Consider the following 247,142-nt stretch of genomic DNA (forward strand, 5'->3'; position numbering starts at 1 on the left):
ACCACAGGCCTCCATTTAAGGTCTAGTTTTGAGCAGTATTAGTAATTTCCATTTGTGCACAAGGTGGTTTGGTGGTTTGTTTCTGACATTTGCAGCAGAGAACAGTTGTACACTTACTACAGATGCCAGGCACGAGACTACTTTGTGGATTGTGGTGGGAGAAGTACTGGAATTACTGAACTACTTCCCTTGCGAGGGTTGACACTGACCCTGCAGTCACCACTAGAAGCATCTTACTGCAAATAAATATTCTGTTTCAGTAATTTCAGAAATTTTTAGTTTAGTAATATCTACATGAATCCATATTTTTATTATATTTTTTTTCCCTCACTTGTATAGCACCAATGTATTCAGCAGCGCTTTACAGACATTATCAGTCATTGTGCCATATAGTGCTCACAATCTAAGTTCACTATCAGTATGCCTTTTGGAGTGTGGGAGGAAACCAAAGTACCTGGAAGAAACCCACATAAACAAAAGGAGAACATACAAAGTTCTTGCAGAAGTTCACATCTGCGTTCGGTATTCATTTCTCTCCACATGATTCGTGTGTACACCGCGCGGAAAACACAAAGACTAGAGATAAGCGAGTACTGTTTGGATCAGCCGATCCGAACAGCACGCTCCATAGAAAAGAATGGATGCACCTGGTACTTCCGCTTTGACGTCGGCCGGCCGCTTAACCCCCCGCGTGCCGGCTACGTCCATTCATTTCTATGCGAGCGTGCTGTTTGGATCGGCTGATCCGAACAGTACTCGCTCATCTCTAACAAAGACCCCATTATAGTCTGTGGGGTCCGTGTGCTTTATTTGCTAACCGCTTTTTAATGCATTGGGTATTCCGTTTGGGGACTCCCCGAACAGAATAAGGAACGCGGATGTCAACCGGGCCAAAGCACTAAGGTTAACCCCCTCTGGTGACAACTGTAGGCAGTAGAATTAGATGATTTATCAGGTAAGAAAAAGCAACTGTATTAAAGTTTAGATAAAATGGTGGTCAACCAGATCCAAACTGCTAATGTTAATGGCACTTTTTTATTTGTAGGTTTGTTTTACCGAGTCTGTTTTTCATAAAAATATAAGACAGAAGAGTAATAAAAGATTTAACTCCAGTAATGATGAAGCAAACCAACTATTTCACAGTCTCCAACGCTACAAGCGCTCAGACTGTGAAGATGGAACGATCAAAGATGAGGATGCCGGACGCTGCTGCAGGTTGTGCCCAAAAGGTGAGCTAAACATTCAATCTCACTACTTAAGCAAATCGTGCAAAGTTTACAACCTATCACCTATAGACAAGAAAGCGCCATATCAACAGATCCCTTTAATAAACTTTGCCATTTTTGTGTTATATGAAACTTGTCAGTAGAGGGCAGTATTACAATAGTTAAATTGTTGGGGCGGTATAAGCCTGATGAAGTGCATTTAGCACTAAACGGTTGTCGCTTCATTTCTTCTACATTCCATCTACCCTACCCCCGTCTGTAAATGCTGTTCAAGTACCTATTTTTATGGAAGATTATTAAAGTTTGGTGAATTTTACTACTGGCTGGTGAGTGCCCTGATTTTTTCTATTTTTTTGCACTATATTGGACTATTTGTTTAACAGTGAGCACCACCTGAATGCCAGATCATCTAGTTTGAGATCCAGGGATTTGGTGTATGTTCACACCCACAGAACGGTGCCGCTGCTTTTGAACTTTTTTGCATTATAGTAGTTATATTCTTGTACATAGGGAGTAGTACTATAGTAGTTATATTCTTTACCGGGGACATTATTATAGTAGTTATATTCTTGCACATGGGGGCGTTATTATAGTAGTTTTGTTCTTCATGCAGTTGCAACTGTAAAACAATAGCGTTACTGTAGCCTAACTTACGCTGGGTTCACACCAGCGTCTGATTTCCGTTTCCAGGTTTCCGTCTTTTGCTGACAGAAGACGGAAACCTGTCAGACCGTGTCCGGCCGTGAGCGCCGGTGAGCGTTTTGTGCTCTCCACAACAAAACCGTTTTTTTTTTTTAAACGGATACAAAGTCCTGCATGTCCAGCTTTGTGTCCGGTTAAAAATAAAACGGTTTCAATGTGGAGAACACAAAACGCTCACAGGCGCTCACGGCCGGACACTTTTCAAACAGTTTGAAAACTGACTGCAGGTTTCCGTCTCCTGTCCAGTTTCGGGCAGGAAACAGAAATCTGCATAGCAGAGACCCCGGGCGAAGATGTGAACGAGCCCTTAGTTGTCATAGAGTACAAGACTTCTAATATTCTGTTACTCCTAGTTTTAAGCCTCAATTTTCACTAAATTCATAAAGGGACTTTGTGACACAGGCAAACCTTTTTTTTTTTTATTTAACAAGATATCTTGGCAATGAGTTGGTCCAGTGGGCCCACCAGTTAAATTGATTCTAGAGCCCCACTACCCACAGCCAGGACCCCTCTAGATCAGCTGTACTGAGACAACATGGCTACACGTAATAACATGCTGGGAACCAGGTTGCTCACCCACCATAGAACATGGTCCTCCTAAACCCACTGCTACACACTGTATGAGAAGCAAGCAGTTTGGCTCCTGGAATTGTTAACATTACCTATAGCCACGCTGTCCTGGAAAAGCTACTCTACAAAGGTCCAGGCTGTTGGACCCCTGCAGATGTAATATTGATGGCCTTTCCTAAGGAGAGGCCATCAATATTAGAAAGATTAATAAGCCCTTTAAAGGGGCTGTCCAGGAATTGGAGCATACTTACCTGTCCTTGGTTCTCCATTGTCTGCCGCCAGTGTCCATTCAGTCTCTTCCTGATGCCTTTTTCCAGAAGTTTTATGGCTCATGTGACCATTGAGACCAATTAGGTACAGGAGGTCAACAGGGTGCTGGGGACAGGTGAGTGTGCTTTTTTTTAACAAAAATTTTTATTCTTCTCTGCCTGCCACATTGGTCCCACCAATTTATGGACAACCTCTTTAAAGGGGGAGATGTTTGGGCTTAATTCACCGGTATCTTGGTGGGCCAGTCAGAGCCTGTGGGAACATTGTATGGTAACTATGACTCCACTCTAAAATGTCAGGGCAACCTACAGGGTAATTTGCAATATTGCTGTATTTTCTCTTTCAGGAGAATATGTGCAGACGCCATGCTCCGCTTCTGGCCAGGATACTGTATGTAAACCATGTGAAGAGGGAACTTTCCTTAGACACAGTAACTACAAAACTAAATGCCAGCTTTGCAGACGTTGTCAACTAGGTAAAGTGGATATTGTCAGTACTTTGTGCAGAAGTATATATGTATATACTGAGACAATTACCTTATCTTATACACTTCTAAGGTGAAACATTTTTTGGAACATCAGATTCCCATGTCTTCTGTACAGGAGATAGACATATGTCATGGAATTGATCATGGTGCAGTTCCCAAATACATAGATGAATCATTGTTCAACCCTTATATGATGCAGACATTTTAAATTTTTATGTTTTTATTTTTTCTTCCCTGCATTCCAAAAGCTAATTTTTCCATTTACGTAGTCATATGAGGGTTTAATTTTTGCGTGACAAATTGTACTTTAAAATGGTGTAATTTATGATTTTGTACAGTGTAGGGCTCGTTCACATCTGCGCCCGGCACTCCGTTCTGCAGGTTTTCATTTCCTGCACAAAACAGGGCAGGAGACGGAAACCTGCAGGCATCTTTCCAAACCCATTCATTTGAAAAGTGTCCGGCCGTGAGCGCCGGTGAGCGTTTTATGCTCTCTGCCGCTAAACCGTTTTTTTTTAAACCAGACACAGAGTCGGACATGCAGTACTCTGTGTCCGGTTTAAAAAAAAAAATGGTTTCGCCGCAGAGAGCTCAAAACGCTCACAGGCGCTCACAGCCAGACTCGGCAAGACAGGTTTCTGTCTTCAGCATGCAGAAGACAGAAACCTGATATCAGAGTCCAGACGCTGGTGTGAACCCAGGGGTACTGGGAATCTGGGGAAAAAACTTAGAATGAGATGGAATTAGAAAAAAAATGCAGTACCGCCATTTTCTGATGGGTTTTGTTTTTATGGTTTCCATTGCATAGTAAAAATTCTAAATTTTGGAGAAAAAAAAATCTTCAAATCACCCTTTTCTGACAAATATTTTAAAGGGATCCTATCACTCACACACAATTTTTTCTAGGTACCACGTCAGAATAGCCTTAAGAAAGGTTATTCTTCTCTTACCTTTCATGGTCTTCTCCGCACCGCCGTTTGCCTACAATCCCAGTTTCTCTCGGTATGCAAATTAGCTCTCTCGCAGCACTGGGGGCAGGCCCCAGCGCTCAAACAGCACTGGGGGCGTCCCCAATGCTACGAGAGAACTCTCTCCAGCACCGCCTCCATCCTTGTCAGCAGCGTTAAGTGGCTAGTGGGCTTATGCACATTGATCAACATGTATACTAAGAACCTCATGTTCAGTATTGTTAAATTTGCTGAGAAGCACTAGATCAATGTATAAGGTTGGGATGTGCGGGCCATGTTTCTCTCTTTTTGCACATATATGGTAAATTTCTTCCTTCATCATTTTTTTTGTTTTTGCCTTGGCACTCCCCCCATTTTTCCCAGGTGTTTTTAATTAGCAGGAAACTGCAAAAAGGGACCCACCTACTAGCTCTCAGTCCTCTGACTGGGGCATTATGGTAAGGTGAATTTTTTGAGATCTGTTCACATGGTGCAGTGCTGCGTGGTGTCTGCTGCTCCTGTGGTGCTGTGCCCGTGGGGAGGTGCGGCCCAGATCCTGGGGGCTCGGTCTGGTGGCACTGGGTTGCTCGCCCTGCGGGCGCTATGTTGCGGTTGTGGTGGTCGCTGTGCTTCGCCGCGCCCAGTAGAGTAGGGACCCACTATAAAGAGGTCGCCGTGAAATGGCTAGTGGGCTTATACACCTTGATCAATATGTATACTAAGAACCTCATGTTCGGTATTGTTAAATTTGCTAAGTAGCACTAGATCAATGTATAAGGTTGGGATGTGCGGGCCATGTTTTTCTCTTTTTTTCACATATTTAATATTTTAATAGTTTTGGGACTTGGGATGCCTAATGTGATTATATTTATATGTAATTTAAGGAAAGGTGGTGACTAAAACTTTTAGGTTTTTGTAATTTTGTCATATTAAAATTTTTTTTTCTAATATATGCATTTCAAATTTTCTTCACATTTATTATATCAGTGCAGACCCCTATGTTCACAATAGAATGGTATGGTCCATGAATCAATTTTGTGTAGTACATCCAAGGACTAACTAAATAGGACTAAAAATGACTTTCCCAAAATGTTGCAGTAGAATTCCAGCTGCTGGACAAACCTTGTAAGATCCAAGGCTTTTTTGAAGATCCATTTAAAAACAACAATGTATGAACATCATGGTTCTTGTTATCCGCAAATACTATGTCAGTATGTCATCCACAATCTGCAAAAAGATTTGTATGATCACCTACATTGGTCTGTGTCGCAAATGAATTAGACATGCGTCATAATTTGTGGTCTTTGTATACGGCATTGGCTTTCACAATCGTGGCTAAAAATTAGATACTTGCCCTTTCAAGTCTGGAGTTCCCCTGTATGGACATCAGACATGTGACCCCAGAGTGAAACATAAAATCAAGTGGATCAGTTTCAGTGTGAATCCAGATTAGATTGGGAATATTGAGTAATCTGGGCTACTCTGAATGAGGCCTTCCTTGGGGTTTCCTTTTATAATGGTTTTGAGAGCATACTGAAAATTGTGTGATTGAGGAAGAACATCCAGAGGAAGGGGATCCCATTGTCAAAAAAGGGGGTCAGGAACAGGTAGGGGACATTCAGGCAACTTGTATCCAAATACGATGCTGGTGCACAAAGTGATGCACCCACAAACTCATCTGGTTGTTCCTTAGCACTACCCTCGAAACCTCAGATGGATTATAACCACAGTCAGGAGGCCCCTGTGTAAGTGTCAGGGCCCTGGGAAACTGCTGGCAGCTGGCCATCTGTAATCATTCAAGTGCTGCTGGCAGCCTGGGGCCCCGAGGTTACAGATCCGGCCCCGGAAAACTATCAGTCCTCAGTTTGTCAATGCAAATGCATTGGCCAGGGGCCCGAACCGGCCCCTGACATCCCGATCGGGCCCCTGGTCAATGCATCTGCATTGGGAAAACGAGGACTGATAGTCAAGGCTCGGGGGATTCCCCGGTTCCCCGGTGGGCCAGTCCGACCCTGACCGCAGATGATCAGCTCTAGTGCCATTTCTGTCTAATGTACTACTCGGTGAGAGTCTCTGAACCAGTCATACAATGTATATGCCATTAATGATAAGATTTCTATTTTTACAACAGCTGGACATCTCCAGGATAAAGATTACTGCTTTAGTAAACTCTGTTCTAGAAGGTGTAGTCCCTCGTTGTTTGGTAGCCTATTTGTGTGAAGTGGTTGCCATACTGCACATTAAGATTTGCATTATGATTCTAACCCAATTTGGCCTTTTATCTGACAGACACAGAAGTTGAAGTGGGGCAATGTTCTGCAGCAATGGAAGCAGTTTGCGAGTGTAAAGAAGGCTACTATCGGCTCGATGAATATTCTCCGTGCCAAGCATGTATAAAATGCCACAACCAGAGAATACTCACTAACTGTAAGTAGAAGTCTTCTCATTCTCATCATCTCCAGCCAGCTGAAGACGTGGTCTGGGTTAGAAAAACCACTTTCATATACCCTATTAGAGAATTGTGAGTTAAATGAAGAGGTCCTGCATCCAGGACCTTTATCTAGTAGCCAGTGAGACAACCTGTAATGATAGCACTATCCGGGGACCTTTCTACTGCTGGGTTAACTTGCACCATACTGAGGGCATATTCTGAGTTTTGCTATACCTCACTATATTTATACTGCTGGGGAGATTTCCTGGAAGAACTGCAGAGGACATCAGGTATATGTGCTGATCTTGTGGGAAGAAGTGACCTGTACATTGAGAGGGCAGGGAAATAATCTGAGCAGGGGAATGGAGGCAAGTGGGAGGTTACAGGATAAAGCTTGTCATACATTTATGATAGATATGGGCTGAACTCGGAACTGGCCAATTGTGTAATGGGATATTCTCCTGATGGCAGAGGAAGAAGGATCAGGCTGTTAGATTCCAACATGCCTAAAGCTTTAGTAAATACTGTATAAGTCAATACTATAGGTGCCTTACAATGTATTACCACTGTCCTCAATCAGATCACATACATGCCTGGCTGTGCAGAGTGTGCACACAGGGGTGTAACGTAAGTGGGTGCAGAGGGTGCAGTCACACCAGGGCCCAGGAGCCTTAGGGGGCCCATAAGCACTGGCATCAGTAGTGAGATTGCAGGTTCCATTTGGTCCATAAGCCAAGTAGACCCACAGATTCCCCGAACCACACTAAGGTTGTTTAAACTCCTTAGCACCCATAACCATCAAGAATTCGCTGTACGGATGAGGTAGGGGGCCCCAGACAAAAGATTGCACCCGGGCCCACAAGACTTTGGTTACGCCACTGTGTGCACATGTATGGAGGAAGAGGAAAAATAACTATTGGTCAAATTAGTGTTCTGTCAACATCTATCAGATCTGTAAGGCCAGTCTAGTGAAAAGAGTAGCAAAGAGTATTTCAGGAACCCAATGTTGCTCTTGTGCGATACAGTGACCTGTCCACTCATGTAATAACGTTATTCTAGACAGATTGGCAAGTGACAATTCATTCTGAAAAATGTCTTGGGGAATTGTAGATTCTATAGATAAAATTAGCCGATTGTTCCTTCGTGCTATATCTGTGTAGTACTGAAAGCCATGGCAATAGACATCACAGAATCATTGTGCAGGGTAGCATGCTGTATTACCAGATCATTGAATGTGAACAGGTTCACGTCTCCCTTCTGCCACCTAGTGGACAGATAATAGTTTTACATGCTCCTCATATCCTACAGTACAGATTTGCAAAGTGGAGTGCTAAAGGCTTAACAAGTCTCCACACACCTATATGGTGGTCTCTCCCTAAGGAGTGACAATATCCCCCGAACCCTGTCTAACCCTCTCGCCTCTACCAGGTTATAGTCCTCTCTACATCGGGCTGATGAGATCCAACCAGATCGAAACAGCTGTCCTCGATTGAGAGACTATAACCTGGTAATAATCCCAGCGTCATTGCTAAACAAAGGCCTCTTGGAAGGTCGGGCATGAGGCTAAAGGGAGCAGCCATTATTGGGTTATTTCACTGGAATCCTGTCTTAAGACAGGCTTGCACATTCCAGTGAGCGCCCTCTATTGGTTTGCAACAATGAGGCAGCAACTGTCTTCCTAATTACATCATGGAAGGCGGATTTGCATATTCTTCCCATAGTTCCTTGCAAAGTGGAGTGCTAAAGGCTTAACAAGTCTCCACACACCTATATGGTGGTCTCTCCCTAAGGAGTGACAATATCCCCCGAACCCTGTCTAAGCCTCTCACCTCTACCAGGTTATAGTCCTCTCTACATCGGGCTGATGAGATCCAACCAGATCGAAACAGCTGTCCTCGATTGAGAGACTATAACCTGGTAATAATCCCAGCGTCATTGCTAAACAAAGGCCTCTTGGAAGGTCGGGCATGAGGCTAAAGGGAGCAGCCATTATTGGGTTATTTCACTGGAATACTGTCTTAAGACAGGCTTGCACATTCCAGTGAGCGCCCTCTATTGGTTTGCAACAATGAGGCAGCAACTGTCTTCCTAATTACATCATGGAAGGCGGATTTGCATATTCTTCCCATAGTACAGATTTATAGTCACACAGACATTTCTGTATGTATGTTCATATATATTTATCCAATAGGCTCCACAAATAGCAATACCGAATGTGGTGACTGCCTGCCTGGTTTCTATAAAGAAAATGATGTCTGTCAGCCCTGTCCAAAGTAAGTAATAAGTCGCCTTCATCTCAACATTTCCTCCCCAAGGCCTTATTGTGTGCTTACATATTTTTGACAGATTTGAGAGCCCAAGTGTAGACAATGCCATGTGTCAGTGAACACCAGACCCTAACCCCCCCGATGTTATCTTATCGCTGGGGCCTGACTACTGGGTCCATGATTGGGAAGATAACGAAATGAAAGCTCCCGTAAAGCCTCCTCGGGAATAGAGCACCAGTGGGGCTGTGGGTGCTGCTGGAGATTATAGTTCCAGTAGCCCAATAGCAGTGAATGGTGCCCCAGTCATGTGGACACATTGGCACTCCATTCACAAGGAGACTTTAGGAGGACTTCTGGTCCCTCAACCTCCTGATCAATGGTGGACCTGGTGGTTTGGCCTCGGCAGTCAGATACTTATCTCCTGTCCTGTGGATAGGGAATAAGTGTCTATAACGACACAACCCTTTAAGCCCTGCCACCTGGTAAAGCCCCAGCAGTTCAGCCAGAAATTAAAACTAAGGATAGGCAAACCTTTAAAGATTTGTTTTATTTCAGGCTCAGATTTTTCACCCCAAAGATTCGGGTCTCCAGACCCCAGAGTATAATAGGTGGAGGTGTAAAAAATAACAAACAATTATAATCACCTTCCCTCACCCCTTCTGGGCCTCCTCAATGCGTTCTAGGCTTTCTTCAGGCCCTCTTCTGGGCTTCTGGTGACGTCATATGGCTGAGGCCTGTGATTAGACCTTTGCGGTCACATAGGTAGCCACGTTTTGACGTCAGGGAATTTGTGAGTTATAGAGGATTTCCACCTTAAAGAGAGTCTGTCACTAGGGTTAAGCATATAAAACCAACAGCACAGTTGGATAGATGAAGTTCCCCAAAGATGTCCGACTTTTCAAATACACAGCAAAACCCAACATGTAGGTTTTTGCTGTCCGCTTGAAAAATCGGACATCTTTGGGAACGGACTGTTAAGGACATCCACGGACTATAAAAGAACGCACCCGATGTCCATTTAAATCAACGCAAAATGTCACGGACACAGCTAGTGTCCGCTGCTAATGTCCGCACAAGATTTTGAACGGACATTAGCAGCGGACACTAGCTGTCGGACACCGACGGTAGTGTGAACGCTCCCTAACTGCGTTTATATGCTTAATAGAGATGAGCAAACACTATTCAAAACAGACATTTCGAATAGCACGCTCGCATAGAAATGAATGGAAGCGTCCGGCACGCAGACTTTGCCGGCAGCCAGCCGTTAACACACACACACACACACACACACACACACACACACACACACACACACACACACACACACACACACACACACACACACACACACACACACACACACACACACACACACACACACACACACACACACACACACACACACACACACACACACACACACACACACACACACACACACACACACACACACACACACACACACACACACCCCCCGCGTACCGGCTACGTCCATTCATTTCTATGGGAGTGTGCTATTCGAAACGGCTGTTTTGATTAGTGTTCGCTCATCTCTAATACTTAACCCTGAAGCGGACTCCCTGTAAGACACTAATGGGCATCTATCCTGACATGTCTGTGTTAGAATATTCTTCCTGGAGTATCTTGTTTCTCTGTTATTCTTCCTGAAAATGGGAATAAATTGAAAACTGCACAATGGTATCTATGGGATGTGACCTGACTATGTGTTAGGACTCTCTCTATTGTCAAGAGGGATGTGATACCCAGTTATCAATTGATTCATACATTCCCAAGAGGAATAAAAGAAGAACAACACAACAAAAAATGTAAGTAACCGCTCCAGGATTGCAATATTGAGGATAATACAGTTATTAACTAAAACAGATATACATATAGGTAGAAATGACAGATCCTGTTCAATGGTGTATGTAGCCCTACACTGACAACATGGCTGTGCGAGTATTTCTGCCTCTTCAGCCTTTTGCATATACAGTCCAGAATAATTTCTTCCATGCTGTTGATTCCAGCTTTTATCACACCATTTTTTCTTACCCTAGATCGGATAAACAATGTGAGAATACAAATTATACAAATTCCGGTTGCCCACTAGTGTGTAAACCTGTTGCATCCGGTAAGACAAACTTATGACAGATACCTTTGCATTTTTTTTTTGTAAGATAAAACCTAGGTTGTAGGTCTTGCTGCATGCTGATTATGCATTGAAATATGAACAATACAACAGCATGATGTAAGCTCCTAAGCTCCCTCTACTGGTGGCTCCTGGCATCCAGAATTTATTTATCTATATATACCCATGCAGGAACGTGGAGCTCTTTAATAAAAATAAAAAACTAAGCTTTGCTATGAATGATGACATTATTGTATTATTAATAACATATTTTATTTATTTAGCGATGCCAGTGTCATATATATTGACCGGAGTCTTCCTGCTGCTTCTTCTACCATTTGGAGGTCTTCTTATTTATAAGCACAAGAGAAAGAAGAAAAACAGCAAGGGTCAGTATATGGCGGTATCATATATACAGTGGGGCAAAAAAGTATTTAGTCAGTCACCAATAGTGCAAGTTCCACCACTTAAAAAGATGAGAGGCGTCTGTAATTTACATCATAGGTAGACCTCAACTATGAGAGACAAAATGAGAAAACAAATCCAGAAAATCACATTGTCTGATTTTGTAAGAATTTATTTGCAAATTATGGTGGAAAATAAGTATTTGGTCAGTAACAAAATTTCATCTCAATACTTTGTTATATCTCCTTTGTTGGCAATGACAGAGGTCAAACGTTTTCTGTAAGTCTTCACAAGGTTGGCACACACTGTTGTTGGTATGTTGGCCCATTCCTCCATACAGATCTCCTCTAGAGCAGTGATGTTTTGGGGCTGTCACTTGGCAATACGGACTTTCAACTCCCTCCAAAGGTTTTCTATAGGGTTGAGATCTGGAGACTGGCTAGGCCACTCCAGGACCTTGAAATGCTTCTTACAAAGCCACTCCTTCGTTGCCCTGGCGGTGTGCTTTGGATCATTGTCATGTTGAAAGACCCAGCCACGTTTCATCTTCAATGCCCTTGCTGATGGAAGGAGGTTTGCACTTAAAATCTCACGATACATGGCCCCATTCATTCTTTCATGTACCCGGATCAGTTGTCCTGGCCCCTTTGCAGAGAAACAGCCCCAAAGCATGATGTTTCCACCCCCATGCTTTACAGTAGGTATGGTGTTTGATGGATGCAACTCAGTATTCTTTTTCCTCCAAACACGAAAAGTTGTGTTTCTACCAAACAGTTCCAGTTTGGTTTCATCAGACCATAGGACATTCTTCCAATACTCTTCTGGATCATCCAAATGCTCTCTAGCAAACTTCAGACGGGCCCGGACATGTACTGGCTTAAGCATTGGGACACGTCTGGCACTGCAGGATCTGAGTCCCTGGCGGCGTAGTGTGTTACTGATGGTAGGCTTTGTTACATTGGTCCCAGCTCTCTGCAGTTCATTCACTAGGTCCCCCTGCGTTGTTCTGGGATTTTTGCTCACCATTCTTGTGATCATTTTGACCCCACGGGGTGAGATTTCGCGTCGAGCCCCAGAGCGAGGGAGATTATCAGTGGTCTTGTATGTCTTCCATTTTCTAATTATTGCTCCCACAGTTGATTTCTTCAATCCAAGCTGGTTGCCTATTGCAGATTCAGTCTTCCCAGCCTGGTGCAGGGCTACAATTTTGTTTCTGGTGTCCTTTGACAGCTCTTTGGTCTTCACCATAGTGGAGTTTGGAGTCTGGCTGTTTGAGGGTGTGCACAGGTGTCTTTTTATAGTGATAACAAGTTTAAACAGGAGCCATTACTACAGGTAATGAGTGGAGGAAAGAGGAGACTCTTAAAGAAGAAGTTACAGATCTGTGAGAGCCAGAAATCTTGATTACTTGTAGGTGACCAAATACTTATTTTCCACCATAATTTGCAAATAAATTCTTACAAAATCAGACTGTGATTTTCTGGATTTGTTTTCTCATTTTGTCTCTCATAGTTGAGGTTTCCCTATGATGTAAATTACAGACGCCTCTCATCTTTTTAAGTGGTGGAACTTGCACTATTGGTGACTGACTAAATACTTTTTTACCCCACTGTATTCTTCTTACTGATTATAATAGTATATGTAGTAGTGCGCACCCTTCTCCTCTGGTCAGTCGTATGTATAAAAACTGAATATCCTAGCAACTTTTAAAGACAAAGCCATTTATTTGACGTCACCCAACCATTATAGGGAATAAGGCAGGCATTACTAAACAGAGTTGTGCTAGGATAAGAAGTTCATGTCTGCTTTCACCCAAAACCAGTTATGTGCTGCACAAAAGGTCAACTACATTCACTTCTAAGGCCGGGTTCACACAGAGTATTTTGGCTCGTGATTTGGTACGTAGACGCCGTGGGAGCTTTTGCGGGCCGTATACGCTCCCGTTGTTTTCAATGGGAGCCGGTACCGTATACGCGGCGCTATTTTGCGGCCGCCGCAAAATCACGGCCGCAAAATAGTGTCGCGTATATGTTAGTGGCTCCCATTGAAAACAATGGGAACGTATACGGCCTGCAAAAGCTCCCGCGGCATCTACGTACCAAATCACGAGCCAAAATACTCCGTGTGAACCCGGCCTTAAAGAGCTGAGCTGCAATACCAGACACAACCTGAGCACATATGTGACACTGTTTCTGAAGGAAGAAGGCATGAATTTCCTATCCTGGTACATCCCCTTTAAAATTAAATTCTGCATTTCATCTTCATGGTTCCTGCACACTGGTTGTTTTACAGCAGAAAAGATCTTAGGGTTTCTAATCCTTGTGGGAGATAAGATGGCTCCAAGTATTTATGGCAGCCTTTTATTCGTACATCTCTCCAGGGGCGTAACTACCGCAGTAGCTGCCATAGGGCCCGGGACATTAAGAGCCCCGTGGAGCCTTTGATGTTTTTTTTGTTTTTTTTAATAGGCCCTTACCTGCTGGAGTAATGGGCCCTATATACTTACCAATCCTGCTCACGGCCGTCGGTGCTTCCTCTAGTGTGGAGGCTGTGAGCAGGAGCTGGGATTGGTAAGTAAGCCATGGGCCAGTGTCCCTATGTGTCGTGACGCAGGCCAGCTCATGTGACGTCTGGTCCATCATTGAAGATGGCCGACATTAGCGGGGAGTGTGCCGGAGCCCAGGAGAGGTAACTAAGGCCGGGTTCACACGATGTCTTTTGGCACGTAATGTGGCACGTAGACGCCACGGGAGCTTTTGCGGGCCGTATACGCTCCCATTGATTTCAATGGGAGCCGGGACCATATACGCGGCGCTATTTTGCGGCCGTGATTTTGCAGCGGCCGCAAAATAGCACCGCGTATACGGTCCCGGCTCCCATTGAAATCAACGGGAGCGTATATGGCCCGCAAAAGCTCCCGCGGCGTCTGCGTGCCAAATGACATCGTGTGAACCCGGCCTAACATTGTTTATATCCTCCCGAATCTCCGATTATTGTACTCTGGAGTCTGAAAAGACTCCAGAGTAAAATAATTGTACATGGGAGGTCCACAATTGGGGCGCAATACTGTGTGCAGGGTCCACTATGGAGCATAATACTTTGTGCAGGGGCAACTATGGGGCATAATACTGTGTACAGGGGCCACTATAGGGCATAATACTGTGTACAGGGGCCGTTATGGGGCATCATAATGTCTGCAGGGGCCACTATGGGGCATAATAGTCTATTCAGGAGTGTGGGTTGTGTGTGTTGTATGGGAAAGTCAAGGAGCATAGTGGTCAACTACATAAGCAATGGAGTGTCTAGTAGATACATCTCTCATGCAACTCTCAGCAGGAAAGCCTTTGCCCCACAATAGTGATAAGATATTAAATGGCCCCCAGGAAACTTTGCCACTATACATTATAGAGGACAATAGGACTGGAGAGGTTAAGGCAAGTGGTCTGGGGTGGGTCTGGCAGTCCAGGAGGCTGTAGAAGAATACAAATAGGTGAGAGCTTTCACATTTTGGATGCCAGTGTGTGTCAGTTTCCTATACAATCTTACTTTATGATAAGGGTATTGGATATGAAATAATTTTATCTCTTCATCATTTTCAGGAGAACTCATCTTCACAGTGGTAAGATCACTTTATCTGTTATTATGTTACATTGGATGGAGTTATAACAAGTGCTTATTGCTAACTTCAAAGTGATGAACAGGGATTTATAGTCACACATAGAAGCATCTGTAACACTACATAACAGATATATGACAAATAGAAGATATATGGAAAATGAGAGAGAGAGAAAGAAAGAACATTTGACAAATACTGTAAATAGAAGACAAACAGTGAAATAGAAAATATATAGACATATATACATATATATCTAGATACACAATATGACAAATAGAAATGGCACAAATAGGGGATGTTCACATGGCGGAAATTTTCATAGCTGATTTTTCCACTTGTCCAATTTCAGCATCAAATTCTGCACCTGCCAGGTAATATTTTCTACCTCCCTTCACTTCAATGGGAGTTATCATGTGGAATCTGTCTAAAGTTAGAACATGGCACTTATGTTTCTGCCAGCTGAGAAAAATCAGCTACAGGAAAAATAAGCATCTAACTCCTACTGAAATGAATGGAGGTTGGTTTCCGCCTCAAATTCAGCATCAAATTCCTCCATGTGAATATATCCATATGATAGACTTATATAGGAGATATATCGATCTTACATAGATACTGTAATACACAAATAATAGGGAACGTATACAAATAAAATAATAACAAATAATAGACAGATAATATATAGACATTAAATAGATAAGAAATACCAGACAGACAGACAGACAGACAGACAGACAGACAGACAGACAGATAGATAGATAGATAGATAGATACAGTCCTATGAAAAAGTTTGGGCACCCCTATTAATCTTAATCATTTTTTGTTCTAAATATTTTGGTGTTTGCAACAGCCATTTCAGTTTGATATATCTAATAACTGATGGACACAGTAATATTTCAGGATTGAAATGAGGTTTATTGTACTAACAGAAAATGTGCAATATGCATTAAACCAAAATTTGACCGGTGCAAAAGTATGGGCACCCTTATCATTTTATTGATTTGAATTCCCCTAACTACTTTTTACTGACTTACTGAAGCACAAAATTGGTTTTGTAACCTCAGTGAGCTTTGAACTTCATAGCCAGATGTATCCAATCATAAGAAAAGGTATTTAAGGTGGCCAATTGCAAGTTGATCTCCTATTTGAATCTCCTCTGAAGAGTGGCATCATGGGCTACTCAAAACAACTCTCAAATGATCTGAAAACAAAGATTGTTCAACATAGTTGTTCAGGGGAAGGATACAAAAAGTTGTCTCAGAGATTTAACCTGTCAGTTTCCACTGTGAGGAACATAGTAAGGAAATGGAAGACCACAGGGACAGTTCTTGTTAAGCCCAGAAGTGGCAGGCCAAGAAAAATATCAGAAAGGCAGAGAAGAAGAATGGTGAGAACAGTCGAGGACAATCCACAGACCACCTCCAAAGAGCTGCAGCATCATCTTGCTGCAGATGGTGTCACTGTGCATCGGTCAACTATACAGCGCACTTTGCACAAATAGAAGCTGTATGGGAGAGTGATGAGAAAGAAGCCGTTTCTGCACGTACGCCACAAATAGAGTTGCCTGAGGTATGAAAAAGCACATTTGGACAAGGCAGCTTCATTTTGGAAACAAAAATTGAGTTGTTTGGTTATAAAAAAAGGCATTATGCATGGCGTCCAAAAAGAAACAGCATTCCAAGAAAAACACACTGTAAAATTTGGTGGAGGTTCCATCATGCTTTGGGGCTGTGTGGCCAATGCCGGCATCGGGAATCTTGTTAAAGCTGAGAGTCGCATGGATTCCACTCAGTATCAGCAGATTCTTGAGAATAATGTTCAAGAATCAGTGACGAAGTTGAAGTTACGCCGGGGATGGATATTTCAGCAAGACAATGATCCAAAACACCGCTCCAATTCCTCAGGCATTCATGCAGAGGAACAATTACAATGTTCTGGAATGGCCATCCCAGTCCCCAGACCTGAATATCATTGAACATCTGTGGGATGATTTGAAGCGGGCTGTCCATGCTCGGCGACCATCTAACTTAACTGAACTTGAATTGTTTGTCCAAAATACTTTTATCCAGGATCCAGGAACTGATTAAAAGCTACAGGAAGCGACTAGAGGCTGTTATCTTTGCAAAAGGAGGATCTACTAAATATTAATGTCACTTTTCTGTTGAGGTGCCCATACTTTTGCACCGGTCAAATTTTGGTTTAATGCATATTGCACATTTTCTGTTAGTACAATAAACCTCATTTCAATCCTGAAATATTACTGTGTCCATCAGTTATTAGATATATCAAACTGAAATGGCTGTTATAAACACCAAAATATTTAGAACTAAAAATGATTAAGATTAATAGGGGTGCCCAAACTTTTTCATAGGACTGTAGATAGATAAAAAAAAGTTATATTCCAGCCCGTATCTGGCGCTTGTGGAGGTCACTTTGATCAAACTATATAGGACATTGTACATATGCAGTGATCTATCAGAGTCCTGTCCCTGCAGTCTTGCATTTGACTTTATGACAATGGTATTCACCTCCTACTTTATAGGTTTCTTCTACAGCTCAGGTTTATCTAAGGATATTTTATTATAATCTTATACGACTCATGTCCACATTAGCATATAGGAGATTTGTTTACATCCCTGTTTCTCTCGGTTGTCTAGTAACAGAGGACATGATGAAACATTCAGAGCTGTATGCATTAAATATGTGCACAATGAATACTTCATGAAGTCTGCTTTGTCCACAAGTCAGACAGGAACATCAAGCCCCTTATGCAAAGTTTACTGTCTGTGTGGTGATGACAATGGTACAAGCAGTTGTGTCCAACACCAGTTCCTAAAACAGAAAGGACAATAGAGAGAATGAATCATCCTTCAGTGTCAGGCCAGCAGGGAAAGTGAAAAGTTAAAGTAACTTGTCGCTATTTATTAACATTACCTATAGTCTCAAGAAATGTACAGTCTGCCCAGGTATCCTTAGACACACAAAGTATAGAAATTACACTAATATTATATTTTATTATATTTTCACTTAAACAGTGTCAGTGACTTGTGAAGGTCAACCTACCATCTACTCCATAGCTCTAATACATATACTATACACACAAAGAATGGCACCATACTGTAAAAAGAATTAATATTTCCAAAAACTATATACAGTATGTCAATGAGGACATTAATTGGCCTCAGTGGTCATGTGGGGTGCAGAGCTTCTGGGGAATGAAACGCAGTGCACAACTGAAACGGGTTGCAGTGTCAGACACCGGAAAGCTGAGGACAGCTGAATACGTGTTTGTTTGTTTTTTTAATATCACCCTTGCCCCTCTGGAGGTTTTGCAATTCCAGGGCAACCTCTTTAAGAATAACATCCCATAGTGCACACAGTATAATATCTTAAGTGACCCCTTCAAACAGTATAATGTCTCACAGTAGCCCCTCCACACAATATAACGCCCTATAGTGGCCCTTCCACATAGTAAAATGCCTCACTATAGGCCCCTCACACACTACACTGTATGGAGGCCACAGTGGGACATTATATTGTACAGAAGCCACTGTGGGATATTATAATATCTCACAATAGCCCTTCCATACAGCATAATGTTTCACAGTAGCGTCCATACAGTATAATGTCTCACAGTAGCCCCTCCACACAGTATAGTATCCAACAATGCCCCCTCCACACACTATAATGCCTTAAAGTGGCCCATCCACACAGTGTATTGCCCCATAGTAGACCCTCATGTCTCATAGTATCCCCTGCACATAGTATAGTATCCAACAATGGCCCCTCTACACACAATAACGCCTTATAGTGGCCTATCCAAACAGTATAATGTACCATAATGAACCCTCCAGACAGTATAATGTCCCATAGTAGTCCCTACACACATTATAATGTCTCAGTGGCCCTTCCACACAGTACAGTGACCCAATCCAAAACTTTTCAATGCAAAAGAAACCCAAATATTGTAGGTTCACCACCCATGAACCATTATTATAATCTGGGGTCTCAGAAGAGGTAATTAAACATAATAAATGTGTTACTCACCTCTCTTGGGCTCTGGCGCCAGTCTTCCAAGCTCTTCTGGTCACAAAGTCATCATGAATGACATCAGAGACTACTGAGGCCCAATCTCAGACATCATTCATGATGTCTCTGTGATCAGAAGAGGTTGGAAGACTGGCGTTAGAGCCCAGGAGAGGTGAGTAACACATTTATTATGTTTAATCACCTCCCCTGAGAGACCCCAGAGTATAATAGCAGTTTAGTTCCAGGCCTATTTGGTCTGAACAAAACTACTGGGCAAAACTTGAGATTTGCCCAACAAATAACATGGGTCCCCTTCCCTTCACAAGCCCATGTACAGCCAAATCGGCTGCACATGTGATATGTCCGCCCCTACCTTTTTTCGCTCTTTTCTCTTCCAACGACTAGTTCTGAACAGCCTAACTGTATCAAGGTACAACAGCCAGGAAGAAGCCTTGACTGCAGTAATTTATTGTAGGTAGAAGCAACAGGAGAAAGGGAATGGGAGATGTTGGATCTGTCTAGAAGTGACAGGGTTAACCCTGTAATTCCCTTCTTATTATCATTAGGTAAGCACCATGGGATTGGGAAAAACAGAAAAATAAAGCCCAATGAACTACTTTGCTTCATCAATCACTGGATGTAGAATCAGGGTGTAAACCAACATTCAATTGTTGGTATAGCGTGACCCCTGAATCTTTGGCCCAGTAGTCAAAGTGATCCAAAGAGAAGAATTAATATTCAGATCATTTTCATGGAACTTCTCCTGTATATTTAGAAAACTCATAATGTTCTATGTTTTCCCTTCTGTAGCATGGAGGAGGAGATGTGCCAGGATTATCAGACATAAACCAAGAAACAAGAATTTTGACTCCAGTTACTCCAGGTAAAATCTAGAGGTTGCCTAGCTGGAAAATGTATATTATTCCATGCTCTAATAGGGTGAGTGTCATCTGAGTGTATCTAGCAGACGGCAGAGTCTTAGCCAAGTATTCCAATATGTGTAGTAGTTTAGATGTGGTAAATCCTGGAATATTTTGCGACCATGTCCCTATTCTTGTTTGGGCAGAGACATAATCCCAGGAAGTGGGGGAATGTCAGCACGGGGAACTTCTCCTGTCAGGTTGAGAGCAGATATGGAGATCTGTCAGTGGGTTCACTAGTTGCTCGATTGTGCGTAGTTCCAGCCAGTACCACTGTCTAAATACTGTATATAGAGTCATGTTCCCTTTGGAAATCTGAGTGGGAAAGTAGTGTAGCATTTTGTGTGCGATTCGGGTCAATTTGTTTGTTTACATATTTTATTCCATATATTCCAGGCAGAGATAAGGAGGGGATTATCTTTTATCTGACCTATTAAGTTGACCTGTGTATTATGTAAGATGTTTGGGAGAGACCGGGTCTGAGCCATTGATTGGTAGAACTAAGTTTATATGTATAGATTGTGAATTGCATCCAGCCATAGATAATTCGCATCAATATGGCGAGATTCAATGTGCGGAAGTCTTGAAAGTTTAGGCCCCCATGGAGTTTGGTTTGTTTACAGATCATGCATTAAATCATTGATATTTTTTGATCCAAATAAAGGTTCAGTAGGGACGATTAATCCGTATGTCATCAATAGATCTCAGCTATATACAGTAGGTAGAGTCTGCATTATGTATGAGAGTTGAGGGATCCCTACCATATTTAGGATATTTGCTGTACCCCAAAAAGACAGTGGTAAGCGCTTCTATGTTGATAGTGTAGTCTGTGATTGGGTATAGTAATCTATATCTGATGTGGTGGTGTCAGGTAGGTAGATAGATACATAGACAGACGGTAGACCTCCCACAAATCATATAGTGACTCAGAGCAATAAGTGACTACAAGCAGTTCTAATAAAACTTCTTGACAAAGAAATGAATTAGAATGAATAGATGTAATTTATAATAGATATTAGACTGGGGACAGAAATAAAAAATAGAGGGGCAACATGGTGGCTCAGTGGTTAGCACTGCAGCCTTGCAGCACTGGATTCCTGGGTTCGAAACCCGCCAGGAACATCTGCAAGGAGTTTGTATGTTCTTCCCGTGTTTGCATGGATTTCCTCCCATTCTACAAAGACATACTAATTGGGAAAAAAAGTACATTGTGATCCCTATATGGGGCTCACAATCTACATTTAAAATAAATAAAGCTTCAAGAAGGGACTAACCCTTAAAGACTATATTTTTGATAGAAGTCAGCGCTATTAGATTACAAAGTGCATCCTTTTACAAACAAAACCACTAACTCTGTACCTCATGAAATATTGAATCTGATACCCCTCAGTATTGTCCGCTTTCCTTGTTGCCACAATAGAATCTAATTCAATGACTTCATAAAATATTCAGCATGATAAATAGTGACTGAACCAACACAAGTAAACACTGACACAGTAATACGTTAAATCCTCAGCAGGTCATGTTCCTTCAGTTCTCCAGAAAAGCAGCACATTGTATGACATCATCGATTGTGTTCCCGTCAGACGATGGAAGGAGTTTATGAGAACCTTGGAGCTTCCCGACAAAGTGATTGAGATAGTGGAAGTGGAGACCACCAACTTTAGAGACCAGCAGTATGAGATGCTCAGGAGATGGTGCCAGTTAAAAATGGCTAATGTAGATGCTGTGTACCAGACCTTGGACAGGATGAACCTGTCTGGGTGCGCAGAAGAACTTAAAGCAAAGCTAGAACATTACTCATAATCCGAAAGAAGTGCTACACAAGTCCAACGGAAATATATGGAACCAAGCACTACATGATCGTTGGCAACATCTTAGACTAGAGATTACAAACTTTAAGGAATTTCAGTATTCTTGTGCAAATTTTTTCAACAATCTTATAGATGTTTATAATTTGATGTAACGTTACAAAAGATTATACAAAGTGAGACATTAATTAGGATTAATTCTATAGGTGTCAAGACTACAGTTGGCAGCCCAATGGTAAGTGGGCTACTTAATGTTCTGGAATCCACTCTAGAGATATCCCGAAATAGATTCTGAGGTCCCATTAGATGAAGGTCATGATCAGGTATGATAGACAATTTGAATTTTTTTGTAATTTCCTCCCAAAAGATGTCGAATATAGAAAACAAAAATTAACATTGACAGCAAAACCCAGTAAGAAGGTTCATAATAATATGGGCAAAAATGACCTTTAATAAAGCAGAGCATATTGTATCTTCAGATAACAGCAGATTCCTTCTAGAAGATGAATGAATTCTGAGAAACTTTTCAATGAGGAAATTTGAAGAAAATTTTTCGATTCCGGTAAAATTAGTCAATAGGTGGACAACTGTGATAATATTGTCAACCTGAGATCTGAGATAGATAGAAAGCCCGCCATGAAGGCTAATGTATACCTTACTTACAACAATAACTCCAACTTTGGAGTTGTTGTTGTAAGTAAGGCAACCTGAGATCTGGAAACATATGGAGGACCAAGAAATAAAATTGTGGATTCTTTAACGCTTACCCTAAGATTCAGAAGAATTATTATAGAGCAAGATCTGTCATTACAATCATGTTTCCAAATTACTGCAATAGGCTATAATAAACTAAGTCAACCAATACTATGGTCCCAAGGTTCTCAGTATGTAAAGACATGCCAACCATTAAGTTTGCACTCTTTAAGACGGGATTAATAAATCTGCCCCATTGTTTCATGTATTAAGCTCCATCACATTACTCAGGCATTTTGCACCTCACACCTCAGTGATGCTCCTAGATCATGACATGGGAATGTTCACATAGTAAAATTTGGCGCTGAATCTGATGCGGATTTCACCTCAATATCAGCTATCATCTACAAAACCCACCTCCAATGATTTTGATGGGAGTCAGATGCAGAATTTCTCCTGTAGCTGATTTTTTAGCTAGTAGAAAAAACATAAGTGTCACACTCTTCAAGTGGATTCTTGATAAAACTCGCATTGTAGCGAATTGGAGTCAGAAAATACTGTCTGGCAGGAGCAGAGTTTGAAGAAAAATTTGACGTGGAATAAGTCAGATTGAAATTCTGGAAGCTGAAGATAAATTCCACCATGTGACCATACCCTTATCATGAAGTCCAACTGAACCACACAATAGTCACCTCTACAGCAACTATTTCAAGGATACATTTTAGGGATACTACAACATGGATGCAGATTACCAGTGTTTTTTTCATGGTGCCAAATGAAATCTGAAACCTGTTTGGTTTTAGAAGAGTATCTTTCATAAAGTTGAAACTAGAATTATAAAATATCTTTATTTATATGTGTTTGTTTTACATGTTGTGTTCATGGCGGAGATAGAACCAAAGGTAGAGACACGGCAACCAATCCAGTCGTTTGTTTTTTAACATGGTTAGATTTAAGCTGACCTCCGATTGGTTGGGCAACTTTGATTTCTTTAGCTTGTACATATGGATCAAATAGACAACTATGCAAAAAGGTTTGGATAATGAAATGTTCCCTCTTGGTCTACTGAAATATAAATCTTTGAAAAGTGAAGATTTGCCCCCAATTTTTGCAGCGTTCCTTGTTTTTTGTAGTGTTCATTGTTACAAGGAATAATGTTGAAATGATGGGGGTTATTGTTCATATCAATTCTTCCATTGCTTCCATCTTTCTTGCATATATAGTTCATATAGATTCTTGAACATGGAAGAAAAATTTGATGGCGAGTCCAACATATGTTCCAAATGATGGGTTTCAGTATCATGTAGTAGGAATGGAACATTAAGGCTAAGGCCTCATGTTGCGGAAATGCAACTTTTTTTAGCTGTGGTTTTTTGAGACAAAACCAGGAGTGGATTAAGCAGAAGGTAGAAGTAGAAGAGCTTCCTTTATATTCCCATATTTATATTCCTTTAGTAGCCACTCCTAGGTTTGGCTCCAAAAAATGCAGCAAAATCTACAATAAAAAAGCCCCATGTGGCAGGCTGCAGCCAAAAAGTGCTGCGGGATAAACTTCGGTGGAAACAAATTGTGGTCTTTCCTGCGGCGTTTTTCACAGAAAGTCCACAAAGTATTTCTCTGCGGACTTTCTGAAACGGCCATTGTTTCTGTAGGTATAACTGACTTGCTGCGATTTGCAAAAATGAGAGTGTTCAAGTCGCAGCATGTCTGCTGCGGATTATTTTCTGCAATGTGTGGATGAGATTAGCCAGAATCCCATCATCTTTGCAGAGACTGTAAAAAGCTGCAGTTTTTGCAAAATGACAGCATTTAAGCTACATGGGGCCCCGGCATAAAGGGATTTTCTGTCCCAAATGGATTTTTCCTACTAATGGCTAAGAGGGCTATTTTGAAGACTGAATTAGTATATATGGTGACACAATCAATAAATCCCTCACATGGGCCTACTTTGCTTGTATAGCTCCCTTTTATGTAAATATTGCTCTGGAGGTGGAGCTATGATCTTAGTGTTATATACTATGTAATATATTGCCAGTGTTATGTGATGACATCATTTATGTTACAGCAATAAATAGAATATAAAAATATATATTTGCTATTCAGTTTATACCATTATAACTAACATTTTTGATTGGTTCTATGTCTATTCTAATATGTTTTTTGAATAGCCAGGACAATCCAGATACATTCCCTTTATGGTCTGTATGACCCATCTATGGCATGGCAAGAACTGCATCCAAGAGTTCACATATTTCAGAGACAACATTAGGCCCAAACAACAAGAGAATATGACCTTTTGCTAAATGCCTTGGGCCAGTGATGGCTATGTATTAAGCGGCGTTCACATTACAGCCACTGTCCGCCCCTGACTTTGTGTCCATGCAAAAAAACGGATTCCAGGCGGAGAGGCTGGATACGGACACCAGCGGTCACCTTTAAAAACCCATTCAAATGAATGAGTTTTAAAGCTGACCACCGGTAAGCTGTCCCCTGTCTAGTTTCCCCGGGGTTTACGACGGAAACTCTGGCGTGGATAGAGGTGGCAGTGTGGACACCGCTTTACATAGCAGAGAAGAGGCTGATCCCACCAGCAGAACAATCTATCGTACCTACTTACTGTACGTGCACTCAGTGCCCAAATGTGCCACAGGGGTTTCTGAAGTCTGACTTTGCTCCAAAACTTATTCCAGGAGAAACCAGGAAAACTAAAGTTTATGGTGAGGAAGGAGGGTTACACCATTATACCATCCCCTCAGTCAGTGAACAATGTTCTCCCCCATCCCACAAAAATTAATTGCTGTATTATATGGTGCCAATGAAATGCACCTTTTCTAAATAACTGTTCCCGAATCCGCTAACTCCTCGGCATGGGGCCTAAGTAGGGTTGTCTCTTAAAAACGAAGAGGCATTAGATACAGTGGTGCAGAATTACTAATGAAAAGATGCCAGAATTCTGTCTGCAATTGGCACCAAAACCTGGCACACATGCCACCCTACCAGTTTAGACACTGTGCCTCATCCGACTAGGGATTGAGCCTTAGTGGAAGTGGGATTGGCTTGGCAGGAAAATGGCATTGGCTTAATTTGCAACATTGTACACCGAAAAATGTAGCAAAATATTCAAGTAAGCCTACAAATTGTTTGTGTAAGAGAAGACTGGACAGTCTACAGACGCACCAGATTTATACAGCATTAAACGTGGCATATTTAATACTGTCTAGTCTATGTTTATATTGTTCTAGTAATAGGTAGTAGTAGTCAGTTTCTATTGTTAGATCTAATCCATTGCTCTTCTGCAGTAGGTGTTCACACCTGTATAGTTCTTGGTGTATGACCAAGTATGGATCTATGGGTCGACAGTGTATGTATGGATCCCGGGGACCACATTATATGCACAGAGTTGACACTGTATAGAACATGAAGTTGGGGTTCATACTGTAGGGTCTGTATGAACATGAATGGATACTAGGGTCCTTTTCCCACTTTGGAGAGCAGTGGACAACCCCATTTGACCTACTGTTAGATACTCTCCAACCAGTAGCCTGACACCCAAAAGTTGAAAGTTGTAGCTTTACAACAAGTAGGAGACATCTTGTATATTGTCTAACTCAGATGTAAAATATAAAAAAAAGTCTTTACTATTCAATCCTTTAATAAATAATTTATTTGCAAAAGGACAAAATTACGATGACATCATCAACGTCGACAGCCATGTGACCACAACAACCACACGTATGATGCGCTGCATGTTTGCAAACATACTATATATATTTATTTTCTTCAGCATTTAGACAATATAGAGCTCTCATTTATATGTATATATATATATATATATTTGTATATGCCAGACTTTGCTAGAAGGAAGAAGGAAATATATGACAATGTGTAGAAAATATTGCTAACATGGCAATGGCAATGAGTATGGCATCTGTGTATTATATATATATAATTTATTAACCAAATATGTTAATATATTTACCATATTTTCACTTAAAATAGGTTTTTCTTAATAAAAAAAAAATGATTTCACACCCAACACGTCTGACATCCTCTAACATCTAACATTCAGTAAACATGTAAGGAATAGGTCCTGTATATACAATATGTAAAAATACCTACAAAGATAATTCTTCATGGTCTTTATTCCGTTCATTGTTTTACCTAGAGGTGATGGTTCTTACAACTCAAAATGACTGGATTTCCATTAACCTAAGAATACTGTAACTTTGTAATAAACAGCCCTTACGGAGATTTTGGGGATCCCACTGCCTGGATCTTAGGGAGTTACACTGCATGGACTTGTATGTTAAGGATTCACAATGTATGGATCTTGGTGGTTTATACTGTGTTCATCTTGAGGTGCACATTGCATGAATATTGGTCTGCATACTGCATGTTAGGATATTGGGATGAAGACTATGTGGATCTTACGGTCTTCGCTGTCTAGACATGTATTCTTTTAGGGCATTTTGAGGTCAAAACTGTATGGATCTCAAGATTTACATTATATCAAACACTATGGATCTTGAGCCTACACAGGATTGGTGTATGGGTGTCTGAAACAGAAGAACGTGGAGATTTTTAATTATTAGTTTAAAAAATCTGGATCATAAGAGTTTACATTGTAGGGACATGAATTAGTCTCGGGGTCTACACTATATGGACCTGTATATGTTTATGCTAAGTGAGGATTAGGTTATGAAAACATCATGAACATCTATTGTACTGTAAATTCCTGCAGATTTGCTGTAAATTTATCAGTCAATACAGTGTACACCTCAAGTTATGCAGCGTGAAACCCAAGTTCCCTGTGATTAAGACCCCTACATCTATATACGTCCATGCTGTATGAATTCTAAGATCTGTACATTACATAGTCCAAGACCAATGCATGGTTCTTGAGATTCATACTATACGGACTTATACAGTTATTGGGGTCCACATTACACAGACTTTTATGGATCCAGGTGTCCACATCGTTTCAATATGTATGGGTCTTTGGTCCACACTTTAGTTCCCTGTATGGATTTTGAAGTCCATACTGTGTGCGCTGTATGGATCTTGGGATCCATACTACATAAACATTGGTGTCCCAGTCCATAGAGAACAATTTCCAAACTCTTGGCTGAAAGAGAGTCTGCTGGAAGGGTCTGTACATTACAAAGGTGCAGTCCAACCCCGTGCTCAGGAAAATTAACTACATTTTAGAGCATAGGCAACTCCTTTAGGGTGAGGTCAAATTTTGCAGAAAAACTCTTTTGTTGCAGTTTTAAGCTAAGCCCCACGGGACGTCCCGCAGCAAAAAACGCTGCGAGAAAAACTGCGGTGGCAAATGCATCGCAAACAGAAAGTTCATGGAGTTTTCCTCTGCGGACTTTCTGTTACTGTTCTACCTATGGGGAAAACATCGATGATTCCATAGGAATAATTGACATGCTGCAATTTCTAAAACCGCGCCGGCTTCGGAAACTGCAGCATGTCCGCACAGCGGTCTTTACTGCGAAGTGGGTATGGGATTCGCCAGAAAACGCGCTTAACGTAAAGCATCCCGTGGGGCCCCGGCCTTACTGTGTTTTTTGGAGCCAAAGCCAAGAGAGGCTTCAAAAGGAATAAGCAATATAAAGGAAACATTTAGGCTGAGTTCACATGGGGTATTTTGGTCAGGATTTTGAGGTGGAGTCCACTTCAAAATCATGACCAAAAAATGGCTCCCATTGAAATCCATGGGAGCCAGTCAGTTCTTTCTTCCAGGAGCGATTTGTTCCAGCTCCCGAAAAAAAGAAGTGACATGTTCATTCCGACATGGGCCTAGTCGGAAGGGAGTGCCTTCAAGCGGACGTTCGCGGCTGAATCGGCCCCAGCATCCGTCTGAAGACACCTCCCTTCTGACTAGGCCCATTCATTTGGGCCTAATCCGGAGTGGAGTGACACGACTGGATGCCGATACACTGCATCGGCATCCAGTCGGAGATACCTGTATTTTGGACCGGAATCTGAGACAGCCTCCGTGTCAAATTCCGGTCCAAAATACCCAGTGTGAACCCGGCCTTATAGTTCTTTCTTCTTCTAAGGCTGGGGCTCCGCGCTGCAGATACAGCAACTTTTATTGTTGCTGCTTTTTTTAAAGGGGCTCTATCAGCAAAATCATGCTACTAGAGCCCCACATATGCGTGAATAGCCTTTAAAAAGACTATTCAGGCATTGGTAATGTTATATTAAACTACCCCCCCATTTTAAAAAAATAACCTAAAAAAGAATGTGCTCTACTTACAGATCGCGCACGCTGGGCGGGCATTCAGGGTGTGTCTTCATCTTCTTCCCCGCCTCTTCTTCCTCCGATGTCCTCCAGTCCCGTCTACTTCCAGCACTCGTGGACACTGATATGAAAAAACGGCCTGGGCGCATGCGCAGTAGCATGTGCCTTCTACTACGGCTACTGCGCATGCGCCCCGGCTATCACTGTCCATTCGCGAGCGCTGGAGGAAGACGGGACTGGAGGACATCGGAGGAAGAAGAGGCGGGGATGAAGATGAAGACACACCCTGAATGCCCGTCCAGCGTGCACGTTCGGTAAGTAGAGCACATTCTTTTTTAGGTTATTATTTTAAAACGGGGGTTAGTTTAATATAACTTTTACGATGCCTGAATAGCCTTTTTAAAGGCTATTCACGCATATGTGGGGCTCTAGCAGCATGATTTTGCTGATAGAGCCCCTTTAAGCCAAAGCCAAGAATGGCTACAAAAGGAATGGGGAATATATAGGAAGGTCTTATACTTCTTCCTTCTCCTCTATCCACTCCTGACTTTGTCTCAGAAAAACGCAGAACAATCTGTGGAACAAAAAGCTCAGTTTTCACAACGTGGGCTGCAAATTAAATTCATTTTTTGCATAGGCTCAAAAAATTGCTGCAAAATCTGCAACGAAAAAGCAGTTTTTCCATAACGTGGCCTCAGTCGTAAGAAGCTTTTCAGATTTATGTAAATAAAGTGTAATAATTGTATAATGATAACATTCCGAGAAGATCAGAACTTTCTAACCTTTTAGTGCTTTAATATGTCACCATTTCAATATCTGAACTTGCTGTTAGTAATTGGAAGAATCGTGCTTTACAATGTAGAAGCTGAAATCTTGTCGAACACAACACAGCTCCAGGGCTTGTTACAAGAAAGAACACTGATACACCCAGACACGTGACGTTGTGCACCTTTAAGAGAAGGACTCAGTGTCTACGGGTTTTCTGATGAATGTTTTGATTCACTGACAGCAAGCAGGGATCTAGAAATTGGAGAGCTACTTAAACACAAAGTATATTGAGAAAACAGCTGAACTTCATTCCCGTAAAACTAGAAAAGTGAATGAAAAAATGTATATGAAAATGACAGAAAACCAGCACCATAGATAATCAGACATAACCAGCTAACTATGAAATAGGGATAGAACTAATATGAAACATTACTAAACATCCCCATCTCTCCAGGGCATAAGGCCATCCTTAAGGCTAAGACCCCATGTAGCAGACTGCAGCAAATAAGTAATTCTTCCCGCAACGCTTTTCACAGAAAGTCTGTAGAGTGGACTTTCTACTTCCATTATAGCTATAGGGAAACCGCCAGCATTTCCGTAGTTATAATTGACACGCTACGATCTCCAAAACTGGGACTGTTTTGGAAATCGCAGCATGTTCACTACACAAATTTTACTGTAGTGTGCGAATGGGATTATCTAGAATCTCATCCACTATGCAGGGACTATAAAATGCTGAGCTTTTTTTTTTTTCCGCCACGTGGGGCCCCCTTCCTAAGGAGGTTGTCAAACCAAGAAAACACTTGAAGAACAACTTGGTATGGTATAAAGTAAAAGAAATGATATTTCACCAGTCTACAAGCTTCCCAGTCCCTCAATGGTTTCTCTATATCGGGTCCTGAGACAGACTTGTGACTGCTGCAGCCAATGGCTGGCCATAATGGTGATCTGCCATATAACTGTAAGTGTCAGAGTGTCCTCAGTGGAGACCAGCAGGGGACAGGGAAGTGTCAGAACATTAGTAAAGTATCACTTCTTTTATTATTTTAAATGATTCTAAGCATTTTGTAAAAAATGTACAAAGATGGACAATCCCTTTAAATCTAGAGAGTTTATAGGCCGCCCCTTCTGTACAAACAGTCATATGGAAATGGAGGTACAGACATGAAACCAAAGGGGATGTCTGTGATCTAACAGATAAACAGGGTGACCAGGTGTAAGTACCGTATATACTCGAGTATAAGCCGACTTTTAAGCACATTTTTCATGCTGACAAAGCTCTCCTCGGCTTATACATGAGTCAGGGTCCACGGAGCACAGTAAACTGGAAGGACCTGGAAGGGGGAGGGCCTTTAGTGCTGCTGCTCTGTGATTGGCTTGTCATGAGGTCACGTGACTGTGATGTCAAGAAAGGTCCTGTAGCCACTGGTATGTAAGATCTGCAGATAAGGTTGAGTCTAAATCCTAGTAGCTCCGCCCACACCAGAGTCCGATCACATGGTCATGACGTCATCAGAGATCCTTTAGCACACTAGGATTTAGTATCTACCCTGCAGATGAGTGGCCAGGATTCATTGTGTCTTATGGAAGATGTCTGTTGTATGGAGGAGAGGAAGCTACAGTAACGTGACACACACAGGTCCCTTCCTTTAGTTACTCTGCCTATTAATGTCAGGCATTTGAGGTTATTAATTTAGTTTCAGTAACTCCATGTGCCTCACATTAATAACAGCTAACCCCATCATGTCCCTCATATTAACCCCTGTGTGCCCCATATAAGGATTACTAATATGTGAGACACATGAGGGTACTAATGAAGTACCTTAATTATGAAGATACCTAATTATTACCTCCATATGTCCCACATATCAGTAACTCTTATGTGAGGCACACAGGGGGTTAATGTGAGGGACATGATGGGGTTAACTGCTATTACTATGATCCCCATGGAGTTACTAAGCTGCAATGCACATGACCAGACTTTTTATCTGCAATGGTGGATTTCCCCCCTCGGCTTATACTCGAGTCAATTAGTTTTCCCAGTTTTTTGTGGTAAAATTAGGGGTCTCGGCTTATATTCGGGTTGGCTTATACTCAAGTATATACGGTACATTACTAAACTAAAGGCCAAAATAATCTGTTTTGGGGAAATATGGGAGACATTCAATACATTCTTGCCAATAACTACAAAGAAATGGACCGCAAAATGGGTAATACATATTATGGTGGTGTTTCTGGATATTTTAGACTGTGTGGGTCTTAAATGTTCCAATTTTTGGCTATTTACTATTGGGAAGTAAGCCAATATGGCTGCCATAGTAGCTTTTAAAGTGGTTGTCACTCAGCAATTGTATGTTTTGTCATATAGAAGCCCGAGGAAGAAATATAACCTATGGAGGAAAGCTGAGCTACAATACAAAGATTTATATGGACAGACTATTCATGTCACTAGGCGGTGTGTACTACTTAATTTCTCCTGTGGAGGCGCTACTACTTGGTTACCAAAAAAATAATATAAAATGGCCTCCTGAACTGCTGAGAATTCTCATTGCTATATATATGTATACCGTCTTGATTGCAGATTAGCCCCATGTTGGAGACTAGAAGTGAAGATACACAAAATGTTTGTGTAAATCAGTCCATAAACCCATAAACAATGATGTTCCCCCTTCCCATTGGGCTGTGACATCACCGTAGTTTTGTTAATAAACTTTTCTCTGTAAATGGCGGACAATATAAACTCTGACGTGACATTGAAAAATGAAAAACGGAAAATTTGTTAGACCTAATGTTTTGCTATATCCCCTTTCTTTAGAATTATTTGCCTTTGCCAAGGCGCTAACTTGGTTTCATCGTAACCCAGTGTTCTTAGCTTTTCAGATTGCTCTCGTTCTCGCTCTTCCTCTTCTTTCTTTTGTTTCTCTTGCTCTTTTCTGGAAAACAAGAAGGAAGGTCATAGTGATGCCATTCATTCTTTCTTCAAAATTTCTTGTAGAATTTTCTCTGCTTTCAATTCTATGTCTTGACAAATTACCATGAAATGAATTGCTGATAGGAGGAGTTTGCACAGTTAGGCCTGAAGAATGCCTGTGGACTGACATGTGGGCGTTCTTACCTTACTGTAGGAATGTCCTCCCCTTGTGTACTAGTCCAGATAAGGGGCTGACTATGGGAGTAACATAAACAAGATTGGCAGACGTACAGAATGAAGACAGAGGTGGAAGGAAGGGGGAACAGAGACATGTTGGCTTATAATTGACTATAGGTGGATGATCGGGCGGCCAAAGATAAATTTTTATAGGAGCGGGAAAAGAGGAAGCATGGAAAGCAAGGAAATATCTAAGTATAGTTGTTTATTGGTGGGTGACTGGGTGAACAAGGATAACGTATTATAGGAGTAGGGTAGGTTAAAGCACGGAGAACAGAGACATATCTAAGTATACTTGTTTATTGGTGGGTGACTGGGTGAACAAGGATAACGTATTATAGGAGTAGGATAGGTTAAAGCACGGAGGACAGAGAAATATCTAAGTATACTTGTTTATGGGTGGGTGACTGGGTGAACATGGATAATGTATTATAGGAGTAGGGTAGGAGAAAGAACGGAGGACAGAGAAATATCTAAGTATACTTGTTTGTGGCTAAATGACCAAAAGTAACTTTTTAATGGAAGAAGAGTAAGAGGAAGCATGGAGAAAAGGGTCATATCTAAGTAGACTTGGGGGTGACTGGCTAACCTAATTCTACAGCCCTCAACCTGGTTTGTCCATATGCTATTACCATTACCATTTGGATACTAGAGAGAATGTCTCCAAAATGTCATCTAAAATCACTAGTTACAACTAGCCCGTAAAAAGTATCTCCTGCTTGTGACAACTACTAGAAGTTTAGATGTTATGCCATGCTGTTGCTAAAGCCATAGTAGTAGCTTGAAGCCTGAATGTTAGGTGTCACAGGGATGCCTGGACAACAGTGGCATCCAAGCAATATTGCCCTAGTGAGTCATAGCAATGGGCAACTTTGGAAGTACCCCTTAATTCATCCTCATTATACATTGTTATTTATCCTTCTCAGAGCTATATTACCTTCTGTGACAACCAATATGGCCACCATTTTTGCACACACAAAGAGTTTGTCAGACATCTTAACATGTACAGTGTCTCAAGGCATTAGATGTTCCTTAACCCTAAAGATCCTTGCATGAACATATATACTTCAATCACCCAAAGTTGCCGATTTAGGGTTAGAGCTGCTATTAAAGATTCTTATCGCATATAAATCATTTTTATATTATTACATGAAGCCTTTCATTCTGATCTTATACAATCAGATTCAGGGACAAGCATGCACAATGTATGGGCAACTTATAAAGTATAGGAAGGGATGCTGTACAATCAGGTATAACTAGTAATAGGCTCAATGTAGTATGGAGGCGATGAAGAAACTCACCTTTTCTGTTCTCTGTCACACGAACGTTTGTAAAGGAAAAAAAAAAGAACATATTAAATTAATTATTAAAAAATAATAATAATAACAATAATTCAATAGCATGTATATTATATCCATCCTTACTTCTCCTCCTCCATCTTCTTCCTCAGGATCTCCCTTCGCCATGCTGGCATGGTAGATAATCTGGCAGTCTCTTCCTGCTCCTGTATGACAAATGGAAAGCCCTGTATAAATATATATACATACACATTTATCATGATAAATAAGATAAAGATTAAATATTTGGTAATAAATATCTTTTATCAATTTTTTCTTAGAAAAGCTTATAAACAAGTAGTGAAGACCTCATGTCATTGGATATCACTAAAATACTAACCTGGCTTGTCTATAGGTGTCCTTCCAGGAAAACTCTAAGTGTTTGACATTTCCAACTGCTGAGCCAATATTCAGTACAAGGTATACCTTCTTGTACAATTACATATCTTATCTGATGAAAAGTGGCAGGTACAAGGAAATCTACTATTGTAAAATGGCTTTAATGTATTAGCTTGGGACAGTTTTAGACAGAAATCTTAACAGACAAAAAAAAGTGATAAAGATGGAGGATTAAAATAAGGATAAAATGGAATAAAATCAAACTAGAGAAGAATAGAGGAAACAAGATAAAAAGTGAGCACAGGAGAACAGATGAAAGTAAGATAGGGGCATGGAAAATGAATAAAAGAGAGGAGAAGAACAAAAAGCAGATAAGAAGAGAATAGAGAAGAAGAGAGGAGAGGAGAGTAGGGAAGAGGAGAGAAGAGGAGAGGAGGGAAGGGAAGAGGAGGGAAGGGGAGAGGGGAAAGGAAAGGAGAAGAGAGGAGGGAAGGGGAGAGAACAGAAGAGAATGAAAGAGGAGAGAAGGGAAGAGGATAGGAGAGAAGGGAAGAGGAGAGAAGAGGGAAAGGAAGAGGAGAGAGAAGGGAAGAAGAGAGAAGAGGTAAAGGAAGAGGAGGAGAGAGAAGAGGATGGAAGAGAAGGGAAGGAAAGAGGGAAGAGGAGAGGAGGGGAGAGAAGATGAGGGGAGAGAAGATGAGAGAAGGGAAGGAAAAAGAAGGGACGAGAAAAGAGATGAAAAGGTAAGGTACGGTAAGTGAATGGAGAAGAGAGGGAAATAGTTGAGGAGAGGAAAAAATGGGAAAGGAGGAGGTTGGAAGAGACCGGGAAGAGGCGAGCCAAGAATAACTGATGAAAACAGAAAAAAGGAGAGGATGAGGAAAGAGGGGAAGAAGATAATGGAGAAGGGAAGAACAGATAATTAAGAAAAGAAAAGCAGAACAGAGAAGAAGAGGAGGAAAGAGAATAATACTGCAGAAGGGAAAACAAAATGAGTAGAGTAGAGGGGGGAGAGAATGATGATACATAATGGAGAGAATATCATGGAGATATAGTAAATAATGGAGACAAGGCTTTTAACTCATTCTGGAGTAACTCTAATATTTAATATTTTTATTTGATTATACATAATCTCACATTAGTAATACCATTTAATACCATTTTCGCAGTGTGTAAACCAGCGCTCTGACTTACGGACCTTAATATCTATTTTCATAGTTTCCCATTTAGTTATAAGTGCCAGCAATACAATGCTTATCATCATAATAACCCATTAGTATGAGACTAGATACAGACTATCTGCAGTTATAGTGTCTAAATCTTCAGAAACTCATTCTTAAGATGATGGTGGATAATGTATAGTGTGCTATGCATATGGTGATGTTCTCTTATATTCCATTATATCTTATAATCCAGTCACATTATGGAAAACCATCTATTTTCCGAATAATTCAAACCAATGCTCAAAGATTCTCACATATGGTACTAAGGAATATTTATTGTCTAAAATATCCATATCATGTGTCTGTTACTAAACCTCCTAGGCTGGTATAAGTAATGATTAGTGGAATACAGAGATGTAAAGTTTATATATGGCGACTTTGGTTTGACTGCAATGAAGGTTTGCATATGGCTGCATTTTCTAGCTTTTATGAAAGGTACGTGTTCTTGTTCTAAGACGCCAAAGCATTGCAAATAAGCAAGGGTACAAGTTTGGTATAGTATTGGTTATTATTACCCTACTATATGGCGTATAGTGCTCATGTGCACATCTATATACATCCATGGTTACATATTACATACAGATCCTGTATAGTCTGATCCTGCTGGGATGTATTACTTTCTTCTAGCATGTGTTACTTTCTTATGTCGGTCACATTACACTGCAGACTGCTGGATCAGACTACACATTACTAGGACTTGTTTGTAGTCTGTAACCATGGAGACATAAACATGAAGTCCATTGTATCATGTTGACATATTCTAACTTTCCTCCATTTTTTGGTATACTTTGCAGACATCTTCTAATAGTACAACATAATTTTTTTCTGAAATAAAAAGATGCAATAACCAGACTGTTTGCATTCTTAGGAAACTTTATTAATCTTTGAAGTAAATGCAACTGCACACAAATATATTTTACCTACAGCTGAATTAGACAGAATACCGAATATCAAAAACACACAAGAACACGTCTACGGTCTCATGGCTCTCGACTGGAAAAACACGGAGCTAAATAAAACGAGCCTCATGTATCAGAACTGACCAAAGGAACAGGAGTCGTCGAGTAATACATATCAACCAGATAGAATTCACATTGTGGATGGAAGTTGGACTCCAAGTGCTTCTTACTGGCAACAAGGCCACTTGGTCCAGTTTTGGAAATTGAGGCCTAATATGTATACAATAAAAAACACACATGCAAGATCTATCTATGAAGTTACTGATACAAGAAAATATACAAACACTATAAATAATGCAGTAAATTCAATCTGCCAGCTGCCAAAATAAAAAATAAAAAATTCAGGTTGCCTTCAGCCGCCACAAAGGGAATTGTCAAGGTATACACTAAATCCTAAGCTCATCCTAATGGTCGCTGTAGGTCACCATCTGCCCCTGTCTGTGCTTAGGAATAACAGCACTCCTACCACTATAGAAATATATTAAGAAATTAATCATTAAAGAATTTTGGACCTAAAAAGGACATGACGTTAGAACGTGGACATTTGATGTACTAAAAGATGGTCCAGCAATTTCAATTTCCAGCTTGAGTCGTCCATGGCATTGATAAATTTAAGGATACAGTCATTTCATTTATCCTTCATATAAACTGGACTAAATATTAAATTGGTTCTACAGTCAACCACATAAAGAGTCATAATGAAGAATGTCACCCAGGACTTTATTCCTACACTACGGGGGCATTACCGAGGCTCTTGTGTGTATTTTCTTCTAATTCTGCCTTGTTTACATAAAAAAATAATGTGGCATAAAAAAAATCACAAAAAAATGAGCAAATGAAAAATAACCCACGTTGAGTAGGTAAAGATTAGAAAAACTATTTAAGTACATTTATGGATTCATTTACTTTACTATAGACTTTCCATAGAATATAACTGTAATTATGAAAGGATTTTGGTACAACCTGTCTATTAGGTCATATGGGTGTTACAGAAGGGCCCCCTACCCCCTGCTTGGGATCCACCTTGCTAGAATAGAGAGCAACTGTATAAGAGCAGATTGCCCTAGTGGTGACCCATCACATCCATAATTTCAATGGCCGTCGTGCATTTTATCCTTACACAAATAGGATATGTTTAGGAACATAATCCAACATCTGCATCGTTTTAATATCAATATATAGTTTTCTTTGAATAAAGCCACAGCCACATTTTTAAGATATTTCCTTCAGACCTAAAATCTAATTTTATGCAATAAAATCAATGTATAATTTTGAAACACATCTGATGTCATTGTTTCATTATTTTATATGTTACTTATGTTTTGATCGTTTGGTTTAATTTTACATATCTTACACAAAAAAACAAGCTATCTACTTATGCATTATGCTCATGAAATGGCTCTGCCAGTCCCTCATGTCCACAGCGAACAAATATGCACCTGCTGCCATGTCAATTCGGTTGTTCCATATGGATTCGCTCATCATCCATTAAGGAAGCCGACTTTTGTTGCCATATTTATTCTGGTAAAGTGTTATTTACCATGAGCCTGTTACATACTCGCACACGTGATAAGTATGACCTCATATATCAAACATTTCGGCTTCTTTTTCTTTCCAAAATGAAAAACTACGATCAATATAACGACAAATGTCATCATTGGTAAATTCCCCCAGTTCCGATACCAGTTGAATAGAGTCTTTCCTACATTTGGGTAGTGGAGTCAGTTCATCGCAGGTCACTACACTCTGCTTGGGTTTGGGGTCCATGGTAACTTTGGGTTCATCACCCAATGTACTTTGAATTACAGTCTCTTCTAGCTGCTCATTTACTTTTACACTATCTACTTCTGCCACTATACTGTCCCCAAAGAACTTCTGCTTCAGATCCTCAAATCCATCAGTCCAATCCCTCTTTCCAGATTCAATCTCTTCCATGACAACCTTATGAAAGCTACGAATGAGTTCCCAGCTGTGACTACCTAGCCGGTCAAACATTTCATAGCATAAAATGTGGCGGAACTTTCTCTCTTCTCGGGACATAGTCATTTCTAATAATTGGAAGTAACCCAACATGAAGAGATCCAAGGTTAGGCTTGAGTATTCAACTGGAGAACCATTAACATGTGGTAAAAAGTGTTCTGGCCAGTAAAGCATGTTTGCTCTACTCAGGCGTCGAATTTGTCTTGTGGGAACTTGACAAATGATACTTCTCCAATGACTGATCAACTTTCCTACAACTTGTCTCTGTTTCATGAAATATAAAAGGCGGTCATCATCACTTTGTCCCTTTGCCATTTTGCCATTGTTCTCTTCATTATCCATTTTCCTCTTCTCAGTCTCTACCTCGCTACTAGTAGAACCACCAGTTGGCTTCTTTTTCGGATTGCTATTCTTAACGGACTCTGTAAATGTCCATTTCTTCCAGTGTTCAAGGAAAAGATACACAATCCTTTCCTTTCTCATGTCTATGTAGTCTTGTACACAGCTAAGTTCTGTTTGTACAGGTAGACTTCTAGTCATGTGGTCTGCACTAAATAAAGGTTCTCCTAACGCATCCATCATGTTGCCTTGATTATTAGTGTCTATATCTCTTGGGAAGACATCTTCGTCATGATAGGTTAACTGGGCATGGGATAGCATTATAGGTGGTTCTTCATGTGGTCTTGCTATCCCATCGCTCATGATGCTGAATTGCTCATTGCCTGTTATATAGTCTTCTTCCAAGATGGGTTCCCTTCCGTAGCTGTAAGCTGCCGTCCCTACGGGTAAAGATCTCTTTCTTTTGTAGATTCTATTAGAAGCATCATAATCACTTTGGGGTCGTGCGTACAATTCATAGTTAGCTTTTAAGTTTTTGACCGACACACCAAACTGTTTAATTTCTTTCTCAACTTCTTCTCTGCTGGAACTGAAGGACTGGGATCTGCCAATGTTTCCACCAACATCTTTTGCTATATTTTGAGGTGGTTCCAGGTCTTCAAGATCAACTTCTTTACCTCCAAGAGTTGCCAAGAGGATGGCCATACTTTTTAAGAGGGTGGAGATTTTGGAGCACCAAGCTGGAAGGTCATCAGCCCTGCCTTGCATCTGTTTCGGATTTACAGTGAAGTGCTCTTGTGCTAAGGCTGCCGAAACTGGTAGGAGTTGCTGTAGTTCATGTTCTAGTTGCTCCAGTTCGGTTTCCACTTTCTGCACTTTATGCATGACTTGTAGGTTCTCAATCTGCTTCTCGATACGATTGATATCATCTTCTGTCATGAGTTCCCCAAAGGGTCCCAAAATTGCATTGTGTGCGTGAGAATATCGCCATCCTTCTGGGTGGTAGTAACTACCGGCCTCACACTATTGCAAAAATAAAAAAACAAAAAAGGAGGGAACATGTCCCTCAGGATACAAAGCCAAATAGTCTGTCGGTTGCACTCTTTTTCAATAGCTACATGTTTTAGTGGTGTAATGGTATACCAGGATATCACTAAATAAGGCATGGGGTTCTCTACTATGGACTGGATAAAACTCCAAGCAAATAGGAGCAAAGAAGATAACATCATTGATAGAACATACAGGTAGCAATCCTGTTAATCAAACATGCTCTTAAGTATCAGCAATAACATGGAAGGATGACTAGTGATAAAGATGGTACAGGACAGAACACTCATTACACCACTAAATGTCCATGTAAAACATTTAAACCTGCAGTATACAGTATATACATATATATCGTCTATCAGTGTCTAGATAAATACCATTAGGTCAGGTGGTCTGTCGATGCCAATTGATGTTCCTGTTAAGGATTGAGCTGGTCATACTTCTCTATACTAGATACTGCAGTTTAAATGTATCACGAGAAGAGGAACACAAACTTCACACCAACACCATGCAAACATCAGATGAGAATTCAGTTTTGTATTGTAACTACGAAAGAGGAGGGGTTTTTTTTTTTTTTAAAGGTGCCCCTAGTCACCTACCTGTCCCCCATCTACTCCCTCATTATTGTTATAGAAACAGGTTATGTTCACACTAGCGTTCCAACTATATTTAGGGTTACCGTCCCCGAATCCACTTAAAAAATGCGGAGAGAAAAGTCCTGTTTGCATTTTTTGGCCGTAAACAAGGCAGACGCCATTATAGTCTATGGGGTCCATGGGTTTCCACGGGTAACTGCTTTTTAAGTGGATTAGGTTTCTGTACTTCAGGTCCCCAAGCGGACCTGAAGAATGCAAAGCTGAACGCTAGTGTGAGCTTAGTGTAAGCTGCAGAAGCTTTCGACCTCCAGGGTGAAATCTTTCATATTAAATACTCATTTATACTCAAGTGGCAAATGGGCACTTGCCAAATGATACATCTGCACCCCCATAGCTACAACCCTGCCCTTCCTGGAGAAAAACAACCCATTATCCATAGCTCCTAGATGTTCACCAGTGCTTTACTGGGTTTCCTTACCATCTACTTTGCAAATTAAAATACCTTTAGCAATAAATGAGAAAATAAAAGGTTTTAATGTCTTCATTCACCCAAATGATTGTATAGCAAGAATAACTGTAGACTCAACTGACGTTTTGTACGGTGAACAATCATGCACCTGCCCCTATAGATGTGGAACCATATGACTACTATACCAAATCCAGTCATACACTTGTGATAGTTACACATTAGACTAAGCTTAGTGATATCTAATGTGACCAAGGTATAAGGCCATCTAATATATACTCGGCTAAAGTTTGTTCAGTAGACATTGGGGAAAAATTATTAGATATAGTGAATTTCAACAGGCTCACGCCTCTGTTCTTAATCTGCCACCAGCAGTTTCCATCTAAACCGAGTGTGCATGTGTATAAAGATACATGCTTGATAGTTAAAGGGGAGATGGTAATAAGCCAGAGAAAGATCTCTTAGTCCTTACAGTATCTGATATACCTCAGTCCTCTATAGCCTTGTTTGCTTTTGTTGAAACGTTAGTACCTGCCATTCACAAGATAGTCCGCCAACCCCGCTAATATTGATGAGTTTGGATAACTTTCTCTCACGCGTATGGCTAGCTTTAACTTGAGTATTTACGGTGGATTCTAAGGATAGTGAGAATACTGAATGCCATACAACACTGATTTAGATGATTCAAGAATATAAGTGCTCACTTACTCTGGCTTGTGGAAACCCATATATTGTGCCAGACAACACCCCAAGATACACAGGAAAAGATGACAGGAATCAAATGAGCTGACTAATACACTATATCCTCAACTCTTATACCTGTTTAGGCCCCCTCCCCTGATACTTTCCATAAGCTGAGATAAGTCTTTGCGTTGTTTGGATGACTTATCATCATTGGTTTAGAATGTGACCTTGCACCTTTGTATTATACAGTGTAGTCTACCAAAACAATGCAGTAGAACCAGGGTTAGACTTTATAGGAGAGGGTTAATTTTGCTAGTCTTGTTGGTTCTCCCATTTCAGTATCAGCTTTATCTTATTAGACTTGCTCACTACTCTATCTAATACAAAAGTGTAAGGTCACTTTCCAAACGTGACAATAACATAGGCACAGACACTTTTATGAGCAGACACTTCTCAACTTCTGGAACGTTCTATGCATTAGGCAGTATGAAGGTTCAGTGTATACCAGCCAGCCCATTTGATTTTATACGTTTGTTGGTATCTATTATCTATGAATTGCCTATATATCTTGGAGCAGCAGTTCTCAACCTGTGGGTCACGACCCCGGCGGAGGTTGAACGACCAAAACACAGGGGTCGCCTAAAGCATACCTCCCAACCGTCCCGGTCTGTGGGAGGTATGTCCCGGTCTAAACTTATCGGCGCCCGGAGGACGCCGGTGAGTTGAACACACAGGCGATTAAAGCAGGAGCTGTCACAGCCAGCTCCTGCTTTAACGCTGTGCTGCGGCTTCTGCATGTGTAGCCGCGATGTGATGACGTCACATCGCGCCTACAACTATATGAGTGAGCGAGACTGAAGGGGGGGACGGCATGACACTGGGGGCAGAGATGGATGGACATGAAACTCTGGGCAGAGATGGGGGAACATGAGACTGGGGGAAGAGATGGGGGGACATGAAACTGTGGTCAGATGAAGGGGGGGTACGGCATGACACTGGGACATGGAGGACATGAAACTGGGGGCATGAAACTGGGGGCATGAAAATGGGGGACATGAAACTGGGGGCAAAGATGGAGGGGACATGAAACTGGGGGCAGATGAAGGGGTTATATGAAACTGGGGGAGAGATGGCGAGGGGACATATAATGTTCGGGTGACTGTAGGAGGATTATATTGTGTGAGAGCACATGAAATATGAATGAGAATGGGCAACATAAAAGTGTGCGGAGCTAAATATTTTGTCCCTCTTTCTAATCTTCAAAAGTTGGGAGGTATGCCTAAAGCCATCAGAAAATACATATTTCCGATGGCTTTAGCCACTGAGAAGCCATGCTACTATCTGCAGCAGCGCTATTCAGCTGGAACGCACGCCGTTATGGACATGTGTTCTAAACTGAATGGGGTCACCGCAACATGAGGAACTGTATTGCAGGATCACGGCATTAGAAAGGTTGAGAACCACTGTCTTGGAGTGTCAGTGCACACAAGATGAGTTCTTGATTCTGGTTCCCCCAAGTTTTAGTGAACAATTACTTACTTGTCTTTTTCAGGACAAGTATAGCCCTCAGTGTACTTGGCGTACAGTAAGTATGTGGGAATAGCAGTATATAAGTAAACTATGTATATTCTATTTTACTAAATCATGTCTGAATTGCAAACAATAATAGATTTAAAGGAACTTTCCATTCCTACTCTTTCAGAGAAAAACACTAACATACGATTACACATAGATCAGCAAACCACTACACTTCTGAGAAAGACCTGGTCACGACACTCTGACTCTTATCTGAAGAATCTTTATGATACACAGAATTGAGAATGCAATTGTAGATATGTACATGGGTGTTACAGCCAGGGTAACAGACATAGCAGCTGCTATAGGTACCGGCAACTAATGGGGCCCAAGTCTACTGAGACCTGATGTGCAATAATAATAGTACATTTTATTTACCGTATATAGCGGCAACATATTCCGCACTTTACAAATCGTAGCGGTCACGTACAGATAAAACGAGACATTACAGAGTAATAATTCAATTCACACAATGGGAGAGGAGACTATTAGTGACGACTATGGATGTGGAAAACTGAAGGCACCTCCATTACTTTACTAGGCCACCACAATGTCTGCACGTGACATCATCCTAATTACTTTTTTCATATATGTGTGTGCATTATTCTGGTTCTATGATGTCATAGTGAGCACTGTCCCTGTACTATGACATCAATGTGTAGAATATCTCTGTACCGTGACATCACTTTATGGATGATTTGTGTATGCTGACATAACTGTGTTTATTAGTACTGTACTATGATCACTGTGTGCGTTATCCCTGGATTATGACATCACTTTCTGGATTATTTTTAATTATTTCTGCACTGCAACGTCACTGTGTGTATTATCCTGGTATTGTGATATCACTGTGTGCATTATCCTGGTATTGTGATATCACTGTGTGCATTATCCTGGTATTGTGATATCACTGTGTGCATTATCCTGGTATTGTGATATCACTGTGTGCATTATGACTTTTCTGTGACATCGCTATGTACATTATCTCTTTACTGTGAAATGACTGTATTTGTTATCCTTGTACTGGAACATCACTATATGTATTATCCCTGCATTGTGACATCACTATGTGCATTATCCTGGTATTGTGACATCGCCAAGTACATTATCCCTGTACTGTGACATAACTGTATTTACTATCATGTATCGGGACATCACCGTATGTATTATCCCAGCACTGTGACATCACTGTGTGCATTATCCTGCTATTGTGACAACACTAAGTACATCATCCCTATATTTATTATCTCTGTATTAGGACATCACTGTGTGTATTATTCCTTTACTGTGATATTAATGTGTTCATTATCTCTGCTGTGACATTGCTGTGTCTACTGGACCATATATAACACTACAATGTATTAATCCAACAATGCTATATATGAATATTATAATGTATGCATGCGTAGAATTGCAAGACATCGGTGTAATTCATGTAACATTTATGTGTCCTACTACACCATGCCTGGAACCCCAACTCATGTATATCTGCTGTGTCTATTGTAAAGAAATTCTGCTGAGCAATATCATGCAAATTCCCTCTGTTTGTCGATTTAGTTGTAATTTGCATTCACTTCTATAAGGTGTCACTCAGCACACTTGGAAGGTGCTGGAAAGACCACAGTATTACGCAAGCAACTGCAATGAAAGGAACTATCTCTTGACGACAACCCCTGTCCATATTTTCTACTGGGGAGTATATGAAAGTCAGATCTCAGTGAACCAGAATGAAAATCTGGTGAGGTCTGTATACTCTCCTAGTTCATGCTGGTTTATAGTTTAAATCTATGAATGTCTTCTTAAAGGGACAATTTATTTTAGAAAACGTATTTTAATACATTATATGTTAGGGAATTCTGAGAAAATGAAGGGGGTGAGGGCTGTTCAGGACCTTTATACAGGGCAAAAAGCAAGTAGAAAGAGCATCTCTCCCTCTGGAGGACTGGTCCTGTCCTGTATTGCAGAGACAATCCATTACCTACAGTAAATGGACACAGTGCAGTGCATAAATTCTCCTGTGATGGCGCTGCAGTGAACTTACTACCACAGATTACATATGATCACAGTGGGTCCCAGCAGGACACCTTGTTACTTATTCATTGTCAAGGCATCATTTTAACAAGCTGTTATAAATACCTCATAGAATTTGCAACCATCGTATCCTATCTAGACAATTCTCTTTGAGCTAAACACTTTAGACTAGACTAAGTTCACATCTGAGCTGGAGTCTCCAATGGACACTCCGCTGCAGAAAACAAGAAAAATCAGCGGAGAGAAAATATGAAAAATCAATGGGGTCCACCGATGTCCATGTGTAACCACTGTTTTAATGGTTCAGTTCTCCATTGTTTGGGTTCTACAGTAGACTCAAGGGCAGATGTGAACCTAGCCTTCGAAGCACAGGTTTCTCTTTCCTGTTAACGCCTTTCTACCATGTATCAGTGTAGGGACAATCTGTTCATCTCTAGTTGAGTCTATGTGGCCCATTGAAGATTGTCTAGATTGGGTACAACAGCAGCAAACACTCTGTCAGTGAATAAGAATTTACAAAAACTAGTAACAGATTTAATTCCCTAGAACAAATTGATGAAGGTTCCTATTAAATGAAACCAAGCAGAACTCCTATAAAGTGTGAGGGCCTGTGGCAGAGGGTATATTTTTAGTTTTGCTAAAACTAGAATACCCCTTTAATAAATACCAGCCTCGGCTTTCTAACCATAGCAGAAAATTAAAGAAATGAAGAAGAAGCAAACTCACACAGGGATGGTACAAAACCAAATAAAATTCACAGCAAACAAAGTCTAAACTCCAAGTCAAAGCACCACAAAGTCAATAAGGAATCATCTTACCGTGCGTTTTCGCTCCTCTTCCTCCTGTATTTTCAGCTGCAGTTTTCGCACCATGACTTGTCGCTTCCATTCTGGGATAGGTCTTCCCTGCTCATCATGTGTAGGGATCAACGACTCAATATCCAGCTGGCTGCTCTGTGCCATTGCCGGGGGAGTAGAATTTCCATTCATCAGGGGTTCAGAAGACTTCCCTGCGCCCTTGTTGGGAAGAATCATTGGATTTCCTGGCGCTGTAGCAGGAGAAGCTGGAGGAGGAGTAACCGGAGATGGAACCTCTGACTGCACAGAAATGGAGAAGTAAAATATGTAAATGATCAGAATCTTCTAACTATCTGTATATCACTTAACAATACACATCAGGGTCATATAAATGTACGTTTATTTGTCTTAATGGGGAGAGGGGAGTAATCTGCTTCCAGATACTTCTAGAGGAGGTAAAGTTCAATACACCCAATCCTTCTCCCCCCACAAAGATCAACTGCTGGGGTAGAGTCAGAACAACCCAATAAACATTGCATAGTAGGTAAGCCTCGCTAATATTGGTGGGTTCACCAATGGTAATCGATTGTGTATGGCCACTATAAGTCACGTGAATGAGATGGGAACTTCTAGAAGCTTCACTGGATGAATTGGAGTTTTTTCCCCTTTAAGGACTTCATATTCTCAAGTTGTTTTTTTACATCTCAAGTGGCTTTAGCATAATACGCCGTATACCTAACCTCAGGATATTGGGACATTACTTATCAGGAGAATACAAAATACTTCCTTCCTAGATAATAATGTAATGATTGTACTTCTGTCTTTACAAAGAACTAGTTATATCAGGTGTATGGAAATTCACCTCAATAAATAGTTTGCTTTTAATATAATATTTGATACCATATACAAAAGAGAAGTCGGAAGTCCATCAAGGCAATACGACCGCATAATGGTGGTGGCTGATACTGTAAATGAAGAGCCTCCATGCTACAACAATGAAGATAACAAGGCACTGTATTTGGGTAACTGTCGAGTTACCAGAGTAGGTAGAACCCTCTGATATATGGTAGATCTAGGTTTGTGACTTCTAGTTTTCATTGGTTGTGAAACATTGATAATTATAAATCCTGACATGAGCTGTCTCACCCCTTCCCTCCTATAAGGCAGGCATAAAGCCGGAGGTCACACAAGACTCTTGGATTAAAAATTCCCCTACCATGTGACTCCTGCAGAGATGGGAGTGGGGTGGCAGTGACAAAAGAGGCCAAGTTCTTTGCTTAAAGAACAACACAGCATGGTGCACTATTCTTGCCATTAGAAACAATGGGAACCCCAAAGTACCTCTGATGGAATGTTATAGCACAGTTGGGATCGCTGCCTAAATTCAGTGATTGAGTTGATTGAGGCTCCTTAGCCCTATTAGGATATGTTCACACCGCTGAATTTGCATCTGATTTTTTAGCGGTTTCAGGCCGGAATCTGTCTATCAATGTTTGCAATGGGAGGCAGTGACAGATGCTTCATGCTCAATCTACCCATGGATCCCACAGCTGATACAACTGAAGAACCCATGGTGCAAGGATAGGTCTGGTTACCTCCATTGTGACTGAGGCTACTCTCTGAGCAATGCCACCATGAAAAGCCAGAGCTTCCTGTTATGGGGGAATACATGGGGCTGGAATTTGAAGCGGAAGACCACCTCAAATTCCTCTTTAGTTTTTGCTGTGGGAACACATCCCAGAAAATGAGAGTCGTTAAATGTCACACCAACCTGTGATCTATCTTAGAAATATAAGTAAAGAAACCCATTGATATACAAGGATTCAAGTAACATAAGGAATTAACCCATACTTGACAACTTTTAGTAGTTGGCTCAGGGAGACTCAACAAGAAGCATGTGCTGAAAATTTTCATATGATCATGTCCCTTTTACTAAAGCTCTTTGGGGCATGACCCTCTCCTTATCATTGCGTTTCGCCTCATTTTGGGGTTGTGGACACAAAATGTTCTGATCATATTCCATTTTTGTGACTTGGCCGGAACATAAAGTGCACACATCACATTATGACTAGGAGCCTGGTGGATACAGGAGGTTAGGCTATGGAGATTTGGCAACTTTTCTTGGACAGTCAGAGGTTGCCCCGTCTTGTCTAAGTCTCCTGGACATTTCAGGAGAGTTGGGGAGAAGGAATTAATCTACATAAAAAAATTGAGTGACTTTGTAAATACTTTACCGATCCTCCTGTGTTATATTTTGTATTATAGTGTTCTGCTTGTGGTGTAACTTGTGTACTTACATTACATTATTTTCTATACTGAACTTGTGTTACAGTGTTTAATACACAATTACATAATATACAATATAATATAAAATTTTGTAGGTCTCAGAGCAGAAATCTCTCAGCATTCTGTATCTGTAATCTGGTAATCTGCTTTCTGTGTCACTTAGTCTTTATACAAGGCAATAGACTGTCACTTATTTTTATCTATATTACAAGAGTTTGGCTGTTAAGGAGATGTCTAAAAAAAATGTTTCCTGTGTGATTTCAGCTCTGAAGTCTGTAAACCAGTTCAATATATATATATATATATATATATATATATATATATATATAAAATGTTATTTACAAAGTGACTGAAATTTCCCATGTAGTTTATATCCATATACAATCTCAATAATGAACATAAGATATGATGCAACAAGGCCATAGGTGACAAATCCTAAGTAGTATCGAGAACCTGAGAGAACAAATCCAGATGATCTAATATCACCTATGTAGTATAATAAGACAAAACCCATGCAATGAATGTCACCCGCACATTTGCTCCTTGCTGTCCGCTGCCGGAGAAGATGGTGGTTAAACCTTTGCTCTGTGGAGTTGGTTTCAGACTTTTTCCAGCTTTAATCTCAGCCAGCAGCTCGGAGTTGTCTCCTGTTGGGGACATCATGTTGAATGACTTGGTACCTATGGAAAATAATATTTATATAATAAGTTAGAAACATGCCTGACTCAATTCTTATATCTGGTAGCAAGACTGTGTGTAGAACTCATAGGGTCTCATTATAAAATTAGCATGGCTCCCACCCCCGAATAAAAGGGTTATATCTTTATTCAAGTTAATTTCCATGAAGACATTTTAGGATCATATTCTATGCTGAATATTTTCACAATATAGCTGTATGGTTTTCTGACTTGATATATGATATAATTCTTGTATATGGGTTGTCCAATGGTCACAACTGTGACCCAGTCCTAAAAGCCAAGGGAGCCCACAGGTCATCCTCAGCACTTTGTGATTTTCTTTGATAACTGAGTGCATTATAAATTTATAACCCCTGCCCTCTGGTGTACGGATGTAGGAAAATTTAGGATACACAGCCTTCCACTGGCAGAAAGCAGAAAAACGGCAAAAAGAATAGTAGCATTTGGACTACAGTATTTAGTCTAAAAGGGTTTCTGTGGCACAAAAGGGGGCATCATTATCATGTAGGGTACACTACCAAGGGATGAGAATGATGGGAATCTTGTGTGCATAGAGATTTTGTGGACAAGTGCTCAGTGCGGTCTGGGCCGAGATAGACAAGGAAAGCAAAATGTCAATGCTGTAAAGATGTACGGATGAGATGTTACAAGGAAACATTGTGCAGGGTTGTGGGGTGGAAAGGATACAAGTTAAGCTTTTGCACCTGGCCCTGGAGCCTCTTCGGCTCTACATTGGTTTTCATCAATAAGTTGACAGCAAACTGTTATTGTGAAAATGTTGATAAATTGAATATCTAAAGGTTATCAGATGGTCATTTTAAAGGGATCTTAGAAGGAGAATGTTATAGAGCAGGAGGAGCTGACATATATAACTTGTGATATAACTTTTATAATGTAAACCTTTGTATCTTCTGGGCTTAGGAGTCCAGTGGGCGGTGTCACATAATGAATGGTAGGACCGGCTCAGATTACTGAATAAGCAGAGGTTACGCTGAATCTTTTCCTAAATACTACTGTATATAGCAATATATTTGGCAATTCCTTTCCTATAAGACACCGCCTGCAGATTAGACTGCACTATTACCTGTCCCTGTGACACTCACTGACTGCTTTGACTTTCTTGCACATGACATAAGCAGTCTTTGTTGTCGGGGCAGAGACATGTAACTTCTATAGTCTGGGATACATACAGCAGGTGTGGACATGCCAGTCTCTGTTCTCTTTGTTACTGTCATTGTCTGTTTATGCGACGGGTGAGATGTTCGTATATGTGAACACACCCGCAGGCTATCCAAAATAATAGACGGCAGACACCCCCTGGCCATGTCAGACACAGTGTATTAGTGGTGTGACAGGTGGACGGCTTACTTAATCAATAATGAATAGGATCAACAAAGCCCGACCGCCATAACACATAATAATAATAATGTAAGATGTGAATATTTCATCTGCAGCACGATAAATCCACCCTGATAAAAGAATGGGACTTTATGTGCATACACTATGGTGCCAGGAGCTACATGATGTCAGTGGCGGTAGTGATGGCAATGAAGTATGCTTCACTTTCAAGAGGGTTTCCAAGAAGGCCATCAATATTTAATCAGTGGGATCCAGCTCAGTGAAGGGCCCATGGTCTCCCAGATGTAGCACTGTACTTACAACTCAATCTCAGAAAACCCCCTTTGGGGCAGCACGGTGGCTCAGTGCTTAGAACTACAGTCTTGCAGCAATGGAGTCCAGGTTCCAAATCCTACCAAGTTCAACATCTGCAAGGAGCTTGTATGTTCTCCCTGTGTTTGAGTGGATTTCCTCTCATACTCCAAAGACATACTGATAGGGAAAATGTAGATTGTGAGTCCTATATAGTCCAAAAAACCCTTTGAGGCTAATAGAAGACTGTGCAGATGTGATTGGCACAATGGCAGGTGCATGATTCTGTATACTGGCATATAAAGTCCCCCCCCCCATATCTGTTTTAACCATAGGGCAAATGGGCAAACCATAGGGCTGAGGGTGCCAGGTATAGACCTGGCACCCTCAGCCAATCCAGATCCGTCTGGGGTGATGCATCCTAATTTTAACTCTATCGATCTGAGCACATGCAGACAGCTACACGGAAATGTACCGTAACTACTGTAGGTGAGTTAAGAGTTTTTTTGTTTTTTTTTATTTGTATCACATTGTCAATGGACAAGATCACTTAGGGGGGATTATATTATGTGGGGGCGTTGAGAGGTCATTATATTACATGGGGCCTCATTAAACTAAGTGGGTCCACCTAGTCTGTGATGGAAGGGGGGTGGCATTATAATTTGTTGTACCAACTAGGGGGCATTATACTGTGTTAGGCCACTAGAGGACATTATAATGTATTGTGGGAACTAAGGAAGTATGATCACTGTGTCTTATACATTGAAGGGCATTATTGTAGTGTTGAGGCACAAAGAGACTTGGAAGGAATGGCAGGGTCAAAGGGGAATTGGGTACTTGGGTGGGATTAGGAGCATGGCTGAACACGAAAAAAATAGCTCCAGCTGCCATGCTTGTCCATCTTTGTGTCCTCTGAAAATTAGGAAGTATGGTTTAAGTGGTTGTGCCTACTAAGGAATTTTTGCATTAGGCACACCAATGGGTAAAAATAGTCCTGGTCCCCACTGAACCTGGTCCCCACTGTGGCACGTCTACGCCTCAGGAGCTTTTGCGGGCTGTACACGCTCCCATTGATTTCAATGGGAACGGGGATCGTATGCTCCGCGCAATTTTGGGGCTGTGATTTTGCAAAAGCTCCTGCGGCGTAGACGTGCCACATCTCGCGGCACGTTACACCGTGTGAACCCTCCCTTACCAATCAGTACAATATAAGTACAGCCATGACACTCTTGTTACATAATGCTGACTACAATTTCAACTAAAAATCTGAGTTGCCCCACCTTCTTTGTTACACTGCCCCAGTGCCCTCATTAAGGCCACGTCATTAATTGATTTCCATGACACAGAATGTGACCTGCAGCTCCTTTTCTTTTGCTCAGGAGGCAAAATTTGCCAAAACCAGGAGGCCAACATATGACTACCTTATAACTGCACTGACATATGTGTCCTTGTGAATGGCTGCTTCAGATCATTCAAGCCCAATGTGTGCAGCGTACCCAATATGGTTACTAGAAAAACAATAACTAATCGATTTCCACCTTTCATGGTTATTATATAGCATATTATTGTATAACTTACATATTTCTGACCCTGTGTTACAGCGTGTATTATACTCTAGAGCTGCATTCTGTTCGTTGCAATAGGAAACAGTCAGCAAGATTGTCAATATTAACTTATCCCAGCTCCTATACATACCACGCTTGCAGAAATCAGAGCGAGCTTAGTGACACTCAACAAACAGATTACAGAAGGATTTCAGCTCTGAAGACTGTAGAATTGTGAATGCAGCTCTCAATTATAACACAGGCTGTAACTATACATAAAAGGTAAGTAATATAAATCGATTTACAAAGTTTTTACAATATTATAAGAATGCTATAAAGTTACAAGTATAATTTACAAGATTATCAGCACATTCGGGAGATTTCATGTGGAGTCTCAAGAAAATGCAAACTGAAAAAACAATTGAATAAATGCCAACAAATATCTAGTACAGGGGCAGGCACACTTCTGTACTCCAGTTCTTGAAGAACTACAACTCCCAGCATGCATACTTGTTTTGTATATCTTGAACATGTTGCTCATCCCTGATCTATTCTATATAGCTTCTGTCTTATAATTGTATATAGGAGGCAGGGGCAGAGTAAAAGTGATCTGGGCCCATGGGCACTTAGGGTCATGGGCCCCTTACCAATCAATACAGCCTTAATACACTTATTGGGTTTGTTATGATGCATACAAAGAACACTTACCTCTTTCAGGTTTATGGGCCCTATAGGGAAAACTAACTGACCAAGGAGCTGTGGGGCCCACTGGCCATGGGCCCTCAGCACTGCCCTAATGCCTGAATGGACAGTCCACCACTCATAACAGGTGTCAAACTTTCTATACTTCTCAGAAAAGACCTCTCAATGATCCTAGAGCTCTACAGATCTCCAAGAAACCCTCCATGAACCTTAGGAGGCCGGGGAGCTTCACCCCAATATCCTTGACAAGGTTTCTATCTAACAGGAACTACTCCATCTGCACACAGCTAGCTATGGATCTACATCTATGTGATATACTAAGGAGCCGAGGAGTAAAGAGGGCACAGAAAGTCCAATACTTACTCTTTCTTTGTCTGAGAGCTTTCACTTCTAAAAAGCAGAGAGTGGCACAATGGATGCACAGAGGGAAAACCGTAGTGAACAGGATTGGCATGCAAGTCAGTAATGAGCACAGGCGGAAGAGATGAAGAGAAGCATGGATGAGTCCATTTGAAAAGAAACAAATGAGCGGACAAAAGGGAGGGGGCAAGACCAGTCACATGGAACCGCATTGGGGAATGAGAAGAAAGAGAGCGAAAATAACGGTTAGAGAGTAAGAAGACTGAAGAATTAAGAGAGAAAAATGCTTAAAGTGAATGTTCACCTATAATAGTACTAAAACTCTGTGCAGATTCATTTCCTAATATATCTTCAGAGAAGTCAGAACTTTTAGGATTCAGAGCTCCAGATCCCCTGTATAGATCTAGCATTACATGATGACATTCTGGCTGCTTGCTGTCACCACTAGGGGGAGCTTGAGAGTTTACTGAAGATAGAATTTTACACTGAACGCAATAATATCACAATATGCATTAAGTGCCTAAACTTCCTCTAGTGGCAGGCAGGCAGAATTTTAGCATTTAAAGCCGATTTCTGGTCTTGTAAGACTGATGGCTTAGTCTTTGTCCAGGTCATCAATTGAAGATATTTGGGGTCCAACAACTGGGACACACCGTAGATCAACTGTTTGAAGAGACTGCAGCATTCAGATGAGCAATGTTTTATCACTGATAACCAAGCACAGCGCTGTACATTGTATACATAATGTGGCAGCACAGTGCCATTCAACTGACGGAGCTGTAAACAGGTCACATGGTCAATGAATGTGACATCACATGGTCTGTGAAGTGAAATCAGATCTCTGCTTCAAACAGCTGATATTCCGGGGTTCTGGGTGTCAGACCCCCACCAATTTTCAATTGATGACTTATCCAAAGGATAAATCCTATCCAACTGATAAAAAGATAGATTAAGAAAGTTCAGGATTCTAGAGGGAAATTAGATGATTTTTGTACTGCAGAGTTATCCATTCTGTGGACCAGGGCTGCAGCACCCATGAGGCAAAGTAAGCATCTCGCCTCCGGCGGCAGACTGTGCTTTTCTAGGAAGGGCTGGCATTACGTAAGCTTAGCAGTTGCAAAAGGAGGCTACAAAGATGTTGACTGGCTGGCAACTCATTATTCCTGGGTGAGATATTAATAAGCTATCAAGCATTGTCTACATCCTATCTATCTCATATCTATCTGGTATTGCCGTCTATGAATCAGATATTTGACCATTCAAATTTATTGCCAAAGAACCACATATTTGTTATAGTGACTTACTGTATCATTTTAGGTAGTAACAGCAAACAGTATCCAGATTTTAAGGTTTGACAGGATAAAAAATACAGATCGCAAGTGTTGATGTGTTAAAATAAGAAAATACATAAATTATCTGCAATCCCCCATTGATAAGGCACAGGTGCTATGGTGATCCCTGATAGTCTGTGCTTTCTGGCCTGGCATACAGGCTCATGTGACCCCCACAGACAATCAGTTATTGGCTGCGTCAGTCACATGCACATTTCATTACGCCATTGTTCCAGAACAGGAAGCAGAGACTATAGGGGACCACCAGAACAGCTGCACTGGAGCAGTGGGGGAATGAAGACATGTGTTATTTGTACTGGGGATATACAGGGTCAGTTGAGGGCACAGCATATAGTTTTCGTCTCAGGTGGCAGAAAGGATAGACTGGCGCATTCACGCAGTTTACTGAAACTGAGGGTATATAGTAAGCCAGGTTGAATTACTTTGATGGAGATTTACATCTGAGTCCATCCAGGAGCCTATATAATACATTAGTTATCTTATACCGGTAAGTCTCCAACTATTTCACAAGTAGCACTCTCATCACGTCCTTAAAACCAAAGGCCATGGACATATTATAAATTATAGTTATGAAGCAGATTATAGAGCAATGATCGAGACTGAGTTTTCTATTCCTTTTATATCTGATGTCTGTATTTGATGAATTGCCATGTATTGATGTCTTAGTTTTATCCTGTAATAATGAAATGCTAGGACCAACCTCAGTATTAGCATTAAAGTGCTCAGTAAAGACATTTATTATGCCCAATCCTTCTTACTTTCCCCAGATACCATAGACAGGAGGTTAGCCAGGACACCTCCATACACATAAAATATGCCAATCCTGCAGAAATTGGTGGGTTCAGCAGATTTAGGTCCTATGTGTTCAGGCACATTCTGGGTGCGGTACCTTCCTATGCCTGAAGATGTCACTATTGTGAGGGCTGGATGGCTTGTACAGAGCAGACCCTTTAATCAGTATACGACTACACCCACACTCAGCATAGCGTTGCTTTATATTCACCTCACACCACAGCCACAACTACTATTCCACTTTTTAATGGTGACAATTATCTTCCTTTCCTTCAAGGTAAGAGGTTGCTACAGCCCTGCCCTTATGACAAACCTCACTTAATATCAATGACCTGTCTTATAATATAACTGCATGATATGATTAAAATTGTTGTGAGCTTTGATTAACCCCCCTCCATGTCCGATTCACTTTAATGGGCGTCCTGTAAAATGCGCACTTAGGCTGAGGATCCAGCAGTGAAAGTTCCCCAGAGCGTCTGACAAGAAACTAAAAGCCTTTAAACTCTCTGGTATATCTTGTATTTCTATCATTTCCTATTCTCCAAATTTCTGTTACTTGTTTGTGAATATTAAGACATTTCTTGCACCCAACCAGACTCTCTACTTCTCATAGCTGAAGGTTTTCTATAATTTCACCCAGTTTAGAGAACCCAAATACAGCCATAGCATAACGGGGCATTCACACGGAGGAAGTTGGCGCTGATTCTGGCACAATAACTTGCGGCAGAATCAGCGCTGAAAAAAAAAAGACTCCCATTGACTTCAATGGGTTCCCTTTTCCGCGCGGAACCCATTGAGGTCAATGGGAGTCTTTTTTCAGCGCTGATACTGCCGCGAGTTATCGTGCTAGAATCAGCGCCAACTTCATCCATGTGAATGCCCCCTTACTCTCAAACCTGGTGTTTGTTGCAGATTTATGTTGTCCTTGCCACTTCCCAAAAAGGGGCGACATGGTAAAGGCATGCTGATTTATATCTACTAAATCATGTCCCTTGCGGGAATGCAACGTAAAAACGCCACTTGCTACCATTTAATAAATTGTAAACCCAAGGTATGCAACGTTTTTATGCCACTTTTCTGACTAAGGGATTTCATAAATCTGTCCCAATGCATTTCAGGAATTTTCAGATAGTTTCATTATACAATCATTAAGCTTTATTTTCAATAAGCAGAGATTCCTTTATTTCTTGCTTAATATCTGTATATTTTCCCAGAGATATCTTTTACATACAATAGTTGCTGCTGACCTGGCACTGTGTGCGCCAATGCACTCTAGATAAACTCGCACTTAATACGTTTGCTCCCTGTCTCCCTCCTTCATTACATCTAAAAACAAACAGTTATTAATACCAAATAGATTAAAATAAAACTAAATCAGATCAAGACAAATAATTAGAACATATATTAATATACAGTCCAACTGTTAAAAGCAATGTCCATGTAATAATCTGCAGGGAGAAATAATCTGCATGGAATTTGTGAGATGAAAGGTTATTACTTCTGTTCTCTCATTCCTGTTAGCGACTCATAGAAAGTACAATACTCAACAGGGGGCAACAGTGAGCACGGGAGAAACCACGATAGTCACCCATCTCCTCAAAGAGCCTTGCTCAAGCTGATCAATATATATGTCTGACTCTTGGAACCTCTGACAGTCAGTGACCACCAGGGGTGAACCATGGGTTTCTGCCGCCTGAGGCGGATGTCAGAAAGCCGCCCTCCCCCCCTCCCGGAGGGGCAGGGCCGAGCAGAAGAGGGTGGGGCCATGTGGAGGGGGCGGGGCCGAGTGGAGCGAGCATCTTTAGCAGGTAGAGAGCAGGCAGGGAGAGGACCTGCTCTCTGCCTGAGCGTGAGGGGCGGCCGCTGGAGCAGCACTGCTCCAGCAGCCTCCCCAATCCACCGCTCAGTGACGGTGACCCTAAGCCAGTCCAGGACAGCTTGTCCTGGACTGGTTTAGGTCAGCAAAAATGCCACCCTCCCCGGGGCCCTGGCATAGCGCCGACTGAAGCAGTGGCTTCAGGTCGCCTCATGGGAGGTGCGGCGCTGGTGACCACTGCAGGGGAAATGTATTACATGCAGGATAGTGAGGACTTAGTGACTCCCTGAACTGGCTTATAACATCCATACATTGGGATACTTTGTGATAGGACCCCTTTAATAATTTCCGTATGCCCTCACTGGGTATATGGACAAATACTATGTATACAGCACCATCAATGTTACCGCGGTTGTAGGAAATGAAATAAGTGTCTGCTTTTTCCCATAAACAGAAACAGTGTTTTGGTACTGTAAAGTCAAGCAGCACTTTTCTCTTCACATGATTTGTGCGTACACCACACGGAACACACATGGACCCCATTATAGTCTATGGGGTCCGTGTGTTTTCATTGCTCACCACTTTTTAATTCATTCGGGATTCCGTTCAGGGGGGTTCCCAAGTTGGCTCCCCAAACAGAATACCGAACGCAGATGTGAACCAGGCCTGAGATAAAATGGCGGACTAGATGGACCATGCGGTCTAATTCTGGCCTTCAGCTAAGATACATTTTCTTTCTTTGACAACTTAGTGAGCATCACCCCAGCCATAACCATATAAAAAAGAATTAGCGAAAGCAATCCCTTATGGCATAAAGGAAATGAACCATAAACAAGGCGACTTTCAGCCTCCATTCGCTATTGATTATTACTATCTCATCTGCCAGGAAATGATAGAAAAAACAACACAATAAACACAAGATCCACAATCTCACAATGAAGATTTGTACACAAGTGAAATTAATCCAACCTTTAGTTTTCCTTTAAAATGTCCATAGTCTTCCCATCATTTCTAAAGCCAGTAGTAGTTTTCTTCAGTGCCATTCTATGCTAACAAAAAGACCCCATACTAAATACATGCAGCTCGATGGAGAAACCCTTCTAGGTATTGAAAGTAGCAGATACAAGTGCCATAAAAAATTCACAACCGAATACACAATATCAATTGAAAGGTGGCAAAAGAATAACTTCACTTGGGGATTAAAATCCTTCGTTCACAATTATTAGGCAACAAGGGGCAACAAGGAGAACAGGCGTAACTCCTCCTAGGTCAATGTGAATCTAATATAATAATATTGATAATAATAGCAGACATTTGACAAAGTATTTTTAAAAATTACTATTAATTTTTTTTTTATTCCTGCAATGTTCAATAGGTTACTGAATCTGTCTCCAGTTTTTGTTTTTTTATTGTCTCAATAAATCTAAATTGAAAAAAGGAAAATCAACTTAGCAATAGACCTTAATTAAAAAATAATAATCTGTTGTGTCTACAGACCAAATGTAATCTGACTGCTGAAATAAACTGCAGAGTTTGGTCCCTGTCTGTTGCCATAGAGAAGCCTTAGACTGCAGAGGAGCTGCGAAACATAGAACAATATGATATTAAGTCATGAAAACTAAGGCAGAATAAAGAAAACTACACAGTATAAGATGGAATAAGTGGCACAACATCAAAAGTCTCCAACATTGAATCTTGTGTCCAAAAACTTACTTCCTGTAGAGTTGGAAGAGCGTCGTTGCATGGAGCTTGAGACAGAAGCCTCTGTTGGCAGGGGGGGTGGAGGTGGTGGGTAACACAGATTTTCTGGAAGAGGTGGGGGAAGTGGAGGTGGTGGTATATTCCCCATGGGTTTCTTATCAGAGGCGTTACCATTTTGCACATTTTCATTTGCGAGAAGAGAACCCTTCAACAAAGAGAGTGTCAGTCATAATGGCATCCAATTACATCCAAACCACAATGAAGGGTCCTAAAATGTGAGCATAAAGCTACATAATAAATAACCCTAATGGTCCTTGACTGCTTAGACATCACACCAGGGTCTTCAAGGCATCTAAAGGTACTTACTTGAGGTGTATTACTTGAGTCTCTTGGATTCCAGTGCAAAATGTGAATCAAGGTTTCCTGCCTGTCATACGTCATTTATAACATTAGTGCTGCCTTAGGATACCGAAGGGTCTTTTGGCCCCTTCAAGTGTCAGGGCATGGGTGCAACTAGTACCTTTGCATCTCCTATAGCTACACCCCTGTACTATGGCTCTGCAGTTGCAATCCTAGATAAATGCGTCCATTGGCAGAATTCTGAAGAATTCTGAAACTTCTGATTGTTCTAGACATGGATGTTTCTTATATGTCTTCATCTTCAGATCTAGGAGTGTTCATGCTGTGACAGCTCCATTGGTATATACTCGGATTTTTCAGATTTATGGCTTTGTGTCAATCAGAAACCTTTCATGATCTTACTTTCCCATGAAGTAGTATTAGGATAGTGTACTTTCTACTCGACAACATACCTCCTCACTATGTGCCATCTTTTTATTGTCTGGTGGTGCTTCTGTAGTGTTCTGACCTAGGTACTTATAGTAATCCCCGGTGCTGGGCTTTTTATTGAAGTTTCTTGACTTTCTGCAAGAGTCAGCCCTTCGAAGCCCTTCTGGACTGCCTTCACGAGACGTGAGCTGCAAAATAAACGAGAAACATAACACAATGTGGTATATATAGCTATATCATATTCATGCTCAGTAATATAGTTGTATGTATCATTATATTTTGACTTTGATATCCCATCAATGATACCAGACATTACTTAGCTTGTTAACCACAGGATTAGAGTCCCACATTTCATCTACTTTTCTTTCCATACAACTTATGTTCCAAGGTTAGCATAAGGGGGTTGTCCACTTTGGACAGGACTCCATAACAATAAACTTCTGAATCACTGATTTCATCTGAAATTTGTGTGAAAAGCTTGATGCATGTGTTTCATTTTCCTGCAGCTCCTCCGCAGGAGCACTGGAGAATTACATATTCATAATTGAACGTGTTGGTAACCAGTAAACAGAGGAAACCAGTGGTAACACATGGAAAGCAAAAAAACTAGAAATAAATTAGACTTTGGAAGAAATTAAATATATAAGTGCATGCTCCTTAGGATGTCAACATCATCATCTTCATCGCCAACTAAAATAATCACTTACTTTCAACTCTGTATATCGTGATAATATTGAAAAGTGTAAGAACAAGAAAAAGGTTATCAACCTTATCAAAACGGATGGCTTTTCCTTAAGTTCATCAATTTTAGATCCTGAAGAATCTGACTGTCCAGACCCCTGGAGCTCAGCTGTGTTCTGCTCCCAGTATTTTTACATACAGGGTGCTGCTCTGATCACTTGCCATACTTTGAGTAGAAATAGTTATGGCTACCGCAATGGTCTCCGGGTCTCCAATACATCTGAATGAGAAACTGCTACAGTCAGGGCCGCCGATAGGGCAGTATTACTGCTACTGGCGTCAGGGGCCCGGCCAAATTGAAAAATGAGGGGGGCCCGGTTTTGGCCCGCCACCGTGTGCCGGGCCCTGGCGCCCGCAGCAGTCATTGTGCCCAGTGAGTCCGGACCTGGGGAGCCCTAGTTTCAAGCGTGGCCATTGACGTCTGTGATAGAACAGGACGTTGTTGTCCCTGCTCTACATAAAGCATTTTTGATTTGATTTGATTTGACATAGGTGTCACTGTATAGAAAACGGCATAAGACCTGTGAGGGGGCGTGGTTAGTGACGTCATCACAGGTCCTTTGCCGAGGAAGAGAGACTTCAGCCCCAGGACACAGCAGGAGCCTGGGAAGGTGAGGGAAACTTTCAGTATTTTTTTTTTTTTTTAAATGAAATGACTGTATTGTGGGGGTCATATATTTACTAACAGGGATTAGTTTTAATAATTTCAGGGTAACATAAGGGGAGGGGGGGCTATTTATAAGGAGGGTTTATTGTTAATATCCCTAGGGGAGCTATTATATAATGATGGGGAGATAGGATATACATACCCCCTTATATAATAATCCCCATAGACTAGCTCATATATATATATATATATATATATATATATATATATATATATATATATATATATATGTATATATATGGAAAAACTACTATTATTAAGTCTAGGGGGGAGTTTGTATAAAAAGAAACTATTCATAATAAATCTGGGAGTGGGAGGGAGTTTATATATAGATATATAAGAAGACAGAGGAACTATTATTAATAATTAGGAGGATATATTACTTACTAGCTGGGGGAACTATTAGCCCCCCTCATTACTAATAGTTCCCCCAGCCTTATTAATATTATTATTAATAAGAAGGGTCTTATATTAGTAAGGTTGGTGGAACTATTATTTATTACAGGGAACTAATAATAATAAGGCGGGTGGGGAATATTAATAAGGGAGCTATATATAAAAGAAGGGACTATTATTAGGGGGCATTCACACGGAGTTACGCAGCGCTGAATCTGGCACGATAACTCGTGTAAGAATCAGCGCTGCAAGACAGAATCCCATTGAGTCCAATGGGTTCCGTTTTAACGCGCGTAACACATTGAAATCAATGGGAGGCCTTTTAACCCATTGCCTTCAATGTGTTACGTGCGTTAAATGGAATCCATTGAACTCAATGGGATTCTGTTTTGCAGCGCTGATTCTAACGCGAGTTATAGTGCAGAATCAGTGCCGCGTTACTCCATATGAATGCCCCCTTAATAAGGTTATGGGAACTATTATATATATATATAAGAGGGGCTATTTATAAGGAGGAACTATTAATAATAAGGTCAGTTGGGGAATTATAGTTCATATGGAGGGATTATTATTATTATTAATGAAGCTGATGAAATTATTATTTATAAGGGGGGGATATTTGTAAGAAGGATCTATTACTTATAATGGGAAGCTATTCCTGATAGAGGAGGGGGTATTATTTATAAAGACAAACTATTATTTCTAAGGGGGAACTATTATTCATAATCGGGGACTATTATTTATAAGGGGGAGCTATAATAACTCATAAGGTGATACTAAAGGTGGTGATTTCTATTGCATATGGGCAAAATGGGTTTTATTAATTTACTATTTTAAAAGGAGTTTTCTAGCCGCAAACTGATTTTTGATACTGATGATCTGTCCACAGGACAGGACTTCAGTATGTGATCTGTCGGGTCTGTCTGTTCTAGCGGCCTCCATGTGCTGACAGCTTATAGTGGACAGGATGCAACACTGCTACTATTCAAGTAATAGGAGTGGCACAGCAGCGCCATCCTCTGTAAAGTGGTGTTTCTGGGTTTTTCAGCGCCGCTCCTATTACTTGAATAGTAACGTTGAGGCATCCTGTCCACAAGCAGCATCTGGCACCAGGAAGCTGCTAGTACAGCTGATCTGTGTGGGGTTCGGGTGTCGAACCCTGTCAGATTATATACTGACATTTTGATGAGCCGTTCTGTAGATAGATTATATACTGACATGCCGATGAGTTGTCCTGTGGATAGGTTATCAGTATAAAAGAATCAATTTGGGACAAGAAAACCCTTTAGTTGATGTGATGTTTATTAGGTTAGAAGTCTGTGTAGTGCTTGGCTATTGTCTTTGATTCACTATGCAATGTAGTGGAGGTTGTCACAGTGTGGAGGTCGTGTACTATCTGGTCCCTGTATAGAGGTGTTGTTGGTCTATACATGATGTGTATTGTTTGGTAATTGTCTGTATAGTAGTAATAATTCTCCCCAGTATAGCAGTACACAGATAGCAGTTTCACAACTATATATATCTTTACAATTTTTTTTGTATTCCTGATCTTTTGAGACTATATCAATGCCGCTGGAAGTGCAGCCCTGACTACTGAAATGACTGAATAAGATGGTGTTGGTATGTCAGGATATGGGGGCCCCTCTTTTAGTTTTTCCCAGGGCACCACTTTGTCTAAAACCGGGCCTGGGGCCCGGTTTTGGCCCGCCACCGTGTGCCGGCCCCCGGGCGCCCACAGCAGTCATTGTGCCCAGTGAGCAGCGCCGAGCTCCAGCTCCTCGCACAGGCGCAGTACTACTCGTATTGAAGCCGGCGAGCGGGTAGTACTGCACCCATGCGAGGAGCTGGAGCTCGGCGCTGCTCAATGGGCACAATGACTGCTGTGGGCGCCAGGGGACATCATTTATAGGTACAGGGGGCAATGTCGCAAAATAAAGTAGTTTTAAAATGGTGTGTGTGGGGGGGGGGCAGACACTTAGACTGTATGGAGCCCCAAAATTCCTGATGGCGGCCCTGGCTACAGTACCAATAAGCAATAACACATCCAGCATGAAAACTGTCTTCCATGAAACAGTTCATATACGGGGTCCCAACCGTCAGACCCCACCAATCTAAAATTGATGGTCCATTGATAGGCCATCCATTTTTTTCAGTGTGGGCAACCCATCTTAAAACAGAATTGAAGCAGAACACACCTCTCATCCTCTCCCCAGCTCCTATTCCAATGCTTACTATGTCCCTGCTTGTCTCTGCTTCCCGGTTTCATCTCAACATACAGGAAATGCCTGCTGAGCCAATCACTGGCTCAGATGGGGCACAGCGGATTTCCTGTGTATTGAAACAGGTCAAGAAGTAGAGATCAGCAGGGATCTAGTATGGGTCAGAAAAGGAGCGCTGGCTTCAATAATATGAATTATTTTTTCATTCTTTTAAAACTCTTTATGAGTCTGTTTCCTTTTTTCCCCCCAGACTTCCCCTATCTTTAAAATTTCCATCGGAGTAAACATTTCAGTCTCTCCATTATTAGTTGCCATATCGGTTACACTGCCCAGAGACATCCCTGGTACAATCAATAATTCCTGATAAGATTCCATGTAACATAGGAATGGATAAGATATAAATAAGTCACGTGTGTCATCTTCTACCGCACACAAATAATGTCTTAATAATATAATAACAACAACAACAATAATAATAATAATAAATAATAATATAAGACAAAATAACAGACTAAAGGTAACACTGCAGACTGCACTATTAGTGTCATGACAAATACCTGAACTCCTAATAGAAAGGGATTTATTAGAGATCTATGCTCCCTTTTATTCCTTTTTGGTGCCCCATTCCCATTGGACAGAGTGATATGAGGTCCTTAGCAATACCTCGAAGAGAGGTCAGATAAGTTAGTAGTGTTTTGGAGAATAATGAGGCCCATCATTGTGTAAAGGCAGGAAATTAGAGATATGGAAATGCATCCATAAGATTATACATTTTCATGGTCATTATAGAAGTTTATTTATTTATTTATTTTTTTGCTTCTTTATTTTTTTGCTTGACTCATCCCTCTAGAGAACAGACTCCAACTACTCCATAGTCCACTATAACTGGCTTTACACCCCCCTTAGATCTGATCATAGTAATCTTTGGCTTATTTCTGCCATGAAAACCTAATTCATGAAGCTCCCAAGAAACAGCTTTTGCAATGACGTAGTTTCCAGACATAATTAAGAACTTGGTAATGAGTGTTAATAACCGAGAACACATGTATAATACAATGTATAATACACTACAGCCCACTGCACCTGGCAGTCCTGTGAGTTTATATATTACTAGTGCTATTTCCTAAGGTGAACATAGAAAAACTACCTCTATATCTATCTTTTAGCGCCAAACACCTTCAAAATCTATCTATCCAAGCACGCATATAGAGACGTCAGTATGCAGCAGAACTCAGCACGAAGCTATGTCTTAGGCAGATATGACTTGCCGCAGCCACTACAACGCACTCAAAGACATTTTGACTTACTTTGAAAGTGGGCGCATTGTTGGGCTGAGGGAAGCAGGATGGTCATTGTGACAAACTGGCCACCATCTAGGCCTTTCTGACTTATCTGTTAGGAGTAGTGGTTGCATGAAGACAGGGACACATGACAAACAAGTTCCACACAGACCACTTGTAAGGAGTTTCGCAAAATTTCCTTGTGCACCAGTTGGCACCTTCACTACACACCAGTGTCAACCATTTCCAGGCACTTAGCTGAAGGAATATTGGTGTCATGGCGCCCATTATGTGTTCTGCCATTGGCACCTATGCCTTCATTTGCAGTGGTATCATGCATGAGAAACGTGGACTGCTACAAGCTGAAATCATATTGTCTTTAATGTTGAATCCAGGTTCTATTTGGGATCTGATTTGGTGGTCAAGTTTAAAAGGACCCATGGTGAGTTCTTCAATCCTGACCCTGCTATGGAGCAAAACACTGCCCCGACTGCTGGTGTAATGATTTGGGGAGCCATTGTAAATGTCAGTCAACCCTAGATGCGATATGAAGGACACTAACAGCTCAGCGATATGTTCAGGCCATTCTGCAGCCATATATGTCATCTGAATACTTGCTTGGCTCATAACTATTCTTCCTGATTCCCTCATACACATGTGTGCTTGGCTTAGTGTTAACAATTGGGGGGTGGGGAGTAATCGCCTTACAGACATCTCTGATGGTGGCTCATTCCCTCTAAGAATAAAACGGTCAGGTGTTGAAATGCAATATGCACAACCCTTACATTCAAGATGCCAAGATACTCATAGGCTAGATGGTGCCAACAAAATTCCACTTCATACCTTCAGAGACCTATGCAAGTTTCACACTAGCATCGCCTCTCCATTGTTCAGGTCCATTGGTGAACCCAAAAAACTGAGAGTCAAAACTAGAACAGTTTTAACACATGCAGTCAGAAAGAGCCCATTGACTGTGATGCAGAGCTTTTCCCTCCTCTAAATATTAGGCAGACATTGCAACGGAGGCTTTCCGTCAACTCTGGTAACAATTCAGTTTTCTGCACTATATCCAAAAAAATGTAACTGATTGGCTCCATCTGCAAACACCCATAAACAGGGCAACATACCCCCAGAGCAGGAGGAGTAAACTGCAGCTTCAATGAAATGTGTCCAGAAGACCATGATCACCATGTCATAATACTGATGCCTACTTATGTAGCCTTCATGTAGCCGCTACCGTCCTATATCTATGCCCCTATCCCCAACTGCATCTCCTGCATTTCTGTAATGTCACAAAGCCACCAACTTAATAAATGTATGCACCTGTCAGCAACAAATGACACTAACATTGTTAAATCCACTAACCCGAGGGGGGCTCCAAATATGTATGGACCTGTAATATACAATACAGGTAAATGTTGTAAGACATACTTTAGGCTGCACACTGCAATGGTAAGGGGCATTACTTTAGTGGGTGCAGGCCCAGGAGCCTTAGGGGGGCCCATAAGGTATGTCTTCCAAATATGATGGAACTAATACTTTAAATTATACATAATAGTTGGGGGGCCTGGTAGAGATTTTGTTCTGGGACCTAGGAGCTTCATGTTACGTCTCTGGCCCTGGTGTAACTCCTACAGGTGTGGAGACAGTTAATAGCTCCCAATGATGTGTGTGAACTATATAATAATTAGCTTTTTCTAAGTAAATATCAAGCCGAACGCATTTGTTGAGTTAAGTAAATGAGACTTTCTGGCAAGCATGTAAAATCCACTTTTTGCATATTTTGTTGGCTTAAGAAGAAGAAGAAGAACTGGATCCTGTTTATTACTGATGTACAAAGAGGTTTATCTTTAAATTCATCGACGTGTTAGATTTGTGCATCACATTGTGTAATTAATAGTATGTATTATGTTAATGCGGACGTAGGGTTATCTGCAAAATAATACGGATACTGGAAAGGGCAACTGACATGTGGCCGTGTGTATGTTATCTATGGGATTTTTCCAAAGCCTAAACAGTAACTTAAAGACAAGATGTGGATTAACATACACCCGTCATCTATGTACAGTGGAGGCCGCCATTTTAAGCCTATATGACAAGACAATATTGGTTATAGTGAATGTAGTGAAATCACCTGCCATAAAACTTCCAACACCTCCTATTAAAATGCAACAGTAAGTGCACATGATTTATGGGAAAGCTGGATACCAACCAATATGGCCACCAATACAGCTCTCACTATTGCATATATCCTTACAGTGGTTCTTTGCTATGGACATCTATTCCTATTCTTTGACAAAGTGTTTCCTTGCTGGGACTTCCTACAATCAGCTCTTATCTGTGGGGCTGCTAGTTTCCCTGCACTGCCCCCACTGGCCAAATTAATTATTACACAGTGTCCTATCAAATCAATGAGTTGTCTGTAATGTAGGACAGGTCCTCCAGAGCAAGACATTTTTGGCCAAAAACAGAGGAGTCTGAATTTAGGACCACTTTTCCTTTAAAAGGGTTCTCCGACATATTTAAAATTGGTTGAAGGCAGAGATGTGGATACATTAAAACTTTTGAATGTATCTCATTTTAGCAACATCACTCCTGTCCGTAACTTTTCCAGTCCCTGCTGGGGCAGAAGCAATCGAGTTTGTCACCACAATATCACTGTAGTCATTCACTGGTCTCATCGGTTCATTCCATTCATACAAATGTGACCATTGAGGCCAGTAATTGGCTACAATTGTCATGTGATGAAAAACAGAATCTAGTCCATTGGAGACCAGAAATGGTGAGACCGGAGTACACAAGACACATTTATAATGTGAAAAACGGCCTTTTCTTTATTTTATCGACATTCCTGCCTTCAGTTAGCTACAGTTGGGTAACCCCTTTAATAAGGTATATGAAAAACAAGTTTTCTAAACCCCTTTCATGTAAAATTTAATATGGCTAAAATACTGGGTGTCACCCAGTTCCCCAGAAACAGAAAATGACCCATATATGATATTGCAGCTCAGCCCATTGAAGAGTTTCAAAGACATATTGAGACATCTTGAGAAATGTGCAAACGAGTCAAAAACATATCAAATCATTATCTGAGAATCTATTGCCAATATACCACGATATAATACTGAACCATGTATCATATAATCATAGTATTATAGATTATGATAATATAGATACAGAACCCGTCAAGTAGTACAAGGCCTAAGGACACCCTTACTAATTCAATCATATGGCTAAATTTAGAACTGGGGTAGGTGCCAAATGCCTGAGCCCCCTTGCCCCTTCAGAAGATTATGGATAAAAGTGGACTGGCGGACGTATTCTGCCATATAAAGTATATAGGCAGATGATTCAGTGACATTCATGAATTGTGAGACCAATAATACTGTTGACAACCCCCTAACATCATTAGGGTGACCCTACAATAGTACTGCAGACCACTAGATGTGTTCACTGAAGCCTAAGTCATATCACATCTATTTAACAGTATAACATATAACATCTACATAACATCTATACAACAATAGCTGTCTTTAGGGTATACATTATAATATGCATTAACCACTAGAAAGTAAAATCATAATCCACAGCTATATTACGGTGACGTTGGGGTTATAGGCCTCAGTCAGACTAGACAGAAGTTGCGTAAAAGTGAATTACATTTTTTCAAAAAATCCCACTAAAAGCGCTTTTATGGCATAACCAGGACTCAAAAAACTTCTGATTGTTCTAGACTAGAGATGAGCGAACAGTGTTCTATCGAACACATGTTCGATCGGATATCAGGGTGTTCGCCATGTTCGAATCGAACACCACGTGGTAAAGTGCGCCAAAATTCGATTCCCCTCCCACCTTCCCTGGCGCCTTTTTTGCACCAATAACAGCGCAGGGGAGGTGGGACAGGAACTACGACACTGGGGGCATTGAAAAAAATTGGAAAAAGTCATTGGCTGCCGAAATCAGGTGACCTCCATTTTAGACGAATAGTGGATTTCAAATCCGGGTCATATGAGAATGTGAACTTTGTGACTATGAGACAGGGATAGCTGTACAGGCAGGGATAGCTAGGGATAACCTTTATTTAGGGGGGAATGTTATTAAAAATAACTTTTTGGGGCTCTATCGGGTGTTTAATTGTGATTTTTGTGAGATAAACTTTTTCCCATAGGGATGCATTGGCCAGCGCTGATTGGCCGAATTCCGTACTCTGGCCAATCAGTGCTGGCCAATGCATTCTATTAGCTTGATGAAGCAGAGTGTGCACAAGGGTTCAAGCGCACCCTCGGCTCTGATGTAGCAGAGCCGAGGCTGCACAAGGGTTCAAGCGCACCCTCGGCTCTGATGTAGGAGAGCCGAGGGTGCACTTGAACCCTTGTGCACCCTCAGCTCTGCTACATCAGAGCCGAGGGTGCGCTTGAACCCTTGTGCACACTCTGCTTCATCAAGCTAATAGAATGCATTGGCCAGCGCTGATTGGCCAATGTATTCTATTAGCCTGATGAAGTAGAGCTGAATGTGTGTGCTAAGCACACACATTCAGCTCTACTTCATCGGGCTAATAGAATGCATTGGCCAGCGCTGATTGGCCAGAGTACGGAACTCGACCAATCAGCGCTGGCTCTGCTGGAGGAGGCGGAGTCTAAGATCGCTCCACACCAGTCTCCATTCAGGTCCGACCTTAGACTCCGCCTCCTCCGGCAGAGCCAGCGCTGATTGGCCGAAGGCTGGCCAATGCATTCCTATGCGAATGCAGAGACTTAGCAGTGCTGAGTCAGTTTTGCTCAACTACACATCTGATGCACACTCGGCACTGCTACATCAGATGTAGCAATCTGATGTAGCAGAGCCGAGGGTGCACTAGAACCCCTGTGCAAACTCAGTTCACGCTAATAGAATGCATTGGCCAGCGCTGATTGGCCAATGCATTCTATTAGCCCGATGAAGTAGAGCTGAATGTGTGTGCTAAGCACACACATTCAGCACTGCTTCATCAAGCCAATACAATGCATTAGCCAGTGCTGATTGGCCAGAGTACGGAATTCGGCCAATCAGCGCTGGCTCTGCTGGAGGAGGCGGAGTCTAAGGTCGCTCCACACCAGTCTCCATTCAGGTCCGACCTTAGACTCCGCCTCCTCCGGCAGAGCCAGCGCTGATTGGCCGAAGGCTGGCCAATGCATTCCTATGCGAATGCATACTTAGCAGTGCTGAGTCAGTTTTGCTCAACTACACATCTGATGCACACTCGGCACTGCTACATCAGATGTAGCAATCTGATGTAGCAGAGCCGAGGGTGCACTAGAACCCCTGTGCAAACTCAGTTCACGCTAATAGAATGCATTGGCCAGCGCTGATTGGCCAATGCATTCTATTAGCCCGATGAAGTAGAGCTGAATGTGTGTGCTAAGCACACACATTCAGCACTGCTTCATCAAGCCAATACAATGCATTAGCCAGTGCTGATTGGCCAGAGTACGGAATTCGGCCAATCAGCGCTGGCTCTGCTGGAGGAGGCGGAGTCTAAGGTCGGACCTGAATGGAGACTGGTGTGGAGCGATCTTAGACTCCGCCTCCTCCAGCAGAGCCAGCGCTGATTGGTCGAGTTCCGTACTCTGGCCAATCAGCGCTGGCCAATGCATTCTATTAGCCCGATGAAGTAGAGCTGAATGTGTGTGCTTAGCACACACATTCAGCTCTACTTCATCAGGCTAATAGAATACATTGGCCAATCAGCGCTGGCCAATGCATTCTATTAGCTTGATGAAGCAGAGTGTGCACAAGGGTTCAAGCGCACCCTCGGCTCTGATGTAGCAGAGCTGAGGGTGCACAAGGGTTCAAGTGCACCCTCGGCTCTCCTACATCAGAGCCGAGGGTGCGCTTGAACCCTTGTGCACACTCTGCTTCATCAAGCTAATAGAATGCATTGGCCAGCACTGATTGGCCAGAGTACGGAATTCGGCCAATCAGCGCTGGCCAATGCATTCTATTAGCCCGATGAAGTAGAGCTGAATGTGTGTGCTAAGCACACACATTCAGCACTGCTTCATCACGCCAATACAATGCATTAGCCAGTGCTGATTGGCCAGAGTACGGAATTCGGCCAATCAGCGCTGGCTCTGCTGGAGGAGGCGGAGTCTAAGATCGCTCCACACCAGTCTCCATTCAGGTCCGACCTTAGACTCCGCCTCCTCCAGCAGAGCCAGCGCTGATTGGTCGAGTTCCGTACTCTGGCCAATCAGCGCTGGCCAATGCATTCTATTAGCCCGATGAAGTAGAGCTGAATGTGTGTGCTTAGCACACACATTCAGCTCTACTTCATCGGGCTAATAGAATGCATTGGCCAGCGCTGATTGGCCGAATTCCGTACTCTGGCCAATCAGCACTGGCTAATGCATTGTATTGGCTTGATGAAGCAGTGCTGAATGTGTGTGCTTAGCACACACATTCAGCTCTACTTCATCGGGCTAATAGAATGCATTGGCCAATCAGCGCTGGCCAATGCATTCTATTAGCGTGAACTGAGTTTGCACAGGGGTTCTAGTGCACCCTCGGCTCTGCTACATCAGATTGCTACATCTGATGTAGCAGTGCCGAGTGTGCATCAGATGTGTAGTTGAGCAAAACTGACTCAGCACTGCTAAGTCTGCATTCGCATAGGAATGCATTGGCCAGCCTTCGGCCAATCAGCGCTGGCTCTGCCGGAGGAGGCGGAGTCTAAGGTCGGACCTGAATGGAGACTGGTGTGGAGCGACCTTAGACTCCGCCTCCTCCAGCAGAGCCAGCGCTGATTGGCCGAATTCCGTACTCTGGCCAATCAGCACTGGCTAATGCATTGTATTGGCTTGATGAAGCAGTGCTGAATGTGTGTGCTTAGCACACACATTCAGCTCTACTTCATCGGGCTAATAGAATGCATTGGCCAATCAGCGCTGGCCAATGCATTCTATTAGCGTGAACTGAGTTTGCACAGGGGTTCTAGTGCACCCTCGGCTCTGCTACATCAGATTGCTACATCTGATGTAGCAGTGCCGAGTGTGCATCAGATGTGTAGTTGAGCAAAACTGACTCAGCACTGCTAAGTCTGCATTCGCATAGGAATGCATTGGCCAGCCTTCGGCCAATCAGCGCTGGCTCTGCCGGAGGAGGCGGAGTCTAAGGTCGGACCTGAATGGAGACTGGTGTGGAGCGACCTTAGACTCCGCCTCCTCCAGCAGAGCCAGCGCTGATTGGCCGAATTCCGTACTCTGGCCAATCAGCACTGGCTAATGCATTGTATTGGCTTGATGAAGCAGTGCTGAATGTGTGTGCTTAGCACACACATTCAGCTCTACTTCATCGGGCTAATAGAATGCATTGGCCAGCGCTGATTGGCCGAATTCCGTACTCTGGCCAATCAGCACTGGCTAATGCATTGTATTGGCTTGATGAAGCAGTGCTGAATGTGTGTGCTTAGCACACACATTCAGCTCTACTTCATCGGGCTAATAGAATGCATTGGCCAATCAGCGCTGGCCAATGCATTCTATTAGCGTGAACTGAGTTTGCACAGGGGTTCTAGTGCACCCTCGGCTCTGCTACATCAGATTGCTACATCTGATGTAGCAGTGCCGAGTGTGCATCAGATGTGTAGTTGAGCAAAACTGACTCAGCACTGCTAAGTCTGCATTCGCATAGGAATGCATTGGCCAGCCTTCGGCCAATCAGCGCTGGCTCTGCCGGAGGAGGCGGAGTCTAAGGTCGGACCTGAATGGAGACTGGTGTGGAGCGATCTTAGACTCCGCCTCCTCCAGCAGAGCCAGCGCTGATTGGTCGAGTTCCGTACTCTGGCCAATCAGCACTGGCCAATGCATTTCTATGGGGAAAAGTTAGCTTGCGAAAATCGCAAACTGACAGGGATTTCCATGAAATAAAGTGACTTTTATGCCCCCAGACATGCTTCCCCTGCTGTCCCAGTGTCATTCCAGGGTGTTGGTATCATTTCCTGGGGTGTCATAGTGGACTTGGTGACCCTCCAGACACGAATTTGGGTTTCCCCCTTAACGAGTTTATGTTCCCCATAGACTATAATGGGGTTCGAAACCCATTCGAACACTCGAACAGTGAGCGGCTGTTCGAATCGAATTTCGAACCTCGAACATTTTAGTGTTCGCTCATCTCTATTCTAGACCATAATAATCCTTTATATTGCAAAGTAATTTACACTTAAAACATATTGATAAAATCCACCTATAAAACAAAATATATACAAAAAAAAAAATATATATAATATTTTTTCTTTCATATATTTGCCTCATACTGTATATTATAAACAATGATTTTATTGTGCTTTCCAATGTAAAACTGACATTAGAAAAAAAATAAAGTAATAAAGTAAATAAAATAGAGTAGATAAAATATATTAGGATAAAATAGTCTTACATTATACTAAGTATATCAAAAGCGAAAATTCACCATTAACGATCAATAATCTTGTGTAGTATGCTGCATTTTATCCAAATACATTCTAATAATTTAACTATATATATATATATATATATATATATATATATATATATATATATAATTTTCTGAAACGTGGATACAATTACTGTCTAGTGTAACTGGTGTATCTTTACAGTACTCAAGATTACCCAATACGCTACACAATACAAGTATAATCTTTGCACGTATCATCATCTAATAAAAATACAGTAAATGCACCAAGTATAACAAATACTCAAAAACTTGTTAAAAAATTCCAAAGAAGTTTCCTATCCCTTGTGCCCAGCTGTACAGACCATAGAGATATAACACAGTCAATAAAAGATACTTTAACCTAAGACACTGCACCCCAAGGAGAACATCAACGTGACGGCAGATTGTAATAATCAAAAAACCCCAAAACACAATAATAAAATAAAATACAAAAAATGATCTTACCTTTGTGTCTTCTTTGGCTTGCAGTCACGAAAATACCTGTCGGTCTGTGACAAGAGTTACATGACACCTCTGCACAGCACACCTGTTTCACTCAATCCAACCTCTCAAATTACATTAACTCTCTAATGAATTACATAAACCCGAACCTATCGCATCTCGCTGACATGACATCAGTAGCAGCATTCCAGCCAATGGGAAGGAGTGGGATTTTACCATGCAAAAACAGGACTGAATCATCTACCTGGAATAGGACTAGGCTACTACACTAGGAGTCAGGTAGACATATACTGGATGAAGAGGTAGCAGAGTTGAATGTGTCCTTTAACTCTTTGCATGCTGCTGCTTTTTATCATACTGTAATATTAGTCTAAGAAAATAACAAACTCACCTCTGCTACATCTGACAAACTCAGCTTTACTGCTCTGTAAATGCCATAGAGTATATCAGATGAACTGTGGATTTCCAGTTCATTGAAACCAGGATTCCCCCCCCCCCTATTATCTATGCAAAGTATGCAGAGCTTATCTGTACACATAACAAGGAGCTGCTTGGTGCTACAGATGGCTAACACAGGGTTAAAACGAAAGACAAATATCCGATTAATGAAATATGCAGTATGAGGAAAAGGAAGCCTTTGTTTGTGGGGAAGTAAAGATCAAGGGGGATACTGAATAGTTTTATAGCAGTTCTATGACAAGGTCCATAATGTAAAACTGAAGCAAAGTACAAGCAGAGGCTTTGATAACTTAACTCTGCTACATCGGTGGTTGCACAATGTGATAACACAGTACTTCCCAACCTATTCACACTCATGGCACAACTGGAAAATTTCTTACGGGCACGCCTATCAAATAAATTTTACCAAAAGACAAAAAAACACAGGTAATGTTGCATGAATGAATATGGTCATCTTTCCAGCCAGGGTGTCACAACATCCCTGTTAGTAATAACTGTACAACCACAATCACTGTACAACCATGTCTCATCAGGGTATCTGGGATTCTCCACAGGAATTCCATCGAGTCAAAGAGTTACAAAACTTCACAAATAAAATTGTCAAATGATAACAGCAGATAGTAACAGCACATAAATCAAGAGGTAGTGGGGAACTAAGCAGTGACAAGATGGTGGCAATGACAAGGGTTGTACAGACAGTTTTATTTTACTTCCTCCTGGGATTTATTGAAGATGGACTTGTGAGTTCTGGGTTGGTTCCAATCTCGGGTCACTCCCCCTCCTCTCCTATTTTCACATGTAGTTAGATATGGTATGGGGCTGGCAGACTATTGTAAAGCATAGGTAACTTACATGTGTAAACGGAGGAGGCGAAGTAACCTGGGGGTCAGGTGCTGTGTCCAATCATGTAACCCAGGGCTGTACTAACCTGGAACCCCCAGTTCAAGCTCGAATAAATCACTGGAGGAAATAAGTAAAATTAAAACTCTTGGACAACCCCATTAAGAGGACCCACAGACCTGGGCCTGGCTGATCATTGCACCCCAAGTAGTGATACGTCCGCTTCGCAGTCCAATGAAGGACATAGCAAGGGTCTATTCACACAAAGGAATTTGGAGCTGCTTTTTCATAAGCCTAAAAATGAGTTCCAAATTCTGCCTGACATCTGCCTCCCAATGGATGGCGCTGACAATCTTCCTGTGGTTTGTAAAGCTGAATCACCAAGAAAACAACAACACAAGACCTATTGTCTCATTAGCGCCATTGGATATGAGGTTAGTCTCACAACAGAAAGCCAAGGCTTGACTTCAGCTTTCCACTGTGGGTTTCACATGGCCATTTTTTGGAGAGGAATCTGAGGCACAAGAATACCTTAAAGAGGTTGTCCAGGGAGTATTAAAGTACCTGACTATAGTAAATCCAGTCCCAATAGCACATGTAATTAATGACCTGTGAGATCGGGGAAAGAGGGGCTGGAGCTCCCAGGGGGCTGAATGCTGTCTGAGATTACATGACTGGGGGTCGTGACATCACCTGAACCCCCGGATCCATGATCTGCATCCCAGGGACCAGGAAAGCAAATTAATACATCCATTTTAATTATTCTCCAAATTCTCCCGTGTGAACGAGCCCTAAGAAAGATTTCAGTCGGTTGTAAAGTAGCCACATATTAATGTGTACATTATGGTCACAATAACCCGGTAATTGTGGTTCTTTCAGCCATATGATGAATCAATTCACTACAACCATGGCAGTCTAGGTGTTGGACGCAACCACATTACAGCCATCTGAAAAAAATGCAGAGCTGCCCGTATCAACCAGCCATTCCTCAGGTGGAAAAAGCTTGACAAAAGACTGTAACCACGTCATGTGGTAAGTATAGACGGTGGGTTTAGTGTCCCTTTAAGAGGTCACTGCTCTAGAAAATATATATAATAAATCACTTAACTTTCATTCATAGTCTCAATAAAACCGGAGGATTAAAACACTACCATGTAAATTCCCACGTGTGATATGGCATTGGCGGGGGGATAGCATCAGAGAGTCCAGCCATTATCAGGTTAATCAGCAGAAAGGCAAACCCAGCAGACCCAAACTAACCAAAGAACAGAAACCTGGGCGCAGATGTGAACCTAGCATAAGAGTTCACATAAGAATCCAATTTGTACTATAGACTTATACGTAAAGAACATTAGGGAAAATTTGCATAGTAATAAATATGAGGAAGAGAAACATGGACATCCAGTCTTAAGGAAATGGATCTAAAAGGATACAAACACTTTTGTTGTCATTCTTAATTATTAAAAGTAGCTACAATAAAATAAAATGAAATAACTTTGCAGACTTGCAAGCAGCACTTTTCTCTCCGCATGTTTTGAGCGGAAACCACACAGACCCCATTATAGTCTATGGGGTCCATGTGGTTTCTCAGCTAACTGCTTTTTAATACGTATAGGTTTCCATTCAGGTGGTCCCCAAGTGGACTCCCCAAATGGAATACTGAACGCAGATGTGACCCGGGCTTCATGTGTTTACATCTCCTATGGAGACCTATGTGTCTTTATGGCTCCAGATGCCAAATAAACCCTGTGTAGTATGATTCCTTATCAAGGGTTACTTATTGCCTTCTGTATATTGTCTGAAGATTATTAAAGGGATCCTATCTTTCAAACCCTTTTTTTTCTAACTTATACGTCGGAATAGCCTTAAGAAAGACTATTTGTCTCCTACCTTTCGTTGTTTCTCCACACCGACGTTTGCCTAAGGGTGAATTCACACTGAGTAAACGCTAGCTTATTCTGAACATAAAACACGTTCAGAATAAGCGGCGTCTAAAGCAGCTCCATTCATTTCTATGGGAGCGGGGATACGAGCGCTCCCCATAGAAATGAATGGGCTGCTTCTTTCACTCCGTGCAGTCCCATTGAAGTGAATGGGGAGTGCCGGCGTATACGGCAAGCTCTGCTCATGCTGGAGCGTACACGCCGGCACTCCCCATTCACTTCAATGGGACTGCACGGAGTGAAAGAAGCAGCCCATTCATTTCTATGGGGAGCGCTCGTATCCCCGCTCCCATAGAAATGAATGGAGCTGCTTTAGACGCCGCTTATTCTGAACGTGTTTTATGTTCAGAATAAGCTAGCGTTTACTCAGTGTGAATGCACCCTAAAATCCCGTTTTTTGTCGGTATGTAAATTAGTTCTTTCGCAGCACTAGGGGGGGTGGGGGTGGAGCCCAGAGCTCAAACAGCACTGAGGGTGGCCTCAATGCTGCGAGAGAACTCTACAGTGCCGCCTCCATCTCTGTCTGGAACGAAGTCTTCACCTCGTCTTCTTCCAGTGGTGTCTTCTAACTGCGCATGCCCGCCGGCCATGAGAAAATTTTCGCTTACAATACCATGTAAGCGGCCATTTATCTTGTGCCTGCAAGCATGCGCAGTCGGCTTTGCCCTAGGCCTAGAAATTAGAAGACACCGCCGGAAGAAGATGCGGTGAAGACCTCGTTCCAGACAGAGATAGAGGCGGCACTGTAGAGTTCTCTGGCAGCATTAGGGACGCCCTCAGTGCTGTTTGAGTGCTGGGGCCCGCCCCCAGTGCTGCGAAAGAACTCATTTACATACAGACTAAAACCGAGATTTTATGCGAATGGCGGCGCAGAGAAGACAACGAAAGGTAGGAGACGAATAGTCTTTCTTACGGCTATTCCGACGTGTTAGTTAGAAAAAAAAAAGGGTTTGAAATATAGCATCCCTTTAAGAAAGACAGAAGATTTAACATAACTAAATAGATCAGACTACTCAGGGTTCAGTTTGTAGTCTGTAACCACAGAGACACACAAGTCTGCCTAGGAGCTGTAAACGTAAAACAACGCAATTCTAATCCAAATAAAGTTGTCACAATGGAGTAATAAATGTTCTTACTAAAGTGTACAAATCCTTTGACCATAACATGACAAAGTTTTGCAGATTTCTTGAAGTGTCAACTGCTGTCAGATAAAGGAATCAAGCAGAGGTTGACCTTATGTAACTTCTTTTACACAACAGCACATTGTTACACTGTATTAGTTTAATCCTTTGTGCAAGAAACCCTGCAGAACATGTGCTAATACATTGTAACAAACCTTCAGTTGTGTGAACAGGAGTAGTCCAGAAAATGTTTTCAAATGGTAAAGCTTTATTTAGATAACACAATTGGACAAACCTGGCCATAGAAGTGAAGGTAGATATCATAGATACTAGAAAAAGTTTATACCTTAAAGAAAATATGTTAGACGACTGGTAACGTTGCACTTGTACATCTGTCTGCAATGTTATTCTTCCCATGATATGCATGTATATACACCGCTTGTACGGTATAATGTGCCTACCATGACATGACAGTGCATACACCTACATGACGGAAGGTATGAACACACTTAGACATATGAGCAAGTTGCATTTTTACAATAAGTTTCCTTAAAATGGGAACCCGGCTGTATTGTGCCTTGGCTAACAAAACACAATCCGTGCATTATATTCTGCCTTTCTATAGCGGCTCATGGTGTGTCAATAGTTGTCAGCATCATTATTATTACACAGCAATAATAAAACCATTACACACAAAGATTATCTATATATAGAGAGGGTGATGGGAAAATGGAGGTAAAAACATAGTGGTATATGCAAAGAAAAATAAACCAGATTTAAAGGGTTTCTCCAATTTGTAAACCACATTTTTATTCCTTTAATGCATCTTAAATGAGAAATCAAGTAGCCTTGCATATGCTTTTAAAGTGGTTGTCCTGGAAGTTTAGATTCACTAGCCTGATCTGATGGACTCTTGCTGATCTGATGGATCCGGGGTTCCAGCGGGGTCCCGATCCCCAGGTTACATGATCTGAAGCAGAGCTCTGACCCAGGATTACTCCACCTATTCCCTCATCTCACAAGTAATAACCTATGTGTAACCCCATAAATTATGGCTTATTGGCCATTATAGTACAGAATGCTTCTATCACTTGATGCCCCATTTCTAAGAGTACTTATATTTCAGTTATATACTTTCTAATATACCTTGTGATTAACTTCTTCATCATTTTTAAGACCTCGGCTTGTCGTCATTGAACAGAATCATTCTTCTTACCAGTTCGGTACAAATCCATTCTGCCCCTCGTATCCTGGCAGCCTAATCTTGCTCATTTCTTTCCAGTCTAGACAATTCTCAGTCAAGTGGATAGCCTAGATTCTAGAATAATATATCTTACCTGCACTGTACAATAAAGTTTTAAGACCCAGAGTAGAATAAGAAACCCAGGGGAGGATACAAACATAAAAAACAATGTTACATACCTTTCCCTGGCGCCGGCGCACTCTCCGCTGATGTCAGTCATCTACACTGATGGAAGAGATGCCACTTGAGCAAGGGCTTGCACCGCGATGCATAATGACACAAGCCCCTGCCCATGTGATGTCTGGGATATCACCAAGTAGGCCTGAAGCCTTCCGGAGCCAGGAGAGGTAAGCAACAACAGTTTTTATGTTTCCTCGTCTCCCCTGGGTCTCCGATCATTATACTCGGGGGTCTCAAAAGAACCCAAGTATAATGATAGTGTTTGTGGGGTTTGCGGGCCCATGGCCTTACTTACCAATCCCAGCTCCTGATCACAGCCTCTGCAGAAGGGGAATTGCCGGCAACCATGAGCAGGAGCCAGGATCGGTAAGTGAGTAGGACCCGTTACCTGCTGGAGTAACTCATTAAAAAAATGAATAAAAAAATTTAAAATCTGCAGCGGTAGCATCTGCCACCAGGCTCCCTATTGTCTCGGGCCCTGTGGGAGCCACTATCCTGGTAGTTACGCCCCTATGTGGATGGTGTCCTCATGGAGTCTATTTTCTGTTGACACCATGGTACAAAGTGCCATACGAGTGTCTAGGTGTCTGAGGCATATAAGATGATGTCCAAGTAACAGAGTCAAACCTTTTTCATACATTTTTATGCAGCTGTCTAACCAACAGTGATATACAATGTCTCCACCACTATAAACTGCAAAAATATGCAGTCTCGATGCTGTATCATACACATAAATACCACTATGGTACTTTAATTGTGTAAACCAACTTTTGGAAGGTAGATCCCTATAGGTCAATGTCTGATTTTAAAGAAACCTAGGGACCAGATGAACTGCGATTAAAGGCGTTATCCAGTTTTCTGTTCTATGCTTCGGATAGGTCATTAGAATTAGATCTGCGGGGGTCTTGAGTGTCGATACCGAGACAATGAGGCTCACTCACTGTACAGACTGTAGTGCTGGGTATAGGTCCCAGTGCTGTGCCGTTGACTTCAAAAGGTGGTTTTCTTTAAGAATTTTCTTGCATATTGTTTTCCCAGAACTCTTAGCATAGAATGTATAGTCTGTAAGAGTCTGCATGATGAAGTGGGCCTGCAAAGTCAGTTGCCTTAAGGAGGTACTTCTTATGACCTAAATAAGATCAACCTAGAAAGACCTTGGACATGGAGAAGAACTGAAGCACTCAAGTGGCATTACACAAGGATTATTGCCATGTGAGCAGTGGAAAGTGCTTTGTCCGGTCGTCTGTAGCTGCGGCACTGTCAACGCTCATTCTTCAGGGCTCTTTCACTAACTTTTGTACCCGGCTCTATTCATTAACACATTCGCTGGCCTATTAGTTTTTTATGCCTCTTTTGATCATGCCAATAATGGTGTCATTTTCCTGATCGTTCCTTCCTGAAAGGAACTGTATTTAATAGTTAATGACCAGCAAGCAATGGGGATCATTATCTGAGCTGCAGCTAGCTTTTACTTTAGTGACTGTGCAAGGGCTTCCTCCATTACGTGTCTATGCCACGTATGAGTTTGAAAACATGATACGTTGAACTTACGAGGACCGGCACAATGAAAATAAGAATGCGTACAACACCAGCACGACAAAGACAGTAACTCAGCACAGACCGCCATCACACCCAAGAGGAGAACTCCGCCCACTTTCTACAGCTTTTTCTTGAAGATACTACGACATGGAAGGTTTTCTGGCTTTGGAGTTTCATTGTTTCTAAGGAGGTATATGAAACTGATTTGATGAAAACGGCTTCATAAACAGTAAGACGCAACAATGTTATTAGCAGAATTCGGAAGCCCAAAGTCAGCGCATTGTCCTACAGCAATGACGTAGAACAAGCTGATACCATGCCATACTATATATAAGAAATATACTGGGTTGGTTATTGGAACACTGCATTTAATTTTTAAACAGATTTTTCAAGACTTAAATGTACAAGACCTATCTATAGCACAGGCCGTGACTTGGGTTGGGTTCCAACTCCTGGCACTTGAGTATGCAATATGGCCTCTTCTTCAGAGCCTGAGCCTGTAAAATCCTTTCATTGGTTCAACAATCCCAAAACAAACTAATATTGATGACCTATGATAATGAGTAACACCCTGTATTATATTCCAGAGCTGCACATATTATTCTGTGGGCTTCACAGCTAAAAATCCCTTGGCATTATTTCCTGGCTCTGATGATTTCCATTCTGACAATGCTAGCCATTCTGAAAGGCACTATAATGTGTTCTGCAACTATCTGACTACAACGTGGCATAAACGCCGCGATTTGCCCAGGGCGGAAATGCCACGGAAATAAATGCGGCATTTTACAGCCAGAGCAAAGTGGATGGGATTCTAGCGAATCCTATGCCCACTTTGCGGTAAAAACCGTGCTGCGGACACGCCGCGCTTTTTTGCTGAGAGACGTCACGTGGGGCCTTAGCCTAAATCTGCAACACTAGACATAGTCTATGAACAAGTATAGCACAGTTTCTTGACATAAACCTATATTTAATATCAAAGTACATTACTCATCTTATTAACGTTACCCAAGCATTGCTCTGTGCTTTCTAACCTGCAAAACCAAAACTAAAATCTGACTGGCTGCAATGGGTAACTGTGCCATGTGTTGGCACAAGCTCTCGTACATGATACCCACCAAGTTCATAGCCCCAGGAAAAAAATCCAGCAGTGATAACCATTATCACCATTGTAAAATATTACACATTATAACTAGCAGAGCTCATAAACCCCAGACTGCTGCCACGCACCAAATCTGCTACGTCTTACCCGCCCTCCTGTCAGTAATTCAAGAAGTTTCAAAAGAAGTCTTGAACAAAGTCCAGTCTCCACCCGCTGACTGTGAGGTGATAATGAACATACTTTTTGATAAAAGTAAAAGGGATAAAAATAGATGCCTATTATAAACGTTAAAGACTGTCAGCTTCCATGTCTTTGAGTCATATGTGGAGAAGGAGGACTTGTATGCAGTCTTCAGGTTTGTAAATGGTACATACAGCAATACTGGTGCCAAACACTCCAGGCAAAACGGATTCACTGTCTTAGGCTAAGGCCTCACATTGCACAAACGCTTAGAAATATTTAGAAAGTTCTTATACTTCTCCCTTCTGAACAATCCACTCCTGGCCTTGGCTCAACAAACTGTAGCAAAATCGGCAACAAAAAAAGCTGTGTTTCCACAACGTGGGGCCTTAGGCCTAGTGCAGCGACTACGGAGGTGGAGCACGACACAGGGATTTTCTATAGCGTTATCCCATTGAAATTAGTAGGACAATGCTACAATACCTTGCACAAAGACCACTACACAATGTATGCGTTTGCAAGTATGAATCAGCCTGCAACCCCAAGTAAACATTATAATGGCTGCTGCACTTGCACAAGTGCTCTGGTAACTTCAAAAAGGTGGAAGGAAGTCAGATTTGCATATTCTTCCCATGTTCCTTTGCACAGTGGAGCGCTCATGGCTTAAGACTCCACATACCTAAATGGTGGTTCTCTCCCTATGGAGTGATGATATCCCCTCAACCCTGTCTAAGCCTCTCACCTCTGCCAGGTCAGTCCTCTATGCGCCAAGCTGATGAGATGCAAATACATCGAAACAGCTGTCCTTGGCTGAGAGACTGTATCTGGTAAAATCCCAACATCATTGCTTGCAAACAAAGGCCTCTGAGAAGGTCAGCATGATGTTAAAGGGAGCGCCCTCTATTGGATTGCTTGACTGAGACTCTGTCTTCCTAATTACATCATGGAAGATAGACTTGCACATTCTCAGTCAGCGCCCTCTATTGGTGTGCATACTTGAGGCACTGGCATCCTAATTACATCATGGAAGTCAGATTTGCATATTCTTCCCATGTAGCTTTTCCTAAGGCATTTATTTTCAAGGGTTAAAAACCTCCTTTAGGCTAAAGTCCCACGTAACGGCCCACAGCAAAAAGCACTATGGGAGGAACTGTAGTGACATTGCATCACACTTTTCACAGAAAGCCTCTGTGGACTTTCTGCTGCCATTATACCTATAGGGAAACCACCGGCGGTATTTTTCTGCAGTGTGTGGATGGGATTTGCGTTTTTTCCGCTGCGTTTCTGGCGTGGCCAATCCTCAGTGTTTACACCACGTGAGGCCCTGTCCTTAAGGTCAGTGAGGGATGTCATACCCCTCCAACAAATGAGGTCTGATTCAGGGGTATCAATGGGGGGGGGGGGGGGCCAGGCTGGAGAGCCAAATTAAGTTTCTCTGCATTGGTAATGGTATTTAGCAATATGAATCTTTGCCCCAGAGTTGCAGAACCTAACTACGACTGATCCAGTCATTTTTATTTTTTAACGGAAAGTATTGCATAACTGATTCAAGGAGATTCTGCATGTTGGAAAATTTCCTTGTGTAATAATAATTATCTCTACTCATTACGTGAACTCAACAGTTCCCCATACATAGTCCAATTCTCAGCCGGATGATCTGAATTAAAGGGACACTAACCATAGCTATGTATAAAGAGAAAAATAGCAGTGAAACCTCTGAGTAGACCGCCAAACATTGCATGAAAAGGTGGTCTCCTAAAGAGGTGGTCTTCTCAAAGAAGCTGGTTAGTATGGAAACCTGAAAATTCATTACAGAAAATGTGGTCTAGGTAAGGAAGTGGTCTCACACTAGTTATCAAGGAAAGTAGAGTCCAACTCCCACTGGTCTCCTCTATCTTTGATGGACCCTAAAAGGGGGTAGTGCTTGGTCTCCATTACAAGAAGCCCAGTACAGGACATTAGCCCTGTCCTTTTTGTCAAAGCCGCTGGCTGGCGTGGCATGCTGGGGGTTGTAGGTATAATAAAGTAATGACCAGAGTCCTAGTTAGGCAAAGATCTAGATTGTCTTCAATCTAATTACACTTGCCAAGGCAGAGCAAATTGTTGGCATCCTTATTCCTGCCACCCAGTGCCCCTGAAAATATCTATAGAAATAACTGTAAACCTTGCAGGTCCAGGGAATAATGTCCAAATCCAGCCAAGGACAACATCTGTAAGGAGTTTGTATATTCTCCCCATGTTTTCGTGGGTTTCCTCCAGATACTCCATTTTCTTCCCACGCTTGAAATATATATTGATAGGGAATATAGACTGTGAGCCCTATATGGGACAGTGTTGACAGTATCTCTGTAAAGTGCTGCGGAATATGATGGCGCTATATAAGTAGTTTGTTACAGCACTACACAATATGCAGGTACTATCAAACAATCAAAGAACTACATATATATATATATATATATATATATATATATATATATATATATAAAATAAATCAACCTGATTTTTGTCTCACTTATTCTTCATTTGACTTTTGAACTGGAAATTAATCTTCGGCCATCTCTCTCCGGGGTTAAATAGCCATGGCTTCACATTACAGAGACACCAGACACTCGTGTATTTATTTTCGACAGCGTTATCTATAGCCTCCAATGCAACAGTGAATTGTGCAGCCAGCAACCAGCTGCAGGCAAAAGAACAAAGGCAAGAAAAGGGCATCCACTGGCAAATGTTGCCCCGGAGTAGGGCATGGGATTGCCATATTAAGCAAATAGGACTAGACTGCTATTAGCACTTGGAAGACAAAACTATTATTCTCTCCAAGACCCAGGCTCGTCCCTCATTATTGCTATGTACAATGAAGGGCTTTGCTAAGCAAGAGACTGTACTTAATAATTTATCCCAGCTCCCAGCGCTCATGTTTCCTACCGCAGACACATAGGTTCATCTAATAAAACTAAAGTATTGCCAATACAGTTATCAGACTGAAACACATTGCAAATTTCTAATATTTGTATTTGCTTTTATGTTTTGCAAATTTAAAAATTGGAAAAAATTGTAATAAAGGCCAATTCCCTGGGCTATCCCAATTAAGCAGATGATATAGTCAGCCATCATTTTTTCAGCCCACAGAATTTCTATGAGGTCCTCTGCCAAGAAAACATAAAAGGCCCATTGTCTGCATTGTTGGGCTGTTTACTCACTAGCTTTCAGAATGAATGGACACGTTGGGTACCATTTATCTCGGCAAGAAAGGCTTTGTTTGATGGAGACAAAACATGGGTAAAATAATTAAAGGACTGGGCTGAATTTTAAACCGCCCTTTACAATACAGCTATATTCTATACACCTTTAAAATAGATTTCCTAGGATGTGCTCCTGAAGCAGGTGCAATGCAGGTACATACGTAGGTAGCAGATTATATGAGGTTTTCCGCCTACAAGTTACAGGTCTATGCATTATTAACTATGTCTAGTGGTGGATGGGAAAGGGTAGGGAGAAAAACAACTGCCTAAGGTACCATAGAGGATGGGGTGCAATTTAGATTTTTAAGTCCAGATTCCCACTGAACCTTCTTTTCTATGTTCTGCAGTACTAAGTAGGCATTGTATGGGTCTAGCCAGTAGTGGAAACTATTTTCAAGGGTTTCCCTGCAGTATAAAGGTTGGGAATCACTGCCTTAGGGTGCATGCACACTGAGTAACGCCGGGCGTGTATGAGAGCCGTACACGCCGGCATTACGGCAGACTGCCGAACACTTCCCATTCACTTCAATGGGAGCGCTCGTAAACGCCGCTGTTACAAGCGCTCCCATTGAAGTGAATGGGAAGTGTTCGGCAGTCTGCCGTAATGCCGGCGTGTACGGCTCTCATACACGCCCGGCGTTACGTAGTGTGCATGCACCCTTAGACTGCGACACAAAGGACAATGGACCTGGGTCCAAAAGTACATCCTACTAATATTATAATTGTGAAAGTTTCTGTGTTTGGATGTTTGTGTGTTTTCTCCACAATCACGCAAAAATGGCTGAACGGATTTGAATGAAATTCGGCACATAGATAGTTTGTAACCTTGATTAACACATTATCCCGGTAAATGACATGGCTTCATGACTGGTATGAATTTATGTTCACATACTATATTACACTGCTGTTGCAGCAGCTTATCTCATGTTCTGATAAGGTCAGGTCTGTTATCTTAGTGTAAACATTCAGCTAACCCTCAGTCCATTCTGTACATGCATTTGCATATTTTCTGATCTGCTCCAGGCAACATGCTGGCACACTATGGGAAAACACCTTTAATCCAAATTGGCAGTTTGCTACTGTTAAGCATGCCAAGAAAAAGAAAATCTAATTTTTTGCAAAATTCTAAAACAATGACAGCTATGAAGGTAGCCAGAAGTCACAGAGTTCTCCTCAAGCAGAGCTGAGGGGGTTCATCGGTGCCAACAAAATGCTATTATATGGCGTCCCAGCGAGCTGCTGAGATGCCGGAACAATCACGGCACAGTGGGAGGAACGAGTTTAGCGGCAGGCCAGCTTGACAGCTGCCAAAACACCAGAGCAGGCAGATCATCGATGCCAACAATACACTCATTATATGGCATCCCAGTGAGGTGCTGAGATGCCGGAACAATCACTGGCACAGTGCAAGGAACGAGTTTAGCGGCAGGCCAGCTTGACAGCTGCCGAAATGCCGGAGCAGGCCGATCATCAACTCTAACAACATGTTCATTATATGGCGTCCCAGCGAGCTGTTGAGATGCCGGAACAATCACAGGCACAGTGTGAGGAACAAGTTCAGCAGCAGGACAGCTTAAGAGCTGCCGAAATGCTGGAGCAGGCAAACCATCAACGGCAGCAATTTGCTGAATATAGGCAGATCATCAACGCCAACAACACGCAGACGAAGACGCGGACAGAGGCTAGTGGAAAAAAAAAAGTTATGCTGTGATAAATATGGAATTCAGTCAAGAAATATTTGGACAGTGACACAAATTTTGGCATTTTAGCTATTTACCAAAAGATATTCAACATACAGTTATATAATCATTACGGGCTTCAAGTGCAGACTCTCTACTTTTTAAGGTATTCACATCCAAATAGGAGGAAAGGTTTAGGAGTTACAAAAGCTAAATAATGGTCTACATGGGATATTTCTTCTTTACTCCATCATCAATTAAGCAGGTAAAAAGTCTGGAGTTGATTCCAGGTATGGCATTTGCATTTGGAAGTTGTTGCTGTGAACCCACAACATATGGTCAAAGGAACAGAGGATTCACCACAAGATGCAAACTATTACTCAACTTCAAATATAGGCCAGATTACACTTTGCCAAAAAAAATAATCTAAAGAAGTCCGCCCAGATCTGTACCAGCATTCTTTGGACAGATGAATTTAGATTCATCTGATGATCAACCTGGTCCAGAATGATATGAAGAAGAAAGTACAGAGAAGGCTTGGAATGGTTCATGATCTAAAGCACACCACATCCTCTGTAAAACATGGTGGAGGCAGTGTGATGGCATGAGCATGTATGGCATCCAATGGCACCAGGTCAAAAGGGTTTATTGATGACGTGACATTGATTCAACCAAATGCAGCCAGGTTGATTGGATGATGCTTCACATTACAGATGAACAATGACCCAAAACATACCGCCAAATCAACCCAGGAGGTTTTATTTAGACAAAGAATTGGAATACTCTGCAATGGCCAAGTCAAGATCTCAACCCAATAAAGCATGTCCTTCACTTGCTTATGACAAAGCTTAAAGAGAGAAAGACCCACAAACCAGCAACAATGAAGAAGACAGCCGCAGTAAAAGCCTGGCAAAGCATCACAAAGGAAAAAATAAACGGTGTTTGGTGATGTCTATGGGTTGCAGAATTCAGAATCCGCAAAGGATTTTCTATAAAGTATTACAAATTAACATTTTATTTATGGTGATGTTGATTTGTCCAATTACTACAGTGAATGGTGAGGAACGCCCCATCCCCTACTCCTGAAAGTACTCGTCCATAGACGAAAACTGGGGTGGCGTTCTTCACCTCTCAGCACATGGATGGACGATTAGGAACTCCCCCTCTAACAGTACAGCGCAATAGACACTACTGTGAGGAAGGGCGTTCCTAACTGACTGTCAGAAATGCCCTTCTGACAGTGAAGAGCTACAATACCGACACCGATAGCTCTTCCCCGGGGGCACAGAACGGGAAAGCTGATAGTGCGCTGAATTCAGCTCACTGACGGCTTTCTAGCGGTGTATTAGACCGCATGTGCCCGAGGATGTGAAAGGTCCTCTTTAAGTGTTCCAATGACCCTTACAGGGGTTTTAACTAGACTTTGATATAAAAGGCCTACCCAGTATAAGAGGGGCCAGACTCTGGCTGATTAGAGGGCTACATTGCTTTGGCAAACACCAGGTCTCCTTGATTTTGTTTTACCTGGGCAGCTCCATACATGGTAATGGTTGTGCCTGGTATTACAGTTCAGTCTTACTTACTTAAAAGGGTTGTCCGTAAATATGATAACTCATAGGGAAGATGAAACATTAAAATATATATATATATATATATATATATATATATATATATATAATACTCACCTTTCCCCAGTGCTCTGGTGTCCACTGCTGCAGTCCCCTCAGGAACATGAAGTTACCACTGGAAGTCCTGTGCCACATGTGACCACTCATGACCTCAGCCATCACACACAATGCAGGACTTAACAGCCTGTGCCTGAGTGCCGAGGACAGTTGAGTATGTATCTTTTATGTTCACCTTCCCCTTCCTTTATAAGTTGTAAAATTTCTGGACAACCCCTTTAAGTGGAACTGCAGTACCAGGCGCAGAGTGTGCTTGTCACTATAAATGGCCAGTTCACATGCATTACAAAAAATTTTCTGAATTGTCAAGTTTTCAATTCAGTTCAGGTATTACCTCCTCATTTAATACCTCACTCTCCACATGTCGGAGGTTGTTCTTAGCCTGTACGTAGATCTCTGATGTGTGCTGACCCTCAGGTGGGCTTGGCGCAGGATAGCATGGAGGTGGTGGGAGTGAAGCATCAGGCGCAGGTGGTGGAGGAGGCGGGAAGGCTGGTGGAGGTGGCGGTGGGTTGACGGCTGACTCCATTTTCTTACTGCCACTAGGATTTACTTCAGGATTTAACATGTCCATGTATGTCTGCATATCTGTGATGGCAGTTTCAGGAGGCCCTTAAAAGAAAGAAAATATAAAAATGGAGTGTAATGAGATATACAGTATATATGATGAAATACTAGTCACGCACCCAACATTTAAGATAAATTCAGCTGACCGTGACCACAAAGCAATTGGGTTGATCATTAATAGAACCAATGAAAATTTTTCTTTTGGTAGTCCATCGACAAATCAAACCTCTACAATTTTCTTCAGGTACGTCTTACACTTGAATGGAACAGATTTTCACCTTGTCTTAGAGGCTGAGCAACCCAGAGGCCGGGCTTACATGACCCAGGGTTGGAACCAGCCTTCAGCCCCAATGTTCAGTACCTAAAAACCCCAAAGCAATTTAAGTGTAAGAAGACTCCCTGGACATCCCCTTTAAATTTTCACGCCTAAAGAGGGAATGTATTAAGCCATTTGCAAGGCATGTGAGACAGTTTTTTGGTTCAACTTGCTCCATTATTTGGGCAGATTTTGAAAGTATATCAGGCAGAAACGATGCCACTTAAGTCTATAGATTATGTCTGGTACTGCAGCTTAGCTCCATTGACTTCAATAGGCCTGAGTAGCAATACCAGATCTAGTCTGTAGTAAAGGGTGGCACTGTTTCCTGAAAGAGAGTATTTTTTTCCTAACATTATGGCATGAGTCTAATGTCTGATTTCATTGAAGACTTCACGATACAAAGAATGTAGTAATACAAATTGACGTCATACGTGAGCCTCAATACCTTTTATGTTTCCCTTGAAACACAAGACTTTAGTAAAAGGAAAACTAGATTATATGACAATCCTAGAAAGCAGATGAAATAACAGGTTGTTTTACATATAATACAGGTGAAACCTGAGGTGTTGGCAGAGGCGTAGTGTGGGCGGATTACTAGAGTCCTATGTAAAATAGGTTAACAGCAAGGACAAAGACTAAAACATGTTAATCTGCCTGATAGGAACATTGAGGTCAACACTAGTATCACATGTAGGGGTCTTGGTCAATAGTGGATAACTTACATGCTGTAGGAACTGACAATGGTATTGAAACTAGTAATATCAGGCTGGCGGATATACTGGGGTATTACTTTTCATTGAAATCCAGTTTCAGTGTGGAGACAATACAGGTAATGCTCCATGTGAAAAAACAATGCAAATCCCCTATTGTCAGCAGTGAAAAAGCTAAGTGATTTTAACAGGAGACATTTATTCTAATAAGGTTCATCCATTGTTGTGTATTTCATGCATACAATTTTCTATCTGCCAATTTTTACATGATAAGAAATTGGTCGTAAATGATATCCAGCCAATAAATCATTGCATTGAAAGAAAAGGTTTTCTTATTTTTCTATATACAACGTCTCTAAGGTATTGCCGCCCAACCGCATTATAATGTGTATAACTACATATGAGGTATATACAACAGTGTTTGGTATTGTAGCCCAACCACATTTACTTTGATGGGGTTGAATACAGTCATTTTGGAAACTTCCTAACTTTCAGACGACTGAAGGGGGGACAAAATCTGTGTAAATGAACAAGTTTGTGTTTCATAAGTCACTCCTCCAACCCCAACCCCTTTGGCCTTGACCAGGGGTGCTCACACTTTGTCAGCATGTGAGCTACTTTATAACATTACCAAGTCGAAAGATCTACTACCCACTTCTTGTGGGTGGGGCCGGGCATGTGGGCGGGGCCGGGCTTGTCTGTGGGCGGGGCCGGGCGGAGCGTGAGAGCAGGAGACAGCGGCGTTCTGTGGCTGCCCAGGGATCCCCGCTGTCTGCTTGTTCACAGCGCAGGCTGAGAGTTATCTCTGGACACTGGCAGGCTGGGGCTACGGCAGCTCCGCCTGCCAGTGTCCGTAGATGACTCTCAGCCTGCGCTGTGAACAAGCAGCACCCCGGCCCCCTCCATCCCTAAGAGCGGCCTGCAAGTGTCCGGAGTGCTTGTTCACAGCGCAGGCTGAGAGTCGACGGTACTATTCCGTTATCGGGCCAGCAGCAGCGCATTTCAGCACCAGCTTTCGGGACAGCAGTTCAGTTCAGCAGCGGGAATTACAATGACATCCGAGGACTGCTGGCCCGATGCTTGTGCCCAGTAGCCAGTACATCAATGACCCCCCCTCCATCTCCTCCTCCTTCCAGTGCTGCCCCCCAGCTCTCCTTACATCTACCCCGTACCCTCTCCCCGCCACATGACTAAGCCGATGCTGGCCCGATGATAGAGGCCGTGCTTGTGTGTAGTAGGCAGTACATCGATCGATGCCCTCATCCTCCTCTTCCTTCCAGTGCTGCCCCCCAGCTCTTCTTACATCTGCCCCGTACCCTCTCCCTGTAATAGGCCTCACCGTAAATCTTGAGCAATGAATGCTACTAGATAGCCGCCGGACGCTGCAGAAAGTTTGTCCCTCCGGCTCGCTGTAGCTCACCGTTCCTATAGTCGGCGTGTTTCTTGTCAGGGCCTGGATTGAGCCCCGGTGTCTTTCCTTTCGGTCTCGGTACTAGCGCTGAGGTGAGGCCTAGTCGTGTGGCGGGGAGAGGGTACGGGGAAGATGTAAGGAGAGCTGGGGGGCAGCACTGGCAGGAGGAGAAGGATGGGGGAGGGGGGTCATCGATGTACTGGTTACTGGGCACAAGCATCGGGCCAGCAGTCCTCGGATGTCATTGTAATTCCCGCTGCTGAACTGCTGTCCCGAAAGCTGCTGCTGAACTGCGCTGCTGCTGGCCCGATAACGGAATAGTACCGAGTCGACTCCCACACAGTATAATGTCCACTCATTGTGGTCTCTGCAGTATAATGTTCCCTCCCACGTGGCCTCCACAGTATAATGTCCATTCATTGTGGTCCCATTGTGTGCTTCCAAACGGCCATGAACAGGGGCTGAACGGAGAAGCAGAGAGTAGACATCTCTCTGATTCACCAGTGCACACAACTTTAGACGCACATGAATAACAGCCATCTGGGACAGTAGGAGAGCAACCAAAAACTGGAATGGTCTCGTTGCATCCAGAACGGTTGGAAGTTATGATTTTATGTTGTGTGCATATAAATAATACAACCAAACAGTGAAAATATTATATATTATACAGTTCCCAACAACAGTAGAATACAATGAATATTGTGACAATGTGAGAGCCTATATCATAAGCTTTAGCAAATATTTGTGTCATAAAATCCAGTCGATAAATGAGCCTGAATCTACTTCTGCTTCCTGCAGCAGAGACGTCTGGCTCATATTTTAGATTATGGCAATAAAGATACCTCATAATCCCCTTAAGAAAAGAATATTGTTTTCCTATTTTTTACTGAGTGCAAATGAGGTTCAGGAAAAATATCTAAAGGAAGTTCAAGCAGAGAGTGATCAAATCCCGGCCAGATATAACAATGTATGTGCCTATTCAGCTTCATACCCTTATTATACAGAATAAACACTATTGTAGAAGGTAGGTTCTTATACATATTGGTCAGTAAGTGTTATTTGGTATTTATTTATCCGTGAGCAGCGTTATATAACTTATCTACATCTCCACAAGAGGGCAGTATTATATACATTTTATTATTAGGGAGAGCTGTATTATAGTAAGGCAGTATTATTACATTCTCTTGTTGGAGGCAGGTATAGTTCATAATATTGGGTAGGTAGACCGTGAACATAAAAAGTACTCCGATAGTGGTAAGAGTGGCCACATCATGACACTGTGAGATCCTAGCCGAACTTGCAATACTAGGCCCAACTAAATGCTTGACAAAAAAAGCCCTGATATTCACAATGTTGAGACAAAACAAGGGCCAGCTATATACTGTATGTCAGGTATATACTTTTGTGGCACCATCTACTGCCCCATTGTAGTAATCACCAGAAGTCCTCCCTCTTCTCTGACTAGGATATACAATGTCCTATTAAAGGGAACCTGTCACTCTCCTCACATGTCTATTTTAGTAATTGACAGGTAGGTGTTTTTAGTTGGAGGTGTGTCCTGGCATCCTGTGACACTGTCCAATCAAAGCTGACAGTCAGTGTATGGACACACCCATTTAACAAGGGGAAAGGAGAAACACAAGGCAGAATTGTAAGAAAAGATGTCACAGAACTGTTATTTCATGGAGAATATAGGTATTTACTAAAGTAGACATATCAGGGGAGGTGACAGGTCCTCATTAAAAATAATTAAAGAAGTTGTACCAAGGGGATAACACATACCTCCCAACTTTCAAAGAACAGAAAGAGGGACAAAATGTATGGCGTGCCGTGGCAAATTTAGCTACACTCACTTCTACATTGACTCCGCCCATTCTTGTCCATTTTTCTTTGTGCCCCCACACAGAATAATGCTCCTACAGTCACCCTAACATTATATGCCCCCACATTATAATGTTCCCCTCCAATTGCCCTACAGTATAAAGTCCCTCTCCTCGTACCCCAGTATAAACTGGTGGCAACTGAAGGGGGACATTAATCTGGGGCAGCTGGACATTAAACCGTAGGGGTAGCTGAAGGGTGACAATAAATTGGGAGCAACTAGAAGCGGACATGTCCCTTTCCAGTTACCCCTAGCTTAATGTCTCCATCCAGTGACCCCCATTGCCTAATGTCCTCCTCCAAATGTCCCCAGTTTAATGTCCCTCCTAATCTCCCACTGTTTGATGTCTCCTCGTTCATCTGCCAGCATTTTAATGTCCCCCTTCATATGCCCCAGTTTCATGTACCCCCTTTATCTGCCTCCAGTTTAATGTCCCCCTTCATCTGCCCCCAATTTAATGTCCGCCTCTTCATCTTCCACCAGTTTAATGTGTCCCTTTCATCTGCCCCTAGTTTCATGTCCCCCTTCAATCTTCACTCAAAGCTTAACATTAACTACACTGATACCTTTCTTTGCTCCCCTGCTGCTCTGTCTGCAGTCTCAATCATGGAGTGTTCTGGGAGCTGCGGACGTGATGTGAGTGAAGGCACACAGGGGTGAAGCGGGAGCTGTCTGTGGATAGCTACTGCTTCATTCACTATTGTATCCAAGTCATCTGCGTCCAACATACACAGATGAATTGAATCCAGGACATACCTCCCTCCGACTGGGACAGGACTCGGAATCTGGGACTGTCCCGCCGAATCCGGGACAATTGGGAGGTATGGATAACATCATGATTATTGGAGGGCCACCCACCAATCTGAACAAGGTCCAGTTTCCCCATCCGTGAGCAACAGACATTGGCAAGTGCTGTACTCCCATTGATAGGGGATAATTTCAAAACTTAGTAAAACCCTTTACAGCAGTGTTCTAAAAACAAAAGTCCCCGTACTTACAGTATACAGTATAACGTTGTACTCAGAGCATGATCTAGCCAGTTTCCATCAAGATAAAGCAGAGGCCAAATATTATAACTTCTTTTATTATGTTCTCATATAACATTTTACTCAAAGGGACATTAACCTTTTATTCCTCCCCGTGCTGTTTTTTTTTTTCTTTTCGTGTTGTGCTCTCTTTATGCGCTTTCTTATCAGATATGAATAAGAGATAATATGCTTTAGAGATAAATGGGGTTAAAGGGATTCTATCATTCACACACTATTTTTTCTAGGTACCACGTCGGAATAGCCTTAAGAAAGGCTATTCGTCTCTTTGCAAGCGGCCATTTTCTCATGGCCTGTGGGCATGCGCAGTCTTCTCTGCCCAAGGCCCAAGGCCTAGAAGTTACAAGCCACCGCCGGAAGAAGAAACTGAAGAGGACGCTCCTGACGAAGATGGAGGCGGTGCTGGAGAGAGATCTCTCGCAGCATTGGGGCCGCCCCCAGTGCTGTTTGAACGCTGGGGCCCGCCCTAGTGCTGCGAAAGGGCTAATTTGCATACTGACAAGAATCGGGATTGTAGGCGAACAGCAGCACATGGAGAAGACAACGAAAGGTAGAAGAGGAATAGCCTTTCTTATATATAATAGTGTGTGAATGATAGGATCCCTTTAAGAAAATGTTTGCTGCAGTTTATGCTGAAATGTAGGTGTAAGTTTGGGACAATGTGTCTAGTCTTTTTCATCACACTGGTTAGAAAGTGGCAGGGTATCTAGAAAGCAGTCGCTGAAATCCCATGTATAATCACAAAGTAAAGTATAATGGAAATTTTTTATTTTTTTTGGTATATTGAGCTACATAAAATCTACAAATTTGTAACACATCGATATTATCAATAATACTTTATTTGTATGTATTATTTTTATTATATTCACAATATTACTTTATTTTTATATATTATTTTTTGTTATAGTCTCAATATTTATTTATTATTTTTATTATATTATCAGTATTATTATCTGATCGTTTTTATACATGGCTTTTTCACATCATTTAAAATCCTGTTATCACAGGTTACGATGGAGTTAAGGAAGATAACTGATGGCCAAACAACCATTGCGTCGTCAGTTATATCATGTCTATGGCCAGCATATAATGTGTTGTTGATGTGGATACTGGGGTATATCCACTGGGGTTATGATAATGTCTTGTCCCATGCAACTGCAATATCTAGTCTATCCAGTCTATTCTTAGCATAGGACATCAATATCAGACTTTTGGGGTTGCCTCTTTCATTATATGTACCTGTGCAGTTATAGCAACTGCACAGTTGGTATCATCTATTTTTTGGGGTGCAGGGTGTTAGACTCCCACTAATTTAATATTTAACACTTATCCTCAGGATAGTTTATTAATATTTGAATCCAGCAAAACCCCTTTAAAATCATTGTTTGTCAGCATCTCATCTTCCCATGTTATCAAGGAAGTATAATACACACTGTATAATAATGTGAACAACGTAAAATTATATATAATACAGTCATGGTGATAGTTTCATGTAAATTGAAGCCAACAAGCACTGATCGACTTATTAACATCTGGAACTCATGGGGTGCTCAGTAGGCACTGATGTGTGTCAGCAACCCTTCCTAAAATGGGACAGGTGAATGTGATGGGTTCTGTGGTGCCACATACATAAGAACAAATAGGATGGGTGAATAGAATGGGTTGCTTGCTGCCATATACATGTGGCAAATGGGTTAGATGAATAGGACGGGGAGCGTACTGCCATATACATGGGACAAATGAGATGAGCGAAAAGGACGGATGGCATGCTACCATATACATGGGGCAAAGGAAATGGGTGAATAGAATGGGTGGCGTTCTGCCACATACGTGGGACAAATGGTATGAGTGAATAGGATGGATACCACATACATGGGACAAATGGAATGGCTGAATAGGAAAGATGGCATGCTGCCACACACATGGGGCAAATGGGATATGTGAATAGAACAGGCTGTGTACTGCCACATTCATGGGGCAAATGGGACGGGTAAAGACCAGGGTAACATGCTGCCACAAATACGGAACAAATAGGATTGGTAAAGAGGATGTGTCGTGTGCTGCCATCACATGTATGGGGTGGTGAGGAGGAGGGACTGGGCCTCACATACTGACTTTTGGTGCTTTGCTTCTGCTATATACTGGAGCCATGGACTGCAGATACATCATTAGTAAAAGACTAGAGCAAAGTACTGACAGGCCTATGCCTCCCTCTCCTCCTCCTCCTCCTCATGCATCCAGTAGCACAAAACCCATCCTACGTATTATAAAATGGGTTGCTGACACAGACTGGTGGCCATTTTCTTTGAGAACTTCAGGAATCCCAAAGAACTCTATTAAAAAATAATGGATGGAGCAGGCTCCTCCAATAAATCATGATAGTAAGTGATTCTCTAGTACCGTTGTTGTTAGGTCACATGTACAACACAGATTGACATTTAATAATACATCCTCCAAACAATTATTGCCTAAAAATTAGAAAAAAAAGGCAATTACTAGAAAAATGATCACTATTTGTGGGTGCAGACCCCAGGTATATCTTGGTAGAGAACAAGGAGGGACAAGACTTACTTGGACCTGTATGCTGGTTTAATTTCTTATCTCCCACGCTGGATTGGCTGGAATTACAGGAGTCGTAGTTGGACAGAGTGCTTGAAGGTGAACCAATGTCAAAGTGGGCCTGCTGCGTAGACATTGTGGTATTAGGAGATGACATTCCTGAGTCTGGCTGCTTCAACTCCAAGTCTGCCGATGGATCCCTCGACAACACGCGGTGTTCCACGCTCTAAAAAATGAATGCAAATGTAAGTCAAAATAGGGTCATGCTGGCTCAATAAGCTCTGCCCAGTCTTTCTGCATGCTGTCCTTGCTACAAAACATCATGGTCCATAATTTTAGGACCACATTGCTGTTCTGAGTTACATATTACTGTTACTAGTAGCAAAAACAACATAAATAATGCCCTTCAAAGTAGTGATGGATGTACTGCTGTGTACGCAGGGGAACACTCAAAAACTGTGTCTTCAATGTATTTCACTGGACAGACAGTTTTCAGTGATCCTAGGAAGAGAACAACAACATATTTTTCAGCCATTTTGGTTACCGGGAATAGCATTTTCACTAATAGCCTGCTCCTCTGTGCTACGTACATGGTGCCGCATAGAATGCATGGTGTCCTAGCAGGTTTAGCCACCATCTGTTAACATTAGGCACTATCCTCAGTGTCCAGGTCATGTTCATGTTTTACTCTTACTACTTCTTCTACGGTACAGAATTACTGTGATCGTAGCCATAGCAGGTGTTACGGGGCCAGCACCCTTAGGGGCCCTTTCGAAACTCTGCTAATTTGTATTATATTGCTGATGCTATTCCGTGTAGTGCACCAGACCTCCTAGAGGCTGAAGTGGTGAACACAGAAGAGGCCATGGGCAGGACCAGTAAGTAAATAGCGACCGTTGGAGTAACCCAGCAGGTAGCAAACTAAAGTCACTATGGGGGCCTGTAAAGGAGGTTTATATTGGGGGACCAGTAAAGGGGGCATATATAAAGGGGCAGTATACTATATGGGGGTCAGAAAAGGGCATATATTATGTTTGGGGAACCAGTAACGGGGGCATATATAAAGGGGCAGTATAGTATATGGGGGTCAGAAAAGGGGGAATTTACTAGGCAGCAAACTGTATGGGATCTAATATAATATACCATGCGGTGCCAGTAAAGAAGGTGTTATACCATGTGGGGGCCAGTAAATGGTGCATTGTACTGTGTGGGGAGGGAGAGAGGGATACTGTCACTGCTTATGGAGGCATTATGTAATTATGGGGTTTGTGTTCAAGGCTCAGCATGAGCACCTCTGCGTGACATATCTGCACAGCCATCAGCCGTGTCCAAGCCATACATTTTAGCAGCATTTACATTTCCTTTTCCATCTGGGCCGAGACTGCTATGAAGACTTTAATCTTTCCTGGACTATATGCTGCTGACTAACTAACATTTTTGCCATGAAAGGGTTAAATTTTTCTCTTTTCTGACAGTGGAAGGCTGTGTATCATAAATCTCCTCACTCCAGCTCAGAGGTCATAAATTTATGACTGTCAGCATTGAAAGGAAATGAAAGCGATGATCAAAGAAGTTTATTCAGTTGAGGATGACCTGTGGGCCCCCTTGGCTTGTGGGCCCAGTGCAGTTGTGACCCCTACAGGTATGCCGGATTCAAAGTAGGCAATGTGGTTGTTTATGAGGGGTTCAATTGTAACTTAAGGTATAAAAGATCTAGTGGGCGCACGTTCAATTCCCTTAGGTGTGACTAAAAAAAAATGTAAGTTTTTGTGCTGAAAAAGTCTGTCTTGGCTTATGCAGCCTGCAAAAGAAGTGGCGATTTTTGCAATGTATTGCAATGCATTAGCATTATTAATCAGACCCCCTGGGGTTCAAGATCCCTAGGGGGTCTAATAAATGAAAAAAAAAAAAATTAAGTATTAAAAATTCAAATCACCCCCCTTTCCCTAGAACACATATAAAACAAATACTGTCAATACTGTGAAACACATACACGTTAGGTATCCCTGTGTCCGAAAACGTCAGCTCTACAAATCTATAAAAATATTTTTTCTGTACGGTAAACACAGTAGCGGGAAAAAAAAGTTGTCTATCTGCCCCTTCCCTGACACTGAGACAGTTTTTCATGGTAAAATTAGGGGCCTCGGCTTATATTCGGGTTGGCTTATACTCGAGTATATACGGTAAATTGACAAATCAACGATGATCTTTTTTGGTTTCACCTTTGAAAATAATTTTAGTAATAAGTGATTAAAAAAGCAAACAATCCTTAAAATTGTATCAATAAAAGCTACATATTGTCCTATAAAAAAGAGCCACACATGGAAGTATAAAAAGTTAGAGGTATCACAATATGGTGACACAAGCAGGTTTTAAAAAATATCATTGTTTGTATAATGCCAACATATCCCACAGTGCTTTGTCAGTCACTGTCCCATATAGAGCTCACAATCTAAACATATGCCCAGAGAGTCACACAAGACATATTTTCCTTGCACGGCAGCCAAGAGGTTTTGTTCAGACCAAACATGAATGGACCTCGGGGGTTACCTCAGCATCATGACTCATAATGATACCAACATAACCCTTGAGATCAATCAGCAGTTGCTGACGTCAGGCAGAAGCGCCAAAGAAAACAGGAAGCTGCGCTGGAGTCCAGGAAAGGTGAGTAACATTGTTTTTTATCTTTGATCACCTCTCCTGGGCTTCAAATTATTATACTCTGGGGTCTGAAGAGAGAATTCTATAACAAGTGAAGGGGATACTATGGGACATTATAATGTGTGTAGGGGCCAATGTGGATCATTATACTGTGTGGAGGGGCCACTTTGGAACATTATATCATGTGGAAGGGCCACTGTGGGACATTATATCACATATAGGAGCCACTATGGGACATTATACAGTGTGAATAGGCTGCTATGGGATATTATACTGTGTGGAAGGGCCACTATGGAACATTATACCATGTGAAGAAGCCAATATGGGACATTATACCATGTGGAGGCGCCACTGTGGATTATTATAATTTGTAGAGGGGCCACAATGGGGTCATTATTCTTTATGATGGTGTGTTTTTGCACAAAATTGTATAATAGAAATGCAGTTTTACATTGAAGTGAAAGTACCTATAGCCTAGGGCTAGATGCAGCTATGGCTGCATCCAGATACATAGTGTGTAACTGTCCTAAGGGTGCTGCCATTCACTACTAATTGATGACTGTACACAGTGGCATAAATACTGGGGTAGCAGTGGTAGCCACTGCCACAAGGCCCGGGACATTAGGGGACCCAGCAGGACCCTGATTTTTTATTTTTCAATAGGAATTTACCTGCTTGAGTAACCCCAACAGGTTATAAGCCCTATTTACTTACCGATCCTTGCTCTTGCTCAAAGTCGCCTGCACTTCCCCTTCTGCGGAGGCAGAGGCAGCTGTGAGCAGGAGAGGAGATCGGTATGCGGGCCCACCCAACAAACACTGCTATTCTTATATTCTGGGGGGGGGGGGGTTCAGACCCCAGAGTATAATGATCAGAGGCTCATGAGAGGTCAGAGAACATTAAAAAACTTTTAGTTACTTCTCCTGTGCTCTGGCATTCTTTGGGACTACTTAGTGACATCCCAGACGTCACGTGGGCCAGGCCAGCGTCATTATGTGTAGCAACGTTGGCCTGACTCGTGTGATGTCTGTGTCAACATTGCAGAGGGATGAAAGCAGCAGAAAGTGCTGCACCCTCCCGGAGCCAGGGTGAGGTGAGTAACATTGTTTTTTATGTTTATCATCTTCCTGGATCTCTGATCATTATATTCTGGGGTTTGAAAAGACCCCAAAGTATAATAATTGTTCATGGGTGGTTCACTATGTGGCATAATACTGTGTGCAGGGGGCCACTATGGGGTATAATACTGTGTGCAGGGGCCATTATGGGGCATAATACTGTGTGCAGGGGCCACTATGGGGCATAATACTGTGTGCAGGGGCCACTATGGGGCATAATACTGTGTGCAGGGGCCACTATGGGGCATAATACTGTGTGCAGGGACCACTATGGGACATAATACTGTGTGCAGGGGGCCACTATGGGGCATAATACTGTGTGCAGGGGCCACTATGGGGCATAATACTGTGTGCAGAGTCCACTATGGGGCATAATACTGTGTGAAAGGGCCACTATGGGGCATAATACTGTGTGCAGGGGCCACTATGGGGTATAATATTGTGTGCAGGGGGCCACTATGGGGCATAATACTGTGTGCAGGGGCCACTATGGGGCATAATACTGTGTGAAAGGGCCACTATGGGGCATAATACTGTGTGCAGGGGCCACTATGGGGCATAATATTGTGTGCAGGGGGCCACTATGGGGCATAATACTGTGTGCAGAGTCCACTATGGGGCATAATACTGTGTGAAAGGGCCACTATGGGGCATAATACTGTGTGCAGGGTCCACTATGGGGCATAATACTGGGTGCAGGGGGCCACTATGGGGCATAATACTGTGTGCAGGGGCCACTATGGGGCATAATACTGTGTGCAGGGGCCACTATGGGGCATAATACTGTGTGCAGGGGGCCACTATGGGGCATAATACTGTGTGCAGGGGCCACTATGGGGCATAATAGTGTGAGCAGGGGCCACGGTGGGACATTATACTGTGTGAAGGGGCCGGTATGGAACATTACACTATCTGGAGGCCATTTTGGGATATTATAGTGTGTGTAAATGGGGTATTATACTTTGTGGGGGCCACAAAAAGGGGCGCTATATCATGGGGGCCCCAAGTCAAAAGATTGCTGGGGGGCCCAGTCTTTGCTAGTTAGGCCACCTGCTGTACATGTACTTTCATTGCTTCTAATGGGAAAGTACAGGTACATCCAGGAAATAGCAGTAGAAGCATCTGGTGGCAGCTCTTCTGTGTTATAGTTTGTGGTATATGACTTTAGCATAGAGGTGTCAGCCTTACATTTATGGCCCAGCACTCCAAGAATCTCATCTGTGAGTTTATAATTTAAATCAGCACGCCATTAAAAAAAAGGTTGCCTACTATTAAATTATGGTTGCCCCAGCAGATTTCACATAGGGACCTCCACCATCCTTAATCTGGCTCCATCAGTGTTATCACAGGAGCATCACAGTAATCCATTCTATAATGTCATGTTCTTATCTGTGCTAGAAAAACAGCAAATGGCTTCAATCAGATATCGACTCCAGTGCCCCTATGGTAACGCTTTACTAGTAGCTTCTGGTTCTTCCCCTTTAAGTGAATTGCTATTCACTTATTAGCGCTATATACTGTATATAAATAGAAATGAAATATTCCACAAGTCACTCCTGAAATATAGCAATTAACCTAATTTCCTCAAAATGTCTAATTTACCTTGTTCAGATCACTGACCTATATACAAGCACCACAAGCCTAAAGTCCTACATTCTTCATTCACTAACCACTGAACATCTAGCAAACAATGTATATAGTGTATTTATACCCCAAAGTTATAGATTGCTGTGTATCGACTTCTTATATTTACTTATATACTGTAATGTCAGTAAAATATCTAAAGGTCATTCTGTATGCTTGGTCTGTGTATAGAATTTACACCTGAAGGTTTAGGTAAAGGAAGACCCCCCACCCCCACCCTCCGTCGCAGTAACAGTGACTATACTGGACTCAGGAAGCTTTAAGTGTAAATTATTCACATACAGAATTAAGGTCTGGTCACCTTAGAGATGGCAGACAGGTGAAATTATCGGACATGTGTTTTCTCAAGACAAACCTGCATCATGTATTATTTACGTTTTCAAGACATCTATGTTAATAATTAGAGATGAGCGAACAGTGTTCTATCGAACACATGTTCGATCGGATATCAGGGTGTTCGCCATGTTCGAATCGAATCGAACACCACGTGGTAAAGTGCGCCAAAATTCGATTCCCCTCCCACCTTCCCTGGCGCCTTTTTTGCACCAATAACAGCGCAGGGGAGGTGGGACAGGAACTACGACACTGGGGGCATTGAAAAAAATTGGAAAAAGTCATTGGCTGCCGAAATCAGGTGACCTCCATTTTAGACGAATAGTGGATTTCAAATCCGGGTCATATGAGAATGTGAACTTTGTGACTATGAGACAGGGATAGCTGTACAGGCAGGGATAGCTAGGGATAACCTTTATTTAGGGGGGAATGTTATTAAAAATAACTTTTTGGGGCTCTATCGGGTGTGTAATTGTGATTTTTGTGAGATAAACTTTTTCCCATAGGGATGCATTGGCCAGCGCTGATTGGCCGAATTCCGTACTCTGGCCAATCAGTGCTGGCCAATGCATTCTATTAGCTTGATGAAGCAGAGTGTGCACAAGGGTTCAAGCGCACCCTCGGCTCTGATGTAGCAGAGCCGAGGCTGCACAAGGGTTCAAGCGCACCCTCGGCTCTGATGTAGGAGAGCCGAGGGTGCACTTGAACCCTTGTGCACCCTCAGCTCTGCTACATCAGAGCCGAGGGTGCGCTTGAACCCTTGTGCACACTCTGCTTCATCAAGCTAATAGAATGCATTGGCCAGCGCTGATTGGCCAATGTATTCTATTAGCCTGATGAAGTAGAGCTGAATGTGTGTGCTAAGCACACACATTCAGCTCTACTTCATCGGGCTAATAGAATGCATTGGCCAGCGCTGATTGGCCAGAGTACGGAACTCGACCAATCAGCGCTGGCTCTGCTGGAGGAGGCGGAGTCTAAGATCGCTCCACACCAGTCTCCATTCAGGTCCGACCTTAGACTCCGCCTCCTCCAGCAGAGCCAGCGCTGATTGGCCGAATTCCGTACTCTGGCCAATCAGCACTGGCTAATGCATTGTATTGGCTTGATGAAGCAGTGCTGAATGTGTGTGCTTAGCACACACATTCAGCTCTACTTCATCGGGCTAATAGAATGCATTGGCCAGCGCTGATTGGCCGAATTCCGTACTCTGGCCAATCAGCACTGGCTAATGCATTGTATTGGCTTGATGAAGCAGTGCTGAATGTGTGTGCTTAGCACACACATTCAGCTCTACTTCATCGGGCTAATAGAATGCATTGGCCAATCAGCGCTGGCCAATGCATTCTATTAGCGTGAACTGAGTTTGCACAGGGGTTCTAGTGCACCCTCGGCTCTGCTACATCAGATTGCTACATCTGATGTAGCAGTGCCGAGTGTGCATCAGATGTGTAGTTGAGCAAAACTGACTCAGCACTGCTAAGTCTGCATTCGCATAGGAATGCATTGGCCAGCCTTCGGCCAATCAGCGCTGGCTCTGCCGGAGGAGGCGGAGTCTAAGGTCGGACCTGAATGGAGACTGGTGTGGAGCTATCTTAGACTCCGCCTCCTCCAGCAGAGCCAGCGCTGATTGGTCGAGTTCCGTACTCTGGCCAATCAGCACTGGCCAATGCATTTCTATGGGGAAAAGTTAGCTTGCGAAAATCGCAAACTGACAGGGATTTCCATGAAATAAAGTGACTTTTATGCCCCCAGACATGCTTCCCCTGCTGTCCCAGTGTCATTCCAGGGTGTTGGTATCATTTCCTGGGGTGTCATAGTGGACTTGGTGACCCTCCAGACACGAATTTGGGTTTCCCCCTTAACGAGTTTATGTTCCCCATAGACTATAATGGGGTTCGAAACCCATTCGAACACTCGAACAGTGAGCGGCTGTTCGAATCGAATTTCGAACCTCGAACATTTTAGTGTTCGCTCATCTCTATTAATAATCCCTCACAAATCGATGGTAAATGAATATCTACATAGTGAATGCATGGGCAGATAAATATATCAGAGACAGATACAGTAGACACAAAGATAGATAGATAGATAGATAGATAGATAGATAGATAGATAGATAGATAGACAGACATAGGTACACAGATACTGTAATGCATAACTTTATGATACATAGACGGATCCTACTGTATATGTGTTTGGATGTTTGTATGTTTGTTCCTCAATCACGCAAAAGCCGCTCAACTGATTTGGCTCAAATTTTCAACAAATATAGTTCCTAGGCAGGATTGAACGATAGGCTACTTTTCGTTGCAATCACGGACATACGTTTTTGTCAGGACCCCCGCAAACCCACAACTCATAGCACCAGCTCTGCAATCCCACACACTTTTTAGCATAGCAAGCCACAAACTCCCTACTGCCCTCTCTGGCCTAACCCCTAATCCCAGGCAATAACATTTACATATACTTTCCCACTTGGCCCCTCACCTTAACGTTACTTCAGGAGGATACCTCTTCCACGTTCCGGACCAGCCATGTTTGCCGACCCTCACCGCTCTCACGATCCGCGACACCGCCCACCCAGCCACTACACTGTCTTTCCAGGAGCATGCGCACCTTCCTCACCTACACAACGTGTTCCTGCACGCCAGCACTTTGCGCCTCCACCCTAGGCCGCAGCGCCCCAAATCCTCTCCAGGCCGCCACACTCCCCGACGCCGCTCTCAGCTCACTGCTTTGCCGTCTTCCCGACCCTCCACCTTCCCCAGGTGTCCACGCCAAGGACACTGATAAGTTCACAGCCTATGCTTGCATTGGGACAGCGGGTCCACATCCGCGCTGCCTACTTCTGTCCTCGAAACTCCACTCTACACTTTCAACACACCCCTGCCATTTTACCCTTGCCACTATCTGCTACTCTACCTTACTACCCACCAGCTGTCTCGCTACTGTCGGTCACTATACCTAACTACCCTCTCCATTCATTAATCCTCCACCAAACAGCAATTTCCCTCAATTCCTAGTCACGTAATCCCTTGCCGACATACGCCGTTGTACTACAGCGCATGCAGGCTATTTCGCTATGGCAGTCAACCGGGAGCCGGGCGCCCACCATAGCGGCCCGGTTGCCTACTATTTCACACAGTTGGCAAACTGCAGTAAAGTCCCCGGTCGGTGCCCGCACCGATCCTGGACATTAACCTTTAGCGTGCCTCGCCCATACCTTTAACGCGCCTCCGCCATGTCCCCCGCTGCGCGTGGGCGCCGCCATCTTCACTGTCATCTCCGGCACCCGCAGCTCCGCTGCCGGCGTCAGGTTTCTATGGCAGCCGGTAGCTGTGTGAAGCCTCCCTGGGATGTCACTATTTACATGCTACTGCAGGCTATGCTACGTAGCCTGCAATAGCAGTGCCGCTATTATGCAATGCATTGCAATGCATTACCATTGTAATGCATTGCATTACTGATCACACCGTCTGGCGTTCAAGACCCCTAGGGGGTCTAACGACTGCACACACCACATGTTAAATAAAACATTAACAAATAACTACCCTACCAAAAAAAAACAAACAACACAGAAATAAAAAATAACCCAAGCCCGAGAATACATATCTAACTGATTGAATACTGTTAAACACATACATCAAAGCTAGCTCTCTCTCCAAAATCAACCGTGCTACAAAGCTAGACAAAGTTTTTGCCTCTGCAGTGAACGTCGTACCACAAAAACCAGGCAAAACACACAAAATCCCCTTTGCCCACTCTTAACATTCGAAAACATCCCAGTACATCATACACAATCCTACAAATATTATAAATGTGAAAGTATGTGTGTTTGGATGTTTGTGGGTTTGTGTGTTTGGATGTTTGTTCCCTAATGACGCCTAAACTAGCGAACGGATATGCGCCAAATTTTGCAGGGGGTCTGGGAGAGGAAGCAGGGGGAACCGCCAGAGGGAATGCCATGGTAGGAGGTGGACTGGGGAACGGGGGGAAAGGGGAAAATGGGGGACACGAAATTCAGAGCCAGGGGGTGCCAGGGAGGCAGGAGGCCGGGGGAGTTTGGTTACAAAGAGAACCCACATAAGGAGGAAGGTTGCGAATGGGGGCCGCCGCAGAGTTTGGGGGGTTCCGCGGGAGGGGGGCCCAGAGGTATGTATGTGCGCTGTCGCGGGAAAGGAGGTGGGGAGTGAGGGGGTGCTACGACACACGGGGGAAGTCGGAGGTGGGTGTTCAGGCCGTGGGGGGGAGGGGGTTGCTTCGGGAGCGAAAGCCGGTGGCTGGTGCTGGGGCTGCCGCGGGAGGGGAGGCGGTGGGGAAGAAGGGGCTGCAGCGGGAGGGAGGGTAGCCTAGGGCCAGCGTACCATAACCAACACCTATTGCCCACATGTACGCTGCTCCACGTCAACGCTGACACGCGGACGAAGTCAGCGGTAGATGCTACTACGTAGATAATTCACAAACTATGATACAGAGAGAGATATAGATAGATAGAGATTTATGATAAATGGATGGAAACATATATGCTTCAAGAACTATGATTAGATAGATAGATAGATAGATAGATAGATAGATAGATAGATAGATGTTTTACAAACTGTAATATGGATAGATAGATAGATAGATAGATAGATAGATAGATAGATAGATAGATAGATAGATGGATAGAAATATATAGTGATAGAGAGAGAGTGAGAACTAGAGAGATAGAAAGATACAAAGAATAGATTAGTGATAAATCAAAGTGTAAAACCAGTTAGACAGTTTTGTAATAAGTGGATGTATAATTAGGTGTTTTACAAACTAAGATAGATAGATAGATAGATAGATAGATAGATAGATAGATAGATAGAATACATAGATAATATAAAATAGAATATATAATACATATAATAACTACATATCATCACATTATTACTGCACAATCACACAGAATAAGCCAGTATATCTTGCAGAGTGGTCCCTGGGCTGCCCTGACACTGGTTACATTGTGCGAGCTGTTACACTGGCTTCTCACATGCTAATGACACCAATTACGCCTTGCTACAGCTCTTCCTTATCAGGTGATTCGCCATCTTGGCAGTAACTGGCACGACACTCATAGACTGACTATAATAAAGGTTTCTTACGTTCCCCATGTCAGCGTTCTATGCTGAGAAGTTCAACTCTGAAAGTTTTCCGGTCGCTCCTTGTCCTCCGTCAACCAAAAGACAAATGTCGTATTCTTTCAGTAAGGAAGAAGAAATCAAGACTCACGCGACCTAACCCGCTCCTGCCCCATGGGAGCTCTGAAACTGTCTCAGGCCTTCTGAGAGTTCGCTTTGCAATAATTACTTTTGCTGTTAAGGGTTAGAACACTGCATAACCATCTGCTAGACAGACAGGAAAATGCTGGCAATCCGATTTATTAAACAATTAATACAATTAGAGATTTATTAATAACAGGGAAAAAATTATAATAGCAAACACTTTTATTCCTGAGCATCCAGAAATCCTGATAGATATTCCTGATGAGTTTACCAGATATTCTGGTGCTTGAGGACAATGGCACCTCTGTACCTATGTATACCTGTATGTGATGGTGGTTAAGGTTTGGGTTGGGCTGAACACATGAGCTACCTCTGTTGAAGGGGTCACCACAGAAGGCCTACCACCTGAGCTTTGCCACCATGTTTAATAGTATAGTAGTATTATCCTAGACCAGTGTTTTTCAACCTATTCAAGCAAAGTATCCCCTAGGGTGAAAGCTTTCCATCCAAGTACCCCCAAAGTAGCCATCACTTATAAATGTTAACAAAATAAAGCTTTGTATGACCCTCACACTAGAATGGACGCTTTAGTGCCCAATATGTAATTTAATGGACCCCACAGTGCCCCCATGTAATATAATAACCCCACAGTGTTCCCACTTATGTTATCCCCCAAATATAATGGCTTCCACAGTGCTCCAATACATAATATAATGGTTCTCACAGTGCACCCACATACAATATGATGTCCCTGTGCTCAGTGATGTTTAAAGAGCAAGTTGTAAGATACATTCATTACTTACCACTGAGGTGGTGGATTAAGGGTATTATGGGCTCTGGGCTATTCAAACCCTAGAGTGTAATAATCGGACGCCATGGGGAGAGGAGTAAACATAACAAAGAGTGTTACTCACCAGTCTGGGTTCCCATCCTCTAGAATTATATCAGGGACTGCTGTGACCTACGGTTGAATCTCAACTATCATGTAGATGAAGATGAACCCTACAAACTACCATTATGGGTTCAGCTCTAACCATGACACATATCCCTTGGAATAGCAGCCTAAAAACCGCTGATCTAGACATTGTAGAGCACTATTATTCGGGTACTTTAGTATTTGATCCCTTGCTGATTTTGTAAGTTTACCCACCAACAAAGTGAGAGATAGAATATCAAAAATAAAATCCAGAAAATCACATTGTATAAATGTTATAAATTTATTTGCATTTTGCATAGAGAAATAAGTTTTTGATCCCTCTGGCAAACAAGACTTAATACCTGCAAGCAAAACCCTTTTTGGCGTGCATAGCAGTCAGACATTTTTTGTAGTTTATGATGAGGTTTGCGCACAAGTCAGGAGGAATTTGGTTCCACTCCTCTTTCCAGATCATCTCTAAATCATTGAGAATTTAAGGCTGTTGCTTGGCAACTCGGAGCTTCAGCTCCCTCCATAACTTTTCTATGGGATTAAGGTCTGGAGACTGACTAGGCCACTCCATGTCCTTAATGTTCTTTTTGAGCCACTCCTTTGTTACCTTGGCCGTATGTTTTGGGTCATTGTCCTGCTGGAAGACCCAGCCAGTTCCCATTTTTAATATCCTGGCAGAGGGAAGGAGGTTTTCACTCAGGATTTTACGGTACATGGCTCCATCCATTCTCCCATTGATGCGGTGAAGTAGTCCTGTGCCCTTAGCAGACAAACACGTAATGTTTCCACCTCCATGCTTGATATTGGGGACGGTGTTCTTTGGGTCATAGGCAGCATTTATCTTCCTCCAAACATGGCGAGTTGAGTTGAAGCCATAGAGCTCAATTTTTGTCTGCTAGGAGACATGACCACGGCATCTTCATACAATCACTCTCAGGATCATCCAGATGTTCATTGGCAAACTTCAGCGGGATCTGCACATGGCCCTTCTTGAGCAGGGGGACCTTGCAGGCACTGCAGGATTTTAATCCATTATGGCGTAATGTGTTACCAATGGTTTTCTTGGTGAGTGTGGTCCCAGCTGCTTTGAGATCATCAACAAGTTCCCCCCGTGTAGTTTTAGGCTGATATCTCAGCTTCCTCATGATCAGGAATACCCCACAAGGTGAGATTTTGTATGGAGCCCCAGATCAACGTCGATTGACAGTCATTTTGTATTTCTTCCATTTTCTTACTATTGCACGAACAGTTGTCTCCTTCTCACCCACATTTTACTTATGGTTTTACAGCCCATTCCAGCCTTGTGCAGGTCTGTGATCTTGTCCCTGACATTCTAAGAAAGCTCTTTGGTCTTGCCCATGTTGTAGAGGTTAGAGTCTGACTGATTCATTGAGTCTGTGGACAGGAGTCTTTTATACAGGTGACAATATAAGACAGCGTCTAACTGGTCTGTAGGAGTCAGAACTCTTAATGGTTGGTAGGGGACCAAATACTTATTTCTCTAAGCAAAATGCAAATAAATGTATAAAATGAATACAAAGGGATTTTCTGGATTTTATTTTTGATATTCTATCTCTCAATGTTAACATTTATCTACTCTTAAAATTATAGACTGTTCATGTCTTTGTTAGTGGGCAAACTTAGCAAACGATCAAATCTTTCTTTCACTGTATATATGAAGCCCCATTATGTTGTTATTATTTCATCATTGTATGGTGCCACTGCTATTTCTTTCTGATTCACAAGACCTCTTGTGGTGCACCATAGTCTTTTAATAATTCTGGGGTCCAAGATAATCCTTTTTTTTTATTTGAGGTCAGAGAAGGTGAAAAAAAAAAAAAAATAACAAAAAGCCCATACTTCCCTGTCCTTGTTGTTCCAGTGTCCAGTGTCTCCCACTGTGGTCTGGTCCTGCTGCTTCTTTCTGGAAATGGAACATCACCTATACAAAGCCACCCTCCACCCTATCATTCCTACCTGTCTTGACCTTGTGGGCATGGAACGTCACTTCTTCTGAGCAGCCAGCACCTCCTTTTCTTAACATTTGCCGTCTTCCCACGCCTGTGCAATAGGGCTGTAGTGCCCAGAAGAAGTGAAGCCCTGTTCCCAAAAGATCCAGCCAAGATCCAGGTAAGTATGCTGGAGTGGAGGTGGAGTTCAGTTAGTTAGGAAGGGCTAGTAGTGGGAGGGATAGTTATGGTAACAGGGAGGGGGTGTGAATGAGAATGGGAGGGGAAAGAGTAAGAGAGTGAGGGGAAGAGAATGAGAGAGGGAGGGGGAAGGAGTCCGCTCTGAGTGGCCCAAGGTAACATGGTAGTTGTAAGAAATCAGAACAGGAAGATATCCATGTAAATAAATGCAGAACATGCCAGGAGCTCACATAAAAACTCAGAAACCACTCAAAACACTGCTCAAAGATATTTGGGTGAACTTATTAACCTATTAATAGCCCTAAGGGCTCTTTCACACGGGGGGCGGTGGGGCGGATTTTGGCACAGAGAGTGATGCCAAGAGTCGCGTCACTCTTGGGTCACAACCCGCCTGCCACGACCGTCGCGATCGCAGCTTTCCCCTCCGGAGTTGGCTCAAATGAATGAGCCGACACCGGAGGTTGCTGCAGCGAGCCGTGGAATACGCCTGAAGAAAGGGCAGCTCGCTTCTTTTTTCTGCTATCGGCAACATGCCGATAGCGGAAAAAAGAACACTAGTGGTCTCCATAGACCACCATTGTATGGAGGCGGATTTTGAGGTGAAATCCGCTGTCAAAATCTACCTTCTTACCCCCCCGTGTGAATTAGCCCTGAGACCTTTTTTGAGTTTGGCTCCAGTCTCTGTATAATTTTTTTTTGTTTTCAAAGTTCAGCGCTATATGGTGGAGAGGGCGAAACATGACACAGCAATGCTCTCTTTGGAGTTTCTTCATAAATGAAGACAGAGTTTGAATTAATATTAGGACCTTAAGAGAAGCAAGTCATAGTCTTAAAGGATCTGGTGCCCTGAAACATACAAGTATTGGAGAATGAGGCCATGGCCAGTGTTCTTGTTCTACTGTTGTATAAGCTCTCCCGTATCACACCAACAGGTCCTGCCTGTACACAAATTTGTTTTATATATTATGCACCATTGTAACATCTGGTCTTATTTATAGCCTCTATTGCGGGTTCTATAATATTTGGGGGGGAAATAGTGCAGTATGTAGCGCATTATATTTTTTTGTAAAATAATAGAAAACACTTGGGTATTTATACTATGGGTTCCACTGATGTATATGGTGGTGTAACAGATCCAGATTTTTATCAGAAAACCAAAAATGGCAGTCTATACGTGAATGTGTATGGTTTATGGTGAAGTTTTCCCATACACATATTCTTGAACCCCAGTACCCCATTATAATAATTAGTTGTGCCCTGATATATTAACCACCATATATCAATTTGCTCCATCAGTTAGGCCTTGTTCTCTATGTTTCTTGGTCAGAGGCACAACATGTAACTCCTGAGCCCCATTGCAAGATCTGTAACAGGGACCTATCATATGCCATCAGTATTATTGGTGCCTTCTTATGTTACATTGGAGCTTTTGTTCTCAGACACACAGATCCCTAGTGCGAATGCGCCCCAATAGCTACCCCCTGCTCTTAGTCATCACCAGTTAAATACTATATTATGCTAGTAATAGATTTTTTTTTATCAAACCTTTTTGCACAATGTATATATTTTTTAAGTTATAGATTCACTAGAGCAATAGACATTTGGTTACAAAAGTATACATACCCATTAAACTTAGAGCCAGCCCAATAAATAAAGGATGAATAGCAAAGCTCCAGCACAGAACAAACAGACAATGTATTGGTGGAAGTTACCAAAACCCACCTCTGCATCCATCGAATAGGGGAGCGTAGACGGTTGATGAATATCCTCATAGAGGGTTGGGTCACTGCCTGCTGCTATCCTCTATTTCATGAGCCGCTACTACTTGCAAAGCTGCAGGGAAGCTTCACGGTGTAAACTGATTATTTACTGTGGCAGGTAATGTGTGTATGTAATGTAATAGTCTCTGGTACCAGGGAAAGTCATGTTACATAGACCTTAACATTTCCACTGCTTACGGCCTGCTGCCTTGGGACTAATGTACTTTCCATTGTATTCAGAAGATGCGGTGGACAGCTCATTAGCTTCCTCTCCCCATTGCCTGGCAGGATCCTTTGCTAGATAGTAACTGAATCACCCACAAAGCTATCTCTACGGAAATCAGATCGAGTTTGATTATGTTAAGTACACATGTATTGAGATGTCTGAGAAAGCTCTGTCCTATGCATATAGCTATGGAACCACTCACAATAATTGGTTCCGATGAGAAATACTAGTATCTAAGTGCTTGTATGAGATTAGTAAGAAGAGTTACTTTTAATCCAGAAAGAGCACCTCCATAGACTATAGGTTGAGTCTGGTATTGCAGGTCTGCTATTTGTTTTGCCACCCGCCCCAAACTTGACTGATATCTCTCTGATCACTAGCTGATGGTGACTAGAGATGGTTGAGTCAATTCGTCACAACAAGGGTTCAACCCAAATATCCCAATTTGTTCGGTTTTTAACTTATCCAAACAAATCTTGGATGAACTAAAATGACCACTGCCACATGCTGGAGTAGCAAATACAGAAGAGACACATGTGTGACTCAGACTGTGACGTTCTAGCACCACCCGACATCAGCTGACAGCCTCTCAGCCAATAGATAGTAGTAAGTGGACACCTTACACCGCTGATGTCATATACACTATATAAGCTGCTGTATGCTGGAACATGAGCCATTACAGTAATGGTGGAGATAGTGCAGGGTCTGTGCTTCTTCTCACTGCATCATACAGAGCAGTCAGTTCTGAAAAGCTTACAATTGCAAGTAATAGTTGGGAAAAGGATGAGAATTTAGTCAGGTAGAAGCGATTACCGGCAGATTAGTGAAATAAATCATAGATACAATTGAGGGAGTATACAGAGTGTATAAACAAGTCGATCCTGCAGCTCCTGCAAAGTGCTGATCCCGCCTGTGCAAAACTAAATCAAATACACATAATTTAAGCGCTTTTTGTTGTTCATCAATATATAGTGTCTCAGCCTGCGCTAATCTAAAAAAAATATCTTGTTGTTTAATGTTTTATTTTACTACTCTGCTCACTAATACACAGTGAGAGTGAGCCACAAGACAAGATATAGGCCTCAAAAGATATGTAGAAAAAATATAAATCAAACTTAACTTTTATTAAGTATATAAGTGTGTTTAAGAATAGCTGTGTCAACTCCTTGAAAACAACTGACGCTAGGTTCACTCCAGCGTTCGGCACTCCGTTCTCAGGTTTCCGTCTTCTGCATGCAAACCTGTCATGGCAAGTTTTTTTAAACCGGTCACAGAGTACTGCATGTCCGACTCTGTGTCCGGTTTAAAAAAAAAACGGTTTCGCCGCGGAGAGCATAAAACGCTCAGGGCCGAACACTTTTCAAACCCATTCAAATGAATGGGTTTGAAAGATGCCGGCATGTTTCCATCTCCTGCTCAGTTTTGTGCAGGAAACGGAAACCTGCAGAACGGACTCCCGGGCGCAGATGTGAACGAGCCCTTAATGGTGAATACATCCAGAGACACATGAAAATACCTCATAGGGCAGAAGTGGAAAACGAGATGTCCTCTTTAAATATTGTACATGAATACTTGCAGATATTTCGCCTGTTCCTATATTGATGTAATAATTGCCCTAACTTTTTTAATTTTCCTTTCACAGAACTATATGAGGGCTTAATGTTTGCAGGAAAAATTGTTCTTCATGATGGTACCATTTATTATTCTGTACAATGTACTGGGAAGCTGGAAAAAATTCAGGATGGGGTGGAAATGAAGAAAAAGTACATTTGTACAACTTTTTTACGGGCTTCGTTTTTTTAAAACTTTTACTGTGTAGCCAAAATAACATGTCACCTGTATTCTATGATTCGGTACAATTCTGGGGATACCAAATTTATATATTTTTGTTTATATTTGAACCCATTAACAAAAACCAAAAACTTTGCAAAAAATTTTTTTTCCTTAAAGTCGCCATACTATGATACCCGTAACTTTTACTGTGTGTGATGCATAGGGTATATTTTTTGCGGGACCAGGTACACTTTTTAGTTATACCATTTTAGGCAATGTCTATTGCTTTGATCGCTTTTTATTCAAATTTTTATCAGATGCAAAACAGCGACAAAACAGTGGTTGGGGACTTTTGATTTTTTTTCACTACAGCATTTACCGTACAGAAAAAATACTTTCTAAGTTAGTAGACCAGGCGTTTTTGGACCCAGAGATACGTAATGTGTATGTGTTTCACAGTAATTTTCTACTTTTCGGCTGGGTTCACACAGAGATTTTTGGACCAGATCTTGACACGGACGCCGCCTCAGAATCCGGTCCAAAAAATGGCTAGCCGCAACTGGATGCCGGTGCAGTGCATACAGTGCACTGGCACCCAGTCGGGGCATTCCACTCCGGATTAGGCCCAAATGAATGGGCCTAGTTGGGAGGGAGTGTCGCGCCGTGGAATCTGCCTGAAGACAGGGAATGTTGCTTCTTTTTTTCGCGAGTGGGAACAAACCACTCGCAGAAAAAGGAACCCATTGAATTCAATGGGAGGTGGGATATTTTTGAGCTGGACTCTGAGGTGGATTACCTAGGGATCTTGAGACACAGGGGGTCTGATCACTATTGTAATACATTGCAATGGTAATGCATTTCAATGCATTGCAAAATACTGGCATTTGCATGACAGGCTGCATAAAGCAGCCTGTCATACAAATGAATGTCAGACAATATTTAGTGCATGATAAATGGTGAGTTTACACAATGTACAGTATCTCACAAAAGCGAGTACACCCCTCACATTTTTGAAGAATGACATTTTGATACAATGTAAAGTAGTCAGTGTACAGGTTATATATAACAGTATAAATTTGCTGTGCCCTGAAAATCACTCATCACACAACCATTAATGTCTAAATAGCAACAAAAGTGAGAACACCCCTAAAGTGAAAATGGAAAAATCGTGCCTAATTAGCCATTTTCTTTCCCCAGTGTCATGTGACTTGTTAGTATTGTAAGGTCTCAAGACCTTACAGCAGTTTGACAAGACAGGTTCTACTCTGAACAGGCCTCGTCATTAGCGACCAAAGAAGTTGAGTGCCTGTGCTCAGTGTCATATCCAGAGGTTGTCTTTGCAAAAATAGACAATGTAGTACTGCAGAGATTAAAGGGCTGGCGGGCCCGCATGTTTATCAATGGGTGCTGGCTGTATTATACAGCCGGCATCCACCGTGTATGGAGAGGGCTCAGCTCCTGTGCTCTCTCCATACAGCCCCTTGCAACGGTCGCAAAATTACGGGCGCAAAATAACGCGGCGTATACGCTCGTAACTCCCATTGAAATCAATGGGATCTTTTTGAGCGTGCAAACTGCTGACACGCATAGACGTGCCAGATCACGCTCCACTTTACATCGTGTGAACGCACCCTATAAGGGAGACTTTTGGTAAGCTGTCCACTTGTCAGTGAGGGATCTGGCAGTTGGATCCCCAGTGATCAGACACTAATCCCCAGTCCTGAAGATAAGTGTCCATTGCTGCACAACCCTTTTAACCATTTGTAGTAATTTAGTGGGAGAAATAAGGACCTGGGCACTGTTTCCTATAAAATTGTAATAAAGAACGTCAGAAAATAAATGGGTCTGTTGTATGTGGTACATTTCTCTGATTTGTGTGAAATACTGTATGTACTCAATTTGCATGTTGCACTTTTTCACTTCACTTATGTGATGTGTACTGTGGTTGTTTGATGTGCATGCTGCACTTGTCTCGTGTGTGGTAACCCTGGGAGATGTGTGCTGTGCTTGTGTCACCTGAGTGCTACGATAGTGTCACCTGTGTGTAGTAACCCTGGGAGATGTGTGCTGCGCTTGTGTCACCTGTGTGCTGCACTTGTGTCGCCTGTGTCTGTGTGCTGCGCTTGTGTCACCTGTGTGCTGCACTTGTGTTACTTGTTTCTGTGTGCTGCGCTTGTATCACCTGCATCTGTATGCTGCACTGGTGTTACCTGCGTGCTGCACTTGTTTCACCTGTGTCTGTGTGCTGTGCTTGTGTCACCTGTGTCTGTGTGCTGCGCTTGCGTCACCTGTGTGCTTTGCTTGTGTCACCTGCGTCTGTGTGCTGTGCTTGTGCCACCTGTGTCTGTGTGCTGTGCTTGTGTCACCTATGTCTGTGTGCTGCGCTTGTGTTACTTGTTACAGTATGCTGCGCTTGTGTCACCTGTGTGCTGTGCTTGTGTCACCTGTGTCTGTATGCTGCACTTGTGTTACCTGTTTCTGTGTACTGTGCTTGTGTCACCTGTGTGCTGCACTTGTGTCACCTGCATCTGTGTGCTGCGCTTGTGTCACCTGTGTGCTGTGCTTGTGTCACCTGTGTGCTGTGCTTGTATTACCTGTGTCCTTGTGCTGCACTTGTGTCACCTGCATCTGTGTGCTGCGCTTGTGTCACCTGTGTGCTGTGCTTGTGTCACCTGTGTGCTGTGCTTGTATTACCTGTGTCCTTGTGCTGCACTTGTGTCACCTTTATGCTGTGCTTGTGTCACCTGTATCTGTGTGCTGCATTTGTGTTACCTGTTTCTGTGTGCTGCGCTTGTGTCACCTGTGTGCTGTGCTTGTGTTACCTGTGTCACCTTTATGCTGTGCTTGTGTCTGCGCTTGTGTTACTTGTTACAGTATGCTGCGCTTGTGTCACCTGTGTGCTGTGCTTGTGTCACCTGTGTCTGTGTGCTGCACTTGTGTTACCTGTTTCTGTGTGCTGCGCTTGTGTCACCTGTGTGCTGCGCTTGTGTCACCTGCATCTGTGTGCTGCGCTTGTGTCACATGTATCTGTTTGCTGAACTTGTGTCACCTGTGTCTTTGTGCTGCATTTGTGTTACCTGTTTCTGTGTGCTGCACTTGCGTCACCTGTGTGCTGTGCTTGTGTCATCTGTGTGCTGCGCTTGCGTCACCTGTGTGCTGCGCTTGTGTTACCTGTGTCCGTGTGCTGCACTTTTGTCACCTTTATGCTGTGCTTGTGCCACCTATGTGCTGCCCTTGTATCACATGTGTCTGTGTGCTGTGCTTGTGTCACCTGTGTCTGTGTGCTGCGCTTGTGTCACCTGTGTCTGTGTGCTGCGCTTGCGTCACCTGTGTGCTGTGCTTGTGTCACCTGCTTCTGTGTGCTGCGCTTGTGTCACCTGTGTCTGTGTGCTGCGCTTGTGTCACCTTTATGCTGTGCTTGTGTCACTTGTGTGCTGCGCTTGTGTCACATGTGTCTGTGTGCTGTGCTTGTGTCACCTGCATCTGTGTGCTTCGCTTGCGTCACCTGTGTGCTGCGCTTGTGTCACCTGTGTCTGTGTGCTGTGCTTGTGTCACCTGTGTCTGTGTGCTGCGCTTGCGTCACCTGTGTGCTGCACTTGTGTCACCTGTGTCTGTGTGCTGTGCTTGTGTCACCTGTGTCTGTGTGCTGCGCTTGTGTCACCTGTGTCTGTGTGCTGTGCTTGCGTCACCTGTGTCTGTGTGCTGCGCTTGTGTCACCTGTGTGCTGTGCTTGTGTCACCTGTGTGCTGTGCTTGTGTCACCTGTGTCTGTGTGCTGCGCTTGTGTCACCTTTATGCTGTGCTTGTGTCACTTGTGTGCTGCGCTGATGTCACATGTGTCTGTGTGCTGCGCTTGTGTCACCTGTGTCTGTGTGCTGCGCTTGCGTCACCTGTGTGCTGTGCTTGTGTCACCTGCTTCTGTGTGCTGCGCTTGCGTCACCTGTGTCTGTGTGCTGCACTTGTGTCACCTGTGTCTCTGTGCTGCGCTTGTGTCACCTTTATGCTGTGCTTGTGTCACTTGTGTGCTGCGCTTGTGTCACATGTGTCTGTGTGCTGTGTTTGTGTCACCTGCGCTTGAGTCACCTTAAATTTTAACGTTTTTTTCTCTTACACTCTCTCATACTGGTCACTGGAAGTTCAGTATGGTAAAAGACTCTCTGAGACTGTCAAAAAAAGTATTGTTTTTCTACATAAAGATGGCCTAGGATACAGGAAGATTTCCAACACCCTGAAACTGGACACCTCTACTGTCCATAACATGGCGACAGCAGGAGAACCATGGGATGTCACTCCGCCTTCACCATATTAACACTCTGTTCTCTGGAAGAAAAACAAAACAAAACACTGGAGCAGTGGGGGTGGATAACTGGCCCCTTTAAGGCTAGAAGCCCGTACACAATTCTTACACAGAGGGTCTTTACTCTCCAAAAGAAGCACATGCCCATGCACCACCGTACTAGAAAGATCACCAGGTGTTCAGGGTAGGCTAGTTGGCATAGTTTCCATTCAACACTTACATATGTGTGAGAAACTCAGGTTCCTTATATCTAATTCAGTATTTTTGTGTGTTCCACTGAACAAATTTTAGCCATAGCTATGAAGGGGGTAAACAAACTATGCAATTTCTCTATGCAATGTACATATATGTGACAAAGGACAGGAGAGCAGCCAGTATAAGCTTACCATATTTTCCACCGTCCTTAGATATTTAGCACAATGCATGTGTCCATTATATTCCGCCAGGTCAGCAGCTGTGTACCCATCGTGGTCTTTGATCCCAAGTTTAACACCATTTACAACAAGAATCTGGCAGCACTGAAAATCCAAACCGAAATAAAATATATATTACTATTGTTCCATGATTCTAATCTATAAATAAATATATATAAGTGTAAAAAATATAAATAAGAATATATAAAAATGTATAAACTAATAATTATTAATGGCCATGACTTTGCACATAGTGCCTGCAATTCCTGTTATGGCCACCAGTGGGAGAAAAACAAATCCTTGGACTGGATGGTGGTGTTGGTGTTTACATACAGTATGTACATTAATTTCTATCTCTGTCACTGAAATATCCACATAGAGAGAGATCAGTTCATGTTCTTTCCATAAACGGTAGGATTATAGTACTTATATTCTAATTCAAAAGAGCAGTATTATAGTAGATATATTCTTGTACATAGGAAGCAGTATTATAGTAGTTATATTCTTGTACATAGTTGGTAGCATTATAGTAGCTATACTCTTGTAAGTAAGGGCCAGTATTATAGTAGTTATATTCTTGGACCCAGGAGGCAGTATTACAGTGGTTATATTTTTTCACATAGGTGGCAGTATTACAGTAGTTATATTCTTGTGTATGGAGGGATAAATTTTTTAAAAATTTAAAGAAACCTCAAGTTCCCCGTTCTCTGCAGCATCATGTAGAGGGGTCCCACCAAAGTTATCAGTGCTCATGTCCCCTCCGTGGAGGAGAAGCCAGCTTAAGACCTTGGCATGACCTCTACTGGCAGCAAAGTGCATGGCAGTTGCTCCATCCGCATCTCTCTCAGAAAGGCTTATATTTGTAAAACTCATCTGTAAGTGAGAAAAGAAAAAAGATGAATAACATGAGAAAAAGGACAAACTGTTATTCACAATGAACCCCCCATTAGTGGAAGTAAAGTTGGTTCATGGTCCATTGGCCACATATCAAGACAATAACCAAGGGTGCCGCTTCCATGGACAGCAAATTGCCAATGACATGATTTACACCTCCATATCATTGCTAACGTCTTGTTAGAGGTGGCCCTAATAGTGTGTGATCTGTCCGGTCACCCAGGCATATCACCTGTAAATAAAGGGAGTCTGTCACCAAACCCCAGCATATCAAACCAGCCCGAGAGGGAAATAGGTTAGGGTCACTTGAATCAAGCAGTTTTTTCTCCTTCTCTTTGTGCCTTCATTGCCAAGATATTGCTGTTTATGTCAATATGCAAATGAGCTATTTAGAGTCAATGCTCCAAAGAGGTAAGCAGTAACATTCTTATTGCTACAATGAGCTCAATAAATGGAAATATCTTGAGAATGGAGGTGCCAATTCACAATGGTCAAAAGACTGTTTGATACAAGTGACCCTAACCTATCTGCAGGGATGAGTTGATATGCTGAGTTCTAGTAACAGGCTCCCTTTAAGTGGGCACCACTGGCCCTAAACGGTCTAACCACTTGGATAACCCATATATCCTGCTATTTAGATATCTGTGTTTCTAAGTTACTCATTCCTATATAGACTGGGTTGGCCAGACATGGGGGGCAAAATCACCTAGAACATAGAGTATCTTTACCAATCTACACCAAGACAAATCAGAATGCATTGCATTGCATTGACTCTAATAGTGTTCAAGGTGACTGTGGCACAGTTAAAGGAGCATTCCGGGCAAAAGGGATATGCTGTCTTATGCATAGTATCGGGTCTTATGAGTTGGTGCTTTAAAGGGGCTCTATCAGCAAAATCATGCTGCTAGAGCCCCACATATGCGTGAATAGCCTTTAAAAGGCTATTCAGGCACCGTAAATGTTATATTAAACTACCCCCTGTTTTAAAATAAAACCCTAAAAAAGAATGTGATCTACTTACGCATCGTGCACGCTGGGCGGGCATTCATAAACTGACACTGATAAAAAAAAATGGCCTGGGCGCCTGCGCAGTAGCCGTAGTAGAAGCCGCATGCTACTGCGCAGGCGCCCAGGCCATTTTTTTTATATCAGTGTCATTTCGTGAGCGCCAGAGGAGGATGGGACCCAAAGACATCGGAGGAAGAAGAGGCGGGGATGAAGAAGAAGACGGCGCACCCTGAATGCCCGCCCAGAGTGCACGATGCGTAAGTAGATAACATTCTTTTTTACGGTGCCTGAATAGCCTTTTTAAAGGCTATTCACACATATGTGGGGCTCTATCAGCATGATTTTGCTGATAGAGCCCCTTTAAAGTGACATTAAAAGAAGACCTAAGAGAAAAGAATAATGTACTAGTTTTGTTTGGGGTTCTTCTTAAGAGTATGTTCCAATGCAAATGTTTCCTATTTAACATAAAATCTCAAACCTTCAAACCAATTTATAATATATAAGCGCCTACACATTTCACAGGTTAAGAATGTAAATGCATAAGACTTACCAACCACACAATAACTGTGCTGTGGCCCATCTGTGCCGCTGCGTGTAATGGGGTCATTCCATCTGAGGCCCTTATATGAGGGTCGGCCCCACAGTCTTTGACCAAATACTGAATGATTTCCAAATGTCCTTCTTGACAGGCTAAGTAGAGGGGTGTGGCACCATTCCTTGTCTGAGAATTTATTGCACTAGAAAACAACAGATAACAGTTAGAATAGACATAATGAATGAAAATATTGAAAAATATTGTGAACTTTGATCATGAAGTTACTTGGGTAGGAGGTTTTGTGAACGTACCGGGAAAGAGTAGGGTAAGGCTTAAAATATCCTCAGAATGAAGTATTGTCGGGAGGTATGGCTGATGGTTAAGACCCCAGGGGTCATATGTTACCACCAGGGGTTACCTGTGGGCAATGGACTTGGTGGGCCCTGTTCAAAGGTTCCCTAAGTGCCCCTTCCTCCTTCCATAATTTAATGTCCCCTCAAGTGGCCCTACAGAGCTTTATGCAGGCTCTGGCTGTAAAGATGTCTGCACATCGGTACCCACTGAGCCTCTCCGCCACAGAAGCCTGAATGTGGGTGTGCTTCTTTATCTGCCACCCAAGGAGTTGAGATCACTGCCTGCTGCCTGGAACAGCAAGACAGCACCAAAGTGCATGACTGTCCTGCTCATTCCTGGTTGGAAGAGGTGGCCCTGCTAACATAGGGCTCAGGGGCGTAACTACCATAGAGGCAGCGGAGGCGGCTGCCACAGGGCCGCGTTTTTTTTTTATTTTTTAAATAGGCTGTTAGGGCCCTATTCACTTGCCGATCCTGGCTGGGCCGGGATCAGTAAGTGACACCGCGGGCCCCACAAATGCTATTATTATACTCGGGGGTCTTTGCAGACACCCCCCCCCCCCCCCATAAACAGTGTTTCCTACCTCTCCACGATCCTGCCAGGCCTCCTTTCTGACGTCTCTGACGCCACATGAACCCGGCCTGCGTCCCGGGTCATGTGACATCTGACGTCATTTCATAAGGATGGCAGCGGAGAAGACAGCGTAGGAACCGGAGACAGGTAAGAAACAGTAATTTTTTATGTTTTTATTCCCCTGGGTCTCCGATTATTATACTCTGGGGTCTGAAAAGACCCCAGAGTATAATAATTGTTTATGGGTGTCCACTATGGGGTATAATACTGTGTGCAGGGGCCACTATGGGGGATAATACTGTGTGCAAGGGCCACTATGGGGGATAATACTGTGTGCAGGGGCCACTATGGGGGATAATACTGTGTGCAAGGGCCACTATGGGGGATAATACTGTGTGAAGGAGCCACTATGGTGGATAATACTGTGTGCAGGGCTTACTAAGGGACATAATAGAGTGCGGAGGAGGGGGTCAGTCGAGGTCTTCAACGTCGGTGTCGGTTGGGGGGGGGCCCCATGTCAAAAGTTCGCCATAGGGCCCCGCCATTCCTAGTTACGCCACTGATAGTGCTTGTTAGTTCTATTGAGCTCTTCACTCTGGATAATGGAGGACGGTCCTGAGCATAAGACCCCACCTTTAATGATGAGTTGTGTCCCGTCGTCCCGGTCGGCAGGAGGTATGTCCCAGTTTCAATTCATCTGCATCGGAAGGACACAGATGAGTTGAACACTGATGAATGAAGCAGGAGCTGTCTGCAGACAGACTGCTTCACCGCCATACTCCGGTCCCGGAAGCTGTACGCGTGATGTGATGATGTCACTCACATCTCACCTACAGCTCCAAGAACACTCCGTTACTCAGACTGCCGACAGAGTGGCAGAAGAGTGAGGAAAGGTGAGTATAAGTGTTTTTATGTTAAACTTTGATGGAAAATTGAGGGTGAACATGATGAAGGGGGCACATGAAACTAGGGGCAGATGAAGTGGGGGAAGAAGGAGGAGGAAATTTAACTGGTGACAGATGAATGGGGGACATATAACTGGGGGCAGAGATGGAGGGGAGAAATAAAATTGGGGGCAGATGAAGGAGGGACATTAAACTGGGGGCAGATGATAGGGGACACTTAAACACTGGGGGACATTTAACTGGGGACAACTGGAGGGGGACATTAAACAATGGGGGTCACTAGAGGAGGACATTAAACCATGGGAGTAGCTGGAGGGGGACCTGTCCGCCTCTAGTGGTCCCCAGTTTAATGTCCTGCTCCAGCTGCTATTAATTTATTGTCCCCCTCCAACAGTGCCACACCTCCCATGAGGCAACCTGAAGTGACCGCTTCAGGCGGCGCTATTCCAGGGCCCCGGGGAGGGCGGCATTTTTGCTTACCTAAGCCAGTCCAGGACAAGCTGTCAAGCGTCACCGTCACCGAGCGGTGGATTGGGCAGGTCGCTGGAGCAGCGCTGCTCCAGCGGCCTTCCCTCACGCTCAGGCAGAGAGCAGGTCCTCTCCCTGCCTGTTCTCTGCCTGCTAACGCCGCACTGCCACGCCCCCTTCACTCCGCCCCCTCCTCCTGGGGGGCGGCTGCTTTCTGCCGTCCGCCTCAGGCGGCGACAAAGGTAGGTTCACCCCTGCCCTCCAACTACCCCCACTGTTTAATGTCCCCCTTCAGCTGCCCAACTGGCACCAGGAGAAGGACTTAATACTGTGGGGCAGCTGGAAGGGAACACTATAATATGGGGGCATATAATGTACGGGTGACTGTAGGAGGATTATACTGTGTGGGGGTACATAGAAAAATGGATGAGAATGGGCGGAGTCAACCTAGAAGTGGGTGGAGCTAAATTTGCAGCAGTGCGCAAAGTGACACACACTTTGTCCCTCTTTCTGTTCTTTGAAAGTTGCTTTATGTATTTTTTGCTGACCTAGGACTAGATGCCATGGGCCACAAATAGAGCTGGGTAAAGGAGTCTGCAATTTCTTTAGCTACAACTATAATACTCTTTAGCAGAGTAACAGTCTGGAGCACAAAATATTCACCATTCTGCTATAATCGGCCATACTAGATACAGAATGTTCAAATCCGGTCATAAATCTGAAGAAAATTTACACAGATGGAGACTTTAGAACAGTCTCTAACTGCAAACCTGAGTGATTTACCATATCTGAATAAGGCCTTATTCACATGTCTGCCCAAATCATGCAATTCTGCATCCATTCTATGTCCATTTCACCATTTTTGATCGCTAAGTGCCATCCACATAGTGTCTGTTTATAGGGGAATGTTAAATGACATATTTTATTGGTTTCTTTTTTTAGACCCAGCCCACTGATCCATTTTTAGCAGCCAATGGGGCTGCGTGGCTACAAAGTGGAACATGTCAGTTATTTCAAAGAACTGGTTTTTCATGTACTTATTAATTCTGAGTGTTTTTTTTTTTGTTTTTTTAATGGCCATGTGCCAGCTGCTAAAAAATGGAATTTTTCACTATTGTGTGAATAAGGCCTAAAATAACCTACTTTGCTTTATTCACAGTGCAATTATAAGAGTGTCCACTAGATGGTGCTACACTACATTGGGATGATGCAAGTAAGCCAATTATACACATATCAGATTAGCGCAGTCAGATGGCATTTACCAACCCCCTTTAAATGATTGAAATTTAGGTAGAAGGAAGGCGGGAGGTGCACATATCAAGCCTGGCAGGTGAGCTCTGAACCATGGCGCAGTATAAGTAAAGTTATTACTATAACCGTACAACATGTATCTTCCAGCATTTGGAAACTGATCTTATATAAGTGAAATATGTGTAGTTGCTTAAATTGCTTGTAAAAATATCTAATTTTTTCACTTTCTAACCTGCTCACCACTTTTTAGCACAGGCTGACCGGGGCAGGGGCAAATTTACTGTAACTCATTCCAGAAACCTAGCTGGAGCTATACCTGAAATCTGCACTAGGTTTCTTAATAGTTCAGGAGCAACTCGGGCTAGAGGAAGAATAAATTGAGGAAACACCACTCCTTCTGAAGTCCCCCACTTTTTGGACTCATATCACTAACAACTGAGCTGGATGTGTCCATACACAGCTGAAAATGTAAAATCGGTGCGGTACTGAGCTAAGTCTAACACAAATGTACAGAACTGTTCACGATACAATGATTTTCAGTTATTTTCCAACAGGACCCCCTTTCTCATGACTGGGCAGGTTCCAGTGGTCAGACCCCCACTGATCAGACAGTTATCCTCTATCCACACTTGTAATTACTGTTATACTCCTGTAAAGATGAGGCACAGCACTGATGAAGCAAGATGTCTGGCTATAAAGAGAACTGTGTAGCCGTTGCACAGTCCTCTCTATCCCCTCCCTGCTCTAATGATCAGTGCATGAAGGAAACAAAAAGCTAAACTTGAAAGGGAAGTATGGAGAGCAAACTGTAAAGGCGAGGTGCATGTGTCACACCTCCCAAATGTCCCAGATCCTGCAGGACAACTCTGGATTTCAGACACAAAGGATTACCGTATAGCAATCTGTTTGCTTCTTTTTTGCAATCTATTTTCCCTCTTCATTCTTCTCTGCACATGCTCAGAATAAAGAAGTGAAACATAACATCCTAATCCTATCCTACTAATATTATAAATGTGAAAGTTTGTATGTTTGTATGTTTGTTCCTCAATCACACAAAAAACGGCTGAACGGATTTGAATGAAATTCGACACATAGATAGATTGTAACCTCAATTAACATATAGGCTACTTTTTATCCTGGTAAATGACATGGCTGCATGACTGTTATGAATGTTTGTTCACATACTATATTACACTGCTCTTATCTCACCTTCTGAGAAAGCCAGGGCTGTTATCTCTCTGTGTAAACACACTAACCCTCAGTGTGTATATACATTTGCATATTATCTGATCTGCTCCAGTGCAGACAAAGTGACATAGACAAACACCTTTAATACAAATTGGCAGTTTTCCAATTTTCAATATGCCTGGAAAAAGAGAATCTAATTTGTCGCAAACAACGACAACTATGAAGGAAGCCAGAAGTCAAAAGAGTTCTCCTCAAGCGCAGCTGAGGAGGATCATCGGCGCCAACAAAATGCTATTATATGGCGTCCCAGCGAGCTGCTGAGATGCCGGAACAATCACGGGCACAGCCTGATGAACGTGTTCAGTGGCAGGCCAGCTTGACAGCTGCAGAAACACTGGAGCAGGCGGATCATCAACACTAACAACACGCTCATTATATGACATTCCAGCGAGGTGTTGAGATGCCGGAACAATCACAGGCACAGTGCAAGAAACAAGTTCAGCAGCAGGAAAGCTTGAGAGCTGCCAAAATGCCGAAGCATGCGGATCATCAACGCCAACAACACACTCATTATATGGCATTCCAGCGAGCTGCTGAGATGCTGGAACAATCACAGACACAGCGCGAGGAACACGTTCAGTGGCAGGCCATCTTAACAGCTGCAGAAACGCTGGAGCAGATGGATCATCAACACCAACAACTCACTCATTATATGATGTTCCAGCGAGAAGCTGAGATGCCGGAACAATCACAGGCACAGTGTGTCACGGAGCAAAGGTATACGTCTTCCTCCGGATGGTCTTTTGAATCAACACGGACGCAAGAGGTCGGGAGACAACAGCAATTTATTGTAATCCACAAAGTTAGTAGCCGGCGGCGGTCACATCAACCGTAATAACAATAAGTCCACAGAAGTCACAATCCAATGATAACTTTGGTTCCTTGGTCCTGTAACTAAATTCTGGCTCTCTGCAGAGCTGTGCACAGGCCGGCTAACACATACTAACTGCAAGCTACAACTATATACTAAACTGTTACTTCCTCTATCTGTGGGTGGGGAGGGCTGAGTCACAGATCCTTCCCCCCTCACCTATACCAAGGAGAGCAGACTCCCTGTCTCTTTTGAACAATGCACAGTCCAACATCTTCTTGGAGACACTGATCAGATTATCTCCACCCATTGTCCTCACTGGTCCTCACTAGTTAGAGGTATTTGCATACAATGTGCTAACACACTAGACCCGAATCAGCCAACTACACACTGATGTTTACAACAGGTTACAGAATACATTCCACATGAAATATATATTACACATTGCCTATTGCCGGACTCTAACCATCCCATGACAACCCCTCCCCCTCTCAAAACATGTGCATGACACAATTTGCCTACACAGGTAAATTGGGGAATGCACATCAGTCTCTATAGCTCATATTTCCTCCTGCCGGGATAACCCATCTGTGTTCTGGTGTTGGTTCCCTCGGCGGTACTGAATGGTAAAGTTGTAGGGTTGAAGGGCTGGCATCTGTCAGAAAATCCGGTGGATCCATGTTGGCTTCTCCCTGAGCTTGGCTTCGGGTCACTGCTCCCACAAAGTGGCACTGTAGATTTCCAACATCGTTGCCTAACAGAACATCGGCCGGCAGCCCGCTCATCACACCAATTGTGCATCGTTTTGGTCCATAACCATAGTCGAGTTCCACGGTAGCTTTAGGAATACGTCTTTGAGTACCCCCTGCCAACTTGATAGAAATGCCAGGGCCCTCCTCTAGGTCGCTTTGCAGGGTCATCTCCTCCAGTGCCTCGATCAGTTGCTCTTTCGTTCTTCCCTGGTAACTCAGGTTTAGTTCCCGGGCCCTTACTTGTAGACTTGCCATAGTCCAGTTCCTGTATTCTGAGGTTGTGGCTCCATTAATCGCTGGGCTGCTGTAGTCCATCTCGCTGTCCGCTGTTGATCCCACCGCTGCCAACCAATTGTCACGGAGCAAAGGTATACGTCTTCCTCCGGATGGTCTTTTGAATCAACACGGACGCAAGAGGTCGGGAGACAACAGCAATTTATTGTAATCCACAAAGTTAGTAGCCGGCGGCGGTCACATCAACCGTAATAACAATAAGTCCACAGAAGTCACAATCCAATGATAACTTTGGTTCCTTGGTCCTGTAACTAAATTCTGGCTCTCTGCAGAGCTGTGCACAGGCCGGCTAACACATACTAACTGCAAGCTACAACTATATACTAAACTGTTACTTCCTCTATCTGTGGGTGGGGAGGGCTGAGTCACAGATCCTTCCCCCCTCACCTATACCAAGGAGAGCAGACTCCCTGTCTCTTTTGAACAATGCACAGTCCAACATCTTCTTGGAGACACTGATCAGATTATCTCCACCCATTGTCCTCACTGGTCCTCACTAGTTAGAGGTATTTGCATACAATGTGCTAACACACTAGACCCGAATCAGCCAACTACACACTGATGTTTACAACAGGTTACAGAATACATTCCACATGAAATATATATTACACATTGCCTATTGCCGGACTCTAACCATCCCATGACACAGTGCAAGAAACAAGTTTAGCGGCAGGCCAGCTTGAAAGCTGCCAAAACGCCGGAGCATTTGGATCATCAACGCCAACAATGCGCTCATTATATGGCGTCCCAGCGAGCTGCTGAGATACTGGAATCAATCACGGGCACAGCGCGAGGAATGAGTTCAGCAGGAGGCAAGCTTGACAGCTGTCGAAACACCGCAGCAGGCGGATCATCAACACCAACAACATGCTCATTATATGGCATCCCAGCGAGCTGCTGAGATGCTGGAACAATCACAGGCACCGTGTGAGGAACAAGGTCAGCAGCAGGACAGCTTGCGAGCTGCCAAAATGCCGGAGCAGGCAAACCATCGACTGCAGCTATTTGCTTAATATAGGCGGATCATCCACTGCAACAACCCACAGGCGAAGTCGCAGGCTGAAGCTAGTAACACAATAAACAGCACTTTGAGATTCCACATTGGTTGGGGGCAACATGGTGGCTCAGTGGTTAGCACTGTAGCCTTGCAGCGCTGGAGTCCTGGGTTCAAATCCCACCAGGAACAACATCTGCAAGGAGTTTGTATGTTCTCCCCATGTTTGTGTGGATTTCCTCCCATTCTACAAAGACATACAGATAGAAAAAAAAAAAATATATATATATTCTGCATTGCTCCAGTTATACCACCTGAATCCTTGCTGGTCCACACCTCTTAGGCTGGTCTTACACGGCAGTAATGATTTTATGGTCCGCTAGTTGCAGATCAGCAACATTGACACCGCAGATGCCCGTAAACTGCTGCACTCGCCCATAGAGTTCTCCAAGCATTTCCTAAGAGAAATGAGGGCATAAAGAAAAGTCTCTATAAAAGAGAGAAGTGTATAAGAGTGTGTACAATAGACAGGGGCATAGGGACTAGAGATGAGCGAACACTAAAATGTTCGAGGTTCGAAATTCGATTTGAACAGCCGCTCACTGTTCGAGTGTTCGAACGGGTTTCGAACCCCATTATAGTCTATGGGGAACATATACTCGTTAAGGGGGAAACCCAAATCCGTGTCTGGAGGGTCACCAAGTCCACTATGACACCCCAGGAAATGATACCAACACCCTGGAATGACACTGGGACAGCAGGGGAAGCATGTCTGGGGGCATAAAAGTCACTTTATTTCATGGAAATTCCAGTCAGCTTGCGATTTTCGCAAGCTAACTTTTCCCCATAGAAATGCATTGGCCAGCGCTGATTGGTCGAATTCCGTACTCTGGCCAATCAGCGCTGGCTCTGCTGGAGGAGGCGGAGTCTAAGATCGCTCCACACCAGTCTCCATTCAGGTCCGACCTTAGACTCCGCCTCCTCCGGCAGAGCCAGCGTTGATTGGCCGAAGGCTGGCCAATGCATTCCTATGCGAATGCAGAGACTTAGCAGTGCTGAGCCAGTTCTGCTCAACTACACATCTGATGCACACTCGGCTCTGCTACATCAGATGTGTAGTTGAGCAGAACTGGCTCAGCACTGCTAAGTCTCTGCATTTGCATAGGAATGCATTGGCCAGCCTTCGGCCAATCAGCGCTGGCTCTGCCGGAGGAGGCGGAGTCTAAGGTCGGACCTGAATGGAAACTGGTGTGGAGCGATCTTAGACTCCGCCTCCTCCAGCAGAGCCAGTGCTGATTGGTCGAATTCCGTACTCTGGCCAATCAGCGCTGGCCAATGCATTCTATTAGCCCGATGAAGTAGAGCTGAATGTGTGTGCTTAGCACACACATTCAGCTCTACTTCATTGGGCTAATAGAATGCATTGGCCAATCAGCGCTGGCCAATGCATTCTATTAGCGTGAGCTGAGTTTGCACAGGGGTTCTAGTGCACCCTCGGCTCTGCTACATCAGATTGCTACATCTGATGTAGCAGCGCCGAGTGTGCACACTCGGCTCTGCTACATCTGATGCACACTCGGCTCTGCTACATCTGATGCACACTCGGCTCTGCTACATCTGATGCAGCAGCAGAGCCAAGTGTGCATCAGATGTAGCAGAGCCGAGTGTGCATCAGATGTGTAGTTGAGCAGAACTGGCTCAGCACTGCTAAGTCTCTGCATTCGCATAGGAATGCATTGGCCAGCCTTTGGCCAATCAGCGCTGGCTCTGCCGGAGGAGGCGGAGTCTAAGGTCGGACCTGAATGGAAACTGGTGTGGAGCGATCTTAGACTCCGCCTCCTCCAGCAGAGCCAGTGCTGATTGGTCGAATTCCGTACTCTGGCCAATCAGCGCTGGCCAATGCATTCTATTAGCCCGATGAAGTAGAGCTGAATGTGTGTGTTTAGCACACACATTCAGCTCTACTTCATCGGGCTAATAGAATGCATTGGCCAATCAGCACTGGCCAATGCATTCTATTAGCGTGAGCTGAGTTTGCACAGGGGTTCTAGTGCATCCTCGGCTCTGCTACATCAGATTGCTACATCTGATGTAGCAGAGCCGAGTGTGCACACTCGGCTCTGCTACATCTGATGCACACTCGGCTCTGCTACATCTGATGCACACTCGGCTCTGCTACATCTGACGCACACTCGGCTCTGCTACATCTGATGCAGCAGCAGAGCCAAGTGTGCATCAGATGTAGCAGAGCCGAGTGTGCATCAGATGTGTAGTTGAGCAGAACTGGCTCAGCACTGCATTCGCATAGGAATGCATTGGCCAGCCTTCGGCCAATCAGCACTGGCTCTGCTGGAGGAGGCGGAGTCTAAGATCGGACCTGAATAGAGACTGGTGTGGAGCGATCTTAGACTCCGCCTCCTCCAGCAGAGCCAGCGCTGATTGGTCGACTTCCGTACTCTGGCCAAACAGCGCTGTCCAATGCATTCCTATTGGAAAAAGTTTATGTCACAAAAATCACAATTACACACCCGATAGAGCCCCAAAAAGTTATTTTTAATAACATTCCTATCTAAATAAAGGTTATCCCTAGCTATCCCTGCCTGTACAGCTATCCCTGTCTCATAGTCACAAAGTTCACATTCTCATATGACCCGGATTTGAAATCCACTATTCGTCTAAAATGGAGGTCACTTGATTTCGGCAGCCAATGACTTTTTCCGATTTTTTTCGATGCCCCCGGTGTCGTAGTTCCTGTCCCACCTCCCCTGCGCTGTTATTGGTGCAAAAAAAGCACCAGGGAAGGTGGGAGGGGAATCAAATTTTTTTGGAGTTTGCCATGTGATGTTCGATTCGAATCGAACACATCGAACAGCCTGATATCCGATCGAACATGTGTTCGATAGAACACTGTTCGCTCATCTCTAATAGGGACCAGTCTGTATTGTGAGGAGTCCAAGGTGGAGTCTGAGGGAGAGGGGTCCATAGGAAGCAGTTTATGTGATAGGATATGTTTGTCCATACCAGTCGTACCACTACAGAAACAACACTGGAGTGTGGAGCAGTGAGTAACTCACTGGACGCCAAGTATACAACCTTAACCCCTTCACTGCTATAGACCACCAGGATTGTATACATGAACTCCCTCTCTACCCTAGACCTCAACAATGTTACCATAAACCCAGTAAAAGGAGTTTGTAAGGTCCACAATGCCTCAGAATCCAATAACAGCAGCATGTAGGGGTCTTCAATAGGAGCAGAAACCTATCTGTGTGGCCCCTAACCAATGAAGTAATGCAGAGATGATCTTCTTTTTAAGATAAGATAATCCTTTAATAGTCCCACATTGGGGAAATTTCAGTATGTTACAGCAGCATAGTAATACAGATACAGGATAATACACCGTAATATAATACAGACGTAGACACACATAAGCTGAGAAGAGAAGATATACTAGGAGTCCATAGCAGCTAAGGAAAAAACGGGAGAGAAAGAGAAAGACCTCATGGTCATCGTCATAATCATTAGTTCTCTGCGCGGAGTGATCTACGCTTGGTTTGATGTAGATTAGGGACATGTGTCCCTATGTGTTTAGGGACATGCATCTTAGCCTCATGTGTACCAGGGATGAACCCAATTAAAAAATTTGCCTACAGACAGTTAGAAGATTCCTCGATACAATATTACAATATAAGACACACCACTCACACTGCTACAGATGTTGATAGAAATGCTTCCATACAATGTGAGATACCCCATACAGCACAAGAGATGTCTTCTTACATTGCAGGAGTTTTCTAAAATCACAGATGCTACCATAAGGTTCAAGAGATAACTCATTTCAGTGAGAGATGTCTCTATATAGTGGCATATATACCCCCTTATACAGCAATGGATGCACACCACCATATCATGCAAGAGGTGCTTTGTTGGAGGGCCCAAGTTGTCCTTATACAGACTCTATATTCCTCCTTGAAGTGCAAGAGATAACTCCATTCAATGCCAAAGATACTCCCTTACTGTGCAAGAGATAGGACCCTATATCACCATACAGTACCAGAGATGACCCCATAGACTCCTCAGATGTGATCAATGCTATTATTATTATCCTCATATATCTCTGTATGGGACTGTCCAGTGACAGGTGATATGCCGTACACAGCCATATTGTGGCTTTAGGAGCACATCCCGCTCTTCACGCTAACAATTTAATATTCATGTACTATGTACTATAACAAGGTCCCAGCTGAGAGATCCAGATAAACTCTATCTTGAGATGTCACACCACACAAGCCCGCATATAGATAATAGAACACACTGATTTATTGCCAGCTATTCATCCATATCAGTGGAAACAGCGCAGCTCTGGTTAGGTTGTGTACCCTGCTGATAGAGGTAATATAACATCTCCTAATGGGCAAACCTATAAATATCATCAGTAGGGTCACATAAAAGGATAAGCCGCCACTATTGTGCTTGCACAATGGGGAGTAGTAGAGTCTGTGTCCTCCTTAATAATCAATGTCTACTGCAGACCTGTGATAGTGTGCGCAGTGTCAGTATGGCAGGACAAGGAGAGCCCATGGTTCCTGGTCTGTAGAGACAGTGTATGGCACTGTATGGTACCCCATGAAATAGCAAAGGCAATGTTTCTTAGAGAGAATACTTATGGCCAGTGGTGTAACTAGGAATGACAGGGCCCCGTGGCGAACTTTTGACATGCCCCCCCAACCGACAACTACGCCGAAGACCTCGACCGACCCCCTCCTACGCATTCCTGCGCGCTCTATTATGCCCCATAGTGGCCCCTGCACATAGTATTATCCCCCATAGTGGCCCCTGCACACAGTATTATCCCCCATAGTGGCCCCTGCACACAGTATTATCCCTCATAGTGGCCCCTGCACACAGTATTATCCCCCATAGTGGCCCCTGCACATAGTATTATCCCCCATAGTGGCCCCTGCACACAGTATTATCCCCCATAGTGGCCCCTGCACACAGTATTATCCCTCATAGTGGCCCCTGCACACAGTATTATGTCCCTTAATGGCCCCTGCACACAGTATTATCCCCCATAGTGGCCCCTGCACACAGTATTATCCCCCATAGTGGCCCCTGCACACAGTATTATCCCTCATAGTGTCCCCTGCACACAGTATTATGTCCCTTAATGGCCCCTGCACACAGTATTATCCCCCATACTGGCCCCTTCACACAGTATTATCCCCCATAGTGGCCCCTGCACACAGTATTATCCCCCATAGTGGCCCCTGCACATAGTATTATCCCCCATAGTGGCCCCTGCACACAGTATTATCCCTCATAGTGTCCCCTGCACACAGTATTATGTCCCTTAATGGCCCCTGCACACAGTATTATCCCCCATAGTGGCCCCTGCACACAGTATTATCCCCCATAGTTGCCCCTGCACACAGTATTATCCCCCATAGTGGCCCCTGCACACAGTATTATCCCCCATAGTGGCCCCTGCACACAGTATTATCCCTCATAGTGTCCCCTGCACACAGTATTATGTCCCTTAATGGCCCCTGCACACAGTATTATCCCCCATACTGGCCCCTTCACACAGTATTATCCCCCATAGTGGCCCCTGCACACAGTATTATCCCCCATAGTGGCCCCTGCACATAGTATTATCCCCCATAGTGGCCCCTGCACACAGTATTATCCCTCATAGTGTCCCCTGCACACAGTATTATGTCCCTTAATGGCCCCTGCACACAGTATTATCCCCCATAGTGGCCCCTGCACACAGTATTATCCCCCATAGTTGCCCCTGCACACAGTATTATGTCCCACTGTGGACACCCATAAACAATTATACTCTGGGGTCTTTTCAGACCCCAGAGTATAAAAATCGGAGACCCGGGGAAATAAAAACATAAAAAAACTACTGTTTCTTACCTGTCCCCCAGCTCCTACGCTGTCAGCCTCCGCTGCCGTCTTCAATGACGTCGGAGGTCACATGACCCGGGACTCAGGCCGGGTTCATGTGACGTCAGACAAGTAGGAAGGAGGCCTGGCAGGATCGTGGAGAGGTAAGTAACAGTGTTTTTTATGTTTCTTACCTCTCCCGGTCCGCCAATCATTATACTCAGGGGTCCGAAAAGACCCCCGAGTATAATGATAGCAGCGGTAGCGGCTGTCACCGGGCCCCTAATGTCCCGGGCCCTGTGGCAGCTGCCTCTGCTGCTATGGTGGTAGTTACGCCACTGCTTAAGGCTGAGGCATAGCGAGGAAGGGGGAAATTTTCAACCCAATAGGCATATACCCCAGGGGGGACACCATAAAGTCACACATATGTATTTAGATAAAGAGTAATAGTAGTGAAATGAACCTTTACCCTGGTGACGGAAAGCCTAGCCACAGCTCTGCCTATGGGATATAGTATGTACTAATAACATATTTCTTTTCTTATACATTTGTGTCATTATTGGCATGCATGTTGTTTAGTTTTCCAAATATTAACCCTGCCTGTTCCCATGAATAAGAAAAGACCTTATACTTATCTAGAGATGAGACTGATCAGATTCATCTCTGGTTCCTACAGTGCACACTAGTTTTGCAATGAAGCCAGCTGGCACAGTCCACCCCCCTATGCATGCAACAGACGTCAAACCATGTACAGTAAAGCCACAGTGTAGTGCCCCAGCCGGTATCACTGCAGCACGGTGAATTTTCTGGAAGTAGACATCTTTAAGGGTACAGAAAGGCATAATAGAGGGTGTGAGAAGGTGACAGGCAGAGTGCAGGAGTCCTGGTATATCCCCCCCCCCCCAGGTTTTTGACGTATGTGTGGTCCAGGGTGCGTCTGGAATAGGTCTCAGGTGTGGGTCCTGGGCTTGTTACTGGGCTATAAAAGACTGCAGAGTCGGCACTTCAGGTCATATCCTGGGAGTAAGAGGAGGCGCCTGGGTCTGTCCTGAGTTTTGGTGAGACGAAAATGGGACTTATTTTGTTTGCTCGTGTGGCCGGAAGTGAGCCACACTTACAGTTAGCCTTATTCTGTATTAGTGAGTGCTCGGACGAGCAGGAGTTTTGTTTTGCCTTTTGCCTGAAGGTAAGGCTGTATTTATTTTGCTTATTTTTGTACCTGATGTAAAGGTTTATTTATTTTGATGTTTTTTTATAAATAATCCTGAGATTTTGTGTCCCTGTCTGTGACTGGTTGGATTACACCACTGCTGCTACTGAGTTACCTTCTCCACAAGGGATATTTGGGACACTAGAGCACCAGTCCATAAGGATATGCTAGTGGTTTAGTATCCCAAATCCACACAAGTTCCTTTAAAAATTGAGTCACAAGCAAACCATTAGATGTTATAGACAAGGTGCCTACAGCATCAACCACTACCTGTATAGTTCACGCCTTTACCAGCCTCTTTTTATACCATTATATTAAGAAGTTTTTATCTATGCAATTCTCCAACATGATGTAAAAGGACGGGTCACTTTAATTTTTTACATTATTAATGCCAACTTTGTTTGGGGAATGAGACTTTACCCGAACGAGAACCTTCCTGAATTATTTTGCTGAGGGTCACTTGTACCTACACATGTAGGAAGCTGGGATGTCGGAACTCCATGTCCGTGTATTGGTTACATCTTATTAATTTACTACAGGTCACCCTCCGCGTTGCCATGGTGGCCACAAACAATACAGTCTGGAAAGCAAGCACTTGTTATCATTGACTGTCACTACCTGAGCTGATTAAGAATTAACAAGAATACGCTGCAGACCACGCCGACTGAACTTACCGCATCAAGTGCACCTACAGCCATATGGTGACAAGAAACAAAGACCAATGAAGATAAATTGACTCTAAGGTGCTGATCATTACAACTAATAACATGTCAGCCGCGTCACAGGCAATTACATACCCCAGGCGAAATCTGCTCCTTGTGCGCGCAAAGGGTAGTGACAATCTCAAGAAGGCCATCTCTTGAGGAAAAGGGTCCACAAAAAGTTGGAGATGTCATTATGTGAATATGTTGATATCAACAGTTCAATACCCTCTAACATATAGAAATATATAACAGATACCTCCCAAACACAAACAACTTAAATAGAGGACATTTTATATCCATATCCCTTTAAGAGCGCCCCATAATAAAAACTACCACACTCCAAAATAAATGAAGCACAAAGTGCACCCATTATAAAGATGACCATTATACTCCCATACTACAAACAGCCACAGTGCCTCCATAATAAAGAGTCAAAGTACTGTGTACTGCACACTAAAAATGCCATAGTGCTTTCATACTACAGGCAATCATATTGCTCTCATACTCATGACTTTACAATCACAAAGCTACCATAATAAAGCAGCCACAGTGTCCTCATAATAAGGACTCCAATACTACATACAGTTACAGTGACCCCATAATACAGACCCCCATTCTAGAGACAGACACAGTGACCCCATGATACAGACTACCATACTAGATACAGCCACAGTAACCCCATAATACAGACTCCCATACTAGAGACAACCACAGTGCCCTAATAATACAGACTACCATACTAGATACAGCCACAGTAACCCCATAATACAGACTCCCATACTAGAGACAACCACAGTAACCCCATAATACAGACCCCCATACTAGATACAGCCACAGTAACCCCATAATACAGACTCCCATACTAGAGACAACCACAGTGCCCTAATAATACAGACTCCCATACTAGAGACAGCCACAGTGCCCTCATAATATAGACTCCCATACTAGAGACAGTCACAGTGCCCTCATAATAAAGACTCCCATACTAGAGACAGACACAGTGCCCTCATAATAAAGACTCCCATACTAGAGACAGACACAGTGCCCTCATAATACAGACTCCCAAACTAGAGACAGCCACATTGATCTCATGAGTCACAGTGCCACCATAAAAAGGATTGCCTCCGTGTTCCTATAATAAAGGTGGTCACTAGGTTTATTACCCCTGTACTGTGACATCACCATGTGCATTATCCCTATGCCATAACATAACTACCGGTATGTTTATTATACCTGTACTATGGCATCACAGTGTGCATTATTCTAATACTGTAATATCAGTGTGTTTATTATTCATGTCCTGTAACATCACTGTGCTTATTATCCTTGTACTGTGACATCATTGTGTTTATTATCCCTGAACCATGACATCACTGTGTGCGTTATTCCAGTAGTGCGACGTCACTGTGCATTATCTGTACCATAAAATCAGCATGTGCATTATTGCTGTTTGTAAAAGAGACCAAAACAGTGTTACATTCCTGAACTTGCTGCCTCAGGTGGTCATGGTAGATCAGCGTCTCATTGTAAATTTGGTTATGGGGCCCCATGGTTACTTGTTACACCCTTTAACAACAACCACAGTGGGCCAATACTAAAGACATCTAGAGTGCTCAGACAATGAAGGCAGCCATAGCGCTCCCATACTATGGACAGACACAGCGCTTTCATAAGAAGGAGTCACAGGGCCCCATAATAAAGGTAGTCGCAACACTTGTATTATTAAGACCATCCCAGTGCTCTCATAATAAAGTTACAATGCCTTCATAAAAACAAAAGCCATAGAATCCCCATAATACGGACAATCGCAGTGCTCCCATAATAAAGATTGCCACAGGTGTCCCCAGATTAGATAGAGTATTTTTATATTAATAGAAGACTGGGGGGTCCAAGACCCGGAACCCTCGCAAATCAACTGCTTGACAAGGCTGCTGCGTTCACACAGCACACCAAGCACTTATGGCTCAGGAATGGTGTGAGCTAGAGAAAAATCTCAACTGTCCTAGAATCAGTGGAATGGCACCTGTTAATAGATACTAAGAACTGGTATTGGTAGAATTGGTGAAAAGTCATCTTTTAAGGATATGTCATCAATATTATAGTCCCAGAAAATCCCTTCAGGCTGAGGCCCCACGTAGTGAAACACAGCAAAAAAACACTGCAGAAAAAAATGTGGTGGAAATGTATTGTGTTTTTTTTCAGAAAGTCCACAGAGGAAAAAAATTCGCCTTCTATTATATATTTCTAGCATCTGCCCGCGACTTCGTCTGCGGGTTGGTGGTGGCGCTGAGCAGCCTATATGTAACCAATCGCTGTCGCTTCTGATTCGCGGTGCTACATGTGCCAACCCCTGCGCACCCTCGTCCCCCATTGCTGCTCGCTTGGCACCACGGTCTCTCTACCTACAGGCTGCATCTTGTTCACCCCACACCCCCACGCACCTGACCCCTTCGATTCCCGGGGCTGATGCTCCTTCCCACCCTGGTTCCTTCCCACTGCAGTACCCCCATGGCAACCCCAACCTCGCAGGTCCCCTCGTCTCTCCTGCTGCACCCCGGCTCTTCCTCACCAGCCCCTCTCTCCTGCGGCACCCCACTGACTCTCCCGTGGCCCCCACCCTTAAAGGGATTCTACTGTTTTTTTCTGCTTTAGATGTCGGAATAGCCTTTAGAAAGGCTATGTGCAAAATCTCTGCTGTGTCGTTCCTTAGAAATACCGTTTTTTACCGGTATGCTAATGAGTTCTTCCCAGCGGGCCTGGGTTTGAGTGCTGGGGCCCTCCCTCATTGCTGCGGAGAACTCATTAGCATACCGATAAATACTGAGACCATGTCTAAAGGTGAGAGACGAATAGCCTTTCTAAAGGCTATTCCGACGTATAAAGCAGAAAAAAAATGCGTTTTAGTGGTAGAATCCCTTTAACCCCCCCCCCCCCCTCCCCAAGGAATCCCCCCTTTCCCCCTACCCGCACACTACAGTGTCCTAGAGTGGTCTGGCCAGGCAGAGCAGGCAACATGGCCGCGAGTAGTCGCCATGTTGGCCGGGTCGTAGACTGGAAAGCAGCCTGCCCACAGACTGCCTTGGATGTATCGGGCTGCACCGCTTCTCCCCAGGCCCGCCCAGAGCCTACCATGCACCAATGGGAGCGACGGTGACAGACCTGTGAGGACGCCATCTGAGTTCCTACAGCGGAGCCAGAGTATCGTTTCGCCGGTCCCGGCGGGGATGTCAGGGGAGTGCGCGCCTTGTGAGGTGGCCTATCTTTCCTTCCGGCTAAATATCTAGGTATGTGCAAAATCTCAGCCAAATCCATACAGGCGTTTGGCTGTGATAGTGGAACAAACATCCAAACACACAAACACACAAGCATCCAAACACACAAACATCCAAACACACCAACTTTCACATTTATAATATTAGTAGGATTATTCTACAGGGAAAAAGTATTTCCGAAATTGCGTTTTTGAAATGGCAACATTTCCACTGCAGATTTTTTCTGCAATGTGTGGATGGGATTAGCCAGAATCCAATCCATTTTGCAGTTAATGTAAAACGCACCATTTGTCACCCTGTTTCTGCTGTGGCAAAAATGATGCATATTCACAATGTGAGGCCCCGGCCTTAAACTGCTACAGTGCTCCCATAATATAGAGAGTTACAGTGCTGTTAGAGTGTTTCTAAGCACATTCACAACCCCTGTGATAAAAGTGTCCTGTGGGTCAGTTGAGCCTCCTGAAATCCTATCCTATCCTACTAATATTAGAAATGTGAAAGTTTGTGTGTTTGGATGTTTGTTCCTCAATCACGCAAAAATGACTGAACGGATTTGAATGAAATTTGGCACATAGATAGTTTGTAACCTCAATTAACACATAGGCTACTTTTTATCCCGGTAAATGACATGGCTTCACGACTGTTATGAATTTATGTTCATGTACTATATTATACTACTCTTAGCAGCTTATCTCAGGTTCTGACAAAGCCAGGTCTGTTATCTCTCTATGTAAACACTCAGATAACCCTCAGTGGATTCTGTACAAGCATGGATATATTATAGTAAATACAAAAGGGAAAAATTAGGGCTGTGTCTTACCACTTGGCTGAGCTTTGCAGGGAGGTGCAGGATCTTTTTCTCCGGACCATGAGGTAAGTTCAGTAGTAGAAATGAAGTGAAAAGGGGCGATCCACAAGCACTCCACAGCCTTTAAAATATTCAATTCTTTATTCCATTAGGTTAAAAAAAGTGAAGATACACAAGAAAGGGTGTCCATCAGAAATCACACATGGTGCATTAAAAAAGACGCTTACGCGTTTCGGGGTGGCCCCCTTAGTCATGCTATGACTGTGTCACACATGTATGATGTGTGATTTCTGATGGACACCCTTTCTTGTGTATCTTCACTTTTTTAACCTAATGGAATAAAGAATTGAATATTTTAAAGGCTGTGGAGTGCTTGTGGATCGCCCCTTTTCACTTCATTTCTACTAATGGATATATTGTCTGATCTACTACAGGCAGTGTTGACACACTGGATGGGAAAACAGCTTTAATCCAAATTGGCAGTTAGATTTTATGGCAAATTTATCATAAAATTGTAAAACGAGAACTATGAAGGTAGCTAGATTTCTCCTCAAACGGAGCTGAGGGGGATCATCGACGCCAACAACACACTCATTATATGGCTTCCCAGCGAGCTGCTGAGATGCCAGAACAATCACGGGCACAGCGCCAGGAACGAGGTCAGCTGCAGACCAGCCAATGAAACACCAGAGTAGGCAGATCATCAACGGCAACAACACGCTCATTATGTGGCGTGACAGCAAGCTGCTGAGATGCCGGAACAATCACAGGAATGGTGTGAGGAACAAATTTAGCAGCAGGACAGCTTTAGAGCTGCCGAAATGCCAAAGCAGGCAAATCACTGACGGCAGCAATTTGCTGAATATAGGCAGATCATTTTTTTGCACGGACACAAAGTTGAACTTGCAGGACTTTGTGCCAGTCGAAAAAAAAAATTGGCTCCCAGGCATAGATGCTGCATATGGACACCGGTGGTTTGCTTTAAAAATCCATTAAAATGAATGGGTTTTAAAAGTGAATTCCGGCAAGCCGTTTCCTATCCAGTTTTTCCAGGGATTAGGAAGGAAACCCCTGGGTGGACAGTGGTGGTATTGAGAACGCCACGTAACATTTGGGCATTACCATTCCCCATGTCAAACTCTGACACTGTCTAACCATTGTGGACTGTTATTAGGGCCCGTTCACACGGCGTAAACGTGCGTGTATTTTGACAAAATACACGTGTAAAAAATTCACGTGTTAGGGTGTATTCACACGATGTCTTTTGGCATGTAATGTGGCGCGTAGACGCCGCGGGAGCTTTTGTGGGCCGTATACGCTCCCAATGTTTCAATGGGAGCAGGTACCGTATACGCGCCGCCACTTTGCGGCCGTGATTTTGCGGCGGACGCAAATTAGCGCCGCATATACAGTACTGGCTTCCATTGAAAACAATGGGAGCGTATACGGCGTCTACGTGCCACATTACGTGCCAAAAGACATTGTGTGAATGCACCCTTAAAATAAGACTCCTATTGACTTCAATGACATTTTTTTACACGTGTAAAAAACACATCAAAATACACGTTAAAATACACGTCAAAATACACGTGTAAAATGTCATTGAAGTCAATGGGAGTCTTATTTTTACACATGTATTTTGCCAAAATACATGCGCGTTTACTCCATGTGAACGGGCCCTTAGGGTGTGTTCACACAAAGTTTTTTGCAGACTGATTTTGAGGCAGAGTCTGCAAAAACTGCATCAGAAACCGTGAGCGGTTTTTTTTCCCCCAAGTCCATAAATGCGTCAAAAACCACATCATGTAAAAGAAAAAATGCATTAAAAAATGTTTCCTAATTCCAGAAGCACAATTTTTCAGTGTGAACGTACCTTTAGAATCTGCAGAGACAAACCTTATGTACAAGGTAAATGGTAATTCCCAGGTTTCAATTTATACAGTATATACATATCCAGAAAAACAAATAAATAGCACAATGCACAGTTGTAAGAAAATATACTCTGGAATTGTTACTTTATGGGGAAGTATTTCCTAAAACAGACATGTTACAGGAGCTAACAGATCGTAACCAATGTAATGCTATGTGTTTAATCACATTAATATCCCTAATGGACAACCCAAGGCCTGTGGAACAAGTGAACCAGGCTGGGGAGAAGCAAGAAAACAAAGCCATGGAAAAATCTGCAGATATAATTAGGGTTAATTTGTGGTCCGCTCACACAATCCTCCGCACACGCACATGAACATAAAATCTAATGATACATCGGCCTATTGAGCCCTTAATTGTAATGAAGATGGAATTTCAAGGGTTTGTAAAGGAAACTATCATCATCCACAGGAAGCATTGTGAAGAGAAAGCTCTTACCCGAGATAAATTATTTATGTGGTTTCTAAACTAAAACGCCAGGTGACTAGTGCAAAAGCAGGTAAAAACATAAAATACAGCGTGTGAGTACAAAAAGGTAACAAAATAGAAATATACTGTATATCACTCACTGCCCACCAAAGAGGACGGGACAAGGATCAGGAACGTCTGGTGTATTTCATCCCAAGCATTACAAGGGTTTTGCTTTCCTTAACTCCACCAACCTATCCAGAAAAATATCTGGGCCCAGTGAAGGGTTTACTGTCCTTGTCCATAATAAGGTACTGGTAAAGTAACCTAAAAAGTGAGAAATCTGCTCCAGTAACAACTTTAAGGCTAAGGCCCCGCGGGACATCCCATAGCAACGCGTCATGGTTCTTCCCACAGTGCTTTAGACAGAAAGTTTGCAGAGTTTTCCTCTGTGGACTTTCTGTTACAATTATATCTATGGGGAAACCGTCGGCATTTTTGTAGATGTAATTGACATAATGCAATTTCCAAAACCACGCTAGTTTTGGAAATCGTGGCGTGTCCGCACGGCGGTTTTTACTGCAAAGTGGGCATGGGATTCACTTGAATCTCATCCACTTTGCCTGTACTGTAAAACGCCGGCGTTTCCAGCCTGTGGGGCCCCAGCCTCAGACTCATGCACTTGTCAGTATTTTGGGTTGATTTTATAAGCTTCCATATAAGTTCTTGGGTCTTTACTTCTGCATGCCTTGAATTTTATACGGAACCATAAGTAAAAGGAAGCATTGCCTTTAGGGGTAATATGTCCATATATATATATAACATCAATAGAGCTTATATGGCAACATATGGAATCCGTACTCCAGGTTTCTGTCTCACATCAGAATGTGCACCAAAGTAGGTCATATACATTAGATACTTATCTGCAGATCTTTGTCTGGTTTTGCTAAATTTGGTGAAATCTGCTGAGAATCTGATGTCTGTGGAGAACATACATGTGAATAGCAGATGCTACAAAGATAAGATGATACTAAGATACGCTGGATCTGCCAATTATCTTCAGATTAATATCTCATCAGCATAACCAACCAACTATTGAATCTCTGGTAAATTAAAGGGGTATTCCAGGATAAAAACTAATCAATACACTAATCTAAACACCGTCCTCCGCCTACTTTCTAAATAACATAAGTTATCAAAAATGTATATTTACCCAAATGACACATGACCGCCCCAGGGGCATTTGCTGGTTATCCAGTGACGATCCGTTTTCCCTTTTCTGGAAACGGTTCGTCACTACTAGTCCCTTCCCCCATACACGCTATCATACTTACCTCTCTGACTTCCAGGCTTCCTCCTGCGGTATGGCTCCTCCTTCTTTTCTGACTGCCGATGCGCGCTACAGACCCAGCGCTGTAGAGGTGGATCGTCACTGCAGCGCTAGGACTATTGCAGACTCCGGCAGAGTCAGAAAAGAGGGAGGAGCCGTCCAGCAGGAGGAAGACTGGAAGGGTCAGAGTTAGGCTGAATAGGTTGGGAAGAGCTAGTAGTGGGCGACATAGCTAGAAAGACAGGGAGAAGAGGGTTATGGAAGGGAGGGAGAGAGGAAGGAGGGGAGTGAGGTGAGAGGGATTAGTGTACTATAGAAGTTACATAGCAGGAAGCTGAACAAGGTAAACAAATGCAGAAGATACCAGACACCCAGAAATCACTCAAAACATTACTAAAGGTATATGGATGCATTTATCAACCCATTAATAGCTCTAAGACCTTTTTTTTAAAAAAAAACAAAACAAAATAAAACAACAACAACATTTTTTGCCCAGAAAACCCCTTTAAGCCTTCCATACACATTAGATTTTTATAGGCTGAAATGGCAGATATGGCCATTTTGGCTGATGAGCAGCTGGTAGAGATGAGCGAGTACTGTAACCGGGGAGCCACAGAAGGCATACTATGATCTGTGTGAGACAGACGCCAGGGACTATACCAAGCTGAGGGGAGAAATCCTAGCCCGACTTGGAGTAAACATGCATGTACGAGCCGGAAGGGTACATCAATGGACTTTTTCTGAAAGTCTCCCGCCCAGGTCTCAAATGCATGACTTGGTCTACCTGGTGAGGAAGTGGCTCCAGCCAGAAGAAGCCTCCCCTGCCAAGATGGTGGAACGGGTAGTGCTGGACATGTATATTCGCTCCCTTCCCCCTAAAATCCAACGCTGGGTTGGCCAAGCAGGGCCCACGACGGCAGAGGAGCTGGTTTGCCTAGTGGAGAGATATCGGGCCACTGAGGACCTCCTCCAGACACCTTCCAGACCGACCTCCCCGAAGTCTGGTAAGACAATACCCACCGGTAGGGGTGTAAGGAGGATTGGAGTGGAAGGGCGTATACCAAGGGAGCAGGCAGCCGGAGCCGTGTTGTCTAGATTCCACCCGCAAAATGGCGACCAATCACATTTACGGTGCTGGCGGTGCCATGAGATGGGACATGTAGCTGCACGTTGCCCTCTGACCAGTGAGCCAATGGACTGCAAGTCTTGCTGTTTGCTCAACCTGCCTGCTTAGCAGAACTGCCGATTGATGGTGATCCCCAAATGTGTGTGGTAACTGTGGGAGGACAGTCTGTGTCTGCTCTCCTGGACTCTGGTAGTGTGGTGACCCTGGTACGTGCAACTCTGGTGGACCCTGTCCAATATGATGGGGGTCTTGTGTATCCATGGTGACGTCAGAAAATACCCAATCGCTGAGGTCCCCATTGAGACTACCGGTGGTGTAGTCTGTCACCAGGTCGGCGTAGTCCAGAGTCTGTGCCACAGCGTCATTCTTGGAAGAGACTTTCCTGGGTTCTGGAGCCTGCGGAAAAACCAGAAGGTTCCATATAAAGAGCGGGAGGATTGTGAAAGGTTGCCTCAAATTGACCCTGAACCTTTCGACCCGGACTGTGGTGTGCCAGCAATAGCTGCAGTCCCAGAAGGAACTAGCCCGCCCCTTACAGTGTTAGCTGGTGACACTGAAGGTCAGCGGGAGGTGTCTGACCTACAGGAACTTGAGGTGTCCCATGACAATTTTGGTACTGCCCAACTCAGGGACCCAAACTTGTCTCGGGCAAGAGAAAATGTAAAAGTGATAAATGGTAAGTCCCAATATCCGGGGGCTGACCGAGAATTTCCTTATTTTGCTGTGAACCAGGATTTACTGTATAGAGTAAGCAAAATAAGAAATGAAGTTATTGAGCAATTGGTGGTACCTCAACCCTTTCAAAAAGTGGTTCTAGACTTAGCCCATAAGCATGCACTGGGAGGACATTTGGGGTATGAGAAAACTAAGGAACGGATATTACAACGTTTCTATTGGCCGGGGGTGGACAGACATGTACAGGACTACTGTAGCTCCTGCCCAGTGTGCCAATTGACTGCATCAGTCTCACACTTCAGGAGTCCATTAGTACCCCTCCCAATTATAGAGGTGCCCTTTGAGCGTATAGCTATGGATTTGGTGGGACCACTGGTGAAATCTGCTAGGGGACATCAGTACATATTGGTCGTAGTACATTATGCTACCCGGTACCCTGAGGCAGTGCCCCTTAGACATACCTCGGCAAAACTGATCGCAAAGGAGTTGTTTTATATGTTTTCCCGAACCGGTATCCCTAAAGAGATCCTGATGGATCAAGGTACCCCCTTTATGTCCAAAGTTACAAAGGAAATGTGTAAGCTCCTGGGCATTAAGCACTTAAGAACCTCTGTCTACCACCCCCAGACCGATGGCCTAGTTGAGAGGTTTAACAAGACCCTTAAAGGAATGTTGAAAAGGGTGGTTAGCAAGGATGGTAAGGACTGGGATTGTTTGCTGCCATATTTAATGTTTGCCATCCGAGAGGTACCCCAGTCCTCCACCGGATTTTCTCCCTTCGAACTAGTGTATGGTAGACATCCAAGGGGTCTGTTAGATATTGCTAGGGAAACTTGGGAACAGGAACAGACTCCTTACCGTAGCGTTATAGAGCACATAACCCAAATGCAAGACCGAATTGCCGCAGTAATGCCAATCGTAAAGGAGCACTTGGAGCATGCTCAGTTGGCACAAAGCCGCGTTTACAACAGAAAGGCTCAGCTCAGATCCTTTAACCCAGGTGACCGGGTGTTAGTGCTCGTACCCACTGTAGAAAGTAAATTTCTAGCCAAGTGGCAAGGTCCGTATGAGATAATTGAAAAAGTGGGGAATGTAAACTACAAGGTCTTCCAACCAGGCAGGAGGAAACCTGAACAGATCTACCATGTGAATCTGTTAAAACCCTGGAAAGAGAGGGAATCCTTGTCGGCCCTAAGTACCCCTAGAGAGATTGCCACTAAAGTCAGAGGTACAATTGGTAATCATTGTCCTGAGGTACAGATAGCGGTGACTCTGTCTAAGGTACAGGCACAAGAGACAAAAGAACTTGTACAAAGAAACACTGATGTATTTTCAGAGACCCCTGGGCGTACTAATCTAATAGAGCACGACATTGTAACCGAGCCGCAGGTACGAATCAGTCTGAAGCCCTACCGTGTACCTGAAGCTCGTAGACAGGCCATAACCAAGGAGATTAGCGATATGTTAGCCCTTGGGGTCATTGAAGAATCTAAAAGTGCATGGTCAAATCCTATTGTCCTGATTCCCAAACCCGATGGTACAATCAGATTTTGTAACGATTTCCGTAAATTAAATGAAAATTCAAAGTTTGATGCCTACCCAATGCCCAGAGTGGACGAGCTGATTGACAGGTTAGGGACTTCCAGGTATTTCTCTACTCTTGATCTAACAAAAGGGTATTGGCAGGTCCCGCTTACGGAAAGTGCTAAAGAGAAAACGGCATTTGCCACCCCAGATGGTCTCTTCCCGTACGTAACTATGCCTTTCGGACTACATGGGGCTCCCACCACCTTTCAACGGTTGATGGACAAAATCCTCAAGCCACATCGCAGGTATGCTTCAGCCTACCTTGATGATATTGTCATCTTCAGTCCTGATTGGGGGAGTCACTTGCCAAAGGTCCAAGCGGTACTAGATTCGCTTCGGGCAGCCGGATTAACTGCTAACCCCAAAAAGTGCGCTTTGGGCCTTGAGGAAGCCCGGTATTTGGGGTACACAATAGGAAGAGGAGTGATCAAACCCCAGGTGAATAAAGTAGAGGCTATCCAGAATTGGCCCCGGCCCGTAAGTAAAAAGCAGGTGAGGGCTTTCCTGGGAATTGTGGGGTACTATAGGAGGTTCATACCCAATTTTGCCTCCATTGCAGCTCCCCTGACTGACCGAACCAAGGGAGGGAGAACTGGCCTCATCAAATGGAGTGAAGGGGCTGAGGGGGCATTCCAAAAGTTGAAAGCGGTCCTTTGTATACAACCAGTCTTGGTCACTCCCAATAATGCCAAAGAGTTTGTGGTACAGACAGATGCCTCAGATGTAGGGTTAGGGGCAGTCCTTTCACAAGTGATTGAAGGTGAGGAACATCCAGTCACGTACTTAAGTCGAAAGCTCACTCCTGCAGAGAAATATTACAGTATTGTAGAAAGGGAGTGTTTGGCCATCAAATGGGCTCTGGAGTCCCTACGGTATTATTTGCTAGGCCGACAGTTTTGGTTGATTACTGACCACTCCCCTCTCACATGGATGTCTCAGGCTAAAGAAAGAAATGCCCGGGTTACGAGATGGTTCCTTACCTTACAAAATTTTAAATTTAAGGTCGAACACCGATCCGGTAAATTACAGGGGAATGCAGACGCTTTGTCCAGGACACATTGTATGGTGGCGAAAGGTGTTCGCCCCTATAGGTTCGAACAAAGGGGGAGGGTATGTAAGAAAGTGACAGGAAAAGTCCTGGAAGGACGCTATATCTCCCCCAGAGTCCTCTCATATGTGTGGTGAGTGAGGGCTTCATATAGCTGTAGAAGGCATCTGTCAGTATTAACCTCTTCTCATCCTACTGCAGGAAGGAGCTTACGTGCACAGGTGGGAACAGTTAGGCCTAATCACAGGCCTATAAAGCCTCTAAAGTCTTCAGTCCTGGGCAGTTCCTGGGGGAGAGTGGTGGAGCCAGGTCCTGTCCATCCTAACTGAAAACTGGTGAGACCAGTGGGTGCTCCACAGCTTGTATTTTTTGTTGCTTTGTTTTGTCCGTGTGGTTGAAGCAAGCCATACGTATAGACAGATTACTTCTGTGTAGTTAGTCGCCTAGCCGGGCAGGTATTTGTGTTTTTGCTTTTGCCTGAAGTAAAGGCCTATTTATTTTGTTTGCCAAACACCTTTAAAACTTTTTGCAAAATAAACACACAGGGCAAAAACCCTGTTCAAACTGATTTTGGTGTCTGTCTCTGACTGTCTGGGTCCGCTGCTGCTACCGCTGAGCCTACCTCCCCCACACATAGCACAGCAATAATTGCACAATAAAAAATAAAATAATGATGTAACACTTGGGTATAGGTAAATAATGCAAAATGTATCCCATAGAATGGAGCCATCATCCACCTTACCTTTGTATGAATGTGAGCTGTTTTAGCTATTAGGCCCCACAGCAGCTTATCTGCCCGCTACCCGGTTATTTACACCCATACATAGATCCCTTGTAGTTGTGATGGTGGGAGGGGGTTATATTAGTGGGTCTATTTTCATAAAACTACTAAAACTGGGCTGAATACAGAAGCACAAATAGATATGTCTTAGATACCCATAAAACATATAACTACAATAGAATATACATTTCCAGGGTAAATATCTGAGGATAATATTATGGAGGAGATAAGGAGCCTATGGGGATCTTACTTTGGACAATACTCTATGAGATGCTGCAATGTAGGGAGATCTCCTTTGGCCGCTGCATAATGTACAGGAAGTGCTCCAGTGTCTGTCGCTACCATCGCATCATTCGTTCCGAATCGTAATAACCAACCAGTTATTTCATGGTGGCCAAACCTGGCGGCTAAGTGCAGAATAGTGGCACCAGAATTGTCCTTGTCCTGGAAGACAGAGAAAAAGGATTATTGAATGCACTGCCACAGAATATTATATTTATAAGATCAAATGATAAGTAGTGACAAAGAGTAAGGTCTCGTCCATATGTGACATGTCCTCCCAGCGGGAGTCAATGGGTACATACACATGTGACATGTCCTGTTTTAGAAGGGTGAGAGTCAATGGGCACATACACATGTCCATTTCTAATGGACCTTTTTAATGGACTGTTAAATAAATAAGACATGTCTGGTTTTCCTGCCTATCGGACCCTATACAAGTCTATGGGGTCAACTTTTTTAGTCTGTATTTTGGGTGTTATATCACTTTTACCAAACTTAAAAGAGTTGGGTAAAAAAAGAGACCAATGAAGTTCATCAGTTGTTTCACTGTTAAAAACTGAAATATGTGACTCCCTGATGGACACGTCTGTTTTTTGGTGTTTTTTGTTTTTGTTTTTTTTTTATTGTCATGTACATGTAGACTGAATTGTACCTACCACTACAAAATGTCTCCAAGATTTCAAACTCCAAAGTTTCTTTCTGTATTGCATAGAAATGTTCTGTTCTCACTATGCACAAATATCAGTTACCTATTTCTACCACTAGGGGTATGTGGTTCCGATATAAGCTGGACATACACATGAGGTATATACAGGGGCGTAACTACCGTAGAGGCAGCGGAGGCGGCTGCCACAGGGCCCGGGCCATTAGGGGGCCTGGTGACAGCCGCTACCGCTGCGTTTTTTTTTTTTTTTTTAATAGGCCGTTAGGGCCCCTATTCACTTGCCGATCCTGGCTGGGCCGGGATCGACAAGTGACACCGCGGGCCCCACAAATACTATCATTATATTAGGGGGTCTTTGCAGTATAGTTCGCCACGGGGCCCCACCATTCCTAGTTACGCCACTGGGTATATATCTGCAGATCACCCGCTTGGTGATCCAAAAAACTTATACCCAATCCGCTTAAAAAGCATTTACCTGCAGACCCAAAAGACTATAATGGGGTCCATCGGGTTCCCACCTGAAAAATGCATTTTGCAAGTGAATTCGGGGACGGAATCCAAAAAACAGAATACAAACATTGGTGTGAATCCAAACTTACTTGTATAGCGTCACCATATTCTGCAGAATTTTACAGCTATTGTCAACACTGTCCCAAATAGGACGCACAACCTAAATTGGTCTGTCTTTGGAGTGTGGGAGGAAACAAGGGTACCTGGAGGAAAGCCCACACAAACACGGGGAGAACATGCAAACTCCATGCAGATGTTGTCTTTGACTGGTTCCTTAGCTGCTGCAAGGCAACAGTGCTAACCACTGAGCCACCATGCTGCATCATAAGTTCTTGTTCCTGCACTTATGTCAGAAAGTACAGGAAAGAGTGCAATAAGTTTTTGTTCCGATTTTTTAAGAATTTTTGATAATTTAACTAAAATTTTCCATGTCACTATCTATATTCCAAAAAGTACTAAATTCTGCAATTTATACCCTGGCAATTAAGCCTAATAATGACACTTGCAATTTCTGTAGGGGGTTCTTTGCAACAGTCACCTCATTTACAACACAAAAAGAACTACAACGGAAGATATCACATCTGTAGATAACACCACTGACCCATCAATGCATCCACTGCTGACAATAGATAATGTAATAATTTATGCACTCCTCCTTCCTGCACAGAGCATGCCTAGAAAACTCTCCATACACTTCACTGACTAAGGCCATGAAAGTATGGTAAAGCATGTAACTAAATGCTGTTAATAGGGCAGAGAAGAAGCTCTGGCAAGATGGCTGACCCCACAGTCATGTACAGAAATAGAATTAAAAATTCGGCAATTGGAAAATAAAAACAAAAAAGTGATATATTATTCTCTAGCTTCATGTACTAAATGAAAACTTGACAATACATTTCTTTTAAGCTCTGCCCCACTTCTGCCTGAGAAAATCCTGAAAATTGCCCAGAAATTTTCTTTTTATGCAAATGAGCACAAACATTGCCCACTTTGTAACACAGTAAGGTTCATCCAGTCAATGCGGATTCAGCTTTTTTTTTTGCTATGGTAACACCGCTAATATTCTAAATTTTACAAGTTTTCGTATATGAGACCCAATAAGTTCCTGATACGTCTAAATAACTTTGTATCCCTTGCAGAGAACGGTTTAATTCACTAGCACATCCTCCTGCGCCGAGCTGTCCTGCCTGTTAATCCCCTGTCTCTCTCGCACTCCATAGCGTTTTACACAAATCACCTGTAATGCTTTTAAGCTATAAGCACATCACATGCTTTCACCAGCCATCCGACATTGTGAAAGCCGATTAACAGCTCATTTGCATTAATTGTGTTGTGTCTCAAGCAGAATGCTGAACAATTCCCGAAAGCCCTGGACATAATAATACACATCATATTTCATCATGGGCCTGGAGGGTTCTATTATCAATTGCTGTTATATTAGTAGAAGTAACTTACATATAAGTTGTTATATACACACGTGGACAAAATTGTTGGAACCCCTCGCTTAACCCATTGATGCCGGAGGTTATATACTGTATTTTTGAGTTCTAATAACTGAACACTAGGCATAAACGGGTTAATAAAAGAAAAACCCACAATGTTCACAGAAATAACTTGAATCACTGACCACTGAATATAACCATTATACCATCTATAATACTTTACAACCCAAAACATTAGAATATTAGAATTCAATTATACTCTACCTATAGAATGTTACACCTCCCAACAATGACCTGTTCACCGGACATGACCATTGTACAACTCTATTATACTACCTTCTTAGATGAATAGACCTCCTGACATGACCTGATCACTAGACTCAACCATTGTACAATTCTAATATACTTTATCACCCAAAATAAACTTAATAGAAATTTATTATCTTCTATACATACAATAATACTACAGCTCCCAACATGACCTGTCCACTGGTAAAAACTAGAGATGAGCAAACCAGTTTGAATCAAACCAAATTCAGAGTAAAATTATACTATGGGGTCTCTTCAGATCCCAGACTATAATAGATGGAGGCCAAGGTGGGGTGTAAAACAATAATACAGTTATACTCAACTTTCATCACCTCTTCAATCATGACATCAGAACGCACCATGTGACCATTGCGGCCCAATCACAGCCTCAGCTGTGGCCCCAGTGCACATGAGGTCACCCAGGAGGATGAAGAGGATGCAGAGGGATTGTCGGATGCTGTAAGAATGCCCAGAAGGGGTGAGGAAAGGAGAGTATAACTGTTATTTTTCATACTTCCCCTGGACCTCCATCTATTATACTCCTGGAGAGACACTAGACTATAATAATATAATTTCTAGTTTGTGACGAGTTATTTAAGCTGAAACAAATCATGTGCCAAACTGTCTGTCCCCGAAACAGAACGAATCTTCGAATCTAGAATCTAGAGGTTCACCCATCTACAGATAACCATACAGCAATTATGTTATAATCTATATACAGGACACTACGGCCCTAAAGAGGAGCATTATAGCATCTACACAGAATACTACACCACCCTACAAGACCATCATACAGTTCTAGTATATAGATGCCAACTGGCCTGTATTTGCAGGGGCAGTGGCAAATCCTTGGAACAAATTCCTGTGAGGGCATATCACAGCATGAAAAGAAGTTATGGCTAACAAATCCCACCCACAAGTGTGCAGTTTTGGAGTGGTCCTAGTTGGTATCCGGGTAGGCCTTAGAGGGGTTGTCCAGGATAAAAAAAAAAATAATAGAATACATATTAGTCCAGGGATGGTGAATTTAAATAAATAAATAACATAGTCACCTGTTCCCGATGCTCCAGCGTGGTCCGGTCCTGCTGCTCTGTTGTCTTGTTTTGGTGGAAGCTCCCCGCTGGAAGAAAACACCAGAGCAGCAGGACCAGACTGTGTCGGGAGACCTCAGAGCACAGGAGACAGATGAGTATGGGTATTTTCACCTCCCTGGCCAATTTAAAAAAAAAAAAATTATCCTGAACAATGATTTTAAACATCTCTATCTTACCAATGTAAAAGCTGGAGAGCATGCTCTTACACTCTATACATAGAACCAATGCGACATAATACTAGAATACACATTACAACTCTAAATTACTCCCCCAACATGACCTAATCCCTGGACATGATAGTTATATCATTCTATGATACTCTTCAGGACATTGTATAAAACATAATCTGATCATATCACAAGGCCATAACGCAATTCTAATATCTCACTATATCACCAAACATGACCCAATCACTGGACATGGCCATAATGCAATTCTATTATACTCTGTACATAGAATACTACAACCTCTGGACATCACCATAATGCAATTCTATCATATTTTATAGATGAGGAGATTCAGCACTGCAGGACCGTCATACCAAGGCCTGTGGCTAACAATAAACAAGCACACCTTCACCATTTTGGGCAGTGCAGACATCTTTAACCTGCAGTAACTTACATCACATGCTGCTAGAATTACAGCAGCCTCTGACCAGATGCCGTAACGTGACGCCGCCAGCTCTCTGCTAATATCACTACCATTCAGCTGGGTTACTATAACAAGGCCACAGTGTAGAGGGCACATCATGCTCTTACAGACCCATTACAGTTAATAGGCCATAGACTTTATATACAGGCTGACAGTAAGAACTTACATAGACGTGGATAAAAAACAATCAAAAAAGTCAGGTGCTAGAAGCAAACGTTGCCTACCTGGCTGCTAGAACAGACCTTGTATAGAAGTTACAGAACACCAGGATTTACTACATGAATTGCACATTTCTGTTGGCATCTATAGAGTCAAAGAAATAATATAGTCCCATAAAATGTGGCCTATGCAATGTGCATCTTCGGAAGGTTGTTGCCTCCATAATTTTTGAGGCCCTTCTCCAGAGGCCCACCACATTACAAAGCAAGAAAGAAGAGAGCTGGCCCTGGATATGGGGGTGAAGGAGGAGGCCAATAAGAGATGGGACCTCCAGTCACTGCCAATGTAGATGTGGGGGCATTAACACTCCATTTTATTCTCATCCTATTGACCATATCTTTTTTCTTACCTGCTTTATACGTCAGTCTTTATAAATCACCCCCATTATGTGCGCAGGTTATTGTCTATAGATAATATTCCTGTAGGATTATGAATAGGATTTTGCTAAAATCCTGTTCACACAGAGCCCCTCTTGCTCTAAATATGTTTTAGTTCAACAAACTTGGTGTAAACTATATTCAAGCGCCAACTTTAAGAAATTGGTGTTTAAAGCTGGGGCCTGAAGTTGAAAAAATACAGTGTTTTGGGTGCGGAGAAATGCTGCAGCAAAACATGCCATGGTTAACAGTACCTGCAAAGTAAATGGGATTCTGGCTAATCCATCCTCACATTGCAGAAATAAATCTGCAGCAGAAAAGATAGGATTTCAAACTCTGCAGAAAAATGCTGTGGAAATGCTATGCTTTGCTACGGCCTTAGCCTCAATGGGTTTTCCAATGGGTTTTCCAGGAGTTATATGTTAGGTCTAAGGATAGGTCTTCAATATATAAATCCCTATGCCCTATAATCCCTATACCCTCTAGTAGCCAGACTATAAAGATTTGTCCACCTTGTCCAAATCAGGTGGACATTTCTGCAATGTGTGGATGGATTAGCCAGAATCCCAGGTGACATTTCTCTGGTGCCCAAGGAAGCGCTGGATACATATACTCTACTAAGGTTCCAGACCATTTTGGGTCCATTCACACAGAGTTTTTCGGCACCTATTTTGATGTTGAATCCGCGTCAGAATCCATGTGGAAAAAAAGCCTCCCATTGACTTCAATGGGTTCTTTTTTCCCCATTGAAGTCAATGGGAGGCTTTTTTTCCACGTGGATTCAATGTCAAAATCAGCGCCAAAAAACTCATTGTGAATGGAACCTTTGACTTCCAATGACCCTACCAGCACCTGGATCAGGCCCCACAAATAAAGGTGAAACTAAAAGCTTCTGTGCCCCAAAGGCAACTCTGTAATAGGGTCCCACCTAGTGTGTATCATATATAATACCGGGGACATTACTGATCTCCTGGGATACATTGTGATCTCTTTATATATTCCTAGTTATATATTTCTTTATACGAGAAAGAATCAAAGAAGAGAAGATAAAGTGAGGAAGTGCTAGGATATTTGTTCTTCTTTTTATGTATTTTTCTTTAGGCTAAGGCCCCACGTTGCGGAAACACAGCTTTTTTTGTTGCAGATTTTGCTGCATTTTTTTGAGCCAAACCCAGGAGTGAATTGAGCAGAAGGCAGAAGAATAAGAACTTCCTTTATATTTTCCATTCCTTTTGTAGCCATTCTTGGCTTTGGCTCTAAAAAAATGTAGCAAAATCTGCAACAAAACAAACTGCATTTCCGCAATGTGGGGCCTCATGCCTGGTTCATATATCCACTTGGTAATCCGTTCAGGGAGTCCGCATGAGGACCCCTGAATGGACTACCAAACACAACTGGCAAGCAGTGTGCATTGAAAGCACACAGACCCCATAGACTATAATGGGGTCCATGAGCTTTCCGTGCGCTGCCTGCAAAAATCATGCGGACATGAAAGTAGATCACAAAGTACTTTTCTGTCCACATGTTCCGTGCGGACACCGCGTGGAGAGCTTACGAACCCCATTGTAGTCTATGGGGTCAGTGTGCTTTCACTGCACACCGCTTGCCAGTGTGTTTGGTATTCCGCCCGGGGAGGGGGGAAGTCCCCATGCAGACTCCCTGAATGATTACCAAACGCAGATGTGAACCAGGCATCACCCTTAAAGGGATTATACTACAAGGGTTATAACATATCCACCTGATAAGTGATACATATAGGATTGGTGAGGGTCCAACCTCTGGTACTCTCAGTGATCACTAGGCGATCTCTGTAGGGGATGGGGGTCAAAATCTCTATTTTGGAAGTATTTGAATGGAGCAGTGGTCATGCAATAGATTGTTACAGTGCTCAGCTAGCCATGTCATTTCAGCTAGTCATGTCATTACTGTATACAGTAGCAGGAACCATTACATTTAGTGGCTAGGTGCACTGCCTTATTCAAACGCCTTTGGAATGGAGAGACTCATGATCCCATTATAGTGACTGTGTGGGGGACACAGTGGTAAGACCCCAACAATCATACATGTGTTACCAATCTTGTGGACAGTTGATATTTAGGTCCAGATGATTCTGAGCAGTTTTGCTGCCTGTGAAGTTTTAAGATTAGCCATTAAGATAGTCTTATGTCGGTTTTCCAGGAGTTGCGAAGTTGGGGGAGCCAATGACTGACTTCAAAATTTTATCTATATCTAATAAATTATTTTTATCTTTATATTTATCTATCTATATATAATTTTGTATAATTAATGACAGTATATGCATAACTTGTCCCAAATGAGCCAAACTGGTACTAGATGGTGACATGCCCAAACACTGTTCAGCTGGTCGGTTGTCACTACTTTTCCCCTGCACAGTAGCAGATTCATGTACGATCTGAGCAGAGTTTGGACATGTCCCTTCTAGTATTACTTTAGCTCATTTGGTACATAGCCTAAAGCAGGTACCAGCTACATATGAATCTGGTACTTTCAAGTCAAGGTGAACTGAACTGAGTCGATCTGGAATGAAGCGATGCTTTCATGGAATTGCAGATCAGTGAATGACTTAAGGAGAGTTATTAATACTGTATCAAGAAATCATGTTGTCATGTGACAACATTATATGATTACATGTACACATACAAACACAGAAACATACAGACACACATGGGTATAGTAAGAAGGTACAGTGGCAAACCCAAGCTTTGCAGAGACACAAAGGCCGCTCTGCTACATACCTGAAGTATTATGGATGGGGCCATGTTGTTTTGGGGTACTCTGTACAGGTTTAGGCTCAACCTAGTATCAGAGAGCAAGTACAGTGTCCCAGACCAATAATGTCTGATGCACAATCTTAGTAGTAAGATGACAATGTAGTAGGTGTCCCATCATTCAAACCTATTCAAGTTACATACTGTTGGCATAACTTGGTGAATTCATTTGGTACCCCTTAAAGTATCTTTGTATGCAGCACCAGACCACTTCACAAAATATCTCCAAAATATTAACAGGCAATATAAGGCAACAATGATGCAAAAATGCTGCAATGTGCACCTAACACCTCTTTTGCTAGTAGTGTCCGAACTATATAAATATGTTTTAAAACTGTTTCACACTTTTTCCAATATTCTATGTGCCCTCTACTAGCCCTGTATCATAGCCACTATAATATGTACACAGGAGCCACCTCAGGGTAGCTGGCACCTCAGGAGCTGTCAAGGCTTGCCTGACTTGGAGCTAAATCCGCACAGAGGATAAAGTTGTCCCTTGCAGTCTATATATAGTTCTCCCTCTACCTATCCCAGGTGTGTCACACTCACACTGCTGGCAGCCGATGAGAGAATCCAATGTATTATTGAGCAGCTTAACCCTGAGCCTGCCAAGAGTTACTGTAACTATTGTTCCACAAAGTAAACAGATCCAGAGCAGGTAAACAGTGGGCATGTGATATAGATAGATAGATAGATAGATAGATAGATAGATAGATAGATAGATAGATAGATAGATAGATAGATAGATTTTTAATTGTTATAGATAATCAGATAGATATGTTTCTGGAAAAACTGGATGACTAGAACACAATATAGTCACCACTAAGCTCTATAGGGCTAAATATATAAATACTTGGGAGTAAATTTGCTGTTCAGGAGTCAATACAATCTAAATGATAACTTCAGTGAGATAATAATAGTACTTATACTGTTCACCTGTAACAGGAGTAACTGTCTCACAGACATGGTATTAAACATTCGGCCTCTACACAACTACATTGTGACTGCACTGCTGATATAGCATTAGAGATCTGTGGCTATCAGGGCATGCTGGGAATAATAGTTCAGGTGAAACCCCACAGTAAACAAACCCCTGGCAAACAATCTATAGACCCCATACAGCAACCAATAAGTATGTATTTCTAAAGCTAAACAATAAACAATGTAACAATAATAATAAACAATGCAACAAATCTAATAAACAGTGTAACACACAAAATAGATACATTAGCTAGCAAGTTCCAAGTACATGCCTGGTGTGACAGCATTACCTACCTCAAAGTCACATCCACCCTGAGTCAGCAGCCACTGTAGACAGGCCAGGTTCCCTGTTGCTGCTGCATCGTGTGCTGGAGTTGCACCATTCCTTGCTCTACAGTTCCCTTCCAATTGCGCTTCATCCACTAAATAGCGCAAACATCCGACTTTCCCTCCACGAGCTGCATGATGAACAATAGAAGCCCCCATAGGATCCTTTAAATCCGGCTGCAACTTGCCTTCTGCATGGAGAGTCCTTAAAGTCTCCAGATCCCCCTGCCTTGCAGCTACCAGGATCCTCTCCAGTGTCATTGTGTTGTGCAGATTACTAGCAGATCCCATGTGCCCCTTTATAAATCACTTACCCATGGGCACCATCCAAGGGGTAGAAGAAGGAGCCACATTGGATGGGTCTACAACAAACTGAGATGATCTAGTTCCACAAAGGTCTTTATCTTGAAGGAGCCCTCTTTGTATCCCCAGTATTTAGTGCCTGGCAAGCAATTTGTAGACTGCACATTTGCAGCAAGGTATATACAGCTTTAAGAAGTCTTCCCCAAGTTCTCATAGACATGGAGCAGAGGAGATCAGAGCAGGTTTCTCAGGAGGAAGTTGTTGGATGTTGACTGCAGCTTTTGGCACATGGCCCCTAAGTGAACTTGTATAGTGTGGGATTGTAGTGTGACCTCTTCTTCTGCTGCTGGTGCTTGAAGGCTGGAGCTGGACATTCATCCCTCTGTGTTCCTAGCTGCCTCTCCTGTCACAACTCCTCCTCCTTCCTTTCCCTGTCTACAGCAGACTGCCTAAATGAGTTTAGCCATTGTAATCCGTCCCTTCATCCTTCAGCATTCTTGATCCACCTGCTGTTCACTTACAGCTAAAAGGAAAGATAACATCAAGAATTTTAGAGCTACTCCTGCAATCTACATATAAGTGTAAGAAGGTCTACATAATTGTGAATAATAACTGTATGTAGTCATTGAGACTATCTCTAAAACTACAGTGTCAGTGATCTATGTATAGTTAGAATGGCTTTCATATACACCTGTTATGGAAAGCTAGTCCCTCTTCTGGACTCAAAACCCTTTGACTTCCTACAATATCTTTTAAGTGATCAAAATATACAATTCTGGGTCAACTCACATTTTGGTGCTGTAATGAAAAATAAAATCCGACATGAGTCTTACAACCTGGCAATATCATCTTGCAGTAGATTGGCATGAACCCTAGTGCATATAAACCCAGTCAATCCTAGGATCAGATATGGATCTGCAAAAACGAGCCTAAAAAGTCAGCCCGCCAGTGACCAACATTTTACAGCTAAGACTATGTCCACATGTTCACCAGTAAAAGAATTCAATCAAAAATCCTGGACTAAAAGTGATGCAAGCTTTGCTGTATGTTTTGCCCTGGAATATGATGGACACCATAACAGAAGCCCAACAGACCCCATTATAGGTAAACAGATCTGTCAGGCTCCACAGGTATCCATCATGGTGTCCATTATGTTATAAATCCATCCCATATTTCATTTCTGATGGTGCTCTTTAATAATGAAGGCTGTGTTGTGGTTGTTATGGACAAGAAAGATGGGTTATCTTTTAGACAGTTGAATAAATCTTTCCGAAGTATACACGCAATATATTACTTATCTTATGTTGATCCTGAGTTATATATATATATGTCATATCTGTATTATACTACAGAGCTACATTCACACTCTTTGGACCCCTCCCCTCCACAGCGTCTCAATAGGGTTAAGGTCAGGGTATATCTAAGAAGTTGTATAGTATACAATATGTATGGTAGTGCGCTTCTTCAGATACAGTCCTATGAAAAAGTTTGGGCACCCCTATTAATCTTAATCATTTTTATTTCTAAATATTTTGGTATTTGCAGCAGCCATTTCAGTTTGATATATCTAATAACTGATGGACACAGTAATATTTCAGGATTGAAATGAGGTTTATTGTACTAACAGAAAATGTGCAATATGCATTAAACCAAAATTTGACCGGTGCAAAAGTATGGGCACCTCAACAGAAAAGTGACATTAATATTTAGTAGATCCTCATTTTGCAAAGATAACAGCCTCTAGTCGCTTCCTGTAGCTTTTAATCAGTTCCTGGATCCTGGATAAAGGTATTTTGGACAAACAATTCAAGTTCAGTTAAGTTTGATGGTCGCCGAGCATGGACAGCCCGCTTCAAATCATCCCACAGATGTTCAATGATATTCAGGTCTGGGGACTGGGATGGCCATTCCAGAACATTGTAATTGTTCCTCTGCATGAATGCCTGAGGATTTGGAGCGGTGTTTTGGATCATTGTCTTGCTGAAATATCCATCCCCGGCGTAACTTCAACTTCGTCACTGATTCTTGAACATTATTCTCAAGAATCTGCTGATACTGAGTGGAATCCATGCGACTCTCAACTTTAACAAGATTCCCGATGCCGGCATTGGCCACACAGCCCCAAAGCATGATGGAACCTCCACCAAATTTTACAGTGGGTAGCAAGTGTTTTTCTTGGAATGCTGTTTCTTTTTGGACGCCATGCATAACGCCTTTTTTTTATAACCAAACAACTCAATTTTTGTTTCCAAAATGAAGCTGCCTTGTCCAAATGTGCTTTTTCATACCTCAGGCAACTCTATTTGTGGCGTACGTGCAGAAACGGCTTCTTTCTCATCACTCTCCCATACAGCTTCTATTTGTGCAAAGTGCGCTGTATAGTTGACCGATGCACAGTGACACCATCTGCAGCAAGATGATGCTGCAGCTCTTTGGAGGTGGTCTGTGGATTGTCCTTGACTGTTCTCACCATTCTTCTTCTCTGCCTTTCTGATATTTTTCTTGGCCTGCCACTTCTGGGCTTAACAAGAACTGTCCCTGTGGTCTTCCATTTCCTTACTATGTTCCTCACAGTGGAAACTGACAGGTTAAATCTCTGAGACAACTTTTTGTATCCTTCCCCTGAACAACTATGTTGAACAATCTTTGTTTTCAGATCATTTGAGAGCGGGCTGTCCATGTTCGGCGACCATCTAACTTAACTGAACTTGAATTGTTTTGTAGAAAGAAATGGTCCAAAATACCTTCATCCAGAATCCAGGAACTGATTAAAAGCTACAGGAAGCGACTAGAGGCTGTTATCTTTGCAAAAGGAGGATGTACTAAATATTAATGTCACTTTTCTGTTGAGGTGCCCATATTTTTGCACCGGTCAAATTTTGGTTTAATGCATATTGCACATTTTCTGTTAGTACAATAAACCTCATTTCAATCCTGAAATATTACTGTGTCCATCAGTTATTAGATATATCAAACTGAAATGGCTGTTGCAAACACCAAAATATTTAGAACTAAAAATGATTAAGATTAATAGGGGTGCCCAAACTTTTTCATAGGACTGTATATAAGATTACTACCCCAGGTATTGTGTTCATTTCCCTGTGGTGGACAGAAACACATATGTAACTGTTCAGGCAAATTTTACCCACAAAGAGGCCTGGGTCATGGTCATTACAGAAGGAGAGGCAACATGCAGAATGGTTACAAAGGTCTGGCTATGAGGCAAGAAGTGTAGGTGGTACATAGTATACTAAGAGGCACAGTCTGTAAAGGGGTTGTCTGGGTAGTTAAAATGACCTTAAAGGGGCTCTATCAGCAAAATTACGCTGATAGAGCCCCACATAAGGCCATTCAGGCACCGCTAAAGTTATATTAAACTACAATCCCCCCCCCCCCCCCCCCGTTTTAAAATAAAACCCTGAAACAGAATATGTTCATCTTACCGAACGTGCACGGTGGGCGGGCATTCAGGGTCCGATGTCATCTTCAGCCATGCCTCCTCTTCCAGCGATGTCCTCGGGTCCCGTCTAACTTGCGAACTGAGATTGATAAAAAATGTTGCAGGTGCATGTGCAGTATCATGCAGCTACTACTACTGCGCATGCACCCACACCATTTTTTATCAATCTCAGTTCGCGTGGCTGAAGATGACGTCGGACCCTGAATGCCCGCCCACTGTGCATGATAGATAAGTTTAACATATTCTGTTTTAGGGTTTTATTTTAAATGGGGGGGGGGGGGTAGTTTAATATAACTTTAACAGTGCCTGAATAGCCTTTTTAAAGGCTATTCACGCATATGTGGGGCTCTATCAGCATAATTTTGCTGATAGAGCCCCTTTAAATTATCCGACACATTCTTGATGATGGATTGAGGAGTTCCCCTAGGTCATGTGATCATAAATGTCATCCTCTTCCCCAATCTTACAGGAAATTTAAGGGCTTATTGTTTTATTAACTATACTCAAGGGCCATAAATATCTGAATGATAGGGGACTGACATCCGGCCACTGGACCGATCATCAATAACGCAGATCGGTCCAAGAGCTGGGTGTCAGTCCCCTATCAGATATCTTGAGGATAGGCCACAAAAAATATAAGCCCAAACAACCCCTTTAAGTGTGGGACGGAGGCTGGCTTTACTATAGTCATAGCAACAAAAAATCAGCCTGTGACTCCTTTACTAATGCTAGTGTGCCACAACTATGACTTCTGGTTGAACACCGCTTCTCTTCTTCGGACTAGAGGTCGCAGCATACTTGTAGTCGCAATGTGACTCCATTCACTAGCCTTAGTGAATGAGCTGCAGGGCCAGCTGGCGATCTTTGGTTGAGTGATGGGAGCAACAGCCGCAGTCACTGTATAGACCTAGTCTCATGGCATCGTTGTCTATAATTGTGAAATAAAGAAAAATCTGAGCACATTTTATTAGCAATCAATGCATAACTCCAGGGAATTCCAATGGGTTCACTTACTTTTACTTACAACTGTTTAATGTTTAAATGTTTACTTACAGCCTCTTTAATACAAGGATTCAGTGTACAGTATACAGTGGATACCCCGTACTAAGCAGAGAGGTGACAAACCAATCAATAACAACTTGCTTATGGTTTCCACATAGCAACAGCATCCCATACATTGATAAAATGACATACAATGGTAATCTAAGGTAGAATTGAACTTTTATGCAATTGCTCAGACAACACTGAGATTCCGTCAGATGTTAAAGGAACAATTAAATATAATGGTAAATGACTTAGAGACACAAAAAACGGACATGGAATTTATTTTTTTTGTGGAATGTTTTTGCAGTTGCAATGTTAAACATAGGTCTTCAGTAAGTCTGGACGTTCAGATTGTTCGCTATCAATTTTGTCTTCTTTCACGGTTGGTATCTTTTTGTGGAGACCCAGGTAACAGGTTATTGCGGCTGTGGTGATCGCCCCTAAATTACCACCTACTGCCATCCAAAGAGAATAGCCATATTCAAAACTAGGGAATCCTGGGATTTTCAGAGATACCTAAGGAAAAAGAACATAGACATCTCATCATGAATACAAAGCGGATAGACATTGTATTGCAAGAGCTTTGCAAGAGCTTACAAATAAAGATGAAGGCATAGGGCGCCGATGTTACTTGTTGAGCTGTGCACTGTGCAGTGTGTCAAGGGCAAGAGTGGTTACGTTCATGGGCTGACAGATTTCACAAAACTAGATTCACTCCACTTACATAGAGATGGGCAAACCTTAGACATCTCTGTGCATACACCTGTCTGTTTCACTTTAGGCCTATCTTGTTCAGCACAAACCGAAAGTGATACTATTATACTGTGGGGTCTAGAGATAAGTGGAGGTGCGACTACATACTAAACAATACTAAACACCTATACTCACCTTATATCACGTCTCCCGGGCTTCCTCCCAGTGTCCAGCAGTCCCTCTGTGTCATCTTCTGCCATCTTGGCTGTCATGTGCCCTGAGGGACCGTTGAGGCCTGTGATTGGTCTCAGTGGTCATGCGATGTGTGCTGACATCATGAACCTTAAACGCATGCGCCAAGACATTGTCATGCTTTATGTGACCACTGAGGCCCAATGACAGGCCTCAGCGCTTCCCCAGAACATTAGACATCAGCCAGGAGGCCTGAAAAGGGCAGAAAAGAAAGCAGAGAGACTGCTAGATTCTGGGAGGCAGAATAAGTATAGGTGTTTATTATGTTACTACACACCCCTAGGCCTCCATCTATTGTACTTGTGGAAAATTAGGGCGGAATTTGTTTGATCATCTCTACTCATAAGGAAGGGGGTGGGGAGCAGATTTGTGTTTTAGAAAAGTGGACCAAAAGAGCCCTGCAGGATTGCCCTCCCAGGCCACTTTGGGTCATAAGGAGCTCAGTCAGATCACAACAACTGGACAGGACAAGGGAAAAAAGCACAGGAAAACCAACCAAGAGGTAAATCCCTCAAGGCCCGTGATGGCAAACCTATGGCATGGGTGCCAGAGGTGGCACTCAGAGCCCTCTCTTTGGGCACCCATCCGTGGAACTGATTATACTGTGTGGGGGCAAATTGTACTGTGTGGGGGTCACTGTGCAGCAGACTGGACTGTGTGAGGGTCACACTGGAGCAGGAAGCTCTATAAAGCCCCATTTGTATGATCATATATTGCAGGTCTGTAATTGTGTGCAATTGTGGATCCGCACATTATTAAGGTTAAATTGCCATGTTGGCACTTTGTGATAAATTAGTGGGTTTTGGGTTGCAGTTTGGGCACTCGGTCTCTAAAAGGTTAGCCATCACTGATCTAGGCCATGGAGGATAGTAAATAACTCACCCTAAATCACCAGAAAGAATTAGTGCCATTCCTTAAATCACCTACAGCGACCCACAGGGTCAGTAATCATAAGTATTAACCTCCAAGACAAGTAGTTGTAGAGGTGTTGTTAATGTATCTTGGTGATTTATAGAACAGACAAGACTGAGTTGGAGACTTTTCCCACTCAAATACTACTAGAAGAGTACAGGACAGTACACAAACAGGTGCACAGGGATGTAGTAGTCTATTGCAAGCTCTCTTCAAAAGAAGAAAGGCTCTAACAATTTTCCCTGACTCGCTGAGGCTTAATTTACATCTACGCATGGGTTTCCATTCAGGGAGTCCACTTTGGGAGCAAAAGAAGCGGTTACTTTAGGAAACCCCATAGACTATAAAGGGGGTTCGTGTGGTTTCTGCTCAGTTTCCGCACAAAAAGTGGGGAGAGAAAAGTGCAGCTTGCAGCGCTTTTCTCTCTGCATTTTTCATGCGGAGAGGGGAACGGAATCCCCAAACGTAGATGTGAACCAAGTCTGTAATATGGCCCAGCAAGGGTCAGGGATCAATGGCTTCCTTTAGTTGGAGCTTTGAAAGAAAGTCTAGCAATGGTTCTGATCAAGAGTGAATCTATGGACTAAGCAACCTACTACAACTCCCAGCGTGCTGGGACTTGTAGTTCCACAACAGCTATCATGTCTTAGGTTGCCTATTATTGCTATAAGTAATGTAGGGTAACATTCACAGCTGGGTCATGAAATTGTATAAATTCTATGTAATAATTTATAGCTTAGGGTTGCACTTAAAAAATTGGAGCCACAGGCAATATAACTCCCACAAAAATGTTACAATGTTTTTCAAGATTTGTTTAAAAAAAAATTGACTAGTTGTATAGGAATCTGGAAAAGCTGGATAACAGTTCCTGTGCTAGATGCAGTGTCAGCCATAATGGTTGCAATCCAGCTTTCCCAGAAACAGATACAACTTAGAAACAACTGAATAAGCTTTTTAACAACTTGACAGCAGAGGACAACAGAAAAATTCATTTTATTGGAGATTTTTAGGAGAATAATGATGGATTCAGAATAATATATCATTCGGTATACAGAATGGCTTTAAGGTTCCATGTGATGTACCTCATACTGGTGAACATGATATACATAGATGCAGTATCTTATGATGGCAGCTGAAGAGGACATTCCTGAAAGAGAATAGAGACATCTTATATCATATATCCAGACTTGGCAGATTCAATGTTTCTTCTATGGGAGGCAGACACTCGGCTAGATAACATGACTGGTTTATTATGACAGCTGACAGCCTGGTAGAAGAATGGTGAATATGACCTTATCTTTCATTGGCAGGCACCATCCTTTAATGTCTCTGCCACAAGGATTGGTATGAAAGCATGTCATTTGCATTACAATGGTGTCCAGTAGGCTATCTACACTGTGGAATTTATACCCTCAGCTACCATATGGTGTGCAGATTACTCCAAGGCTGTCTTCTCTGAAAGACTGGTGTTTTCTATTACAGCTTTGGTCTATACACACTACGAACAGAAATATACATTGAGAAGATGTCCTTATGTACATACATGTTTCTAATGTACGAGCACAGCATACAGTGGCATCCTTCACAAAAGGCTCCTATTGTTGGCAGGGGAGCAGATTCTGAATGGAGCCCCTACCCCATCCCTATAAAAACATATAAACAATAGCGGCAGCTGTGTGCTCTGGGAAACTGCTGATCTGCAGGGGTCCCAGCAGTTGCAGTAAGCAGAAGAACTTTATCTCCTCAATTCACCATCATGACAGTGGTAATGGTAATACTATACTTTTCAACTGTCCCAGATTCAGAGGGACAATCCCAGATTGCAGGCCCTGTTTTAGCCAAAGGGAGGAATGTCCCGACTACTAGAGGACACAGATGAGTTGGATACAATGGTGATGAAGCAGGAGCCATCTGTTCTCTGCTTCACTACTATAGTCCTGTATGCTCCAGCACTGTAGGCGCAATGTGATGACATCACTCACATTGCATCTGCATCTCCATGAAACCTCTGGTAGCAGAGACAACAGACAGACCAGCATGAGAGCGAGGGACATTAGAGAGAGGTAAGTATTATTTTTTTTATGTTAAACTTTGGAGGCATATGGAGTGGGGACATTAAACTAGGAGGGGAGATGAAGAGAGACATTAACTGTGGGGCAGAAGAAGAGGAACATTAAACTGAATAGGGGCAGGTGATGAGGGACATTAAGTGGGGGGGGCGGCATATGAGGGGGGACTTTGAGCTGAGGAGAGATATAGGGGGACATTAAACTTTGGGTGCAGATAGAGGGGAGATATTAAACTGGGGAGGCAGGTGGAGGTAGACATTAAAGGGGCTCTATCAGCAAAATCAAGGCTATTCAGGCACCGGTAAAGTTATATTAAACTACAACCCCCCCCCCCGTGCACGCTGGGCAGGTATTCAGGGTGTGTCTTCATCTTCTTCCTCCGATGTCTTTGGGTCCCGTCCTCCTCCGGTGCTTGCTCGCGGACACTGATAAAAAAAAACGGCCTGGGCGCATGCGCAGTAGTAGAAGCCGCGTGCTACTGCGCATGCGCCCAAGCTATTTTTTTTTTATCAGTGTCCGCAAGCAAGCGCCGGAGGAGGACGGGACCCAAAGACATCGGAGGAAGAAGAGGCGTGGATGAAGAAGAAGACACACCCTGAATGCCCGCCCAGCGTGCACGTTCGGTAAGTAGAGCACATTCTTTTTTAGGTTATTATTTTAAAATGGGGGGGTAGTTTAATATAACTTTACCGGTGCCTGAATAGCCTTTTTAAAGGCTATGCACGCATATGTGGGGCTCTATCAGCATGATTTTGCTGATAGAGCCCCTTTAAACTTTGGGGCAGATAGAGGGGGACATAAACTGAAGGTTGCAGATGGAGAGGGGCATTAAACTGGGAAGGGCCGATGAAGAGGGACATTACTGGGAGCAACTAGAGGGGTACATTAAACTGTGGGGGTCGCTGGATGGGTACATTAAACTGGGAGAAACTGGAGGAGGACAGTAAACTGGGGGCAGCTGAAGGGAGAAATTAATGTCTCCTCTAGTTGACCTCAGTTTAAACTGGGGCACTAGGAGAGGGACTACTTAATACTGTGGGGGCAATTGGAGAGGAACATTATAAAGTGGGGTATATACTGTTAGGGTTACTCTAAGAGCATTATACTGTGTGGGGGCACAAATAGAAATATATGGGGATGGGCAGAGTCAACATAGAAGTGGGTATTTGTCTTAGCACGCATAGTGTGCTATACGATCTGTCCCTCTTTGAAAGTTGGGAGATATGCGTATGTTGCTAACCAATTCACCCCACTCCACTAGCATTACAACACACTCTGCAGCAGAATCCTTGTAGAGTTCCCTGGGTGAAGGAAAAACATAGTTAAAGCTCTGGAAGATGAACCCAGAACCGATTTCCAGGCCTAGTTCATTTAAGATGTAAATTTTGCGGCCGCAAAATAGCGCCGCGTATACGATCCCGGCTCCCATTGAAATCAATGGGAGCGTATACGGCCCGCAAAATCTCACGCGGCGTATACGTGCCACATCATGCGGCACTTTGCTCTGTGTGAACTCACCCTTACACTTATCACAAGTAATTGCAGTACTTCAGTCACAGTCCCATATCTTCTGTAATAGCAGGTATATAGATTCTGGGTAGGTAATAGTTAATTGATATACAGTCCAGTGCAGCTTTAGCTCTACCTTGGGAGATTCAACACAGCTTGGCTATACTGTGCAATGTGGTGCAAGAGAGTACTTAGGGCTCGTTCACATCTGCGCCCGGTCTCCGTTTTGCAGGTTTCCGTTTCCTGCACAAAACAGGGGCAGACGGACCTGCAGGACTGCAGGACTCTTTCATACCCATTCATTTGAATGGGTTCGAAAGATGTCCGGCCGTGAGCGCCGATGAGTGTTTTATGCTCTCCGCTGCGAAACCAGTTTTTTAAAATTGGACACAGAGTCGGACATGCAGTACTCTGTGCCTGCAGAAGACGGAAAGCTGAGAATGGAGACCTGAACGCTAGTGTGAACCTAGCGTCACAGAGTAGGTGCTAGAGCAATGCCCTATCGCAGGGTGCTAAAGCCGTGAATCAACGACGTGGAAGCCACTTAGGTTGGATCCAGCTGGGGAACCCATGAGAAGCGTGGATCCAGGCAGAGGACTTCTTTATCCAACAGGTTATTCCTCTGACTTAGAGCAATAGAACAGGAATAGACTTTTAGATAATCTCCCAGGTATGGACTGGCAGGAATTCAGTAGTTGGGATGGACTGGTAGCTGTATATAGCCCATTTGAGGTTCTGACCAGCCTGGAGCAATGCTGGCAGATATGTGGACTGGCTGGAAGCCAGGCTTAGACTCCATTTGCAGTCACCTATTTCGTCTCAGCTCGCCCTAGAAGCAACTTGTGCTCCTATAGGCTGAGAGCAAAACATGTGACTGAAGTAGCAGGATACTAAAACATGTGGGTTTGCAAAGTTAAAACAAGGTGCAAAGCTAGTTAACCTCTACACTGCTGCAGACAATACTAAGTGTATGCTAAGTAATGCAGTACAATACTATATATAGCGCACAGAAAGAATGGCTGACATAAAGACAACTTAAACAGAACATTAACATCTTGTTCTGGGACACTACCAGTGGCGTAACTACCACCATAGCAGCGGTAGCAGCTGCCACAGGGCCCGGGACATTAGGGGCCCGGTGACAGCTGCTACCGCTGCTATCATTATGCTCGGAGGTCTTTTCGGACCCCCGAGTATAATGATCGGGGCCCCCTGTTGGTGGAATACTTTCCACCAACAGGGGGCCCCGAAGCTGCAGCAACGGCTGAGACACAGGAGCTGCAGCTCTGGCTCCTCTCAGCGCTGCAGGACGTTCCCCCTCTCTCCCCCCTCCCTTTCTCTGCTGTCCTCTGCCCACCAATGAGAGGAGGAGGCGGGGCTTATCCCTGCCGTCCAGCACAGAAGAGAAGAGGAAGAAGCTGCTCTAGGAAAATGAAACTGAAGCTACACAGGTACGTACTGGGGTTACTATACTTATTACTATCAGGCATTTGGGGGGATTACTTGTGTTTTAGTAACTCCATGTGCCTCATAGTAATAGCAGTTAACCCCATCATCTCCCTCACATTAACCCCTGTTTGCCTCACCATAAGAGTTACTGATATGTGAGATATATGGGGGTAATAGTAATGAAGATACTTTATTATTACCTCCATGTCTCTCACATATCAGTAACTCTTATGGTGAGGCAGACAGGGGTTAATGTGAGGGAGATGATGGGGTTAACTGTTATTAATATGAGGCACATGGAGTTACTAAATTGTAATGCACAGGACCAGATTTTTTTTTATCCACAATTTGTCCTGGTATAGCGGTCAGCGGTGACAGTATTTAGTCCTGTAGGGGCCACTAAGGGACATAATACTGTGTGCAGGGGGGCACTATTGGGTATAATACTGTGTGCAGGGGCCACTAAGGGACATAATACTGTGTGCAGGGGCCACTAAGGGACATAATACTGTGTGCAGGGGCCACTATGGGACATAATAGAGCATGCAGGAATGCGTAGGAGGGACTCAGTCGAGATCTTCGGTGTTGGGGGGCCCCATGTCAAAAGTTCGCCACGGGGCCCCGCCATTCCTAGTTACGCCACTGGACACTACATACTTACCAACTAGAAAGTAGAGCCCAGAGGTAAGCCGCAGACATTGCAGTTTGGTGGATGTGTCTTGGCACCAGCTGAAGTTCTTGAAGCCAAGTATCAAGAAGCAAAATGCAAAAGCGCTCATTATACTGGAGATGATTATTAATGCTCTGGTGAGGACGATTGTGGCTGAAAAAGACAATTTTTAATACAGCATGTGGAAAAGTAAACCAGAGATATTCAGTAGTTAGGAAGAGATACCCAGCAAGATATGAAATGTCATATAGTAGTTATATTGCCTATTATATTGGATTTGTATAAGGATACGTTATAAATAAGTAATTGGGTTTTTCTAGAGCATTTTTTCCTGAGCTTCACTTCAGTAATTCTGCAAATTTATGAACACATCTATGCCAGTTTTCTTGTGTAGATGTGTGATAATGTGGTGCACATCCGGCACAAGGCACTTTCTCAATTCTGCACTTTGTTCACCACTTTCCACAAAAGTGGCTGGAGAACGGAGTGGCCAGGGCAGGGAGAGCTTAGTCCATCATATTTATTATAACTGAGCCTTGCACCTATAGGGCCCTTTATTACAACTGGCGTGTGAAATACCAGCCACAATAAATCTACCCCATTGTATATGTAGGTTTCAAATGCAGAGCAAGCATTTCATGTTTGGGTGATAACCAATTAAATACATGCACCTACATGCCAAATATATAAGAAGAAAACCGCAACACTCAACGTCACCAGAAATTGGACTTTACTCTTCGATGGTCTCAGTATAAAAACAGCGGGCACTTGACTGATACCCAGCAGACCCTATTATAGTCTATGTGGTCCACTTATCTGTCTGTCGGCTCTGCATTGTACAGGTCCTCTGACAGACCTAAATGAAGGAGAGGCTAGAAGTCTTCATGGATGTCTGGGTCTGAAGGAAAATATGGAAAATTGCAATAAAAAATGTAACTGGACTCTTATATTTGCTGCAACCCAGTGGAGGGAACCAGATGATGGGAGTAGCAGATGTGGTTGTCCACGGTGGGCAACCACATCTTATGGTGGTAGTAGTTCCCCTGTGGAACTTACAATTGTAGGCAGCGTCTAATCTCATTGAGCCCGGTGGCTGGAAGGGCCCTTGATGGTAAGTGCAGGAATAACTCAGGAGATTGCAGTTACAGTTGAACAAATTATGGAACTGTCGGCGGAATGCTTTCGGTTTCCGAATTTGGGAAAGACATGTACGAGCACTCGGAGAACACAGACACAGACATACACTCAGATGCTGTATATAAATAGTGTTCTGAGGTTTATTACAAATTATCATTGGATTATAAAGAGAAATAATGGCTTTATGCAAGTTTAAGCGTCATAAAATACATCACATAGAAATATGTATTATAATTGGTCAGAGTATATAATGGGTGTTTACAGATGATAAATATGTGCATACATGAGTTAACACATGAATATCTGTGTGGTCTGCCATCTTAGCCTCTAATCATGTCAGCACAGCCTGCCAAGATGGATGCTGTGTGGCCTTGGAGATTTCATAAAACACTTTTAATTAGATGTAACTTTTTATCACCATGCCCCTCACAGGAGACTGAAGCTCAGGGCTCGTTCACATCTGCGCCCAGTCTCCGTTCTGCAGGTTTCCGTTTCCGGCACAAAACAGAGGCAGGAGACGGAAACCTGCAGGACTCTTTCATACCCATTCATTTGAATGGGTTTGAAAGATGTCCGGCCGTGAGCGGCGGTGAGTGTTTTATGCTCTCCGCCGCAAAACCGTTTTTTTAAAATCGGACACAGAGTCGGACATGCAGTACTCTGTGTCCGGTTTTTAAAAAATTGGTTTTGCGGCGGAGAGCATAAACGCTCACCAGTGCTCACGGCCGGACCCGCTCTGACAGCTTTATGCCTTCTGCCGGCAGAAGACGGAAAGCTGAGAACGGAGACCCGAATACTAGTGTGAACCTAGCATCAGAGAACATAGAAACATTCTCAAGGTTTTAACAACAAAACGTACTGATAACTACTTCTGCAATAATCAACATTTTTACCGAAGTCTTACTTCAGAAGACCAGGAGAGTTCACAAAAAATTAAACATGGAAAATATAGAACAAAATGGCTGAACCAATGTCTGTATCATATACTGATATTCTTCCCCTGACAGAACTTTACTGAAGCAACAACAGCCACAGATGCAGCTTCCAGATGGGATACCAATACAATGGTAGTTCCACTGTAGATGATAATAATGAGTCAGGCAACAGTTCTCACAGTAACGGGGCATTCACACGGAGTTACGCCGGGCGTGTATCACAGCCGTACACGCCGGCGTTACCGCAGACTGCCGAACACTTCCCATTCACTTCAACGGAAGCGCTCGTAACAGCGGCGTTTACGAGTGCTCCCATTGAAGTGAATGGGAAGTGTTCGGCAGTCTGCAGTAACGCCGGCGTGTACGGCTGTGATACATGCCCGGCGTTACTCCGTGTGAATGACCCCTAAGGGATTATTATATAGGCGATAAATACCCTCCCTAGTCTTGCCACTCTTGTACAGCTATATTCCTCCCTCTCCCACTACGTATAGGGGCTGAAATGAATAAGTCCCAAAGACTTAGCTCTAGCAGGAACTTCCATATAGGACGTTTATCATTAATGGACTACCATGAGGTGGCTTTCCGCAGCCAACTATGGGTTGGGATGGACCAAGCTCTCCCAAAAGGAGGGGTGTACCAACTCTAAAGTGGAATGTCCCTTAACAGGGCGAAATTAATCTGGAATCATGCAAACATATGTATATACTATGGCACAGACACAACAAAACAATGTAAAATATATAGCAGTATCTACTGGGATACTGTATATGGTCTGCTGAACTCCAGTGTAGCGCTGATATGTTACTCTGATGTAATCATTGTATTATAGTAATATTCATCTTTGTACAGTGGTTTTAATTCAGTAGCAGTACGGTCATATTTTTTACTTACTATTGAACGGTCATGGTGTGGTGGTGCCTTTTAGGTTTTGTATAGTGGTATTTTTTGCTAAGGGCTCATTCACATCTGCACCCGGGAGACCGTTCTGCAGGTTTCCGTTTCCTGCTCAAAACTGGGCAGGAGTCGGAAACCTGCCGGTATCTTTCAAACCCATTCATTTGAATGGAATTGAAAAGTGTCCGGCCATGAGCGCCTGTGAGTGTTTTATGCTCTCCACGGCGAAACCGTTTTTTTAAACCGGACACTACATGTCCGACTCTGTGTCCGGTTTAAAAAAAACTGTTTCGCCGCGGAGAGCATAAAACGCTCACCGGCGCTCACAGCCAGACTCGGCATGATAGGTTTCCGTCTTCTGCATGCAGAAGACGGAAACCTGAGAACAGGGTGCTGAATGCTGGTGTGAACCCAGCGTAATATTCTTTGTATAGCGTCTGTAACCTAGTATTTGACTCTGCTACTTGTACAATATTTGTTACAATATTTGCCACATTATGAAATATAATAGAAGGGAACAGCCTTGCCTAGATGAGGTGACAGATGAAAGCTTTGCTTACCTGGATGTGGGTTCAAATATGAGCTGAAAACATCACAGGTCCAGATTTTTACAAAGCGGTCCCAGACACATTCTCTCCAGAGACCCTTACAGCGAGTGCTTAACATTACAGATCCTTTGCTGTTAATCTGAGAGAAAATTACATTTTATCTGCAATCATTTTATAGATTGTAAACTCTTGCGAGCAGGGCTCTCAGTCCCATTGTGTAAATTGACTTGCTACTCTGTAATGCCTCATTTTGGCTGTACTTGAACCCTACAAAAGTGCTGCAGAATATGTTGGAGCTATATAAATAAAATGTATTATTATTATTATTATTATTATTATTATTACTCTTTTCATTTCATGCATTGATGTTTTTGTTAATGGCCCCATTCAATTAAATGCCTTTTTTCCAGGGCTAAATGCCAGCAATGGTCATTGCTACTGTATCTTATGTGCTATAAAGTTAAAAGAAAGAGACCTATAACGATTATTATTATGGAAGTCAGCATAAAAAGAACACAACATACACATATTACAGGGGTTTGCCCACAAAAGACATTTATGTATATTCATAGGTTATGCCATAAATGTGCATTAGATATTAATCCCACCACTGGAACTCACACCTATCTATAATGAACAACCCCAGGCTCCGTCCCAGTGATGGCTAACCTTTAGAGCTTGGTGTGTCAAAGTTTGTAAAAAAAACCTGGCTTAAAGGGGTTGTTCAGGAAAAAATAGACAACCTATTCAAGTTCAAAATCAGCCTATGCTCCATCGCCTCCATCACGTGACCGCTACTGAGGCCCACCAGCGGGTTTGCAGGTATATCCTGTGGACATGCCATAAATGTCTTTTAAATGAAGGGAATTTTAAACCATGCCTCCTGTTTACAAGTACTGACCCCTATTTATACTAAAAATATACAGTATATATATGGGCTAAATGGTGCAGTATACGGCACTATCTTGTCCAGTAAAATGCCAGGTTCCCTATGCTGTGCTCCTCTTTATTTTACCGAGGACTAGTCCAAATAGTATAATGCCCCCTTAGTGGCACAACAGCGTATAATGTGCCATTGGCTTCCTCACAGACTAAAAGACCCCCTTAGTGGCTACCACAGATTACACTGTCCCTTTACTGGCCCCGTACAGGATAATGCTGCCCTAGCACCACCATTCAGTATAATACCCCCTTTATTGACTCCCACAAAGAATCATGCCAACTTTACAGACACCTACACAGTATAATGCCCCCACACAGTATAATTCCTTCTTTAATAGCCCCCACAAAGTGACTATTGGCCAATACCTACTGAATTACAGTTAATGATATGGCATAGGCCCACCTCCTTTTTTTTCGGCTCCAGCTTGTTACACCAAATTACTTTCCAGACACGGAACAGCATCGGGACATGATATCCTTATTATTCAGGGTCTGTATGTAATGTGCGGCATCACATGGAGCCACAACTTAGAAGCAAGAGGCAGGTTTGTGCATGATAAGGGATTCAGGAATAACATATCAGAACAATACAATGGATAGTGCAGATTACAAAAGAAAAAAATATGTCACCCAATTTGTCCTGGATAGTGCCCCCCTGAGAAATCAAAGACTGTCGCCAATTACGTTGCATCTCTTGTATGTCTGAGACCCCCGCTGATAACTTATTGACAGCCTATCCTAAAAATAAATCAATTCTAAAAATTATCGGAGACCCCTTTAATTAATGAACACATGTGTACTACTAATCTTAAGAACTATTACTACATTGCCTATTAGTACATGGGGCACTACGCCAATATATTTCCCATTGATTTACCTGCCAGCAGTCTGTCATAAGTGCGGCTATCGTGCTCGCCATGGTGAATGATCCACAGATGATCAGAATGAGGTTTAACTCGTTGGCCATCACATACAGTAAATGTCTCAAGTTGGACGCTGTATGCTGCAAGTCACGGTCATATCAGGCGACTCGGGGAGCAGTCACTTGGCATTTAGATTGTTTTAAAGGGAACCCTTCCAAAAAATGAAACCTTTGTCAGAAGAAGCAGGCAGCTGCTATGTGCTATATAGTATCTATGATGAGATATGATGCTCATTGATAGGATGATCTGGGAATATTATCCTGTACTATTTGTGATGATTAATGGCAGAATGAAACAAACTCTTTTGCCGTTGTGTCAGGATCTCGGCTTATCCCCTTTAAGAGGTCAAGCATAACCAATCTTTTCAAAACAGGTCGATTAATCTCTTAGCAACAAAACTCGGTGAAAATCCAAAGAGCTTAGATAAATCATGACCCGCACACATTACTGCCTGGAGAAGCTGAAGATTATGGGTCAAATCCACCTATAATAAGCAAAATTCTGATATTGTCTTCTTATTGTCTTAAACGTCTGCAACATTGTAATATACTTTGTGCATTAGCTCCTTCCACTCTCTGCTTGCTGTCAGTGTAAGGCTCCAAGCACAATGAGTTTTCTGACACGGAATACGTGCGGGAAAAAAAGCCTCCCATTGACTTTAATGGGTTCCTTTTTCCGTGCGGAACCCATTGAAGTTAATAGGAGGCTTTTTTTCTGCACGGATTCTGACGCAGATTCCTTGTCAGAATCAGTGCCAGAAAACTCCATGTGCTTGGAGCCTAATGTTCTGTTATATCAAACCCTGGTCATACAGGTGACTGCTTACATGAAGTAGATATGTGGACAGTCCAGAGATGTAGCTAGGATTTACTGTTCCCTAATATAACACAAATCAATCTATCTATCTATCTATCTATCTATCTATCTATCTATCTATCTATTTATCTATCTATCTATCCACCTCAGGATTAATGCTGGGAAGACCAAGGAGATGGTGGTGGAGTTTAGTAAACAGAGAAGTGCTCCGACCCCGGTGGAGATCCAAGGGACTTGTATTGAGATAGTCAGAACCTATAAGTATCTGGGCGTGCTCCTCAATAATAAATTAGACTGGGCTGACCACCTGGGTGCACTGCAGAGAAAGGGTCACAGCAGACTCTACCTGCTCAGGAGGTTGAGGGCCTTCGGAGTCCAGGGGCCACTTCTTAGGGCCTTTTTCAACTCTGTGGTTGCTTCAGACGTCTTTTTCGGTGTGGCTTGATGGGGGAGCAGTATATCAACCAGGGACAGAAATAGACTTGGCAGGCTGATCGGAAGGGCCAGCTCTGTCCTGGGGAGCCCCCTGGACCCAGTATAGGTGGTGGGTGACAGAAGGATACTGTCCTTGGTGATCTCCATGCTGGAGAACAAATCCCACCCCATGTATGGGACCTTGATGGCACTTGGCAGCACTGTAAGTAACCCTCTGCTTCACCCCAAGTGTGAGAAGGAGCGCTATCGGAGGTCCATTCTCCCAACCGTGGGCAGGCTGTATAATCTACATCAGTCCAAGCGAAGATCACTCCGCACAGAGAACTAATGATTATGATTATGAAGTCTTCCTTCTTTCTTTCTTCTGTTCCTTAGCTGCTACGGACTCCTAGTATATCTTCTTAGTATATGTGTGTCTACTTCTGTAATATATTACTGTGTATTATCCTGTATCTGTATTACTCTGCTGCTGTAACATACTGAAATTTCCCCTTTGTGGGACTATTAAAGGATTATCTTATCTTATATCAAAAAGGCTCAGGCTACACAGCAACATTGGCAGCAATTCATGTCATGTGACCAAAGATCACCATGTTGCCCTGCGACTCCCTCATTGTGGTAAGTGGGTGGAGTCACCTTGTGACCCAGGAGGTGCTGAATTTGAGCCTTCTAGTTGCAAAAAGATGATAAATACATCATTTATTTGCAAATAGAAGTTGAAGTCACAACATCCCCTGGGTCACAATGCAACTCCATTCACTTACATGGATGAAGGAGTCACACAGCAACACAACTATCATTAGTCATGCAACACAAGTCACAGCCACTGGATGGGGCCCACTTTTGGGGTCTTTCCACCAAAGTATTACAATGGCCTTGCATGGAAATGCTATGGGTTCTAATATGGCACCTTCTCATGCATTTCTGAATATTTTTGAGGATGAGGTTGTCTATGTGTCCCACTACTTCTCTCATGTTTTTGATGTGGTGACAATACATAGACGACATCTTCCTGATTTGAACAATGTCAATTGTAACACAGCCGAGTGCCAGAAGTGATGTCGCAGGCACAGCATCTGTGCCCACGGCATTATAGCGCCATACTAAGGTGCTGAGCATTAACTATGCGCAACGTAATAGTACGTGTAGACTGGGAAGGGGTTAAAAAGGGGTTTACCCTCCTGTCTTGTTTACATTTTTCAGATATTAAGGAAAAACATGGAAAGATATCAACAACAGAAAAATAAAGCCCTAGTGTCACCAAAGAAAGATGCAAACCCATAAAAAATTTGCACAAAAAACTAAAAATAAGTCCTGTCCTGAACCAGGTAAAATTTGACTTTCAGTCTCTGAATGGGAACACATGGAAATATATTTCTGTATGTCTCTAAATAAAGATTAGCCATTGAACAATACACAGTTCTGTAACACTCCGTTATTCTGTTTCTTCATGTCAGCGAGTGGAAATAGACTGAAAACCTGCCCTGGTAACTCTCTGTTCACACAGTATGAGGCTTATTCAATGGGCCGGAGAGCTTGATAACAGTAAGAATTGCAAATTGCAGAATATGTCATTCTATCATGAAGGAACTGTATTTACCTGCATGTAAAAACCTATGTTATAATCCATTACTCCACTAGGTGGCGATGATAGAATGATTAACCACAACCTGTTGTCACCTGGTTGATGTTTGTATCCTGGATTAAAGGGGCTCTATCAGCAAAATTTTGCTGTATGAGCCCCACATATGAGTGAAGGCTATTCAGGCACCGCTAATCTTATATTAAACCCCGTCCCGTTTTAAAATAAAACTATAAAAACATATATGTAAATCATACTTGAACGTGCACCCTGGGCGGTGATGCACGATCTGACATCATCTTCTGCCACGCCTACCTCTTCTTTCTTCTTTCGGGGATGCCCTCCGGTCCTGGCTCTTCCCCGGCTTCATCTTCATCCTCTTCCGGCGGTTCAAATCCGATTGGTTGACATCCGGCGTGTGCGCAGTAGCGCTCCCTCTGGAGCTACTGTGCACACTCCGGAGCCATTTTTTTCAATGGCAGTGCCATTGGTGTACTCCTCTTGTCGGCACACTTCACTGCAGTCAGAGAAGTACACATCGGTGTCAGTGTGCATGTCCTGTGTCTTCAGTGACACCAGGGTGTATGTCCTTTGTTTCATTGAAGAACTGCGCAGATGTTGAGAACACCAGAGATGAGACTTGTTGGACTTATCTTTAGGTAATTATTAAAGGTTTTTTTGCGGGCACGGATGGATTTAAAACAGGGTGATTTGGGACACTAAACCCTTAGTCTATAAGGACCTGTAGGTGGTTTAGTGTCCCTTATTGACCTAACAGGTTCCTTTTAAGCTCTGTAATGTTAGAAGAACAGTATCAGACAGGGCGTGTGACTCAGGCAGCCAGTGTCAGAGCTCAGAGTCACACCCCTTGTCTGCTCTGGCCTGACACCGACCTCCTGACAGTCCTAGAGACTAACATATCAGGCACCAAAACTAACAGCACTGATTCCTTGGGAACGGTGGGGCTAGAAAAAAAATTCCAGTTGTGCCAGAATTAGCGGAAAGGCACCTATTCACTGATACTAAGCACTGTAGTTGGTAGCTGTTAGGTCCGTTTTAACACATTGGTGGGCCCTGTGCATAGATTTAATAAGTGGGCACCCCCATCACCACCACCTAGAAATACCTGACCTGCTTAAATTACAATGCTCCATCACTGGCCCCACATAGTATAACATCCCTTTATGGCTCTCATGCAGTATAATGGCTCCCTAGTGGCCCAATACAATATTCCCCTTATAATGTCCCCCTCCAGGTTGCCCCCCACAGATTCATGTATCCCTCCAGTTTGCCACTACAAATTCATTTCCCCCACCTGCCTGGCTGCACCCATCATGTCAACCTCCCCCTCCCCAAGTTGCCCACACCGTGTCATGCACCACTCAGGTTGCCCCCATATTATCATGTCCACCTACACTGACGTGTCCCACTCAGATTGCTCACACATGTTCTCCGAACGTCGATGAGTTGTTGTAGACCAGACCCACTGCCCTAGACAGAGGGACAGTAAATGTAGGGCTGTATCACTGTCCAAAGGGGGTCCCGCTACCATAGGACTCGGTGCAAGTGTACCAATGGCCCTATAGTTAAATCAGCGCTGGTAAAGGTAGTGAAATCCTCTTTAAATTCCAATATACTGCAGCATTATGAAATTATCTCTAGGGCAGATGTCTTTATCTTCATCTTCAGTTTCCCTCTCCAACTTGCAGTTGTGATGCCATTCTGGTGAGTGAAAATAATGATGCTTAACCAATAATATGATACAACTGCAACTTGTGTTTCCTCTGTGTAATTTATTGATTTCTCCACTAGAGGGAGCTAATGTCTTATAGCGCAAGGAATGCTATTACTTGAAATAAATATGGCTAGTGTTAGTCGGTAATGTCTGGTCACACTTTGTTACATAATAAATGGTCGCACTGCAGCCTGCAGGTGGTCGTGACAACAGAAGGCAGAAAAAAAAAACTGTTAGGTTTCTCTGCCACCACATTCACTATCATTACTTGCAGCCAGGGCCATTTTAATATATTAGGGGCACTGTTCAAACTTTTTGGAAGTGCCCCCCCACAGCGAGTACTGTTCGGATCAGCCGATCCGAACAGCACGCACGCATTGAAATGAATGGAAGCACCTGGTACTTCCGCTTTGACGTCGGCCGGCCGCTTAACCCCCCGCGTGCCGGCTACGTCCATTCATTTCAATGCGTGCGTGCTCACTCATCTCTACTAGCCTCTTCATTAAGCCCCCTACCCACTCAACCACCACACAGAAAAAACACACCTGACAGCATTCCCAAGGACCTGCAGCACTAGTGGTGTAATGATGTCTGCATTATGGCGCTTAATGTGCTTCCCTGCCGCGAACAACATCAGTCAGAGGCAGAATAATGGGGCACAGAGCTGACACCTCCGAGCTCTACTATTGTATAGAGTTGAAATCACTGCCTGTCGCCCAGAACTGCAGGAAAGCAACTGAAATGCAGGGCTATCCGGCTCACTGCAGGGCGGCTGAGGGTCCCTGCAACCAAGTCCAGTGTGGATGTACCATTGGCCCTATGGTTAAAGCAACTTCAATGGCTCCAGATTAATTGAATTGTCTATGGTGAGCCTAAGGTAGTCTAAATCCACTTTATCCTAGTGACTGGTAAGGTGATGTTAACACTATGGTGAAGTGTCTGCGACTTAAAAGCAATTCTCCATAGTGCAATGTATGCAGGCACAGTATGGCAGTACATTGGGTGCCTACAGCTCGGTAGTATAGAGTTCCTTTCCCACTGCATTGTCCTGTATTGCCTCAGCTCACCATGGACCGCCTCTGTCATTTTTCCACTGCAAAAACTATACTTGGTACAGTACTTTTATCGTGCCTTCTTCAAGTTAGGTACTAGATATGGGCGAACCTCACAAAATTTGCTTTGACGAATATTCTTGAGGTTCGTCCATGGTAACGTCATAACACTGGTCAGTTAGATGGTTGTCATTTAGAAGTAATGCAGGTATTTTCTGCAAACTATATGGTACCCAATCTAAGTCACATTGAGATGAAATAACATGACTGTACCCGGCACTATGAGACATTTCTATACTCTGCACGTCTCCATTGCATGCTTTTGCAGCAGGGGATTGCCATTCATCAGCTTATGAGGTCAGCGCCCAATGCTTTTGTTGTGCTTGATGGAGACATATGGGATCTGCTGAGCCCAACACCTCAGAGACTGGATAGTGAACTGCCAGCACATTGAGGAGATAATGAGCGCTGAATGCGTCCTTGTTAGCAGCCCCCTGACAATACAAGGATTAGCGCTGTGCTTCATCCAGACCCATGAGGTCCCCATGAAAGGAGCATCCTGATTACAACATGTCTTCAAGGAATGCACTTGATGCTGTCATGTGGACAGAAGAGCATTTACCCCTGAAATACGTAAACTTTCCAAGTTGTCCTCAGTATTATTGGAACTTCTATACCGGAATCTACTACATATTGCCTATTCGAAGGGGTATAACTTAAGGGGTGCAGAGGGTGCAGTAGCCACGGGGCCCAGGAGCCTTAGAGGGCCCATAAGCACTGGCATCAATACTAAGATTGCAGCTTCCATCTGGCTCATAAACCAAGGAGACCCACAGATTACCCTGCCCAGACTAAGGTGGATTAAACTCCTTAGCACCCGCAACTATCACTATCAAGAATTCACTGTAGGGACGAGGTAGGGGGCCACGGACAAAAGATTGCATCGGGCCTACAAGACTTTAGTTACGCCACTACCTATTCAGTAAAAGATGGGTAACAACTAGAGATGAGAGAACACTATTCAAAACAGCCATCTCGAATAGCACGCTCCCATAGAAATGAATGGAAGCGGCCGGTACGCAGGGGCTACGTCCATTCATTTTTATGGGAGCGTGCTATTCGAAACAGCCATTTCAAATAGTGTTCGCTCATCTCTAGTAACAACCAAAGCATCACAGGTGCTATGTCACTCAGCTTTACCATATTCCTGAATGACATAACTGACTGGTTGATACTCTCTTTTGGGAGTAATCACCAGGTTGGCAAACCCAATTGTAATAGTGGCCATATTGGCTGTCACTCAGCTTTCCCAAAACTACTTATAGCAGTTATTGATAACTTTATGTAAAGCGATGACTTAAAGACTTTTACTTTAGACCAGTCTCCAAAGAGGGTTCTCCTGTTGTTGCAACACTGCTATTTCCCTTCCTCCCAGCGGTCAGGACATGCTGACAGTTGTGGTTCATCAAGAACTGGTAAAGGGCCAGGTTAGGCTGGTTATATATATATATATTGTTTATCGGCCAGTATTAGGAAGATTCTGGGAAAAAAATGAAGTCTACAAAAATATACTAGTATATAATATTAGATAATTCATATTAACAGCTTTCATTCCCTGTAGTCCCCTCCCCCACCTCACTAAAGAGTCATATCAATTCTATTAGCCTTGTAGGGTCTTGTCGGCACTTGTAGAACATATTGCTGCTCTTTGTATGGGCGAGAGCTCACAAAGCCGCATTAATCTCCACTGAATACCCTTATGTCCTTTCATTACAACACAAACCACTGCTGGCAGCTGGCCGTACATAGCGCTGAGCTGTCCATTGATATCACAGGCATTTGCTTTACACATTTGGTAATACAGTTTGCAAATAACCAAGTAACTTGTTAACGTTATTGGACCACTTTTTAAGGGAATACAAAATGATAAAACTTTTCCTCTTAAAAATATATAATTTATTTACTTTCTAGTCCTGTATAACCCATTTAATAATGTAAACCTAAAGTTTAACTAAAGTCTAACTGTATCCAACCAGGATCTAGAGGACAATAAAGAAATATGGTGACCGTGTTGAGTCAGGCCATAGTAGAGCGCTATATATGGTGATATACCAATAAATAGCATTGTTAGTCACTGACTGTAACAATCATAGCAGTCACGGTGATAGTGTTAGTGATAAAATTCCTAAAATGGTGACTGCCTGCAGTCATGGTGATATAACTCCTCACTCATATTCTATTTTTAATTTTATTCATGTATATGATTCATTTCTATGGTCCATATTGAGATTACTCCAGCACTACCCCACTTTTTCCTGGTACCCACACTGGTAGTTCTGCTCTATCCAAACACAGGCGGTGTCCATGGACAGGAAGAATAGCAATAACCGAGAAATCTATCAAGTAGTCTTCAGCTATGTGCTTTTCTATCTGCAATACCCCTTACTTATAATAGGGGGCACACTTTACTGAAATGTACTGGAAACATCTGCCCCAATATCACATTCTTCTCTAACCAGTGATTTTATGTATAAACCTATGGATGTCGTCACACAGACAATAGGTCCTTTCCAGAGGGGTAACTTCAAGCTCCTGGGCCCCCACTTGTTCTACAGACGTCTTTGGGACCCCTGAGGCTCCAGGACTGATAGCGATTACCCCCTCAGCACCCCCTATAGCTATACTCCTGCTCCTTTCTTTACTCCCCTTTGTTACCATTGTTTGATTTATGTTATAATTCGGAGAATTAAAAAACCCTTTCCCATGTCTTTAGGGAGTTTGAGCATTTTAGTCATACGATTCACACTCAAACTCTTTGTAAGGCCCCATGTTGCGGAAACGCTGCATTTTTGGCTGATGCAGAAACACAGCAGAAAATACCGCATTTTACAGTACTAGAAAAGTGGAAACGCAGCTAATAAAATGTAGGGGAAAAAAACGCAACGGATATATTTTGTGCTTTTTTTCTGTGGTGTTTTTTATTGCGTTTTTGCTGCATTTTTCTTTGTGGTTTTTCTTCCTTTATATCTATAGGGAAAACGCGAGCATTTCTGTGGGTAGAATTGACATGCTGTGTTTTCAGAAATACGTACGCTTTTCCACAGTGTTTTTTGCCAGAAGAGTGTGGATGGGATTAGCCAGAATGTCGTTCATCGTGATGGTACTGTATTTTGCTGCTGCGTTTCTACAGTAACCAAAAACACTGTGCTTACACCAGATTTAAGAATACTCTCGCCACACCATCCAGCCACTGTGGAAGAACAGTCTGTGCCTTTACCCGTCTTTCTTTATTGTTCAGTTTTATTTTCTGCAAAAATGTAAAATCTTTAGGCCGGGGCCCCACATGGCGTAAATGCCGCAATTTGCCCACAGTAGAACTGTTGCAGGAAAAATTGTGGTGGTTTACAGTCAGCGCAAAGTGGGTGGGATTGTAAGGGATGGGATTCTAGAGAATCCCATGCCCACTTTGTGGTAAAAACCACGCTGCGGACACGTTGTGATTTCCAAAACTGGCGCAGTTTTGGAAATCGCAGCATGTCAATTATACCTAAATAAATGCCAGCAGTTTCCCTTTATGTATAATTGAAACAGAAAGTCTGTAGAGAAAAACTCTGCGAACTTTCTGTGTAGAGTGCTTGGGAAGAACAGCAATGTTTTTTCCGCAGCGCTTTTTTGCTACGGGATGTCCCATGGGGCCTTAGCCTTAGTGCAACTTCACACATATATCAGGACGCCTGTCACCCCTTAAACTGTTGTATATGTTTCAGCTTTTTCATCTTCTTTCCTTCTTTTTTCATCTTCACTGTATGTCTTGGTTACACAGCAGTAATGACACCTCCAGCCACTCTGTTAAACTTTTTGATTGTGTTTTATCTATCTTTCTTTATATCTCTTTATTGCATAAAAGAAAAACTTTATTAATATTTCACACATTTTTGTAAGCAGAACTAGGAAACCCATTGGTCACTCCATTGAATTGTTTCAGTTAGGTCTCATTTACACCTGTGTTTTTCATTTTTATTTTTTTTTAACCCAAACCCAGGAGTGTCATGTAAACAAAAATGTGAAGTGAATGATTTAGACTTCTTCTCATTCTTGACTTCACATCTGATCTTGACTTTGAAAAGTGTCTGAAAAATACTGATTAAAAAGTGTGAATAGGGTTCTATTGTGTGTTTGTGTTTTTTTTTCTCGTCATCTATTGTTGTTATTATTATTTTTATGAAAAACCTTTGGTTTAACTTCACATTTTTTGTTAACTAGGAAACCCTTTGGCCAGTCCATTACTGTTTCTAGGTTTTTTTTCCCCTTTCTTTCCTTTATTCATGTAGAAAACCCAAGGAAGACCACCAGACAGATTCCTTCACATTGAATTATGAGAGGGGCCGTGAACTCCATGCTGATACAACACAATCTGTCAAGGTTTGTTTGCTCATTATGTTCACCAGCCAACTGTGAATGTGTCAAATGCATTGATGGTCAAACACACACAAGCCCCCCTCCCCAATAACACACACAGAGACAGAAGGATTATTAGAGATAAATTAGACAACGTTGACAAAGAGCTTGGGTTGGACCCATCTGCTGGTCTTCTTGGCGCGTGCAAGGCTTGTGCCTGGATCTGGATGTCTCCTGATGTGAGGCCACCACAAGGGTTGTAGACTGTTTGCATGGTGTATTAAGGAACCCTGTGGGATCTTCAAGTGCTTGGAAGCAAATAGTGCTTGGAGGCAGATGACCTTCTGTTACTGGCTGAATAAGTCTGATGCTTTACCATTTATGTTGCTTTTATGGCACCAACATAGACTGGCTCACTGTACACATGTTCACACCTATCCCCAGAGGAGCTCATCTTTTGTAATGCAAGTGATTGGACAGGTATAGCTATTGTAAGAAATTTCTATATAAATAGTTCTACAGTAGGGGGTCCGCTTAATGTGGATATTAAAGGGGTTTTCTGGTTATTGAAAGTTTTTTGCTATCCACTAGATAGAGGATATCTGTTTGATCAACCATAGTCATATGAATCCCTTGTACCCCGTTTGAATGAAGTGACTGGTTGTGCATTTGTGGCCACTCTATATACTTCTGTGGGACTGCCAGAGGAAACTGAGCATTATACTGTGCAATCTCTGGTGGGCCCACACAGAATCTATGGAGAGCCATAGCGCTTACCTGCCGCTGCATCCAGATCCTCTACTTGTGATCACTGACAGTCCCAGTGGTTGAACTCGCACAAATAATACAGTGCATAGGATTACTTTAAATTACCAGAATACTTCTTTAGGCTGAGGCCCCACATTGCGGAAACGCAGCTTTTTTTGTTGCAGATTTTGTTGTGTTTTTTTGAGCCAAAGCCAAGAATGGCTATAAAAGGAATGGGATCTCTATAAAAAGTTCTTATACTTCTCCCTTCTGCTCAAGCCACTCCTGACTTTGGCTCAAAAGAAGCAACAAAATCTGCAACAAAAAAAAGCTGCGTTTCCGCAATGTGGGGCCTCAGCCTAAATTACCTTAGAACCTGAGGGGGCGTAAAGGTATCTCTGCCGCATATATACACCAATATTTTAAATGGCATATAGTATTTAGGGTCCCCATTACAGATTTTGCATTGAGCCCAGGAGTTTCAAGTTATACATCTTTGCATAGAGTTCTCTTCTTTCCAGAAAAAACTTCACTGTTGTTCATAAGGTGTTTAAGGGCCCCATTACATATTTTGCATTGGGACCCAGAAGACAACATGTGCTGTCGTAACTCCCATTCTGCATCTCAGTTGCCACATTAGGGGGAGGGCTGGGGATGAGTGCCTTGGCCTGACACATTTATTACCAAATCTTAATAAATCTTAATAAATCTGCCCCATCGACTCAGCTGTACACTGTCCCTGGATGGATATTACTTTTTAAATAAAATTTAGCTCTACAGAACGGGCTCAGCACTGATCACACATAGTCACAGCTAAAATATACAATACTTACATCCAGAGACTAACAGGAAATATTTTTTATGCTTGCAGTTGTTCTATTTGCTCTTGGCCTCCATTTCGCCCAGACCACCATGACAACTTCTTTCAGTTATGACTTGTCTTTGCACAATTTGGTGCCCAGGCATTGTAAGGGGGTTGTCCAGGGAGTTAAATTACCTTAATTGATTCAGTGGATTCTTCGTGATGAACCAAGGGGTCCAGCCTGCCTCCAAACCCCAGGTCAGGTGATAGGTACCTGCATGTGTCAATCTGCCCCCTCCCTCCTCCCCTGATTTCACTGACAAATACCTATGCTATGGGAGCTGTGGATTTACTATAGTAAAGATTAGCTTTACATTGTATCTTACCATATTAGTGCCATATATAGTGCCCTATATAATAAAGGTTTCCAGCAACTAAAGCTCCTGACAGTAGTTGCCACAGAAGTAGTGTGTGTCAGCAAAAATTGTGCTAAACTGATATTGTCCCAATAATAATCGCCATTATGTGCTGAATAAACAATTTCAGAAAGTAGATATAGCTCCTGGCAGTATCAGTATATAAGAATGCTCCCAAAACAACTACTGCTCCCCCACACTGCACTAAAAAGTAACTGTATCCACCAGAATACCCTCAAAAGTAATAGGAATTCCCAGCAGTGGCCCCAAAAGTATCCATTACAGGGAGTCTGTCATAATAAAATGATCCCCCTAATAGTGCCACCAGTAGTAATATTTCTCATTCAGAGTTCCCCCATTAGTAATAGTGTTTCCCTACAGTGACCCCGTGAGTAATAATGCTCTCCCAGAGTGACTCTATTTGTAATAGTGCCCACAATAGGAAGATCAGAACGCCAGAGTTTCTTCATTAGCAACAGTCCCCATTAGTATGGCCCTATATTTCTCAAAGTTGGAACAGTGCCCCCTAAAAAAATGTCCCACACACATATATAACACACATTAAAGGGGTTGTCCCATCACAAGGATCCTATCTATACTGCTTGTTAATGTGAATGTAAGACTTTTCCTAAATACATTGCTTCAGCAAAACTCCTTTGTTTGTCCACTATCTTACTTTATTCATTTTTTTTTTACACATCCCTTGACTTATCTGGTCATAAGTCAAGTGATGTATCTGCTGCTCTGAGGGGGGAGGGAGGAGGGGCTAAGTGCACGGGAGCAAGCCTGGAGGGGGGGGGAGTAGTGTACATTTTTTTGGGGGAAGGGGCCGCCAATACAGACCCGGCATCCGCTGTAATAGAGAGGCGGATGCCGGGGAGTGTAGACGCCGGCAAAGGTGCCTACAACATCGCTACACTCCTGCCCTGCATGAAGCCAGCAGCGGCAGGAGCGATGCTGATATTCCGGAGGGGAGGGGGGCGGAGGAGCGGAATAGCAGCATCGCTCCTGCCGCTGCTGGCTTCATGCAGGGCAGGAGCGTAGCGATGTTGCAGGCACCTGTGCCGGCGTCTACACTCCCCGGCATCCGCCTCTCTATTACAGCGGATGCCGGGTCTGTATTACATTGTGAAGGTTGTATGTCCAATGCCTAGCTGCATTGGCAGCGCACACGCAGGGCCAGCGGCATAGAAGCGACGACTTCTCGCTGCTGGCTTTGCATATGTAACCCCACCCACCAATGACGCAACAAAGCCGGAAGAAAGAAGAATTTACAGAATCGAAGACTAGCAAGTATGCGACGTGGGAATACCCCTTTAAGATAGATAGATAGATAGATAGATAGATAGATAGATAGATAGATAGATAGATAGATAGATAGATGTAATATATATAAAAAATGAAAAGGAAAAGCAATGTTAAAAATAATGCAAAAATATCTGTTAAAACAAACAAAAAAAAACATCATAGTTTTCTAAACCGCATCATGTGCTATAAAATGGAAAATGGCCTGGTCTTCAACTGGTTAACGGCAGAAGCGATTTTATACTTGGTGAAGAACTGAAACAGAATGTACATTAGCAAGTTGGAGAAGTGATGTCGTGTCCCGTCACTTATCACTTTTAAGAGAAACCTCTGAAGTTGGGGCTGTACATAGATTCTCATTCACACTTCACTTAGGGTTTGTGCTGTATACTGACAGTAAAGAGGAATCTCACCACAGCTGCCCAAGCCTTGGGTCCTAGGATCAAGCATCTTTCTACCCCTCTCCTGACACTGACACCCTGGGAAAGTGTCCTCCATCCTCCTCATACAATGGGGTCCACTGGGGGCTGAGCACAGATGGTGATCTGCATCTTCTCATAGGACAACAAAAGAGAAAACGTTATAATGTGAATACAACATGAAACTTCTCTGCACCTAACCAGGCTGAGCTGCTGCAATGGACTCATGTGTGAGGATGGTGGGAAGCCAGGGAGAGAGGGGAGGGGGTCTCAGGGGATGAACTGGGGGGGGGATTAGTACTGGATATTGTCAGTTTGGGGGAAGGGGACGCGTGCAGGATTTATCAATTTACATTCAGTCTGGGAAAAGAAGCAAACGGTCAAATCATCCCCCAACTATCTGTGTAATGATGGGGAATAGGACACCGGGAAGTGGGGAGGGGGGAGTAGAAATGAAAGGTTACAATATATAGAAAGAAAAGACAAATAACATTATTATTATTATTATTATTAATAATAATAATAATCTGCAATATAAATATAAGTTACAGTTAGATCTATTTTTAATTATAAATCCTGTATATAATAGCTTGTACAGAAAATATTATAGATCATAGATAGATAGATGTGATAGACAGACAAATACATAGCTAGCTAGATTGATCGATAGAACAATGCAAAATTTAGATATAAAATATAAACAGAGGGAGAGATTTATTAGACCAATAGAAGAGTTTATAAATGAATAGATAGATGTAGATAGATAGATAGATAGATAGATAGATAGATAGATAATAGAGGATAGATAGATAGATAGATAGATAGATAGATAGATAGATAGATAGATAGATACTGTAGATAGGTAGGTAGGTAGATAGATGATAGATAGATAGATAGATAGATAGATAGATAGATAGATAGATAGATAGATAATAGAGGATAGATAGATAGATAGATAGATAGATAGATAGATAGATAGATAATAGAGGATAGATAGATAGACAGACAGACAGATAGATAGATAGATATCAGATAGATAGATAGATAGATAGATAGATAGATAGATAGATAGATAGATAGATAGATAGAGTTTGTGGTTGGATTATTGGAGTTCTATGCAGGGGACATTGGTGATAATATCCACACTGTGGGAATGTAAGAAGCAGCAGAGGTCACAGGAGACATCTGTCTATAGACTAGACGCGTGCACAGCCTCCTGCTACTCATTATGTATGTACAAGCACCATACAGGGGTGAAGTATATATCTAGTATGGATAATATAACTTTATTATTCTATTTTTATATCTATGATTTGTGTAATATTGATTTATCCATTATCTATAAATCTATGTATGTGTCTAACATTAATGCATTAATGTATTCATTGTCTAATATGAACTTAATCCTTATCCATTTATATTATGTATCATATGTATCAATCCTCATATATATAAAATCCTTCTCTGTGCTGCTAATATCTATCTGCTTTCAGCTCATTACTTCCAGCACTTACACATTTTCTCACAGTTGAATAATGTTTATTCACAATATTATTTATATTATAGATAATATAATGTATGTAATCTCTGATATTATTAACCATTACAGATATAGGATGCAGAATATAATAATGTATTAATTTTATGTGATTCTAGAATTACTCACCCTTTCCTTGGCTCCTGTGTGTTGTGGTCTTTCTCCTGTTTGTTATATACCAGAATACAATGTAACAAGTGAGAGCAGATCTTCGCTATAAAGTCTCAGCCTCGGGATCTGCTGCCCTGAGCTCCTGATACTGAGACTGCAGCTGACAGGGGGTGTAGACAGCAGAGACAAGTGACAATGAGGTGGGGAAGGGTCTCTAATAACTCAGTAGGTCGGTTATGTAAGTATCCACCAATCCTGACATAACTGCAACAATACAATATCAATGGCATACAGGTCTATTATACTAACTTATAATTATACAGTAGCACAATAAACAGAATAATTATTACTAATAAGGATGTTGATGATGATTGTTTCATCATTTTCTCCATATTTCATCTTCTGAATGCTCCATCTTTGTCTGTTCATTGTCCCATCGGTGCAGGGACTGTAAGGATGAGGATTCTGATAACTATGAAAGTATAATTCTTACATGTATAGTACTATATACTATAATGCGATATACTGTACATTGTAGGAGATTTAACCATAAGGGGTTCTTTACAACTTCTTCATAGACTCAAGGAGCACAGTCATCCTAAAGCTGAACTACAGGGTTGGGGAGTAAAGACCTTGAAGGGAGGAGGAAATGGAACAATACAAAGAGCTGGTGAGGTTGATAGGAACTGTATAAGGTCATGAATGTAGACTGTATAGGCAGGTGAGGTCTTCTGAGACTTTATAACGTTGGTTGGGATTAGATGACAAGATAAGGTTGGTGTGGACTGTATAGAAAGGTTAATTTGGGACTGTATATGGTGGAGATTAGTTTCGTTGGGACTCTATTTAGAGATAAGGTTGATGGGGACTGTGAAGGGTAGTAAACTTGACTTTCTAAGGTTATGAGGTTAATGGGGGCTGTTTAGGGATATGACTTTGTTTGGACCTGTATAAGGAGGTGAGATTAGTTAGGAGGAGTATAGGGAGGTAGCTTGCTTGGCACTGTAGAAGAGAAGGTGAGATGGTGAGGATTATGTAAATGTCGGGACTATACTAAAAGAAAGCCATTATATGAAAAAATAAGGCTCCTTATATCTTTGCCCATGAAATGCTCCTCTACATGGGGTGTATTCTTATAGTGAAGCCTTATAGGTGATAGTGACTGAGGAATCATCCAGTAGTATACAATAATACAGGTGGAAGTCACAACCTTCATTAAGCAGAGTCTTTCAGCACCTGAGAGCAGTGGACAGCGACCACTATGTATAGCTATTACTGCAGTGTTATCACAGGTAGCCAAGACTGCCTCTGTACAGCAAGCGGCCCCTCCCCCATTATAACCCCTCCCCTCCCCCATCATTGTCCTGTAGATATGCCCCTCATACTTTTAGGGGCAGATGGTGTACAGACGCCAAGTTCTCCTTACAGAAAACAAATGATGGAAACAACACATAGGAGATAAGTATTACCCCCAAGCTGTCTGAGATGTCTCCAGACGACCAGAGGTAGCATTGTGGGCGGGGCTTAGAGAGGTGGAGTCACTCAAAGGCAACACTACAATGGAGGAAGGACGCAGCTGCCCCATCTGCCTCATCTACCCGGTCATGTGATTATTTACCCCCCTCCCCCCCATATGTATCCATCCACCATACTGTAGCAAAGGGCAGCTTGTCCTACACCATAGACAATGACTGCCCTGCTCCCATATATAGCCTGTCATCTCTGCTCATTGTATCTGTCCCTCCCTCTCTCTTCTCTCTCTTTATCATTCTTTCGATCGATCTGTCTCTCCTTCTCCCTTTGTGTCTGTGTGTCTCTGCCTCCATATCTGTTTGTCTCTATGTGACTCCATTTATTTCTGTGTCTCTCTCTCTCTCTCTCTCTCTCTCTCTCTCTCTCTCTCTCTCTCTCTCTCTCTCTCTCTCTCTCTGCTTTGCTTTCTGTCTCTTTCTATATGGGTCAGTGTCTTTCATTCTATATCTGTCTTTCTTTCTCTCTTGTAATGAAGTTAACTCTCTGTGATCCAGACCATATTTGAAGCTTACAATTGGATGGTCTTGGACCCTTAGTAATACTTGGTATATTTGTAGTAACAGGAGGGGCAGCATTACTACCCCCACTACACATAACTAAGGACATGGATTTGCTCTTGTGCCATTTAATAGGCAGTTAGATCATGTCACAGCCATCTGCCGAGGTTGGAGACGCGTGCAGACCTCGTGCCTCAGCCTCAGTTCACACATACAGCTTATTCTCCATGTAACTGGTGATGGATCAATGCAATGAGAGCTCCAGGGACCAGCCTGACGCGTGCACTGACTGTGTGTGTGAATGGGTGTGTGTTTAGTAAAGGTTCGTTTCATTTGGAAATCCCTGACTAATGTAACCACAAGTCCCAGAAATGTCAGTGCTAGTCAGAGCTCCTTAACTAAATTAGAAAAAGAAATAAAGATAGTACCGATATCCAGTGATAGGAGCCAGCCCAAAGGTGCAGGGGAATGGTCCCAATCCTTTACTAGATTATATATAATACAATCTACCGACTATAGATGTGATACCAATTACCCCAAAGGACACTTGAAAGAAAATAAATAGATACATTAATAAATAAAACAAAAATGTACAGTATATAGGGAATTCAGCGCTTGAAAACGACCAGGAGTAAGGGGCGAAACGCTGCAAATATGTATATGTAATATATATATATATATATATATATATATATATATATATATATATATATATATCACACATACAATATGTATATAAAGTATCCAGCTTGTTTCACTGAATATACTGAAGTGCTGCCTACTGTATTCTTCATTTCCCTCTCATGTCTATTTATTATATCTATGGTACCTCTATAACTACAGTATCTTTAACTAGTGATATTTTTTTTTATCTATTTCATATATAATATGTTTATTTCATAATTCTATCCCATGATCCTTTTCTTTATCTTTGTCTTGTCTCAAGTTATCTCATGTCTGTCTATAATATCTAACTATACTATCTATAGTTTGCTATATATCTATTTCATGTCCATTTATCATCTATCTATCTATCTATCTATCTATCTCATAGTTATCTTTCTTTCCCTCTATTATTCTCTATTATTGTCCATTTTCTCTCCCTTTCATTATTTTAACTACAATACAGAATCTAAATATCTATCTATCTATCTATCTATCTATCAGCTATCTGTCTGTCTATCTATCTATCTATCTATCTATCTATCTATCTATCTATTCGTCTATCTATTTGCTAAGAATTAACACAGCACTTATCTCCTATAATATCTATTGTATAACACGTACATTATATACAGTATCTCCTTAGCATTTCTTCTCCATAGGCTTCCTCCCCATTTCCTTACAAGAAGTCACATCATCTGTACATTTATCTAGCTACTTGCAAGACGTCTGAGCTTTAGCTATACCATACACTTCATGATACTATGCCCTGTGACTTTACCATATATTGGTTATATATAGAACAATGAGTGATACAATGTACCCAACTCCAAGCCTCTGTATAGTATGTAAACATCTGTCCCTGGCATCTCAACTATATGGTAGTGGTTTCCTCATAATGGGAAGAGACACTCCCTACAGAAAGATAATGGCAATCCATTTGTGTATTTATTCATATCATATATTCATCTTATATTTGTTAATATTGTTATGCAGGTTTAGCAGAAGATCATTTAGCTGAACTCCATTCCAAACCTGTAAATCCCCTCTCCCTCTGCTGCACAAATCATATTGAGAAGGGTCCAGGGAGCTGAGATATGGGGTGCTGTCTGGTAGACTGGTCATAGGATACAATTACAGGGGGAAGTCATGGCGTAGACTTGATAGGGCTGCAGCTGTGAAGTGGTCACAGTGTGGGCAAGAAATGGAGGACCATGCCAATTGCCACAGTATGCCATTCATCTATCACAGACTATATGGTGGGGCTTTCAATTTAATGTCTGTGCAGTAACCTGCAAAACTACACTGATGTCATTGGAGCACTCACTAAACAGTCAGTCTGTAGTGACATGTAATGGAATAGCCAAAAATAGCCAAGTCATTACTGCACCCATACTATTAATCTGCCTTAGCTATTACTGCTAGTAGAAAACTCACTGAGGCCACTATTTTCTGCTTTCTCTAAATCCATTGATCCTCCAAAACTATTATTTTATTAGTCATGGAAAGGAATATGCTAATAATTCTTACTTCATAGAAAAGAGGAGCATGCTCTAGCACCACCTATGCAAGGTATCACTCTATAGATCAATGCCTGTTTTTTTCTGAAGTGTTTTTAGCTGAATTTTGCTACCTGAGGCCATATTATCCCTTCTTAGTAAGGGAAAGAAAAACATGTTCACCACACAGGTCTCTCCATCTAACAATGGTTATTTAGCTTGAGCACCAGTTTATCTACAATAAAAAAGGAAATATATCTGCAAATAGTCTTGATGTAAAAATGTTTTACTGTTCTGTCTATACAACTCCTATGTAGCTCTATATGTCCCTGCGGTAACAAATCCTCCCTTCAGTCATATTCTCCTACAAAATGTGGGAGACAAATAGAAAGGACTATGTTAATAAAGTCAGATAATGGCCACTGTTTGCTTTCATCTGTAATGGCTGAGCCATATAGGTCTGTATAGTTCCTGCTTACACAATATGGTAGATTTCTTTTTATGAAGGCTATTTGCAAGGTTGCTTCATTAAATAGATATACTAGATAGAGGACTATAAGGTGTTGCTGCAGCCTAAGTAATGTGACTCAATCATTTTCTATATATGATGAGACTGAGATATACAGAACATATATGCATATTATTAGGTACATATGTCATGGGTTTTCCATTCTTGTTTTTCATCACCTCTCACCTTCATCTAGATCTCCCCCATTGTATGACATTAGTGACCACTATAGTCGTCCTTAAATAAAGCTGTTCCATATATATTTTACCTCCTCCCCGAATCTTTACATGCTGACTAGTTACAGTAAGGTATCTCTTACAATGTGTAATGTCTTACCTCACGCATGGTGTATGAGCAGCAGTCTCCACTCCTTCTTGAGATGTGAGGCACAAGGGCAGAGGGATGAGGCAGGGGTACAAGATGGGGTGGGGGTGGAGTTGTGCACCTTATCCCCCTCCATCTGTTCAGTCCTGGCGCGTGTTACTCTCGTGCCTCACCATCATGATGGACCTCTAATCTACACACAATGCCCCATTACTGGAGATGACACCGGCAGTCTGCCCCTCTCCTAAACCCCGTACATGTACTACATTGTAAATAGTAAGAAAAGTCCTGACATCATATTAATGAGTCATCTGCTGCGGTAACTGCTTGTCTGCCGGGATCTACACTGCACGGTTTATTCATGATTAGAATGTTTACACTTAAATAGATAATAAATAGAACTGCGATCAAATAACATAAGGAACAAACACAAGAAAGAAAAAAGAAAGAAATTAAAGAAATCTCTTGTTCTAGATACCAATCCCCTGTCTCAATATCTCTACAACTCCATGGATAGTAACCAGGTCTCCTCAATTGTGTATTGAGGGATCCCTGCAGGGAGGATAAGATAAGATAAGATAAGACTTAGTTATATAGGTACATAGGCAGCTAAATAGAGGTTTAGCAGATTTGATGGGGATTTCAGCACAGAACCAGATCTGAAATCTAAACCTTCATCATGTTTCTCAATGTGAGAATGAGTTATAAGGGGGAACCATTGTAATAAAGAAATAAAGTGTAACGATTGAAAGGCAGATAGATAGATAGATAGTGAGAGAGATTGATAGATAGATAGATGATAGATAGATAGATAGATAGATATTTATTTTACAGAACCTTTAATTACTTTTTGCTTTACAGTTGAAGGGTTTACATCATGCCAAAAGGAGTACAACAGACATACTATTACTATACTACACCATTGTTATACTATACTATACTATACTATACTATACTATACTATACTATACTATACTATATTATTACTATACTACACCATTACTATACTATTACTATACTATTTCTATACTACACCATTACTATACTATACTATATTATTACTATACTAAACCATTACCATACCATACTATACTATACTATACTATATTACTATTACTATACCTCTCTATAAGAGTTGTGCTGAAGTATCCTTATACCTTCCTCACATTCACAGCTGCTACATATATATTGTACGTTTGGATTGGGGGGGTTGGAATGCTTTCTTTATCTTCCATGAGAATACTGGTAAGTATTGATGTGTGGGAGCAGCGCTTGGTGTGAAGGGGACACATAGAGGTTCCCAGGGTATGGGGGAGGGGAGAGGTCACTCACAATCCTCTGCATGGTCTCTGTCCTCATTCTGAAGAATATGACAATAGCCAGCACTGTGTCTCTATGAACTGTTGCATTAGACCAAGCTTATGTGGATTCTGGGCATAGTAAATGCTTGTTTACCCCATCCAGAACACAGCAGGCAATGTAACAACCTCATATGCTAATGCTACCTGTGTGAACCTGTTATTACAGGAAACCCAGCCCCTAAAGGGTGCACACCCAAGGGTAGCTAAAACTGAAGGAATTCACAGGCCCTATAATTAGAAGCTAAGGTGGCATAATATATACAAACTATACAGAAAGTCCATATAGTAGTAGATGACCCAGGATGAATGAACATGTCTGATTAAGATTTTGCTATTTAGGGGAATCCTGTATAAGCAAAAATATTTTGGGGTGTCACCATGTGACCTTCTTGATACTATGTTGCAAGTGTAGCCAGGGATTAATGGAACAAATGTTGATCCTACTTAAAGTGTCCAGGATATAGCCTTTTTTGGGGGTACATGGCATGATGGAGTTCAACAATCCACCACCAGTGACCTACCAGATATCAGACATAAGGAGTCTTAGCTACAAACTTGGATTTATGAAAACATCTTAATGTCTTTAAAGGAAAAGCTACATGAAAGGAACAATGCCAGCTTGATGTGTGCCATGTGGAGGTGCCAAGTAGGTGTGGGTTGATAGGACTGTAATTTAGGATAGGTGTGAGGAGGGTGGAAGATTTTAGGGCAGTGATACAAAGTCAACAAGGTGCAACCTTAATAATAGGATCTAAGTAAAAAAATATGCAAATCGATTCTCCAGGATGTAATAAGGAGAACAGTGCCTCTGTATGCTGCCCTCTAGGGGCAGCCCCTTAACATCATGCATGACTCAGTTAATAAGCCTACTGACATGATGCGGGGTTTATTGCCAAATTAGTATTTCTATTCCAAAAGGAACAGATTCCCAGCTATAGAGAGCGCTGTTTCGGTCTTTTGGACCTCATCAGCATAGCACAAGGATACTAATTTGCATATAGCGCAAACCAGGGTCAGGAGATAATCATACACATTAGGGAGAGTGTGTGCCTACATAGGCGTATGGAGACTTACAAGTCATTCCTGCTCCACTAGGGATTCTGAGTAAAAAATATGCAAATCTATTCTCTAATATGTAATTAGGAGAACAGTGCCTCTGTATGCTGCCCTCGGCCAAATTAGTATACCTGCGCTATGCTGATGAGGTCCAAAAGACCGAAACAGCACTGTCCATAGCTGGGAATCTGTTCCTTTTGGAATAGAAATACTAATAAATAATACCCCGCATCAAGTCAGTAGGCTTATTAACAGAGTCATACATGATGTTAAGGGGGCTTCCCCTAGAGGGCAGCATACAGAGGCACTGTTCTCCTAATTACATCCTGGAGAATCGATTTGCATATTTTTTTACCCAGAATCCCTAGCAGAGCAGGAATGACTTGTAAGTCTCCGTACGCCTATGTAGGCACACACTCTCCCTAATGTGTATGATTATCCCCTGACCCTGGTCTATAGTCTCTCACTCTGCCAAATAAGTATCCTTGCGCTATGCTGACGAGATACAAAAGACCGAAACAGTGTTGTCCATAGCTGGGAATCTGTTCCTTTTGGAATAGAAATACTAATTTGGCAATAAACCCTGCATCATGTCAGTAGGCTTATTAATTAAGTCATGCATGATGTTAAAGGGGCTGCCCCTAGAGGGCAGCATACAGAGGCACTGTTCTCTTATTTACATCCTGGAGAATCGATTTGCATATTTTTTTTACCCAGAATCCCTAGTGGAGCAGGAATGACTTGTAAGTCTCCGTACGCTTATGTCGGCACACACTCTCCGTAATGTGTATGATTATCCCCTGACCCTAGTCTATAGTCTCTCATTCTGACAAATTAATATTACTGTACTATGCTGATGAGGTCCAAAAGACTGAAACAGCGCTGTCCATAGCTGAGAATCTGTTCCTTTTGGAATAGAAATACTAATTTGGCAATAAACTCCGCATCATGTCAGTAGGCTTATTAACTGAGTCATGCATGATGTTAAGGGGGCTGCCCCTAGAGGGCAGAATACAGAGGCACTGTTCTCCTAATTACATCCTGGAGAATTGATTTGCATATTTTTTACCCAGAATACCTAGAAGAGCAGGAATGTCTTGTAAGTCTCCGTACGCCAATGTAGGCACACACTCTCCCTAATGTGTTTGATTATCCCCTAATAGGATCTATGAAAGAGAAACTATTTGACAACATAAGCTTGAGTAAAATGACAGAAACCATAAAATTGTAATAGTACCGCAAAATAAGCATGTCTGTAAGCATTGGTGTAACTATAGGGGGTGTAGAGGTAGCTGTGGCTACCGAGCCCTAGACCCTGTGGGGGCCCCTAAATTACACAAGGTAGATAGGGGGCCCATTACAGATTTCACATTGGGGCCTAGGAGCTTCAAGTTACACCTTTGTCCAAGTGACAAGACAAAAAGATATATGAGGTGACTGCAAGGAGTATGTAAGGTGCAGGGTGAAAGTAATTGTAATTGATGAGGTTGTGGTGTTCATCTGGGGAGGAACATAACTTGTAGATGGGGAATATAGAACAATATACAGAATATAGAAAGCACAAATATAGCAAGAACAAATGGACAAGACAGAAGTTTAGGTGGACATGTGAGGAGCAGCTTGAAGCTTCAGCTGAGTAGGACTGCCTGAGCAACTCTAAAGGCTAGTTCACACGGGGACATGGACGCTGATTTTGACAGCGGATTTCGCGGCCAAATCAGCGTCCATACAATGTATCCCTATGTGAACTGCTCGCTTTTTTTTTTTCTGCTAGCTCGCGACATGACCTATCTTTCGGGCGGAAGCCGCTCGCGATGAGCCGCGGCTTCCGCCCAGCAGCAGACCCCTCCATGTCGGCTCATTCATTTGAGCCGACAGCGGAGGTGAAAGCCGTGACCGCGATGGTCGCGGCGGGAGCAGTTCACATAGTGTGGACATTGTATGGACGCTGATTTGGCCGCGAAATCCGCTGTCAAAATCGGCGTCCATGTCCCCGTGTGAACTAGCCCTGGGAGGGAGGAAGGGAGGAAGGAAGGGAGGAAGGAAGGAAGGAAGGAAGGAAGGAAGGAAGGAAGGAAGGAAGGAAGGAAGGAAGGAAGGAAGGAAGGAAGGAAGGAAGGAAGGAAGGAAGGAAGGAAGGAAGGAAGGAAGGAAGGAAGGAAGGAAGGAAGGAAGGAAGGAAGGAAGGAAGGAAATACCTGAAGTGCAAGTTCAGCGATGGATGGATCACAATTTACAGCATCTATCTTTTAAGAAAGAAGAGCTGAGCTCTGTATATACTGTGCAGGTGAGCAGATACAGGCTGGACCCAGAGCTGGATTAAAGTCAAGGAAACCATAATAGAGTTTACAAACAAGTAAAATGTACAGATTGGAGAGAGGATATCAGAGGAGAACATTCAGTGGAGCTTGAAGGCTACACAAACTAGCAGAAGAAGTAAAGATTAGTCTGAGGGAACAGAGGGCAGAACAAAAGACATCTGGGAAGTATAAACAGCAGGTGAAAGAGGAAGTAGTAAGTCCTAGACAGTCAATGTCTCAAAGAAAAGGCAGAGCAAGGTCCATGTCCAGGAGATACAGGGAGAGAGAGGAGGCCAGAGGAGTGAGGGTACATAGATGGAGATGTTACAGGATGCAGGCTACATAGGGTAGAATGCAGAGTACAGACTACAGAACTCTGAGTTGTGGGTGTGAGATATGGTAGTGATGCAGTGAATGCACAAGGTCCAGGTTAAGGGAGAACATCTAGGTAGTGGAGTATAGGAGGACACACAGTAGAGGCTAGCGATAATACAACTAAATGGAGTCTGGAGAGAAAGATACTTGTCCCAGGCAGTGGTGGAAGATACATTATGGAGGCTGGAGAGGAAGGTTACATAATGGAGGCTAGAGAAGAGTATACTGTACATAATGGAGGCTGGAAAGGACATAAGTGGAGGCTAGATATTAGAATGTATGGTGGAGTCTGGCGTTAAGGACACACACTGGAAGTTAGAGGGATACAAGGTGAAGCCAAGGAAGTGAATACCAGGTGGAGGCTGGAGAGAAGTCTACTCAGTATTTGAGAGGAGGATGTCTGATGAAGACTGGTAGGTAGGATGGGAGAGAAGGCTGGAGAGAAGGATGTGCGGTGGAGGCTAGAGAAGAGATTACAAATTAAGGTTGGGGAGGAGAGTCATGTAAACTGAGAATTAGATGAAAGATACAAACAGGAGAGAATATTGTGGAGGCCAAAGAGGAAAATACAGGTGGAGGTAGAAGCGAAATATGTAATGGAGACTGGGAAAGATGAGTGGAGCTCACAGAGTAGGATGTGTGGGAAGGACCTAAAACAGAACACAAGTTCGAGATTGGAAAGGAGAAACATGGTGGAAGATAGAGAAGAGGATGTAAGAGAAGGATGTATGGTAGAGGCTAGAAGGGAGAGGATAAAGTGTGGAATTTATCATAGAGGCTGAAGAGTTGGATACAAAGTGGGAGATGGAAAAAGAGTGTAGGTGGAGGCTGATTGAAGGAATTTCGGTGGAGTTTGGGACTAAGACATGTGGTGGAGGCCAGAGAAGAGGATGAAAGTGGACCTTAGAGAGAAAGATACATTGTGGGTGCTAAGGAGAATGCAGGGTGGACATTGGAAAGTATAAAACATATTGAAGGCTGGAGAGGCGAAATCTGGATAGGATGATGTAAGAGATGGCAGGGGTGAAGGTTGTATAGTGGAGTCTAGATAGCAGAATGTAAGTAAACGTCTGAGAGAAGAATTCATGGTGTAGGCTGGATAGTTGGTTGTAAAGTGGAGGCTGGAGAGGAGAACTAGAATAGAGGCTGAACAGGAGAGTGGGGTAGTGGAGGCTGTAGTGTAAGCAGAATGCCAGGAGAAGGGAGAGAAGAACGATAGATGGCAGAGGCTGGAAAGGAGGATGCAAGAGAAGAGGCCAAAGAAGAGATTGCATGGAGAGGATGGAGAGGAGAATTCATGTAGGGAGCCGAAAAACAAATTGGAGGTTGGGGTGTGTAGTTGAGGTTAATGAATAGAGGGTGGAGGCTGGAACAGAAAATACTTGGGGAAGGATGGAGAGGAGAATTACATGATGGAGGCTAAGGAATAAGATATATAATGGAGGCTGGAAAAGAGGCTGCATAATCGTGTCTGAAAAGGAGGACACATGGTGTGGGCTAGAGAGAAAAATACCGGGTGGAGGCTGCAGAGCAGGTTGTAGACTGGAGTGAAGGAGTGTTGGGTGGAGGCTGCAGAGCAGGAGTCGGGCGGAGGAGCTGCTTGTACTCGGGCTGGGGCTTGGTCCGTGCACATAATTAGTGGCAGCTTCTCTCTCCCGGCGCGTGCTGCTGCAGCTGAGCTGGCTCGTGCCTCACTGGCAGCGCGTGCAGATCCAGTGCAGACACTTTACTCTTAATATATACAAAACACACAATACAATATACACAAATACCTTCTTAACTCCAATAACTTTAGCAATACTAATTCTACTAAAGATAATAATGCTACTTATTACTACTAAGAATAAGAAACATTTGCATATGACTCTACTCCCTGCATCCTCTCCATCACCCAAATCTACATCCAAGCAATGCAAAAATGCCATATATGCATGAATACAATGTGAACACCATCCAACAACATCATATAAAAGCATAAAATCCTGTTCTGTAACATGAAACAACAAATAACCTGACACTCACCATTACCTAGGAAGTTTCAAGCTCTCTCCATGTGGTCAGACTCAGGACCATTCACAAATGATGTCCTTATCATATGTGATGCTTCATTCTTAAATTTACAGAACCTGGAAGAGAAGATATTGGGAAATGAATGATATCAAGAGCAACTCACCAGAAACAGACGCACAACACCCAATATCAATGAGACCCCAATAAGACCCTCTGCTTTCCTTCCAGACAGCTGGGACATTATAGAAAGAAGCTTTACTAAATGTAGAATATTCTCTTGTCCGATGGACCTGATGCACCCTTCCCCCTTCCTGGCCATCTATCCCCCCCCCCCCCCCCCCATATAATCATAAATATACACAACAGATCTCCTTTGTCTCATCTATAACAGATGGAGCAGCCAAGCCAAAATGTGTTTATTTCAACAGAGAACAAAAAAGCTGCTATGGAAAAAAGTTTGGATTGTGAAGCGTGTAAGCGGGAGGATGGGCAGGGAGGGGGTCTCATGGGAAGATGGGAGGGGGCGGCGGGGAATTTGAAGTGTGGCAGACGCGTGCGGCTTTGCAGATCAGCCTCAGACTAGCAATGTCATCTCCTGGAATACAATGCAGATGACCCAGATACAAGCCCCATGTATGGAGGAGAAACAGCTAGAATGTAATATATATATATATATATATATATATATATATATATATATATATATATATATATATATCATAGTAAATGTGTACATTGTGCAGTGATAATACTTCCTCTCCTCCTTCTACTCATGTATCAAACATCAGCACACATTACAAGGAGAAACAATGTAATAGTAGCAACTGTGTAACAAGTTATACTACTATATATAATAATGCACTATAATGTACCAGTGAAACATACCATACAACAACATGATGCTATATCATATACACCACTATATAACATATAGTAATGTCCTAAAGGTGACATATAAAGCACTGATGTGTATCATGCAGTAACATATAATGCTTTAATATAGTATATAATGCATGATTTTTAGACTTTTAATAAGATATGCCATGTACAGCATGTAGTAGAGTATAATACCCTTGTGTAAGGTACAATGATGTTGGAAGACACTACAATGGAGCTATGGGACGATATAACATAGTATAGCACATATACCTGCCATGTAATATAATATCATACCCCTGTGTAAGGTACAATGATGTTGTCAGATAATATAATGGGGCTATGGGACGATATAACATAGTATATCACGACTTCATAGTGCTCATATGGGATATTATAAAGCTACTGCAGGACATTATACTGTTATTGTAGGGTATTATAGCATTATTGCAGGACTGGTACTGCTTCTCTTTGATCTTATTTAATATTTCAGACATTTTGTATATTAATAAATGTGTAGTATGTATAAATTATAACCATTTACTACTTTCTTATCCATATGCAGATGTGAAACTTGATGCCTGAACCCACATCTCTCAGAGGAGATTTACCAAAGCCATGCTGACTTCCTAGCTCTAGGATCAGTATGCGGTCATCTGCTGAGTGTGGATTGTGGCATACAGGATAATTACAGCTTGGGATGCTGTTTAGCTTCCTACTGTTATGGGTTGTGTATAATCCCAAACCAAGCCAAACTTGTGCACTATACCTCATACTTTTTTATGGAGGACAAAGGCTGCCTTGTAAGTAGCACCAATCCAGCTATGACACCCTGCCAGCTGCTTGCTACTTTGTTACCCAAATTGGAAGGGGGGTGTTTAACCACTGACCCCCCAGATGGGGGACCCAAGCCAATATTTATTTCAATAGTCAAATCCCAACTGAAAATTCAAACATAACAAGAGATAGGGGAGGGGGTGGGGTAGGACATAGAGGTGGTCCTGATGAGGACAGGGATTACATAGCATCTCAGACAGCCAATGAGAGGCCTGGGACTGCACCAGGAGCAAGTGGAGGAGAGCTAAGCCAGGTGCAGTCCCAGGCCTCTATCCAGGTTATGAATGCCACAGTCATTTACATATATAGATGTCACATCTGCTCTTGTTGTTAAACCTACTGTTGGGCTGTAGGCTTCATATGTCACATTGACCCCCACCCATCATCAACCCCCCTTGGATTTTTAGGAGCATGCTGATTAGGAAACCACATTCTATTTAACATGCAGACAATATAAAATACTGAGAATACTTTGTGTGAAACCATCAATTCTGTGTATGGCAGGTCCTTATCCAATCACAGGAGGCCTTTAATGTATCCCCCATATGCCACATAATACAGTAGCTTGGCTTGGGGTGTAAGTCCCATGTGCATTACCTGTCTAGGGGATTTGTCTGGTTGTTGTTATAGCGGCTGGAAATATGGCCATGTTCGCAAGGGATATGTATATGTATGTAACTCATAGTAGACGAAAAGGATATTATGGCTACTGGAAATATGTTCATATTAAAATACTCTTTATAACGATAAATAGATAGATAGATAGATAGATAGATAGATTATATATATATAAGGATGTATGTAGTATAACATAATGTTTATTAGCAATACATTCATTTCAGCATTAAATACTCATCTGATACCATCATTCATATCCATCTATAAGCTATCTATCTACCTACCTATCTACAGTATCTATCTATCTATCTATCTATCTATCTATCTATCTATCTCCTATCTATCTATCTATCTATCTATCTATCTATCTATCTATCTATCTATCTATCTATCTATCTACCTACAGTATCTATCTATCTATCTATCTATCTATCTATCTATCTATCTCCTATCTATCTATCTATCTATCTATCTATCTATCTATCTATCTATCTATCTATCTTGCTGCCTATCTCTCCTCTATTACTTGTGCTATTGTCACTAGTATACACTATAATTTGGGTTATGTTCTATATACACTTCTTGGAAAACACATAAGCCACGTGTGTAAATGTTAACTACAGTCAAATCCTCTCATCTCTTGCTTTTGCATATGAATGTTTCCCTCAAAACTTTTCCAGGGTGTTTAGTGGCAATACAAAGTTTCTTCCACAGTGCATTATACTTTTAGTGTTACCATAGCGCAAGTAACAAAGACATTTTGTGCAAACTCCTCTCCTTTATTATATTGTTTCTTTACTATCAATCAGAGGAAAACGAATTGGTGGTCAGTATCTATTTCAGTATCAGACAATATATACCTAGGTAAGGAATATAATACAATAGTATGGATGTGATTCATCATATATTTAGATAACTATTAGAAAAAAAACGAAAATACATATATTACACAGAGAACAGAGGATAGATAGATAGATAGATAGATAGATAGATAGATAGATAGATAGTGATAGGTAGACAGAAAGTGAAGATAGATAGATACAGACAGATAGATAGATAGATAGATAGATAGATAGATACAGATAGATAGATAGATAGATAGATAGATAGATAGATAGATAGATAGATAGATAGATAGATACAGATAGATAGATAGATAGATAGATAGATAGATAGATAGATACATAGATACATAGATACATAGATACATAGATACAAAACAGGGATGTATGATGGCATAATATTGGACTGATAAATATATTGATAGACAACTTTGACACAAATAAATAGAAAGATAATAGATAAAGAAAAATAATATAGAAAAATAAAAATAAAGAAAAAGATATATAGATAGATGACAGAATAATAGTAAAATGATAGGTATCATGCAAAACAGCATAATAGTTAGCTAGAAAGTGATGAGATATGAGATAGCTATAGAGATACAAGATAGATAAATAAATATGAGATAGATTGAAAGATTTATAAACCAATAGATTTCTAGATAGATAGATATTATGGATATATATTATATAGCTTTTATATTATATTGTATAGATATATTGTACAGACTTTGCCTCTTTGTAATACTAGGCTAGTGGTTGATTTCATCACCATATTTAATTCATTTATATCTCTGTCTGATTCCATTATTATTATTATTGTATTTTTGCATACAAGTGCTGGTGTCAGTTACCTGTTCTGAACAGATGGCTCTTGGAATAATTCCACTGAGATGAGGGCAGAGGAGTGGGCGTGTCCCCCAGAGGGTCTTTGTCCTTGCCCAGAATGGGTGGAGTTTCTGTGCAGGAGCTCCCATATATAGCAGTGCAGCATCCCAAGGCAGACACTACCTCTACAACACTCCCGTGAGCTAGCGCTGCCTGTCACTGAGCCATGGCACCCAGCATGATCATCTCTGAGTCTGCCCCCAGCTACCAGCCCAAAGCTGGAAAAAAGACCAAGGAAGCCAGTGAGCTAAGAAAGGTGAGAGCCTGGATCCTTCATTGTATCTGTACTGACTTGTTCCTATCATGAGTCTGCTTATGACAAATGTAACTATAGATATTAACCAAATGCTGCACTTTATTCTGCAGACTCTCAAACCTCTGATGGAAAAAAGGAGGAGAGCAAGGATCAATGAGAGCCTCAACCAGCTCAAGACACTCATCCTGCCCCTGATAGGAAAAGATGTAAGTACTATTATTCTTATTATAATTTTATATTTGATTCATATTATAGTGGTTTTTCATACATAGTCATATAAGCCTGTCCATCCGCTGTATGAAATACATGTAGCATATTAAGTTTTAGGTTATAACCTTCTTTTTATTTCTTTCTCCGATAGAATTCCAGATATTCCAAACTAGAAAAAGCTGATATTCTGGAGATGACAGTTCGTTTCCTCAAGGACATCCCTCCAGTACAGACACAAAGTAAGTACATGGGCTATACTAATAACTTTTGATCTGTCTTGGTCTTCCTATGGGTTCAGAACTTCTGGCAGATTATTATTTTCTGTATAATAGACTGTTTGTTTATCTTTTGGGTTAGATTGTAACCGATTTTTGTTCTTTTTTTAAAGATTCTACAGAAAAATACAGAGAGGGCTATAGAGCTTGTCTAGAGCGTCTCAGCGGTCTCCTAAGAAAGAGTAATGCCATAGCTGGAGAGACCTGCAGTCGCCTACTGGAACATCTTCAGAGGAGCCCCGAGCTCTGTTGTCAAGATTGCACTAAATCTCCCAGTTCTAAAGTCAACAGCACCCCAAGAATTGTCCTTCACCTCAGTCCCAGGAGACCAGAGTTGTTCTGCTCTTCACCAAACCAGGCAGCTTCAAGGCCACAGGTTCCAAGCCCACCTCAGCCCATCAGCTCCATCTGGAGACCTTGGTAAAGACTAAGCATGGACTTGTCCCACCACACAAATGCTCATCTGCTCCATCTGGAGAGCCTGGTGTGGAGCAAACATGGACTTATGTCTCAAATGCAAGCCAACCATTCCAATATATTTTTACACACCCATGACTTCCTTGTAAATATGTTCCTAACTACACAACCACTTGTTGCATGGAAAATTATTCTAAGCAATAGACTGTGGGGTCATTTAGTCCTTTAAGGGGATTAGATATATATATAGGGGTATAAGAAGAACCCTAGTGAACCCAAAGGGTTTAAAATGAGTATGCAATTTGCATTATTTATTTAACCACTTAGTTGCTAGAGAACAAAAGATTGCTAGGCTCTCTGGTGGCTGAAGGGTTAAAACATGGCAGGGCAACGTGCAACAAGGCTTTGTATATATGTATGATTTGCACTTTTTGTTAACAGACTTTTTTATGATCAAATTTTATATATTTTTTTATTTTAAAATAAAAAACAAACAAAAACAAATTGTCGATTTGGTGTTTATTGTTGTCACACAACTTTCCTGGTGCCCTGAAGGGTCAATCTGCTTAGTCATATGCTTTATTGGAGCAGGTGGTGAATCATTGAATTGGAGCTATAGACAAAGACATGTTGTTTGTCATCCAGCTTTTCCAGGAGTGAGAGTAACAGAAAATTACATTTCTTTGTTATAATGGGGTCGTTTAAAGAATATAACACATTCACAATATTAGGACATAGAAATGCCATGGAGGGGACCCTCCCCCCTCCTCATTGTACCCCCCCCCCCCACACACACACACACACAACAAAAAATCACATATACACACTTTACACAAGTGATACTGCTGGTCATAAAGAGTGGCTCCACTGGGTCACCTACTTTGTTTATGTATCATATGGCCAGCATGTAATACTAAATCTCTCCAGTAGGGGCCACAGAAGGTGAACTGTCTGGCTTGCTGCAGATTTCCCCATTGACAATGGTTGGATTTGATGGAGATAGTGGGTGGGGGTGGGGGTTCAGGTAGGGGGGCTAAAGTGGTTTAGTCTGGCATCAATTCAAAAAGGGATAATTTCAGAGAAACTCCCCTTTAAACGTATTCAGTAGTTGTTTGGTTGATTGGTCCCTAAGAACAATATGAGCCTGCCTACTCTGCCATATTGACTTCAGTTGGGAGAACTGCAGCACTGCTACCCTGGTGGTCACATTCATACATTGCATTTTGAAAATATGTGGTTTCCAGATTTATAAAAATACATGATTCCTTGCTTATTTTCAGAGCCGGCGGCAGATGCACCAGAATTATCCAGAGGCCAAAGGTGTGATGTGTAGATTAAAAAACTGGGATAGATAGGTTAGTAAATTCTGGAGTCTTTCTTTAAGTAATTGTGCTGCTCAAATCTTCAGTCATCCTCTGTAGACAAAATGCTACAAAAATCACCGAAAAACAATAATAAATTTACACTTAGTTCACACTGGTGTTCAGGTTTCTGTTCGTGGGGTCCACTTGGGGACCCCTAATCCATTTTAAAAAGTGGTTACCCGCGGACCCCATAGACTATAATGGGGTCCATCGTATTTCCGTCCAAATGGAGAGTAAGCGCTAATGTGAACCTAGCCTTGCTAGACAAAATGCACTAGAATTTTGGCTTAATTTGAGCCCAAAAAAATTAACATGCCTTCTGCCACAAAAAAAAATGCGTTTCTGCAACATGGGGCCTTAGCCTAATTGAAAATGCTGTAGAAAAAAATGTGCTGTGTTTTTGCTGCATTTTTTCCACATATTTTCTTTTCTACATTTCGCTGTGTGAGGCCTTAGCTGTAAACCTGAAATCTACATCAGTCTTTATAAATTCCCCCCAGTGTGTTTCTCCAGCCTATGCTGCAACCAGCCTGTCATAAATTAACAGCACAGGTTGCATATGGAGGACACGGGGATGCCGTCATGTTTCCTTGGCCCATTTCATTAATTGAATACGAGCCACGGGAGCAAGGCCACAAAATAGGACAGGAATAGGACCTGGGTCCTGGGACCTGGGTAGGTTCTATATTTTTTGGACCGGAGTGTTGGCCCGCACACGGGACCGTGAAATTCACGGTCGTGTGTAGGGGCCCATAAAAAAGAATGGGTCAATGTGCTATATGTGAAATACACGGATAACACACTAACCATGACCACAGTCATCTGCAAGGGGTCTAAAGACAGTAATCTCCAACCTGTGGTTTTCCAGCTGTTGCAAAACTACAGCTTTCCCAAAGTGATATAAGTATAAAATATATTATTGCAATGATTATGATACAGCTCCCTAATACACTCCCCAACATTGAAATTGCAACACCAGGAAGGACAAGTCATAATCTTATGCATATTGAGGAAGTAGTCTATCTCCAGTCTGCCTCAAACTGGTCGCCAACTGAGAGAGACAGAATCCTTGAACTGAGAGACCTTGGTTCACTACTCCAGCAGATTGCTACATGTCTAGGCCGTAGAGTCAGCACTGCTCAAAGCTAAGTGTCTCAGTGGCTGGAAGAACGACTATGAACTGGAATAACAGCAAGAGGTGTGTGGAGGCGAACCTCTGCACAGACGGATTGCCTAATTGGAAGAATGGCGCATAGTGATCCATTTTTTTCCTAAGTCTAGGGCAGTAATCAGTATTGACACATAAAAATCCAAAGGTTTGGCTACAGCCATTTTTACAAAGTACCACAGGAGTGATTCTTCAACAGGACAACACCAGGCTGCATGTTTTTGGAGCTACTGTGAGAATCCTGAATGGCCTAAATGTGCTACCATGTCCTGTACGTCTTTGGTACATCATTGGTCTGCAATTGCAAAGGGGGCTGCCAGCAGTCAATCTTGATGATTTGCATGCCCAAGTGCATTCAGTGTGGCATAACATTCATCAGACAACCATTAATAAGCTCATTGATAACATGCCAAGGTGTATACGTGTATGTATTTCTGCACATGGCGCTTATACTCGGTACTGAATAAATCGAGACATTTGCAATATTTTGTTTTCATTATTTTATCATTTGCATCTCATTAACATGTCTATGGATCCTGTGATCTCCATAATACCAAGACTTTTCCTTCTTGGTGTTGCAATTTCAGTGTTGAAGTGTGTCATATCTAAACCACAGCATCACTTTGATACAGTTGAGGTGTGAAACAAGCAGCAGATTTCTCCCATGTGTATTGTTCAGTCTCCGGCTCGTGTTGTGTCTTGTCCGGGAGCTGCTCAATCTTTATGATGTGCTATTATCACAGTGAATCAGTCGCCTCCTGACTATATGGAAATGCAATGACCACACACTGCTACAACCCCGGATAATTAGGGCGACAACAAAGACACAATGCTCACACTATTTACTAATGCCTTGGTGTGTCCCGTATCTGACTATATAGCACATGGATTGTCCATATGATGCACTCACCACACTTACTGAGGGAAAGCAGAAACATAGGCGGTGTCACTTACCTGTTTATTACAGGACATAAGAGATTTATATCACACTCTGTCACTTCTTGTCTACACATGTGACTGACAAAGCTGTTAAAGTAAGCCTGAAATTGATGCCAGAATTTTTTTTACATGGGGTCCCTACAGTGTAGTATGTCTGAGTAACCTTAAAGGGGTTGCGACCCCAAAACAAGTTATGGTCTAAGGGTTGGTTCACACTAGTGCTTGTATTCCGTCCACAAGGAGTCCTCATGGAGACCCCCCCCGGACGGAATACCAACACTAATGCAAGTGCTGTGCAGTTAAGCACATGGAGCCCATAGACTATAATGGGCTCCGTGTGCTTGCCGCGCACTGCCCGCACAATTCATTCGTGCGGGCAGTGCGCGGCAAGCACATGGAGCCCATTATAGTCAATGGGCTCCATGTGCTTTGCAAGCACATCGCTTGCAATTGCGATTGCATTCCGTCCAGGGGGATCTTCATGCGGACTCTTTGCGAACGGAATACAAGTGCTAGTGTGAACCAACCCTAAGCCAAGCGTAAAACCCCATAGACCACAAGACCCTTTATACAAACTACTCTTTTGCCAGGATCAGACTGGACACCCAGGCTCTAACACAACAATGGATTCCAGGTGTCCATCAGAAGACAACCTCATTTGGAGCTGACTGTGGAACCAATCAATGGCCACTAGTGAATTTCTTGTGATACTGTCATCTCACCATTAAATCAATAAGCGCTGTGCGGAGGGTGTCGTCCGCTCCCGAGTCCCCTGCTTCTGGGTCTCAGGAGGCAGGCCAGAACTTCCTCTAGGGGTTGTCAGTCTCCTCCTGAGCCGGATGGGGAACTTCCAGTTTACGGCCTAGTGGTGGGCCGGAGCCCATTTAAGGAAGGCTCTGGCTCCAGACCGCCACTGGCTATTCAGTTGTACTCTTTGACCTGGTATTAAGCACTTCTCATATCCTGATTACCTGTCTTCTGACCCCTTGCTTTGACCTCTGTCCTTTGCCTCCTGTTTTTGTACTGTGCCTGCTCCTCTTTATGACCCCGGCTTGCCTCTTCTTCCTGAATACCGATTTTGTACTGCTCCACCGTTCCTGTTACCAAATCGGCCTTCCTGACGTTTCCTTTGGATTTCCCACTGTACTGCGTTGCCCTCTAGTTGACGACCCGGACCGTACGACTACAATTTGACTCTCTGCTGCCACCTTCTGACCAGCATTCATCTCATGCCCATGACCTTAGCAGACCTGATAGTCTATAGTAGATCTCCCCATACATTGGCCGCACTTCTGCAGAGCTCCTCTGTCACCCGTCATGGAGCTTTCACCACATTAATGGAGTTACTTGATAGAAATGAGTTGTTACTGGAGCAGTAAATAGAATATAATAGCAGGTCAAGGTCAGGACTGAAACAACTGCATTTTCTGGTTTATGTGATTGCCCTCTCTCTAGGATTGTCTACACAACCTGGCACTACACCAAGAGGCCATCACCTCTACGTGTGATAACATCTCCTCAGCCAGTGCTGAACTCCAGACACACGCCTGGAAGGGAGGGTAATCATTATGTCTCAGCCATTTCATACACACTGTAGACGAATTGCCCAGACATGCATGTGTAGAAGTGAGCAGGCCCTGGGCCCACTCCCACTGAGTAAGCAGTTTCACTTGGCGTTTCCCAGGCGAGGCCACAGGCAGGTGAAGGATTTGTAATAAGTCTGAATAAGCACTTCAGAAGCGTGAGAAAACATCAGGCTCAATGGCTCAGGATCAGTCCACACGTGTGAAACGACTGCAGGTTCAACCACCACCCCAGTGCCATATACAAATATATAGGCGGCACACTTGCCTCTTGGCTGTAACATGTTTCGCTTGTTGCCATAAGGGCTAATAGAACTAATTCCGTAGCAAATAAACGTCAGGTTTTATGAGCTTCTTATTAACCACTTAGCTGTATTATTATGTACATTCTGATGTAGCAGAGCCGCATTTGTTATTTGCACAATTAAAGTTCATTTTGTGATGCGATTTCGTTGCATACTTAATCAGTAAATAATATTTTTGCATCATTTCCTCAACATTTTCAAGATCTCTGTTGGGGGGCATTTATACTATGATTGGTGACCATCAGTAGTTTCCGCTGCTAGTGCCGGTTACAAGATTTTAACAACGAATAATAGTTGAATAGTCACAAATCCATTAAAAATCCCATTGATTTCTATTATCTGTTGTCCATCAGTGTCCGCCATTTACAGCAGATATGTCACATGTCCGTTATTTTTGGCAGACACAAGAATTCGGGGTGCAGGACTTTTGTGTCCACGAAAAATAAAGGTTTTATGATGAACGTCAACAGACAGTGACGGCCAGGCGTCCGGTCATACTGTCCATTTTTTTCTGTGCAAAAAGTCAGAGAGCACCTCCATAGTAAGATAAATGTACACAGGTGCAAGCTGCTATGGCTGTACTACAAATAAACACATAAAATTTAATGGCACTCAGCAGAGGGCGCTAAGACATATGCAGATATTAAGTATAGTAAGTTTACCCTGCACTGCTGCTGTAGTTATTATCTGTGTATATACAGTAAATATGATATGGTTCTTAGCATACTATTTGATAAAAGAGCCCATCTGCCCTGTGATGAACTATATCATATCATACTGTACAAATTATTAATTTTTACTGTTGTGTTCAGTGTTGCTGAGGAGTTTGTTTCAATGAGTGATCTCAGTCTGTGTAAGTGGAATTTGCAATCCAAGAAGCTCAGCTTATAAAGTAATATCAGGGCAAGTAGGATCCAGATATACTCTGTTCTAAAAAAAATAGCCTTGTGTAGATGTCTAGAATATATGTCCACCATACAGTAAACTATACCTTCCACATTCACAATGCAATAGTCTTCCATCTAATGAACAGAGGAGAGCCCAGAATGGGAGACCCCACATATTCAGCATTTTCTAATGGGTACTTGATAATAAATTTTCTTAGCTTTACATGTTGCCCTACACACTAGGGTGTTATCTTATGTCATTAAATGAAGTATATGTCAGAATATAACAGTGATGCGCTTTACATCTCATCTATGTGACTTACAAATAAACAATATCCTGTAATTCTGCCCAGACAACAATGTGATTAAAAGTTAATCCTTAAATTGGTTGTACAGTAGTCGAAAAACTTGTCAATTGCAACATCACCATTGTCCTCAAGGTACTTGTGCTATTACATTTCAGCTCCATGCACTTTAGAAATGAGCTGCAATACCAGACACAACCTATAGGCAGGTATGGCACTGTTTAGGAAGAAAGCAGCTGGTCACTAAGGACACAGATAGAGTTGAAATCACTGCTTGCTGCCTAGAGCAGTGGGGCATCACCCAAAATATAGGACTGTCCCCCTCGATCCGGGATCATTGAGGGGACCCCTGGTACTATAGGGCCAGGTACAGATGCACCATTACCTCTATGATTAAAGCAGCCCTAACTATGATCTTGTGCAGGTGGCCAAATATTGACCATGTCCACATTGTAGTCTAAAAATGGGAAAAGTCAATGTGGCAAATTTATTAAGGCTGGTGCATGGTATGGCAGTCTTAATAAACGGTCTGACTGGTGTAGGGACCAAGAGATCGATGAAGAACCTGCAATCAGACCAGAGTGGAAATTATTACCAGTTAGTTTATCGGTGTCTCTTTATCATTATTCCATTATTATGACAAATCAGGATATAAGTAACGCCAGGTTCACATCTGCGCTAGGGTTTCCGTTCTTTCTTCCTCTTGGGGATCCAAAAAATGGAATCCCGATCTAAAAAGCAGTTACCCGTGGAAACCCACAGACCCCACAAACTATAATTGGTTCCACCAGATTTATGCCCAAAAAATGCAGAGAGAAAGTCCCCGAACAGGCAACAAACGGAGGTGTGAATGTAGGTGTGAATGCAGCCTTAAAGGTAATTTACACTGAATGGCCACTTTATTAGAGACACCTGCCTTTTCATGTTCAAAGCTTCCCTGTATAGAAATTAGACCTGTGTCTCCTGTGATGCTGTTTACAGCCATGCTTTTAATTTTTGTTAATTTTGCTTCAGGGGAAGGTGGAGCTCATTAGTTTTGGTTGTCTCTTAAAGGGATCCTATCAGTCAGAAAGGCTATTCTTCTCCTATCTTCAAATCAAATCAAATTAAACAAGCTTTATTGGCACGTCCGAATAGATATTTGGCATTGCCAAAGCTAGTAAAGTGGGGGGGGGGGAGTTGGATTCGGGTGGGTGAGTGGTGGGTATGGGGGGTGGGGCAGGTGGTTTGGGGTATAACAGTCCATGGAGTCTCATCTTCCTCTTAGTTGGTGACCGCTATATGCAGAGGTGAGCCTACCCCTTTCGCCACCCGAGGTGAAGGACAGAAAGCCACCCCCCCCTGGAGGAGGGGGCGGAGTGGTGAGGGCGTGGCGGAGTGAAGGGGCGGGGTGAAACAAAGGGGGCGGGGCTTAGCGGCGTTCGCAGGCAGAGAGCAGGCAGGGAGAGGACCTGCTCTCTACCTGAGCGTGAGGGGAGGCTGCTGGAGCAGCGCTGCTTCAGCGGCCTTCCCAATCCACCGCTCGGTGCTAAGCCAGTTCAGGACAGCTTGTCCTGAACTGGCTTAGGTAAGCAAAAATGCCGCCCTCCCTGGGGTCCTGACATAGCGATCGCTTCAGGTCGCCTCATGGGAGGTGCGGTGCTGGCTATATAGGGAGGTGGGTTGGGGTGGGTGGTTTGGGGTATAACAGTCCGTGGAGTCTCATCTTCCTCTTAGTTGGTGACCGCTATATGGGGAGGTGGGGTGGGGTGGGGTGGGTGGTTTGGGGTATAACAGTCCGTGGAGTCTCATCTTCCTCTTAGTTGGTGACCGCTATATGGGGAGGTGGGGTGGGGTGGGTGGTTTGGGGTATAACAGTCCGTGGAGTCTCATCTTCCTCTTGTTTGGTGACAGCTGAACACATATTGGGCAGCGATCTCCACAGTGGCCTCTTCTTCTCCCAGTAGGATGTAGAGTTTCCTCTTCTCGTCTGCAGATATGAAGTCTTTCATCGTCTTCTTTCGTCGTCTTCTCATTCGACTACAATCCTGCTCTCTTGTAGCACTGGGGGCGGGCTCCAGCACTCAGACAGCACTAAGGGTGTCCCCAATGCTGCGAGAGAACTCTCTCCAGCGCTGCCTCCTCTTCTTTTGCAGTGTCTTCTTCCGGCGGTGGCTTGTAACTTCTAAGGCCTCAGGCCTTAGGCAGAGCAGACTACGCATGCCCACAGGCCATGAGAAAATGGCCGCTTGCACAGTATTGTAATCTGCGAGAGAGTTAATTTACATACTGAGAAAAAATGGGATTGTAGGCGAACGGCGGCGCAGAGAAGACGACGGAAGGTAGGAGATGAATAGCCTTTCTTAAGGCTATTCCGACGTGGTACCTACAAAAAATTGTGTCTGAGTGATAGGATCCCTTTAATATACTTTTTAATAGGTACCATCTTGCCCACATTTTCAGCTATGGGCAATAGATATAAAAGTCCAATGGATATTGAATATCTTATTCAGCAGTTCTGAGCTTCATGTGATCCCAAAGTGAAGGGGTGAGGGGTTACAATAAAATTTCATTTGAGAGACCTGTGTGTATGTTATGTGACTAAATACCAAGTTGCTTGTGTTTACAACATACGTGTGAGGCCCGAGGACAGCCGCTCCAGTTCTCGCCGCACACAAGTTTCATGGGAAAATCTATAATCTACATAAGATTTGATACATTCCCACATGCACAAATCATTATCATTTGCTTTTATCTGCATTTAGGCCAAGCTCTGCAAAGCCTCAGGGGGCGAAAGGAGAATGACATCTCTGAAAAACTGTAAAATGAAGAATTCAAAGCAAGTGGCATTTTATACAAGGACTTAGTTGAAACTTGTTTGTATTTATAAGAAGGACTCGCAGGTGTGCACAGTGCATAACACCAAGTGACAAAAGGACTAAAATGACAGCCCGTGCCGTCACCTAGGGCAAGTCTATTAATGGAACCAAGAAATACACGCTAGTAAGTAGCAGTCAAAGATTAGAGATGAGTGAACAGCGTTCGATCAAGTACATGTTCGATCGGATATCAGGCTGTTCGAGATGTTCGATTCCAGTCGAACACCAGGTGACAAACTCACTAAAAATTTGATTCCCTCCCACCTTCCCTGGCGCTTTTTTTGCACCAATAACTGCGCTGGGACAGGAACTACGACAATGGAGCCATCGAAAAAAAATCAGAAAAAAGTAATTGTCTGGCTAATTCAGGTGACCTCCAATTAATACGAATAGTGGATTTAATATCCGGGTCATATGAGTCTGTGAACTGTGTGACTGTGAGACAGGGATAGATGTACAGGCAGGGTTAGCTAGAGATTACCTTTATTTAGGGGGGAATGTTACTCACCCAGCTCTTTGGGGCTCTATCTGGTCGGGATCCCTGTCAGCTTGCGATATGCGGGAGCTGACTTTTTCCCATAGGAATGCATTGACCAGCGTTGATTGGCCGAATTTCATACAGAGTACAGCATTCGGCCAATCAATGCTGGTTCTGCCAGAGGCTCATCTGTGAGGAGGCAGAGTCTAACATCGGACAAGAATGGAGACTGCTGTGGACCGATCTTAGACTCCGCCTCCTCCGGCAGAGCCAACGTTGAATGGCCGAATGCTGTACTCTGTATGGCATTCGGCCAATCAACGCTGGTCAATGCATTCCTATGCCGAGATGTAGCAGTGCTGGCCGTGCGCTCAGTTCAGCTACACCGGAGATGCAGCAGAGCTGAGTGTGCGCTGAACCCTACTGCACACTCAGCTCTGCTGAGATGCAGCAGAGCTGAATGTGCAGCAGGTTTCAGCACATCTCTGATGCAGCAGAGCTGAGTGTGCAGCAGTTTTCAGCACACATTCAGCTTTGCTACATCTGAGATGCAGCAGAGCTGAGTGTGCAACAGGGTTCAGCGCACACTTAGCTCTGCTACACCGGAGATGAAGCAGAGCTGGCCATGCACTCAGCTTGGCTACTCCGGAGATGTAATAGAGCTGAGTGTGTGTTGAACCCTTCTGCACACTCAGCTCTGCTGAGATGCAGCAGAGCTGAATCTGCAGCAGGTTTCAGTGCATCTCTGATGCAGCAGAGCTGAGTGTGCAGCAGGGTTCAGCGCACATTCAGCTCTGCTACGTCTGAGATGCAGCAGAGCTGAGTGTGCAACAGGGTTCAGTACACACTCAGCTCTGCTACATCTCTGATGTAGCAGAGCTGAGTGTGCAGCAGGATTCAGCGCACACTCAGCCTGCTACATCTCTGATGCAGCATGGTTCACATCTCCGGTGTAGCAGACCTGGCCGTGCGCTCAGCTTGGCTGCATCTCTGGTGTAGCCGAACTGAGTGCACGGCCAGCACTGCTACATCCTGGCATAGGAATGCATTGACCAGCGTTGATTGGCTGAATGCCATACCAAGTACAGCATTCGGCCAATCAACACTGGTTCTGCTGGAGGAGGCGGAGTCTAAGATCAGTCCACAGCAGTCTCCATTCTGGTCCGATATTAGACTCTGTGTCCTCACAGACGAGCCTCCTGCAGAACCAGCATTGATTGGCCGAATGCTGTACTCTGTATGGCATTCGGCCGATCAACGATGGTCACTGCATTCCTATGGGAAAAAGTCAGCTCCCGCATATCGCAAGCTGACAGGGATCATGACGTAATACAGTGACTTGGGAATGTTAGATGCCCCCAGACATGCTTCCCCTGCTGTCCCAGTTGCATTCCAGGGTGTTGGCATAATTTCCTGGGGTGTCATAGTGGACTTCGTGACCCTCCTGAGTCGAATAGTGGTTTCCCCCTTAACGATACATTGAAATGAATGGGATCTGTTTTGAGCGCTCACATTCTGAGACGTGTATACATGCCAGAATGCGCGCCCGTTAACTCCATGTGAACTCGCACTATGACCGTGAGAACAGCACTTGGGAGCCAGAAAAAAAACTGAATTATCCTGCTGGTTAACCCTGAATGGGAGTAAATTTCAAAACAATGAGTTGGCTGAGTGACAATTTACAGAATTTCAATAAGAAAATTAAGAAAGAATTGAGTGTAGAAAAAAAGCCACCAAAATTGACCACTTTATGGATGCACATAGGCGGCACCATATAATTTCAAGAAAACATTTTGGCACATGGTCTATCATATAGCTTGCCAGCTGAAAAAGCTGGACTACCTTATAAAAGTGATGATGATGTAGAAGTAGTTGTTCTTCCATTTCTCACAGTTATCTAACCATTGTGTCTGTGGTTTGCTGCATGCAGTAATCATTCTTTGTATACTGCTGCTCCAGCATGTGCCACAGGGCCTCTCAATGTGCTCTTCACCTTACGCCAAAATATAAGGAAGGGTAGTGTAAGTAATGGCTTGCCCTGGTGAAGTTGGGTGGTGGAAAATGGTGGAGTGTGGCGGAACTAGAGGAGGCGGTTGGGTCTCGTTGATTTTGAAACTGGTCCTACAACCACAAGGTGATGTCAGCACTGAGGCTGAAGATGCTCAAAACAGTGGGCCTTAAGCTATATTGTTCCTACCCATAACATGTTGATGGAGGTGTGCACCTTTCCCCACATGGACATTTACAAGGAGAGGCTCACATGACGATATCAAGCATGGACATCTTTCCTACAGAAATAATGGCAGCTAGGTAATCTCCATCAAGAGTGTGCGCTGCCATCAGTTAGTAAAACGCATTGGATTCCACTAAGTGGCTCGGCAGTGACTGCAATGCGAGTAACTTGGCCAGGTGTGACTTAAAGTTGCAGACTGGCTAGATGACTGGACAAAGATTGCAGTTTAATGAACAGACATGCCATTATGGCTAATAACGGACATTGGCATGGAGAAGAAGCAGACAGCAATAATGACCATGCGCTAAGTGTGGATGTAGCCTGCCTACAAAAAAGATAATAGGGAAAAGGAAAAGACCGCTCAGGTCTTGGTGCCACTACTGATTGTATTTTGCCAAATGAGCTACTGACACCATTTCATGTATGAAGAGATCTAGACTCTACATATGTGTCTTCAGGCCCATGGTTAATTATCTGCTTGCAGATCTTGCACCTTGCCATTGATCTGTTATTTGGTAATGTACAAAAAATTTCCCACGTAGCTGCTGTTGGCAAAGCTGCAGCAGTGGAAATGTGTCTGCTAATGCCACCACCACCCAAACTTCCCTTAGACCTACCCCACGCAAGTCTTTTGAATATCATCAACATCCCAAATTTTTTTCTGACCCATTATGGCAATGGGGTACCCCTAGTGCCTAACCAGCATGACTACCAACAGCACATCCCCTGCCAATACTACCTCCACAATCACCCATGTCTTCTACCGCAACCTTTATTACAATAAGAGGAAGAAGAGGCTAAGAGGAATATCACTTCTAGCAGATGCCACATGACTACTAGAGAGTGGAATCTATGTCAGTGAAAATAAAGAAGAAGGCGTGTTTGACAGTACGGAAAGACAGCCTGAGTCAACATTTGTGTCTCAATGCCTTCAAAAGCGTCTTTGTTCGCCTACTGGTGGGGATGTCAAGACCAGAAGTTGTGTTGCTGTGTAACATTCTTATTGTTAGTACTTGCATGAGAGTTTCCTTTTCCCTCTCCATTTGCCTGACCCTGCCCTGTTTTTTAACACTTTTATTTTACTGCTCAACTATAATAGTGATTGACAACAATTCTGACACTGTATGTATGTCTGTTTTTTTTTTTTTGTTTTTTTTTTCTTTACAAAAAAAGCTAAATGGCAAAGCATGGCAAGGAGGACTTTTCTCTCAATCAATTCCAGTATAAAAATGACAGAAAATGTGTAACGCTTTTTAAGCGGACAAGATCTCCATCTTTCAGGTCCCCATGTGGACCCAAAGGACAGAAACCTGAATGCTAGTGTGAACCTAGCATCAAACACCCTGTGGACAGTTACAGATCAAACTGATCTATTGCAAAACAGACTAATGCTTGGTTCACACATCAGTATGCCATCCGTTGAATTCAGTTTGAGACTAAAAATGGACTGATGCACATACTGATTGTATACTGACACCTTTTTATGCTGATAGCATATGTCCTTATCTCTACTCTGTTTACAATTTTCTACTTTTAATCCCGTTATCTGTCCTCTAGGGGATGGACAGCGTTTGCTATCAGCATAAAAAGGTGTCAGTATACAATCAATATGTGTTTCAGTCCGTTTTAAAGTCTCAAACTGAATTCAAACGGACTGATGGCATACTGATGTGTGAACATACCCTTAGACAAAATTAAATTATTGGCAATGTTAACTGTCTGTCTGTATTGCTGCAGCAGTCTGCCTTACACAGCACAGATATTCTCCCTCACTCCTATCTATGATATCTATCTGCTTGTAATTAATTAAATCTGACTAAACTTTGTTCCACTTCTCCTACACCTATGACTCTCTAGCTCTATTTCAAGTTTTGCTGCAGTTAGTGTTGTGTATTACTGAAGAAAATGAAGTAATTGCTTTGGATCACGCAGTGATGAATCACACATCCATCCCCTAATAATAATAATAATAATAAAAAAAAATTATTTATATAGCGCCAACATATTCCGCAGCGCTGTACAATTTGTAGGGTTCAAATACAGACAGATACATAACAAAGAACGTCATTTCACACAATGGGACTGAGGGCCCTGCTCGCAAGAGCTTACAATCTATGAGGTAGAGGGGGTGACACAAGAGGTAGCAGGGGCGGCATTACTTATACAGTATTCAGATAATTTTGTAATAGAGGTTACTGTCATTACACAAACAAAACTTTATGGGCCGTCACCAGTCGTGTCCTGTAACATGTGGATGGAGCTTGGACAGATAAAGTTAGCCTGAAAAGACATCATATCATGTGGGGAAATGTGGGAGCGGGGACAGAGGAAGGTTAAATTTTGGGGATTCTAATTATAGTATGAAAGGGTTTACGTTAGAAATTGTGATAGGCCTGTCTGAAAAGATGTGTATTTAGTTTGCGTTTGAAAGTGTAGAAATTGGGAGTTAATCTGATTGTCCAGGGTAGAGCATTCCAGAGAAGTGGTGCAACTCGGGAGAAGTCTTGTATATGAGCGTGGGAGGTTCTGATAATAGAGGATGTAAGTGTTAGGTCATTGAGTGAGCGGAGGGCACGGGTTGGCCGGTAGACAGAGATAAGGGAGGAAATGTAGGGAGGTGCGGCATTATGAAGAGCCTGTGGATGAAGGTTATAATTTTATATTTTATTCTATAATGAATAGGCAGCCAATGTAGTGACTTGGACAGACCGGAGGCATCGCTGCAGCGTCTAGCCTGATAGATGAGCCTGGCCGCTGCATTCAGAATAGTGTTAGGAGTATTTAGGTTCATTGCTTTCTATTTTTCTTACCTGGGGAGTTTTTGGCTGCGCGGTGTCTGGGGTGGCATCCTGGCACTGCGGGGTTGTCCTGTCGTGGGTATTGGTGCACACCTTCTGACTTGCATGCGCGCACTGATGGTAGGCAGCTTTATTTCCTGGTTGATTAGTCTGTCCTCCCATTTGCACCTGGGAGGAGTGGTCTCTACTCTGTATTTAAACCCATGCCTCCCATGGTTCTGTGCTGAGTGTCGCTTTTACAGAGCTAGGCCTTAGCAGGAGGAGTAGGTGGTGATCTGGGATAGAGGAAGTTCCGTGGTTGGTTTTTGGGAGGTTTGGGTGAACTAGTTGGTTTGTGAGTTTTCCCTTCTGTTTTCACCAATCCTACCTCTGTGTGTTATTGACTGTGTGAGTGAATTGCCTTATCCTTTGATTTCTACTCAGTTTCCCTGTGTTTGTTTCCTAGTGTAAGGTTCCTTCCCATATTGGTTTGGGGGAATCCTTTCCCACATGTTTCCTGTGTGCTGCTTGTGTTGTTAGTCAGCGCACACCCTTGTCAGTCCCTGTCAGTAGCAGCTTCACTTGTTCGTTAGGGGTGACCCCCTTTTAGTCTCCAGTCCCTAGAGGTCTTATAGGGCATTCCTTCTCCCACTTCCCTCTAGGCCTACGGTGTCAGTGAGAGAGGAGCTGTCGGGGTCAGGCTTAGCCTGAGAACAGCCGACCCACACCCGTGAGGCAGGGACCGGGATAGCTAGTGGGAGTAGTGCAGGGCGAGATTTCCTACTGCTATTCCTTAGCCCCGTTGCAGCTACCTGGACTGACATAACAAATAGATTGTAGAAGGGAGAGTTTAGTGAGGGGAAGACCGATTAGTAAGGAGTTACAGTAGTCAAGGCGAGAATGAATCAGAGAGACAATAAGTGTCTTTAGTGTATCTCTGGTAAGGAAAGGGTGTATTCTGGAGATGTTTTTGAGGTGGAGGTGACATCATTGAAATGCTTCATTAAGAGGTTATCAAGTGACGCCAGGACATCACAGTGACATACAGACAAGTGTATCTTCTGTATTTTCACTGAGCAATGCATTTCATGGCAGCCATTTTAGTTCATCCAAGTTGAATCGTCATTTATTAATTTTCTTTGAAAACCGAGTAGCTTGGAATATTTGGGTCAAATTTGGGTTCGCCCATCCCAAGCAGTGATCAATGAGGAACCCATGAATAGAGGAGGCCCAAACTAACATGCAGATAAAACTCACTGGGTAATGCTACCCAGTGAAGGAAAATCGGTGGTGTACTTCTTGAGCAAGCAAAAGTGTCCGACCACCAAAGGTCCCTCTGCCATAGTCAATGCTGTGTGGCCTGCACAGTTTTAAGATGGCAATTAAGTACAACTGTTATTACACAGCTATGTGGGCACTACAGTGAAGCTATTACACGTGCTCCTAGTCTGGTATCAATACGACTCAGTCGCAGTAAACATTATCCATGTACTGTCACATCATTGTGTATATTATCTCTGTCCTGTGACATCATTTTGTGAATTATCCCTGTATTGTGATATCACTATAGGCATTATCCCTGTACAGCCACATTAATGCGTGTACTATCCATGTTCTGTTATATCACTGAGCATTATCCTTCTACTTTGCTGTGTGACATCACTGTATGCATTATTACTGTACTGTGATATTATAGTGTGCATTATCCCTGTGTTGAGATATCACTATGAGAATTATTCCTGTACTTTGATATCACTCTATGTATTAACCCTATACTGTGACATCACTGCATGCCTTATTCCTGCATTGTCACGTCACTCTGTGTATTACCCATATACTGTGACATCACTATGTGCATTATCCCTATACTGTGACATCACTATGTACATTATCCCTATACTGTGACATCACTGTGTGCGATATCCCTATACTACGGCATCAATATGTGCATTATCCCTGTACTGTGACATCACTATGTACATTATCCCTGTACTATGACATCACTATGTACATTATCCCTGTACTATGACATCACTATGTACTTTATCCCTGTACTGTGTCTTCACTGTGTGCATTATCCCTGTACTGTGACATCACTATGAATATTATTTTTGTACTGTGACATCACTCTGTGAATTATCCCTGTACTGTGGATACTGAGGGGACTATATATGGGAATGAATTCCATTTTGATTTGCTATATATCCCTATACCTTGAATGGAAATCAAGACTACTTAATTTTATGGAATTCTCCAGCTTTCCACCATGGTGGTCCATTTATAGAATATATTATGTATACTGTTATAGAAGAGCCCACATAGTGATTGTTTAGGTTGCATTGTATTCTCCAGGTCTTGTGTTCCCATCAGTGAAAGACAATGTGGTGATCAAAGGGCATTTTGTTTGAGCCCAGGTGATCTTCCCTAAGAAAAACTTGTGATCAGTAATAGCCTTTTGTTAATGAGATTGTTCCAGGATTGATGTTGGTTCAAAGGTTACAAAGCGATGATGATCCCATGAGTGTAACTTTTCACTGATAAGGAGATGTTACCTGTGCCCAGCAGTGGAATGACCTCAGCTTCTTGTCACTGGAAATGAAGGGGATATTTAGGGTTAGCTATGTATTCACCCTTGTGCTTTGATGATCTTATCTCCAGACTGAGGATCACCTCTCTAAGACATGATCAAAGGCTTACAAGGAGATGGACATGCTAGCACAATGGAGTCAGTCACTCCAGCAACTCTGTTCTGTTCAGGTGAGGTTTATTATTATCATAGATTATGCGTAACCACAGACTCAACTCCATCTATAGTGCAGATTAATGGGATCTTTCTCATTTAAAGAGGAAATTTACACTGATTGTGATGGGAAATCTGTTAGGACGTCTCTTGTTTTGATACATTGTAATATAGTAAAATAATAATCAAATATAATAATAGCAGCAAAAACAACAACAAGTAAACAATTCTCCACTAATAGACTAAATCAGACACATACAGTCTGGATTGTTTAGCAGTTGGCAAACTAGGGGCCTTTTAAGGATAGTATAATGTCCCTTTTAAAGTGCCGCCCCAATATAATGTCCCATTTAATGGTCCAGGGCTGGTCCTGCTAGGCTGCTTACTTTGTTATTGACCTTTTTCCATGTTCCTGAAAAATCCACTTGTCTTATGATTTTGGCTCTGATGTTACCTCCCAGACTTTTGGCTTATCACATTTATTCTTATGATTCATCCACCTGGGTTTGATCTACCTTGTGAGTTTAACATTTATTTCTTATATTAATTTCTGTGGTGACAACTTGGGCCCCAAATTCAGCACGAGTCCAATGGGCTTTGCAGCTGGCTCTGGTGAAGGCGTTTGGGTGTATGGCATCAATCTCTCAGAACTATCTGAAATGAAGCCTAGGTTCACATCTGTGTCAGAGTCTCCACAGATCCGCCGAGAATCGGCAGAGGGAAAAAGTCCTGCATGGACATGGCGGAAACCTGATGGACATCCAACAAACCATATTATAGTCTATGGGGTCCACGAGAAACCGCTGTTTTAGCGGTTAGGCTCTCCATTGTTCAGGTGACCTTGGTGGATACAAATGATGGAGAGCTCAGTGCAAGTATGAACCTAACCTTAAACAGCTTGTTCTACTACTCTCTGTTGTCAGCCAGTTCCTACAATTTCTGATATTTGCTCCAGAAATATTATCATAACCAATGTTCACCATTCCTCTCACAGTATAATCATACTCTTAATGTGGCCCTGACCGTATAATGTCCCATCATGGTACCTCCACAGAAAAATACACAAGCCAAAAAATAAACCAAATACTTACCTTGGTGCATTCCTCCAGAGCCCACTCTGGTCTCTACTGCCAGTGACTTAGGACTAGTAGGTAAAATATAGTGATGTCACTAAACTGCCCCTGTCCAAAAACTGCCAGGAGCAGAGACAGGGTCTGAATAATTAAGTAGGCAATGCATAGCTCCAGGCTTCACCGGTGTACTAAACCCCTTCTGCATTTGGAGGACGCAGATGATTTGAAGTTAGGGACATACCTTCCGGGACAGCACCTAGAATCTGGGACAGTCCCTCTGAATCTGGGACATTTGGGTGTTATGTGAACTGTGCACCTTTGTATGTTGGACATGATAAGGACTGTTTTTCAGGCTCAGCCAACATGAATGTGTCCATTCGTGACAGCAAACTTGAAGCATCTTAAAGATGTTCAGAAATGGAAACATATAATTTATTAGAAAGTTGGTTGAATTCTAACGCACAAAGAGGGAGGTCCCTACTACCATCTAATAGCTATAGGGCACATAGTGTTGTGGCTCACTTGCCAAAGATTGCAGGTTTTTTTTTGTAATTTTGATCTTTGACCTTAGTCACTGACCTGAACAGTAAGTCACCTAAACTCTAAATCTCTTGTGCCTTAATCTAACCTCCCCATGTAACAAAAACACATTCATTGCAAAACCTACCTACCACAGTTGTCTTTATTCTGTAGCTATCTGTCATACTATGTGGTACAATGTCACAAGGATATTTCATCACTACTGTATTAATAAGGGCTTGACTGCTGGGGTCTGTACTATTCCTTAAAATATAGGGGGCACCAGGCAAAACATAGTAGTCCTTTGCAGTTTGGGCACTTACTACAACTACAAGAACTACAATTGATCTCTGTTAGTTAATGCTTTGGCTGGTATCTGCAATATGTGTTGATATAAACAGGGGATATTAGATACGAGGACCATATTCCTCAACTCATGTCTGCCAAATCAGCAAAAAAATGAAGAAATTCTCAATGTACAGAATAAGGCTGAACAATTATTATTATTATTATTAATTTATTTATATATCACCATTAATTCCATGGTGCTTTACATTTGGGCGTTTACATTCAATACACAAAATATACAAGTAGGTATAATACTAACAATGACCGACTGGTACAGTGGGGTAGAGGGCCCTGCCCGCAAGGGCTTACAATCAATACTATACAGATTGCAGGACAACTGCTTGCAAAAATGTCTATAATGAATAACGCGATTAATTAACGTTGGTTAGGATTTAATATGAGAAGCATGTGATATACAGCTGGCTTCTAACTATTAATATAAAAGTGATTGTGCACCCTCTACTGGTCATTCCTATAACAGCACTTTTTTATGCCTCAGTTTTGCCTGACATTACACCTGAACATTGCCTCTAGTGGCCACTTATGTAAAACATGTAGTTGATTGTAATATAAGAATGTTCATCTTAAGTGGATTTCTTACTGTATTATCCCTGTGGGGCACAGCACCACATAAAACTACCCAACTTTTCTAGGAATTGAATTACACAGACTGCAGGGCTAGGCTGTTTTTTTATACACCTGTGACAATGGAACTAAATGCAACATTTGATGTTATTGGGCATGTTCCAATACTTTCCTCATACAGCTTATATAGCTTTTTGCTTATATAGCATTTATATTTTTCTTCTTAGGTTTTAAATTTTTATATGAAAATCAAGAAAAATAATGTGATTTTTTTTTTTTTTTTTTACATTTTTTAAAATATTTCTACACACTTTTCTTCCACTCAGACCTCTCTCTAACCAATTAGTGCTGCCAGCATCATCTAAGACAGTGGTTCCCAAACTCTGGCTCCTGACCCCCTCAGGGGTCATGTGAAGACTGCCAGGGGTCACAAACAATCAGTAGTAATTATGTTGTGCAACACTGAGCTGCAGTCTCAATATGGCTGCTGATAAAAGCCTCTTATGTCTACTGGCTAATATCGCTGATGTCACATTTCAGGGGTCACTTCAGGTCTTAAGAGCAGACTGCGCATGCCCACAGGCCACGAGAAAATGGCCGCTTACAATACTGTGCAAGCGGCCTTTTTCTCGTAGCCTGTGGGCATGCGCAGTCTGCTCTGCCCAAGGCTCGATGTCTAGAAGTTACAAACCACCACCAGAAGAAGAGGATGAAGAGGACGCTGCTGACGAAGATGGAGGTGGCGCTGGAGAGAGTTCTCTCACAGCACTGGGCCCGCCCCCAGTGCTGCGAGAGAGCTAATTTGCATACCAAGAGAAACCGGGGTTGTAGGCGAACAGCGGCACAGAGAAGACGATGAAAGGTAGGAAACGAATAGCCTTTCTTAAGGCTATTCCAATGTGGTACCTAGAAAAAAATTGTGTGTGAATGATAGGATCCCTTTAACCATCTAATATATCTCTCCATTCTCCTGCTACTAGCTCCTTGGGACATCTCTCCAAACCCTGGTCCTCCTTCTGTTAACCTCAATTCCTTACCTGTCTCACCAAGAAACCCTGCTAACTTTATTAATATTCCTTGTCTGTCATCTCCTTCTCCTCTCATCTATTCATTTCAAAATCTTTTAACCTTCTGGCTGTCACTGAAACCTTGAACAGTCTGACACTGCCTCTCTTGTAGCACTCTGTTATGATGACCTTCAATTTTCACACACCCCTAGATAGACCTGAGGATAGGTGAGGTGGAGCGGTAGGTGCCCTTCTATCACCACAATGCACTTTTCAGGTCATTCCTCCAGTACCATTGTTCTCCTTCCCCTCTTTAAAGGTCCACACTATCAGACTCTTCCGCCCTGCAAGTAGCTGTCATCTACTGACAACTTCTGACCACAACTTTCTTTCCTTTACTATCAAAGGCTCTTGTTCTTCACAAAACACACTGACCTACCGCACATACAGAAATCTACAGGCTGTAAACACACAGCAACACTCAGACACCTTACAGTTATCACTGTCTCCCATCTCTTCTCTCTCCTGTCCTGAACTGGCTACCAAAGAGTAGCACCCTTGACAAAAATACCAACACAGACACTTGCAACCTTGGCACACTCCTCAAATATGTTTTCATCAGCAATGCTCAAATTGTGCTGAACATCTGTAGCGAAAATCTTACACATCTGCATATTTTCTTCACTTCAAGTTTATGCTCAAAGCCTTCATCTCGCCAAACCAGCCTACTTCTCCTTTCTCACTTTCTCGCTGCTTTCTTCACTTCTCTACTTCTCCTTTTCTATCTCCAATAAACCTAAATGACTCTTTGACACCTTTTACTCCCTCCTTTTGCCAAAGGTGCGGGTACCTGTCGCAGACCTCAGGGCTCAAAACATGGCCACTTACTTTAAAGACAAAATCGACAACATCCGTCAGGAAATAACCTCTCAATACTTCACCCAGTAACAGAAGAAGTGTCTCAGCTCCTTTCTTCTTCTCGCCCTACTACTTGTACTAGTGATCCTATCCCGTCACACCTCCTCCGGTCTCTGTTCCCTGCTGTTATAACTCACCTTACTAAAATATTCAACTTCTTTCTTCCTTTTGGGATCTTTCCCTTCTCCTTCAAACATGCTGTCATAACCCCGCTACTGAAAAACCCGCCCTGGACTCATCCTGTGCTGCTAACTACCCACCTGTCTCTAACCTTACCTTCATCTCTAAACTCCTGGAACACTTGGTCTGTTCCCGCCTAATCCGCTATCTCTCTGCTAACTCTTTTCTGGACCCCTTACAATCAGGTTTTTTGCAGTACACTCTACAGAAACGTCCCTCACAAAAGTCTCCAACGATCTCATAATGGCTAAATCTAAAGGGAACTATTTACTACTGATTCTTCTGGATCTCTCAGCAGCAATTGACACCATAGACCACCAACTCCTCCTCACTATGCCCCACTCGATTGGCCTCGGGGTTATGCTCTCTCTTGGTTTTCTTCCAATCTTTCTGACCGCTCATTTAGTGAATCATTCGCGCGTGCTATTTCTTCTCCACTGCCCCTTGCGGTTGGGGCTCCTGAAGGGTCAGTCCTAGACCCCCTCCTCTTCTCTCTGTATATGGCCCCAATTGCCAGCCCCATCAGCAGATTTGGCTTTCAATACCATCTTAATGCTGATAATACCCAACTATATACCTCATCCTATGACATCATCCCTGCACTACTACAGAATACCAGTGACTGTCTCTCTGCTGTCTCTAACATCATGTCTTCTCTTTATCTGAAGTAGAATTTTTCAAAAACTGAACTTCTTGTGTTTCCTCCATCTATTAACCGACCTAACCCTGATATCTCCATTTCTTTCTGTGATCTTACTATTACACAGAGGCAGCATGCCCGCATTTGACTCAGATCTCACCTTTACGCCACATATTCAGACACTTGCACGCTATTGTCACCTGCACCTCAAAAACATCTTTAGTATTCGCCCTTTCCTCATCGTGCAAAAATCAAAAACCGTCATTGTGTCCCTTATTCTGTCTTGTCTTCACTATTGCAATTCTTCTAATTGTTCTTCCTCTTACTAAACACTCCCCTCTACAATCTGTCCTGAATGCAGCCGCCAGACTCATCTTTCTGTCAAACTGGTACACAGATGCATCTACCTTGTGTCAGTTGATGTATTGGTTTCCCATCCATCACAGAATACAATATAAAATGATCACACTCACCCACAAATCCATCTCTATATATTCTCTCTTGTGACTTTCTAACCGTCCTCTCTGTTCTGCCAATGACCTTAGACTTGCATCCTCTGTTATCCGAACATCCCACTCCCGTCTCCAAGACTTTTCTTGAGCTGCACCAGTGTTCTGGAATACTTTACCCCGGACAATCTGATTAATTCCCAACTACAGCAGTTTTATAACTGCCCTGAAATCACATCTGTATAGTCAGACTTATCACATGACCTGATGACAGTGTAGTTTGAGGAAGTGTAGAAAAATAACTTTTCTTATCCGATTCTATCCTTCCTGCTCTGTTCCTCAGATCCCTTCCCCTCCCTCTAGGTTATTCTACAATCCTTGCATTTAGCATCTCTATATTCACAGATACCAGCTGGTGACGACTCATACAGCTTCAGTTATATGACCTTATTTATTAAAAGATGGCTGGACCATTGTATCAAACAAGCCTTCTGACCTCTTGTGTCCCCCTATCTCCTCATAGAACGTAAACTCTTGCCAACAGGGCCGTCACTCCTAATGTTTATTTCTTTTTCACATTGTAATGTCTCATATTGTCTGTTCATGTGTCCTCTGATTTGTAAAGTGCTACAGAAGATGTTGGCGCTATATAAATAAAGTTTATATTAGTAGTATTTTATATCGTGTGAGGTCACTGTGGAGCATTATACTGTGTAAGGCTGAATGGGAAGAGGAATATTAAAGGGGAAAAAGAGACAGAGTGCAGTGGTGAAAGGCACAATAGGAGGAAAAATATTGTGGAATAAGAATAAGAATACAGGTAGGGACATTTATTTTTCAAATGTGGCAAGTACGGTAGAGGGGAGTTCCCCAATTCTCTTTCCACGGTCAGTTTGGGAAGCTATGCGCTAAAGAATTTAACCCTTAAGTACTATCATGGTGTTTATCATACACATATCATTATGATAGACACCATGATAGTACTTAAGGGTTAACTTCTAGGTTCAGCATTATTTTCAATCCTGAGTGTTAAAGCAGATGCTGTGCAATACAGATAGCACATACAAGTATTAACCAGCATTCTGCCAGAAGAGCAATGAAACATGTCTAGTGATATTAGTCTCTCTGGTTTTATTGATATCCTTAGACATGTCTAAAGGTCCTCTAATAGGTGATATATTCACAGAAACAGGGAGAAAATTGGATGGATTTAATAATTCTGTCTAAAGGCTAAGGCCCCATGTAGCAGGCCACAGCCAAAAAGCTACGCAAGAAAAACTGTGGCAGAAATGCATTGTGGTTTTTCACAGAGAGTCCATAGAGTTTTCTTCTGCGGAATTTCTGCTTCAACTATACCTATGGGGAAACTGCTGGCATTTCTGTAGGTAGAATTGACAAGCTGTGATGGTTTTGGAAATCGCAGTAATGCGCATATTTTTCCGCAAAGTGGGGTTGGGATTCACTAAACACCCACTTTCACTTCAATTTCCAAAAATGCAATGGCAGTGTGTGGATGGGATTTGCTATAATTCTTATCCACTTTGCAGGGACTGTAAAACGCTGCAGTTTTTGCCACAGTGTTTCTGTCACCTTTTTTACAGCACTGTATGGCAAACACTTTTTTGCAGCACTCCATTGCCCGCTACATGGGGCCTTAGCCTGAAATTTAGTTAGCTTAAGGCTGAGTTCACAAAGGGTATTTTGGTCAGGATTTTGATGCTGCATCCACCTCAAAATCCTGACCAAAAAGACGGCTCGCATTGAAATCAATGGGAGCTGGTCAGTTCTTTGTTCCGGGAGCCGTTTGTTCCGGTTCCCGGAAAAAAGAAATGACATGACATGCTCATTCTTTCAGGCGGATTCGCCTCGCGACATGTGCCTGAAGACACTCCCTCCTCCTGACTAGGACCATTCATTTGGGCCTAATCTGGAGTGGAGAGTGCGACTGGATGCCGGTGCACTGCACCGGCATCCAGTCGAAGCTACCCATATTTTGGTACGGAACCTGAGGTGGCCTCCGCCTCATGTTCCGGACCAAAAAAACCCATGTGAACCCAGCCTAAAAGTTAGAATAAACAGTCTTTATATGCACCATATTTATCACAGTTTGATGCTGGATGATACTGATGATTGTTGGCTTAGTTTTTGCCAGAAAACGGCACCAAAAAAGCATATGTTTGCCACACAATGTTGCAACTTGGTCACCAATAAGTCATGCTCTTTTCATTGAAGCCATGCTCATTTTGGTACAAGTTACAAAAGTGTCTACAAAGTATCTAAAACACTTAATAAATATGGCACAATGTATAATAAGTTTTTGGCACAGAAATCCGGCATACTTAGTTTAGTAAATTTCTCCAAGTTCCTTTTTTTAGGAGAGATAATTTGCATATTGTGTTTAATTGAAATGATACCTTTAACAGAGATATAAAATTTATTATGAGGTTCCATCTTGACTCCACATCAAACTTGACGAGCAAACACATTCACTATAGGCTGATCTGTCTTGTTTCTGTGTGAGAACATCAAAAATGACTCCATACTTGCTCTGTATGACCCTGAACTTACAAAGTTACCTTCATCCATATAAATGCTGCAATGTAATGCAATAAGCAGCCACTGCGATAAGGCGAGATGGATAGTGTTACCCCAGTTGCATAATGTATATGTGTCATTGCTTGAAATCCCATAAAGCAACATAGAATAGAGCACTGAATTTCTGCTTGTATTAAGCTATAACAAAGAAGAGTGCATTGTATGGGATGGAGTATAAAACCTTTGTGTATATATTAAAAAAAATCCCTTTTTTATTTTTATATTACTATATCCAATTTTCCAAACACTAAGCTCATGTTTTTCATATTTCATAGATTGCCCTTGAACAACAGGCACATTAAAATACATAATATTAAGTAAAAAATAAAATAATAATAATAATAATAATAAATAATATACTCCAGCTTTTTGTCCCATCCCACATCTATATTCAGGCTGCCACTATAGACAGATAGAGGAATAACAATGCCCACGTGTAGAGGACCCAAAGATCGATAAAACTTAACTTTTAATATATATTCTAATAATAAATATTTAAAAAACATCCCCAATTTAAGTGTTTGTGCTCTGGATAAAAGAGGAATGGTCTTACCTGGACCTACTGGCAGATGTTGGGGACTCAAAGGGACTTGCAAATGAAGGGCTGGTGTAATTATACCCTATCTCTCACCTATATGCCACAATGATTCCTATCCTAACAAGGACAGTCCCTAGAGCTCTCCCTGTATCTCCCTATCAAATTAGATCTGTTTCCTTTATTTCCTTCATCTCAACGCGTTTCATGTCCCAACATGATGGAGGGACAATACTCAGGGGATCTGGAAATAATACACTAAACAGAAGAAAAGAACACTCACTACACCTAAAAACTAACATTGCCTTCGTATCCGAGGGACACCATGGACCTGCAAAAAAGATTGGCGGTGATCATTATGGATGAGAACTGTCTACTGGGTAGCATTGACGTTGAAGCCCTTTACTTGTCCATAACAGGAGTCATTGATAGAGACACTGATTCACAAGGGGAAACACCATTTGGTTCAAGTGAGTCCAACCTATCTGCGGGGCTTCTGATGAGAGATTCCTTTAGGTTAAGGCCTTACGTAGTGGGCCGCAACAAAAAAACACTGTGGGAAAAACCATGGCGGAAATGCACCCCAGTTTTTCTCACAGTGCTTTTCACAGAAAGTCCACAGAGATTTCTCTGCAGACTTTCTGCTTCAATTATACTTATTGACAACGTCGTTGGCGTTTCCGTAGGTATAATTCACAAGCTGTGACAATTTTGGAAATCGCAGCGTTTCTGCTGCACGTATTTTTCCACAAAGTGGGGATGGGATTTACTAGACACCCACTTTCACTTTGCTGTGACTGTAAAATACTGCATTATTTCTGCCACTTAGGGCCTCGTCCTTAAAAGGTCTTAGACTCAGCATCTTGCCCTTGGACTGTTCTTAGTATTGCAACACTCTAGTAAGATAAGATAAGGTAAGATAAGATAATCCTTTAATAGTCCCACCATGGGGAATTTTAATGTGTTACAGCTGCATAGATAATTCTACAAAATTGAAGAATCCAGCATCCACGATTAGTAAAAATTCACAATACTTTATTAGGTCCAAATTTTAAAATAACAGTCCATTAGAGCAGAGATGATCCCTTGCGGTTTTGATAAATGTATGACACAGAAATATCCTATCCATCGTGGTTTTAATAGGATTACTTGAATTTCATACATCTGTGGTTGTCATATCGCATATAAATTTCTTGACGCAAAATTGTTGCACTTTTGATCAAGTAATGCGTGGATAAAGTTTTTGCTTGGGCTGTGTACTCCCCTTTCCCTACATCCTTTTACAAGCTGATTTAATTCGATTTCACTTGCCCTATGAGTCAAATTCTGGTCTTTTGAATTACGCGGTTATCGGAAGATTTTTTCTAGATTGCTGTTTAGACGCAGAGTATTTTGGTATTCCCCACCCCCACAAACAGGAATTATTTCACTTATCGCAAACATAGTGAATATAGTGATATATTTAATTTTTTTCACACCGAGTTACTATAATTATTTTTAATTATGGATGCTACTAGCGTCTCCATGGAGGACATGAGAAGCAAAAAATTTCGTGAGGTTTTTGATACAGAAACCAATACTACTACCAATGAGGAATCATCGAATTACAGCATATTGTTATCCAGATATCAAAAACTGTTGTCTCAAGAGACTAGGACGTGGTGGGATCATGAGTCACTTAAGACCTATTTGACCAAAAAAATGGTACCGCGTGGGCTACGTCTAAAAAAATTTCCGACCTATGTTTTCAGCGAGGAATTTAAGAGGGAATGGGAAAATGAACTTTCCGAATGTTCCCTGAGATTAATTGGCCTAATCATCAAACATGAGGAAATCAAGTTGTCCACTCTTAATAGGGATATATCACAAGTTAAGGAGGATCTCAAGAAATTCTGTCGTATTACCAACTTCGACATAGATCAGCAGAGAATTTTGGATTAGATAAAAGACATGGAGAACAAAATAGCTGATTTGAAAAAATCCAAGTTTTTGAGAGATAAGGAGGATTATGAGCAAGGTCTAGTTTATAAATGGAATGATTCCTCTAATTCGATGTTCTCCTCCACACCAAAGTCCATCTTGAAAAGACGTAGAAATAATAGAAATAATAAAAAACAAAGGCTACAGAGATCTGTCTCCTTTAATTCTACTGACAAAGAAACCGATATTTCTGATTGGGACGACTCTATGGGTGCAGTTAAAAATACATCATCATCCTCTCATTTTTTAGAGGGGAAAGGGAAACAAAAAGCATCCAACAGGGACATTCCCCGAGGCTCCGAAGTCGAAAGCACAGGGCGGGACGCAGGCATAGGAAGGCGTTCACATTACAACACTCGGAGAAATCAAAGATATTAGAAACGGTCCCTCCAATCATGGATTCCTCCCCGGATTGTAACCTTACATGTGTTCAGGAATCAGGGTTACCGACATGTGAGCCACATTCTTCTTCGGACTGTGACCTCGTATGTATTAAGAAACCGGAGTCATTGACATGTGAGCCCACAGTGGATCAGAACAGGCTCATGATTTCCAAACAACTGATGACGTCGACCACATCAATGGAATTAAAATTTAATAATGTTTTGAATTTATCCAAGGTTGTTTTGTCATATAGTGATTTATCTCTTTTGTCCAAGGGGTTGGGATTTGTTCCCATGGCTAATTTCGATTTATTTGAGGTATTGTTGGATTTAAATCGTTTTGTCAGGGCTCTCACGGTAAGAAGGCATCTTTTTGAGGCCACCAATGAAACGCCTATGAATAAACATGATGCCCTTAATGAATTTGAACACGTGACGTTTCAAGAACAGATGAGTTTATTACAACTCTATGAGTTGTCGGGAGCCAAGACAGCAGTTGATATCAATACTAAAGTAGATATCTCCAACCCTCGTTTTAACCCCATCAATTCAAGGGTTACAGCCTTGGATTTTTTCCAACAGGCTGTGGAGAATGAGTTAACGAATTTGCACCGCAGTTTGCCCTTCTTGTCATTTCCTGATAATTTGACAGCACAAGAACGCACCAGTTTGTGTGCCCTTAGTAAGAACAAAAATATAACTATTCGTGCTGCTGACAAGGGGGGTAAAATTGTGGTTTTAAATACTGATGACTATTTGGCAGCGGTTTACGTAATTTTGAACGATTCTAATACTTATAGGCGGTTAAAGGCTGATCCAACTAAGGTATTTTCAGAAACGTTGGAAAAACTTCTTCTTGAGGGTGTCAGACTTGGCGTTTTTACAACAAGAGATAAAGAATTTTTGATGCCAGAATGTCCGGTCATGCCGGTTTTTCATGGCCTGCCAAAAGTACATAAGGACCGGTTCCCCCCTCCACTGAGACCCATCATATCGGGGATTGGTTCCCTTAATGAAAAATTATGTGAATGGGTGGATAAGATCTTGCAGCCCCTTGTCACACGTGTCCCGGGTTATATCAGGGACACTAAAGAAGTGTTGAGATCATTCGATGGGTTTCAGTGGAGGGGGGAATATGTCTGGTTATCATGTGATGTTGTTGCACTCTACTCTTCGATTCCTCACCAGCTAGCATTACAGGCAATTGCACATCATGTAAGGAAATATTCTGATCTCAGCTCTGAATTTTCGGAGTACCTCCTGTCCGCCATCGAGTACCTATTGAGTCACAATTTTTTTGTGTTCAACGGAGAATACTTCCTGCAGACATGTGGTTCGCCAATGGGGGCGAAATTTTCGCCCTCATTGGCGAACCTGGTCATGGCATTTTGGGAAGAGATTTTTATTTATTGTGACGATAATCCCTATAGGTGCTCGATGGCGTGGTACGGGAGGTATATTGATGATTTGCTGCTGGTGTGGAGGGGATCGGTGGAGTGTATACCTAAATTTGTCGATTATATTAATGCCAACTCTTTCAACTTGAGATTTACATTTCATCATCATCCTAATACCATTGACTTTTTGGATATCACACTACAGGGGGATACTCACCAAGGCAGGGTTCATACCAGATTGTTTAGAAAGCCACAGGCAGGTAATTCTCTCTTACAGTGGGGCAAAAAAGTATTTAGTCAGTCACCAATAGTGCAAGTTCCACCACTTAAAAAGATGAGAGGCGTCTGTAATTTACATCATAGGTAGACCTCAACTATGAGAGACAAAATGAGAAAACAAATCCAGAAAATCACATTGTCTGATTTTGTAAGAATTTATTTGCAAATTATGGTGGAAAATAAGTATTTGGTCACCTACAAACAATCAAGATTTCTGGCTCTCACAGACATGTAACTTCTTCTTTAAGAGTCTCCTCTTTCCTCCACTCATTACCTGTAGTAATGGCACCTGTTTAAACTTGTTATCAGTATAAAAAGACACCTGTGCACACCCTCAAACAGTCAGACTCCAAACTACACTATGGTGAAGACCAAAGAGCTGTCAAAGGACACCAGAAACAAAATTGTAGCCCTGCACCAGGCTGGGAAGACTGAATCTGCAATAGGCAACCAGCTTGGATTGAAGAAATCAACTGTGGGAGCAATCATTAGAAAATGGAAGGCATACAAGACCACTGATAATCTCCCTCGATCTGGGGCTCCACGCAAAATCTCACCCCGTGGGGTCAAAATGATCACAAGAACGGTGAGCAAAAATCCCAGAACCACGTGGGGGGACCTAGTGAATGAACTGCAGAGAGCTGGGACCAATGTAACAAAGCCTAGCATCAGTAACACACTACGCCGCCAGGGACTCAGATCCTGCAGTGTCAGACGTGTCCCACTGCTTAAGCCAGTACATGTCCGGGCCCGTCTGAAGTTTGCTAGAGAGCATTTGGATGATCCAGAAGAGTATTGGGAGAATGTCCTATGGTCTGATGAAACCAAACTGGAACTGTTTGGTAGAAACACAACTTTTCGTGTTTGGAGGAAAAAGAATACTGAGTTGCATTCATCAAACACCATACCTACTGTAAAGCATGGGGGTGGAAACATCATGCCTTGGGGCTGTTTCTCTGCAAAGGGGCCAGGACAACTGATCCGGGTACATGAAAGAATGAATGGGGCCATGTATCGTGAGATTTTGAGTGCAAACCTCCTTCCATCAGCAAGGGCATTGAAGATGAAATGTGGCTGGGTCTTTCAACATGACAATGATCCAAAGAACACCGCCAGGGCAACGAAGGAGTGGCTTTGTAAGAAGCATTTCAAGGTCCTGGAGTGGCCTAGCCAGTCTCCAGATCTCAACCCTATAGAAAACCTTTGGAGGGAGTTGAAAGTCTGTGTTGCCAAGCGACAGCCCCAAAACATCACTGCTCTAGAGGAGATCTGTATGGAGGAATGGGCCAACATACCAACAACAGTGTGTGCCAACCTTGTGAAGACTTACAGAAAACGTTTGACCTCTGTCATTGCCAACAAAGGATATATAACAAAGTATTGAAATGAAATTTTGTTACTGACCAAATACTTATTTTCCACCATAATTTGCAAATAAATTCTTACAAAATCAGACAATGTGATTTTCGGGATTTGTTTTCTCATTTTTTCTCTCATAGTTGAGGTCTACCTATGATGTAAATTACAGACGCCTCTCATCTTTTTAAGTGGTGGAACTTGCACTATTGGTGACTGACTAAATACTTTTTTGCCCCACTGTATATGCCACTAACCAACATCCAAAACACACAATTAGATCTCTTCCTGTTGGAGAATTTACCAGAATAAAAAGATCTTGTACGAAATCGGAGGAATATCAAAATTGCCTAAGGGAATCTAGAAATAGATTTATGGAGCGGGGTTATCCCCGATGGACACTGGATAGGGCGGAGGTCATAGTGGCAAAGAAAGATAGAAATACTTTATTGACACAATGCAGTAACAACAGAAACAATAATATTGAGAATGGGGCAAAATCCAACATTTATTTTTCTACCAGATTTAATAACAACTACAAAGAGATCACCAATATTATCAAAAGGAATTTGTCCATCCTTAACCAGGATCCAATTCTTAACATTCTGTTGAAACCTGGTTGCAACTTTGTTGCCAAACGCAGTAAAAGTCTAGGGAATGTGTTGTCTCCGAGTCTTTTCGTTAGGGAGTCCTCTAGTGGTGATACCACCTGGTTAAGCCTTACGGGCTTTTTTAAGTGTGGACAGCGCCGTTGTGGCGTCTGCAGGTATGTGCTTAAAAGCACAATATTTTGCAATTTCAATAGAAATAATACGTTTACAATTAGAACATTTATGAATTGCTGTACCACCTACACTCACCGGCCACTTTATTAGGTACACCATGCTAGTAACGGGTTGGACCCCCTTTTGCCTTCAGAACTGCCTCAATTCTTCGTGGCATAGATTCAACAAGGTGCTGGAAGCATTCCTCAGAGATTTTGGTCCATATTGACATGATGGCATCACACAGTTGCCGCAGATTTGTCAGCTGCACATCCATGATGCGAATCTCCCGTTCCACCACATCCCAAAGATGCTCTATTGGATTGAGATCTGGTGACTGTGGAGGCCATTGGAGTACAGTGAACTCATTGTCATGTTCAAGAAACCAGTCTGAGATGATTCCAGCTTTATGACATGGCGCATTATCCTGCTGAAAGTAGCCATCAGATGTTGGGTACATTGTGGTCATAAAGGGATGGACATGGTCAGCAACAATACTCAGGTAGGCTTTGGCGTTGCAACGATGCTCAATTGGTACCAAGGGGCCCAAAGAGTGCCAAGAAAATATTCCCCACACCATGACACCACCACCACCAGCCTGAACCGTTGATACAAGGCAGGATGGATCCATGCTTTCATGTTGTTGACGTCAAATTCTGACCCTACCATCCGAATGTCGCAGCAGAAATCGAGACTCATCAGACCAGGCAACGTTTTTCCAATCTTCAATTGTCCAATTTCGATGAGCTTGTGCAAATTGTAGCCTCAGTTTCCTGTTCTTAGCTGAAAGGAGTGGCACCCGGTGTGGTCTTCTGCTGCTGTAGCCCATCTGCCTCAAAGTTCGACGTACTGTGCGTTCAGAGATGCTCTTCTGGCTACCTTGGTTGTAACGGGTGGCTATTTGAGTCACTGTTGCCTTTCTATCAGCTCGAACCAGTCTGGCCATTCTCCTCTGACCAGTCTGGCCATTCTCCTCTGACCTCTGGCATCAACAACGCATTTCCGCCCACAGAACTGCCGCTCACTGGATGTTTTTTCTTTTTCGGACCATTCTCTGTAAACCCTAGAGATGGTTGTGCGTGAAAATCCCAGTAGATCAGCAGTTTCTGAAATACTCAGACCAGCCCTTCTGGCACCAACAACCATGCCACGTTCAAAGGCACTCAAATCACCTTTCTTCCCCATACTGATGCTCGGTTTGAACTGCAGGAGATTGTCTTGACCATGTCTACATGCCTAAATGCACTGAGTTGCCGCCATGTGATTGGCTGATTAGAAATTAAGTGTTAACGAGCAGTTGGACAGGTGTACCTAATAAAGTGGCCGGTGAGTGTATGTTGTATACGTTATTACATGCACCAAATGTGATAAAGATTATGTAGGCAGTACCATCAGGCCTATTAAGGTGAGGATTTCAGAACATATCCATAGCATCAATGGCAAAATTACACAGAAATCAACGGGTGTATCACAACATTTTTTGCAGGAACATGGAGGTGATTTGTCATCATTTTCTTTCAAGGCTATTGAGCACATCTCCAAGCCGGTGCGAGGGGGAGATAGGGAGCACTTACTCAGAATAGCAGAGGCCAGATGGATTTTAAAGCTGGGTACCAGGCAACCTTCTGGCCTCAGAAGGTTGCCTGGTACCCAGCCCATACATACTTACCTTTTCCATCTGTGTGTGTTATGTTGTGGTGTATTCCTTCAGCGGCTCTCGTTTCTGAACTTATCTTTGAACGCATGCGCAAGAATATCTGTGCTTAATATCTGAGCGCATGCGTAAGCCCGTATCTTGATTCTTCGTTGACCATCTTTAGTAAGGGCAGAGGGGTGGCGCAGTTCCCTTGAGCTTTGTGTGTTAAACATATACAGGAATCGTAGGTGGGGACTCTGTTTGTTTAGAGGTGGGATCTTAAATCTTACGGATCCACCTGGGGATAGGTGAGTCTTACCTTATTTTCTTCCATGTGTATGGTGAGTTTTGTAGTATATTTTTCACACAGGCTATGTATTTGTTTTCATAAACTACTGTCATGGTCATCTGCGTACCATCTATATTCCGTTGTGTGAGGGGATCATGTGTCCTTTGGAAATTATTCAGACATGTAGAATTTGTTATTTATATTGTATCTTTTTGATATTTTGATTTTTTTTATTTCAGTCTTGCCTTGCGTATAGTGTGGGACAATAGTTTTGTGATTATTTTACATTATCTTTATTACCTCTGTTTTCGGGTTGTATGATTCACATGTTTGCCATCAACCTTTGGGGTATTTTTCTCAGATATATGATCCTCCTGGTTTTAATCTTATTTTGTTGTTTTATTTTTGTTACGTATGTGTGATATTCAGTTCACCTGTGGTAGGCACTATTTAACATACGTGAGTGTAGTGGACGTTTGGACTATGACTAAGGCACTTACGTGCTGAAACGCGTCAGTCAACGTCATCCTTGTATCTCGGTGTGAAGGGGTGGGGATCATCTCTGCTCTAATGGACTGTTATTTTAAAATTTGGACCTAATAAAGTATTGTGAATTTTTACTAATCGTGGATGCTGGATTCTTCAATTTTGTATGGACTGCTCCGAATCGACGGGGAATTTACTTCCGGGCACCCGATGCATGTATCTTCTGAACCGTGAGTGTGAATGCGACCTACAGATGCGGTTTTGATAAATGTATGACACAGAAATATCCTATCCATCGTGGTTTTAATAGGATTACTTGAATTTCATACATCTGTGGTTGTCATCTCGCATATATATTTCTTGACGCAAAATTGTTGCACTTTTGATCAAGTAATGCGTGGATAAAGTTTTTGCTTGGGCTGTGTACTCCCCTTTCCCTACATCCTTTTACAAGGATAGATAATTCTATCCTACTAATATTATAAATGTGAAAGTTTGGATGTTTGTGTGTTTGTTACTCGATCACACAAAAACGGCTGAAAGGATTTGGATAACATTTGGCACATAGATAGTCTGTAACTTGGAATAACACATAGGCTACTTCTTATTCAAGTAAATGTCATGGCTTCAAGACTGTTATGAATTTATGTCAGGGACTCTATCATTGGGAAAAGTCATTTTTAACTAAGCACACACCTGCATAGCCTTTAGAAAGGCTATCTCACACATACGTTTTGTATGTTAATTGCCTCATTAGTTTTTGATTGAGCCCGTTTTTATTCATATGCTAATTGGCTTCCAGCATGCACCCGGAAGTCTCAGCGAGTACTCTCTCTCTGCTGTGTGTGAGAAAGCCAGGTCTGATATCTCTCTATGTAAACAGACAGCTAACACTGAGTCCATTATGTACAAGCATTTGCATATTATCTG

General features: G+C 42.7%; 5 protein-coding genes across 8 annotated transcripts; 2 read left to right on the forward strand and 3 right to left on the reverse strand.

Annotated features, from left to right (window-relative positions):
• The first annotated feature begins 943 nt into the window (after window positions 1-943).
• Window positions 944-21,871, forward strand: TNFRSF25 (TNF receptor superfamily member 25). Its single transcript, XM_075279033.1, has 10 exons — window positions 944-955; window positions 1,046-1,229; window positions 3,115-3,243; window positions 6,492-6,629; window positions 8,825-8,906; window positions 10,958-11,031; window positions 11,313-11,417; window positions 15,033-15,052; window positions 19,886-19,958; window positions 21,515-21,871. Exons 1-10 carry the CDS (start codon window positions 944-946, stop codon window positions 21,799-21,801), a joined length of 1,104 nt encoding a protein of 367 aa, XP_075135134.1. The 3' UTR covers window positions 21,802-21,871.
• A 9,654-nt stretch (window positions 21,872-31,525) lies between these two features.
• On the reverse strand, window positions 31,526-161,450 carry LOC142210656 (espin-like). 4 transcript variants are annotated; one of them, XM_075279969.1, is made up of 15 exons: window positions 160,681-161,450; window positions 151,319-151,512; window positions 122,661-122,847; window positions 120,899-121,081; window positions 120,182-120,313; window positions 97,667-97,880; window positions 89,495-89,772; window positions 59,758-59,922; window positions 58,958-59,150; window positions 53,288-53,314; window positions 48,865-49,010; window positions 46,066-46,344; window positions 34,096-34,175; window positions 33,973-33,984; window positions 31,527-32,456 (listed from the first exon to the last, which is right to left on the reverse strand). In XM_075279969.1, the coding sequence occupies exons 1-15, from the start codon at window positions 161,002-161,004 to the stop codon at window positions 32,309-32,311; spliced, it is 2,562 nt and encodes an 853-aa protein (XP_075136070.1). In that variant the 5' UTR covers window positions 161,005-161,450; the 3' UTR covers window positions 31,527-32,308. The 4 variants fall into 4 exon arrangements, with proteins under 4 accessions (XP_075136073.1, XP_075136072.1, XP_075136070.1 ...); XM_075279968.1 differs by having other exon boundaries at window positions 33,973-33,996; XM_075279972.1 differs by lacking the exon at window positions 53,288-53,314 and having other exon boundaries at window positions 31,526-32,456.
• LOC142209112 (espin-like protein) lies at window positions 37,905-39,787 on the reverse strand. The gene has a single exon (XM_075278052.1). It carries the CDS (start codon window positions 39,785-39,787, stop codon window positions 38,111-38,113), a length of 1,677 nt encoding a protein of 558 aa, XP_075134153.1. The 3' UTR covers window positions 37,905-38,110.
• Window positions 161,451-165,702: 4,252 nt separating the features above from the next.
• Window positions 165,703-178,532, reverse strand: LOC142209528 (claudin-16-like). Its single transcript, XM_075278532.1, has 5 exons — window positions 178,411-178,532; window positions 176,604-176,730; window positions 173,066-173,227; window positions 168,460-168,524; window positions 165,703-166,036 (listed from the first exon to the last, which is right to left on the reverse strand). Exons 1-5 carry the CDS (start codon window positions 178,498-178,500, stop codon window positions 165,836-165,838), a joined length of 645 nt encoding a protein of 214 aa, XP_075134633.1. The 5' UTR covers window positions 178,501-178,532; the 3' UTR covers window positions 165,703-165,835.
• Window positions 178,533-210,129: 31,597 nt separating this feature from the next.
• On the forward strand, window positions 210,130-211,593 carry HES2 (hes family bHLH transcription factor 2). Its single transcript, XM_075278533.1, has 4 exons — window positions 210,130-210,254; window positions 210,365-210,460; window positions 210,616-210,703; window positions 210,853-211,593. The coding sequence occupies exons 1-4, from the start codon at window positions 210,165-210,167 to the stop codon at window positions 211,161-211,163; spliced, it is 585 nt and encodes a 194-aa protein (XP_075134634.1). The 5' UTR covers window positions 210,130-210,164; the 3' UTR covers window positions 211,164-211,593.
• The last annotated feature ends 35,549 nt before the right edge of the window (window positions 211,594-247,142 follow it).

This window comes from Leptodactylus fuscus, chromosome 6 (genome assembly GCF_031893055.1).
Source record: "Leptodactylus fuscus isolate aLepFus1 chromosome 6, aLepFus1.hap2, whole genome shotgun sequence".
NCBI classification, from domain to species: domain Eukaryota; kingdom Metazoa; phylum Chordata; class Amphibia; order Anura; family Leptodactylidae; genus Leptodactylus; species Leptodactylus fuscus.

What these genes read in the sequence shown, in the direction of transcription:
- TNFRSF25 (XM_075279033.1), top strand. An exon ending in AAAGAAGAAAAACAGCAAGG is followed by an intron (nt 11,418 to 15,032) that starts GTCAGTATATGG and finishes CATCATTTTCAG; the next exon opens with GAGAACTCATCTTCACAGTG. An exon ending in TTTGACTCCAGTTACTCCAG is followed by an intron (nt 19,959 to 21,514) that starts GTAAAATCTAGA and finishes AATCCTCAGCAG; the next exon opens with GTCATGTTCCTTCAGTTCTC.
- LOC142209112 (XM_075278052.1), bottom strand. Translation starts at nt 39,787, where the DNA reads ATGACAGAAGATGATATCAATCGTATCGAGAAGCAGATTGAGAACCTA.
- LOC142210656 (XM_075279968.1), bottom strand. Translation starts at nt 161,004, where the DNA reads ATGGGATCTGCTAGTAATCTGCACAACACAATGACACTGGAGAGGATC. An exon ending in CAGAGAACGGGGAACTTGAG is followed by an intron (nt 120,314 to 120,898) that starts GTTTCTTTAAAT and finishes TTGGATTTTCAG; the next exon opens with TGCTGCCAGATTCTTGTTGT. An exon ending in GCGGACAGCAAGGAGCAAAT is followed by an intron (nt 46,345 to 48,864) that starts GTGCGGGTGACA and finishes ATTTCTGTGCAG; the next exon opens with TCAGAGGTTCCATCTCCGGT.
- LOC142209528 (XM_075278532.1), bottom strand. Translation starts at nt 178,500, where the DNA reads ATGGCCAACGAGTTAAACCTCATTCTGATCATCTGTGGATCATTCACC. An exon ending in TTATGACAGACTGCTGGCAG is followed by an intron (nt 176,731 to 178,410) that starts GTAAATCAATGG and finishes ATTTTCTCTCAG; the next exon opens with ATTAACAGCAAAGGATCTGT. An exon ending in ATATTTGAACCCACATCCAG is followed by an intron (nt 173,228 to 176,603) that starts GTAAGCAAAGCT and finishes TGTCTTTTTCAG; the next exon opens with CCACAATCGTCCTCACCAGA.
- HES2 (XM_075278533.1), top strand. Translation starts at nt 210,165, where the DNA reads ATGGCACCCAGCATGATCATCTCTGAGTCTGCCCCCAGCTACCAGCCC. An exon ending in AAGCCAGTGAGCTAAGAAAG is followed by an intron (nt 210,255 to 210,364) that starts GTGAGAGCCTGG and finishes TTTATTCTGCAG; the next exon opens with ACTCTCAAACCTCTGATGGA. An exon ending in CCCTCCAGTACAGACACAAA is followed by an intron (nt 210,704 to 210,852) that starts GTAAGTACATGG and finishes CTTTTTTTAAAG; the next exon opens with ATTCTACAGAAAAATACAGA.